The sequence below is a fragment of the Vulpes vulpes genome, chromosome 2, assembly GCF_048418805.1.
Source record: "Vulpes vulpes isolate BD-2025 chromosome 2, VulVul3, whole genome shotgun sequence".
NCBI classification, from domain to species: domain Eukaryota; kingdom Metazoa; phylum Chordata; class Mammalia; order Carnivora; family Canidae; genus Vulpes; species Vulpes vulpes.
In genome coordinates, this window is record NC_132781.1 from 151,128,409 (window position 1) to 151,416,766 (window position 288,358).

Consider the following 288,358-nt stretch of genomic DNA (forward strand, 5'->3'; position numbering starts at 1 on the left):
TGTCGCCCCCAGCAGCTCCCTGCGGGAGTCATGGCACCAGGGGCAAGCGGGCGGGTCTGGGTAAAAAGCTGCAGCTGCGTTCACTGTGCCCTGAACCCTGAGCTTCTGGGCCCCACGAGCGGTGGGGACTTCCTTTCTGTCCCAGGAGTAGCTGGAGCACCTGCCTGGACGGGGGCAGGGGGGCCAGGATCCAGGCGCCTCGGGAGGGCCGGGCAGCAGGTCCCAGCGGGCTGGGAGCCTCAGCGAGGGGGCACAGGGCTCCCTCCCCGGAGACGCCGAATGTGGTGGCCCATCTGGAGGAGGATGTAAAGATGAGCCACACGTGGAATAGTCTTCGAGAAGCTTCGGCTCGGTGCAGAGAGTTTCACTGTCAATCTAGCCTCCAGATAAACTGAAATCGGCCCCAGCTTGGAACAGGAACACAGAGGAAACTGCGAGGCAAGATGCCCAGGTGTGAACACAGAATGTTCCAGGCACCACGGGACCGAAGGCCAGCCAAGGAGAAGCCCAGGCCTCCGGGTGTAGACGGCCAAAGTGAGCAGGTCCCACAGGGCGCCACAAGAATGCCCCTCACGGCTGTGTCTGTAACAGCCCCAAAGGAGAGGCCCCCCAAAGTCCACCCTACAGTGGAGTGGAGGAGCCGTGGCATGACCCGGCCCCCAGACTGCCAGGCCCCCCAAGCCCCCAGGCCCCCTGGACCCCCGGCCCCCCAGCCTCCAGGTCCCCCAGCCCGCCTGCGTCCAGGCCCCCAGACCCCAGATCAGGGTCCCCCAGCAGCGCGGGCAGACCGCGCAGGCACAAGGCCCGACACAGCAGCACTGACCGTAATTCCACCCAAACTTTTCAAACAGGCCCAACCAAAGCGCCGCTGTTCCAAGCACGAGCGGTGGCGTGTGCTTCCGGCCAAAGGGAGAGGCGCCCGGGGCCTCTGGGCGCGCTGGCCGGGTCCTGCTTCTTGACTGAGGGCCGTGTGGTGGGACGCCGCCTCCTGCAAGTTGACCGGGCCGGGGTGCAGGCGTCCCCTGCTTTCCTGGAGGTGCGTTATACTCGCGGTGCAAGGGTCTCCCCAGAAGGCAGGTGGAGATTTAATCAGATCCTATCAGACCCCTTTCTTCCCGAGATGGGATACTGAATCCTTAAGTCCCAGGAACCCCTGGTGTCCCTCAGAGCCTATCGGGAACCTCGGGGACATTCCTAAAGAAATGCAAACTGGAGCTCCGCACAGGTTAGGGCTACAGCCGGCCTTCAGCATGGAGCCGTGGCCACCGTGATCCCGACCTGCGGCCGAAAGCCCCAGAGAGGAGGGGGAAGTCGGGGCTGCAGGGCTTGGACGCCCACTTGCTGGGCAGCCCCCTCGCGAGGCCCCAACGCAAATACAGGGACGGGCCCCAAGCACACCGGGACGGGTCCCGCCAGGGCTGCCCGCACCACACGGAGGCTCCCTGAGCCAGGCCGTGACGTCCCTGGGCCACTTGCAGCCCCCACCCCCACCCCCATTCCCGCATTTAGTTCCCTGAAACATCCTACAAAGGCTTAGAGGGTAAAGATCATTTACTGAATCCCCGTCACTGGGGAGACTGCAGTTACTGGAAAAGAAATGACACATTCACGACCCCACACCGGTGACCACATAACGTCGTACTGTCTTTGTCCTTTAGCTGCCACGAGAGCTGAATGGAGACGCTTTCAACGATCCTCCGTCATCCTAATGTTTCCTCTCGGGCATCTCTTGGCAAGAGACCGGAGGAGCCTCCTGGAGCATCGTCGGTGGTTCTTCGAGCCAGAACTCTGTGCTGGAGCCGACGGCGAGGCCGGTGCCTGGCGGTCCCCAGGGCCACCTCGGCTTAGTGACTGGAGGCGCTGGGGTCCCTATAAAGGACCTGCCGGCACCTGTGACCATCCAGGACATTTTCTCCTTGTCCTTTTGGCTACCTCTTCTTACGGGAATATCTCTTCGTACCGGAATAAGACATGAGATTCCTGTAAAATGTCAGTAGGAGGCCAAGCGACTGAGCTAATACGGACCCAGCACCGACTCCACACCTGGCCCCGTGGAGGCGGCTTACACCTGTCAGGTTACTCGGTCCTCACAACACCCTGGGGACGTCAGCATGCTGTCCCAATCTTAAAGGACAGGAGAGGTTCTGGGCAGGACAGGAGACTCACTACCTTCTTGCTGTGTGACCCTGGACAGGTTACTTCGCTCTGGGTCATAGTTTCCCATTTGTAAAATAAGGATAATAATTCATATCCCTGTTTCCCAGTTCTGTGTGGAGACCTGGCCTGGAGTCCTGATGCTGCCCCATACTCTGTGATTTCAGGGGTGGGGGGTCCTTTCAGCCCTGAATCTGGAAACAGGAAATAGCTCAGTACCTGCCTCACCCTCACCTGGCTTAGAGTGAGCGCTCAGTTACTGAGGGCTTCCCCGCCCCAAGTGCCTTCCTGCCCCTTCAAAGCTCACCTCACACCTGCTCCTCCCTGGGCTGCCTCCCCCAGCCCCACCCCTCCAGGCCTGGAGCCCTGACACCAGGAGGGAGGTACCTCCTGGGTCTCCTGGTCCCTAATATGAGCTGATGTGGATGCCACCGCTCTGGCTGTCCCCTGCATCTCCAGCATTCCAAGTGGAGGGCGGAGGGGACACTTGTAAGTGGGGGAGCTCACTGGGCCTCTGGTCCCCTCTGCAGCGGTGAAGGTCATCGCAAACATCCCAGGGTTGTGGCCTGATACAAAGGCAAACTTCCACAGGCCTTGGCTGGATGCCCGAGCTAGGGGCTGGGCGGGCAAGCGCGGGGTGGGGTGGGCACTGCAGGGCGCAGGGCGCGGGGCAAGTGATCCAGGGCCCGAGTCTGGGTTTAGATCGAGGGGTCCTGGGGCGCAGCCCGGCTCTGTCACTTACCATTTGGGGTTTCTGTGCCTCGGTGTCCTGTGCTGCAGATTCGGGAGCCCGTGTCCCAGCGGCGCCTCGAAGGGGCTCCCACAGGGTCAATCTGCCTCCATCCGCACCCCCCGGCCCCCCCGCCCCGCCCCGCTTGCATCCCGTTCGGTGTCCTCCCTCCCGGCTCAGCCCGACCTCCCAGGCCGAGTCCTTTCTGTTCGGAGGCAACCACGGTTTGCAAGGAAGCTCATCCTCGAGGTCCGAGGCCGTGATCCCGGATGAAGCCCCGCGGAGCACACGCGCGCTCCCAGGATCTCCGCGACCGGCGGGCGCTGTGCGCGGGGCAGGGGGCGCGGGCGCAGGTGCAGGGCCTCGCCACCAGGTGGCGCCAACGCCCCCTCCCCAAGCGCCCGGGCTCCACCGCTGGGCCTCGGCTTTCCCGCCACCACCCCGCCCCGGACCAAGCCCCGGAACTGCAGTCCCGCCTCGACACCTCATCAAGCCGGGAGCTGTGGGTTTGCCACTCACCCCGTCTACACAGCACTGAATGCGAGATCTGGAAGCTGGCACTGGACTCCAAGACACCGACAGAACTGGGACCAGCCCAGGGTTGCAGTGCGGGGGAGACAGAAGCGAGGTCTCAGGGCCTGGGGGCTGCTCTCTGCAGGGCCGGTGGCTGGTGGCTGGACCCGAGCCCCACACGCCCCCACCCACCAGGCTTCTCTGGGCACAAAGGGCGGAAGACGGCTGGCCCGCATGCTGCCAACCCCAGGGCGCCCTCGGCCCCAGGAACCTGCCCTGGAGGACTCTCCCCCAGAGTGCCAGGCTCCAGAGGGGCCGGCCTCTGCTCCCCCTGGGGGAGCATCATCAGCACTGTGATTTGCCAAGTGGAGGAGCCACATGCCGGTGGTACCCAGCAAGGACTCCTAGCTGTCTCCCAGGATGCATTTCCCAGCCTCCCTCGCGGCTAGGGGTGGCCCACAGCCTTGTTGGAATGAGAAGGGGGCATCCCCATATGTGCATCAGGTGTCCTGCCTTTAAGGGGGTGGCTCAGTGGTTGAGCATCTGCCTTTGACTCAGGTCATGATCCCGGGGTCCTGGGATCGAATCCTGCATCGGGCTCCTGCATGAAGCCTGCTTCTCCCTCTGCCTGTGTCTCTGCCTCTCTCTCTGTGTGTGTCTCTATGAATAAATAAATAAATAATCTTTAAAAAAGTAATTAAATACAAGGAGAGGGGAGCACAGTCCCCTTTCCCAGCCAGGGAGTCCAGTCCCCAGACTTAGGGAGGAGGGCTAGTGAGCATCTTCAGCCACGAAGACGAGGCGGGTGCCACACCTCGGGGACGGCAGAGCAACAAGATGGAAGGAGCCTGGGTCCTTAACACTGGTGGCCTCCATGCTGACGCTAGGCAGCTAATGCTCCAGCCAGAAGGTGGAGAAATGCATTTCTAGCTTGCTTCACGGTCACTTGAGGTTCTGAAATTCTCCTGTGGCAACATCAGCCAGGGCCATGTTCTGTCCCTGGACAGTCCTGGGCTTAGCCCCCGTGTAGCAGGTGCTCACTGCATGCTGGGTGCTCCCCTGGGCGGTCTATGCTGCATGACAAACCGCTCCAACCTCAACCTACACGCATGTCTTGCAGGTGTTACCTGCCGCCGCTGCCCTGCTGCGGCCTGAGGCCCATCCCCCTGCACCCTCTCACTGTTTTCCTAACTTCCAGGGGTGGGGGCACGGGTATTGAAGCGTCTCAGCTGAGGTGTCTCTGCTGCTGTGGTTCCTGCTGCGAGCACTTCCCGAGGAGGGGGGAGCAGATCTTCGCGGGTAAACCCCAGCTTCAGGCTCCTGCTGCACCCACGTGTCGTGGCTGAGGTGTGGGTGGCACATTCCTGGCCAGCAGCCCTACTCTAAGCTCCTGGTAGCTCCCAACTCCCCAGGTCCTACCCCACCCCCAGGGCTGGCAGGCAGTTGTAGGGACCTGTCGCCGTCTCCCAGGCATCAGAGAATCCGCATTTTGGGCTCTTCCCCTTTGGACTGCCTGACAGCGGCTTCTCCCTCTGGCTCCCCCCCAGCTGCTGGGCCAGGCAGAGCCACCTGGGCCCAGCTGAGCCAATCAGAATGTTCAAGAAATTGAAAAAGAACAGAGATGAAGCAAAACATCAGAGCTAAGTTCAGAGCAGTATGGAGAACAGACAGCAGGGGCGGCCAGGGTTTGCCGGGCACTTGCGCACAGGCTCTGGGCCGGGCAAGCTCAGGAGCCTCGCGACCCTGTGACACGGGCCACTGGCATGTGGTCAGATGAAGACACGGAGGCTCACGGGTGAGGTGACTGTCCCCAGGTTATCCGGGCACGTGGCTCCTTTGGGATTAACCCCTCCAACGGGTGTTCAGTCCTCTCCCGCCCCACCCCCTGCCGTCCCCACTGCCCTCCCCTAGGCGGCCCCTAATTCCTCCCTGCACCCCTCCGGGCCCTGCCCCGCGGCAGCTTCTCCCCGACATTCTTTCCAAGCCCCCACTCAACTGGCCCCCTCTTCCGGGGAGCCTCCCTGTCCCTCATCCACGGTGCCCTGGGCCCCCAGCACTCGGCCCGGACACATGTGGCGCCCCCTCTTCCGTGCAGATCGGCCTCCCTGGGGCAGGACCAGCCTCAGGCGGGTCCCCCAGAGTCTGCGCTGGGTCCCCTCGTGCGTATCCCCACTTCACGTTCCCAACGCTTGCTGGAGTGGGGGGCTCGGCACCTCTCCGTTCTCCAGGGCATGAAAAGGCTCAGGGAGACAAATGATCCTCACTGGGTCACACAGCCAGGAAGTGGCCAGGCCACAAGTGAAGCCTGTCACCAACTCCCAGACCTGGGCTCTTCTCAGAATCACTTCCTTCGTTCCGCCACGAGGGTCCCAAGGGGTGGGGACGGGGCAAAGCAAGGGAGCCGGGAAGGGTTGGGGTGGGAGGGGCCCAGAGCAGCTGGCTTCAGGGACAGAACCAGAGGACCTGGGAGGCCACCAGGTGCCTCATGCCGCTCCGCAGGCGGTCAGCTTCCCCAGCGCCATCCGGGGTCCTGGCTGGGCCTGGGGCCCTGTCACACCCTTCCCTTGGTGCTCTTGGAGAAACTGTGACAAGTGCCATGTTAACAGTTTGTAGTCTTTCCCCAGGTACCTATGAGGCAGGCTACTCCCCTGCTTTGTAACCTCCCATGGCTCCCGGCGCCACAGGGCTGAGCCCTACACCAGAGGGGCTCTGCAATCAGGCGCTGGCCCCTGCGTCCTGTTCCCCACAACCTCTCCAGCACCTGACCCCCCGCCCAGGCTTCCAGGCTGTCTGCAAGCTGTTCCGGCAGCCTAGAATATCCTCCCCGCTGCAGCCTGGGTAACTCTTCTGACCCTGAGACCCAGCAGGAATGCCCCCTCCTCCACGAAGTCCTCCCTGCTGTCTGCCCCCCACATGGAGTCAGCTGTTGTTTCCTCAGCTTTTGGTGGATGGTCTGTTCACTTCACCCCCTGGATGGGACCCAGGGCTGGCTCCTCTCTCTGTGTCCCCAGAGGAGGTGGCTGAAGACACAATCACTAGCCTCACTTTCACATTTTATAGGAGAGCAAATGACCAGGCTGTCATTTCATGACATGTTCAGGCTGGAGCCTCAGGGGTACAGATTAGCAGAGACCTCGGGGTGGGGGACACACAGGCCAGTAGAGGGCCAGGGCTCAGGGGGGGACGGGACTAGACCAGTTGAAGGCCAGAAAAGCTCTAGTGCCACCACGTTTCCCGTGGAGTTCAGTCCTCATTACAGGCCTTCGCACATGTTGCTACCATTGTCCTGTTTTGCAGAGGAGGAAACAGAGACATAAGGGGTGAGCTGACTTGACCCCGGTCACAGGGCTAGCAGGAAGTAGTGTAGCATCGCATGTAGGACAAGGGGTGACAGTGTCACCTCCTTCTCAAGGCTCTTTCATACTTAAGAAGGTAACAGGTATGAAGGGGCTGGAACCCCGGGGGAGCTTGGCAAGTTGGTGACTTCCTACCGTCATCCCTAAGGGCTCAGGCAGGAGGCTGGCCTTGCCCTGGCCCCAGGGGCGTCTCACCTCCTTGGCCTTCCCAGGTTCACCCCGGCTCTGCTCCTTCTCTTCTCTGGCTTTGGAGAGCAGTGGAGACGTGAGCTCACTCTTCCCAAGAGCTTTGCCAGTGGCACGGAGCCACCAGGGAAGCCCACTGCCCAGCTCAGAGCTTCTATGGGTGGGGCGATGGGCTTGGGGTTCACATCCCAGCAACCCCTGAAGCCTGAGTCCACATGGGGACCTGTAACTGCTCAAGGGTCAGCTCTGCCATTCACTGGTGGGGTCATTCAAGTCACTGTGTGCCTCTCTGGGCATTAGTTTCTGTCCCTACAAAATGGGACATTTGGGACTGGGGTTCTGGATTCCACCTGCCAATCATTTCTTATCAAGTTGACCCACCCGTTCTTCCTGTGAAGGCCCCACAGGGAGCGCTGAGGGAGTCCTGTGACATGCCCAAAGTCACCCAGTGAACGAGCAGAAGAAACAAAACTGGGTCTCAGAGCCACGCTCTCTCCTCTGCACGGGGTTCGGGATTCTTAGCTGAGGCTGTGGTCTTGCTGGGCTGGGGCCACACGGGCACTCAGCTGTGTCCTCCAAGTGCTTCTGGGGCGGCCCAGAGACAAGGATGGTTTTAGAAAGCCCTGGAGCTCAGACAGGAAATCCGGGACAGCCTGGACCCAGCCAGCCAGTGGGGCTGTTCCCAAACATCAATTCCCAGGGCTTGCTCTTCTGTGGCCCCGGGTGGGGCTGTGACACACAGATGACAGCTGCTCCCTCCCCGTCATGGCTTTTGCGGAGGACATGGAGCCTCAGGTAGGCAGGACCTCAGAGTGCCTGTGTCCGGTTCCCTGCCTCCCCAGAGAAGCTTGGGGGAGAAATGTCCACCACAGTGGCCCCGGGGAACATCTCTCTTCCAGGCCCCTCCTGGTTCAGGAGTGAAGGAGTCGGGGCCACACAGAGGCAGATCCAGGCCACTGGCCGCCCATAAGGGCCAAACCAAGCAGGCCCGGGGCCCTCCCTCCGGGGAGGCGCCAGCACTTACCAGTCTGGCTGTGTCTGCCAGCGGGTCTTGGCCTCTCTGAGCCAGCGTCCTCTTCTGTAAACTGGGCCTATCACTAGCTTCCCAGTTCTCAAGACAATCAAGTGGGGTTATATTGAGGGAGAGGATCCTTTTCTCATTGCTACCCCCAAATGACCCCAGGGGAGGTTTCTACAACTGCTAAATACCATCTTCTGTGCCCCAAACCTCAGCATCAGAGGAAGGACCAACTGTCTGGTGGGCATCCACTTTATGCCAGGTGCTGACCATATGTGATGGGTGCTCTTAAGCTTCTAAGCAACACTGGGAGATAAGTATTTCCCCCCTTTTTGTGCAGATGGAGAAACTGAGACTCGGGGCTGAGTCCTTTCCTGTTCAGGCTGGAGCCCCAGGGGTACAGATTAGCAGGGACCTCAGGATGGGGGACACACAGGCCAGTAGGAGGCCAGGGCTCAGGGAGGGATGGGACAAGCCCAGTCCTCCCCTCAGAGCTCACCAGCAGGGGGACATAGGACAGAGGCTCAAATCCCAAACACTGATTTTCGTTCTGTGTGTGGTGCTGCTAAGGGGAGGCTCCCGTGAGGGTGTGTAAGCAGGGGGTGGGGGTGGGGGTAGAGGGGAGTGGGGAGGGGCGAGGCTGATGAGCTCTGGGGACCCACAGGTGGTGCAGAGAAAGTCTGAAGGACAGGAAGGAGCCAAAGGGATGATCCAGAGTGGGAGTTCCTGGCTAGACTCAAGGCAGGGGCCAACCCCAAGGCCAGAGCACAGATATGGGGATGGGGATGAGTTCAGCTACAAGGAAGGGAGGAGGGTGAGGGGGCAGGAGCCACTCTGGAGGTGAGCAGGGATTTTAAACTCCAGACAATGCAGGGGAGCCACTGAGGGTTTTAAGCAGAGCGATCGGTTTAGGTCCAGGGTGGGAAGATGGTTGGTGGCCCTGTGCAGAGCCCTGGCCCCCGGGCAGGGAGAAGGTAGCTCATGGGCGATCCAGAGAGGAGGGTCCACAGGACTTGAAGGTTTGGGGCGGGGGTGAGCCCAAGGTGACCCCCGGTGGAGATGACCCTCTGGTGGGCAGTGGGGCCCTTTACAGAGGGGACAAGAGGAGGAGTAGGAATGGGCCAGGATCACTGCGAACAGGGGAAATTCTGGGAGGTGTCTGGTTGCTCAAAGTGAGGCTGGGCCCAGGCTGGAGGCCCCGAGGAAGAAAGGTCAGGAGGGGCGGCCTGGACGAGCCAGCGGCAAATGCAGGGCAGGTGGGGCAGCAACCACAGGGAGCTTTGGCCTCGAGCTGGTGTCCCCAGGAAGGGCAGCCAGGGGCGAGGCACGCGGGCAGCGCTGGGTGGGGCGTCAGCGGGCTCGAGCGCGGCGCGGCCGAGGGGGCCGAGTGCGGGCGGGGCGCGCCTCTTCGGAGGTCGGTCGCGGAGCCTGCGGCCCCACGCGGTGGCGGGAGGCCACCCTGGCCTGGCCGGGTCGCTCCGGGGCCGAGGCCACCCCAGGCTCCCGCCGAGCAGGGTTCGAGCCTCGCTGCGCGCCGTGGCCTCCGCGGGGGGCGGCCCGGGCCGGCGACTTGCTCGCGCTCCCCTCGCGCCCCCCTGGCGCCCGGGCGCAGCCGCGTCCCGTTCCCGCCCCGCCCCTCCCCCGCCCCGCCCGCCCCGCCCCTCCCCCGCCCGCGCCCCGGGGGGTCTCGGCGGCCGGGGGAGGGGCGCCTCCTAATCGATCCCAGGCCGGAAATTCCTCCCGAGGGGCCCGGCCGGGCTGCGGGGCGGGGGCGGGGGCGGGGGCGGGGGCGGGGGCGGGGGCGGGCTCGGAGCCTGGCGGGCCGCCCGGCCGCCCCTCCCCCTCCCCCCCTCCCCCGAGCCCGCCCCCCGCATCATGGAAACTGGGCCGCCAGCCGACCCCCTCGCTCCGCTCCGCATTCCTGCCGCGGGGCGGGCGGGGCTCGGGAGCTGGGCGGCCCCGACAGGCCCGCGGCGGGGGGCGCCCCCGGAGCCTCGGGATTGGGGGCCCGGGCGCCTCCTCGCTCCAGGCGGGGCGCGTCTTCCCGGGGGGTTGCCCGTGACTCTCGGCCACGCACTCGGCGGCCCGGCCCCGCCCCCGCCCCGGGCTCCCGTCCCGGCGCTCGCGGGGTCCCCGGGGGCCCGCCCGCAACGCTGGATTCTCGCCTCTCCGCATCTTGCGGGGCGGACCCCATGAAGCCCACTTTCCCGGGGAAGGCGGTGAGGACCACGGAGGGGGCAGGCTGGCGGGGGGCGGGGCAGGAACCGGGCCGCCTCCTCCGGGGAGCTCCCCGGACGGCGCCCCCGCGAGCCCGCTCCCGGCGCTGGCATGAGGGGCGCGGGCGGGGGAGGGCGGGGGAGGGCGGGGGAGGGCGCGGGCGGGCGCGGAGGGCGCGGAGGGCGCGGAGGGCGCGGGCGGGGGAGGGCGCGGGGGGGCGCGGAGGGCGCGGGGGCTTCGAAAGTCCTCGGGCCGCGCGCTCGCTGCGGAGCCGGGCGGGGCTCTCGGCTCCCGGGCTCAGTTTCCCCACGTGGGAAGGCGCGGCCGTCCCGGGCCTCTGCGAGCGACGCTCCGAGCCACGGGCGCGCACACGGCGCTCACCTGCGGGCCTGCGACCCTGCGACCTGGGCGGCTGCCCGCCTCCAGCGGCGGGGCCTCGCGGGGTGGCCGCCCGCAGGTTCGCGGGGCGCTGGGGGCGGGGCCAGGGGGCGGGGCCAGGAGGGGCGGGGCCAGGAGGGGGCGGGGCCGGGCCTCGGTGGAGCCGGCGGCAGAGCCGGGAGCCGCGGCGCGCGGACTCGGACCCCGACCCGCCGGGGCGCGGCGGCGCCAGGTGAGCAGGACTAGGGCCCCGGGGCTCGCGCTCCACTTTCCTCAACTTTTTGTTCGGCCCGTCCGTCCGGGAAGGCCCTGGGGCGGGAGCCCGGTCCTCCCTCCCGCCACCCCCGCCGAGTGTGGACGCGGGCGGAGGCGGGACCCGGAGCGCGAGGGACGCGGCCCGCGGCAACTTCCCGGCCCGAGACCAGGGCCTCCCGGGGGCCGTCGGCGGGGTCCCCAGCCTCCCCGGGGTCCTCCCCGGGGTCCCCACCCTCCCCGGGGCCCCCAGCCTCCCCGGGGTCCTCTCCGGGGTCCCCAGCCTCCCTGGGGTCCCCGTCCTCCTCGGGGTCCTCCCCGGGGTCCCCAGCCTCCCCGGGGTCCTCCTCGGGGTCCTCCCCGGGGTCCCCGTCCTCCTCGGGGTCCTCCCCGGGGTCCTCCCCGGGGCCCCCAGCCAGGACTCCGCGCCCGCCGCAGCGTCGGGGTCTCCCCGCACGCCCCCGCCTCTGTCCCCGCGGGGAGCCCCCCGGAGTCGGCTCCACACTCCGAGACGACCGGGAACAGCCGTCGCCGCCTCCCGGGGCGCCCCGGGCTGTGCGGGGAGGCGCACGGCGTCGGCGGGGGTCGCGAGGCCCGGCGTCGGGTCCCGGGGCGCCCCCTCCTCGGGGGACCCCGGCGGCCCCCCCCCCCCCCCCGGCCGCTCTGGGCCGCCGCCTCCAGCCGCGAGAATCGGGCTTTGGACGCGGCGACTGCGGCTCCGTGCTAGGCCCCGGCCTTCCGCACCCCGCTCGGCGGCAGGGATGGGGTGTCGTGCCTGAGCTTCGGGGTGCGGGTGGGGACGGAGCGGGGCGGCGAGGCCTCCTCCCCGGAGCCTCCTACGGTGCCAGCGCCGGAGCCGGAGCGGCTCAGAGCCCGGACGCACCCGCGGACAGCGAGGCCCCGCCCTCGTCCCCTGCGACCCAGGGCGCCTGGGCGGCCCCCCACGCCCCCCACGCCCCCCCACGCCCCCCTTGGTGGGGGCCACACGGCACACGGCGCCCTGCTCCTTACCCGGCCCCCGGCCCCCGGCCCGCCCTCAGTCCTCGGGCCACAGGCCGGGAAGGGCTGAACCCGGCGGCCAGATGGGGCGGCCCGAGGTGCTGGGGCGGTGCTGCTCCGTCCGGGACGCGGGCCACCGAGGCCTCGGGTGGAGGAGGCCGGAAAGGAGGACAGGCGGCGGGAAAGGGGGATGATTCATCCCGAGGAGCTCGAATTGGAAACGCCGCAACCTGGGAACAGCCTTGCCCGGGCCGACGGGAGTCGGGGAGCGGGGAAGCCCTCCCGGCGGGGCCCCGCGCCCAGCACCTGCAGCCCCCCCGCTCCCCGCGCCCCGTCCGGGCCGCGACCGGCCGCTGGAGGAGGGGAGGCCTCTTCTGCGCGGAGTGGAAAGCAATCCTGGGCGAAGTCGGCCGCGGGTCTGGGTCGCAACGGTCTTCCCGGAGTCTAGCTCAAGTCTCTCCTGCTGCAGCTTCTGTGCAGGCTGAGGAGGTCTGAAAGGAGGGGGCGGGCAGGAAGGGGCTGCAGCCGGTGACACCCCCTCCTTCCCACGCTGCGGTATGTAGCGCGCGGTAGGGGGAGGTGGGGCCCGCGGGCGACCCCGGCGGCCCGGGCGGGCCGAGCGCCCCCTCCCTCCCTCCCCCGCTTACTACGGTGCGGCCACGTGCGGGGGTGAGGGCGATCCCGGGCGGGACTTACCCTGGAGACGCCGCCGCGGGGCCCGCACACTCCCGAGGCCCCGGGCCGCGGGGCTGGCGAAGAGGGAGCCGGCGCCGGAGCCCCGCAGCCCCGCAGCCCCGCAGCCCCGCAGCCCCGCAGCCCCGCAGCCCCGCAGCCGAGGATGCGCCAGGTAGCGGCAGCCCGCGCCCCCCTCCCTCCTCGCCGCCCGCGGGCCCGGCCAACTCCGGCTTCAGCCGCGCGTCCCTGGCTCCGAGCTGCGCTGCGGAAAACCCGAGCGGGGGCGGCTCCCCGCCTCGCGGCCCCGGGGAAGTCCGGGGGTGGCCGCCAGGGATCTCCAAGCGGCCTGGGCGAGGCAGCCCGGTCTCGCCTCGCGCGCGGACCGGGCCCCCGAGCTGGCGCTGCGACCCCAGGCCCGTCGGTTCAGTCCCCGCCTCCCCTCTCTCCGCAGAGCGCCCAGACGACGGCGAGATGACGGCCGGGAGCCCCGGAGACCGCGGGGAGGTGCGGAGGAGCCCCGAGGGCCGCGTCTCTCGCCTGGGCCGCCGCCTGGGCCGCCGCCGGCGCCCGCGCTCCCCGCCCGAGCCTCTGCGGGTGCGGGCGCGGCTGCGGCTGCGCTCGCCGTCGGGGGCGTTCGCGGCGCTGGGGGCGCTCGTGGTGCTGGTGGGCATGGGCATCGCCGTGGCCGGCTACTGGCCGCACCGCGCCGGGGCCCCGGGGCCGCGCGCCGCCAATGCCAGCGCGCCCCCCCCGAGCGAGCTGCGACGCGAGGGTCGCGGCGCCGGCCGGGCCCACGGCCCGCACGAGCGGCTGCGGCTCCTTGGACCCGTGGTCATGGGCGTCGGCCTGTTCGTTTTCATCTGCGCCAACACGCTGCTCTACGAGAACCGCGACCTGGAGACGCGACGGCTGCGCCAGGGGGTGCTGCGGGCCCAGGCGCTCCGGCCCCCTGACGGCCCCGGCTGGGACTGCGCCCTGCTCCCCAGCCCCGGACCCAGGACTCCCCGAGCCATCGGCTGCACGGAGCCGGAAAGTTGGGACCTGTCGCCGCGTCGGGGCGCGTCACCTGTCCCGTCAGTGCGGAGCCTGCGTTCAGAGCCTGCTAATCCTCGCTTGGGGTTACCTGCCCTGCTCAACAGTTACCCGCTGAAGGGCCCGGGGCTGCCCCCACCCTGGGGTCCACGCACCCAGACTGGCCATGTGATTATCACCGTGCAGCCCTCTGGTTCCTGCATTGAACATTCCAAGTCCCTGGATCTGGGCCTTGGGGAGCTCCTGCTTGGGGCCCCAGCAGCTCGGGACTGTGCTCACCGGAGCTGGCCACGGCTGGACCGCCTCAGTCTGGGGGGCTATGCCAAGTTGGGAGGAGGAGGGGACTTGGGAGCCCGGGTTTGAAGAGCAGGGGGACAGCCTGCTAGGAGGCTGCAGCATGGACCGTGCTAACAGGACCGGAAGTCCCAATGCCCAGTAGATGCATCAGCCACGTCCCAGGCGAGATGGATGCTCTGGCCGCAGCAGCTGCTAAGGCTTCCTGACTTGCATGTCGGCAGAGAAATGCCAACTGCACAAGGGTTCAAAAAGCTGGAGAGAGTGTGTTTTAATGCGGAGCCTGGAGACCAGCATGACTCGGCCTCAGGAGCTCGTTAAGCCTCCAAAAGTGACCTTAGCCTTGGACAGGTACCTGAGGGGGCTGGAGGTCCAGGTCAGGGTCGCTGGGAGATGCAGCTGGCGTCTCAGCAAACCCGAAGTGGTGGGCAACGACCCCTAAGACTTGGAAGGTAGGTTGGCTGGGATGTCACAGGCTGGGCCGGGCTCCCTCCACGGTGGCACCGGTTGTGGGGTTGGGGAAGATGGGCAACGGGGCTGAATTGAGACCCTCCACTGCCATCTGGGACAGGGACTGAGGCTTTGCCTCCCACCACCTCAGCCCTTCTCTCCCCTCAGCCCTGCAGGGTCCACCCCACTAGGGCTACACTACTGCCAAAGCCTTCCTACTGAGGGTCGGGCCCCTCCCTGAACAGGTCTGAGGAACCCCCTTCTCTCCTTTGTCACAGCCTGTGCTGCAAAATCCCCCCCCCCCCCCCCCCCCCGGCTGGCAAGAAGCATTTGCCAGTTCTCCTTTTACACAGCGTTGAAGCTGCATTTTGGCCAATGTGGGTAGCTTACTTTAGAAAAGGGCTTGAATAGGGGTCTCCCTTCCCCATGTTTCGTTTTTCCCAGGTTGCTGGTAGGAGAAGAGAACTTTCAAAGTTGATCAATTCTCACAGACTGTCTTTTTTTTTTTTAAGTTTATTGAAAAATGCAATACAAGAAGCAAGACCAAACACGTATCTAAACACTATACCACGTCTCTTACTACAAAAGGCCAAAACAGCAGACCTAATTATTGCCTTTTTAATCTAAGGATTTTGTCAATTTGATTCTGCTGGCATAATTCCTATTTTGTCAAGAAATGTAAACAACTACTTGATATGATTCATAATTTTAAAAAAAATTTACAAAGCTCCTTCATTTTTGTCATCAAAATAATACATTTGAGAGAGATTTGTAAAAACAACCAGCCTGGGGCTGAGATCCTGGGCAGATATTTCCCATGAGCATTCCTTGGTGGCAGTCAGGCGGGAGCTCTGGTTCCTTTCCCAGGGCAGACGGCCGTCCCCTCCGCCTGTCCCCTCCACCTCGGCTGCCCTGCAGGACATGCAAGGGTGGGGGGCTGGGCAGGAGGGTGAAGAGGCCCCCAAAAGGTCCCTGCAGCCAGGTTCTCTGGGCCCTAAGCTCAGAAATTTAGGTCCCGCTACGTGGGTGGGTAGGTGGGTGGGTGGGTGGCAGGGACCTCGTGTGGCTTGGAGGAAGTCTTTACTTCTCAAGTGAAATAAAAATAAAATTGCAGTGAAAGATGTTACTGTGGTGTGTCTGAGTCACTTCGGGAAAACTGCTGCCAAGTCTCTGACCCTGGAAATGAAGCTCTCTCCTCCCCTCTTTACCATTTCCACCTGGACAGAATCTGTTTTTCTTCACACACACACACCCACACACACAAACACACACACACAACTGCAGGAAGAAAAAAATCCAAACAATTGTCAAACCCCCAGATCTGTTACCAGAGGAGGAGGATAGGAAAGAGGCTTGGAAGGACACCCTCTCCCTAGCTCGTCCAAATCATGGCTTCTCAGTGCTGGAAGGGCATTTGAGATCTTCTGGTCCAATTTACAGTCAAGGAAGCAGAGAGAAGCTCTGGGAGCTGGTGACAGAGCCGAGGGGACGTGTCGGCCCCCGTTAACGGGCCTGCGCTGTGAAAGCTGCGGCACCAGTGTGGCCAGGTTTCTGATGCTACGCTGTGCCCTCTTCCTTAGCCGCACCCTCTTCACTCCAGCTGTCAGCCTTGGGAGCTGGGAGCTCTCGGCAGGACAGCTGGCCACTGCGAAGCGAGCTCACGTTACTGTGCTGTTTGATGGGAGCTGGGTTCCTAACCTCCCCACCGCTCCGGGCCACAGGGCCCAGGCGTAGACACCAACAAGCAAGCACCATCATTTCAGACTCTGTGCCCACACGCTGAGACAGTCCTTCTGCCCGAGGTCTTCCTGTCACTCTCCAGAGAGAGCTGCCTCTTAGCAATAGTCTCACGTAAGTACTAAACGAAAAATGCACACATCCGAAGTCTGTTCGAACCAACTGAGTTTGTCTAAAGCGAGGCTCAGCCAGTAGAGGCTTTGGCCACACGCAGCTGGCTCCCATCGTGGGGAGCAGAGGTTTCAGACTTCTCTCCCTCGCTCACTGCACTTGAACTCCCAGAGACTGTGCTCCGCTGTCTCTCTCATGAAGTTCACTTCTGTCCCACTGTAAGACTCTTAAGAACTTCCAGGCAGATATGTTTGTGGGAAGCCAGCTGGAAGATTACAGAAGCACTGTTGAGTAAAAATGCCCCCAGATCTACCAGGAACGGTGGAATTGGGCCCATCAGTCAGCACATTTTTAAAACCAACCAAAGAACAACCACAAAAAAATTAGAAGTAAAATAAACCCACAACCCACCACAAAAATCAAGCCCACGAAACCTGACAGGCCTCAGATGGCGAGTGGGAATGAGCAGAGCTGGTGTGTGTGTCCCCGGTCTTGTGGGGTTTTGTGGGACGGATGGCCCGTAAAGGTCAGTTCCCTCACTCCAGAAGGGTGTCTGCAGGCAGGTACCAGGCAGGAGAAGAAAGGTCAAGGAACACCACCTCCTCTCTGAGTCACACTTCCTATCATCCCAGGATTAAAGAGAAAGGCCCAGGGTTGGTCACCTGGAAATACTTCTTAGCAGGATCTGTCTGAGGTAAACCCCACCATTCCCCTGTGTGAAGTGCACATTCCCAGAACATTCCCAGAACTAGAAAGCTTTTTTTTTTTTTTTAAACCTCATCAATTTTCCTTGCCCAAATCACCACTAAAAATGTGCCATTAGAGCTTTTGGCCAAAAGTGCCTATTTTTCTGTGAATTTTGGTCTCCTGAGATGGGAGGTAGGGGGAGCACTTAGCAGAGCCACTGCTTCTGATGAGGTAAAAGGGTAGGGAGGGCAGGAAGGTGAAGGCCACAGATATGTTTAAACATTCACAGTATCAGATATATCTGAAACAACTTCTTACGTCTTTGATCTAAAGAAGCTCCAAAAAAGAAAGAATAGGAGGAAAGAAGGAAAAACAATACTATATTCTTAGCAGAGATCTCTGCCTCATCAAAATCACCCTCAACAAAAGGACAGGGATGTGTTCCTGGGGTCTGTGGATCAGGACAGCTGCCCTGCCTCACATGGTAAAGTCCCATCATTGGCTCTGAGAAAGGGCTGGTTAATGAAGTTTCTGCTGACATCGAAAGGGTATAAAACTAGAGGAGGAGCAGGAAGCCCCACTAAGCTGGCTTTGGCCCCCAACACAGCTGACAGAGTCTTTGGAGGATTTCCCCAAGAATTCTGTAGACCTGTCAGTATCTGGGTTGGAAATAAATGGGGAGAAGCTAGGTTGAAAGGGTTACAAACCACCCCATAAAAAAACAAACCAAAAAGCTCTTTAAAAACAGTCCATCGAGTGAAAAGTTGAACAATTTCTGGTATCACAATATAGAAAAAGGTATTAAAAGAATCAGTGATGTCTAGAAGACTCTCTTGGTATAAACTCCAAATAGAAAATGAAATTAATTTTCTGGTGGTTTAGAGTAATTTTGAAAGCCTGATGTCTGACTATTGCAGGTAAGCTTCTTTATCATTTTGCTGGTTTTTCTCTCGGATGGGAGACAGGCAGGGATTTGGGGTAGGACAGTTCCTAGAGGAAAGAAAGCAAACTTTTTAAATCCTGCAAAGGAAGACAGCCACTCAGTCCCAGTGCCAAGCTCTGGGGGTCCCAAGTGCCAAGCAGGGTCGGAGCAGCTTTACAGAGCCCAGTCCTCCCTGGTGATTTATGGCTTCTTGAAGTCGTTTGTAGACTACTTTTAGGCATAACTTTATCTGGATCTCTGGCTCCCCAAAAGCAGCTATGCTGTTTCCAATTCTCTAGTCTGGGCTCCGAGCGTCAGTCATCTCTCCCCTGATCCCCAAGCCCTCATTTATGGACAGCCAGGACCAGCTTGTCTTGGTTTTGTTCTCCTCCTCTGGCACTCCCATGGTTAGACTCAAAGATACCCGTGACAGGTAGAGTACAGAGAGAAGGGAAGGCTAGGTGAAGAAGCAGGCAGGGAACAGGAAGATTCAGGAAGTGGGGAGGTTTCCAGCCATGCCTGGGGACGTCCTCTGGACCACCACTGCCGACACTGCTAAGGGCAGGATGATATAAGGAGAACTTGTTGCTTTTGTTGGAGCCAAATGCTTGGTAACTTCTGTCTCCCTCACAGAAGGATGAGGGAGTGTGGATGCCTCTGGGTAATGTCCCTGTTCAGAGTTCTCTGAGGCGGGCACAGTGAATACCGTCCACCCCACCAAGAACAGCTCATACCTGAGCTCATTCCTCAGAGATTTCAGTCTCCTGATGGACGACCACCTTGGTCACTGACATGTCTGGGTGCTGCTCCTTTGCCTCCTTGATGGCCTGTACAAGGACCTGAGAGAGACAGAAACCATGCCCATCAGGCAGAAAGCCTGACTGGTGAAGGAAGGTAGGGGTCTCAGGACACCATTTTGCTGGCAAACTGAATCTTTCCATCTGCAGCACCAAGGAGCATTGAGGTGGGGCAAGTTGCTGACAGCCTTCTCCCCCATACCCCCCATCCTGCAGAGGGAGGGTCCTAGACTGGAAGCATAGAAACAGGCAAGGCAAGAGGGACTTCAGGGGTGACAGCTGTACCTGCTGGGCAGGTCTGGGAGGATTCACTCAAGAAGTGAGTCAGAAGGACAAAGCAAAATCTCTGTTCAGTGTAGGGTAACCGAGAAGTTCAGAAGGGAAGAGAGAAATAAAGAAGCATGCTATAAAAAGAAAAGATCTCTGGCTAACAAAGAGGGAAGTAAGATGGGACAGCTTATTACACGCCATGCACTGGCCTAAGCACATCATCACCACCACCACCACCATCATCATCATTATTACACTTAATCTTCAGAACTCAATGAATTAGAGCAGTAACATTGTTTCCACTTGTTTTTAAAAAGTAAGCTCTAGGGAACCCTGGGTGGCGCAGCGGTTTGGCGCCTGCCTTTGGCCCAGGGCGCGATCCTGGAGACCCAGGATCGAATCCCACATCGGGCTCCCGGTGCATGGAGCCTGCTTCTCCCTCTGCCTGTGTCTCTGCCTCTCTCTCTCTCTCTCTCTCTCTCTCTCTGTGACTATCATAAATAAATAAAAATTAAAATTAAAAATAAAAGTAAGCTCTACACCCAACATAGGGCTCAAACTCATGACTCCAAGAGCAAGAGTTGCAGGCTCCACCCACTGACCAGCCAGGCGCCTCTCACTGTTTCCATTTTGTAGACAAGGAAACTGAGGTTCAGTGGGTAAATAAAGTGGTTAATGTTTCACGGCTAGTAAGTGATGCAGCAGGGATTTTAACTTAAATCTATAAGGCTTTCTTCTTTACTACACTGTCCTTGAGTTTTGAGAGACCCTGTTTTGGCATCTGGAGGAGTTTTGATCATTTTAGAAAAGCTGAATGAAGCAGAGGGAAAGTCAGAGCAATGACAGCCCTACTCTCTCGCTGGACAGCAAGTCTCTGAGCCTCAAGCTCACAGCACCCAAGGTGGAAGAGCTTCGGGGAATGATGACGTGGGGATTCTCAAGAGACATGCCTTCCATCAAAGAGGACTCTAGCTAGATCTGACCACCTGACTGTGGACACTGGCTCTTAAGAACTATCTCTAGGAGGGGATCCCTGGATGGCTCAGCTGTTTAGTGCCTGCCTTCAGCCCAGGGCATGATCCTGGAAACCCGGGATCGAGTCCCATGTTGCGCTCCCTGCGTGGAGCCTGCATATCTTTCTCTCTGTCTCTTGTGAATAAATAAATAAAATCTTAAAGAAAAAAAAAAAAAAAAGAACTATCTCTAGGACGTACAAGGGACGAAGGGAAGTTTCCAGTTGACTCCATGAAAGCCATTTTTGGAATGCTTTTATAGGCCCCTGGTCATTTTCCTTGATCCTTTTTGCCCAACCCACCTGCTCATGTGTCAAAGCTCAGCCCAAGCCCCCTCTATGCTTACCCTGGCCTACAGCTATCTCTCCATGAAAGCCTGCACCTACTACTTCTTGCTTTAAGTGCCTCCTCACCTACCCAGAGTACACCATGTCTTAGCCTTACCACGTATCCCTCGTACCCAGGAGAACTGAGGGACTTGGTATCTATCTGAGCTATCAAGTGTGTGTATCACAACAACCCAGAAAGAAATCTATGATTATCTTAATTTTACAGGTGGTAAAACTACAGCTTAGAGAAGTAAAATAACTTGCTCAAGGGCACACAACCAGTATGTTGCAGAATCAAGAGTGAACCCAAGGTTGTCTCACTCCAAACCCAAACACCTTCAGGTCCCACTGCTCTTGCTCTCTGGCACTGACTGAGCACATGGCAGGGGCTCAATCAATCAGACCACGTGGGTGGGTGCAGAAGCTGGTAGCATAGCAGGATCTCCTGAGCTGGGGCAAGAGGCTGCAAGGCCTCTTACTTGGGCTTTGCAGCCTTGTTGCTGGGACCCCGAGCCTGGCATTCTCAGCTGGGAGTCTCAACCCTGCTACCAAGGGAACTGCCAGCAGTGCAGCTCAGGTTTTCTTTCTTTCTTTCTTTTTTTTTAGGCACATCAGCATAAAGGCCATGGAATTACTGCTCTAACACTGCTGTCAGTGATTCCAGAAGCATTTGCATGCAGTCCCTTCCTCCCCCTCTTCTCTGCAGCTTTACTGTTCTAACCTCACCCAGCAGAGAATGGGAAGCATTAATCCTGACCTTATTATTTGCTAATTGCTTGCAGCACACAATTAGCACCTAATTAATACAGAAACATAGAATTTTAGTGCTCAGAAGGGCCTAGAAATTATCTAGATCAACCTGCTCTCTTTTTAGGAGACAATAAGGAATCAGAGGTAGTGTGGTTTGTCCAAGGTCACACAGTAAGTTAGTGACAGATCTAGGACAGACTTGAAGTCGAAGCTTTCATGGCTCTGCTTTCCCTTATCTCCTCCGCCACTTCCACCCTCTGAGGGCAGGGATTACCTCTTCCTTTTGTCTTGTTACCTTCCTCTCTCTCAGCACAGGTTCAGTACACGGTATCCCCGAATAGCAACAGCTCCACCCACCCAGAGCCCACCATGTACCTCACCCCACAGTCCAACATCCCACGATTCTCACAACAGCCTTGAGGGGAAGGTGCCATAACGTCCATCTTAAAGATAGGGAAACTGAGGCCTAGGAAGTTAAGAGCTAGAATATGGGGAGACCTAGGATTTGAACCCAAGCTTTTGAGTCTAAGGCCTGTGTTCTATTACACTTCATGCTCCCCCACCTGCAGCCCTCCTCCCACAGACCTCTGTGGTCTGATTCCCTTCACCCTTCTCATTTAAGCACTAGAATAGCCCAGAGAGTTCCTGGGGATGAAGCTGGCAGAGGCATATTCTGAAAGCTAACTCCTGTCTCCATCCATCTTCCCACCCTGGGACCTCTTCCATGGCCAGAATCTCTTCAGCATCCCCACCTGATCATGGTCAATATCGGCATCTCCTGTGATCACAATTCTCTTCTCAATCCGGGTCTCTGAAATCCCACCTTTTACAGTCTGAAACCAAAGAAAGATCGTTACATAAGAAAGAAAGGAAAGAAGGGGAGGGGAGGGAGAAACAGTAAGAGATTATTCTGAAAACTCTACTCCAAATTTTAATCTGCTGCTGGGTACCGTTTTAGATTAGCTTTCTTATCCACTTGTTCAAACTCTTAGCTGCACCTGCTAAAACGAGCACACCTCTATTCCCTTGGATTGCTAAAATCTTTAATAAGCAAAATGGAAAGTCACAAGTCTTTACTTATTTTTTTCCCTTTTTCTTCCTCCCAAAAATCACAGAAATTCAGTGAGTAAACAAAACCGACAGGTGTTTCTTTTTGCTCTTTTCCTGTACGTTTTGATTATTTTCAAGAGGAAAACTCAGAAGACTATGAACAAAAATGTCATGCAGCTTGAAATTAGGCTCTTTATTTTCAAGCATTTTTGTATCACTGGTATCAAAGGATCCTCAAATAATCTTCTCAGGGTGGGTAGGTTTCCCTAATTTGACAGATGAGGAAAACCAAAGTCTAGACACATTAAATAACTAGCTTCCAGTCCTCTGTGCATTGATAACAGAGTTTCGTTAGAAATCTAGATTTCTTATGGACAAGAAAATATATTTTCCTTTAGTGCTGCAGCAAACATGGACTTGTGTGTCTGATTTTCAGGGAGTAGTTTCAATTTTAGATAATTTTTCCTGCTTGCCCCCATAAAAAATGTTCTAATAATTCCAATATTTCAGCATGCAAACTATAGTTCTCATGGCCTGGGCACTGGACATGATAGAGAAACTCTTTGTTGGATCCTGAGTTTTGAATTTTAACTTGGAAAATACGGCTGCATAATAATGCCAATGACACCTGTCCTTAAATAGACTTTTTAAACTTACCTCCACAGCCAGATGACTGGAGAGATGAGCAGATGTGTAAAGATAACCACAGGTGACTTTAGGAGCCTACTAACTAGGTAGGCAAGGGTGCCCTCAGGGTCTCCTTGGTTTTACTGCTGGGGAAGCAGCAGGGCCTTTGCACCTGTGACCTTGGAATCATTGGGCTCAGAAGGGATGGACCTGGAAACCCTTGCTTCTAGACCAGGGTCCTTCTTGCAGAGAGGCAGCAAGCTTAGCATGCATGCCACTGGATTCCAGAAGGAAGTTCTAACTGGCCTGTTACCTTAGTAATCTGAGTTGTGGTTGTACTGCTTGTGGTCTCAGATGTGATAGTCTGAGCTGTCAGCAAGACTCCCGGGTCTAAGTCCCCATTGCTGTCGTCGGTCTGCAGAAAAAAACACAACTCATCATTATATCTCTCAGGAAAGCTTTGTGGGCAAATGTGGCAGGAGGCAGCTTTGTCCTTCAGCTGTATGTTCTCAAGCAAAAACCTGATTCCCTTACGGTAATGACTTCATAAAGAAAACAATCCCCTGGTGACAAGGCTCCTTCTAAGAATGCTAGATGGGTCAGTTTACTCGGTGCTGGGTCAGTGAAAGGAATGGATCAGAAAAAAGGCAAGATTACAGCCACAGGCTCAGTAAGAGTGACAGTGACTGCACATGTGTATGCAACGTGCCAGAGTTCACAAATGGCTTCCAAAACATTGTCTTTTTGGATGTCCACACAAGTCCTATGAAATAAATACTAAGGACAGAGGCTGATTAGCACTCCTAGGTAAGACAACTCAGGTCCAGAGAAGGTAGATGATTTTTTGCTCAAGGACTCAAAACTTGTAAGTGGAAGTTGTCCTCTCTACAAACCTGAAGCTCTTTAACACACCACCCAAAGCAGGAAAAGTATAAACTCTTGTGTGCTAAGCCAGGGGTAGGTCCTGAATCATGGGGCAGAACTTTCCAGAAAGGACCAGGAAAGGTCCCTGCCAGGGTTTAAGGAGCTAGAGAATGTCAGGCTGTCTTCTTGGAAGACTGAGATGGGAGCCTGGAGCAAACGATGTAGGAAATGTCCCTTTATGATACCATGGGAGAGGGACATCTGGGTGGCTCAGCTGGTTAAGCGTCTATCTTTGGTCTCTGAGTCCTGGGATCCAGCCCCTGTGTTGGACTCCCTGCTCAGCAGGGTGTCTACTTCTCCCTCTCCCTCCACCACTCCCCCTGCTTGTGCTCTCTTGTGTGTGTGCGTGCATGCTCTCAAATAAATGAATAAAAAACCTTTTTTTAAATTAAAAATTTTAAGTTTTTATTATTTTTTAAAGATCTTATTTATTTATTCACAAGAGACACACGGAGAGAGAGGTAGAGACATAAGCAGAGGGAGGAGAAGCAAGCTCCCTGCAGAGAGCCTGATGTGGGACTCGATCCCAGGATTCTAGGATCACACCCTGAGCCAAAGGCAGATGCTCAACTGAGTCACCAAGGCGTCCCTATAAATAAAAAATCTTTAAAAAAAAAAAAAAAAAAAAGGACACCATGGGAGGAAACCTATAGGAAATCTCAATGACATTTCTGACAGAAAAAAAACCCTATTTTTGAAATGGACCATCCTTATTAGAAAGGGCTTAAAAGTATTTAGAATGCTGGGCTGTGCAACTAATCCATACAGAGAATGAGGGCTGCGGCTACTTCTTGTTTCTCTAAAGCTCACCATATTATGACCAAAACAAATGTATTATGATCAGACTGAGAAATGACACTAGCAAAAATGAAGAGAGATGGCTATCAGCACCCAGATGGCTGGTAGCAGGACTCAGAGCTGCCAACAGTCCTCTGACCGGGATGGAAACAGACAAGATGAGTAGGCTGGGTGCTAGGGGCTGCCCAGAGCCCATGTTGTCCTAAAAATAATGACCAGTTGGTCCTGGTATTATACACAGGCTCAGAGGAAATTTAGGGAATTGCAATTATTTTCAAAAAGAACTCTGCAGTGGGCAGCCTGGGTGGCTCAGCAGTTTAGTGCCACCTTCAGCCGAGGGCGTGATCCTGGAGTCCTGGGATCGAGTCCCACATTAGGCTCCCTGCATGGAGCATGCTTCTCCCTCTGCCTGTGTCTCTGTATCTCTCCCTCTCCCTCTCTTTCTGTGTTTCTCATTGATAAATAAAATCTAAAAAAAAAAAAAAAAAAAGGAATTCTGCAGTAAAAAAGGTGTTACATTACTATCCTTTCCCGCCCTCTTTATATGTCATTTGTATTATAAGCAGAGGCCTCCAACCTGTTTCTGAGCAGGACCACATTCACTGAGGCAAAACATTGATATGGGGGGGTGGAAGATAGGAGGAGGAGAAGAGAATTAGGAAGAAGAGTCTCTGGCTGAGTTCCCTTCCAGGTAAGAATCTAGACCAAACGAAGAGAGGGGACATGACTGTAATACCTAAATCTTACATACATGCCATCATCATGCTAGCTAGATTATTGGCTAGTTCACTAACACTTCAGCCCAGACCCACTTATCTACCTTAGATTCAAACTTGATGAATGTTTAATGTACTCCTACTATGTGCCAAGCACAGGATGCAACTGTTACCTCAATTCCACCTCTTAATATCTCAAGTGGGTACTATTATTATCCTGGCAGTTCCGTTGGTCCAGAGAAGTTAAACAATTTGTCAAGGTTCTATGGCTAATCAGTGTTTGGACTAGAACTTAGGACAAGAAACTTCTTGTCTGAAGACTGAGGTCTGGGTCCCAGCTCAGACATAACTAGCAATGGGATCTTGGGCAAGTCATCCTGACTTCTCTGAGCTTTAGTTTTCTCATTTGTAACAGGCAATACTGTTAATACAGCCCCACCATGGCATTGTTGTGAAGATCTAAAGAGATTGTAGAAGTAAAATTACTTTCTACATTATCATAAGAATAAAAATTTGCATGCCAGGAGGGCTAAACCTTTTTGAAGAGCTCTACCTCAGGAAGCCCTGAGTGGCTCAGTGTTTGAGCGCCTGCCTTTGGCTGGGGGTATGATCCCGGATTCCCGTGTTCAAGTCCCACACTGGGCTTCCTACATGGAGCCTGCTTCTCTCTCTGTCTCTCATGAATAAATAAATAAGGGCAGCCCCAGTGGCTCAGCTGTTTAGCGCCGCCTTCAGCCCAGGGCCTGATCCTGGAGACTCAAGATCGAGCCCCACATTGGGCTCCTTGCATAGAGCCTGCTTCTCCCTCTGCCTGTGTCTCTGCCTCTCTCTCTTTGTGTCTCTCATGAATAAAAAAATAAAATCTTAAAAATAAACAAACAAATAAATAAATAAATAAAATCTTAAAAAAAAAAGCTCCACTCTAATAAATCAGTGACACTATCATATTTTCCTACCTCCCACCGACTCCCTTATTCCCTGCTTTCTGTCTCTGAAGAAGCGAAAGACGGAGGAGACATTGTTATCATTTCTGACTTATACTCTTCCCACATGTGGACTCTTTTCACTGACCTTGTAACCAATGTTTCCTCAAAATGGTGCTGTGGCTTTGACAGTTGTTTATAAAGTTAAACATCCATTTATCCTATGATCCAGCAATTCCACTCTTAGGTGTTTACCCAAGATAAGTGAAAACATATGTCTACACAATGACTTGCACATGACTGTTCACAGCAGCTTTATTCACATTGCTCCAAACTGGAATCAACTTAAATGTCCATCAACAAAGGAAAGGATAAACAAATTGTGGTACATTCATAGGATACTACTCAACAATAAAAAACAGGAAACTACAGATTTTTACAACTTTGATGAACCTAAAAAAACATGTTCAGACACAAAAGTGTACTCCTGTGCACTTCTCTTTATATGGGGTCCAAAAAGAGGCAAAACTAAGCTACGGTTACAGAAATCAAAGCAATGGCTGCCTAGAGGGGCTAGGAGCAACTAGTCTATGAAGAAAGTTTCAGGAGCAATGGAAACGTTCTGTATCTCAAATGTGTCTTGATTACACAAGTATATACATTTGTCAAAATCAATCAAATTGAATACTTAAAATCTGTGCCCATCCCTGTATACAGACAGGCTTTGCCTCAAGCATGCACCTTCAGCCCAGGGCTGTACATGCACATATACATAAGCAGTAAAATCCTGTTCTGGCTCTCTTCTCACCATGTTCCCCAAAGTGTGGGAATTGTAGAATAATTAAAAGTTTGTTTTTTTTTTTTTTCAATTAAATCCTGGGCTAACTTGTTTGGCAAGATAATAAAAACTAAAGCAGAAATTTAGTACATAAATAACAACAATAGCAAATAATTACCTGGTGTTTATTATTTGCCAGGCACATTTTCTACCTATTATTTACACCATATTACACTATGCTTTTTTTTTTCTTTGCACTATGCTTTTTCATTTGCCCGTTTATCATGTACATCATTCCCTTCAGAGGCTTTTAATAGCCATATAGAATTACCTTAATTGGATGTACCACAATTTATTTAACCTGTTTCCTATTGATGGACATTTAGGTTGTTTCCATGGTAGTAACAACTTAATTTGAAATGCACATTAATTTATTCCTTGCAATAACCCTATGAGGTGGAACTATTACTAGCCCCATTTTACAAATGAGGAAAATGAGGCACACAGTGATTGAGTAACTTGACCACGTACGTAAGTGATGTAGCAGGTGTGAACCTAAGAAATTTGATTCCAAAGTCAGTACTTTCCCCACTATACTCCACTGTTTAGCATGAATAAGTATTTGTATTTTGAATGACTATCTTAAGCCTGGTTAAAATGAAATAAAGATAGATATGTAACAATATAATATAGCTACCATTACCTTGATCTGAATAAACTTATAAAGGCATTTTTTAGAAGAGAAAGCTAAGGCTTGAAAAGTATATAAGTAATTTGCCAAGGGTCACAAAACTAGCAAGTGTTGGAATTAAGATTCAAGTCTAACTCCAAAGCCCACATGCTTTATCTAGCACATCATGCTGGCTCTACACTTCACTTACACATGAGTATATTTTAAAATAGCTGCCTCCTTTTCCTGTTCTTATAGGGACTACACTCAAACCATGTGGGCTTTTGTGGGCAGGCTGGACCTAACAATTTTCATGCATATACTACAAAATTCGCTTCAAAACGGAATACGGTGAAATGTCAGTCTCCCACTCCTAACCACAGTCTTGTAGTCCCAGTCCCCTTCATTAGAGGCCACCCCTGCTTTTTGTTTTGTTTTGGGATTTTTTGAGTACCCATTCAGGGATAATATATTCATATACAACCCTCTTCTTTCCCTCCTATGAACAGCATATGATTTATACCATATTCCACCATGGATTTTTTTTTAAAGATTTACTATTTTAAAGAGGGTAGGTGGGGAAGGGGTAGAGGGAGAGGGAAAAAATCTCAAGCAGACTCCCCACTGAGTACAGAGCCTGACACGGGGCTCAATCTCACACCCTGAGATCACGACCTGAGCTGAAACCAACAGTTGGATGCTTAACCTACTGTGCCACACAGGTGCCACCCACCATGCTTTTTTTATCTATTAATTTATCACATAGGTTATTCCTATCAGAAGTGTTTTTATTTATTTATTTTAAAATTATTTTATTTATTTATTCATGAGACACACACACACACACACACACACACACAGAGGCAGAGACACAGGCAGAGGCAGAAGCAGGTTCCATGCAGGGAGCCCAATGTGGGACTCGATCCTGGGTCTCCAGGATCATGCTCTGGGCTGAAGGCAGCGCTAAACCGCTGAGCCACCCAGGCTGCCCTATTTATTTATTTTTTAAAGATTATTTATTTATTCATGGGAGACACATAGAGAGAGGCAGAGACACAGGCAGAGGGAGAAGCAGGCTCCATGCAGGGAGCCAATGTGGGACTCGATCCCGGGTCTCCAGGATCACGCTGTGGGCCGAAGACAGCGCTCAACTGCTGAGCCACCCAGGCTGCCTCAGAAGTGTTTTTAAATAGCTGCACAGAATTATATTAATTGGATATACTATAATTTCTTTAACCTGTTCCTTACTGAGGCTAGTTAGGTTGTTTCCATGGCAGTCACAATTTAAAGAGTTTTCTACCTTATGAAAGTGGTTCTTACATCCTCTGGTTAATGATGTGCACAATCTTAAAGTAATTTCCTATTCCTTCCTTCTTCAATCCCCTGTACTGTCAAGTCCTATTCATTCATTTCTGGCTCTCTTGACACAGCTCTTTCTTCTCATTTCCTCCAGCTACACTTCAGTTCTTTATAAGCATCTCTCCAGACCTGCTCTAGTCATATCCCTGTCTCCAGGCATCCCCCTACTTTAAAATATTTAGCACACAGCCTTAGGAGTCATCTTCCAAAAATCACTGCTTCAATGATGCTGCTTTATCACCCCTGCTAAAACACTTTAAACAACCTCTCATTATTTACCCAATTCCACACTATAGACACAAGCAAGATGAGGGATGCATACTAACAGTGACTGAGCATCCACGAACACACCAAACACTGTCCAGACATCATTTCACTTAATCCTCCTCCAAATCTTGCAATGGAAGGTGAGACTAGCCCCATCTGACAGCCAAAGAAACAGAGGGAGGGAGAGATTAGCGATTTGTTTAAAGTTATCCAACTAGCATGTAGTTGAGCTAGGATACAATTTCCATCTGCCTAATTGCAAAGCACGTGCTTTTAATTGGCAAGTGACACTGTTTCTTGAAAGGGATATCTCCTCCAGTTCATGGTGTGAGGATTAGCTGCAAAGATTTAGGTGAAATCACTCAGTCAGAGCTTCACATGGCCACCTTGTTCCTGTCATGCAGGCTTCAGCCAAAATGTGGCCTCCGCAGAGGATTTTCCTGACTATGCCAGCCTCAGAGGAACAACCTTTCATATAATCTCATATTCTCTAACTCTGTATCCTATTTAATTTCTTTATAGCACTTATCATGTCTGAAATTTGTAACTTGTTTATATGTTTTATTTGTTTCTCCTAACTATAATGTAAGTTTCAGTGACTAGGGCCTCTGTCTACTTTGTACATTGCTTTGGCCTAATACATAAATGCTCAACAAATATCTGTTTATATTTGTTTATCAGTTTATAGAAGGAAAACTTTTTCTACCTTTTGGCTTCTGTGAATAAAAAAAGGAAAAAAAATTCAACATAAAGCAACTCTTAGCTCATCCAAATTACCAACAATGGAGAAATTTTACTAAAAGTAAACAAAATTTTTATTTAAACAAAAATTTAAATACTTAAATTCTTGTGTGATTTTATTTTTTTATTTTTTTAAAAGATCTATTTATATATTTTGAGACAGAGAGAGAGAGAGAGAGAGAGAGCGTGTACATAAGCAGGGGGAGGGGCAAAGGGAGAAGCATATTCTCCACTGAGCAGCAGGGAGCCAATATGGAGGCTTAATCCCAGGACCCTGAGATCATGACCCAAGCCGAAGGCAGATACTTAACCAACTGAGCCAGCCAGGTGCCCCTTGTGTGATTTTTTTTTTTTAAAGATTTTATTTATTTATTTGAGAGAGAGAGCATGAGCAGGAGGGAGGGGCAGAGGGAGAAGCAGACTCCCTGCTGAACAAAGAGCCTGATGCAGGACTTGATCCCAGGACCTTGTGATCATGACCTGAGCTGAAGGCGGATGCTTAACCAACTAACCCACTCAGGCACCCCTCTTGTGTGATTTTAAATTTAATTGTAACAAATAATAATAATAATATTTTAAAGATTTGATTTTTAAGTAATCTCTACACCCAATGTGGGGCTTGATCTCACAATCTCAAGATCAAGAGTTGCATGTTCCTCTGACAGAGTCCTCCAGGTGCCCCATAAATTATATTGTAGCTGTTATTTATTTATACTTTCACACATGATGCTTAATTCAAGTCCATATAGTGTCATATCTTACATAATCTTCATAATAAAATAATGAGGCATGGGTGCCTGGGTGGCTCAGTCAAAGTGTCTGCCTTCGGCTCAGGCCCAGGTCATGACCCTAGGGTCCTAGGATGGAGCCTGGTGTCAGGCTCTCTGCTCAGCGGGAAGTCTGCTTCTCCCTCTCCCTCTGCCCCTCCCCCAGCTCATGCTCTCTAATAAAATCTTTTAAGAAATAAAAAATAAAATCATGAGGCAGATAATAACATCATGGGTGGGGAGTGGAGGGGGGTGGCAGGCAATCAAAGCTCAGAGACGTTCAGTTACTTGTAGTAATTGGACTAAGTAGAGGAGCCAGAATCTGAACTCAGGTTTGTGTGACCCAAAGCCCATGTGCTGAACCATTACACTAGACTGCCTTCCCTAACTGAATTGGGTGGATATAAGAAATCAGATGCAGGACAACTTTGCTTTTAATGTGTACTTTGGGACATCCTTAGATCATCCTTAGGGTATATGATATCTAAGATCAGTAATCTCTTCTAAAAGGAATTAACCCAGAAAAGCCTGGCATTATCTGTAGCAAATGATTGAGAAAGAAGGTTCTTTATTGTGTTTACTCCAGTCTTTGCTTCTGAAACATCATATCATGTCCCACCTGGGCAGCCTCATAAGTGATGGTCTTGGTTTCAGTGTGAACAATAGGGACATCTTTGGTTGGGATTTCACTCTTCACCGAGTTGGCAGTATCTGAGATGGTGACGGTTTGAGTCTTCACCAGGGGAGGCTGTGAAGCAGTAAAGAAACAATGTTACCAGAGTTTCCTGAAGGCCCTGGAGAACTAATCTTCTGACATTGATCTGATCAAAGTGATAGCTCTAGTCAAGCAAAGGGCTATCTCAACCTCTGCCCAAGACTTGGACACTATTCCAAAGTAGCCTTGACAAAGTGTCAAATCATGAGGGATATTAAAAAACAGCATTACTGTAATCATTTTCATATGCTTAATGGAAAGCTGTAATATACAAAACACTTTAGACTGACCTTCAGAATTTGAATATAAAATTGTTTGCCAAATAACAGTCACTTTTGTTTGTCCTTGTGACTGTGCCATTATAATTAAGAAAATTAGTCACATTTCCTCCACTAACTACAAATGGTAGTACATGAAACAGCAATAGCATTGGATTGCTTTATCCTGGAATTTATTAACTTCTTTCAAATCAATGTCAGACATTCACTTTGAATTTATTGAGAAGGAACAATATTTGGAAAACTGGAAAGAAAATCATCACTTCTACCACCACCTGCTGATTAATCTCAGAATTTCAGAAGAATGAACATTAGTGGAGTATCAAAGACTTCTTGTCCATCAGTTCACCTTGCCAAAGACTACAGATCACCCTAATACTACCATTTGATTGTGATAAAGTGGCCATCCACCTTAGCATAGATTAGTGCCTGTGAACATGGACGCCCTTATGAGTGGGGTCAGTGGGAGTGGTGGGCTGTACTATGTGGCGGCAATACATAAATAATTATTTGGGGTCTGAAATCTCAAAAAAGAAATCAGTTTTCAATCAGTCCCTCTTTTAATGAAGAGTATTTGAATTTTTTTTGGCATGGCCTCAGAACACTAATGGCTGTTCATCATAAGAGTCTCAGAAACTCGCTTCTTTATATAGCTCATACTTGAGCAAGGAAAAGAGAAACCCACTTAAACCAGCTTCATAGAGATAAATAGCTGGAATTTACCCTCAAGAGTTTTAAGTCATCAGGGGAGAAAACATTTCTAGCCATGGAGTTAATTCCTCTGAATAAATTTATTTGTAGTAATCAAGGGCTTTGACTTTTGATTCTGAAAAAAGCAGAGAGGCCACTGCCTTCACCACCACCACCACCTCCTCCACAGAGCAGATTCTGGCCCTCTCCCAAAGTGAATCATTAGACCTGCATCATTGAATAGGTTACTACCTGGAAACTTCGAATGAGGGTGGGGAACTGGTTACCCACATGAGAGTCAAGAAATGATCCATTTTGCTTTCCAAGTGGCTCTCCTGGTGTAACATGTTCTTCACTACTCTCTGCCTTTTTTTCACCAAGTTGTCGCTGAGAGGAAGCTGGTGATACTGAGAACTTTAAGGCACTGGCCTGTTCCTCCACTCCTATACATTCCCCACTTGAGCCTCTTGGCATTTCCTTAATATCAAGATAGCCAGCTGCCCCCTGCTCCTTCTCTTCTGTCTCCTTGCTGCTTATGGAGAGGGAGCCAAACTCAAAGCTTTGTGGAGACTCCGACAGGGTGGTTATTTGGCTCTTACTAGAGATTACAGAATGCTTGGGACCATCCCATTCAGAGTCAGGGTTGGTAGATGGCCCCTTTGTCACGGCAGCCACCTCCTCTGTGAGAATGCCATTCATATTCTACAAATGAATGAACACATACAAAAGCAAGATTAGGAATAAGTGGGGAATATAGTAAACTCTGAGAATCAACAATGGTTTTTAAGAGGTCTCAAAAATATTAGTACTAATATAAACCAAGAAACTTAGCTCCTAAGGTAGTTGAAAGGAAGAACTGCTGTTCACTATATTAGTGCTTAAGCAGTTCCGACCTCATTTTGGTCATATTTCTACAACCCTGTTAACTTGAGAAATAATTTTGATGAGCCTCACACAATACCAAGTACTTTGTGTTACTATGATCTTCCCTGGATAACACATATTCCTCATACTTAAAAGAGTTACTTTGCCATTCCTAAATACCTAACTCATTATTATGCACAGGGAACAATGCAATTTATCAGCCAATCAAAACATATTCACCAGGAGCCTGATCAGGATGAAAAACGTTTCATATCTCCAAGCCATAAATATCATCACACTAGCTTCTAATGGAGAACTTAAATCTTGACTTTGGATGGTAGGGATTAAAATACTGAATACATCCAGAAAAGACTTAATCCAATCATTGTCATGCAATTAAATATCAAAAGTACTGAGGTATATAATAAAAGTGACCCAGCAGCTGAGATAGATTTCTTCATAGATGAATGACCTATGTCTGACTCCTAAGAAGTAAGTCCTAGAAACAGTTCCGTCCTAGGCCAAGTGCCTCACACCATAGGAAAAACAGTACTTCCAAGAGATTGTGGATGACAAGATAACATCCCATGGATGTATGTAATCTTAAAGTTTAAAGGGGGAGATACTATAGGTAGAAGAGAAGGAATTCATGTGAGTAAAAAAAGAATATGAGCCATATGAAAAACTCACAGTCTGACTGAAGCCAAATGTCAGGAAAAGTAACCATGTACCTGTGCTCACCAGAAAGCCATGTAGGCCTGGAATTTTGGTAAATATCAACTTCCCATAGTACATACCACCTAGGAAAGGACTCTTTTAAAAAGGTGTTCCTGGAACCAGTGACACATGCCTGGATCAGCTCACATACGTTAGTACTCAAATCACGTTCTATGCATTCTATATTTTTAAAAATCACTGCTGCTCTTTAACTTGTAAACCAACCTACATGGTGATAAATATAAACCAGTGACCTATTAAGGTGAGAAAAGACGCACTACACTCAAGAACTTCAGGCCAACTTTACTTCTAAGCCATCTTGAAGCTGTCAACTCAAGAGCATCTCAGAGCAGAGTGGTACAAGCTGAATTCAGACCAGGCAGGACTGAATATGAATATTACATACGGCATGAAAAATGCAATTGAGAGGACAACAGAAACTGTTTCTGTATGCAGACGAATCAGAGGTACATAAAATATTCTTGCTAAGAGTATATGAATTTCCTCATATTTAAAATGAGAATAATACCTGGTTTGACTCATGGGGTTCTGAAGATCAAATATAATAATACATGTGAAAGCACTTTGTAAATTCTCAAGTACCATATAGAGTCACTTAATTCAACCAACATTCTGAGCACCTATAATATGCCAGGGCCTTACTTACTAGAATAAATTAGTTGTTATTATTTACACACTGTATTACTTTCTAGGGCACTTTTCTCACCATTTCTTTTGAGTCAGACAAGCTGTTAGAGCTGTCCAAAAATAGATTAACTGGTAATAAACAAATAGACTTTTTCAAATTGCTATATGCTAGCTCTAGCACTGTGAATAGCATATCCAAACCCACTCACATGAGAAAAACTTCACAGCTTTTCCAAACAATTTTGTCACAATTGAGAAGGCTGATTTATAACCAGGAAAATACCTAAGACAATCAAGTTCGAGCCAATTTTAGACCAGTCTGCTCAAGTGATACATGGTGGTCTGTCATCAAGAAGCCATTTGTGAACTGAACATTGCTTAGGCCAGCAACACCTGGCCCAAAATTGCCTACTGTTGAGTAAAATTAGATCGAGCAATCTTTTTTTTTTTTTCAAAGCATGTATGGTGGAGACCACAGATAAAAGCTGCAGCCAGAGTAATATCAATTCAACAAATATTTACTGATCAGTTAAAATGTGTTAGTCATTGGCAATAAAAGGAAAATTAATAACAGCTGGGTTAGATTACCACTTACAGCATTCTCACATATGGTCAAATGAACCTCCCCAGTTGGCTCTGTTGTCCAGATCTGGACAAAGCCAACTACTTACTGGACATCTTCCCAGCCATATGGAATGCAATATGCCCCACACTAAACTCATCTCTGTGGCTGCCTAGACCTGCCACCCCAACTTCCTCCATCATTTCTGTTATATTGGTAAGTGGCACCATTATCCATCCAGTCTTCCATGCCAGAATCCTGAAATCATCTTCAATGCCTTCCTTATAGTCACCCACCAACCCCCGTAAACTGCATCAAGTCATTTCCATTCTAGTCCATTTTTTCTTTCTTTTTTTTTTTTTTTTTAATTTTAGTTATTCGTTTGAGAGACAGAGATAGAGCAAGAGCAGGGGGGAGGAGACAGAGAGGGAGAAGCAGACTCCTCACTGAGCAGGGAGCCGATTCGGGGCTGGATCCCAGGACCCCAGGATCATGACCTGTGCTTAAAGCAGACACTCCACTGACTGAGTCACCCAAGCGCCCCTATCTGTGTTTGTTTCTATTCCCACTTTTAGTGTCTTCACTTAGGCTATTGTAATGCCTCACTTAGCTTACTACTAATGCCCTAAACAGTTTTTCTTTCTTGCTTCTTTCTTTCCTTCTTTCTCATCTCAAACCTTCTTTGAACACATCCTCTACTCTGCTGCTAAAGAATTTGTATTTCTAAAATGAAACACTGTGAACTTCATTTTGCAGCTTAAAACCCTTCAGTGGTTCTTCACTGCCTCTGGTTAAAGTTCAGACCCTTTAGTAAGACATAGAAAATACTTAAAAAAACAAAAAAAGAAAGAAAATACTTTAAAATCTGACTCCTATCTCTCCAGCTTCACCCTGTCATACCTCCACAGACACCCTTCTTTCCATTAATTCAAGACTATTTGCAGTTCCTAGAACAGAGCATAGATCTCTTTGCAACGCCCCCCCCCCCTTTGTAAATATTGTCAACATTGTTTCTTTTGCCTGGAAGTCCATCCTCAGCTCAAGTGTCAGTTCTGGAAGTTTTCCTCTAACTGCCTGAAGTATGCAGATGCTATTTGTCTTTTGTTCCTATTGCACCTTGTCATTGCTGATTTAATAATCTGTCTTTCTTATTAGACTGTGAGTTCCTTGGAGGATGGGGCGGGGTGGAGATAAGGACTTCCTGTGTTGGTTAGCTCTGTATCTCTAGTACAGTTTTTGGCACGTAATAGATGTTCAGTAAAAACTTGCTGAAAGTATATTCAATAAATCCAGGTAACTTGAGAACTTCTGCTTGATCTTGTGCTATTCAAAAACTGAAAAGGCATGCTTAGAAAGAACCTAAAACGTGGGAGTGCCTGGATGGTTCAGTCGGTTAAGCATCTGACTCTGGATTTTGGCTCAGGTCATGATCGCTGGGTTGTGAGTTCGAGCCACACTTTGGGCTGGGTGTGATTCTCTCCCTCTCTGAAACCATGAGAGACTCCTAACTCTGGGAAACGAACAAAGAGTTGTGTAAGGAGAGATGGGCAGGGGGGTTGGGGTAACTGGGTGATGGGCACTGAGGAGGGCACCTAATGGGATGAGCACTGGGTGTTACACTATTTTTTGGCAAATTGAACTTCAATAAAAACAAAAAACAAACAACAAAAAAAGATTCTCTCCCTCTCCTGCTGCCTTTCCCACACATTCTCTAAAAAAAAAAAAAAGTACATAGAAAGTGGCCTACTTGATCAGACCCACGGTCTCGTCCAGCATTTTATCTCCTACATCAGCAAAATAAGAGGAAAACTGATGTTATTCGTGTTCACAACATGCCAGGTAGGACTCTAGTCGCTTTAATGTGTTTTCTCACTTAATTTTTCACAACCTCACTATGAAGTAGTCACTCTGTATTTTATAGATGAAGAAACAGAGATTAAGCAACTCAGACCTAGCTAAGTGATGTAGATAGGGTTTAAAACCAAGTTGGTTTCTAGTTCTAAAATCCATTTCTTCCATGACAACAAAATATTTCAAGTAAGACCAGAGAACATGTCCTATTATGTTCAAAAGAAGGTACACCAAACATGACTATACTTTTGAGAAGTACCAAGACTGTCCAAAGTCCTCTTAGAGTCTGAATTGAGAAGTACCAAACTGTCCAAAAGTCCTCTTAGCAGAGTCTGATTTCAGTGTCCAACACTATACTTTTAAAAATAAGGAGAAGGCTGAAAAGCCAGAAGAAAAGATTGAAGCAAAAAGAAGATATAAAACTTCCATGACATGACTCCCAAACTTTGGCATACAACATAAGTGAGGAATGTTAACTGACAGTGTTGTGCCTTTAGCTATGACCATCAGCAAGGGCTAGTGGATTATATAAGATTCTGCACAACAGCATATACCTAATTGGCCTGGAAACTTTGAAGGAATCTCAGTGTATGAACAAATTTAGGACTGTGTCTGAACCTCCCACAGTAACTGACAAAATTGAAACTTAATGTGATTCAAAGGTGTTAATTCAGCCATTGCTTATCTAGACTGATGGGGGATCTAGAAGAAAGATGCTACAAGAGTAAGACCAGCTGCCTGTACAAAGTCCAGCCAGGCTATCTAGTTGGTTTCAAGTACAGGAGAAGCAAGAATGTTAGACAAATATTTAATTGAGAACACTATTGGAAAAATTTCAGTTTTATTTAAAAAGTGAATGGTTCCTGCTAAGTATGGTAATTCACCATTATCTTTGGGGTAAAAAAAAACAAAGGTTTTTGTTGTTGTTGTTGTTTTCTAAATTAGAGGTTTTCTTTTGAAAAGTATTTATCATAGAAGGATTATGTCTCAGGATCACCAAACCCTGTGCAGGTATGTGCTCCCGTGAGTTATAAATTACTGCTCCCTTGATTTAAAGATTCCAGACATCATTAAGGGCAGGAAGTGGCTGCTTTATTTTGTTGCCACTACATTAAATGCAATCCACAGTCTTTTTCTGTTCAGGTTATTTTTGAAGCAAGGTATTTATACATTAGACCAATGAAAGAACCATAGTTATGTTTACAAGACTATCTTATCCAATAAGCATGACAAAGAAAATAAATCCTGAAAACCTTCCTAAAATTTTGCCACGTAAGAAAAAAAACATACAATTTTTTTTTTTTTCCTGGAGGGGCCAGGTAGTAATTTTTCCCACACACATTTGACTGCCTGTTTCCTTCTTTAGTGAAGACTGATTTTACCTCTGGGTGGCAAAAGAAAAGCAATTCCTATCTGTATTAGAAGGAAGAAAAAAACCTGCTGTTGTCTCACTTTATCTTTCTATGTATTAAAATCCTGGGTACACAGATAAGGATCAAGAGAAGAACAGCATTATCACTCCCAACTTGCCATGTGATTTCAGGGAACTACTTTCACCTCAGGACCATAATTAAAATGTTGGCATGAGGGAAAAAGGAAAAGAAAAAGCTAACTTCAAAGACTAAACCTTCTCCCTGGTAACATGCTATGTTTTCTTTCTTATCCATTTAAAATTTTTATTTTCCTATGTGTATTACTACACACATGAAAAAGACTTCAAGGCATACTAAAATATCAGTAGTAGTAGTAGAATTGCAAATAATTTTTTAAAGTAAGTTCTATGCCTAATGTGGGGCTCGAACTCACAACCCCGAGCTCAAGAGTTGAAAGTTCTACCGACTGAGCAGCCATGGGAGCCCCAAGAATTGCAAATAATTTAATTTCTTTCTTTGTGTTTTTCTGTATTTCCTAACTTTTCTAAAATGAATATGTATTACTTTTGTTATTAAAAATGTTATTTAAAAAATAAAAAAATAAAAATGTTATTTAATTATTTTCTCATGCAAGCTTTTGTATCTGGTTTCATAAGTAAATGACTGATCTACAAAACTTGAAGAGTGTGGTAAACAATTTATAAAGTGCTCATCAGGGCAGCCCCGGTGGCACAGCGGTTTAGTGTCGCCTGCAGCCCAGGGTGTGATGCTGGTGACCCGGGATCGAGTCCCATGTCGGGCTCCCTGCAGGGAACCTGCTTTTCCTTCTGCCTGTGTCTCTGCCTCTCTCTCTGTGTCTCTCATGAATAAATAAATAAAATCTTAAAAAAAAAATAAAGTGCGGATAAATCCTCAATGTCCTCCAACCATTTAAAAACAGTTAAAAATAAGGGCACCTGGGTGGCTCAGTCAGTTAAGCATCTACCTTCGGCTCAGGTCATGATCCTGGGATCCTGGGATGGAGACCAAGTTGAGCTCCCTGCTCTCAGGGAACCTGCTTCTCCCCCTTTCCTCCCCACTCATGCTCTCTCTCACTCTGTCTCAAATAAAAAAATAAAATCTTAAAAAAAAAATGAAAACAGGGGTGCCTGGGTGGTTCAGTTGGTTAAGCGTCTGCCTTCAGCTCAGGTCCTGGAATCAAGCCCCATGTCGGGCTCTCTGCTGGATAAGCTCTTGCTTCTCTCTCCTTCTGCCTGCTACTTGTCTCATTTGTGCTCTCTTCCCTCTCTGCCAAATAAATAAAATCTTTAAAAAAGAAAGGAAAAAGAAACCTTAATAGTTTCCTAAAAGAAAAAATAGTTAATAGAAAAAATGATAAGTAATGTAAGCAATTGGTAACTTACATAAACATTCTGTTTTATAAGAATAATATAAAACCTTAGTAACTTAGCAAGTGGATTTTAAAAGTGAGTCAGTGATTATAGACAATGTATCTGGGTGGAAAAGAAATAGCTCAACTTTAAGGTGTAACTTCATTATATTTTAATGTTTTCTGTTATATTTTAATGCAGGGTGAGTGAAAATATGGTTCTATCAGTGATTTAACCCCTAAGTAGATTTTTTCATCAGATAACTCGCCTCTGAAATCAGTAAAGACACACAAAGAAAATTACTATTGTCTTGCCAGTCATGATAGCAACTGGCAATATAAAATATTAAAGATTGGGCAGCCCGGGTGGCTCAGCAGTTTAGCGCCGCCTTCAGCCCAAGGCCTGATCCTGGAGACCCTGGATCAAGTCCCATGTCGGGCTGCCCTGCATGGAGCCTGCTTCTCCCTCTGCCTGTGTCTCTGCCTCTCTCTCTCTCTCTCTCTCTCTCTCTCTCCCTCTCTCTCTCTGTCTCTCATGAATAAATAAATAAAAATCTTAAAAAAAAGATATAAAAAGAAAACTTCTTAAAAAAAAGAAAATATTAAATATCAAATAATCCTAAAACTTGATCTGAACAGTAACTCTGGATTAGTGATATATACTACAAATCAACACTATCACACTTCAATCAGAATGATTTATGTTTTTATTTTTTTGATTGAGTGTCCTGCATGCACCTAAGGCTTAAATCTTATTGTATTGAAATCAAGTATGACAGAATGACTAAACAAATTCAATAAACGGTTGTTTAATTGCCATCTCAGAAGAGAAAAACATCTTTGGTGCGATTTGGGAATACATGAAAGAAATAAGTGATTCAACCCCTAGGGTACTTAGATTTGGCTGAAGATATTGAAAATGATATGTAGAGATGGCAGTTAAATATATTTACACTAGACAAATTTGTCTTATGGTGGTGGCAATGGTAGGACCTTAGGGGAGAAGGCAATTTTTATCAGAGCTGGTCTCAAGATTAACTTACTTTTAATTTGTTGGTGCATTCTCAGGTATTTATATATATTTATATATATTATATATAATGTTACACTAGGCACCAAAATAAACCAGTCAGTAATGTTATTGAGTCCACACAAGCAGAATTAGACAGCTGACAGAACAATTTTGAAAGAAGACAATAATCATGTCAATTATAAAGCTAACCTCTAACAAGAGTCCTGGAATCAATATATGTTGAATTTTAAGTCTGTGAAAAAGGTGCTTTTCCCTAATATTGTATTCAATGTTTCCTTTAGAATACCTGTGAAAAAATTGTCTTCATATATGTCCAGAGGGAGGCAGAGAGAGAAGCAGGCTCCACGCAGGAAGTCTGACATGGGACTTGATCCCAGGACCCCAGGATCACAACCTGGGCCAAAGGCAGATGCTCAACCTCTGAGCCACCCAAAATAATTTTTTTGATGAAGCATGAATAATTATTAGAGATACAAAATGTCATTGGTTTGACAACAATATGTTTTTGGTTTGTTTGCTTCTGGATACCAATCTAGGTTTCTTTTGATGTTGTGTGTAAAGTTTGATCTAATTAATGGGAATTTAATCTATTGATCTAAATATCCCCAATAAACTACTATTAGGAAACTACTAATTATTTTTTTTAAATTATTTTCTTCTAAAAAGTTCAATTCCTTTTATTTATTGATTTTTATTTTATTTTTAAATATTAATATTTTATATATTTATATATGTAAATATATGTAAGATTTATAAACACGGGGCTTGAACTCACAACCCTGAGATCAAGACCTGAGCTGAGATCAAGAGTTGGATGCTTAACCAATTGAGCTGCCCAGGCACCCCTATTGAATGACCTTTATACCAGACAAAATCCCTGAGATCCCTGTTTCAAAGGCAGGAAAGGCCTCATTCCTCATCCTTATCTTCTGGTTCCTACACAGTGAAAGAGATCCTATTTAAGGTTCTGGGACATTGTGCAGGACTCAACTTGGGGAATTTAACTTAAGATAAAGGAGTCCAGCATTAATCAATTCATCAGTAGCTTCAGGATCTTAGAGAACCATTTTCTTTTCGAGAGCCATTTTTAATACTCAGTTTTATAAGTCATTAGGGTCTCAAATTCTAACCTTCTCTTTAATTCACACTCTGTAATTTTTACCACATTTTCATTTGGAGACTGAGTAACTTAGGAGACAGCTGTGGCATTACAGAATGTAACCGGACTGAAACATCAGAAGACCTGGGTTCTAGTTCCAGTTCTTTCACTTAAAAACTGATTATTCTTTGGCAGGCCTTTCAACCTCTGAGACTGTTTTATCATATGAAGCAAGAACATCACTGCTATGGTTTTTATGAGGGTTCACTACATAGGTGTTCACCGTGAAGTGACCGGCAAATACTAGATAGATACTATTTGTCTTTGTACTCTATTTCTGAAAATATTACTTTTTGCAAAGAAACATGAACCAGAGCAAGAAAGACACCTAGTCCCTACTTGGAAGTGTTTCTGAGCACTCAAAGTGGGCCAACCCTATAGATTTAACTAAGGCTGGTCCTCCTTTCAGTTCTCCTTATAGAGAACTGAACACCTGACTGAATTTTGAAGAAAGAAATTGTTACAGAATCTAAGAGTTAAAATAGGCATACTATAAGAATATTTAATAAATATTGCTGAGCCAAGATCCTCATGAAAAACACTGGATGGGCCATTTTTAATAGCTTTGAGATATGTACTGTTTGTTAAGAAAGAAAAATATTTCTGATTAGCCATAAAATTTACAACCATTTTAAAGCTTAATAGATTTACTGCTGTTTCTAAGCATAAATCATATCTATGTTATACTCGTAGATTTTTTTTCCTGAAATCATTGAATTTTCAGTAAAAAGAATCTAAGATTTAGCATACTACCTCTATAGTCACTTTCCACAATGGAACCCTAAATCTACCACATCTATTAAACTACCACTGGTTTTCAAATTCTCTTCATTCTATTTTACTATTCCTTTTTTTTTTTTAAGGTAATCTCTACACCCAACATAGGGCTCAAACTCACAACCCTGAGATCAAGAGACACATGCTCCACCCACTGAGCCAGTCAGGCGTTCCTCTATTTTACCAGAGACCTATGACTGGCCCTGCACATACTACTTACTGATATAATCAGTTCTGTAATGTTACCATCTTTGCAATGACTTTGTGGGTTGTTCAAATACAAATACCTCAAGGAAAGTCAATACACTAAACTGTTATCAATGTTTTTGTATGTCACAAAAAGGGGATTTAGGTATTCATTAGACTTTTTAATGAGATTTATATAATTTAAAAATGAATTTGATAAGAAAAAGGAAGTGAGCAGAAGGTGGCAATGGGACTGAGGGATAGGGTTGTGCACAGACACACATACACCCACAGAGCACATTACCCTTGCTTTGCAAACCCAGTAAGAAATGCTTTGCACCGCAAATGCCCACAGAACCAGCAGGAATCGAGGTTATCTTGCTAAGCACAGAAGGAAGATACCCAGCAGTAGTGTCCAGCTCCTGGTTCTTTACTAAAGTAAACAATAAATATTACAGTCACTTAACTTATCAACAATCTATTTAAATAATACCCCCAAATGGTCTGCAACATGCAAACTAAAAAATGTAGAATACAATCCTGATTAGATCAGTTAATTGCGAGTGCTCTGTTTCTACATTCTTCTTTTTAGCAAAACATGGCAAGTTTATGTTTCAGCAAAGAACGGCTTAAATGCCTTGGGGAAAAGCTCTTAAAAAACCAACATGTATGTCTTTATACGTTAATTTAATATCAGTATCTGTAATCTTATTCCTATTTTGAAAATTAATTATACTGGTGTTTCCTATGGTTGTATAATAATCAGTAGGAACATCAACCTGGTGATTTAAAAAAAAATTTGGTAAAACAAATGCTTTTATATGGGCACTTGCAATAAAAGATAAATCAGATGTGGGAAGAGCTTCTTTTGTAAAAGCCATGTATAAACAGCACATAAAGATGACAAGTCAAGCAGCAATAGCCCATTCTTCAGCCAAAAAAGGAAACGAATGAAGAAAGAACAAAAATCACTAAAAAGAAAATCATTCCCTGGTCCCCCACCAAGCCCCCAAAAGCCTTATAAATAATAGTTTTGGTACACTTTCTGTAGAAAACTCAGGCCAAGTGACAGTTTGAGAAAGGACATTAGATTCACAAACACTCAGGATGGGGATAAACTAACAACAGAGTAACCATGTGGCTAGCAAAAGATGATTTAAAAATTCTCTTTCCTCTCTAGTGTGCCATTCTCTATTTGCAATACATTTCTCTTCATTCTAAATTTTCTCTTAGCTATATCCACCCCCGCTTTTTTTTAAAAATAAAGTTTGTATGCTATTGGTCCTAGCTAGAAATACATCCTTGTAATGCTCACTAGCTTCTCCACAAAACTTGAGTTATTTTCATGGTTCACTGCTATTCTCTGGCATAGAAAGATTACATCTGAATAAAGGAGCTTACTTAGGAGATGTTGGTCTTTATCAAATTATAGTTGGTAAAACTGCTTAGTATAAGAAAATCACTCCATTACGCAGCCTCTCACAAATTCCAGCAAATGAAATTTGCCAATGACAGTTATCCTTCAAACATAGTTATAATTTCCTTAATAGTGCTGTTATTAGATTATCCCCAGAAAAGGTGACTGTAAAAGCAAACAGCTTCGAAATCAGTGCCTGATGCAAAATTTTAACTATTAGGTAATAGAAAATTTTGCCTTAACACTGCACTCACCAGCAAGGACTCCACAGCTCAAATGAGTGTTCTCAAACCTGAATAGAGCTATAGAAGTCAAAGTTTTCAGCAAATATTAAAAGTTATACTAAACATGTCTAGAAGACCAGAAGTCTTTGGTTGGTCAATTTTATTTCAAGATACTAAGAAGGGCTGAGATAGAGAAATGAAGATGGAAAGGAAGGAATTATAACCAGTACAAAAACTATGATCATTTAGTAGGGAACACAAGTATATTTGGCAGGATTTCTCAGAAGTCCCAATTCCAAAAATGATTAAAGACATAATAAGTACTTAAAAAAACATTATGCCCAATTTAATATCTAGAAAATAACATCTTGATTCCACAAAACTAAGTACAACAGGAAACTATTATTAGATATTAAGTAGCTATGTCTTCTCTTCCTGAAAAATCCTATAATATTTAAAATGGCTTTCCATGTTAACATTTTCAAGAAGTTCCTAAAAAGAACAAGGCTTTGAAGAAACTCTTCAAAATTTTTATACTACTCAGACATGGCCACAAAGTACATACTTTGAACTAATAAACAAACCACTTCAAAATGTTGAGTGTTGGTTTTAAGTAGTTACCTGGGTAATACAATAGAATCTAGAACTCTGAGAGTAACATTAGAGATAAGGTTTACCCAAGGTAAAGTGAAAGATAAAGTAGTATATACCTTCCGTTAATTCCACATTACAGGAGCACGCTCTCCTCACACCCACATATCCACACCCACTCCATTCTTCACTCTTCACTATGATCACGGTGGCAATACTGGATGGTTAATAACCACTAATTTGTAAAGTGCTTTTCAAAAAAACAAAAGACAAACTCAGCATATTAAAAATGCTTCTAACAGATGCAACAATTACTGTTGTTGTAGTGACTGATTAAGATGGTTAGAAGAAAGTTATTTTTAAAACTTGGTATAAATAAGTCAAATGAGTTCCAAGTTGATTTTAAAACAATATTCTTCTAAGAACTGATTACATGTCAAGGGTATCTCTGCTTTAGGACTGAGCAAAAGACAATTACTGGGACACAGAGAAGAATGAAAATGTGGAAAAATAAGGGAACTCTTCTAGAAACGCTGGCTGTCAGTATTTCTTACTGATCCTCTGAAGCAGAGGTTTCTTTTCGTTTTTTTGTTTTGTTTTGTTTTGTTTTGTAATGAGTATGTACCATATTGCTGGCTCCTATTTCCTTAATGACTACTATCAACCAGAATCAGATTTTCAATAAGATTTATTCGTGATAAATTTACATATTAACAGCAAATAACGTGAGAAAAATATCAAAGAAAACGTTCCAAAAGAGAAGTTCTTAGCAGATTTCTTCAGGCTTAAATATCTTGCTGAACTGCTAAGGGATAAACGATTTATTCAGCCTAGTATCAGAGCTAAAGCATCTTGGACCAGGGAAAGGAAAGGAACATAAGTTTATGGATTTATTAGAAAGCACCTCCCCCAAAGCTAAACACAGACCAAGGACTCCTTCAGAACACAATCATGTCCATGTCAACTAGGAAGCAAAGACACTTCTGAAAGAATATAAATTTATTTTATTTTGACTTATTGGTAAATACTGCCCCAATAGGCCCTGAATTGGAGGAATTCCTCTTAGGGAAATCTCTTTATTTAGAAAGAAGAACCCTTCTAAAATGTTTTCCTTAGATTCCCAACCTTAAATTTATACAACTGCTTGAAAGAGTAAGGTATACTAAAGCTTCCGAGTGAAAAATCATTTCACTTTCTTTTCCATGTTTATTAGATATCTCTAAAACCTGTCTAAAGAAAAGGGGAACTGGAGAATTGTTTCTTTATTCCTTAGGGGGAAATGGAGGCAGACCCCTGAAAACCAAACCAAAGGGCCTCACTGAATTCATCACCAAATATGTTAAAAGCACAGTTAACATTGAACAATCTGGAAAACTGACAAAGGCAGGGGTGTTGTGGTGATTACAGGTATGTTAGATTACAGTTCTGGTGTACCCCAACTGCTAAATAAATAGAAATAAATGCCTTGTGTTTTGTTTTCCATTTCTAGTCATAAGACCAAAAATACTTCAACACTAAATAAAGATGCTAAGGTCACATCTACAGCTTTTCAAACAATACAAAGGCAGAAAGGGTAAATTAACCAGTTCTCTGGTTCTCTAGACCTATTATCAGGGGTCAGCAAACTATAGCCAACAGTCCAAATCCAGCCCTCTCCTTGTTTTTGTATTGCTATGAGCTAAGAATGGTTTTACATTTTTTAATGGTTTGGGAAAACATAGAATGATATTTAGTGACACATAAAAATTATATGAAATTCAAATTTCAGTGTCCATAAATAAAGTGTGATTGGAATACGTTCATGTTCATTTGTTTATTGTCTATGCTGCTTTCACTATATAAAGGCAAAGTTGAGTGGTTATGACTGTGACCATATGGCCTGCAAAGCCTAAAATATTATCTGGACCTTTATAGAAAAAGTTTCCTAACTCCTGGTCTGTCTGATATACCAAAATCTTGATATCGTAAGAGTTTGATACATTTGGTGTCTTTATACCATATGAAACACAAGAAAAAAATGATCAAACTCTTCTCTGCAATGTATTTTAGATAAGTACAAATTGTCAAATATCAGGTTCCCTTTATGGTATCAGAATAAAATAATTCATCCAAAATGAATTTATACATACAAACAAGCACCCAGTGTCAATAATATCTTCTACATGGAAAATAGTTGATTGTTACCTTTAGTAAATGGATAAGAGCTTTTAACTGATTCAAATGATAAGACATTAATAAGAGAGACTAACATCTACCATAGTAAATTCTTTAAATAAACCACAGACCACATTACAGGATTAATAATAGAGATAGTGGCTTCTGGGCCATATATGGGCTTTTTGGGCTACTTGCAAATACTGATTAGGCATATAGTGATTAATTTGGCACAAATTTGTGTCCCAACAATACGAGAGATTCTATATGAAAAGTTAGTTTATCCATTACCATCTGTGACTGATCATTTAATCCAATTTAACAAATTTTAATTATCTGTTACATATCTGAGATACAAAGGTGATAGACTGGCAAACAAAGACGAATAAAACAAAGCCTCTCACCTTTGAGAATCTCATACTTTTGAGGAGACAGGTACAAGCTAAAAGAGATAGATTAACAACATTTCAAATCTTTAAAACCACTTTTGCTGGTGGGGATCTAAGCCATAATCAGAAAGTTAAACAGAAAGTAAGCTTCCATAAGTTTATCATATCACAATGATATAAATTAAATCACATGAGGGTGCTAAAGTATGTAAAGATTACTCAGTCAGAGAAGGCAAGCAAACTTAGAATGCAGGCTCTGGCGGTAAGCTTCTTCAAAATAGAATAGTGAGTCTGTCTTGTCAACAGATTCTGGGCTACAAGAAGTTTCCGAAGCTACAAAACTATCCCACCTCCACTCTTTTATCTAAAAAAAAAAAAAAAAAAAAAAAAAAATTCCCACGTGCCTGTGTCATTTATGAAGAAGCTTGAGGATTTCCAGGAATTTCAAAATGTTCTTTTTTTAAGAGAGAGGGCAAGCCAATGGGTAAAAACATAAGATGAATAAATCATTGGCAAGCAACCTATGGGCAACAGAGCCAGAAAGAAAAAGAGCTGATAAAACAAAGACAGCTAGAAAAAGAAAGAAGAAATCAGGATAACATGCTAGGAGGAAGACTGGGGCAGATCTGGATATCAGATGGTATGTTATCTGAGGGTAAGAATTATGACTAATGTAATATGAGAGTTACATTTAACTATGTGAAGAGCTTATAATATAGAAGACAGAAAATTCTTCAGAAGGCCTCCATTCAGGAACAAGAAATGAAAACTATAGGGAAACAGATTTTGAGTTAATATAAGAATGATTTATAGGCAAAAATCAGAGCTGTCCAAAGATGTAGTAGGCTGTATCTTGGGAGGCCAGAGACCTATAAATGTCCTATAAATGGTTTTAAATCACTAAAAGATACTGTATAGAGAAGTTAAGCGAAGTGAAGAAGAGTTGGATTGGGGGCTTACCCAACCCTAAAATTCTGATAATGCTACCTTTTTGCATCTCTGCAATACATTGCCCTAATGGGCAATGAATGAATGCATAGTAGTAAACATGGTTTCCCCTTCATTCTTATTCTCTGTGTTTTATTGAGATGGGATCCTGTCCATATGAAGACTCTTCTTTAAGGAGACAGTAGAAGAGAAAATGAGAGACTAAACTGTACCGTTTAATGATCTGGGGTGGAAGGGCCTGAAGAGATCATTGGAACACATGTTTCTCCTGCCCTCTAATCTTTGAAATGTTGGATATATTCTATTATTTACTGCAAACAGGATTCTGACTATGATAAAGGGGAAGGCTACCCTCTAAGATATCAATCACAAAAGATTAGAAATGCATTCCTAAAGCATACACTTCCTTAATAATCTGTCACTCACATATTTAGTTAGGCTATGATTGAAGTTATTTAGCTTTTAGCCTATATTTCTGATCTGTGGGAATAATAAACTACTTTTTTCTTCTTTTTGTCTTTCAAGTTCTAGTATAAGAATTCCATTTATGAAGTAAAATATTCCTTGAATTTGTAATTGTTGATAACAGTCACCTCTGATTTCTTTCTGGTCTAACCTTACATGGTTTCCTTGCTCTAACAGCCATACCTTCTTCTTAAGTGTTGCCGGTGCCCAATCCCGGGTCCACACCAGTGTTTGTTTGTTTGTATCATGCTCTGCTGCAGTAAAGAAGGAGATCCTAAGGCATGAGGGGTAACAGAAACAGAAATGAGAGCAGACTCATTGATCTACTATCCACTACAATGTGGAGGAGGCCGATACAGTTATCCCACATGCCATGCATAATGGAGAATAAGAACAAGGATTCGTCTCCATTTCTAGTACCAAAATTACAAACAACAGAGTTAGTTTAAGTGCAATGAAAACAAGCAAAATTTCTTTCTCAGTGTGGTAGAGAATGCTGTAAAGAAGTTTGGGATTTTATAATTTCTGTGAAGAATACAAGGGAAGGATATTATAGAGAAGTTCTATATATCTTCACTATACTCAATACTCTTGGCAAAAAAATTGCAACAAAATCGGCAACAATGAGAAAGTGTCTCATATTATTTTTTAATTTTCTGTCTTCCTTTTGTTAATATGTGATCATTAGGTAGTGCCCAAGTATAAATTTTGCTTGCTAATGCCTTCTAAAAAAATAACCAAACCTCTAATGCCTAGTATATTCTCCATGCCTATCTGTAGGAAATATGACGAAAGTAACTTAGGAATGTAGGAGACAGTAAACTGGCTTATATCCACAGAAAATTCAGAGAAAAATTTACAACATTTACTAGAAAGAAATGTACTAGGAACTTGGATGACAAGCGGAAATCTAAACCACAGAAAATCCCCAGTCTAATGTTACTCAACAGTCAGTATCTTCCTCCTTCAAAACTTGTATCAGAGATGTAAACAAGTTGTAAACCTGACCCATGTGAACTGAATCTCCTTCATATTCTGTTAGCATAAGAAAATGGCTAAAAGATAGGTCTGAAAGATTGATGCTGGGTTTATTTTCAAGTTTGGTCCACTGGAAGACTACCAAAAGGATAAGATGAGTTTTAAGAGTATGATGAATTTGGAAAGACATTTTGACCTTCAGTAGTTTTAAGTGCCTGGTCAAATACCAGTAACAAGTAGATGCAAATCAATACAACTATTTCACAGCTTGCTTTCATATGAAAAATTCCAAGAAATTAATGTCTGTTTTTAAGTGTTTGTCTTCCCAGTCCCCAAAAGACCAAGAAACGAACAACAACCAAAGCTTCTGATTCCTGGAATACCTTACAGATTCATTCTCATGAGGTAGGTTTGTCTCTATGTTCCTAGGTGGAAATCTGGGCACCAAGTAGTTAAGTGAACTTCTTAGAGTCACCCTAGAAATGATTAATAGCAAAACCAAGGCGAAAAAAACCCCAAGACTTTTTACTGGTCTGTATTGATACCTTTAGTCGAAATTGTTTTTTTACTTATCCACTGGCCATTCAGAAGCTGAACCAGGATAAAACCAACACACAGTTATTTGGATCTGTCTCTGGTGTTCAGAATGGAATGAGATGTGAGAAGAAAACTAAGACAATTTACAGCTTTGTTACAAATATCAGCAGTATTAATGTTAGTTAATACAAAGCTATAATGTCTACTATTTTTCCTCTGATAACTGTGATGGGTATATCTTTTGAACCTGCGCTGATCAGATTAATCCAATACAAAGACTTGGCCCTCCTGCTCTCAACCATTTTTACCCTAAATAAAACAAAGGGCCTCTTCTTTAACTTACATCAGTAAGGATCTCTGAGGATTCCTGCTCTACTTCCAAAAACTGAAAAATATTATTGGCTTATTGTAGACTTTTAATGGACTCAGAATAATTCTAATACAAAGCAGAACAAAATCTAAGGTGAAATTTACAATAATTAATAAAAAGCTGTTACCAGGATGAAAACTGGAAATATAATCATAAACAGTTATAAAAGTATCAATAAAATTCTGATTATTTCCTTTTCAGTTCCTTGAAAAAATTTTAAAACCCTAAACAATATTATAGTTTTGTTATTCCATAAGGAAAGCTCTTGCATTTCTATTTCAAAGATAAAGGGGAGTACTTATGATGATCACTCTCTGTATCAGAGGACAGCTTTGCAACGTGTCAGGCTGATTGAGGTCTCTCTCTTCTTATTATGAGTAAATCAAGAAATATGCTTAGTTACAAAATATTTGTTATAAACAGACATAGCCTGCGACATGAAAGATACACACCCATAACAGATTTTAAAATTTAACCCACCCCTTACTTCTTTTCCCATTTTTGGGGAAAGCCTATAATGACAGAATAGCAGTTTTCAGGAAATACCAGATAATTATTTCTACATGTCTCCAGAGAAAAATAGAATAGTGGTGGGCGTTGAAGGACAAAAGATTCTTGGCATTAGTGTTCTCTCTCTCTCTCTCTCTCTCTCTCTCTCTTTTTTTTTTTTTTTTTTTTTTTTTTGCTGTAAGAAGCCATCATCTTAAAAACACAAAGTCTTAAAGTTTCATCAACTAAAAAGTGTTGAGAAGTAAAACAGAGTGCAAAAATCTGTTTGATAACCTCATGGACTCAGATTTCAAAACAAATATTTGAGACAACATTAATCAAATCATCCATATTGGTACATTCAAGTGAAATAGAAAGTAAGCTACATGCAAGATGTGATTAATACCGAGGTAAAAAATAACAGGTTAGGCATCTGAGTTGTGTTGTGAAGACAGAGCACACTCATATGTACTTCAGGGAAGCTTTAAAAATCAACATGCAAACACAGGGACACATACTTGTCACAACAGAACTTTAGGTCAACAAGGCTATCAATTGAAAAACAATTGATTTCAACACAAATGTAAGAATAAACAGGTCTGAAGTCAATCAGGAAAACAGAATATATCAATATATATTTTAAGCTTATGATAATGGCTAAATATTGCTTCTAGCAATATAATTACTTAAGTCATAAAGAAGTAACACAGTATTACTTCAGAGAAGGGTATATTTATGTACAGATCTTGAATTAACTTGTATTTCAGGACTTTTAAAGATGGGTACAGTGGTCTGGGAATTCAGCCCTGGCTAGAGACTAAGGGGACACCAGCACCATTTTCCTTAAACCAACAACATTCTACTTATGAAAAGTTGGAGTTTAACCTTTGCAGGTCCCCTTCTATACACCAGGCAGAATAAAGGTGTTTTTCCATATACGTCTCAGAAATACACATAAGAAGGCCACAGAAGTCAAAAGCCCTTTTCCAAAAAAGGCCTTTGTATATATACTAATTTGATATCTCAAGAAAAGGAGTGTTTATGGATTCACAGATTAAAATATATCATTTTAAGGCTTTTGAAAAATTAGCAAGTTGAATTTTTTTTCTTAAACTACAGAGGCTATGCCACACAAATGACTATAGATTATGAAATATTCCATCAAATGTTTTCTACAGAGTATCCTGCTTTGCATGTTAACACTGGAGAGAAGGACACAACAAGAGTAAACAATAAGAACATGCAGGATAAAAAGAGTTAAAGCTTTTGGGGAAAGTACTAACTGTCGTACACTTAAAATCTGATTTGCCTCAACTTGCTAAATGTCAGTGAGGAAAGCTGGCTTGGGCAATCCATCCCTATTCCTTTGTACCCCACAATACATATTCTACAAAGAGTAACATTTTATTGACAGAAAAATGAACACAAAGAGCTCCCCTAGGACAGTGAACTATCAAGATCAGAGGGTATCATACAGGAGATAACACAGAGGAAGTAAATGACAAAAGTTCAATGGTTTTAATCTTGACATTTCAGATGAGCACCCTGTTTTCCGATCACAGAAAGACCAACCACCAAACAGCCAACACAAGAATCACGAGAAAAGACATCATAAAAGGAATACGAGGAGATGGAAAAGTACTAGAGTAGAGGTGGCACTTTTTGAGAGACTTGTGATCCTCAGGGATTGGAATAGAAACCTTGGGAGGAATTTCTTCATTGTCTTGCTGGGGCAAGGCTCTCTCAGCAGATCTCTCTTTCCTTTTAATTTTCTCTTCATCCTGCACTAACAGAGCACGTTCCTGTGTCTGCTTTCACGGTAGAAGATCAAGAAAGACAGAGAAAGATGAACAAAATGACAGATGGAAAAATGCTCAAAAATGATACTTGGGGATGTGCAAAGGATTTGGGAAGATCTTTTTGGACACTTTTTTTTTTTTTGGACACTCTTTATCTTACTTTACTTTGGCCATTTATCCCAACGAAGTTTCTATAACACAGTAGGGTATTCAATAGATAATTTTTTGAGTGAATGAACATTAGAAGTCCTGAAAGTTCAAGAAATTACTTGACTTCCTTAGTTATAGTATTTGTTCTTCCTTCAAGGAGACTCACAGATGAATTTTAGGTCATTTTTCATTGTTTTAGTGCTGCCAATTTTTCTTAGATCACTTGGGCAAAACCAATAATGAAGCATTCTTCTCACCATCAGAAAAGTTATTTTATTACAAATAGAAGGCAGAATATAAAACATTATCCTCATATCCTTTCACATACACTTAAAAAACTGCAACAGTTCATTCAGTACGGCAATTAGCTTTTGCTCAAGGGAATAAAAATCTTAATCCCATACACTTTAAAGTTTGCAAAAGAAAAACAAGAGTATAAAAGTTTATATGTGCCTCCAAGGTCTATCAAAAACAAAGCCCACCCCCATCTCAACAACTGTAAACTCCCTCCCTCTTGCAGAATCATGATTAAAAATAATAGCAGTTAACAACCATCATGAAGGCTTATATATCACATTAAAGCAAGTACTTTTAACACTTTTAAGTGTTCCCCCTCCCCCAATTTCCATGCTCTGCCATTTAGTCAGGACAGATGTTATCTATGAAAGGAAAAACTTGGCTCTAAGTTCTCTCAGTTGGGCCAGCCTTCTCTGGTCAGTTTGGTATTTCAATACAGGTTCTTTGCACACCCCTAAGTGATATGTATCAGGGAGAAAGTAGCTGGGGGACTGGTCAGCAAAAAAGAAAAAAGGAAAAGAAAGGATGCAAAATTATAATGATTTTTAAAAGAATATAAAGAGGGAGAAGAAAGACAACATAAAAAGAATAGGGTACAATTAAATTCATTTTCTCTCTGAATACATATTTACATCTTCATGCAGCTTTTCAACCAGCCATGCGCCGAAATAAGCAAATTGAAAGCTGCAAAAGCTGCAGCAGTGGAAATGTTATGTGTTAGGTCAAAAGGCAGTGGGGTGTGAATTTACTAGTAGAGCCAAAAGAAAAAAAAAATTACTCAGCAGCTGCTGTTCAGTTCTGGGGGATTATCTGCTTAGTGCCATGACAGGAGCAAATTTAGATTGAGAAGCACAAGTCATAATGGCAGCTTTACCTCTGGCCCACCAACCTTTCTTTCCGAGGGAAGGACAGAGGTTTTCTTCACCTGGTCATACACAAATTATATAAAATTCAGTAGCCTTGCAATACAACAACAATGCTGCCAAAGACGGAAGAGGTATCCCCAGGGAACAGAAATATTGCCCTAATTATTAAAGAAAAAGTAAGATATGCCAGAAAGTGGAGTTATCCTATATAAATGGTTATCAGAGTACAGTTCTTATTCATTCTGTTATTCACTTAGAGGAGTAATATACATAAGCATAGAGCTAAAGTAGCTCAAATATTCTCCACTAATCTAATTTATAAAAAGTCCTTTCTTCAAAGTCTACAGGATGACATACCCATTTCCAACCAGCCTTGAGATGATTTTTGGAAGGTTTCTATTAAGACATAAGATATTTTTCTGGAAATGGAGACTGACTCAGATTTACCAAACTTCATCCAAGAGAGTATTAAGTTACTTTTTCAAAGTAATAGAGCACCTTTTATTACTTCCACAGAGTCAAAAAGAAAACTTCTAGAAAATATGCAGTTACGGTTTACAGAGAGGGTTAACCAGGCAAGATAGCAACAAGGCATTTCTCCTGGAGTTTAAATTTACAGAAAGCAAAGTCACTGTCTCAGTTTAGGGTATATTATCTATATTTAGAATACAAAAGTGATGTCCATTTACATCAGGGAATGGAGGCTGACAGGACAGTGAATAAGAACAATTGCATCCTATCACCTGTGGTAACTAGCTACCCAGCATTCAGGAATTCTCCAGTCTTACTTGGTGAAACTGGTTCGATTGTACTGGGAGAATTCTTAGCCAATTTCAACTGCATTTTGAAAAATAGAAAAAGTACCCTTTTGTGAGACAACTTTTATCATCTTCTCCAGTTCCAGAAACTAAACAAAGTTGGATAATATACCATGAATTCTGAATATAAAAACAAGTTTAAGTTATTAAGACAATACTACCTTTCTTAATTAGAATTGCAATTCCTATTGGTAAAAACCAGGCATATAATTTTTAAAAATATTATAATCACTCATTAAATCATTATGACTACTCATATAAATATTAACCTGTATAAGCAAAAGATTAAGTAAAGAATTTTTAGATATATGCTTAAGGTAACTTTAAAAATATTCCATCACACAGATTCATTTAGTCAAAGGTAGGATTTCTACAATAGATAATGACAACAATACAGAAAGAGCAGCCTCTGAAAGGTATCTCCGAGTTCTTCTAATTGTGACTACCTTACAAAACAACATGTTAAAAGTTTGATGCTACTCATAAAGATGAATCGTCAACAATTTTTCTAAAATTGAAATGAAATCATTAACATGTGATGGTTTGCACTCTCTTAGAGGCCTTCTTAGTTTATAATATAATTGTGGTCAACCATTCCAGACATTTCTAAGTTGTGCAAATGTTCAAATAAAGTTTAAAAAAAATGTTTATCCTGTTCCTGTTTTGACCTTACTAAATTTAGTAAACTCTCTGGTCCTTGGAGGCACAGTTTGAACATAAAGTTCTGCTGGCTTATGGTCAATTTGTAAACACACACTAGCCAGAAGGAGGCAGTTCTCAAGAGCTCAGTCATCTAATGGTAGCTCTAAATGGCTCCTCTAATTTGACTGGGTAGCCCACATGACTTAAAAAAACAAGTGTTTGATTATGAATGCCTTAAAGTTGCAATGAACTGGTGAGGAACCAAAGCTAAATTTCAGCTCTAAACTTCCTTATTTTACTTATATACAGAACATTAATATACAGTAACACCTCTTTCATTCATTCTCACAAGTGGTCACATGGACAAAGTACTCACTCCTTCTCCTGTGGGAAGCTGCCCATTGATGTTAAGTGTTCGGAATGGGGAGTGAGTGGATAAGCGTTTATCCCACTCACTAGGCCGTGGTTCTGGTACAGATTCCATGAAGTTCTTTTTCAGCTCACTGATGCTGGCATGATGCTTTTTTATCTCTTCTTGACTTTTGTCTAAATCCTATAGTTGAAAGGACAAAAATGCAGAATAATAAATACTCAGAGAAAAAACACATCAAGAGAAGGCCACCAGACTATGGGCACTGGTAGAAAACACACCACATCCAGGGCAGATGTTACTAATCCATAAATTGCATTCAAATTTTAAATATACGACATGGCATATTTGCTTTTTCTTTTCTTTTTTCTTTTCTTTTTAATGAAGTGCTTTTCTTGGAAGCAGTGAGGCATCTAACCCCACAGCTCTTAGTGGTTATGTAACCCATCAACCTCACTCCCTAATTTTCCAACTTTTCTTCTCATTATGACAGTGCTATATCTCAAACTCCTCATCCCAAGAGGGTAATCTCACAGCTCAATTAGTCTCAGCTTAATATGAACTGATTGAGGCTCAGCTCAGGCAGGATGGAGACAGCAATAGATAAGGAGCAACTGTTCAACAAAGGACGTGATAAAAGATGCAACTGCCACCACTGGCTGCTTTGCTTTGGTGAGTTGCAATCATACAGCATCTCTCTATTTCTACTTGGAGATAGTTTTGCTTCCCTATTATTAGGTGGCTATTACTGGTTTTGATAAACAGGAATAGCCCTTTCTTGTTGTAAGAATTTATTACTAGAATTCCTGGCTCAAGCTTTGAGAGCAAATTGTTACTACCTATGAAAAATGACTCCGATATGCAATATAATGTTTTTTTTTTTTCCTTTACCAATACTAGTAATGCAAACTAAAAGCCTTATGCCTTCTGGGACTTCTAGGTAGCACTCAGGTGGTTAAGTGTCTGCCTTGGGCTCAGGTCACAAGATCCCAGGGTCCTAGATCCAGCTAGCATTGATTGAGCCCTGCATCAGGCTCCCCGCTCAGTGGGGGTCTGCCTCTCCCTCTCCCTCTATGCTCAATCTCTTTCAAGTAAATAAATAAAATCTTTAAAAACAAATAAAAGCCTTATGCCTTCCAACAGTTTCTGACAGCTTTACTTCATCCCTTAGTATAATTCAAAATAGGGATCTTCTTCCAGTAACTTTCAATGGATTGGAAGCGATTTAACAAGAATTCATCAAATACTTTATATATCTCTTGGACAATTTAAAATTTCAACTGTTCCAGCAGATTTGGATACTGGACAACTAGGTTCAAGCTCTTAAATAGGATATTCCAGGGAGAAAGGATCAAAGCTAAGGTTAATAAAGCTAGAAATAATATTCAGGTTTATATAACAGTAGACCTATAAAACTTTCAAAAGGTAGATCTGGCCAGAAATAAATAGGAAATACAATTTAAAGACAAAAACTGAAATGTTCTTTGTCCAACATACTTCTCCAAAAAAGCTCAGAATATCTGTGTTTGAAATCAAAATATGTGGGAGCCTGTCACTTGATGACTGCTAAAAATTCTGTGTTTATTATATATCATGGCAGCTCTGTATCCAAGAAAAGCACAATATTAAACATATCTTTTAATATGCTGTGTAAATTTTGGGATTAGTCTTTCTTTTCTTTTCTTTCTCTGTGGGAAACCACCACATTTTGGGAAAAAAAACCTGGAACTCATTTAAATAAAAATTTGTTTGAAAAATTTTTCTGGAGCAAAGTATGCTTCAAGTAAATAAAATTTTTTTCAAAAACAATGTCAAAGGACTTGACGGGATGAGCACTGGGTGTTTTTCTGTATGTTGGTAAATTGAACACCAATAAAAATTAATTAAAAAAAAAACAATGTCAAAGGGAAATGGCATAGGAAAAAGTATTAGTGAGACACATGACATAATTTTGATTCTGGAAATATTCATTCAGAAAATTCATTTATTAGTCCACTCTTTTTATTTTTACAAGACTAAACCATGTATATTTGCTTTGAGATCAAAGAAAAAACTAACCCAAAAAGGGCAATCCTGTAGCTTCCACATAAAAGTACCTCTTGCTTGTTGGGGTGAAATGTGAGTATAGCCCATGAATATGGGCTTTACCATGGGGAAACAACAGTGTGCACTTTTATTCTAGCTGAAAGCAAGAAAAGCATGTTTATTAGCTTTAAAAAAGCGTGAACAAGCTTGGTAAAAGACTTAGTGTAAGCTGAACAACTGAGACCCACAAGGCATGTAAGGCTCCACGACCCAGCTCCTAATTGGAAATTAAATCTGTTTGGTCCAAGAACAATTTAACACATTTGGGAGAGTTACAAATATGAATGGTGCAAAACAAAAATGAACAAGAGATGCTATGGCAAATCCATAACTCTCTGGGTTAGCCTCTTAATATGAGAGTAATAATTTGTTACTTTTCTGGCCTAGCTTTTGATTGGCTTGGAACCTGAGAAAATAATCATTTCAATAAAATCAATAGCTTCTGAAGGAGCTTTCTCCATCCTTCTTAGCTGGCTCTATTAGAAACCTGTGGGGGCACAGAGTAAAATTAAGATCTCAAAGGGACCTGTTCCAAATAGAATTTGTCATAGACACTTGCTACAGGTTCTCTCTGGGAGATGGAGGAGGAGGCGGTAGATCTAAAAATGAACTCGACCTTATTTGGCCAGAACAAAGCATTAGTGGGGGTGGGGTAGGAGAGATACTTAAAAAAAAAAAAAAACCCCGCTAGAGTGACAGATAATTTGGGAGAACATCCTTTAGGGGCGAAGAGGGGAGAATTTTTTTTCTTTTTTCTTTTTTTTTACCATAACTAGAGAATGATGGCTAGCCAAATTACTTTGGCTGTTTTTAGGGTAGATACTTTTTATGTTTATCATCTCATAATTTTAGCAGCAGCCAAACCAAACCATTAAATATAAAATGTTCTCAAAAAGTAGTTAGTAGTTTTAATTTTCAAACACACACTTATTTAGAAATCTCCTCTTGTGGCTATCAGTGAAATGCTGGGAGAAAAAAACACATCACACACAGGGACTCTGTGAGTCTCAGAAGCCATAACACACCTCATTGAACAAATGACAAATATATGATTGGTACTGCAGGTTCCAGTCAAGAGGAAGCACTAAAGATGGACCAGTGAAGAAAAAGGCATGTTTGGGTTTGGGAGATGTTACATTGCCAAGGAGGACATCAACTGACATCCATAATTCTTCTGAATACCAGAAGCAGAACCATTTATGTCTAGTTTCAGTTATGGGCTAAAGCAGAGATCTAGTTGCTGAATTTGAAATATCCTAGAGTCCAGCCTTAAAAAAACCTCATGTTGGGACACCTGGGTGGCTCAGCGGTTGAGTGTCTGCCTTTAGCTTAGGGCGTGATCCCGGGGTCTGGGGATCGAGTCCCATATCGGGATTCCTGCAAGGAGCCTGCTTCCCCCTCTATGTCTCTGCCTCTCTCTCATGAATAAATAAAATCTAAAAAAAAAAACAAAAAACAAAAAACAAAAAAACAACCAAAAACCCTCATGTTGTGTGAGGTAACTGTATATAAGGCATTTGGTATTGTGCCCATTGCACAGTATATGATTCATAAAGACTGGCCATAAATTCTGTTATTTTTATTAAAGTACCTTATATATAGCAAGCATTCAGAATATGTGTTTTTTTTTCAAAATATGTGTTTTGACAAAAAATAAGACAAGGTTAAGTAACCATTAGAGGCGATTATATTAAACCAGAGATCTACCTAAAAGTTTCTTCAAATTTCCAGTTTAATAATATTTAGCACATTTCTTATATGTTCATCTTTCAGGTCTCAGCTAATATGCTATCTCTCCAGAGAGAATTTCCCTGTCCATCTTATTCAGAATAGATCTCCTTTCTTAAAGCACAGCATACAGTTTATTTCCGTCTTACCTTCTAAAATAACCTGAAATCATTTTATTGCTATTTGTTTTTTTCTCCTCCCTACTTTTACACATTGTTAAGTTTCCTCAAGGCAAAAACAATGTTTATCATCTTCCTCTACATTTATATTTCCTTCAAATTTTAGTTAAATCCCCAGAATCAGAGTTATACTCATTTCTTTTGGCTCTGTCTTGAGCAAAAGTAAGATAATTTGGTCAATTTTTATATAAGAGTCTTTGTGAGGTGTAAACTAATGTAGCCTCAGTGTTTTCCACACAGATAACTCTGTGTTCTTCATTTTTTTTCCTCATAGAGTTCCCCGAGTCTTCTAATTAGTTTTATATTTCCCCATCCAATGTGGAGCTCCAAACTAGAAAAGTATACTAATATAATATAAGCCTGGTAAAATTCTCATCACTGTTGAGTAGTGAGAAAATGACCTCACAATTCCAATAGTAGACAGTATGTTGCTATTTCTGAATGGAATAAGTATAGTTTAATAGAGGTAGATAGACCTTAACTGAAATCCTAGCTTTACTAATTTACTGGCTTTGTGACCAAAAGGAAATTAATTTTCTCTACGGCTCAATTTTCTTGTCTTTAAAATAATAATCTTATGCCCACAGACCTATTTTTGTATTAAGCTATCTTATATCATACTAAATACTGATTAAATATCAGGTCACCTTTTTCCTTCCTGTATCTTTTTTTTCCTGATCATCCTGTCATTTTCCAGTATCCCCAATATTTTAAGTCCATTTTGATTGTGATCATTTCTCCTACTTTTCCACACTTTCTCAGTTCAAAAGATGAAAAAAATGGTACAAATTTGATGCTTGGGACATATAATAGGAGTTTATACTCTTGGAAAATTCACGGAATTTTAAACAGTGATGTAGAATTTTCTCCAAGTGATAAACAATGGAACCACAAAAGGCAGGGGATAGTTCCAATCATATATTTTTTAGATAAGTATGACAGATGGAAACTAAAGAGTCAGAAGGAGAGATGGTTGCGTATCTTCATGTTTATCAACATGCAAAAGCATTTTGAACCTAAAATTCTCTCATGCAATGGCATGCAAAACCAAACGCAGCATAAAGAAAGGGCAATCAGCAAAGAATGCAGAAGGTTATAGGCAACCAACTGAAATAAGCTTCAAGTTCATACAAACCTCCAACATTAAATTGCTATGTCTGATATAAATGTTTTCACCATCTAGTCTCTCTCTCTTTTTCTGTGAAAATGAAAGAGGGAAAAACAGAAAAGCATAAAAAATTAAAATGTTGTTCTTGCGGGAAAAAACTGCAAATTGGCAAACTAAAAAAATTAAATGTCCACAGCGCAGCATATGCCAACATGAAATGGTCACAAAACTACAAGGACACACACAAAACACATTACAACTAGAAAACGGATGACCCTGTTTATGAATGATGGAGGAAAGTGATGATCTTATTTAAATAGACAGTGCTCCCGGCTTCATTGGCTTCTTTACGTAATAAGCTATCTTATTTCATTTTTGAAATTGAGCTGTTTGGGGGTTACCTTAAAATACAATACTTTAAGAAGCTTTGAAATTCCATGTTTCATGGCACAGAGAAGTGCTTTAAAACATTATTTACCTTTTTGAAACATATTTCATACTTAGTAATAACACAGTAGGTGTATCTCTAATACCTTTCGTAAGAAAGATCTAAGGTATGGTACTTTATACATGAGTAGAGTCAACATTCTCTTCAGTAAGAACTGATATAGCCCACTCTACAGTTGGGAAGAACAGGCACAGAGCAGCAAAACACATAGTTATGAACAATACCAGGAGTTGCTGCTATGATGGTTTCCATAGTAAGTATTTATCAAATATTGTCAATGATTCCAAGAATATTGTGCCACTGAAATATTTCTTATAAAGTTTAAATATGAAGGATTGGTTTGGTCTTCACCAATTTCATTGTGTTTGAAAAGATATTTTCCTACTGGGAAGTTTATTTTAATGAAAAATTTCAACAAATAGTATAGGATTATAATTTCTTTTGGTATACATATGCAAATATATATATACACAAATATATATCTATTATTTGAAAGTAATTTCTGATTAAGAGAAATCAATGAAAAGAATGGATCACTGTCTTTTTAATGCACTGTAGAAGTCAGCATGGGTGACAGTAATGTGGTTTTGTGAAAGTGAAAAATGGCTGACCTTCCTCATTCTTATCAGATCTTCAGTTTTTTCTGCAAGCTTCTGTTTTGCCATTATTTAAAAAAAAAAAAAGAAAAATGATAAAATATTGGCTCATTGAACCTTTATTTTATAATATTTTTTAAGGAAAGGGAATTGGGGAGAAGAAAAATTGAGAGGGAGGAGAAAAGGAACAAGTGGCCTGTTGGCACAAACCTGTGTTTGGTCACCATTTGAGGTAGGTACTGTGACCTCGATGTGGGTTTTTTCCACCTACATTTAAGAAATAGAGTGGCAAAAACATTTTAGATTAGTAGATTTCTATGAATAGTATTATTTCCAAGTAAGCCGCATCTTTAAGCTGGCAAAATGAGCTGATATGTAATCAACATGATGCAGTCTTAGGGGGGTATTACAGGAAAGGACGTTACTCGCAACAGTAATCTGTTAGTTCACCATCATATTTTCAAGGCTGAAGAGGTAATATAGACAGCCAAATTATTATAAAAGAAAATTAAGATAATTATTCTACTGATGAAGAAAACATATTCATACTTATTCACAAAAAAGTACTTATACAAAGAATAATTTGGGCTTAAAAAAGGCATGTGTTTTTGCTTTGGCTTTTTTTTTTATGATCTGGAAGTACTTTAACATTTAAAAACAAATTTACAAATGAAGATATCAAGGTATGACATACATGACAGAAACAAAATCTTTACAGATAAACCACAGATATAATAAACCACATATGACACAAAGCAGGTAAATACAAAAAAATTTGTTAGTTGATCAATATATTTAAGGAGGCAATTTAACTCTTGAGTTTATTAGACAACAAAACATCAAAATAAACTCAATCCAAATTGTTACTGATGCATGCAATTACTTCCAAGGCTGATTTATAAATAAGCACACATAGGGCTCAGCTGCAACATTCAGCACTCTGTCATCTCCTCTCCAGGGAGCTGGAGCCCATGTGTTTGGTGGATGAACAAGATTTGTCCTTAATAGTAGGAAGAGAAAAACTAAGGCCTCCTGTCTAGCTTCAAAATACCTTTAGTAATAGTCATTTTATATACCCAAAATAGAGTAAGTATAAATTTAAAAAACCCAAACAGACCATTAAGAGGAAGCATTTTAGAGTCAGCAATGCCTAAAGCAGTAGGTATTTCAAAATTAGAAAACTTTTGATTAAGGATCAAATCAATCACTTTGTATCATTAACTTCTTTATAGAACCTAACCAATCTGTGGTTTTGACACATTATTTTTAATCACACTTGGCAGCATTACCTTGGAGTACAATACTGTGCTGTTTTCCCCAGGACAGAATGTAGAGAACATAACACCAAACTTGCAATACTGTTAAATCATAAGCACATCCAGCGATAGTAATTTTAACAAACCAGGATAACTGACAATTTGGGTCATTTCCTCCATGAATCCTGTTAACATTAGCTGTGTTGTCATTAGCAAGTTATTTCACCTCTCTGAGTTTAAGTTTGTTATTGATAAAGTGAAGATAATATATCCATAGAGTTGTGAATGTTTAGCAAATGGTAGTTTAAAAATGACCTTTTGCTTTTTTCTATCAGCAAGAAATTGAGAGTCTCTAATTCAGTCTAAGAGTGGAGGCCAAGTGATAAAAGTAGTCATGCCTCTTCAGAGAACATTAAATGAGATAATGGTGTACACAGGGGAAGAATATTATTCCACACCTGAAAAATAGATCTTGTCAAATGACTCAAGATGCCAAAAAGCTACCTCTATCTGGCACCAAATTCATGTTAAATAATGAAATTTACAAAGTTACAAGGTTATTTTATTACTACTCTTGCTTTATATAATACCTATTGCTTCAGGTAAATTCCATAATTATTTTCTATTGCTACAAATAAAATCAACTCAGAGTCACCCTTAATTCTGTCACTACTATTACAGTAATGGAAGGTTTTCAGAGGTAGTTTTCAGGCTGATCTCTACACGAGTATCTCAAAACATATACTTACACAGAATTAACTGGCAAGGAAACCACCTACTGGCACTTAAATGGGAAGCACATACCAGGAAGTGATCTCTTCATTCTGCCAAGGTCCCAAGAGCAACGGGAACTTATTCTTGAAGACACCTGTGTCTGACTTATAGGCTAAAGAACAAATATGCTAGCAGAACACCAAAGAAATCTTAGTCACTTAAAAAAGATTCCTTTGACAACTCCAGTAATCCAACACTTTCTAGTTAGTACAACAAATAGAGGGATAGCCAAAAGTGCTAGAAGAGATACCCTAACATTAAAAACTGAGGTAGTCAACCTTAAAAAGGCGCTGTTGATACTGAAGCTGATGGCCAATGTCATGCACATCTGCCTAGGTAAAAAAAAAAATTTTTTTAAAGGACATATATCCACCATTTGTTCAATTTTTTTCTCTCTTTGGACTCAAGCTGGCCTCAAAGGACAGTAAAAGTGGCATGCCATGTTGAACAGTTTTGTTTTTTTTTAATGTAGTCAAAACAGCCAAATTGGCCACTGCTCTACAGATAAACTAGATATTGAACCGGGTCCAAAAGAATAGGATTAATCCATGTGGCAAGGTGAGAGCACTTACTAAGGTCTTACATCATTTAAAAAAATTTTTTTTCCAGTTTTAAATTTCTTAACAGCCTCAAAGGACAGTAAAAGTGGCATGCCATGTTGAACAGTTTTGTTTTTTTTTAATGTAGTCAAAACAGCCAAATTGGCCACTGCTCTACAGATAAACTAGATATTGAACCGGGTCCAAAAGAATAGGATTAATCCATGTGGCAAGGTGAGAGCACTTACTAAGGTCTTACATCATTTAAAAAATTTTTTTTTCCAGTTTTAAATTTCTTAACAGACATATAAAAATGTAATTTTTCTTTTAAAAACTGCCTCTATTAACTCCTGCTGTCAACAGTGATACTTATATTTATGTCAGTAAATCTGAACACCTCAACTCCATCACTGCTTAAATTTGTTTAAAAAGCTTATCAACATATAAAAGATCAGTCCTGTTACTGTTAGTCCTGGGAAATCTGCTAATTGGTGATTTTTTTCAACAAGGTCAGGGACTGTGGATACAATCAACTTAGAACTGTAAGCAACTCAGTGGCATAATCTCTCCTACATAAGGATTTTCCCCTTTTTGTAAACAATTTGAGTTGAACAACCACATCAATGTGTCTTATGTAATACTAACTGGGATATTCTCTGGGTATGTTGCCAGTATATTCATCTTAGGAAATCAAATTATATTTTAATCCTATTAGCAGAGCTTAGTCTTAAAAAAAAAGATTCCTTCTGGATGAGTCCAAATTATTTTTAAAAGCAGATGATCACAGTGCTGATGTGATTTACCTTTTTATAAAAAGATGTAAGTTAGGTAATAGTTTAGGTAGGCCACCTGAAAACTTGGATGACTTAGTCTTCATGACATAATTCTATAAAAGTATTTTGTAGGTTCATGGGGTTATTCATACTCTTTCTTTTAGAAAGAGTAAAGAATAAATAACTTTGTTAGAATTCTACAAGAATCAGTGCTTTGAAAACCTTCCTGGCCAAGGAGTTAATATATCTAAATCGGAAAGTGAACTAGCCAGATATGTAGACTTATAGCATACCTTCCACACTTCTGTGGGCTCTGGCTCAGCTTGGTCAGGTGGCCCTTCTTCCTTTTTCTCTTCATCCTTCACTGTTTCCTTCTGTGCTTTAGAAACGACTGTTTTTTTGACAGGTGCACCTGGAACGGTGCCTTCTGCATCCTGACTCTGAGCAATGGCTGGTGCGGAGGTGGGCCGAGGACTTCGGTCTGAATCAACAGCTGCTGCTACGTGAGAAAGGGAAAAGAATAAGTGAAGGTAAGAGCCACTGTACTACTTCAAAATCATCAGGTAAAATAGTTGTGAATCCAGGACACAGTGTCCAGTGGGCTATCATACAGAAGATGAAAAAAAAATCATTAGTGCTCTGCCAGGTAACTCATGGCAATAAAAAAAAGCTACAAAGAAAAGCTGAACTGTGCTATCATGTTCCAGAAGTGGGCAGAGGGGATCAAAATAAGAATAGAAATTAAAAACTCTTTTCTTTAAAAAGTTAGCAAGATTGTTCAACTTCATACTCTGTTTCAAGAACTTCCAATGTTGTCTATAAAGAAAAATACAGAGGTTAGTTAAGTCTGATTTCTTTCATGAAGCCATATTGAAATATAGATCCATTTATTTATAGGTGATTTTAGGATCCTAAAAAATATGTTCTAGGGAGAAAGGATCAAGTCTGACTTCTATGAAGCCTGCTTGTAGTGATTACAAAATAACTTGATAAATTGGTCTTCTGGTAAGATATGCACTCTTCTGATGCTTGTTAAAGGGCAAATCTTTGAACCAGTTATTTTCCTTTTTAATAAGTCATTTGATTAAAATAATATGAATTCATAACCATGGCCTTTAGTCCCTAAAAAAGAAAAAACCTTCTGAGTTCTGTCCTACCATCTCTCAGAATCTTATCAATTTGTATTACAGTTCCTCTTCTCTAATGTATCTAGGGCAGTGGTTCTCAATCAGGGGTTATTTGGGAATGTCTGGAGACATTTTTGATTGTCACAGCTGGGAAGAGAAGTAGGAGGGGGTACTGACATCTAGTGTATACAGGCCAAGGATGCTGAGATTAAGAAACCTTGACTTAGGGAAAAGGCTCTCTACAGACTGTTTTAGAGATAATATGCAATATAGGTTTATGACAAAAGTTTAATCTTTTCAGAGTTAATAGTTGTTTTGGCTTGGACTATTAGGCATCTAAGTTTCAGTTTGCTTACTTCAAAACCACCTATTCATACTCTTTATGCCTTATCTTCATCCTTTCAGGGATTAAAAAAACCTACACATACTTTGTAGTAAAACCTTACTTATCTGGCAGTGCCTAGGAATGCTGTGTGTCTCCACATGATTTATTTATTTTTACATAGTTTCCACGCTGCGCATGGAGTCTAACTCAGGGCTTGAACTCATGACCTTGAGATCAAGACCTGAGCTGAGCTCTAGTCCAATGCTTAACCAACTGAGCCACCCATGTACCCCTCCATGTAATTTAATATTTCTGATAACAGATCATTATCCTTTCATGTAGGAGTTTTTAAATTTTTAATTATTTTGCATGGAAATCCTTAGAATTTTTAGTATATGCTTTCCTGCTTTCTTAAACTGAATATACTGAATTTACCTTTTTAAAAAAAAATTTTTTTTTTTTTGAGAGAGAGAGAGAGAACATGCCAAAGCAGGAGGAGGAGGGGCAGAGGGAGAAGGAGAGAAAGAATCTCAAGCAGAATCCATGTGGAGCGTGGAGCCAACTTGGTACTCCATTTCATAACTCTGAAATCATGACCTGAGCCAAAATTAATACTCTGACACTTAATTAACTGAGCCACCCCAATGCCCCAAATTTAATTTATCTTGACACATTTTGATGTATAAGGAGTAAATACTAGCTAAAACAAAGGAATTATATTCATCAAAACACATAAAAATTTGGAATTCACAACTACTTCATACATACAACTTCAAGAAAAAAATGCTTGTGACTCTCCAGTGATCTCCAGTGAAAGAAAGCATACTTAGGAAAAACAGCAGAAACACAAGAATCATCTATCTTCCAATGAAAACTCTGGCCTCTTGCAAGTCCTTGATACTCATGGGTGCTCTAAGCTACTCAATGCAAGAATGGCAGATGGCAGACCAAATCTAACAACACAGGGGAATGTGACAAAATATTTTGCTCACAGTTGTGTTAAACTATCATTATACATGTGTATTCACACCTCCTCTCAAAGAATTAATTCAACTCTGCCTGGCATCATAGAAACATAGCCCATGCTTCACCATGTGTTATTTTGCCACTTGCATTTGGTTTTAATCCAATACTAATACTGCAGAGCCAAATGATTTATGCCTTCAGTAGTATTCCTAGCCCTGGCAATCTGTACTGTCTGTGGAAAAGTAGGTATAAGTGTGGAAACTGGCAGTTAGAAACGGAGGCATAAAGTTTCATCATTTGTAAAATGTAGAAGATATTAACTCTATAGAATAGTTAGGGAAGCATATTCAATGGATATAAAAATACTTCATAAACACTAAATATTAGTAACTTTTAATGTCATACCTCTAAGTCCTCATACTTTTTTTGTCATGGGTCAGTATCATTTCAACAGTATGTTGGGAAAAAATTAATTATGCACACACTGATACGCAATTCAAGTGAAAGATTTTACCTGGAAGCCCTGGAGAGAAGCAAATTTCTTTCCTTTTTCTTTTTAAAAAGATTTTATTTATTTATTTGAGAGAGAGAGAAAGTGTGCACACAGAGGGAGAAGCAGACCCCTCATTGAGCAGAGAGCCCAATGCGGGGCTCAATGCCAGGACCCAGAGATCATGACCTGAGCTGAAGGCAGTTGCTGAACTGACTCAGTCACCCAGGTATCCCATCCTTTTCTCAATAAGAAGACTACAAAGTACAGATCATAATAGAGAATCATGGCAGTGACTATGGTTGTTGTTTTTTAAACATCTTTATTGAGATTTAATTCACATACCATATAATTCACTCATTTAGATTGTATGAGCCAATGCTTTTCAGTATATTTATTGGAAGTAGTGATTGCTTTTTAAGATGTTTTGGCTCTTTAATTTTGTGAATTTGTTAGCTATTATAATATTTAGGTGCATATACAGAGAATGATTAACACTTCGATTATTTCCCATTTCTGAATGTCTAGACAAAGAAGTGTTGTGATAATCTTATGGACCCATTAATTCCAGTATTATATTGCTCTTGTCTAAAAACAACAGAAACTTTGAGACAGTTATATATTACGGCAGTGAGGAGTAAAACTCACAACCATCATATTAAGTAAAAGGAGACTTAAATTTTAGGTCCTGTTACTTACTAGCACAATTTCTGCTAGTATGGTACAGGTACAATAGGTATATAGTGGATCAATGGTTCTACTACCAGAGGGCCCACATGAATTGTTGCAGATCTTGAAAAACAAACAAAAAAAACCCCAGCTGATGCTCAGGTCCACCACAGACAGATGAAGTATCTAAAAGTGAAGCTTGGATACTTGTTTTGTTTTAAAGTTCTGAAGATGATATGGGTGTACTCCCTTAGCAAGAATCACTGCAACTGCTACTCACTGAGTGGATGAACAAATTGTGTGACCCTAACAAGTTATATAGTTTGTGCCCCAGTTTCCTCATGATTAAACCAAGAATTTCTTTTATTTATTTACGTTTTTAAAAAGTATTTATTTGAGAGAGAGAGAGAGACAGATGGCAACAGACAGCATAAGTGAGGAGGAGAGGGAGAAGCAGGCTCCCCACTGAGAAGGGTGCCTGATTTGGGACTCCATCTCATGACCCTGGGATCATGACCTGAGCCAAAGGTAGATGCTTAACCGACTGAGCCACCCAGGTGCCCGCCCCTAAACCAAGAATTCCTTTTTTTTTTTTAAACCAAGAATTCCTAAATGCTTCTTATTCTTTAGGTTGTTGGTACTAAATAGGAATATACGGAAATGGTTTGAAATGCAAAAAGTGCAACAAAAATATAAGCTGAAAAATCTTTGTCATCATTATTAGCTATCCTTGTGACTTACCACTCTAACGTATAAACTGGGATCTGAACCAGTTTTAGCTTCTCAGCTGGTGAAGCAGATGCTCTGAGCACCAGATAGAACTGAAAACGGAGGAGTGTTCATTTGAATCATTAAAGTGAGGGCCTTTGTAAAACAATTCTTGTAAAAGTTTCCCTAACATGCCATCTCTAGCTTAGAGACATATATATGTGTGTGTGTGTGTGTGTATATATATATATATATATATATATATATATATACACACATATGTGTATATACATATACACACACATGTGGGGGGGTCTAATAGGGAAAAGTCTCTCTCTCTTTTTTTAAGATATTATTTAATTTTTCATGAGAGACACAGAGGGTGAGAGAGAGAGAGAGAGAGAGAGGCAGAGACACAGGCAAAGGGAGAAGCAGGCTCTATGCAGGGAGCCTGACGTGGGACTCGATCCCAGGTCTCCAAGATCATGCCCTGGGCTGAAGGTGGTGCTAAACCGCTGAGCCACCCGGGCTGCCCAGCAAAGTCTCTCTCTTAAGATGAAGAGAGAAGGATCTAGGAAAAGGAGGGAAAAACAGTTTCCATATACCTGTTTCTAATTCTTGTACTGAGAAGACAGCACACAGAGAAAAGGAAGACATTTGGAAACAAAACTAAAGACAAAATTAGTCCTATTCAGTTTATATGTAGTTTAGAGGCTTAAGAGTACCCACATGTAAAATATTTAGAACAGTGCCTGCATATACTAAGTGCTCAATGAATATTAATATTTTTTATTCTGGGATCCCTGGGTGGCTCAGCAGTTTAGTGCCTGCCTTCAGCCCAGGGCATGATCCTGGAGACCCGGGATCGAGTCCCACATTGGGCTCCCAGCATGGAGCCTCCTTCTCCCTCTGCCTGTGTCTCTGCCTCACTCTCTGTGTCTCTTATGAGTAAATGAATAAAATCTTTAAAAAAAAATTTTTTTATTCTTCCTCTTTTTGGAAAAAAAAAAAGTCATCATGGTGAAGAGTAAAAAACATGAGTCTGGGAGAACAGTCCTAGACTCTACTTCTAGTTTTGTTGCTATGTGACCTTAGGCAAGCCACTTAAATTCTAAGATTAGGTTGTAAGAAGTAATAAACAGCAAGGGGATCCACTTCGAGAAATGAAAAACAATAGTTCAGTGAAAGTAGAAAGAAAATAATGGAGATATTAGCTGGTATAAATTAAATACATATAATATGAAAAAAAATCCAAAAGTTGGTTTTTTGAAGCAATTAATAAAATTAATAGATTTGTAACAAGAAAAAAAGGAGCACAGCTTACCAAAATCAGGAACATTAAAGGGGACACTGCTATAGCTCATAGAGATATTAAAAAAGATACCCAACTTTATGTAAATAAATTTAAAAATTAGGTGGATATGCACCTCGGTGGTGCAGCCAGTTAAGCATCTGACTCTTGGTTTCAGCTTGGGTTGTGAGATGGAGCCCACGTCAGCTCTGATGTAGAGTCTGCTTAGGACTCTCTCTCCCTCTGCCCCTCCCCCTGCACTTGCTCTCTAAAATAAATAGGTAGATCTTTAAAAAAATTTTAGATGGAAGAGACATTTCCTGGAAAAACACAATAACCAAAATCGAAATAAGAACTTGAACACTGTAATAGTCCTTTATCTAATAAAGACACTGAATCTAAAAATAAGGAACTCTCCCACGAAAAAGATCCCTAGGTGCAGTTATAGAAGTTAAAGGTTTGGGTTCTACCCTCAGATAGACCTTGTTCCAAGCTCAACCCCTGCATTTAGGATCTGTCTTCTGGGGCAAGTTACTCAATCTCTGTGCCTCAGCTTTCTCATTTATAAAATGGGCACGGTAATAATATAATAATACCTCAGAGAGTTTTCATGAGGAATAAATCAGATGATATATATATATACGGTACTTAGCACAATGGCTGACATTTAGTAAGTCACACCAAAATATTAGCTATCATTAAACTATTGTTAATATTCTGGCCACAGCATTGTTATTTTATTTTGTATCATACAGAATTATGCTGCCATACTTTGGTTCCATTATGGGAGCATATATATGAGAGACATCTTGCTCAGTTTAAGAGGAATCAGAATGAGTCAGCCACACTTGGAAAAGAGATTACCCAAGGAGTAAGACTTTTGTGCTTCCATACAAGTCATGCTTCTTTCTCATGTTTCTCTGCTGTCCTGAGTTCGAAGGGGCTGCTTTAATAGTAACAGTACAAGACAGATTACAGGCTTTGTCTTATTCAATCATGAAGACACTAGGAATTTGGCTCAAAGATTAAATAACTTTTTTTAAGATTGGATAGCTGATAAGTGGATTGGAGAACAGGTTGGTTTAACTCCAAAACCCATGTTCTTTCAGATATTTATTCATTTATTCCTTTGTTCAACAATGTTCTTTACCTTTCCCTACATGTCAGATATTGTTCTAGTCACTGGAGATACAGCTGTAAACATACAAACATGGTCTCTGCCCTCATAGGGCTTACTGTCTATGGGTAAACAGATACCAAACAAAACAGTTTCAGACAGCAATAAGTACTATGAAGAAAATAAAATGGATAAAGAATGTCTTGGGATGTGGGGGACCAGGTAGCTGTTTGTGATTGAGTGGTCTATATCTAAATTTAGAAGGTCCCTCAAGGGGGGGAATCCCTGGGTGGCTCAGCAGTTTGGCACCTGCCTTCAGCCTAGGGCATGATCCTGGAGTCCCAGGATCGAGTCCCGCATCGGGCTCCCTGCATGGAGCCTGCTTCTCCCTCCGCTTCTCTCTCTGTCTCTCTCATGAATAAATAAAATCTTAAAAAAAAAAAAAAAAGAAGGTCCCTCAAGGAGCTTTGTTTGAAATGAGACCTGAGTTATGAGAAGGAGTCAGCCATCCCAAAATCCAGGGAAAGAACATTCTCAAAGAGGGAGTAGCAAGGACAATGACCTAGAGGTGGAATGAGCTCGGCATGGGTCTAGATCAGTGTCATCCCGTAAACCTTTGTGTTCTGATGGAAATCTGGTGATATCCAGTTTAGTAGCCTGTGGCCACATGTGGCCAATTATGAACTTGAAGTGTGGCTATGTAACTAAGGGACTGAATTTTAATTCAATTTAAATTTTAAAAGCCATATGTGGTGGGTAGCTCCCATGTTGGGCAGCACAGATCTAGATCCTAGTGAATGAGCAGAAAGGAGTAAAAAAAAAAAAAAAAAAAAAAAGGTAAAAAAAAAAAAATAATAAGTGAGGTCAGAGAAGTAGGAGGGGCCAGATTGTGTAAGGCCTTGCAGGCCATCTAAAGAATCTAGATCCTATTGTGGTTGCAGTGGAAAGCTGTTAGAGGGATTGATATTATCTGATTTCCATTTTTATTTTTTATTTTTTTTAAGATTTATTTATTTATTCATGAGAGGCCAAGACATAGGCAGAGGGAGAAGCAGACTCCCCACAGGGAGCCTGATGTGGCACTCAATCCTGGATCCTGGGATCACGCCCTGTGTCAAAGACAGTGGCCGGGTCACCCAGGTGTCCCTGATTTCCATTTTTAAAAGACCACTCTGACTATTGGGTCAAAGGGGGAGTAAAGCAGAAGCATGGTGAAGGCTGTTGCTGGATCTGGGTGAATGGTGAGGACAGCTGGGACTTGAGTATTGGCAATGAAGACAGAGAAAAGTGGTCAGAGATACACTTGGAGGTAGGCTAGACAAAATTACTGATTAATTTAAGCATTAGAGATGGTAAGGAGAAAAAAAATCAAGGTTTAATCCTAGGCTTGATGGGAAAGTCAGAGAAAAGCACAGCTGGGGACATGGAAAATCAAAACTTGTTTCAGACAAGGTAAATTTTAGATATGATCACTTGATCCTCATGTCTACCATTATTATGTAACATCATCAGGCATCTCCTTCCTTATCCAGTAAAGTGTCTTACTTTCAGTTTACCTTGGGTTTGGGTAGCTATTTTTTTTTTTTTATTGTTTTTACTGCCAATCTTCAGTGAGAACCTGAGGTTGGAAAGTTTAAGTGACTTGTTCAATCTCACAGAGAATACACTGCAAAGCTAGACCTATGTTTGTCTGATACCATATCCCATGGCGTTTTCCACTAAATAGAAACTCATTACTTAGATATTATACCTGATGTATCCTTTCTTTCTAATAGCAAAAATAACCAAAGATTCAAGTGTTAATGAGCTTTGGTATCTTGAACAAATTAGAAAGCTTTACCTACCTATAGAGAGATTTGTATTGCTTTCAGAAATCACATCCTGACTCTCAATTTTTTTTAGTTTTGTTTCCAAATGTCTTCTTTTCTCTGTGTGCTGTCTTCTCAGTACGAGAATTAGAAACAAGTGTATGGAAATTGTTTTTCCCTCCTTTTCCTAGATCCTTCTCGATTCATCTTAAGAGAGAGACTTTTCCCTGTTAGGCCCCCCTCTTTTTTTTTTTTTTTTTAAAGATTTTATTTATTTATGAGAGAGGGAGACAGAGACAGAGACAGAGACAGAGACATAACCAGGCTCCACACAGAGAGCCTGATGTGGGACTTGATCCCGGGAAGGATTACAACCTGGGTCGAAGGCAGCACTAAACCGCTGAGGCACCTGGGTTGCCCCCACCTCTTTATATATATATGCCTCTAAGCTAGAGATGCCATATTAGGGAAACTTACAGGGATTGTTTTATAAAGGCCCTCACTTTAATGATATGAAAGAAAACTCCCTCTCCTGTTCTGATTTCCATTTTTCCACCTTACTTTTATAGTACATAGCATAGAGCTGGGCCCTGGTGAGCCCCTAATAAATATAATAAACACTACTCTATTTTGTTTACTGCCTTCTGAAATTTTATTTATTCGCTATTTTTTTTACGTGGCATAAAGAAATGAATATGGCTTATTACTTCGTTTCAGGAATACTCTCAAATCCTTGAGACTAGGAAAAATTCTGAAAGATCTTCTGTTGGTATACAGAAGATTGTGTATACAATCATAAAACTTATCTATTTATTCTCTATTTTGTTTAAACAAAATTTAGAGACTCCAGTAATACTATTGCTTTTTCTGTCTCTAATTGCCACAGGTTAAATGATCTAAACTTTTTTTTTTTTTTAAGATTTTATTCATTTATTCATGAGAGACAGAGAGAGAGAGAGGCAGAGACACAGGCAGAGGGAGAAGCAGGCTCCATGCAGGGAGCCCAACGTGGGACTCAATTCCAGGTTCCAGGTCTCCAGGATCCCGCACTGGGTGGAAGGCAGTGCTAAACCGCTAAGCCACCCAGGCTGCCCTTATCTAAACTTTTTAAATGAATGCTCTAGAGAGTCAGACCCCTTTCTCCTCTTTCCTACTTGAAAAAAAAAAAAAAACTATTTAAATCAAGAGTAATTTTTCATTCAGGATACAACATAAGGTTTTCATGCTATGTCAGAGATTTTGAATTCAAATTTTAACAGTGTTCATCCACTACTACCTAGCAGCAGAACCTTGATCTAGTTACTACTCTCTCTGAAATTCAGTTCTACTTTTCATAAGATGATTCTACTGAAACAGACAATTAGTAAGACCCATTTCATTTACCACTGAGATTCTTTATTTTGGCTCCCATGTAGACAACTGAACTTCTTTTATCTCTCCCTAATGAGTTAGAATCACAAGAAATCATTAATATTCAATACAAACCTCCATCAAGGCTCCGGGATGCCCGTTTGCTTGCTGTACGCTCGAAGTGTGGGGCAGGCCTGTCAATCAGAGCACTAGCTTGCCTGGTCTGAGCCTGAGTCCGGCCACTGTATCGAAATTTGGATCCCAGTGCAAGAAATTTGCTTTTAGGAAGGGTATCTGTTGATGTCAGTCTAGGGAGGAGAAAACATAATTATATATATTATTTTACTCTATTGAGAGTGTGAGATTAAAGACAAAAATCATGAATTAGTCTCATAGTTTCCTTATAGTTACTAAGACAACATTCCAATTAAGCAATCATTATTTTAATTCTACGTCATTTCTCAAAACAACATGTATAATATAATTGTGATCTATATTAATAATATCATCATATATCCCTATAGATAGGGCCTTATGGTCTTCAAAATGCTTTTATAGCACTGTAATATATTCATTACATCCATGTAATATGTTCATCATTTCATAGATATAAGAAACTGAGCTTCCAAAAATAAGATACTGCTTTAAGATCACATAGCTGGTAAGAGGTTGGGCAATAACAGGATCCAAGCCCAGAGCACTTCTTCTACTCTATTAAGATAATAATTTTGTCCAAAGCACTCCAAACTCAACTAGTACCTATTAACCTATTTAATAGGTCATTTGGTGTATTTACCGCAGTTAGGAACCCCATCTTCTTTTTGGGCTATGCTCTATAATCTCTTCCTCCAAGGCATTTATTGCACTAACCTGAAACAATTTATGTGCTGGTCTCCACTACAAGGCTATGGGCTCTCTATGGGTAAAGGATAAAGACTATGATTTATTTACCTCTGTTTTCACTTCTGGCATAGTGCCTAGCATGAATTTACCACTCAATAAATGTTTGCTGAATAAATACATAAACTGCTACATCAAATACTTTCAAAAAGAGAGCACTTTTTCCCTTTGGGATAGTTTATTTTAATTCAGCAAATATTTACTTTCTTTTGAGTGATGAAGTGCCACATGTTAATATATTCTCTTATTTTGATAAAACATTTAAACAAACTGTCCTACAATAAATACTTTGGCTGTGGTTGAAATCTATACCACAGATATTAAACATTCAAAAAACTCTTTCTCATCCATACCCTTTTACTTTTTTTTAGTCATCTCTACACTCAACATAGGGCTCACACTCACAACTCTGAGACCTAGAGTCACACATTCTACCAACTGAGCCAGCCAGGCATCCCGCCCTTTTACTTTTTTTAAAGATTTATTTATTTGTTTGAGAGAGAAAGTGCACAAGCAAGCCTGAGTAGGGGGGAGGGGTAGAGGAAGAAAATCTCGAGAAGACTCCCTGCTGAGAATGGAGCCTACCATATGGCTCATTCCCAAAACCTATGAGATCATGACCTGAGCCGAAATCAAGAGTTGGACACTCAACCAACTGAGCCCCCCAGGTGCTCCACCCCTTTTTTAAAACTCTATTTTCTTGGTTTGATTTTATTATTTTTCTTTAAAATTTTTATTTATTTGAGAGAGGGAGAATGCATGAGAGCACAAGTGGTGGAGAGGGAGAAGTAGGCTGCACATCGAGCAGGAAGCCCAATGCAGGGCTCGATTTCATGACCCTCTGATCATGACCTGAGTGAAACCAAGAGTTGGACACTTAACCAACTAAGCCACCCAGGTAACCCCTCTTGGTTTGATTTTAAAGAAGAGGACAGGGATCCCTGGGTGGCGCAGCGGTTTGGCGCCTGCCTTTGGCCCAGGGCGCGATCCTGGAGACCTGGGATCGAATCCCACATCGGGCTCCCGGTGCATGGAGCCTGCTTCTCCCTCTGCCTATGTCTCTGCCTCTCTCTCTCTCTCTCTCTCTCTCTCTCTCTCTCTCTGTGACTATCATAAATAAATTTAAAAAATTAAAAAAAAAGAAGAGGACAATAAATAAAGAAATATCTCAATGCCAATAATTAAGATTCCTTAATTGGTTATGAAGTGTACCTTCATGTTTACCCTGAAATGAAAATTAAAATGTTCTTTTCCCTGACTTGTCTTCATGTCCACTCTGCTATACTGCTAAGTATGATATGAAAATACAAACAGAAGTAAAGGGCATCAGGGGCACCTGGAGAGCTCAGTTGGTTAAGCATCTGCCTTCAGCTCAGGCCATGATCCCAGGGTCTTGAGACCGAGTCCCACATCAGGCTCCCTGTTATGCGAGGAGCCTGCTTCTCTCTCTCCCTCTGCCTGCTGCTCCCCCTGCTTGTTCTATCTCTCTTTCTCTGTCAAATAAATAAATAAAATCTTTTAAAAAAAAGAATTAAAGGATATCATAGTTATCTCTCTTGAGAGCTATTCATAAAGAGCCAAGTTTGGGGCATCTGTGTGACTCAGTGGTTGAGCATCTGCCTTTGGCTCAGTTTGTGATCCCAAGATCCTGGGATTGAGTCCTGCCTATGTCTCTGCCTCTCTTTTTGTGTCTCTCATGAATAAATAAATAAAAATCTTTAAAAAAAAAAGGCCAAGTTTTATTACAATGACATGACATAAGATCTGGGATTTGCTTCAAAATACTCTGGGAAGGGGGCAGCCGAGTGGCTCAGCGGTTTAACGCCGCCTTCAGCCTGATCCTGGAGACCCGGGATCGAGTCTGACATCAGGCTCCCTGCATGGAGCCTGCTTCTCCTTCTGCCTGTGTCTCTCTCATGAATAAATGAATAAAATCTTTAAAAAACAATACTCTGGGAGGGAGTAAGAAGGTATGGGTAAGGATATAGATGAAACAAGATTGGCCTTTGGGTGATAATATTGATGCTGGGAGACAGATACAAGAGTAGGTACAAGGATAGTTCATTATACCACTTTTTTTTTTTTTTTTTACTATTACCATGGATGCATTTTACAATAATAAAATTTTCTTCCAAAGACAAGCTGACAGCAACTAGCTTGCTCTCCTCTCAGTTCAGGTGATTATTTGTCTAAAGTCTGTCTTCTCTGCTAGATTGATTGCTCTCTCAGGACAGGGACTAGAACTATCTTGTGGTATACTCTCGGTGCCTACTAGAGTGCCTACACAAAGGGCAAGCACAAAGAAAACATTTGGTAAATGAATACAAGGGGTTAACAATGTGGTCTTTCAAAAAGCAGAGTAGATGAAACTTTCTCTTATCTTCTGATTATCTGATACAATTGGGCTTCAAAGAGGGTTCTAGGTGCCTCTTTTCTGGAGTTGATTAGAGCCAAGATTACGGATCAACTTCCTACCTTTCATGTTCTAATAGTCCCACAGAAAGTAGTTAAGCACCGCTTAAAGAAATTCCATGTGGAGGAAAGTCAGGGTACTTTCCCTCTAATTTTAGTTCCTGTTAGGGTGATTACAGAGCCCCTCCTAAACACAGATTTCTTTTCCTCCCTTCTATATTCCTTTACCACACACAGAAAGGTGCTCTGGGAATGCTGAAGCATATTTTTCAACCCAAGGGAGGAGAACTGGATTTATTTTGTCTTGCTTAAGATGATCTCACCTGAGCTAAATAAAAGAATCCCAGCCATACAAAGAAGGGAATTTCAATAGCAGGTTTAAAATAGAAACATGCATAAATAATTTATCCTTGAAAAATACTTAAGCGAGAACAATACCTAAAAAACGTGTGATGCTCTACACAAACTTTCCATAATTTCTTAGCTGCTCGGTAACTGGGAAGTTTGAATCCAATGGTACTCTCATATTGTTCTTGCTATAAAAACAGGAATGAACATGAAACATGATTAGTTGACAGAAGTGATGCAGTACCAGAGGAATATGATGTTACAGAAGAGTACATTGTGAATAAAAAAAGAATGTTACTAGTTTAAGAAATTGAAATTTTTCTTTTCCTTTTTTTTTAAATATAAAACTATTTATTGACCACTGTTTACTAGTATTTACAATAAAGTAAATAATATACAGTTGGATAACATTCTGACTACAAAGTTATTGTTTTTCCTGATTTCTGCTGAACCAGTAACTCAAATACTGAGGACTGACATGTTAGGAATGAGTTGGGGTGAAGAAAAAACATGCAGGTCAAGAATTTGGATTATAGAAGTCTGTCCACCCATTTATTCCAGCAGGTGCTAAATTGCCAACATTTCTAACCATCTGGTTATGATTAGGTTTCCATGAACAAAGTCTTAGACACTCCATGAATCATGTCAATGTCCTTTGGATGAAGAGTTTGTTGGTGGTGATAAAATTTTCTTTTCAGGGATCTTGCAAATAAACTTGCATTTATATGACTGTAACTATGGATATGGATTCTAATATGGCTGCTTTTAAATTGTTCAATTTAAACTGCTTACATTACATTTAAATTGTCCAATTAATTACAAAATTTGAAAGGTTAAGGCTTCAGGAAAAATTTCAATGTAACTTTAAGTGATTTATTTCTTAAGTTGCTGAAAATGATAGCATCCCAGAAACATGGGCTTATCCATGGTTATAAAATGCTGTTTTTGTTTTGGTGAATGTTTCAAAAATAACAAAAAGAAAACCACTTATGTATTTTTTAAGTATATACACAAAAAAGCGCTAAACAACAACAACAAAAAACCCCAAAATGATCCCTAGACATATAGGAGTTAAACACAAATTCTAACTGAGTAACAACTATGAAGATTTCCCCCAACATTTAAAAAAGGTGTTCTCTAATGCAGGGGGATAATATACCACGGTCTCAAATATTCTTTTCTGATAAAGGAAACAACTACAGAAAGCTTTTATTTGTTCAAAGTAACCAGTGCTATAGATGCAAAAAAACCCCAACAACTCCCCCAATACTACTTCAAAACAAACATATCAAACTTGATTTTCATTAGAATGTTATTTTCTCACACTAATAAATCAAGAAACAAAGACCCAGATTTTATGTGTATGTGTATACACACACACACACACACACACACACACACAAAGCAACACAAACAATTATTGAGCTTCATCTTCTGGACAAGAATGCCAAGTTAGTCTCTCTTCATAAAATGCAATTACAATTTGAGGACACTTCATATTTGCCTCTTTTGCCAGCACCAAGTCTGCCTCATCTGAATCTTTCCATTTCATGAGAAACATTAGTTCTCCACTGCTGTCTGTGGCACCAATTATTCGTTCAGGATCAAGACCTCTGGCAAAGCCTCTTGGTTTAGCAGCAGCATCTCTTTTCTTCTTTGATTTGCTATCATCAGATTTTCTGTCAGATAAAGATTTTCTTTTTGTACCATCTTTTCCTTTACCAGCTTTTTGAGAATTAACAAATGCTTCAATTAACTCTGGACAATCTAGATTTTCTTCAGGTTCCCAAGTATTGTCAGCATTTGTAAATCCCTTCCACTTGAGAAATACTCCACCTTCCCATTCACTATACGGCAATCCAGTACTTTTTCACCACAAATTCTTCAGGCTCCACCTCTTCTACTTTTTATGCTTTTCATTCTGTTTCTTTCCCATTTTTTGCAATGTAGTTTTATTGGAGGCCTTTTTTTTTTTTTTTTTTTTTTTTGCAGCTTGAAGAGCTATTATTCACTGCCTCCAAGCTGCTCTGGGTCCCGGGTCTGTGGCATCTCCAAGAAATCGAAATTTTTCAATTGAAATTGAAATTTTTCACTTGAAATTTACTTACCAAAAGAAATCTACTCACTTAAGGTGACTTCCACAGCAGAAAAGCCAGGGAATGCATCTTATATTATTTATGCATCTTATTTTTTCAGAACTCACTCCCTCTACAGATACACCACACACACACACACACACACACACACACACACACACACACACACACTGTACATTTTTCTGAGACATACTTAAGTGACCTTTTGACTGTCCAGACATCACTCTTCCTTAGTCACTGTGTACATCCGGGATATGTGACTACTATATAATCAGGGAATGGGACAGCATGATTCCTCCAATTAATCAATCATTATTATGCAATTATTTTAAGTAAGAGGAGCTAATAAAGACTTTGGCTCAAACCAGATTCCTAAATCATTCAGTGTTTTCTTTTCTTCCTTTGATTGACCACTAATTTATCTGGAGACCTCTTTGACTGAAGCAAATCATAACCTGCCAAGGATTTGAGAAACACTATACTGCTAGTCTTTTGCCTCTTTGTTTCTACCTTAAGCATACTTTATAAGGTAGAAAAGAAACTGACATTTATATTTAGTGCCTATTATTGTCAGTAATGCTATGATTAGATGGTATCATATTTTTACACATGAAGAAACTAAGATCAGAGAAGTTTTCTGTTCACTCTCATAGCTATCAAGTTGCAGACTTTCATGGCTTCTACTATATTACACTACTGCTATATCATCCTCTATAGACATTAACACTCCACTTCTGAAAATCCAGTCATTGTTCCTAATCGCTTTCTTAAATAACATATTTATTTGCATGTCTGTGTGTAAATGTCCTGCCTTTCCACATTAAAATCTAAGATTGGTTAACGGATGAACTCTTTTATTCACTATTATAGTCCTACCCTAGAATAGTCCCTAGTACAAAGAAAGCCCTCAATCAATAAATATTTGGTGAATGAATGCCTCTCAGATTTGAAACTTTTGAGGGAAGACACTGATTCCTTTTTACTAAGCACAGGTAAATAATGATGGTATTAAGTAAATGTTTCATTGAGTTCATCCAAAATTTTTAAGGCTGCACATTCAATATTTCTAAGCTAAAATAATGAGCCATTTTCCACCAGCAGATGGTGATACAGACACAAAAAAAGCCACATTACATTAGTGCATTACTTTCTTGTTTAGAGCTTTATAGCTGTCATCTCATTTGATCTTCAAATCAACTGTGACAGAGAAAGTATTATACCACTCAAATGATAAGCTGAGCCCTAGATTTGTCCTGGGTATTTTGTTTACTAGTGGCTGAGGCAGAGTAGGAGCTAGAACTTTTTAAATTCCTACTTAAATAATTTTCTATTGTGCCATAGCTCTTTAATGTAAAAGTTAAGTTTGGTCAGCATTAGTATATCCCAAATCTTAAATACCAATTAATAACTGAGTTGTCTGGTATGAAGTTGAACAGTTATCTCTATTAAAAATCTAGAACTTGACCTAGAATACATTCTTAGTAACTACTAGAAGCTCCACATACAAATAAATCTTAATTGCATGAGGTAAGGTGTCAGTGGTACAAAACATGAGTATCTTAACCCCATGATTTTAAAATCTCTTGCTACTTTATTTATAAATATTTATAAATATTTTTCCATCAAGACTTTACCTACAGTAAACAAGGAACAAGTTTTATTAATCCAAGATTCACTTTTGGCCATGGTATATTTACTTATGTAAAGAGAAATGTCCAGCAGATTAGTAGTAAGGAAAATAAGAAGCATTATGGGGCTGATTAATTTAGAAAACATAATTACCAGCTCCTGAATAGCTAGAGAGATGTCTTAGATGACATAAGAAAAATAAGAATGAAGAGATGTTTTCAACATGGTCCATATTTGATTCAGGAGGAAAGAAGCATGAATTCTGTACCTCTCCAGGACGGATCTTGATGAAAAAGCTGCTACGTTTGTAAGAAATCTTCAGAACTTTGGGCCAAGGGAAGCGGTTGATTCTCAGCTTATCTTTATAAACCAGAAGGCCACTAGAGCAGACACCTAGGATGATATCCACTCCCTCCAAGTCCTGAAAAAGTATAGTGTTAGCAGTTCAGTTTCAGCAAAGTGCTCAACACACTGTTGACTATTATTTGATAATCTGAAGATATCAATAACCAAAAACCCTTACAAGAGTATACATTAAAAAGCAAAGCTTAATCTAACAATCATAATCCATGGAACTATTGAGTCCATGTAAAAATGTTACTATATCACTGTGAAGTGAACATCTGCTCTTCTCTTGTCCAAGAAACATGGACATGCACACGTCTTACCACTGAAGGAACTCCTAGAAGTAATGTAGCCATCACCGCCATTCCTCAAAACCACCAAGAAATGTCACAACTTTTTTATGATAATGTAGTCATTCATTCAAAAATCATAGTTAAAGGAGTTGACTGTATTCCTCTATAAAGTCAGTATGAGAGAATCTCAGACTCTTTTAATTATTGATGTTAAGTATATTAAATTATAAAAACCCAAAGTCAAGAAGGAACAGCAAGATAAAGTCACATTTCCGTGCCTCTTTAGTAATTTTTAAAAATTAAATGTACAATAATAATCATGTGTTTTCAAATAGGAAAATAAATTTCACCTGAGTAAATCTCTACTGATGACTATTTAAATAGGTAATCAAAACCCAGAGTTAAATGCTTCTTGACTACTCCTTTTCCCAAATTGAGTATAGAGAAACACATTAGTGCCTATATGTGTTATGTACAATCACAACTGAGAAGTAAAAATAATAAACAGCTCTAACTCAATGACTCTATAACTGAGAATTTCCCAGAAGATCCGTCTTAAAACCTGTGGGTACAACTATATCTCTCTCCTAATTATATGTTTTGGAGAAACAATTTGCTTTACAACATTTGGGAAAGGAACATGCTGCCTGACTTCCTCATTACTCCTGATAATTACCTCAACGACATCAGCCTACAGCATGAATTGAGAAGCAAAACTAAACAATTTCAGTTCTGATCTTTCTACCATCTACTTTAGAGATTCACAGAAGCACCCAGGCCAAAACAATCCAGAGCAACATTTTAAGGAAAACCACTAACATAAAATAAACTTTTATTAGATTTAATAGAATCTAAAGAAGGAAGAATCTTCAGGTATCAGCTATTCAGGGTGAGAGAAACATAAAAGGTCCTGTTAGTTCAATCACACATCAGATGTTTGAATGTCCTTCTTTCTAAATTCCTACTAAGCAATTATTCTACCTACCCTGGAATAGAAGGTAGTGAGCATTCCTTTCTTTTTTTTAAGATTTTATTTATTTATTCATGAGAGACACACTCAGAGAGAGAGAGAGAGAGGCAGAGACACAGGCAGAGGGAGAAGCAGGCTCCGTGCAGGGAGCCCGACGTGGGACTTGATCCCGGGACTCCAGGATCACCCGGCTGAGCCACCCAGAATCCCCTGTAGTGAGCATTCTGTCACTGGAGCTATTCCAGGATAACCAATATTAAAATATTGGGCTAACAGGACCTTTCATGTTTTAGGCACTAAATAATTACTATGGTAGCTGGGGGCCCATTTCCATCTTAGAAAAGCTCTGTTAGGTAATTTGTCAAATTATGTTGAATAGTATTTCCCTGTAATTTCCATTTTACTAGCTCTAGTTTTGTATCTGGAGCCATAGTAAAATCTCTACTTCACACAGCAATCCATCAATACACAAAGATAGGTATTATGTCTTCCCTAAACCTTCTCTTCTATGAGCTAAGTATACATTTCTTTGCTTTCCCACTAGACATGGTTTTGAGTCCCCTCATCATGTACCCTAGTTAAGTTTCTCTACATGAACCTCACATCATTCCTTGAGCCCATTCCCTCACAAACTCCTCACACTCCCTTGCCACCCCTGGCCATTTCAGTAACTGAAGATGAGAGAAGTCAAGCAACTTTAAGTTTATCCTCTTAGGTTGTATTAGGCAGAACTAGGATTAAAGCTCAAGTTTCCAATGCCCTAACACAGCAGTTTCCAAATGAACCACTGTGGTTCATCCCATGTGCATTACAATCACCTGGAGAGCTGGTAAAATCAGATTTCTTGGCTCCACCTGCAGCATTTCTGATTAAGTCTGGGATGGGACCTGAAATGTGCATTTCTAACAAGTTCCTGGATGATGCTAAATGCTGGTTAGAAGACCACACTTTGAAAACCACTACCTCAGGCCAATGGTTCTCAGATTCAGGTGTAAAAGAGTAATCTAAGATGTTCATTCAACTTGGAGTTCTAGAATTTGTCCGAAGCAATTCAGTAAATCTGGGAGGACCCTGAGAATCTGCATACTTACTAAATAAATGCCCAGGTGACTTTGATGTAGGTGATGTTGGTTGTGAAACATGCCTTGCTGCCACTCTATATTTTCAAATGCATCTGCATTTTAGGAAAATATCACTTCTGCTCTCACTGCTATATCTTTGATCCTTATAGGGGCCTTGATGTGAAACTTCATTCTGATAGTGGAATCACAAAGGGGTAATTCAAATTATACACTTAAGGGGCACGGGGTGGCTCAGTCAGTTAAGCATCTGTCTTCAGCTCAGGTCATGATCCTATGGTGCTGGGATCAAGCCCCATGCAGGGCTTTCTGCTCAGTGGGGAGCCTGCTTCTTCCTCTCCCTCTGTGGCTCCCCCTGCTGGCTCGCTCGCTCTCTCTCTCTCTCTCTCTCATTCTCGCTCTTGCTCTCAAATAAATAAAATCTTTAAAAAAGATTAAACAAAATTCTAACAAGAACCATCTCTTTTGAATGTTTTTATAATACTCCAGATAAAAGTTGGCAACAAGTATTATATGACCCAGGTCTGATACATGTATATTAATAAAGGCCAAATATATCATTCATTACCTTTGCTTTATGAAGGTCAACACCATACATAGACAACTTTTTGGCATTCTCAAGAAATTCCAGGTCAGCTTGAGCTGGAGTCATGGACCTTTGGTAGAATAAAAATTGAAAATTCAGCATCACAGTACCAATGTTTACAATAATAACATTTGTATATTAGTTGCACTTTACATACACAAGTATATATATTTTTTATATTATATATTTATATATATTTATATATTATATATAAATATATATATTTATATATACACACACAAACACACACACCAATATGTATACGGATATATTTCATTGTGCTGAAAATAAAATATTAGGGAAAAGGATTTTTACCACTACCTGTGTCTAAATCATTGAAATATGCCTCAGTAAAAAGAGATCTTGGAGAAAAACAAAGTCACCAAAAAACTATTAAAAGAAAAGTTTTAAAAAGTATCCTGCTAAACAATTCCTTAAAAGCTGCCTCACCATCATCATTTCTACTACCCCTCCCTCTCCTCAGCTTTTTTCTCTTAACACACACAAACTCCTCCCACTAATTTTTCTTGCCAAAGAGGTGACCAAATTAAATCCTCTGAGGGCATGGTACAATTTACAATATCCTCTTAGCTGCCTTTTTCTTTCCATACTCCTGAATTATTATGGAAATTAAACAGGAGGGCAGCTGAAGTTACTTAACTGGCGACTCTTAATAGGGGCAGGCTTGATGAAAAGAAATTTTCTAGTAACAGATGGTGTCCTGCCCACTAATCTAAACAAAATAAATTGGTTAATAGAAGCATGTAGATAATGGGGCTGCTTTCTCTGTTATTAAGATGTCTTCATTACTACGCATATAATGAATTTGATTTGTTTGAAAACAATCAGTCTCACTATCTAAATGCTCACTGTGATGGTCTTACCTTCTCCTTTATAACTTTTCCCTCTTTTGAGAAGTGCTCATGAGCTGTTATATTGAGCTCTAGAGAAAAAGATATCACTCCTAGTGCTACACAATTCAGGCCAATCAAATATAACTTCATACTAACAATAATGCCGCCACACCCCTAAAGAAAAACCGTGTAAATGGCTGTTTCCCAGAGGACCGCCTTAAACTATACAAAGCAGCAGTGGCCTATTCATTTAACAGAAGAAAGTCTCTTCTAAACCCATCTGTCTTTTACCCTCATTAAAAAGAACAAAGGTTCCTTGGAACAACAACCAAAATCTCAGGAGGCAGTCTGCAGATTTGTTAATGACTCAGCCTCCCCAAATAACCCCCCCCACCCCCCCCACACACACAAGCACTAAATCATTACACCTGAGTTCTATTTGCTACTAGATCTAAAATTGAACACACATACACACAAAAGGAGAATGGGAAAATGAACACATATGCAAGTCTGTGTATTCAAGTCCCTAAAAACACCCCAGGAACCAGGCACCCAGGTGGCTCAGTCGGTTGAGCGACTGACTCTTGGTTTCTAAACAAGTCATGGTCTCACAGTCATGGGATCAAGCCCCAGGATAGGTTCTGAGCTCAGTGTGGAGTCAGTTTGAGATTCTCACTCTGCCCCTTCTCTCTCAAATAAATAAAAATCTTTTAAAAAACACAGAAAAAAAAAAAAAACCTCAGGAAGTTTTTATAGTCTTTCCCCCCCATGTAAAGTTACATACTTTTCTAGTTAAGATTACTCCCAATCATTTTATAATTTTTGTTGTTGTTACTATTATCAATGGCTTCAATTTTATGATTCTGAGGGTGGAACGGGGCTTGAATATTACAGAATCCAACACTTTGATTTTGCTGACGAAGAAATAGGCCCTCCTTACCTCATTCAGGTTCTAATTCCTGGTGTTAGGTTACCCCTTTCATGGACAGCTTCATCCTGCCCAGGCTTTAATACCCTGTATCAGGTACCTCCCTATGTGGATGGCCTCCACCCCATATAGGCTTTACCACCATATGGATGCCTTTCTCAATATGCTCTGCCTCTAATAACTACCACCATATGCCTGCACATGACTATTCTCTTAATACTGTTTGAACTCTGATTTCTCATGCCAGGCTGGGCCCCTACCCATGAATACTCTACTCTCTCCACCCTGTTGGGACCCCAGTATCTCGGTCAGACTGCTTCTCTGCATGGATGACTATCTTGCTCTACCCTGCCTAATGGCAAAACAAATGTTTCAGGAAGCTTTTTCTAATTATAAAAATCATATAAATTCATTGTATAAGAACATGGAGGAGGAAAGAAAATCTCATAATCCCACTACCCACAGAACTGTACATGCAAATACAACACATATATTTTATAAATCTAATACCACAAATTAAATTTAAATTATTTTCAACTTAAAATTTTAAAGATCATGGTTTCTCCTAGATCTTCCAAAACTCTTGAAGTATAATAAACTAGCTGAGAAGAGGTTATATACCTCTAAGCCATTAAGAATTTATTCAGTACCACCTAATAATTTACCACTTGAAAGCTTACAAAAGTATCTAACTAGGAAGCTCTGGCACTGGTTAAAACTCTTGCTCATTAAAAAGATAAATTAAAACAAAGTTTCTCTGTATTTATTTTCAGCAAGTGGGGTCCGGATACAGAGCCATTCAGTAAGTTCCAATGTTATGTGACAACCTTTTAATAATGTTTGTTACATCTCCTAATTAAGGACTGAGATTTCAAATAATTAAGTGGGAGACAACTGACAAGTTTACATACTTTCCTACTACCCATAAATGGAGGGCAATTAATTTTAAAGCTTGATTTGTTAGTATAAATTTATAGTGTTAATTATAACTTCAAAGTCTCTATCTGGGCAAAGGGCCACTAAGTGTTCCATGTACGTAGGCGGTCCTCTATTTATCTGAGAACAGGGTGGTATTTGCTTGTACTTTTCAATGCATAGTAAAATGCTTCTGCCTCAGTAGAAGTTTCTCTGGATTAGTAAAAATGCCATGTTGTTGAACATAATTAAATTTTCCATTTAGCTTTGTTTCTAAAAAGTGCTAATCTTTCCAAAAAGGAGCAAGTAAATTCCAAGATATCAGACATCTAAATTTTCTAGTCATGGAGATCCATTATTGCTTAATTTCTATCCATATACCTAACAGAACATCAATTGGACCACATCTACCTGTCCCCTTTGAGGTCATTTCACTTATTTGGGTTTAAATTTTTTTAAGTTCCAAAAAGTAGTTCTGTAAACCCAGATTCACATCCATCACTTGTAAAATGGGTTTAAGAATTACTATTCTAGGGCATCCCCAGTGGCGCAGCGGTTTAGCGCCGCCTGCAGCCCAGGGCATGATCCTGGAGTCCCGGGATTGAGTCCCACGTCAGGCTCTCTGCATGGAGCCTGCTTCTCCCTCTGCCTGTGTCTCTGCCTCTCTCTCTCTCTCTCTCTCTCTCTCTCTCTCTCTCTGCATCTCTATGAATAAATAAATAAAATCTTAAAAAAAAAAGAATTACTATTCTAGCAAATACTCTCACTATATACTAGTCACTCTGCGAAGTACATCACATTTTTAACAATCACAAAATTCATATTATTACCCTTATTTTTCAGATAAGAAAACTAAAGCTTAGAAAGCTTAAATAATTTACTAAGAGTCTTAAAGTTAATAAGGAATAGAATCTGGGACACCTGAGTGGCTCAGCAGCTGAGTGCCTGCCTTTGCCTCAGAGCATGATCCTGGATTCCTGGGTTCGAGCCCCACATCAGGCTCCTTGCATGGAGCCTGCTTCTCCCTCTGCCTGTGTCTCTGCTTCTCTCTCTGTGTGTCTCTCATGAATAAATAAATAAGATCTTTAAAAAAAAAAGGAATAGAATCTGAATTCAAAGTATGACAGGCTGATTCCAGAGCCCATGCTTCTATCTCACTGTCTAGTTCAGTGGTTCTCAAACTTTTTGACCTTAGGATCCCTTCACTTTCTTAACAATTATGGAGGACTCCAAAGAGCTTTTCTTTATGTGGGTTTTATCTATCAATACTTACTACATTAGAAATTAAAACTAAGAAAATTTAAAAATACTTATTAAATCTTTAAAAAATAATAGTAATAAGCTCATATTTTAACATTTGTAACTTTTTTATATGAAAAGTAACAATATTTTCTCAAAATGTAGTAAAAAAAAAAGTGACACTGTTTCACATATTTACAAATTTTTTAAATATCTGGTTTAGAAGAAACCTGGATTCTCCTAATTCAGACTAACATAACTCAGGGTACTACTAACTCAAGGCTACATCAGACATCACATTAATAAGCTAAGGCAGCCTGTAAAATTTAGCATTTGCAAGTCCCTCAAATAATCATGGGATGTCTAGTAGGAAGAAACACAAATTATGTTGGCACTTGAATATTAGCTAACACTTACTGAATTTTGACAAAGTGTAAGACACTGTATTAAGTTTTTCTACCTTTTCTAATCCTGTCACCCTATTTCCTCTGAAATGATATGCTCCATCATACATATAAGGAACCTGAGGCTCTGAGAGGTTAAGTGAATAACTCGAGGTCACAAGGCCAGAACCAAGCAGAGCCAAGATCTCAACCCAGCTCAGCCTGACCTATGCTCTTGCTTTTGATCATTTTGTTATGACATCTCTCAACATCATCAATAATTTCCATGGAAAAAAGCAACAAATTAATAAAGATTTTTCAAAATGCCTTCAGGGATTCCATCAGTTCTCTGAAGTCTATCCATGTACACAAGTCCTAAGAACCCCTGCTTTAACAGTCTTAAAGTACCTAACATAGAATAATAAGTTTAAAATCTGGGGGGTGGTGAGGAGGTAAAGCAACAATAGCTAACATTTATTGAGCAACTGCTATGTGTCAGACACAGTGCTTAGTGCTTTACACCTATTACCTCATTTAATTTTCATCCTGCAACACAACACCTGTTACTCTGATGAGAAAACTGAGGTTCAGAGGGCTTAAATGACTTGCTCAAAGTCAAACAGTGAAGGGGCCTGAGCTGACACTACGGCACCACATCCCCTCTACGGCAAACACTGATTCAAAACCAGGCCACGGTTTAAACTTATTGCCAAAACAAATATAGAAAAAACCCTGGAAACATTTACCTGTATGACTTATGCAGTTCCATGACCTTCTCTTCAAGTTCCTTGGTCTGATTTGGGGCCAGTTTAAAATCACTAACATATTCTGCACCATGAAGTTCTGGGTCATAGTCTCCCAGCTCAGACTGGATGGTGTAAGAACCTAATAATGCTAAGGTTGCAAAGGAACAGGGCAGACGTCCTGAAACTATGTCCTGTCGGAGCTGAAGGCATAAATAATATCTAGAGCCAAAAGAGAAAAAAATGTTACCATGTCAGCAACAACAAAAACAAAATATAGAGAAAGAGGAAGAAAAGGGGAAAGGGAGGGAAGAAGGAGAAAAACAAGAGATATTAAATAAATATGAGATAATATTAATAATTGTTCAATCTAGGTGGTGGGTATATGATTGTTCATCATACTATTATTTTTTCTTTTCTGTGTTTAAATTTTTTCCATGTAAAAAGTTAAACAATCCTGTAACTATGTTGGACTCATGTTTGGAAGGCAATTTAAAAAGAAAGAGGAAGTTGCTAAGAGAGTAGATCTTCAAAGTTCTCATCACCAGGAAAAACATTTTTGTAATTATGTATGGTGACGGTTGTGAACTAGACTTATTGTGGTGATCATTTCATAATATGTGCAAATGTTGAATCATTATGCTGTATGCTTGAAATTAATACAATGGCATATGTCATTTATATCTCAATAACAAAAAAGGAAGAAAAAGAAGAGGTAAAGTTGGGAAAAGTCTGACGGAGGAAAAGAAATTAATATTTAACCGAGTACATTAAGTACCATATACATATAGATTATCTCATCTAATTTTCACGAAAAAACTTAAGAGGTGGGTATCATTACCAGATTACAGATGGGGAGGGAGGCAGCCTCAAAAACTAAGTTTGCTCAATGTCATATAGTAATAAAGGCTGTTTGGCTCCAAAACTGGACTTCCTCTATCATACTGCTTTGCCAAATGTGTAGATATTGTCCTTCATATATAAAGATGACATTATTGACACATTTTTACTAGGGTATGAACAGTTACAGTTCTCTTCCCCTCAAAATGGGCTAAGTTGTATGTAGCCTTCTACACACTATCATCTTGTAAGATTAATTCCACCTGTGTGCTAAATTACTGGGAATTCAGACTGGGGTCAACACTGTTCAGGAGAACAAACCAACTGAGTGCCCCTACATATGTTAGACACTCATCTCTGTCAGTATCATGTTTACACCTATGATCCTGACCTCCTTAGTCACCCTTTCTAGCTGATCTGACTAATACAGACTGTTTCACCAAACAGAAAAGCTGGGAGATATGATGAAATTGTAAATTCCTGTACTAATTAGAATTATATTCTTGTTTTGACCATATAAGATGTTGAATAATGTAGGCATCAACAATCGCTTTTGCTCTCTATGATTAGTCACTACATACATGTTTTTTAAAAAAAGAAGAATGCCAACCAAATCACAAGGATCTTAAACTCCTCTAAAATGTAGGTAATTAGCAAATAATTTTAGGGATTTGTTCTATACATAACCTCAATGAAGAAAGATGAATAAGAAGAGACAAGTATTGCTTGAGAAAAAGAAATCACCAAAACAATTTTTTCAGGCAGATATGGCATCTCAACTTCAAGAATGTGCTAAGGATTAACTAGACAAAGAATAATCTTTTTATTTATTTTTTATTTTTTTTAAAGATAATTTATTTATTCAGAGAGAGAGAGAGAGAGAGAGAGAGAGAGAGAGGCAGACACACAGGCAGAGGGAGAAGCAGGCTCCATGCAGGGAGCCTGACGTGCGACTTGATCCAGGGTCTCCAGGATCACACCCTAGGTTGCAGGCAGCGCTAAACCGCTGCACCACCAGGGCTGCCCAGAATAATTTTTTAAAAATTTCACTGTACTGGGGCAGCCTGGGTGGCTCAGTGGTTTAGCACCGCCTGCAGCCCAGGGCATGATCCTGGAGACCCTGGATTGAGTCCTACGTCAGGCTCCCTGCATGGAGCCTGCTTCTCCCTCTGCCTGTGTCTCTGCCTCTCTCTCTCTCTCTCTCTCTCTCTGTGTGTCTCTCATGAATGAATGAATAAATAAAATAAATGAAACAATTAAAAAGAATTTCACTGTACTTATCAGACTTAGAGTTCACTTAGGCTATTCCCTTATTTGAGAAATCTGAAAACTGAGGTACAGAGACTGTATATTTGTCTGAAGACAGATAGTGGATAGCAAAATGAGAATTAGAATGCAGTTTATCATAGCAACCAACAGTTCCACTGAACAAACATTTGCCAAGCACCTACTATGTATAAGGATCCACATAAGGTGTTATGGATATAAATATGTAAAGTAGTATTCTTTATAATATACTGCTCTTCCATTTTATTCTTTTAATTAATATTTACATAGCATCCAATTAAGGTCATTTTCCTAATATCAGGAAGTTTTTTTTCAAAGAGTACAAGATTTATTTTATAAATTGAGCTCAAAAATTACTGAGGAAGATTCAGTTTATGAGGATTATGTACCTAATTATACACTTTAAAAGGGAAATGAGAAGAAATAATAACACACACATGAAATAATAATAATTCAGGGATGCCTGGGTGGCTCAGTGGTTGAGCATCTCTGCCTTTGGCTTAGAGTGTGATCCCAGGGTCCTGGGAGCGAGTGCCCTACAGGGAGCCTGCTTCTCCCTCTGTCTATACCTTTGCCTCACTCTCTGTCTCTCATGAATAAATAAAATCTTAATAATAATAATAATAATAATAATAATAATTCAGACTTCAGCTTTTTTGATCCCTATAACAGAAAACACAGGGAAAGAGTATTTTTTTTTTTTAATGTTTATTTATTTATGATAGTCACAGAGAGATAGAGAGAGAGGCAGAGACACAGGCAGAGGGAGAAGCAGGCTCCATGCACCGGGAGCCCGACATGGGATTCGATCCCGGGTCTCCAGGATCGCGCCCTGGGCCAAAGGCAGGCGCCAAACCGCTGCGCCACCCAGGGATCCCGGGAAAGAGTATTGAAAAGAGAAAGTAGCAGAGCTATTTTACCACTTATATTTTTGTCTTGCCCTTTGGACGGCATGTGGTTTATAGGTACCTTATACACAGCATGACATAGTAGCCACGATAAGCAAGGTTAATTCCCCTGCCAATTTTTTTCCAGCACATCACAGATATATGAGGCTTTTAGGCTCACTTATTTGCAAACCTGCCTTGAAGTGACCAGATACTTTCCATCCTATGTTTAATTCTCTTCAGTTCTGAACAGAAAAATTCCCAGAGCTTATGATAATGAGAATTACTTATTATATATTTAACTATTAATAAATTATTTACCTTGTTATATCTTCTGTCAACTGTGCTGGATCAGGTGGATAAAACTTTACATTAAATGTGAAATTCCAGGGGACACCTGTAAGAGTAAACAGAAAAAGAATTGTATGCTTATACCTAAGTTTGTGATTATTAGGAGTGCCTAATATATTCAAAGTTTTCTTTTTCCTGTGGTTTTTTATTTTTAAATTTTATTTATATTCAATTAATTAAGATGTAGTATATTATTAGTTTCAGAGGTAGGGTCCAGTGATTCAACAGTCTTATATAATACTCAGTGCTCATTACATCACATGATGTCCTTAATGCCCAACACCCAGTTACCTCACCCCGGCCCCCCTCCAGCAACCCTTAGTTTGTTTCCTATGATTAAGAGTGCCCTTATGGTTTCTCTCCCTCTCTTGATTTTGTCTTTATTTTTCCCTCACTTCCCTTTGATCCTGTTTTGTTTCTTAAACTCCACATATGAGTAAGATCATATAATTGTCTCTTTGACTGACTTATTTTGCTTAGCCTAATACCCTGTAGGCCCATCCACATCATTGCAAATGGCAAGGTTTCATTTTTTCTTTTGATGGTTGAGTAGTAGTCATATTGGGTAAACACCTCCCAATTCTATTTCCATAAATATATATGTATGCTTAAGTGTGGTCAGAATGATATATTTATAAGATATTGGTTGTAACAGCAAATATCTGGAGATAATCTAAACATATATTTATTTAGCAAGAGTAGATATATTTCCAAGATACACTGTTAGGTGAAAAAATATTGAGGTCAAGAACAGTACATATAGAAAACAACCATAAGGGGCATCTGGATGGCTCAGCTGGTTAAGCATCCAACTCTTGATTTTGCTCAGGTCATGATCTCAGGGCTGTGAGATCAAGCCCCACATCAGGCTCCTTGCTCAGCACAGAGTATGCCTCTCTCTGTGCCTCTCCCCCCTTGCTCTCTCTAATAAATAAAAATATTTCAAAAAGTAAATTAAAAAAGCAACCATGAACATTGGGGGGGTAGAAAGAAGTATATATTAGGGTACATTTATATATGCATAGACAATCTCTATAAGAATATATACTAAACCAGTTATAGGAGTTGGGAAACTAGGAAGGGGAACTTTTAGGAAGGAAAATGGAGAAGACAGGGAAAATAGGATGGAGACTTATTTTCACTGTATACTCTTTTATACCATTTGAATTTTGTAGGGGTACTACTTGTTAAATATAAACATTTAACTTTTCTAAAGGATAACCTTTGTCTCCTCCCACTAAAATGCGAATTACTAAGCATAAGAACTTTTTTCTGTTTTATTTGGTGTGTATCCCTAGTGTCCAAACAGTGCTTGGTAGATCATAGATGCTCAAGAAATATTTGTTGAGTGAATGAGTAAAATAAAGTAACAGACCTCACAGCATTGCTATGAAGGTCATATGAGGATGCTACAGCTCCAGGAAAAAAAAGTTACTAATATATTAAATTATCTATTAATCCAGATCCACCAATAACCTTGTTACTAGAACAAATCAAATGAAAAGAAAAACACACACAAAACTTCTGCATTCTGACTGAATTTTTCTCTCCATTTAACCCAAAATAAGGAAGTTTAACTGTCTTAGAAATAACCATATCTAAACAGAAATGTTCCAATTATTAACTCTTTTACTTTTGTTAACAGTTAATCATAAGGAGAGGAACCCAAATTTTCAGTTCCCATTCTTTTCCATGTAAGAGATTCAAGTTTAGATATTCAAGTTGCTAATGAAGATATTCAGGTTCACTGCAAACTAGCTCAGGGTTCAATGCAATAAAGAAACTAAAAAAGGTAATCACTTGGAATTAAAAAAATATTAAAGTTAAGCTTTTGTCAGTGACTGTTTCTAGAATAGGATACATACAATTAGTAATATCTTTTTTTTTTTTTTTATGATAGTCACACACAGAGAGAGAGAGAGAGGCAGAGACATAGGCAGAGGGAGAAGCAGGCTCCATGCACCGGGAGCCCGACATGGGATTCGATCCTGGGTCTCCAGGATCGCGCCCTGGGCCAAAGGCAGGTGCTAAACCGCTGCGCCACCCAGGGATCCCTAATTAGTAATATCTTATGGAGGATGTTTAGTGGATAAAACGGTGGCTGGAAAAGCTCTAAAAAATCTTAACATTAAAATTTCTGCCTTCTAACTCAGCAACACTTCAGTGGCATTCCCAGCAAACTGCATAACCTGAAGATTCATGTGCCATGGAAGAAAAATCAGACAGGCTCAAAGTGACCACTTAGAAGCAAATGTCTGGACTCTTCAAAACTATCAATGTTATAAAATACTTTAAAGATCTGGGAAAGTTCCAGGTCAAAAAAACTAAAGAGATGTGCCAACTAAATGCAAAATATCACCATAGACTTTCTTTTGCTATAAAGAATATTACTGGGACAACTGATAAGGTCTATAGGTTATAGTATTATTTCAATGTTAATTTCCTGCTTTTAATAACTACATTATAGCTATATAAGAAAATTCCTAGTTTTTAGAATATTTTGGGGGTAGAGAGGTATCATGACTGCAACTTATTATTGGTGAAATAGGTGAAATTCGTATAATATTAACCATTTTAAAGTATACAATTCAGTATATTTAATGTACAATTCAGTGGCATTTAATATGTTGACAATGTTGTACATCATCTCCATCTAGTTTCAAAACCTTTTCATCATTCCCACAGGAGACTCTATATCCAGAGCAGTCACTCCCTTATCGCCCTACACCCCAACCTTTGGCAACCACTAATCTGTTTTGTCTCTGTAGATCTACATATTCTGGATACTTCAATAAATGGAATCATGTATGACCTTTAAGATTTGGCTACTTTCACTTAATATAATATTTTCACTGTTCATCCATACAGTAGCATGTATAAGTATTTCCTCATTAAGGATAAGTAATATTCCACTCTATGTAGATACCACATTTTGCTTACTCATTATCCATTGATGGACATTGGGTTGTTTCTCCCTTTTGTCTATTGTGAATAGTGTTGCTGCGATGCAACTTTAAAATGGTTCAGAAAAAAAATCTGTATATATATATATATATATATATATATATATATATATATATATGAGTAATTGGATAGATAAACAGAAAAGACGACAAAGCAAATGTAGTAAAAATATTAACATTTGAGGAATCTTAGTAAAGGACATTCAGGAATTCTTTGTCGCAGTCTTTCAACTTTCTATTAAGTCTGGAATTATGTCAAAAATATTTTAAATTAATAATTGAAAAAAATTCCTGCCTTCTAAGGACACAGGAAACTAAGAACTCTCATTTACTGTTACTGGCAAACTGTTACGATCGGTGTCAAGGATGGCAGTTTGGCAATGTCTGGTAAAACATACCCTATAATCTAGCAATTCCACTTTTCGGTATACATCCTTAATCAAGTATTTTTTAAACTGTGGATCATGATCCATTGTGAAATCAGTTTAGTAGGTCAAAAACAGCATTTTAAAAAATGAAGTAGAATACAAATAGATCAGAGCATGTCTTTCATAGTAAAGACTAAGAATTGTTTTGTGAAATTTTCTTTTCAACTGAGATGAATTTCAAAAATCATATTGAGTAAGAAAAGCAAGTCACAAGTTAGCTATTCTGTAATTAAATTCAAATGTTCAAAAGGTAAAGCAACATTTTTAGGTATATATTCATAGGTAATAAAAACTATTTTCAAAATACAGTGAAAGCATTAAAACAAAATTTGGGACAGTTGTGACCTCTTGCAGGGAAAGGAGAGAAGATGCATTTATAAGGGGTACACCTATAGAATTTTTAAAAACTAATTCAAGTTATTTATCTGTATTTTTCAGAATACATAGAAGGTATAAGGATTTCTCTCTTTCTTTTTCTTTCTTTCCTTTTTTTTTTGAAGGTATAAGGACTTGTTTTTGCTCTGCACTATTCCAGAAAGACACAGAGGGGCACAGCCACACTGAGTAGGGGAGCTCTCTCTTATTCAGAACCAGGGAATTAAGCTGGGAGGAGAGAGAGATACTGACAAACCTCCAAAAAAGACTCAAATGGATGGATGGGTCTGAGGGAAATTTCAGAAAAACAGACACAGCAATATTATCTACAGTATATAGGTATGGATAATATAAGAAAAAAACATAAAAACATGGACTGAATCACCCCAAACTCATGAAAATAGATGTCTATGGCCAGGGAGAAAGGAAGATATGACTAGGAGGAAAACAAAAAAGACAAAACTTAGTCTCCATATTTTATTATATGTTTTTAATATGGAAACATCTTTCTAGTGAATATCTATTTCAATTTTATTTATTTTTTTAATGTTTTGCAGTGCTTTGTTTTTTTTAATTGAAATATTCTTTATATAGTCTGTATGCTTATTTGTATATCAGTTGCACATTTCTTAAAGTCTGTGTCTTATTTCAATTTTAGATATTCATTTTTTTAATTCTCTTTCTAGGAACTTACCTACAGGAACATATATATGCATGCACTTATATAAGTTATGTAAGTGAACTCAAACTTATACAAATGTTCACTGCAACCTTGTTTGTAATAGCAAACTATTGAGAATAACCCAAAATGTCCATCAAAAGGACTGCTTATATATATATTGTGCTACAACTATGTAATCATTACAAAAATTCTTAAACAAAATAAATTTATATATGTTAGAATGAAGAATACTCCATTATGTTAAATTAAAATTATGTTATGTTAAATTATGTTAAATTAAAAATATTTAAATTATGTTAAATTTAAAATATTGGTTACATTTTTTATTAAATACATATAAAATATACCTATTAAATACATATTTATGTAAAATATGCATAGTAAGGTATAATATGCATATTAAACAAATATGTACTAAATGCATATTTATATTAAAATAATGTGTATATCTATGTACACTCAGAACATCTCTGGAAAGAACACAAGGAATTAAAGAATGGGGTAAAAGGGTGATTTACCTTGCATCTGATTCATCTATATCTTTTAATTTTATTCCATGTATATATAGGTGATATATATAAAGTTTAAAGAAACTTTTAACTATAGATAGCATAATACATACTGCATATATAATATAATGCAAATATATAATATATAACAATGTGCAGTAGTCCCCCCTTATCCATGGTAAACCATGATCTGGAAGCAGATGATCCTGCTGATATATAGTCAGAAGATCAATAGTAGCCTAAGACTAGGTTACAATGCCTGCATCATTCACCTCGCTTCATCTCATCACACAGGCATTTTTTAAAACGATTTTATTTATTTATTCATGAGAGACACAAAGAGAGAGAGAGAGAGGCAGAGACATAGGCAGAGGGAGAAGCAGGCTCTATGCAGGGAGCCCAAAGAGGGACTCAATCCCTAGACCCCGGAATCACACCCTGAGCCGAAGGCAGATGCTCAACTGCTGAGCCACCCAGGCATCCCTTATCACAGAGGCATTTTATCACACATTATCATAGGAAGGGTGAGAACAGTACAATACAATATTTTGAGAGAGTAACCACATTCATATAATTTTATCACAGTATTTTGTTATAGTTGTTCTATTTTATTATTGTTGTTGTTAATCTCTTACTGTGCCTAATTTATAAATTAAACTTTATCAAGATACATATGTATAGGAAAAAACGATATATATAGGGTTTAATTCTATCTGCAATTTCAGGCATCTAACGGGAAACCTGGAATGTATCTCCTGTGGACATGGTGGGGAACAAGAATACTGTTTAGCATAATTCTATTTTTGAAAGCCAAAACATATATACCTAGAAAAAATCTTGTAGCTTATGTTAACTTAACAGTGATTGTATCTAGAGGATAGAATTTAGGGGACTTTTACTTTCTCCATGATATTTTTCCATAATGTTTAAATCTTTCGCAATGGGTATATATTATGAGTGTGATGAAAAATATTTTTTTTAAAAAACAAACTCTTTGCAATACATAAGTGTTGAACTTCTCTTTGGCTTAATGTTTACATTCTCACTTCCTGTTTAAGTTTGTGCTATAGACAAGGTTTTCCTTTCATATGTTAAAGGAAGGTTTTTATGATTTTTGTAATTTTTTTTATGACACAAGTTCTTTTTCTTAGCAAGATTTTTTTCCATAGCCAGAGGGATAATCTACCAGATACCCTCCTCCACTCATTATATATTCTGTTTTAACTTTTCCTCCTAATCAATCTTCTTGTATAATCATTTGCTCCTGAGTAATATTGAGTATTAAAAGAATTTTCATTGAAAGGGACTTGGAGTTAACGTTTTTCTTGTTATGCCTCAAATATTCCAAAAATTTATTGTTCTGACTTCCATTTTATTCTTTCTTTTTCTTTCTTTCTTCCTTTTTTTTTTTTTTTTTTTGCTTTGCATTTTAAAATAACATTTTATAGGCAAAGAACAAATATGGAGAGTTGCTAATACAAAGGAGTATTTTGTTTCCCTATCTCAAGGAATATAAATTATAAATAGTGTCTAAAGGAAAACATTTCACAACAGCAAGATTGTTTTCTTTTAAGGAACAAATGAAAAATAAAATTTGTTTTCAGGTAATAGAGTTAAAACTTACTAACCAAGATGAATAATCTCTATTGCAGTTCCTAGAAGTTTCCTTAAAAATAAACTAAACTAAAAGGACATTTAGTTATAAATAGGAGAAAAAGAGTCTCCACCGCTTAGCTAGCCATTTGGGCCTAGAGCTACAAAATACTATTCTATACTTTATTTAACTTAGAAATATTTATCTCAGGACAGCAGTCTGAGCAGGAGGGTACAACAGTAATATATACTAGAAGGCTTGGAGCAGGAGAAAAACCACAATGTCAGAGGGCCATTGGCAAAAGAAGAACTGTTTGGAAGAAGACTTGAAAATGGACAAAAAGAACTACAGAGAGGAAAACATGAAGAAGGTTAGAATGCAATAGTCCAAAACAGTTTAAAAGGAACAGGACTAAAAAAAAAAAAAGGAACAGGACTAGGCAGCAAACTCCTTTGAGAATTGACTCCCATATCTTTTTTCTCTTCTCATCTTTGTTCTTCTCTAACTTGTTTTTCTCAACCATTCCAATCTTCCCCAATTTTGCCTAGTGGTGAAGAAAAAAAAAATCAAGCTCTGACCTACATCTCAATTGTGTCCACCTCTGCTGTATCTTTCTATGATGGAATCTCCTCCTTCCAAGGGAAGGCTTTATCTCACTTTCAGAGCCACCTGCCATAGCCAGGATTCTAAAGTGACTCATAGCCAGAAAACGGGTGAAAATCCTCTGACCTACTAAAAGAAAGAAAGAACTATAAAAAGGGCTATATTCACTTACCACGAACCTGCTTCTTTATTTCTTTGGCAGAATCCAGCCATGTCTGTAAAAAGAAGAAAAAGCATTCAGAGCTCCAAAACACACAAACCACAGAGTACCAGAGCAGAATTACTGACCATCTTCGAATAAGAGCCTCCAGGTCAAACTACATTTCCGATATTCTCTGCATTAACTTCACAAAGCATAGTAAATCTGAGCAGAGAAGTAGGGGGCCAGACAGGCTTGAATCCTAGCTCCACTACTTCCTAGCTGAGTGATTTTAGACATCTCTGTATCTCAGTTTTCTCATCTACCAGAGGAAATTAAATTGCGATACTAGTAGTAGGGCTTATCTCACAGACTTATTGTCAAGATTATAAATGAGTTCGTACACGTAAAGCTTTTAGTAAACAAAAAATGCTAAATAAGCATTTGCTATTTTTATCATTCTGTAAAGAACAGTAGAGATATAACCAAGATTAATAAACATCACCCCGATCTTATTTTTGCCTCTAACTCTGACCTCCAATCTCATTTAAATTTTCTATGTCAACACAGCATCAGGTACATGTTTCATGCTCAGTTAATATTTACTGGATGAATGATTAAGTTGTTTTCCCTGACTACTCTTTCCCACACTCATCTCCTTTTACCATTCTCCAACTCCACTTAGAGTCTACACATCATTAGGGCAGGGTTCCTCAACTCACGGTGGACCGTGCAAAATAATGGCACTTAAAAAGAGCCTCACTATTAACATCTTCTGTAGGCTCCCTGGGAAATGTTTAAAGACAGAAATTTCTAAATTGTTTAAAGTATTTCTTTAAATATTTTATTTATTTATTCATGAGAGACACAGAGAGAGAGGCAGAGACATAAGCAGAGGGAGAAGCAGGCTCCCTATGGGGGGAGCCTGACGCAGGACTCCATCCCAGAACCCTGGGATGATGCCCTGAGCTAAAGGCAGACACTCAACTGCTGAGCCACCGAGGCACCCTTGTTTAAAGTATTGTCATTCATATAAGGACAGACAGAAAAGTACCTAAAATATAAGTGTATAGATCAATAACTTATCAAAGTGAACACATAAGTTTAACATTATCAGCACCCAGGAGCCCCTCTCCTACTTCCTCCTAATCCCTCTCCATTCCCTCCTCCAAAAGGATTAAAACTAGATTTTAGTGTTATTTAGAAAATACCTTCCTCTATAAACAAAGACAAAAGGTACAAGGTTACCATCCTATTTGCCCTGCCCAAGAAATGAATTTGAACACCACAGTCTTATATTTGATTATATACTACTTAAACTGTTGTATAAAAGTAGTCAACACAATAGACAATAAGCAGAGGAGTGAGGATTAATTTCCTTTTCTCTCCCCTTTCCCCACAATTAACACAAAAGAGTAACAATATGTGTTAAAATATACAACTTAATATAAAATTGTTCCTTAGAATAAAAACTAAACACATACTTGTTTAACCCTTGTCAGAAAGCCAATAACCCTCATTTCTCATTATGATTAAAGAACTTTAAGTTGCTGTAGGCCCAAAGGCAAAGGAAGACTTCAAAAGCACCAATTAATAAGTTTCATGTAACCTCTGAGAATCATCGTTTATACCATGCAATCCAAAACTCTTAACAAAGGCTACTTCTTACCACTTTGGAATAAAACATCTCTCACCATAACGAGGCAACTCTATACTTTCCACTATTTTTTAGACAAAGCTCCCAAGGTAACCTGAAGCTTTCAAGTTTCTTAAAGGGATTCTTCAGCCATTCTATGACTCTGGAGCAAGAATTACCACCAATTTGACATAAAGAGAGCAAACCCAGATTTGTGTCAATCACATGGGACTCCAGGGTATAAGTGACCTTACAGAACAAATTATTATTGCTTCTGTATCTAGACCTCCAAATCCAAATAAAAAACAATGTGTAAAAGATAAAAATCAATGTATACAAGAATAGGTATTTTTACGCTCAATTTAAATGATTCAATTCACAGCATTTTATTTAGCCAACAAATATTTGAGGAATGCCCTCATGTGCTAAGCACTACAGTTTCAAAAAAGGATTTAAAAATAGCACTTGTCTTCAAGGAGTTGTCGGTCTAATGAAAGAGGTAAATAGTGAACAATTGATTTGTTTGTTCTAGGTGTGAAAATGATGATGATAGCAATGTGTGAGAGAACACAGGGTATGAATACAGGGTGTTCTAGTAGCACAGGGGAGGTGCACCAGAATGGACTGGGGATAAGAGGCAGTTAGGAAATGTTCTCAAAAGAACTGTGTCTTCGTGGACAAACAAGAGTTAACCAGGCAAATAGAAGAGGAAGTCACAGGGTATAAGAGAACATGACACATCACAGTTGCTATATATAGGTGAGCATATCTGGAACACATAGGTGAGAAGGGGAGATACAGAATGGAAGAGAATGGTAAGAGATCATGGAAAATATTTCACAGTAAGAAACTTGGACTGTATCAGGTTTCAGGCAAGGGGGAAGCCACTGAAGGATTTAAAATAAAGGAGTGACATGAATTAAAGGAAGCAGGACTATAGAAAGGGAGACCAAATGAGAGGTTGTTGAGAATACCTGTAGTACAGGAAGAGAATAATGGTTATGGGTATAGACTTTGAAGTCAGTCTTGAGTTCGAGTCCTGTCTCAATCTCTCTACCATTTACTAGCTGTGTAACCTTATAGAAGATCATCAAAATCTCAATTTTCTCATATATAAAATTGGGATAAAACTACCCTCCTCAGGGTGCCTGGATGGCTCAGTCAGTTAAGCATCTGACTCTTGGTTTCAGCTCAGGTCATGATCTTGGGGTCTTGGAATCAAGTTCCATGCCAAGTTCCCTGCTCAGCATAGAGTCGGCTTGAGGATTCTTTCTTCCTCTGTCCCTCCCTCCACTCTTTTTCTCTCTAAAATAAATAAATGAATCTTTTTTTTTTAACCTACTTTCCTGATAGAGTTTTTATGGATTATTTGATGTATATAAGAAGCACATAACCAGCACTCAATTAATTGTGCTAATACTGATGATAAAAAGGGCTTGAAAAAATGAAGTCTATGGGACAGAGAAGAAAGATATTTAGAAGCTAGGATGCCTGAGTAGATGGAATACACGGGAAGGATGACAAGAGTTGGTAAGGTATAAAGGCAAAGGATCATCCCCAATCTGCCCCATATAGACGATAGATGAAACCATGAAAAATAAAAATAAAAATCACAGTGAAAAAAAAAATCACAGTGAACACACAATAGAGTGAAAAGAAAGAAACTCAAGATAGACCTTCGGGGGAACGCTTGCATTCAAGGCATGGGGAAAGGATGGAGAACTGAACAGTAAACTGAGATGGAATGATCAACACAGTAGGAGGAAAACAGGAGAGACTCTGGTATCCTAGTATCTCAAGAACAGAAAGCTTCAAGGATGGGTAGACAAGATCATCATTGCTGCTAAATGGACAAGTAACATAAGGATGAAAAACTCAGATTCTTCTTGCCAAGAGTAGTTTCATTAGAGTGATAAGGGTAGAAATCAAAATGCAGTGAGTCATTCTAAGCGCAGACGTGGCACAGCTGAACTCTCATCCAGTACTGGTGGAGTGTCAACTTAGTAACACCACTGTGGAAAACTGTCTGATACTATCCTCTAAAGCTGAATAAATGTGTTCTCTATAACCCAGCAATTCCCTTTAGGAACACATCCAACAGAAATGTATATGACACGATGTGCATTAGGGGCCCATGCATGGCTCAATTTGATTAAGTGTCCGACTCCTGCTCTTGGCTCAGGTCATGATCTCAGGATTCGCACTGAGCATGGAGCCTGCTTGGGATTCTCTTTCCCTCGCCTCTGCCTTCCCCTCTCCCACTCTCTCTCTCTAAAGAGAAAAAAGATGTGCATTAAAAGACATGTACCAGAATGTTCCTTAACAGCAGTATTCTTAAAAGCCCAAACTATATACAAGCCAAACATCCATCAACAGTAGAATACATAAATCATGGTACAGTCAAACAATAAACTTTTAATACAGAAACGAGAATGAATGAACTACTGCTACTCACAACATGGATGAATCTCAAAAATACTGAACAAAATAAAAGCTAGATTTAAGAGAACATATATATGATTTCATTTTTACAACACAGTTTAAAAACAGGCAAAGCTAACTGATGGTGATAGATGTCAGGAACATATCTGTTAGTTTTAAAGAGTGGGATGGGAGTAATGACTGTTTGGGGATGGAGGTAGTGACTGGAAGGTGGCCCAAAAGGGGATTCTGAAGTCCTGGTAATGTTTATTTTCTTAATCTTGGGAGTATTTACACAGATGTGTTCACTTTATAAAATTCTTTGAAATATGCATGTATGATTTACATATTTTCCAGTGTTAGACTAATAGGCAGTGAGGAACTAGAGACAGTTATATGTAAACTAATTTCTCAAGAGAATTTTTTTTAAGGGGATTTCTGGGTGGCTCAGTGGTTCAATGCCTGCCTTCGGCCCAGGGCGTGATCCTGGAGACCCAGGATTGAGTCCCACATCAGGCTCCCTTCATGGAACCTGCTTCTCCCTCTGCCTGTGTCTCTGCCATTCTCTCTCATGAATAAATAAATCTTTTTTAAAAATTTAAAAAATAAAAAATAAAGATTTTATTTACTTATTCATGAGAGACACAGCTAGAGGGAGAAGCAAGCTCCAGGCAGGAAGCTGGATGTAGGACTCGATCCCGGGCCCCCAGGATCATGCCCTCAGTCAAAGGCAGGCTCTAAACCACTGAGCTACTCAGGCATCCCAAGAGAACAGTTTTGAAGGAGACGTGGAAGAGAAGGTTATAGCTAGAAGAAAGAGACAGGAATTAACTTATAAAACAACAAACTACTGAGAGGACAAAAGTTATAGAACTATTTCTTATTAGGGATCTTAAGATGCCCCCAAAATAGCAATTCTGGATAACTTCCCTTTCAGTTGCAAGGATTTCCTTTATTTTTTTTAAGGATTCTTTTTTTTTTTTTTAATTAAGGATTATTTCTTAAGGGTCCATTTTCCAATCATATCTTATTGACTTAAATTCATTAACATTTGATTTATTTAATAAATTAACACTTTAAACAGAATTTAAGTTTGTGATTTTAAAAGGTATTAAAGGTATCTCACATTCCTTCTTGAGCTTAAAAAAAGTTTAAATGAAAGAAATGAACAACAGTAATAGCCTGATGTAGCTCTCTATTCATTCACCTGAAGAATTACAGGTCTTGCATGCACTCTCCTGCTTTAAACACCGTCTCACATGTTGTCCCTTTCACTTGGAAAACTCTCCCAATTTGTTCATCTGGAAGGTTCCTGACTATCTCTTATAATTCAGACCTTATGTTACCTTCTGCAGAAAACCCTTTCTATGTGGGTGCCTATCTTGCTGCTGTCCCCTCATCAGTCTGGGAGCTCCCTGAGCAAAGAGACTATGTCTTTTATAGCTCTGCCTAGCCACAAGGCACATGCTGTCTACTCAATAAACATTTGACAAATAAATGAATAAAAAAATTAAAAATGCTACTGAAATAAACTAGTATGCAGATGATGAAGTTTCAACTAAGGCAATGTCATTTAAGTAAGTAAAATGAATAGGAACTTTTCATATCTTTTGCAGCAATTATAACCTTAGGTCATAAAGTTTTAAGAAAAAACTCTTAAGAAAGAACATGCCCTGAGTTGGCCATCAGCTACCTTTATCTGGAGGTCCTAAAACTCTGCACATACATATAAGTAACCTATATAAACCCTTGAATTTTGAGGTAAAAAACTTATCTAGAAGCTCTACAAGTCTCTCTCTTCCTTAACCACTGTTTATGCTTCTATTAGTACACCGACTTCAAATCACTGCTCCAAGATGTTTATAGAAACTCTGTAGCACAGTAATTCTAGGTCTGACTCTTTTAAGTGTTAAAAAGCTACATTTAAATCCACTAGCCGGGCAGCCCGGGTGGCTCAGCGGTTTAGCGCCGCCTTCAGCCCAGGTGGTGATCCTGGAGACGGGGGATTGAGTCTCACGTCGGGCTCCCTGCATGGAGCTGGCTTCTCCCTCTGCCTGTGTCTCTGCCTCTCTCTCTCAATCCTCTCTGTGTGTTCTCATGAATAAATAAATAAAATCTTTAAAAATAAATAAATAAATAAATAAATAAATAAATAAGTCCACTAGCGATGTCAAACCAAATCTTCAGAGCAAAAGACAAGATCCCAAAAACAGCCTCTTATCCTGTAAGTATGTTTACAAAATTCATTTAGTCTTTCTGATTTATCAGACAATAAAGACACAATCATTACCAGTACTTCCCTTCAAAGCTACTCATGAATCAATTTAAAACAATGCATCCCTTCAGACGACTGTAAGTTAAATGCCTCACACTATTGACTTAATACTCACTCCAGTGGTGTTTGCTATTTGCCTTTTGCCAGGTGAAAGAAAGACCCTCCTGGCTAGGACTCATTGTCTATTTCGAGTTGAAAATTTGACTCCTAAGGTAAGAAAATTCATCAACACAGAAAATGGAAGAAAGAAGAAAACCATATACCATTGAATTGAATGAACTCCTCATTTAAAATTCTCATTATGTACCAAAATAGCTCAAGATTTGTCTAGGGAGGGAATTTGGAGAGGGGGTAGGAATTAATGTGGGTGACTTTTCTTCAAGGAAAAAAATCCTTGACTCATTCATAAACAGCTAAGCAAGAATAAAACATAGGGAACGGGGATCCCTGGGTGGCGCAGCGGTTTGGCGCCTGCCTTTGGCCCAGGGCGCGATCCTGGAGACCCGGGATCGAATCCCACGTCGGGCTCCCGGTGCATGGAGCCTGCTTCTCCCTCTGCCTGTGTCTCTGCCTCTCTCTCTCTCTGTGACTATCATAAATAAATAAAAAAAAATTAAAAAAAAAAAAAACATAGGGAACAACTATTTAACTCATATAACTTTGATTCATAGTGGTAATAAAAGTCTCATAGGGCTATAGAAGTTTGCTTCTGACTGCTTTTCCTCTTTTCTAGCCAGACTCAGTCTGGCAACAGGTCTGTTATTATGCAGTCAGTAGGAAAAGAGAGCAAGCAATCCATTCCATGTGAGGAAAAAGTCAATTCAATTAACTTTCCTCTCTGCTAAAAATACCTGATTGTCTACAAACAAAATGCAAAGATCTAGAAGCTCATGAGAGCACTTACATATACAAAGGACAAATCTTCACACACACACACAAAAGACAACAGACTGGGGATGTTAAGAGGGTAGTCATCTCTGTTTCTATTACAGTTCACATTTTTCCCACAATTTGAGGAATGTTAAAAAGAAAACCATAAGCCTGAAATGGCGTCACTTAGGTGAAGGCCCCACTTACATGGTTGAAACCTAACTACAGTTTCAACCACTCAGAAATGTAACAAGTCAACATGGGAATTTCCTGGTCAGCACTAAGAAATTTACTAATAGACCCTTTCAGTTCCCCTTAGAGGGTGACCTTGCCTAAAACAGTGGATTCTTTGCTAAGAATTTCTTTTCCATTCCCTCTCTACCTTAAAAAACCTTTCCTTTCCTGTAGCCCTTCAGAGCTCCCCCCTAACTTGCTAGGTGGAATTTATTTATTTACGCTGCCCAATTTATGAAATGATTAATTATTAAGGCCAATTAGATATTTAAAATTTATAGGAACTAATTCTATAGGCAGGAAACAAAAACCAAGAGACAAAGATAAAACATAAAAATCAAGGAAGGAGGAATAAAAAGCTGCAGAAGAAAATCATTTAGGAGGAGCAGAAGGCAAGGAATTTTAGGAGGGAACGAACTGTGTAGCTGGGAGGAAGCCACTTTGCCTTTATATGCTTTAGTTTTCTCAGCTCTAAAATGAGGGAATTGAGCCCCAGGAGATTTCGTAGCTCTAGTGTCCTTTGTGTTTTCAGAATGACAGAAAATTTGAATAAATGATTAACAAACTTTAATGGCTTTACACATTTAATCATTTCATGAATCTCGTATACTACTAAAGAGAGTATCTGGAAATCTGGCTTACTGACAGTAGATATGTATAGGTAATGGTAACTAAAATAAAATTGAGTAGCATGACAGGTGGAACAAGTCCACCGTGTCTGTCTGAGGGCAGCTCAGCAGCTGCAGAAGCCACTGCAGGAGGGGCCTTCCACAGGTGCCCCCTCTACACTCCATACCAGGGATAAAATTTAGCAACAAGAAGGAAGCAGTTCACATAGCATCAGTGGACTGAGATTAAACCAAGACCCAGACCCTACAGCCCTATCCCCATCCGCCTGATAATCACCAGTGTTGCCTACTTCCCTCTGGGTTCCTGGGCCAGTATGATATTGGAACGAGATGCAGAGTCCATGGCTAGAGACACAGATCCTAGTTCCACTGGCAAGGAACCAGTAACTTAGGTTGGCGGTCCCCACCAGGGTTTACCTCAGAAACCAAGCCAGTTGGTTCTAGGGCCTGCAGACTTCTTGGGCGGGGGCTTCCTGGCCCCGCCAGCAGCCCCACTCCAGCACCCACACCGCTGCTGGGACTGTGACAACGTCTTTTCTTACAGGTCCAAGCTGGCTATGTACTGGCTGACACATGGCAGTGCCCACCCCTATCTGTGCCCTGATTGCCCCAAGGCCTTCTGCTACCCCTCCAAGCTTGCAACCCATGGCCACTCACACCATGCCACCAACGCCCACCCCAAACCTTGCTCATACTGCCTCAAGGCTTTGTCATTCCTCTCTAAATTGGCTGCACAAAGCCTATGTCACAACCCCCCATGGCACCAGGCAGCCAAACCACAGCCTGCTATCCCTTCTCCAAGTGGCAAATAGGCCTCTGACCAAAGACGAGTCCTGTTCCTTCACCAAAAGCAGCCAGTACCAAGCTGACAGGGCGAGCAGAGTGAGACCTCCCTTTGGCTCACACTCCCCTCTGCCACCCAACCTGGGTCAATAAACAGGTGGCATGTCTAAGATGGGCTCTTCCAGATAACTGAAAGGAGATTGGCTCCACACTGGGCTCAAACTTACAAGGCTGAGGAACTCTTTCCTCATTTGTTTTGGAGAGGGAAAGATGTCACCCACAGAGAGTTAGCACTGGGCCCCAAACCATGGACTTGGGGCTGTGGTTCCAAAGCAAGTCCCAACTCTGGTTTTTCTGTCTCATTCATATGGTAAAATTAAAAAGTCTGCTATCATTGTGGTTTGGTGAGGAGTGTGGGGAAACAGGGTCTCTCCTTATTGTTTTAAGTTAAATTGGTACATCCATTTTGGCCAGAAAAGAAAAAAGGAAGGGAGAAAGACAATATGATTCTACTAGCTTAATTCTACAATGGGAAGGTCATACAAAAGATCACGAATCAGAATGGCTTTGGCCTTCTCAAGAGCAACATTGGAAAAAAAAAAAAGAGCAACATTGGAAGCCAGAAGACAATGGAGCAATACCATCAAAATTACGGTAGCAAATGATTTCAAGTGTAAAATTCTATACCCAACCAAACTAATAACCAAATGTGAGGGTAGGAGAAAGACATTTTTCAGACATCTAATGTCTCAAAAAGATTATGTCTCATGTGCCATTTCTCAGAAGAAGCAGCCCTCTATCAAAACACAAGGAAAAGCTAGGACAAAGGAAATAGGAGAAACGTCACAGAAACGAGGCAAATCAAATCCCTAGGATGAGGATGATGGTAAATACCAGGGATGGCGACAAAGAGCCGATTCATCCATACTGAACAAGTATGACTCAAGAGACAGCAAATTGAAGAAGGACTGTCATCACCAAGATGACTTTTGCTACTGTATTGGCCCTTTAACTTGACAATGCTAAGGTAAGTCTTCCCAAAATTCATTTTTGTACAAGATTTGTTTGGCAAGTTACTGTTTTCCCTTCTATGCCCTACTTCCTGGATCAGCTTAAAGACCCTCAATTTTAACCCAAAGAAAAAATCTGCTTTGACCTATTTCTGAGAGCTAGGTTGGTCACAGTAAATTTAGAAGCAAAAAATATCGAACACCTCATTGCCTCTGACCATGTTCCTGTTGGATATCCTATATGAACGTGGACCCTACTACAGACCTGTCAAATGCCCTGAATATGATAAGCCCTATGTTTCCCAGAATTCACTTGCCCACTGACTTCCCCAAAAGGGACTCTTATAAACTCTCAGGGAAATTGAAACTAGATTATGATTCTGAAACAACAGCTTTTTCTCTCAGAAATATTTTTATCTAAGAGGGATAATAATGACTTCTTTTATATAGCTGGGTTAGTACTTTGCTATTCAGCTTTTATATTAGCCATTTTTGGTTTTTTTTGTTTTTTTTTTTTTTTAAATTTTATTTTATTTATTTATGATAGGCACACAGTGAGAGAGAGAGAGGCAGAGACACAGGCAGAGGGAGAAGCAGGCTCCATGCACCGGGAGCCTGACGTGGGATTCGATCCTGAGTCTCCAGGATCGCGCCCTGGGCCAAAGGCAGGCGCCAAACCACTGCGCCACCCAGGGATCCCTATATTAGCCATTTTTGATATCACTTTACACATAAATATATAAATGAATGTAAATAAAACAATTTAACATTTGCTTCTTAATATTTTAAAAAGTATTATAAAGGAAATAAAACCTGCTGACAGGACAAGTATGGATGACACCAAGAATGGTTAAAAGTTTTTGTAGCAATGTAGGCCCTAGAAGCTCAACTGCAAATGGAAAGGAATTTCCTCTGCTGAATGTCTTTAGATGAGCTAACTTCTTGAAATTTAACTATACATGGTTCATTGAAAAATTATTTCCAGTTATATTAAATAAGGAAGTATTCAGTGACTTTACTGATATGCCAAATTCAAGCATTCTCAAACATCCTCAAATCAACTTTGGATTTTTTTTTTCTTTCTTTCTTTCTTTTTTTGGACCCACAATGTTAAAACATTGAACTTTATCTCACTGAGCTTGTATAACATGAAATACTTTTCAGAGTATTTTCCTTGATCCATGGAAGAATTTTCCTAGCTCACAGCTGCTGAATGTTTTTCACTATAATTCTGGGGGGGGTATTTAGTTTTTTAATTACTTTATATCTTCCCTTATTAATGAAACTTAGATGCTTCAGTGCAAGTTGGTTTGAGCTTTTAAGAACAAAGAGTCCTTAAAGAACATTATTAACTTAGTGCTGGTAGACATAGCTCTTCTGCTTGAAACAACAATCACTCACACAGGAGGACAAACTGTTGCAAACTACTAGGTAACTACTAGTCCATTTTACAAATAGATTCTATTTAGGCAAAGAGCCAAGTCCATGTCTTCTAGCTTGCATTATCTAGCTCAAATAATCCAATCTATAGAGCCTGCAGTTGTTAAAGGCTGCTGTCCCTCAACTTTTCTTAATAAGTATAAATTACCTTGGAGAAAGAAAGAACCAACAAAAACGGCTTTAAATACATTGAATACAAAACTCTCTCTCCATGATGTGGTCCTGTGTAGCTCTCCAGGTTTATTTCTCATTCTGTTCCTCACTACCTATGTTTAACCAGGCTCCTAGTTCCTCCAATGCCACTCTCTCAATTCTGGTCCCTTATACAAGTCATTATCTTTCTGCTTCACTTGCCCATTTAATCTTTCAGTTCTTGGCTCAGGTGTCACCTTCCCAGAGAAGACTTCCCTGGCCATACCCTGTCATTGCATCTTGTATTTCCTTTTGCGTAACACTCGTCACACTAAACCATAAGTTCTAGAGGGCAGGGACCATGTCTATCTTATTCACAGCCCTATCTCTATCATCTAGGATAGCACCCGCAAAGACTTATGGAACTGGACTGAAGCTTTTTTTCATCATTAGATATTAAGCTGTCTATAATTTTCAGTAAAGTGGCCTAGGAAATAATTCAAGTTCCCTGAAGTAAATACCTGACTTTTAACCTTTCCTTCCTCCTCCATGTTCTCATATTTTCTTTTACTTCTTTCAAAAGTTAACTACTAACTTCCTTTTGGGCTGGAAGAAAATGTCAGATTCATTGTAGGACTTTTCAATAATATTGGAACTTTATTCTCCTTTATAATATTACTCTCAAATTTTAAATATATATAATTATCCTATAATTATAATATTGATAGATCATCCATTCAACAAATATCTATTATGAATCTGTTAGATACAATACTAATTGCATAATACATGAAGTTATTGGTATCTACTTGCTAATCAGGACATCATAGCTCTGTACATCCCCTATCCTTTAAAAAGATAGTACAGTACATTTTTTCTCTCAATGATGAAAGAACAGAAATGGTCTTTTCTTTAAAATGTTTGCTCTAGAGGAAAATCTGAGAAACAAGAATAAGCAAGAATAACTCTTAAGTACACTGTGCCTTGGAGAGGCAGGCATAAATACACTCTTAACAACAATAAAAGAATCAAAACAAGTATTTTGTGGGGTTTTTTTTAAGATTGTATTTATTTATTCATGAGAGAGAGAGAGAGAGAGAGAGAGAGAGGGAGAGAGAGGCAGAGACACAGGCAGAGGGAGAAGCAGGCTCCATGCAGGGAGCCTGATGTGAGACTTGATCTTGGGACTCCAAGATCACACCATGGGCCAAAGGCAGGCACCAAACCGCTGAGCCACCCAGAGATCCCCAAAACAAGTATTTTGACAAGCAGTCTCCTCACCTTAGAGGCTCCATTATCCCAAATGGCTAGACCAAAGTAGTCCTCTTCCAAAAGATTGAGGTGCTCACACACTCGTTTAAGCAAATCTTGTCCCTTAGCATGTTTCTGCAAAGACATAAATATTTTGAGGTTACCTCTTATTTCTGTATTTATCACCAAATAAGATAAAACATCACTTCTCTATTTCTTCTTTTATCCTTTGTTACCACCACTTTCAGATGGTTTATATAGCATAAGTAGAACAATGTGGGTTATAAAAAAAAATCCTGTTTCTCAATTTGTCAGTTTAAATATGCAACACACTTACAGTGGTTTAGAAATAGTGCTAGAATTCAAAGCAAAATTTTACCTTCTCTTCATCAACCCTTCCCTACTTCCATCTTAAACATCATATTCTTTCTTTTTTTGTGCAGTATTTCCTGAAGTTTGCTATGGGCTGTTGTCATCATGACCACCTAAGTTCACTGAATCTAATGTCAACATTGACGGTTAATAGCAACAATGGAAGTCATTAGACTTTCTACCGTTCTTAGATCAAATGTTCCAAGAGGATGAGCAATGTCTCAACTCCCTGCTGAAAAATACACAAAGTTTAGATGCCCTACAGATGTTACCTATTGCAGTAGCTTTTTCAGTTGTGTTACAAATCATTTTCTTAAGGTTTCTTTACCTATAAAAGCAAACCACTGCCAAATTTGGGTATTAATATTCCTAGTTAGCCTAACTTAAAAGCTAAGATGTATAGTCAAAAAGTCCTGGCTCCTCTATTTACAAGCTAAACAAACTAGGTCATTTTGTTTAATAATTCTGAACATTAGCTTTCTCATATGTAAAATGGTAAGAATATTTATATCTACCCTAACTATGCACTGGAATTATTGAAAAAACTCAAACATACTAATGAGAAATATATTTTTAAATGCTTCAAAAAATTAGAAATAATTTTTTGATACACAACATGTCTTCTCAATGAGCAGTTATTTTTAATGACTGTTAGTAATTCATATAGATGTTAATTTATTTCCACACTTAACCCATCTTTAGTAATCATTTTTTTCATTTATTCTCTTTTATGTTTTGACTCCAAATAACAGAAATGATTTGAGAATTCTTCATAAAGGTCCCTACTCCCTTATTTATAATTCCAAAATCCAGAAGCTCTAAAAAGTAAAATTTTGGGCTTTTTTTCCGGGGGGGGGGGGCATTTCCAAAGTTCTTAAGTGTTATGAGGCTATATATGATCTTTATGTACCCATCTTAGAATGAATCTTGGGGGCGCCTGGGTGGCTCAGTTGGTTAAGCGTCTGCCTTGGGCTCAGTCATAATCTCAGGGTCCTAGGATCAAGCCCTGAGCAGGGCTCCTTGCTCAGCAGTCTGCTTCTCCCTCTGCCCCATTCCTATTCGTGTTCTCTCTCTCAAATAAATAAAGTCTCTAAGAAAAAAAAAATGAATCTTGGTACTGCCACATACCCCACTGGGTGTGTTATGAAATATGCAGCATAAGTACTTACTGCCTTTCTAAAATCAAAAGTATTCTGAATTCTGAAACATATCTGCCTCCAAATGTTTCAGGTACAAAGAACCCATATTTGGATCTTGGTCTGAATGGGAAGAATGTGTAGAACAGCTTTTCCCTTCTCTCAACTAGCTAGTGGTGAGAAGCAGAAAGAGTAGACCAGAAGTCTCTAGTTACCAGGTATAGTAGCTATTTTCAAAGTGCAATAGTGTATTTTTCTTGACTTCTTGTTTAAAACTTGGAGAGGGAATGTCTATTAATAGATATAGTGTGATATTTTCGGCTATTAGTGCTTTGATATATTTGCATTTGCATATAAATAATTCAATTCATAATTATATACCTAAAATACAAGTATATGTGAATTATATGTTTTACAATGAAGGCTACAATTAGTTATAATAACAATAATTGCTTTATATCAAGCATATCATAATTGATAATTACTGCTCTAGTTAAGAAAATGGTTAGTAGATTTTTAAGGATTTTAAGTTGCCTTGAAGCAGCAAAAGAATAACCAAGTAACTGACATTTTTCTTCAATCCTGACTCAGTTACTTATTTTTTCAGAAAATAATAGAGTATTTTAAGAAATGGCATTATTTGCTTTAAATTTTTTATATACTACTTCATAGGGCTAAAGAAATACATTGAACAAACCAAGGCTTACTCAGGTTTAGATCTGGGACAGCAGAAATTACCACATTTTTTGACAGATATGATTATGGGGATAGCTAGAACTAATATCAGAAATTGAGGCTGCCTGGCAGGTCACTCTATAAATAACAAACCAAGTTGTGTTTAAACAAAATTGTTTTGGATTATAAAAGTAACACATGCTCCATTCACAAGATTTGGTAGATACAGAAAAAACTGGAGAAGAAAATAGGACTCATTCATCATCCTTCCAGACCTCTGTTTCCAGAAAATCACTATTAACATTTCCACAGAAATAGTCACTGACACTACTTACTCAACCTTACATAAAGCAATTTGTAAGAGTTCTGACTACAGAAATTAAAATGCACTCACCTCCACAACACATTCATAAACTGTATCATCCAACAAAGAAACCTTGCAGTGCATGTTTCTGTGTCTTCTGATTGATTTCTGGGAAGCTTTTAATTCTCTTTCTGCTTTTGACTCAGGACTTTCTTCTTTTACTTCTATTTTAGAGCACTCTTCAAGTCCTCCTCCTTCCTTAGTTTCAAAATCTGGATCTTCTCTGTGTTCTTCCTGAGCAGGCTACATATCCATGACATCAAGTCAGGAATAAGGACATTTCACAAAATATGCTATATACATTTTTTAAAAAAGATTTATTTTTTTTTTAGATTTTATTTATTTATTCATGAGAGACACAGAGAGAGAGAGAGAGAGAGAGGCAGAGACACAGGCAGAAGGAGAAGCAGGCTCCATGCAGAGAGCCCAACGTGGGACTCGATCCCTAGACAACCTAAGCTGAAGTCAGAAGCTCAACCACTGAGCCACCCAGGTGCCCCCTGCTGTATACATTTTTAATAACCATAATAATTCTACCAATAAACACAGTGAAGAAGAAAAACTGTTAAAAACAAATTGTAAGTGAAGGGCACTTGGGTGGCTCAGTCAGTTGGTTAAGCATCTGCCTTTGGCTCAGGTCATGACCTAGCCCAGCACTGCCACTCGCCTCCCTGCTCAGCAAGGAGTTTGCTTCTCTTCTATACTCCCCTCCCCTTCCCACCAGGGCCTTGCTCATTCTCTCACTCTCTCACTCTCAAATAAATAAAATCTTTAAAAAAAAGTGATATTAAGATTAAATAAATTATTTATCTATAAAAGATATTATGATCTCCTAAAACATCTATATTCTATGCTATCCTTGAAATTTCTCAGGTAGAATCCTATCTGTCAAATCAATAAATGAAGGTTTCAGGTCAACTAGAAGACACCAATCTATTACTCTCAGCATTATATATTCTTCCTGACTATGCGATTATATATTATTATTTTTTAAAGATTTTATTTATTCCTTCATGAGATACATAGAGAGAGAGGCAGAGACACAGGCAGACGGAGGATAAGCAGGCTCCATGCAGGGAGCCCGATATAGGACTTGATCCTGAGAATCCAGGATCAGGCCCTGAGCTAAAGGCTGATGCTCAACCGCTGAGCCACCCAGGCATCCCAACGATTATATATTATTAAAGTTTATCAAAACCTTACCACCTCTGCCCCATGCTCTTCAATTTTAGCAAGGTAGCTTTATGAGTTGCAAATGAGATGTGGTTTATCACATATTCTAAATCTTGTGAATGGATAACAGGGATTCCTGGGACCAATTTAGAGCATAAAGCAACATATAAACTAGGCTAATAACTGTAACTGCCAGTTAACTCCTTTCTAACACTTATCAATCATGCTCAATGTGAAGTAGATTCAAAGAAGCAAGAGACATTGAAATCTGGGTTTCCTAGGGTTCTTATGAAGTCACCCCAAAGTTATAGAGGTAAATGAAACATTGTGGTACATACTTTCTTACTTCCAATATAATAAAACTGCTGAAAGATTCTTAACTAAACCTCACTAATTCTTTCTTTCAGAATACATGGTTGACATAAAGGAAAAAGGACTTAATTATTTTGCTCCTGCCTTAGATATTGGAGGTGGTCTAAAAGGCTCCTTCTCATCCTTCATGATCCTTTTAAATGTGACCTCTTTAGAGAAGCCTTCAATTGGTTATCCTATCTATCCTATTCTCACTCTGCTATTCATGTCAGTACCCTATTTATTGCCTTCATAACATTTATAATAAATAATTATTTTATATTTACTACTTTTCTGTCTCTTCCCTTAGACTATAAATTCATCAAGAGTAAGGTTTATGTTTCTTTTATAACAACAACAATACTGTATAACAATTAAAATGGACCAGTTATTATTCTAAAAGCATTATTTATATGAACTCACTCTATCCTCATAATAAGCCTATGGGGAGGAGACTAATATTATCCCCATTTGACAGAAAAGAAACAGAGGCCAGAGCTGTAGCAAATTTTTCTAGATATATCTTCTGAGGCAAAGGAAACAAAAGCAAAAATAACTATTGGGACTACATCAAAATAAAAACGTTCTGCACAGCCAAGGGAAAAAAAAAAATCAACAAAACTAAAACATAAACTACTGAATGGAGGAAGATTTTTGCAAATGACATATCCGATTAAAGGTTAGCATTAAAATTTTACATAACACCAAAACCCACAAATAATCCACTTTAAAAATGGTCAGAGGGCAGCCCCGGTGGCGCAGCGGTTTAGAAATGCCGCCTGCAGCCCGGGGTGTGATCCTGGAGACCCAGGATCCAGTCCAGCATCGGGCTTCCTGCATGGAGCCTGCTTCTCCCTCTGCCTGTGTCTCTGCCTCTCTCTTCGCTCTCCCTGAATGAATAAATAAATCTTTAAAAAAAAATAAAAATGGGGGATCCCTGGGTGGCGCAGCGGTTTGGCGCCTGCCTTTGGCCCAGGGCGCGATCCTGGAGACCCGGGATCGAATCCCACGTCAGGCTCCCGGTGCATGGAGCCTGCTTCTCCCTCTGCCTGTGTCTCTGTCTCTCTCTCTCTCTCTCTCTGACTATCATGAATAAATAAATAAAATCTTTAAAAAAAAATAAAAATAAAAAAATAAAAATGGTCAGAAAACATGATCAGACATTTCTCCAAAGAAGACCTCCAGATGCCCAAAAGACACATGAAAAGATGCTCAACATCACTCATCAAGGAAATGTAAATCAAAACCACAATGTGGTATCACTTCACACCTATCAGAATGGCTAAAAAAACATGGGGTACCTTGGCTGGCTCAGTTGGTGAAGCATATGACTCTTAATCTGTGGGTTGTGAGTTCAAGCTCCACATTGGGTATAGGGATTACTTAAAATTAAATCTTTAAAATAAAAAACACAAGAAACAAAAAGCATTGATGAGGATGTGGAGAAAAAGGAACCTTCATGCAGTGATGGTGGGAATGCAAACCAGTGCAGCCACTGCAGAAAACAGTATGGAGGTTTCTCAAAAAGTTAAAATTATACTATGATACAGTAATTGCACTACTGGGTATTTACCCAAACCCCTATATTTACTGTATGAACCCCTATATTTACTGTAGCATTATCTACAATAGCCAAATTATGGAAGCAGCCCAAGTGTCCATGGATAAAGAAGATGTGGTATATATCTACAATGGAATATTATTTAGTCATAAAAAAGAATGAAATGAAACCCTGGCATTTGCAACAACATGGACAGATCTAGAGAATACAGTGTTAAGTAAGTCAGAGAAAAACAAATGCCATATGATTTCACGTATATGTGGAATTTAAGAAACAAAACAAAGGGAAAAGAAAAAGAGAGACAAGCCAAAAAAATAGACTTTTATGGTCTATAGACAGATGGTTCATGGGGATGGAGAATGGGGGAAATAGAGGAAGGTGGATTAAGAGCACACTTATTTTGATGAGCACTAACATATGGAATTGCTGAATCATTATATTATATACCTCAAACTAATATAACGCTGATGTTAACTATACTGGAATTAAAATAAAATTTATAAAAAAGAAAATAAGTTTATGATATGAAAAAATAAAATTAAAAAAATAACTCAATTACCAAAAAAAAAAAAAAGTGAAGGGGATCAATAACACTTTTGATAATGAGCACTGAGTAATGTACAGAACTGTCAATTCACTATATCTGAAACTGATATAGCACTGTATTGTAACTATACTGCATTAAAGTTAGAAAAGAAAAGAAAAGAAAAGAAAAGAAACTGAAGCCCGAGAAGTTAAAGTAACTCATACAGCATCATTCAGTTAATAAGTTACATACCAGTCTGGCTCCAGAATTCATGATCTTAAACCTCTCTGTCATACTGTACTTTTTATTTACTAATGATATCCAGCTTGGGGCCTGGCATACACAGTAGGTTTTCAGGAAGTATTTGTTGAATGAATAAATAACATTAAAAACAGATACATGGCTTCCAAAAAATCCAAGGTACCCTACATGAAGACTGGTACAGTCCTATAATGCAAACTTACTTTTAAAAAATCTGGATGGAAAAGGACCACTCAAGTGAAACTCTACCACACAAACAGAAATATGGTTAAACAAATAAACGTTTACCTACAAGGTTCTGATCCACGAGGTTTTGATTATAAATACTAGCATCTAAAAAGCCCAAAAGAGTTTTCTCCTTTAAGCAATATCTCCTTGAAATTTATTATTACTAACTTTCTTTTTCTTTATATATAAACACTTGCATATAGTTTATCATTATTCTGATTTAATAAAGTTTCAATGAATGAGACTTTAGTTAAATCTAAAATTAACTTTGTCCGTCATCTGTTTTAACTTCAGTACAAATGCTATGATTTTTAGATAAAATAGACCAGCCCTGATTCAAATGCTAACTAAAACAAAATATAAATTTTTCCCTACATAAAGCAGAGGAGAAAAATGGCAGTTAAAAACCTCCTCAAAGTACAAGGTTTCCTGAAAGATAATGTAAATTTAACTCTTGGTATTTCTAAAATAAAATTAAATTCATGATATTAAAATACATAGGGTTTCTTTGCCTTTACTGTTCATGTTGATGAACTGAGTAATAATAACTAACATTTAATGAGTGGCAAGCAATATCTTAAGAGCATTCCATGTTTATCTTGTTTAATCCTCATAATAGCCAAAGGAGGTGAATTTTATCTTTATTGCACAGAGGAGGAAACTAATAAAGCAAAAGTGTCACTCAGCTATGATTTTCTAGACTGATTTCATAGCCTGCATTTTTAACAACTATACTACATAGTAAATCTTCTTTTCAACATTTCACAAATAGCAAGTATGTAAAATTACAACTTTAACCTAAATTTTACTACCTGCACTTTTTATATACAAGTAATATTTCTAGAAATACATGTAATATTTTTAGAAAACTCTAATAAAACAATGTAACCCATATATATATATTTTTTAATACTTTATTTATTTATTCATAGAGACAGAGAGAGAGAGAGAGAGAGAGGCAGAGACACAGGCAGAGAGAGAAGCAGGCTCCATGCAGGGAGCCCAAGGTGGGACTCAATCCTGGGTCTCCAGGATCACACCCTGGGCTGCAGGCGGCACTAAACCGCTGCGCCACGGGGGCTGCCCTAGGATTTATATTTTTAACAATGCAAATAATGCTCACATGCTTCAGAAATAAAAACACCTTTAAAAAATAAATAAATAAAAAATAAATAAATAAATAAATAAAATAAAAACACCTTTAAAATAGTTTTTAATTTATAGATAGTAAGGCTAGAAGCAAATGGGATTCCTAGAAAATAGTCGGAGTTTTAGTACTAATACTTTCGATGTTTTTTTGACAGATAAATAAATTCACAACTCATGTTTAGTACATGCTATATACGTACTTGTTAAATTTTAATGTGCATCAAATTACCCAGCAATCTTGGTTAAAGCAGATTCTGATTTACCAAGTTTGCAGTGGAGCCTGACACTCTGCATTTCCAACAAGCTCCCAGAGGTTGCCAATGCAGCTGACCGTAGGACCACTCTTTGAGTAGCAAGGCATAACTGTGACACAGTTAAGGCCCCAAACTATTGTTTATTACAAAGGTGATATAAAGAACTAGACTTCCTTATCCATAACTTACACTCTATTATATCATCTAGTTGGAGAAAACAATAAAGATAAGGCAGGCATGGCTCTAACCTAGCACATTATTCTTTCTGGATGGCTTTAATCTATTACATGGCTTCTATGAGGATTTTCATAAAAAGGGCCATGTTTGCAGATAAACTGTCCCATGCCTAATAATTCCAACAAAATGAACTTTTTTTTTTTTTTTTATGATAGTCACACAGAGAGAGAGAGAGGGGCAGAGGGAGAAGCAGGCTCCACGACCGGGAGCCGGACGTGGGATTCGATCCCGGGTCTCCAGGATCGCACCCTGGGCCAAAGGCAGGCACTAAACCGCTGCGCCACCCAGGGATCCCCAAAATGAACTTTAAACCACCTCACTTTTTCCCCTCTCTCATTAAAAATCTTGGACTTGTTCTATCATCACAGCTGATATATAGGCTAAATAAACTCATTTGATAAATACTTTTCTTTCATTTTGTTTTATTTGATTTATAAAATGTAAATATAAAAGTACAGAGAATATCTTTTAAAAAGTCAAGTTTCCATTGACTACATCAATTTCTTTACAACAGAAATTCCAAAGCTTAATGTTACTTATTCCTATCAATCAATGCCTAAATTAACTGGTTAGTAAGAAATAACACCAAAGGTTATTAACTGAAAAATAAGGTGTATAACTTGTCTTTATTACACATGTCTCACACATTCGCACATCCTTACCTGAGTTTCTGCACTGCTTAATGAATGAAGATCCAAGGATGGGTCTGTTTTGAGTTCAGGTTCAGGAGCTGCAATTGGGGCTTTTAAAATGATCTCTTCATCAAGACTGGTTCCAAATTCTATCTCTTTCTGACCTCCCTCACATTTCTCTTTAGCTGACTCTACGTCCTTGCCTTCTTCCTCAGAAACCTGAGACTTTGGTCTTTTGAGAAATGATGAGAACAGCCGTGACAGGCCCCTGTTTTCTGATGTCCGCTCCTTGTTCTTGGTTAAGTCTTCATGTGTAGGGGTATCTCCATTAGATGTTTTCAGCTTCTGCTCACAATGATTATCTCCCTCAGCTGCCTCTTGAGAAAGCTCTTCCAGCTGAGTTTCTTGTTGGCCTGAATTTGTGACTCCCTCACCTTCTTCCTTCTGTTGTTGGTGCTGTGAATTTTCAGCCTCAGCCACTAAACTCTTCTCTGTTGTCATGATGTTGCTATTAAAAAGACAGAAAAGGGGTGCTCTTATAATCAAAACCGATTTCTGTGGACAAAACCCTAAATTATGTCAAGTGTGCCAAAATTAATATATTTAGGTATTTAATCACCAACAGACAGTACCCCAGTCCATTAAGCATGAGACTTTCCATTAAAGTACAAAAATATCTTACCTATATACATCCTGAATAAATTCTTAATGCTTTGACTTGCCAAATATATGCACATGGAGAAATTACCTTACCCCTGAGGCCAACTTAGAGAAATGCATATTTTAAATTCGATGCTCTGAACTGTATATAGCAAATACCATTTTATCCTTCCTAAAAAAGATCTTATTTGTGTACCATGCTTTGAGGGTATCAATCTAATAAAAGTGTAAAGTTTGCAAAGATTATGCTTTGCAAACTTCTCTACACCCCAAGAAATGATGAGATTCAAAGATCCGCAACTCTTTATTGTTCTTTTTCCTTATATGTCTTAGAATGCATAGACTTCTCTATTAAGAACAGCAAATACAAAATTGTGACCATTCATCAGACACCAATAAGAAATATATGATTAAAATAATCACTAAAAAATCCTTAAATTTTCATGTTATAATACTAAATATAATCTCATAATACCCTGCTTTACCCTGCTTGCCTTTAAAGCAGGTACCCTGCTCTAAATTCAAGACCTTTTTTCCTTCTAAAAAATATGATTTTGAATGCGCAGCATTTTTAGGAGTAGACAGCAAAGCTATTACAATAGAGAAAAAAATTGAAAAATAACAAAAAAATTAAGGAACAAAATATAGAAGGCAGATTCATAAAGCAAATGCTGAGAGCAAAAACAAAGAAGGTAGGCTGTAGATCTCACATACTTCACACTTGTCAGTTTCTAGCCTCTTGATCACAAAATCCCAGTATTATCAATCAGTTCTCACATTAGCCAAAGAACATTGCCACATCTAGTTTACTAAAGAATAACCAGGGATATCTAGATGGCTCAGTTGGTTAAGTGTCTGACTTCAGCTCAGGTCATGATAGTCTTGGGATCAAGCCTCAAGTTGGGCTCTATGCTCAGCATAGAGTCTGCTTGTCCCTCTCCCTCTGCTCCTTCCCCTGTTTATGCTCTTTCTCTCTCTAAAATAGATAAATAAAATCTTAAAAAAAAAAAAAAAAAAACACACACACACAAAGGAACTTTTGTGACACCAGGAAATAAAGTTGACTATGGATGATCTCACACTTTCACTGCTATACGTAAAAGCCCTCCACTCAAAAAGCAGCATTTACATTGTGTTCAACATCTGCTTCACACTGTTTAGATGAAGTAATTTTTTTGAATGTTCACAATCCAAATTAATGAAGTATATATTTAGCTCATTCCCTTCTCAGGCCCTTCACACTTGCTGTTCTACCTATGATGTATTTCTCTGGCAATTTTTTTTAAGCAATAAAAATATTAAAATATTTTAAGCAATAAAAAATTTACTGAAGCACATTTTCTATTCTCATTTACTACATCATAAAAATTACTCTGTGCTAATAAAATATACAATTCAGTCTTTATAAATACTACTTAAAACATTTACTGATCAATCTACATTCTTAATTTGTTACCCTTGAGTGAGGTACACTTGTACTTAAATAAAACAAATAAAATTGTCTTCCGTTCCTTGTCATATTAGGAGTAGACAATTGATTTTCCAAAAATTCTTTTTCTTTAGTCTCTAAGTAATCAAACAACCAGAAAGAAAACCTGGATATCAAACTCCTACTTTTTCTAGAAGAGTAATGATTTGAGAACATTAGTTTACTTCATATTCCTCTGTAAAAATAAAGGACAGGATGAGAACTTAGCATTATTTTCCATGGGTTTCAGATATCCCTTTATTATTCACCCTATGGAAAAGGTACTGAAAGGACCTCTGTGTTAAAACCTTCCCGGGACACCTGGATGACTCAGCGGTTTAGCGCCTGCCTTTGGCCCATGATCCTGGAGACCCCGCATGGAGTCCCATGTCAGGCTCCCTGCATGGAGCCTGCTTCTCCCTCTGCCTATGTCTCTGCCTCTCTCTCTCTCTGCCTCTCTCTTTCTGTGTCTCTCATGAATAAGTAAAATCTTTAAATAAATATTTTTTTAAAAAAATAAAAAATAAAACCTTTCCACTCAACAAATTTTGCAGCAAGGTCTCTCGTAATCTATGTTTTTTTTAATTACAATTTTTGTGAAAGTTTTAGCAGATACGAAAACCACTTAAGCTCCACTTCTAACAGTCTTTTACTTGTATCTTTCTGTAAATAAAAGAGTATTTACTTACTCCTGTGTTTTATAATTTTTTTCATATAGTTTTAAAAATAGAAAAGATTGTCTAAGGATATTCCTATAATTGCTTTCACATGAAAGGGAATCTCAAAGTAGCTGAATGAGTAAAAGTACTCAATTGTTTAAAAACACACACAGATGGTAACAATCCATATGCTATATATGTACTTGTTAAATTTTAATGTGCATTGAATCACCTAGCGATCTTTTTAAAATACGGATTCTGATTCAGCAAGTCTGGAGGGTAGCCTGAGATTCTGCATTTCTTACAAGCTCCCAGAGGTTGCCAATGCTGCTGGCCCAATGACCACTCTTTGAGTAGCAAGACATAAAAAAACACTATTACTTTTGGAACATACTCAAAATGCCTGATATAAAGATGGCAAAAAGCTACTTTTAGAAAGTAGAATATGAACAGTGAAAAATACTTGACACAATAAATGCTCAACAATGCCTGCTGAATTAATGAATGAAGCAAAGAATTCAACATATTGTTAAACGTGGAAGCTAAACCATTACCATTTTTTAGAATTCCTTTTGTTGCCTAATCAAAAGTTAATTGAAAATTTTAACTATAGAGCTATGGCAATTCCAAATCGACCAAGTAGTCATGACACTTGCCCAGAGTTAGTATCTTGATATGTCCACTGGTATGATGATCTCTTTGACACATTTACGAATGAATGATCAAGGTATATGAATAAAGTGATTCAACAAGTTTATACATTGTACTACATTCACACAGGTTAGCTATGCATCACCTTTACAATATCATTGACTATATCCCTTATGCTGTGTCTTTTAATCCCATGGTTTACTTATTCCATAACTGGAGGCCTGTTATCTCCCACTCCCCCCTTTATTCATTTTGCCCAACCCTCTGAACTCCTCCCCTCTGGCAACCATTAGTTTATTCTCTGTATTTATAGGTCTGATTCTGCTTTTTGTTTGTTTATTCATTCATTGTTGTTTTATTATTGTTTTGGAGTCCACTTATGAGTGAAATCACATTGTATTTGCCTTTCTCAATTTTACTTATTTCACTTAGCATAATACCCTCTAAATCCATCCATGTTATCTCAAATGGCACAAGGTCATCCTTTTTATGGTTACATAATATTCCATTATATATATTTACCACATCTTCCTTATCCATTTCTCTATTGATGGACATTTAGGTTGCTTCCATATCTTGGTTATTGTAAATAATACTGCAATAAACATAGGAACATAGGAGTGCATATATCTTTTCAAATTAGTATTTTCATTTCCTTTGGATAAACACTCAATAGTGGAATTATTATTATATAACACTGTATGTTAACTCAATTCAAATTTTTAAAAATTAGCTACCAACACACTATCAAATTGCCATATTTTAACTCTCTGCATAGCACTTGCTGTCTAAAATTATCTTATTTACTTTTCTCTTTTCCTGGTTTTGAATTGTCTTCCCTCCACAATAGAATGTATGACACATGACGGCAGTGTCTCTCTTATTTAACAGAAACTCACAAATACGCAGAAGTGTTTGATAAATAGGAAGTGCCCAATAAATTTTTTTAAAGATTTTATTCATGAGAGACACAGAAGGAAAGGCAGAAACACAGGCAGAGAGAGAAGCAGGCTCTTTCTGGGGAGCCTGATGTGGGACTTGACCCCAGGACCCCGGGATCACTGACCTGAGCCAAAGGCAGACACTCAACCACTGAACCATCCAGGCACGCTTTAATAAATATTTTTAAATAAAAAAGGAGTAAAGAATTAGAGAATAACATTTATCAATGCAAAATGGAGACATTTTGCCACATAATTGGACATAAGTAAAGAACAGATAAGAGCACAATATAAGGAACATGCATACAAGCAGAAGGGGAAGAGAATTCTACGGGAACATAGTGAAACCAGCTTTAGGTAGTATCATATATTAAATGCAAGAAGAGAATCAGGAAATCAGACAATGTAATACTCAACAGAGATGCTACAATTTATGCAAGGAAAAATAAATTATTATTAAGGACAGTTTTCATTCATGTTCCTTCTAGCCATGCACACATGGGTAACAACACTATTAGTAATTGCCACAAAAGCAAAGGAGAATGTAAGTAGAGAGAATATTAAATGCAAACAATAAACCAGGCAAGTATTCAGTTAGCTCTGAGGCTCATCAGAATTAAAAACTATATAGCAGAAAGAAAATATCCTGTGGACCATTTACTAAAAGCTCAAATAAACTCACCCTGATTAACCTGTTATATGTGCAGCCAAGTGCAGCCAAGTTCTTAGTTTTACAAATGATAAGATGGGTAACCAGAGGAAAAAATACAAAAAAAAAAAAAAAAAAAAAAAAAGGCAGCAAAGACAGGATAAATGCTCTACAAACAGGCCCTTCCTGTTTGCAGTAAATGATATTCCTTTCCTTCTGGATACAAAATCCAAAAGGAGGTATCTTTTTACTTAATGTTAAAAAGAAGTCTTTTGATTAAAAAAACAAAACACAAACAACAACAGCACTTTAGACAAAGCAATGAGTTCCCATTCCATTTCAATCCTAATCTTCCAAACCCTTGGAATTACACCCTATCTGGTATAAAACAAGATACACTTGTTTTAACAGTGTGCACCTGTTGACTTCAGGCAACTCGGATCTTTAAAAATCTGATACTGAGCAAATTTGTAAGGGCCAAATGGTATCTTTCATCTTTTTTGTATCTCTCTCTAACATTAGTACAGTCAGTACTCCATTAATGCTTCTTTGGTGGAAAACTTTATAAAAACACTACAGCCTGGCACCACTAAGAAAATTCATTATAATCACCATTAATGGATGAAATGTAATGATTTAGGTATTAGTAATACTCTTTAAATTAGCTCTGTGAACATCTATCAAGGTTTACTGAGTACTAATCATGTATAAGGCTTGGGTTTAGCAATTGAAAAGGGACCCAAAAAAAGAGTAATACACAATTCTTAGGGAGACAAGACATACAGGTATCCTCTGCTTTTCAAAAGTTTGAGTTATGCCGCTTTGCTTATTTAAGAAAGACCTACTTAGTAGAGATCTTCCACCACTTATGTATGATGCAGTTACGTCCTGATAAGCCCATAGTAAATTGAAAATATTTCAAGTTGAGAGTGCACTTAATACACTTAGCCCACAGAACATCATAGCTTACTTAGCCTAGCCCACCTTACATGTGCTCAGAACACTTACATTAGCCTACAGTTAGATAACATCATCTAATATAAAGCCTACTGCATTATAAAGTGTTAAATATCTCATGTAATTTATTGAATACTGTACTGAAAGTGAAAAAAAACTTGTTGCAGAATGGTTCTAAGAATATTGGTTGTTTACCCTCATGACTGCATGGCTTCTCAGCCTCACAAGAGGGTATAGTATTACATATCACTAGCCCAGGAAAATATCAAAATTCAAAGCATAGTTTCTACTGAATCCATAATAACTTTTGCAGTGTTGTAGAGTCAGAAAAATTATAAATCAAGCCATTATAAAGTGGGGACCATCTATGCCTGTTTTCATTAACTCAAAGAAATCTGAAAAGGATTTGCACTTTTACCAAAAAAATGAAAAGCAAAATTGGCATTTAGCATTTGTTTGTGTTTTTTTTTTTCTTTTTCTTTTTTTTTCTTGGAGAAGGTGGGCTATTAATTTTTTTTTTTTAAGTAGGCTCCATATCTAGCGTGGGCCCAACATGGGGCTTGAATTCACCACCCTGAGATTAAGGCCTGAGCTGAGATTGAGAATCAGACACTTAACCAACTGAGCCACCCAGGTGCCCCCAGCATTTGTTTTGCAGCAAGCCATTACAGACAGCGCACATCCTGAGCAGCAATAGGATGGCACCACCAAGCTCCTTCCCAGGAACTACACTTCTCATCTCAACATCAAGTCTCTCTGTGCCAAATAAAAAAATAAAATCTTTAAAAATACATAGTTCAGACTTTATCCTGAAGGCAGTGGAGAGCCACTGCAGGTTTTTAAAGCAGGGAAGTAGGTAAACAAAGTAGAGGCAGGAGAGGCTAGAGGCAGAGAGAAATTCAACACATGATTGGGTAAATTCAGGTTATCAGTGAAAAAATTCACAATGGGGATCCCTAGGGAAGCTGAAACCAATATGGGACGAGAAATTTGAAAAGCCCTGCAACCAAAGCTTAAGAACAACCGTCCCCCTTAGTTTTTCTAGCTGATTTCACTAGCCTGCTTCTCATTAACCCAGACAGTCTCCTGTCTCAGTCTGAGGCACTTTTATAATACACGTTCCTAGATCCACTCTGATAAATGGTTTAATAAAAGAGGTACAGGGATCCCTGGGTGGCGCAGCGGTTTGGCGCCTGCCTTTGGCCCAGGGCGCGATCCTGGAGACCCGGGATCGAATCCCACATCGGGCTCCCGGTGCATGGAGCCTGCTTCTCCCTCTGCCTGTGTCTCTGCCTCTCTCTATCTCTCTGTGACTATCATAAATAAATAAAAATTTAAAAAAAAAAAATAAATAAAAGAGGTACAGCAAAAGAACCAAAACAGAAGAAAGAAAGAGAGGTGGCTATCTCATGAGCATCTCAATACAACACATCCAAAATTAAACTCTTGATTCTCTTTTTCCTATCCCAGTAAAGAGCACAATCCTACCATCTAGTAGCTCAAACCAGAATTTGTCTGAAGAAGAGAAAGAAGATAATGATGGAATTTGAAACCATGTCATCAGGTAAATAATTGAAGATGTTGGGATAGTTAGGACGCCTGGTTGGCTCAGTCGGTAGAACATATAACTCTTGATCTTGGGGTCATGAGTTAAAGCCCCACATTGGGCATAGAGTTTACTTTTCTAAAAAAAAAAAAAAAAGAAAGAAGATATTGGGATACTTAATCTAGATAAAGAGAATAGAAAGCAAGGAAATGATTATTGTTCTCACAAATTTCAAGAGCTGCCAAATTCTATGTGATTTCTAAGGGCAGAATTCAGATTAATCTGTGGAAATTACAAAGTGCTCATCTCAATAAAGTAAAAAGGATAAATTCCTAATAATTAGAGATATCAATAGTTAAATGAGCTGCTTAGGAATAGTGAGCTTATTATCACTGGAAACACCCCATGAGAAGATGAATGACCATCTATTAGGGATGTCAGAGAAAAGGTTCTTCCATCAAATGGGTCCTTACATTAACTGACCTCTAAGGTTCCATCCAATGCTAAGATTTTACAGATAGGAAGGAAGGTAAGAAAGAAAACAAAAAGGAAATTAGAATAGTGATGTAACTGGATTATTTTTAAAAGACTATATTATAAAGTCAGAATTACCAATTGGGTTAGAAGGGGAAAAAACAGAAAAAGGATAAAAGGCCCATCTGCTTCTCTAATCAGACAATGGAATCCAATGGCATTCTTTCAAATGGAAAGAAAAAATGTTCAAGTATTGAAGTTTCAAAAAAATATGCAGAAAATAGTTTCCCAATAAAATCAATCCCCTCAGGCAGCTCGGGTGGCCCAGCGGTTTAGCGCTGCCTTCAGCCCAGGGTGTGATCCTGGAGACCAGGGATCGAGTCCCATGTCGGGCTCCCTGCATGGAACCTGCTTCTCCCTCTGCCTGTGTCTCTACCTTTCTCTCTCTCTCTCTCTCTCTCTCTCTCTCTCTCTCTGTGTCTGTCATGAATAAATAAATAAAATCTTTAAAAAAAATCAATCCCCTCAAAACCACAGTAAGGCATCTTTCCTTGATAACTCATTTAAGTGCACTAATTTATACTTCTAGAAAAATAGGAGTGACCACCTATGTGATTTTCAGATAAAAATGGTAATTTAAAATACACAAAAAAGTTTCTTTGTGGTTCTCCCTCCAACCTTCTGCAATTATTCTGACCTTAAACTACTCCTTAGGTAGACTTGTAAAGAATATTTGCCATAATGAGTGAGTCAGAAATGTCCCTTGGCATGAACATGCTGTTTTCAACAACTTAATTTTTAATTTAAGACATTTCTATGATGACTAATACCGTTGAATCAGTTCATTCAAAGATATTTTCAAATAAACAAATTTACTCATCTCCTTCTAAGACTAAAGAAATGTTCTTCACTTCTCCATAGAATTCAAGCTCATACTTAGACAATGTCTACACATATTCTCAAAGTATATCACCTGGGCCCTCCCAGAAGGATACACTATCCCCATGATTACTAGGCATCACTGAGGAACTAGTGAAACCAAAAAATTCATTTTCCAAAGAACTGAGTTTAACTCCCTTTGGGTGTCAAAAATGTGTCCAGTTAGCCATTCTGAACGGGAATCTTTATAAAGTGGATGTGTTTCCTCATTTCATCTAAATAACCTACAGAACATAATTAAACCTTTACTGATTTAGTCATCATCATGAACTTAAATTACTATGCAGTGCTTATGTCCTTAAGGGCTTCTAAAGTCTGTGGGGAGAGTAAGCTCTATCACAGGAATACATAAAGGATTGTGTTTTTTTTATTTTTTGTATCTTCCTTTAATAGTTTTCCTATTCACTTATTTGCAGAATTAATCCAGACTTCTTGCAGATGTCCACGTGGCCTGTCAACAAGTAGCTTCCAAAATCTCTTCTAATCTGCTATTTGCTAATCTACATTGACTAGGAAACTAAATAGCCAAGTGTATCAAATTGTGTCGAAAATAAGAATAAGTGCTACAGAAGAGTAAGACTAATGCTTTGTATTACTGGAATAACTTCAACACATGTATCTTATGAAGTATTTTGGCCTTCAAATACCAGACTGGCCTACTATGAGATTCCCATTACATTGTGACTAGTAAGTAGAGGCTGTGAATAAACTACACCAATATAAAGACTATCGTCTTTCTTTAGAGGTAGAGACCAAAAATCTTTAACGTTGTTATTTATATCAGGTGTTGTATCCATGTAAACTCTTCTAGAAAGAAAAAAAAAAAAGTTTAGTCTGAAGGAATAACAGAAAGGAAGAACTTCCTAAAAATTCAAAAATCTCAAGGTAAATGCAGACTAAACCTGAAAATTTCTAGCTGCAAAACAATTTTACCTAAGACTTATGGATCTTTTCTTCACTCTTATTTTCATTTTATTATCTTAGAGCCAATTCAGTCTAGCAATACTTAACTTCTAAACTCAAGAAATTCTCTAAGATTTTTTAGATGTGTAAAATTTCACTTTGACCAGAAGACTACAGTAAATTAACTGAACATCAAATGTCATCTGATTTGTGTACAAGTATGAATCAGAAACTTGCACTAGATCATGGCTTGTTTTAGCAAACATTCTAAGATTGGAACAGATATATGGTTGTCTCCCACCACCACAACAGATAATGTGAAAAATATACCACAGACTACCAGAAGGTAAAATGCTTCCTTTCACAGTTTTAACACTGTCACAGAGACAAGATTTAATAACAGTGGAGTATATCAGGGAGGTGGGTGGAGGGATGAGTGAAATAGGTGATGAGGATTAAAGAGTACACTTGTTGCGATAAGCACCAGGTGATGTATGAAGTACTGAAACCACTATATTATACACCTGAAACCAATATTACACCATATGTTAACCAACTGGAACTAAAATAAAACTTAAAAACATTTTTAATCAAAAAATAAAAATAATAAATATTCTACAGCCGTAAATCCAAGGAGGTTATGATTTGTTGTCCAATGAAGAATAAATGTCTTCTGTCCAAACAACATACAGAAAAGTATAAGTTTTCATAACAAATAAAAGTCCAAAAAATTCTTTCATCCTTAAAAATAATAACAGTAGAACATGTCGGATAACCCACTATTTGCTAAAAGAATTCAATAAAAGTATTAAGTTTGATCACATTTCCCTCTCTTAAAAGGGAAGGATCGGATCCCTGGGTGGCGCAGTGGTTTGGCGCTTGCCTTTGGCCCAAGGCGCGATCCTGGAGACCCCGGGTCGAATCCCACGTCGGGCTCCCGGTGCATGGAGCCTGCTTCTCCCTCTGCCTGTGTCTCTGCCTCTCTCTCTCTCTCTCTCTCTCTGTGTGACTATCATAAATAAATAAAAATTTAAAAAAATAAATAAAAGGGAAGGATCCTATTACTGTGTACTTAATTCTGAGCAATAAAAAACAATTTGTTCGTAAAATGATCATATCAGGAAACTTGGCAGAAAATAACAATTTCACAAAGGTTTTTTTTTTTTTACGATTTATTTATTTATTTAAGAGAGAGGGAGAGAACATGTGGGGCAGGGGCAAAGGGAGAGAGAATCTTAAGCAGACTCCACACTGAGCAGAGTCCAATATGGGGCTCGATCTCACAACCCTGAGATCACTACCTAAGCCAAAAACCAAGAGCTGGATGTTTAACTGAAAGCGCCACCCAGGTGCCCCTCACAAAGTTTTTATATTGAGAAAAGTAGGTCAGTCAAACGTGTAAGTTTATTATAAACAAATTTTAAAACACATGGAAAGAAAAGGCATGATTACATTTACATGATTACATGGATTCTACAAAATGGGATCCCTGGGTGGCGCAGCGGTTTGGCGCCTGCCTTTGGCCCAGGGCGCGATCCTGGAGACCCAGGATCGAATCCCACGTTGGGCTCCCGGTGCATGGAGCCTGCTTCTCCCTCTGCCTGTGTCTCTGCCTCTCTCTCTCTCTGTGTGTGACTATCATAAATAAATAAAAATTTTAAAAAAATTATTTACATGGATTCTACAAAATTACAGAACATATAAGGACAGACAATTCTAGAAAGAGATGTTCATTTACTGTAGTAAATGCCAGGTTCTTTTCTAGGCCTTGGGATATGACAGTGAAATTGTCTTTATACAATCAGAAACTTTTGGAAGAAACGAAGAAAGTATTAAAGACACAGTCATGAATAGCAGGGAAATTATGGGGATATCTGTACAATAATGAAGTTTTTAAAGACAGTATAGCAAAAGAATTCTTATAAAAATAATAGCCAAAAGGTTAAGGCCACTAAAGGACAGAGCCTAAAAAAAAAAAGAAAAAAAAAAAAAAACCTTCTAAAAATGGCAAGAAAGAGTGGGAAGGAGGGAGAAAGGAAAGTCAAATCCAAACTACAGCTTGAGAAAAAAACTAGTGTTAACATGTGTCAAAGACAAAATTACCTATGTTCTTCAAAACCAAACGATATAAAAGAAGAATTTATAGTCAAAGACAGTTGAGGCTAGTATAGTAACCTTATACACTAAAATGTGTTTTGTTCTCCAGTCCTAGAAAAACTGTACTTCAAAGTTCAAAGTAATTTGCAAATTTGATTTCAGATTCACTAATAAATCATGGGTCCATACCAAATTTGCAGCTATATGACTGGATCATCATTCAAAACTAACTCAAGCTGGAAAGACGGACTAAAACCAACATGGTGGCATTTTAAAGAAATGTAAGGTTTCTGCATTGAAGTTTGAGAAACAATTACAAAGAAAAAAGTAGAAATAAATGTTCATCAATCAGAAAATATGAATAAATTAACTATGAATAGAATGGAAACTACAGCAGTGAAAATGACCTAAAACTACATGCATCAACATAGATGAATCTCATGTTTGAAGAAAAGAGCGGACTAAAAAGTATTACATATTTCATGTAATACTGTTTATATAAAATTGAAAAACAAGCAATACAATTATATAATTAGAAATAGAAAAACTAATTAGACTTAGACTCTAATTAGAAATACATATGTAATGAAAAGTACAAAGAAATGCATATCAAAATTTAGAATAGTGGTTACCTCGAGACACAGAGGGAAATGAGATTGGAGAGGTACCAGAAGGACTCTCAGCTATATCAGTAATGTTCAATTTTCTAAATTGGGTAATGTTTATCTTTTTCTGTTCCTTAAGTATTTTATAATTTTAAAGAAATACATAATTATATCATAAGGAAAATTTAACTTGGTAATATTACTTTTAAAGATTCATGTGAGCCAAAAATACAATGTGGTTTCTAAAAAAGTTAACATAATCTTAATAGAAGTGTGGTATCCAGATTATAGGAAATAAATGAGCCACTGTATTCTTTCTAGTTAACCACAGAATATTGTTTCATTCTGAGCACTACATTTTAAGCAGGACATTAACAAAACAGAGTGTATTCAATGACCAAAATGATAGGAATCCAACCTAGATACCATGACTTCAGATAATCCATCAAAAGAAGTGAGAATAACAAGGATAGAAGAAAGATAATAAGAATAAAGGGAGAAACCATACAATTGTCTAAATACAAAAACAAGAGTAAGATGAATAGGTAAAATGTGGTGCATATATATATGCAATGGAATATATTCAGCCTTAAAAAAGAATGAAATTCTGATATGTACTGTAACATGGATGAATCTTAAAAACATTATGCTAAGTGAGGATATTATGCTAAGGCAGATATCACTGTTAAAATCATATAAATCTACAACTGAAAAAGCCCTTAACTATTAACTATCTAATTCATTCAAATACGAAGTCACTCACCTAACTCTGGGAAACAAACAAGGGGTAGTGGAAAGAGAGGTGCGCAGGGGATTGGGGTGACTGGGTGACAGGCACTGAGGGGGGCACTTGACGTGATGTGCACTGGGTGATATGCTATATGTTGGCAAACTGAACTCCAATAAAAAATAAAATAAATTAAAAAATAAAATAAATAAATAAAAATAAAACTCAGTTACATGGAAAAAAAACAAAAAATAAATATGAAGTCACTAAGAGTAGATAAGTACAGTTATTTACCTAAGATCACTCAGCTAATAGTGATCTTAATAACTCTCAACTTAAGAACTATTACTTTAGCTAATAACTAAGCCAGCTGGTAGGAACACAGGCACTATGATCCTCAAGCCATTGCTATTTCCATTACAACACCATATGGACCAAGTCAGAGTTCCACCAGAACTGGGGTGACAGTGCACAAGACAGAGTTAAGGAAGATGAGTCTCCTTTTAGCTAAAGTGATCTCAAGCAAATACCAAATGCCCTAAAAGATGCTTCTAATTCAAAAGCCAGTCTATCCAAATGAAATGGGAAATCCTAGCCATAGTTTCTATCCTTTTAAACGGCCCACTAACACAATTCTCCAAGCACCATCCAGTTATTATAGCCATAGTTTGGCTGCCAGGCACCCCATATGTAACAATTGTCCTCTGCTACTTACTCTGCTGAACTGAAAGCTTTTAATACATAATTGTCTATATTTGAAAGGAAAATTGCGAGTGGGCGTACGTATCTGTAATAAGATATTTATAACACTCTAGTCTAACATCCTGACAGTTGGCATCATATAAATCAGCTCTAATCCTAAGAACTTAGAATCCCAGAAACTTAAGCATTTTCCATGAAGCATACATACATATGCACGTGCGCAAACACACACATAATCTCACCAATATTTCAACATGATCTCCAAACAGCTTTCTTTCTCCCCTCCCAGTGAAGTAGTACATAGGAACCTGGCAACACTAAAAAGCTGAAGATATAAAGACTCACTCCAGCAATGAGTGTTCGAAATTACTGGAACTTGCTTTCTTCCAAGCAACTTACAGGACTCCATAAGGGTTCCCCATCATAGAAAAATAGGAACTATTTAAATGACTTTCATAGAATCTTTATAGTTCTAAAATATGAGAGTAAGTTAGAAAAATCTATTCTGAGTTCTCTCAATTATATCCCTTAGTCATGATGGGTTTCATTTGACATGGTTATATCCTCTATTCATCACTTCCCAGTGTATTCATTATATTGCCCAGACACAATTTTCCACACTGATGTCTCCAAATCAGTTTGTAAAAATAGAAATATATGACTTAATCCTTGTTCTAGAAATACATAGTAAGTCCATACTTCGCACATCGTGGAAAATTGGTTAAATAGAAATTATTGAGTTTATTTCTAAAAATGAAGATCACCCTGAGTCCACACTAAACAACTAGGAAATAAAACATGACTCCCGATATCAGCATGTCAAAAAAAATCTTGTTCCTTTTAGAGGAGGGGCAAAAAAATATCTCCCTTCCTTTTTTTTTCTATGTCTTTTAAATACAATTCTTCCTGCACAAACTGTTTTCTAGCACAGTACCATGAAATCCCAGACCAACATAATGACATACTATTTGTCTAGTAGATATCATGAGGGAGGAATATAGAAACTAATACTGCTTATATTAAAAATATGAGAAAACACAGTTTTCAAGTATAGAAATAAGAGAAGTGGGAAACAATAGATAATGTGGTATGAGAAACACAGACTTGAAAACAAAAGATCTGAAATTGTCTATAAATGTAATTCAATCACCTGATAAAAGAGTTTATTGTGCGAGTAAAAATCACATACTATAAACATCAGGTTCAAGAATGCCTGGGTGGCTCAGTGGTTGAGCATCTGCCTCAGGGTGTGGTCCCAGGGTCCTAGGATCGAGTCCCACATCAGGTTCCCCACAGGGAGCCTGCCTTTCTCTTTGTGTCTCCCATAATAAATAAAATCTTAAAAAAGAAAACCCGGTTCAAATCATTTTTAAACTGTCTATAAACAGAAACAAAAGCATTCGTGTTTAAAATAATTTTCCTACAATAACTGGAACAGTTCTTTAAGGAAGTAAAAGAAAGGGCGCCTGGGTGCCTCAGCGGTTGAACGTCTGCCTTCAGCTCAGGTCGTGATCCTAGGGTCCTGGAATGGAGTCCCACACCCGGCTCCCTGCATGGAGCCTGCTTCTCCCTCCTCCTGTGTCTCTGCCTCTCTCTCTCTCTCTCTCTCTCTCTCTATGTCTATAATAAATAAATAAATCTTTAAAAAAAGTAAAAGAAATAGCTAAATAATTTTTATACCAAATATTCATTATAGCTTCAATTTATTTTTTTAAATATTTTATTTATTTATTCATTGAGACAGAGAGAGAGGCAGAGACACATGCAGAGGGAGAAGCAGGCATCATACAGAGAGCCTGACGTGGGACTCGATCCAGGGTCTCCAGGTTCACGCCCTGGGCTGCAGGCGGCGCTAAACCGCTGCGCCACGGGGGCTGCCCTATATCTTCAATTTATAGCAAGATGGGGGAGGAACAACTCTCCAAAACAATTACTCCTTCAATGAAGAAAAAAATATATATATATCTTTGAGTTAAAAAATCTCAATCCTTTTCGTAATCACCAGTGAAAGCTTTATTTTTGTTTATATTACATGAAGATTATAGAACACAGAAAGGACTTTAATAAGTTACCTACTCTAACTTTTCATTCAGTGTAGGAATCCTTTCTGACCTATTGCTAACCAGAGGCAAGCAATCTAGTACTCTTTTAAAAACAATTCTGATGGCAGGGACGCTGACTTTACACACTCCATTGTTAGGTAATTCACTCTAGAAAGATCTTCCCTTACATTGAACCCAAATCTGCCTCTCTATAATTTGCACACACTAGTTCTAATTTGAGCCACTACATCATCTAAAATAAGCCTACTTCTGATTCCATTCCAGTTTTTCAAATCTTTGAAGATAATTAGTTTGAACCAGATGAAATTGTCAATATTCAACTTTTTTACCTTAAAAAACAAACAGCAATTTCATATAAAATGAATAGCAAACTCCAATAAAGGAGCTAGAATGATCCTGCTAAAATGTATTTTTATTTTGTTTACAATAAAATCTGTGAAATCTGTGGGGTTTTTAAAATTTTTTATTATGTAGACTCCAGGCCTAATGAGAAACCTAAATTCACGACCCTGAGATCAAGAGTTGGTTACTCTACCAACTGAGCCACCCAGGCACCCCTCTCCTCACTGTTCTTTAAACATGCTAAGCACACTATCTGGGCCTTCATATCTGCTGCTTCCTCTGCCTGGAAAGTGGTTCCCAGATAGAAACAAGGCCTACTCTCTTTGGGTCTTTACTCAAATATCGCTGTCTCAGTGAGGCTTTCTTTAGCCACCCTACCTGAAATTGGAGCCCCCACTGCTCCACTTCTTTTCTTTTCCTGCTTTAGTTTTCTCTGTAGCACTTATTATTCTTTACTGACATATGTGTAATTTTTACTTATTCTGTTTATTGTCTCTCTACCCCTACAAGAATGTAAACTCCATTGGAATAAAGGATATTACCCGTTTTGTTCATTGCTGCATCCCTAGTACTTGTAAGTCTGCACTAATATATAGCAGTTGAACAAATAAATGAGTGAATAAATGAAAGAAACTGATCTTGATACACACAAAAGCCAAAAACTATTTTCCTCATGATAAAATATATACTTAAGTCATTTGGTGAAGAGTAATGAAATGAAAAGACTCCAGACATCTTCAAGAGGAATACAAATGATTTATTTACATATCCAATGTATTCAAATACTCCAGATGTGGAGAGGTTGATTCCTTTTAGAATAAATTGATGATGGGCAATAATCAATATCAGAAACTTTGTATTACTCTTCTAAAAACTTTTTAAATTTTACACAGTAAATATTATTTTATTTTTTTTTAAGATTATTTATTTGAGACAGGATGGGAAATGAGGCAGAGGGAAAGGGAGAGAATCCTCAAGCAGACTCCCCACTGAGCACAGAGTCTAAAACACCTCAATCTTATGACCCTGAGATCATGACCTGAGCAAAAACCAAGAGTCAATGCTTAACTGACTATGTCACCAAGGCACCCCATAGTAAATACTATTTTAAAGAAAACATTCACTCATAGAAAAATGCTTTTGCAATTTAATTACAAAGCAATTAGCGAAATTATTGTGTTGCCTACCAGCAAAGGAAATTAAAATGCCAAGTCCTTGAAAATGCTCAAGTTTATTCCAAATATTTTCTGGTGTAGTCCAGATAGTCTCTAACAAAGATAGCATTAAAAGGAATGAACATCAACACAAGTGACAATGACCTCAGATTCCCTAAGAGTATACAGTTCTGGGTCAGCTCCCAGGAGTCTGAGTCCAGAGAGAAGCTAGCCTACTCATTCCTACCTAACCTCTATGCAGAAAGTAAGCAGAGCACAAAGAAAAAGGAAAATCCTTTTAGAGACAACCTGAGCTAAGTTTTAAAGGATAAGTAGGAGTGACTTTATTATTTTTTAATTTTTATTATTTTTTTAAAAGTAGGCTCTATGCCCAATGTGAGGCTTGAACTCATGACCCTGAGATCAAGAGTCGCATGCTTTATGGACTGAGTCAGCCAGGTACCCCAGAAGTGAGTTTAGATGAAGCAAAGAGCATAGTCACCTGGATGAGCAGTAAGAAGGAGTATGAACACCTAAATGGGAAACAGCAAGCCAGTCCCTACATATATACAGAGTATAATAATAGGATGACAGAAAAATAATAAAGGATGAGGCAGGCTTAGGACTAGGTAGAGGTAGATTAAGGAAGGCCTTCCTTTGCAACATGCAAGAATTTATACCCTACGCTCTGTAAAACAGGCAGCCATTAAAAGATTTTTAAATATGGAATTGCCACAGCAAAATCTGCTTTTCAGAGAATTTTCTTTGGCAAGTAGGTGTAAGAGGTGGGAGGAAATGGAAACAAAGAGACTCATAACAGGCTTGAAGAAAGACCACTGGAGTCTGAACCACCATCGTTGAGACCAAAAAAAATAACTGGATACTGAGGAGTATCCAGTATCCAAAAAAGATACTGAGGAGAGACAGTATAACAGAGTGGGTTACAATGCCAGCTTCAGCATAAGAAAAGCCACTTAGTAGATAGGACTTTTGGCAATACCTTAACTTTTCTAAGCCTCAGTTTCTCCATATGTAAAATTTTCCCTATTTCCCAGGGTTTCGAAGGATTAAATGAGAAAATGTAAATTAAATAGGTCAGTAATTGACACTTAATAAATATTCATTTTATGGTGGCAATTATTATTCATAAGGTAAAGTGACCAGGCCCTACTCATTGAATATAAGTCATGAGAGAAAAGAAATCAGGATTGACATGCCGGTTTTCACTAAAGTCATAAGTGGGTAAATGTAAATTTAAAAGAAATAGGTTTAAAGTGGAAGGTGACTATTTTGGTTTTTGACATATTCAGGAGTCTAGAGGATACCCAAAATAGTTTAAAGGTGCTAGAAATCATTCTGAGTTCTCAAAAACAATGTAGAGTGTAAACACAAAAGGTTTACATAACCCTGTGTGTGTAAACTCATCTAATCAGAGTTATAATAAAGCATCAGAGAATGTTACACCTCAATCAGAACTCATAAATTATTGGGCAGCCCTGGTGGCCCAGCGGTTTAGCGCCGCCTTCAGCCGGGAGCGGGATCCTGGAGACCCAGAATCGAGTCCCACATCAGGCTCCCTGCATGGAGCCTGCTTCTTCCTCTACCTCTCTCTCTCTGGGCCTCTCTGAATAAATAAAATAAAAATCTTTTAAAAAAAACTCCTAAATTATCTAGTTGAATGGTTCTTCATCTTTTTGTTGTCATGAACCATCCAAGAATCTGATGAAAACTATAGACCTTCTCCTCAGAAATCTTCAAAAACAAAATTTGCAACAATGGGTTGAAAACTCCCTGATCCATCCCCCTCAAAAGGCACTGAGAGATGAGGTGCCTGGATGGCTCAGTCGGTTAAGCATCTGCCTTTAGATCAGGTCATGATCCCAGGGTCCTCAGGTCAAGTCCCGCATCAGGCTCCCTGCTCAGCAGAGAGCCTGCCTCTCCCTCTCCCTCTGCTTCTCTTCCTGCTTGTTCCCATGCTCTCTCTCTCTCTTTCTGTGTCAAATAAATAAATAAATAAATCTTTAAAAAAAGAGGCACTGAGATATAATTAGGCTGAGTTACTGCTAATTAGAAGCAAAGCCGAAATCAAAACCCAGGCTTTCAATTTATGTTTTTTCTCCACTATTACCAGCAAGTTGAAATGATTCTTTCAAATCTACATTTAGTCAGTCATGCAAGGTGAAAAATCACACACACACACGCACGCGCGCGCGCGCGCACATGTTTCAGACTGAAAGCAGCTCAGAGCCCTCATCAGGCTTTCTTGATCCAGTGGCATTTCCCAAAAGTCAATTGTGTCCCATTTACAAAAACAGAATTGGCATTCAAAATAAGACGCATTGGTTGTAAAGTCTTTTCTTTGTTTTTGGTTCTTCTCTTTTTTTAAAAAAAAAAAAAGGTACTTTACTTTTTAAAAACTTATCTTCGTAATGGGAACAAGTTTCTTTAAATATAAAGAATGCTATTACAATTTAATTAAATAAGTACTACTGCCACATACCACATATAAGGCCATAAAGATGCAAAATATATCTACGAATCCCAAGGTCATCCATCAAGTAAAACAAATAAATGTCTGAAAGTTTAAACAAAGAAATAGAGAACACCTTTGTGCCAACTTATTTTTAAATGCCTAAATAAAAAACAAAGACTCTGGTGAGAGACCCATACCCAACTACTGATAATTCAAAATAGACTGTGCAATATGTTTTTTTTAAAGAATTTATTTATTTATTAGAGAAAGAAAGAATACAAGCATGGGAGCAGCAGAGGAAAAGGGAGAAGCAGATTCCCTGCTAAGCAGGGAGCCCGATGCAGAGCTCAATCCCAGGACCCCAGGAGCCTAAGGTATATGTTCAACTGACTGAGCCACCCAGGCACCCCTGCAATATATGCTCTAACAGATACATAAACAAAATGTTCTAAGGATCTCAACTAAGGAGCAATAGGCTTTGGATTCTGACAGACCTAAGGTCTAATCCTAGCTCTGCTTCTTCTTTTTTTTTTTTTTTTTTATAAGATAGCCTTTATTTTTTAATTTTTTTTTTTTTTTAATTTATGATAGTCACACAGAGAGAGAGAGAGAGAGAGAGAGACAGAGACACAGGCAGAGGGAGAAGCAGGCTCTGGGAGCCTAAACCGCTGCGCCACCCAGGGATCCCTGCTTCTTCTAAACTGGAAACTTGGGTAAATTATTTAACTTTTCTAAACCTTTGTCTTTCATTTGAAAAGTAGTCATGTATTTCAGAGGATTTTTTGTTAGGATTAAATGAGAAAATACTATTAAATTTCAGCTATCACTCTGACAGAAAAATTAAATTAAGTTTTAATATTACATTTGTAAATTACATAAATGACCAGTGTACTATATTAGCTAATAAGTTTATTCTGCTTCATTAAAGTGGAATCTCTTTCTATATCTATACTATTTTATCTACTATACACATATCTTAATATAACTAAATTAAATAGGTCTTATGGTGATGACAACAGTATATTTTCTCCTAAAAATATACTGCTTCAGAATTGAGTATATCTTAATATAGACTACCATGAACAGATTAAGCAGATAACAAAATAATATAAAAACACCCTTAGTATCAGATCAAAAGAGATAGTTTCAAGACTTTACCAATTCTACCAACAAACATAGCATAATATTTGTATTTGGAGTTCAACAATGACAGACTGGTGGAAGAAGAGAATCAAACTTAAGTTTTGACAGTAAAATGCATTGAAATTCAATTTTTTAGTTTTCTTTTGTAAGAATATGAGAGTCTGAGATAAGTATATATTAATATGTATATTAACAATATATTAATATTCCTGAGAAATGTATTACATATTAATGAATACACAGAAGGAACACAATTTGGTCAAAAACATTATCTCACTTTATCTCTGTGAAGTAGATAGAACAGATATTATCTCCATTTTATCAAAAAAAGATAATGTCAGAGTGGTAATATGATCTATTCAAGGTCTAGGATGGTTGAGCTAAGACTCTCTGAACTGGGTATTCTGACTCCCAGTCCGTCTTATTTTCATTAAATTAAAGTTCTCTAGGGGCACCTGGGTGGCTTAGCAGTTGAGCATCTATCTGCCTTCGGCTCAGGGCATGATTCTGGGGCCTGGAATGGAGTCCCACATTGGGCTCCCCACAGAGAGCCTGCTTCCCCCTCTGCCTATGTCTCTGCCTCTCTCTGTGTGTCTCTCATGAATAAATAAAAAAAATCTTTAAAAAAGTTCTCTAGTTTTAGTGTGCTATTTTCTCTTTCATTCAACAAGTGTTCCCTCAAACACTATATTTTTTTAAGGAAAAACAAACCAATCTCCAAGTTACAGTCTTATTAATTCTTTTTTTTTTTTAAGATTTTATTTATTTATTCATGAGAGACACAGAAACAGAGGCAGAGACAGAGGCACAGGAAGAAGTAGGCTCCATGCAGGGAGCCCAACATGGGACTCAATCCTGGGTCTCCAGGATCATTCCCTAGGCTGAAGGTGGCACTAAACCACTGAGCCACCTGGGCTGCCCTAATTTTTATTATAGTATATATTTATAACCAAGATACTCTGAAACTATAGAAAATAAAATACACATTAGGAATAAAACATCTTATTCATCTAAGACTACTGATCTTAAAACCTTAACTGTCACAGGAGTTAAGAAAAAAAAAAAAAAAACAGCACTCTAGGGGCACCTGGGTGGCTCAGTTGGTTGAGCATCCAACTCTTGGTTTCGGTTCAGGTCATGATCTCAGGGCTATGGGATAGAGCCCCACGTTAGGCTCCAAGCAGTAGAGAGTCTGCTTGGGATTCTCTCTGCCTCTGCCGCTCATGCTAATGCTCTCTCAAAATAAATAAATCTTTAAAAAAAATAAACATTATAAAACACACACTTACCACATAGGCAAGCTCCTTTTGGGCACTCAAGAGTCCATCTACCCTTTGTTGTAAGCCTAATTCTAACAAGTTTGTTTGCCCTAATTTAACAGATAAAGTAGAAGCAGTCCTGATTCTACTGGATATACCTACTGAAAGTAAAGTAGAAGAAGGAAACACAAAAATCCAAAGGTATAGCAATCTTGACCATTTATTGTAGGGCTAATAAATCCTACATCATTCAAGGTCTTTATTATTGTTCATAATAATACACAAGCACCAACAAAAGAATGACCCAATTCCATATACTTTATTCAAGAAGGCAGTTCCTGTTTTCTCAAACTCAGAACCTTGAATTCTTCTACTCCCCTTTTTGTTTCTAATTACTTAAATCCAATCAGCTGCCAAATCCTACTGATCCTGAGTCCAACTATACATGTTTCCAATTTACTTCCTCTGCTCTGATGTACTGAAGGATACTACAAATAACGTCTCACTGTTTCCAGTCCCTCCTGCTCCTGCTACAAAAGTTAAATTCCTATAATATTTAGTTATGTCACTCTAATTCATTCAGTTAAATATTTATTGAAAGATCAACTTATAAAGGCTCTATAGTTGTGACAATACAAAATCCAAACTCCTTTTCCACAGCACCTGAGCCTGGCTACGATTTATCCTCTCCCTACCATTCTAGTCTCTGTAGGGTGTCCAGTGGAAGGTGCGGGCACCAAATGTGGGACGTTCTGATCGGGTGGAGGCCAGCACCATGGGTGGTGAAAGAGTTCACCCAAGGCAGAACAAAAGAGATAGAAGTTCATTGAATACACCACAAGGGAGAGGCAGGAAGGACTTCAAAGGAGAGACTGTCTGTGAGGAGGCAGTGGTGAGGAGCCACAGCTCTAGAGCAGAGTAAGAATGTATAGAGGGAGACATATGGATTTTCCTTTTGGTAACTGCCCCCGATTGTAAGTAGCCCATTGGTTAGTTAGGGCCGATGGCTATTTCCAGGTGGGTCCCTTAATAAGCGTATTTGCATTCAGCTCAGTGGAAAGCTATGGGCCCTTTTAGCTTACTCAAGTTTCTATCACTCAACCTTGTTGCCCAAAAGCAGCCTCTACAGCCCCTTTTCCCACTGGTCCCACCTGGAACCACTTGCTGTTTCCTAAAACAGCCTGCACTTCCCTGATTCTGCCTCTCTGCTTTCTGTAATGGCTAACCCTGCATCCCCTACCTACTGAAATTCTAACCTTTCTTCAAGGCTCAGTGTCAATACCATGTTTTCCAGAAAAAGTTCTCTAACCCTTCCAGTCAGAATGAATCCCTCCATCTAAGTATATTTATTCACTTAAGATATATTGGATATTTTTCCAAAAATATCCAGCTCATTATTTTTTTTAATGTAAGGCAGCTTTTTTTTTTAATTTTTATTTATTTATGATAGTCACACAGAGAGAGAGAGGCAGAGACACAGGCAAAGGGAGAAGCAGGCTCCATGCACCAGGAGCCCGACGTGGGATTCGATCCCGGGTCTCCAGGATCGCGCCCTGGGCCAAAGGCAGGCGCCAAACCGCTGCGCCACCCAGGAATCCCGAGCTCATTATTTTTAATACTTGTACATTATTCCACTGTATAAATGCCACAGGTTTTACTCAAAGGTGTACAATTTTTTAAAGCATTAATTTTTTTAATGTAAAGAATATAAAGTTAATCCGATAATCCCACTGATCAGTTAATACCTATTGACACTTTCTTTAAAAAAAAAAAATTCTATTTATCTATTTGAGAGTAAGAGAGAGAGTACAAGCCGGGGGAGGGGCAGAGGAAAAGGGAGGAGCAGGCTCCACGCTGAGCGGAGCCCAATGTGCTACCTGCGGTGCGCAGCTTGATCCCAGGACCCTGGGATCAGGACCTGAGCAGACCGGTTAACCAAGTTAGCCACCCAGGTGCCCCCTGATGCCACTTTAATAAATAAATAAATAAATAAAAGTAATACATGCTCAGGGCACCTACCTGACTCCATAGGAAGAGTGTATGGGTTTTTTGTTGTTGTTGTTGTTGTTTTGAGTGTGTGGCTCTTAATCTTTGGGTCATGAGTTCCAGCCCCACACTGGGTGCAGAAATTACATACATAAATAAATACGTAAGCTTAAAAAAAAAGGTAATACATTCTCATGATTAGGAAATTCAAACAGTAAAGTATTTGCTAGAATAGTGGCTTCAACTAAGTAAAAGGTGAAGAGAATCAAATTAGAGGTACATAAAGAGGGTCTGAGGAACTGAGGAAGCAGCACAAGTTCTGCTAACTGTAAACACTCACTGAAATTGATTCTTAATTCCTCATTTTGCAAACGGGCCATTTTAAAGACTCATTCTTTAAAACAGTGGCTGGTTATAAAAATGTTCTTGCCATGTTTCTGTCAGGCAGAATGAGCATTCTTTTTTTTTTTTCTTTCTTTCTTTTTATGTTGATAGTCCCTCCATATAGGGGAGGGGAAATGGTTAGCCAGGAGCAATCAGTCATTAGCAAAATCAATGTTCATATCCATGAAGATGTCTAAAAACCATTTCAAATGTGCTCTAACTTCCCCTATATAGTATCCCTCATAGAAAAGCCTTTTACTATATTGTGTGGTTCTATCTTGTCAAAATCAGATGACAGATGTTAAGCCATACCTATAGGATACACTGCTTATACCAACCAAAGCTTTAAAGCAACAGCCTCTGAACAGGGCTGATTTAGTTCAAATTCAACCACATCCCTATCCATTCTTCATATTACATACAATCTAGTCTTTTTAAGCAATGCTTTCTTCACGTCTTGCCTATAGAATTCTTACTGCTATTTCAAGGCCAAGCTCAAGTTGCAGCCTTTGTTCCCTCACTCAAGCCCTTAGTAATCTCTCTTCTCCTCCTTGGAATTTAGAGAATTTGTTTATACATTGTCCAGTATTTCATTAAATTCTTTGTCTTCTATTATTTCACATATACTACTTGACTGTGACCTCCTTGAAGGCAAGGCTTATATCCTACAATACCAATTCAGAGTAACTGAATAGTAGGAGCTCAATAAAAATATTTTTAGACGATTATTAATATTTGTGAAGTATCTTAAAGTAATGGGTTTTTTTTTTTTTGCTTTTTTTGGGGGGGTATATTTTATTTATTCACGAGAGACATAGAGAGAGGCAGGGACATAGGCAGAGGGAGAAGCAGGATCCCTGTAGGGTGCCTGATGTGGGACTCGATCCCAGGACCCTGGGATCATGACCTGAGCCAAAGACAGATGGGTGACCACTGAGCCACCCAGGTTCCCCTTGTAATGTTAATAATAAACCTTTAAACATAATTCTCTAATCATGGAATTCCTAAAGTTTATTTGTAGTTATGTATTACCTAAAGACAATATTGGTAATACTGACTGCAACCCAACACAAGGACTATTTTGTCAAGCAACTTTCCAAGAAACCAATAGCTTAATCTGTGATAGTTCTCTAGTTTCACGAAGAAGTTCTTGTTCTCAGAGACTTGTAGTATAGATCTTCTGAATGAACCAGCAGTTATTTACTTTCAGTTCTTCAAAACTAATTTTTCCATACAGCTGTGTTTACTCACACCATGTCTCATTTATGCGAGAGGTGTAAAATAGCAAAGCCCAGATCTCTCCCTCTCTCCTCTTTTTTTCTCTTGCCTTTGTTATTTGCCTTTCTGCAGCTTGCTAGCCAAAGCTGTAATTAGTACCCCACAGGGATCTATACTTTTCTAATAAAGAACAGTCTACAGTACAATGACATGTATACACACACAGCCATGTGTGTTCCTAACAAATCAGAAATATTTTACACACGCAAGCCTTCAACAGCTAAATGGGAGCACTTTACATGGCAGCTGAAACTGACTCATAACACTGACTGCAGATTGATTCATCCCTTTCTCTCTGACTCCACACACACCTAATTTCAAGGAGGGAAACAATCAGAGACTGAGTAAAATCATGAATACAAGTCCTAAAGCAAACCTTAGCAGGTAAAACACAATTGTCAAGGAAATATTTTTCTCAAATACTACAACAGTTGTGGTGTTTGTTAGATTAACAGTTTACTGTGACTTTTCTGTAAAGTCACAGTTTCAGTCAAACTGATTAATTTAGGGAGGCACCTGGGTGGCCCTTATAACAAGGGGTTCAAAAAGCTATAAGCACCAATATCATCTAAAGAGTAAATAATGGCTTTCATATACACTACCATTTCAATATAGAGATATTGTTATGATTAATAAAGTCAAAAATATATTTAAAAGATTTACTGATTGGGGGATCCCTGGGTGGCGCAGCGGTTTGGCGCCTGCCTTTGGCCCGGGGCGTGATCCTGGAGACCCGGGATCGAATCCCACATCGGGCTCCCGGTGCATGGAGCCTGCTTCTCCCTCTGCCTGTGTCTCTGCCTCTCTCTCTCTCTCTGTGACTATCATAAATAAATAAAGATTAAAAAAAAATGTTTAAAAAAAATAAAAAAATAATAAAAAAAAAGATTTACTGATTGGGATGCCTGGGTGGCTCAGTGGTTAAGTGGCTGCCTTCAGCTCATGGCGTGATCCTGACATTGAAAATGAAGGCTGAAAATCTTAACTTCTAAGGTTGAAAAACACTTTATAAGGCTGCACTCCTTGAACTGGAGATGCATATAATGTAGAGTTGTTGCCAGTGACACACACGAGTTATTTAATACAGGTGCTTAAACATGGGGACTCTGAATCAGCTTTCTGCATGTTTTTTTCAAACTGGTAAAACATTTTTAAACCCTTCAACTGGGAGATTTGTGAAGTATAAAGTAAAAATATTAACATATTGCATGAAGTAAGAAATTTTCCTTTAAAAATGTTACTCAAGAACTAAAAACTTCTTACCACACTAACTGGCATGTCTAATCTGTAAGATTCTACTATAAATGTGGTTGAAATGTCATCACTCCTCATTGGCTCACACAACACATTGGTTAATGAAAAGTTCAGGATCTAATGCTAAACAAAGGGGTTTCCTACTTTGAGGTCCCTCAGACCAAGCTATTTTCAATCTCCCTTTGGGAAATATTAATAATCTTGAAAGAGCATAGATATGTTTTGCAGCAAGCTAGAGCATTAATATTGATTTATTGAGGACAGGTGCCTACGGCTCTTTGTTGGTTAGTACTTTGCCTTCTACAATAGCAGCACTGTATGAAACATTCACCTCATTTATAACAATATCAAGTTTGTAACATTTTAGAATGTAAGATGATTGCACATTTCTTGGAAAACAATAGAAAATATGGAGGTATAAACTATAAATGATTATAGCAGTGGTTCTCAATCTGGGGTACACATCAGAATTGTTGTGAAATATTAAAAAAGTATAGATGCCCAGTCTCCAGTCTAGCACCTTCAAGAGTATTTTGTTTGTTTTTAAAGCTCCAAAGGTGGTTCTAATGCAGACCCTCGGTTAAACATAAGCACCTAAGAGGTTCTCAAAGTGTGGTCCCCTGACCAGGAGCATCATCACCTAGTAACTTGTTAGAAATGCAATCCTCCCACTTCACCCTGACATACTGAATCAGAAACTCTGGGGATGATGCCCAGCAATCTGTTTTCACAACATTCCCAAGTGATTGTGATGTGTGCTAAAGTTTAAGAATCTTTGCTTTAGACTATGGTGTCCATCCATTCTTCACTAACTCTTTAAGACGAAAATGATATTTAATTAATACAAATATACTTAAGGCATTTTTTTCTAATTGAAAAACATTTTTAGTTTTGTCTTTACAAATAATTAAATTAACACTAATGTGACCTATATTGAAAAAGGTTTAATTCATCAAGTTCTTGGGTCAGGCTTCATTTTTAAACACAAATGCACCCAGCATTAGACAAGAGCTCCTAAATTACCATGCCATTTGGTCTATTCATCTGGTGCCCAGGCAGCAGAGGAGTTTCTCAAGTCGGCTGATTAATTGCAACACTTGAGTGGGGGGAGGAGCAGACCCTACATGACTTGTCTTTCTTTTTTTTTTTTTTTTTTTTTTTTTTTTGACTTGTCTTTCTTGATTTCAAGAGTAACTGATGTCTAGATTTAACTATCAGTTTATAGGAAATATAAAGAACAAAGAAACCAGTTAAGCCCTACCATGGAATTGAAATTGGCAAAACCGGACTGAGGACAAATTCTACAGACTAAAGAAGAAGAAAAGAAATTCTACAGGATAAATCTTCTAATCTCTTAAAAAGAAAAAAAAATCATAAGGAAGAACTATAGATTGAAAAAAATTTAAGAGACATATCAACTCCCTGTAATGGATTCTAACTCAAACAAATTACAAAAAAATTATATTTCAGACAATGGGAAATTTGAACACTAAGTGGATATTTGATACTAAATAATTATTGCTCACTTTTTAGGTATAAAAATAGTATGGTTATTTTTTAAAGTGTATTCATCTTTAAAGAAATTATCAAATTATCACAGATAAAATGGTATGTCTTGCATTTGCTTCAGAATAACACAGTAGGAAGAAAAGCAGGTAGATGATAGAGATGAAACAAGAGTGGCCCTGCTTTGATAACTGCCGAAGATGGGTGATGGGTACCTGGGTTCATTATACTATACTGTCAACTATTCTATTATATATGTTTAAAATTATCCAAAATTTTTTAGTCTTAAATGAAGTTTAAAAAGATTGGCAAAAAAAAAAAAGAGAGATTGGCAAAGCTATGACACCAACATTTGTCCCATGTGTTACTTGAAATACTGACATCAGGAAAAGATTCAAAATAAGTCTATTTAGGACTTTTAGAGCTTAAATACACAAATCTAAACACTGTACTTGGCAATTTAAGGAAAGAGACCTCTTAAGTACATTCTTGTAAGCTGCTCAGCTTTCCTAATTTTTTTTAATTCTCTAGGAAAATAACTATATGACAGAGAAGTATTTTACCATCCCAGTATCCAGATCCATACAGATAATTATGTTGATGACCTCAGCTGCCCAAGGCATTATTAAATGGTTACAGTGTGTATACATATGCTCATTCTTCCCTCTGGCCATTCTATCAACTTCTACCTAAATAGGGTAATGGAGAAACCACAGCTGAGGTTCTGCATGAAATCTGTCACAGTTTCCAGAAAAGACAAGTTAAATCTTTATCTTCATCCTAATGTATACAAGAAATTTACAAAAAAAACTTAATTAATTAATTTTTTAAAAAAAGAAGAGAAAAACTTCTAGATTAGCAGCCCTCATCTGGAAATATTTATCTTCCAAAATTTACATAATATATATAACTGATAGTCTAACACCATCATTATGGATACAATGTGTTTAGAAATACACTATTGAAGAAATATATCAAAGATAACTGTGGTTATCTTCCTGTGGAGGGATGGTTTCCTTTCCTCTTTTCTGTATTTTCCAGAATTACTACATTGAGCATGTATCACTTGCAATAACTGGGAAAAAAAGTATTTCTCCACTCTAGGGACACAAGAAAATTTATTTTACCACATTATATAGTAAAGTATAAGTCCCATTACACAATGCAATTTGGCCCAACTTAATATAGGCTATATTTTTTTTTCTTCTGGTATTATCCTTGCTTGTATCCCCAATATGAAGTAGACATCTTTTTTCAATCCTCTTCAGGAGTGAAGAGACAAAGTCACCTCTGTTTGTTGCTCTATAGGTTGACTTCAAAGGATAGCTAACACTGATCAAGCCATGCTCTAGTTTCTTAAGAATAATATCTCCTGATTTCAAGAAATATTCATAAACTAGTATATTTTTCCTAAATAACTTGTCTGTGTAGGCCGAATTCCCTTAGTAACTATCCCCTTATTTCAAGTCTTTTCTAACTGATTTGTTTTTGCTCTATTATTATACTCCTTTCAGTCTCCTGCTTTATTTCCTCCAACATAAAACAAATCACTTCATTTTTTTAATATCTTTTTTTGCTCAATCCCTGCCCTACTTCCAAACACCAACACATCAAGATAATGTTAAAAAAAAAAAAAAGGTAAAATTACACGTGGTTCAGCCTAATTATTAATCACATGTCAAGGTAGATATTCATAAATACATTTCCTCAATAATTGAAAACCAACAACTATACCATCCTTAGTAAATGAAAGAGGGTTGTATCTCTTCACTTGGCCTTGATATACCTGTGCAGAAACTGCTAGGTGCCTGTCCCAGATCTTTCTCTTTTTATTAGAAAATTCCCATATAATTAAGGACAGAATGTGCCCAACTAAAAGGCTACATTTCCCACATCTCCTTACAGATAGAGGCAGCCAGTAAGATATAAATGGAAGTCATTGCCCTTTGGCCTTCTACCCTTCCCCCTACTCTGCCTTCTTGCCTAGAACACAGATGGCTGAATGGGGGATAGGCAGCCATCTCATGACTTTCAGAAGAAAAGCCATATGTTAAGGTTGAGTAAGCATAAATTTAGAAGGAAACAAAGTCCCAACTTCATGGGACCAAGAAGGTTTTTGTTTACTAATATAAACATAGATTTTATCCTCTAAAATAGATCTTAAATATTTACACTAAAAAGTACCTCAGTTATACTATATCTAAAGCATGGTTAGGAACACTTACCAGAGAGCAGCAAACACTACTGATTAAGAGTCTGGTTCAAAAGTTAGATAAACATGGGTCTGAACATGTTCAGCCACTTGATACCTATATGGTTTCTTAGGCACCTCTAAACCAGTTTCTTTATTAAACTGTTGATAATTGTGAGTTGTTCTGATTATTAAATACTAATGCCAGTACCATCCCTGGTATTCTCTTACAAGGTTGAACATGTACACTCTACGACCCAGCAATCCTCTCTTAAATATCTACCTTAGAAAAACTTTGAGGTGATTATACATGCCTACACATCTAACACACACATACATATAAGTAGACATGTACAAGAATGTTCACTGCAGCATTACAAAATCTATGACTAGGAAAATTACCACAAGGTAATTGTGGAATAGTCACTCAATGGAATATTATACACCAGTAAAAGAAAGTAACTACATAACTACATATGCAACAACTACATAAAGTAACAAATGAACCTCTTAAAAATGTAGAATGGAAAAAGCAAATAGCAGAAGAATTCAAAATATGCCATTTTCATAACGTTCAAAAACAAAAGTAAATACTGTATTTTAAGAAGATATGTATATATACACACATATATTTTAAATGAATGTAAAATACAAGATACATAGTAGCAGTTATCTTTGAGGGAAGGCAAGAGAAAGAATAAGGGGAACACTGTTAGATTTAATACTACCAGTAATGTTCTAGTTTTTAAGTTGAGTAACAGTTATAGATATTACCTATATTATATTTTATGTTTCATATATTCTTTGAATATATCAAATGCCACATGATAAGTATATAAAAAGAGTGTGAAAGGTTACCAAGAGTTGATTTAAATCATTAAAAGACATTCCATTCTTGCTGCACTTAAATAATGTAGCTTCAGAGTTGCAGTAACCAATCTCACCGCTTAGCACAAGTAGAATATAGTAAGTACTCTCTTTAGCAGTTTTCCAAGAACTCCTGATTTGCTTTGTTTTCTCTCAGATTATGTGTCAAATTTCTCTTAAAGAAACAAATTTTCCACATGATTTGAGATATATAAAATAAAATTTCTACAGCATGAATAGTATAAAGACCAAGACGTGGTCATTTCCACAACTATTTTTATAACAATTCAAAGGGATATTTTAAGAAAACACGAAAACTGCATATGTAATTACTAAATAACTTCAATTTGTAGCAAATCAAGCTGCATTCTCATCAGTGGACTAACATACTTGAAAGAATTTAGCCAATTAAAATTAATATGAAACACCCTATAATTAAATATTAAGATGCTCTACCTATTCCATGGCATATCTAAAATAACCATATTTTAATGGCATCCAAACACTGGAAGAGTCCCTAGCAGCATCTAACAAAAAGAAATCCATTCATCCTTGAGGGATTAAGAGGTCTATTTAAGATTCATAATTAAGCAAAGAATTTAAAGTTACACTTAACCGTTAATCTGGCCTTCCCATTTGTACATACTCACAGCTGCTCCATTCCCATTCCTGAATAATTATGCACTCTCCCTTGTCTCACATTTTGTTGTCCTACAATACTCTGCATATTCTCTCCATATACAGGACCTTCCAACAGTGATGTAGGCTTCTCCACCTCTCCTTTGTGAGTTTACTAATTATTCCAATTAAAAACATAAAATACTTGAAGTAATCACTACACTCTGTTTGCCCTTATAAACGTCTTTAACACATCAAAAAGCATGAAGTAGGCCAGGGAACCTAGGACGGCCGGAGATTTAAACAGCTAGCCATCCTCTTCATGACTTGATTTTTATTGGTCAAAGTTATGAATATTGGAGAGAGGAGGGAGTATAGGCATGAAAGACAATGCAGTTGCTACCTTAATAAAATGAAAAAAGGAGTCACTACTGCAAGTAAAATTCTAATCAAGTATTTACTGGTCAAGTTGAGCATTACTTACACATTATACAAATCCCAAAATTTCATCTAGTAGAAATCAACAAACCAAAATAAAAGTGCACTCTAAAATATCAAATATCCAAAATTTTCACATCATGCCTAGTTATCCTGAATTGTTTAAGGGCACATTTTGCCAAGTTCCACTTCCGCTGGCTATGAATAGGTGAGATAATAGAGGAGATTGCTGTTTTGAATAAGAAGTTGAAATAGGTAAATTTTAAGATTATTTTCAATCATGAAAGTATTATCTCTATTAGTAAAAAACAACAAATATTTACTAAAGGAAAAAAGTATTACCCATTATCAACAACCCAAATCTGTGTCTGCCATATTTATCCTTACATTCATTTGCAGTATCTATTTGAAAGACATAAACTCATCTTTTTCAAAGATAGACTTTCCAGACATCATACAATGTCCATTCTCCTGTCACAGTCAGGACATTCTGACTGATTCACAAGTATAACAGCAGCCTGAGGCAATCTTGCAAAATTAGGTTACATTAAGTAGCACTACTATAGTATTTCTGGCAAATCTTGACTAATTTTAGTTGTCAATCTAACTCAGCCAGCCTAACAAGATTTGTATCACTGAAAGTAAATTTATTTTCTAATTTTGTTGCCAAATCTACTTAAGGAACCCCACTAAAACAATTATTAATATGGGTGATATTTTGCTGTTGATATATAGTGTAGTGTTCTAATGATAACAGTGCACATCAATCCAATAACTTTAGCTCATTTTCTAGCTTAAAGAAAACAAAAGAAAAAAGGAATACTAAATATCTATACTTCATACATTCTACTGGTCCACAAAACCTTCTTTCAGAGTTACAAAAGTCCTTTTTTTCCTTTAGAGTAATGCAATGTTACACTGTAAAAGATACCTTCTTAGATCTACTCTAACAGTATTTTAGGTTGGAGATATAGTCCCTTTAAAAGTTATCAGTTTAAAAATTCTAAACGTCAAACATTCATTATAATACACATATATTAACCAAACGCCTATCATGTGACAGGCACATCCACAGAGACATACAATCCATCTTTATCAATATGATTTTAAAATAAGTTTTTAAACTTAAAAAAGATGTCTTATGTCCCAGGTGCAGTTCTCTTCAGGAACTCATATTATCCAAAAATTGTCTGAATATGATTATCACAAGATAACTAACCAAATAAGTAGAGGGACAGTGTGGTCAATTAAGTCAATCAGAGTCAATTAAATCAGACACAATTTAATTCATATGATCACTAATGAACTATTTTTTATTACCTCCAAATTTATAGATTTATAAATAAAACTGGTTTTTCAAATTAGTTTTGAAATCTTGATTTTCTTAGACTCAAAGAAACTTATGTCAAAAGCTTTTGCCAAACTAACATTGAATTTCATTTGTTTGTTCCAATGACCAGTTAAAACCCACACTCCCAGTATATAAGTAGAAAGAAAGTTTTTCTTTTCTCTTTTCTTCCAATAAACTGAGCTTCCTGTTGTCTAGTTCCTATGAGAACTAGAAGAACAAAGGAAGATTTCCCAATAAAATCAGAGGGAGGGGTTGGAGCTATGAAATCGATAAATTTTCATATTATCTCATCAAATGAAAAATATAAAAGGTCAAAGAGAAATCTAACAAAATGTTTATAATATTCTCATTGCTTAGTAATATTATGGGTAATTTTTAGTGTTGTCTTTATACTTTCCCAAGTTTCTAAAACTCCACAATTATTACTTTTAAAATCAGGAGGAAAAAGCATTTTAAGTCATTTATTATAAATTATATTTATTTATTATTTATTATAAATTATATTATTATATTTATTAAGTATTTCTTATAACTCCGTATGGACTCATTAAAAACAGCTCCTCCAGGATCCCTGGGTGGCTCAGCGGTTGAGCGCCTGCCTTCCACCCAGGGCATGACCCTGGAGTCCAGGGATCGAGTTCCACATCAGGCTCCCTTCATGGAGCCTGCTTCTCCCTCTGCCTGTGTCTCTGCCTCTCTCTCGCTGTGTCTCTCATGAATAAATAAATAAATAAATAAATAAATAAATAAATAAATAAATAAATAAAAAAAATCTTTAAAAAAAAAAAACAGCTTCTCCAAAGAACACTCCTCTAAAAAAACCTGCCTATAACTGCTGACAACTCATTCTTCCTCATTATTTGACTCCACACTAAATATTATGATAATCTGGTCAAATACTGCAAAATATGTTCTGAAAGCCAAAATCACCAACTAGTGATTTTCTACGTGCTTTTCATATCCCGTTCCTCAGGGTAATGGGTATTTGATTAAGACCTGCAGACATGAAAAGTCCTCAGTAAGAAAAGTAAAAGTCATGCTTTCATTTTCTTATCAAGCAACACACTGAATATCCTAATACACATTTCCTGGTGTAACACATGTCAGACAGTTGTAAACATTTTCTTTTGGTTATACAACATGCAGCCAATCTCTGGATATTTTGGTTTCCCTACTTCAGATTAGAATAACTCATCTCAAAATCAAACATAATTGTAACCAGACTAGAACAGTTTCCCCACTAGATGTGATTTTCCAAAAAACAGTAATCTTTGAACCAACCAAACATAACATCAAAACTGTTTATTTTAATCATTTCCCAGATGATATATTTTAATGTCAGTTGCCTAAGTTTCATCAGGGTGCTTCCAATAATTATTCTAAAAGTAACATCAAAAACAGAAAACAGCAGTTTAAATTTAAGATTTTATAGTTCTCTACCTAATTTAACATTTGTTTAAGAGCTATGGTAATTGGGCTACAAAGATAGCCACTAATAACTCTTCCCATAAAATGTTAGTCACAGGGCACCTGAGTGGCTCAGGTCATGATCCTGAGGTCCTGGGATTGAGTCCCACATCAGGCTCCCCACAAGGAGCCTACTTCTCCTTCTGCCTATGTCTCTGCCTCTCTCTCTGTCTCTCATGATTAAATAAATTTTAAAAATCATTTAAAAACTAAAAGATAAAATGTTAGTCACAAAATGAGGCCCAGTCTTGCCAGCCAACTTCTGAATGACTGAACTATTCCAGTTGTACCACCACACATGAAAGTAAGGCCACCTTTATCCTCTGGCCCAGCCATGGTAACTTAAACCACATGAAGTAGAGAAAAGCTGCACTGGTCCATACCATGTGGAACAGAAACAAGTCATTGTCACAGAGTCTTGCCCAAATTCCTGTCCCGCAGAGTCATGAACAGTAAAACAGTTATTATTCTAAGTCACTAGCTTTTGAGGCAATTAATTGTGTAACAACAGATAACTGATATGAGGACTTTTGATTCAAAAATATAAGAAAAATATTTAAGTCTTGAAAAGCATTTACAGCACAGTCCCTGAAAGAAAAAACAGATAAGCTAGATTCCATTAAAATTAAAATTTTCTGCTCGATTGAAAACACTGTCAAGAAATGAAGACATGGGATGCCTGAGTGGCTCAGCGGTTGAGCGCCTGCCTTTGGCTCAGGGAGTGATCCCAGAGTCCTGGGATCGAGTTCCACATCAGGATCCTTACATGGAGCCTGCTTCTCCCTCTGCCTGTCTCTGTCTCTCTCTGTCTCTCTCTCATAAATAAATAAATAAAATCTTAAAAAAAAAAAAAAAAAAAGAAATGAAGACAAGACACAGGTTGGGAGAAAATATCTGCAAAAGACCTATCTAATAAAGGACCATTATCCAAAATACACAAAGAACTGAAAACTCAACAATAAGAAAACAAACAATCCAATTAAAACATAAGCAAAAGAGGGGCACCTGCCTGGCTCAGGCTGTAGAGCATGTGATTCTTGATCTCCAGGTAGTAAATTCAACCATAGAGCTTACTTTTAAAAATAGATGATAGAAAGATTAGATAGATAGATAGATAGATAGATAGATAGATAGATAGATAGATAAGCAGAAGACCCTAATAGATAACTTAACCAAAGAAGATATGTAGATGGTAAATAACCAAATGAGAGGATGTTCCACATCATGTCAGCAGGCAAATACAAATTAAAACAATAATGAGGGGGATCCCTGGGTGGCTCAGGGGCGCCTGCCTTTGGCCCAGGGCGCAATCCTGGAGTCCCGGGATCTAGTCCCACGTCGGGCTCCTGGCATGGAGCTTCTCCCTCCTCCTGTGTCTCTGCCCTTCTCTCTCTCTCTCTCTCTCTCATAAATAAATAAAAATAATAATAAATAAATAAATAAATAAATCTTTAAAAAAAAAACAAACAATAATGAGATGCCACTACCTACCTATTAGAATGGCCAAAATCCAGAACACTAACGGTACTAAATGCTGGGGAGAATGTGGAGCAACAGGAACTCTCTTTCATTTCTGGTGGTAATGAGAAACTGCACAGTCTCTCTGGAAGATAGTTTGGTGGTTTCTTCTAAAACTAAAGATGCTTTTACCATTTGATCCAGCAATCATGCTCTTTGGTCTTTATGCAAATAACTTAAAACTTATTTTCACACAAAACATCTACTTGGATGCTTATAACAACTTCATTCATAATTGCCAAAACTTGGAAGCAACCTAGATGTCCTTCAGTAGGTAAATGGATAAAGCAAACTATGATATATACAGACAATGAAATATTATTAAAAAGAAATGAGCTATCAATCTCTGAAAAGACATAGAAGAAACTTAAATATATATTATCAAGTGTAAGAAGTTAACCTAAAAAGGCTACATACCACATGATTCCAATTATATGACATTCTAGAAAAGGCAAAACTATGGAAATAGTAAAAGAATCAGTGAATGCCATGGTGCGTCTGGGTGACTCAGTCATTGAGCAACCAACTCTTGGTTTCAGCTCAGGTCATGATCTCAAGATTGTTAGATCCAGTCCCATGTCAGGCTCTGCGGTTAGCTCAATCTGCTTAAGATTCTTTCCCTCATCCCTATCCCTCTCCCTCTGTTCCTCTCCCTGTTCACATGCGCTCTCTCTCTAAAATAAATAAATAAAATAAATCTTTAAAAAAGAATCAGTGATTGCCAGGTGTTAGGCAAAAAAGAAGGACAAATAGGTGGAGCACACAGGATTTTTAGGGAATGAAACTACTCTATAGGATACTATGATAGTGGATATATGTCATTCTACATTCATCGAAACACATAAAATATACAACACCAAAAGTGAACTCTAATGTAAAGTATGGACTTTGGGTGACAATGATGTGTTAATGCAAGTTCACTAATTATAAAAATATGTGCCATTCTGGTGGAGAATAGTGATAATGAGGGAGGCTATTTAAATGTGGGGGCAGGGAACATATGGGAAATACCTCTATCTTCTCAATTTTGCTGTAAACCTAAAACTGCTTAAAAAAATAAATAAGATAATAAATAAATAAATAAATAAATAAATAAATAAATAAAGTCTATTAGAGGAACAAATCACAGGAGCCGCTACATGGAAATGGATTATTGAGGGAAAGAGAGCAGGGGGCAAAAGCACACAAAAGAAGGTACATAATAAGGAATAAAAGAGGCATAAGATATAGAGAAAACAAATAGAAAAATGGAAAGGTGTAGAGCTTACCTTATGATTAAATATACTAAATATAAATAGATTTAAATTCCCCAATTAAAAGCAGAGATTGACAGAATGGATTAAAAAGGAAGAGCCAATTATCCATTGTCCAGAAGACTAACTTGAGATTCAGAGAATCTGCTCAAATTGATTGAAAGTAAAAGGATAGAAATAGACATATCATGCAAACACTAAATATCAATAAACAGTAAATATCAGAGAGAAGAGACTTTAAGTCAATAACTATATGAAAAACAAAGATAGGGGACGCCTGGGTGGCTCAGCGGTTTAGCACCTGCCTTCGGCCCAGGGAGTGATCCTGGAGTCCTGGGATCAAGTCCCACATCCAGCTCCCTGCATGGAGCCTACTTCTCCCTCTGCCTGTGTCTCTGCCTCTCTCTCTCTCTGTATCTCTCATGAATAAATAAATAAAATCTTTTTAAAAATAAATAAATAAAAACAAAGATATTTCATAATAAAAGAGCTAATCCATCAAGAAGATAAAATAATTATAACATATCTGCACCAAATAAGAGAGCACCAAAATATATGAGAAAAAAACTGAGAACTGAAGGGAGAAATAGACAATTGAACATTAATAACTCGAGACTTCAGACTTTACTTTCAATAATGGATAGAACAAGTAGATGGAAGATCAGCACAGAAACAGAAGGCGTTAAAAACAGAATAAACTGGGGTGCCTGAGTGACTCCGTCTGTTAAGTGATTGACTCTTCATTTCGACTCAGGTCATGATATCAGGATCATGCACTGGGCATGGAGCCTGCTTAGATTCTCTATCACTCTTTACCTCTTCCCTGCCCCTCACATGCATAATCTCTCTCCTCTCTAAAACAAAAACAGAAACAAAAACACCACCAGAATACATCAACTATACCTCACAGACATCTTACAGAAAATGCCATCCAACAACAGAAAAATTCCTATTTTTCTCCAGCACACATAGAATAGTCTCCTAAACCATAAACTTAACCATAAAACAAGCCTCAATAAATTTTAAATTATAAAAACCATATAAAGTTGGCTCTCTAATCATAAGGGAATGAAATTAGAAATCAGTAATAGAAGGAAAATTGAGGAATTCATAAACATGTGAAAATTAAACAATACATCCCTAAAAAACAAATGGATCCAATAAGAAATCACAAGGGACTTAGAAATATTTTCAGATGACTGGAAATAAAAATAAAACACACTTATGGGTGAGGAGAAAACAAAGCTCAGAGGGAAATTTATAGCTTTAAGTATCTACAATAAAAAAGAAGAATGATATCAAATCGACAGGCTAAACTTCCACCTCAAGAAACTAAAAAAAGAGCAAAATAAACCTAAAGAAGAGAAAAAAAAAGACAAAAGTGGAAATAAGTGAGATAGAAGATTTTTAAATTAAAAAAAATTTTTTTACAGATCTTATTTATTTATTCATGAGAGACAGAGAGAGAGGCAGAGACATAGGCGGAGGGATGCGGGACTCAATCCCAGGACCCCAAGATCACGACCTGAGCCAAAGGCACACGCTCAACCACTGAGCCACCCAGGTGCCCCCAAATAGAAAAAAATTTCAGGGGATCCCTGGGTGGCTCAGCGGTTTAGCACCTGACTTCGGCCCAGGGCAATCCTGGAGTCCCAGGATCCAGTCCCACACCAGGCTCCCTGCATGGAGCCTACTTCTCCCTCTGCCTGTGTCTCTGCCTCTCTCTCTCTCTCTCTCATGAATAAATAAATAAATAAATCTTCTCACAAAGAAAAGTCTAGGAGTAAATGGCTTCACTAAAGAATTCTTCCAAATGTTTAAAAAAGTAACTCCAATCCTTCACAACCTCTCCCTGCCTCAAAATAAATAAATAAACAAGAGAAAGGAACATTTCCTAACTCATTCTATAATTACTCTAATACCCAATCCAAATAAAAACACTTCCTCAAGAAGAAGAAGAAAAAAAAAAAAAAAAGGACAATATCCCTTTATAGATATAGACACAAAAATCCTCAACAAAACACCAGCAAACCAAATTCAGTAACATATAAAAAGGACTATTCACCACAACGAAGTGGAATTTATCCCAAGAATGCAAGGTTGGATCAACATAGAAAAGTCCATCAACGTAATACACCACCTATAGGGTAAAAAACAGATTCTTCATGATGTAGAAAAGCATTTAATAAAATCCAACACCCTTTCATGATAAAAACTCAACAAATGAGTAATAGAAGGAATTTCCTCAACCTGATAAACAGAACCTATGAAAAAACAACTAACATCAATATATCCTAACACAGAGAAAAAAAATTGGAAGTTTTCCCTCTAAGATCAGGAAAAAATTGGATGCCTGCTCTTACCACTTTTATTCAACACTGTTTTGGAGGTTCTAGACAGCAAAGTAAGGCAAGAAAAAAAAAATAAAAAGTATCTTGATTAAAAGGGAGGAAGTAAAATTATCTCATTTTTCAGACAACGTGATCTTATATATAGAAAACCCTAAGGAACCCACAAAAGACTACAACTAATAAGTAAGTTAGCAAGGTTACGACATATAAGTTTAACATTCAAAATCCAATCATATTAAGGCGCCTGGATGGCTCAGTCAGTTATGCTTCTGACTCTTGATTTCAGCTTGGGTCATGATCTCACACGGATGAGATCCAGCCCCACATCAAGCTCTGTGTTCAGCAGGGAGTCTGCTTCTCTCCCTCTCTCTTTGCTCCTCCCCCTGTTTATGTGCTTTCGTGCTCTCTCTTTCTCTAAAATAAACAAATAAATCTGTTTTGGTTTGTTTTTGTTTTTTTTTTTAATCAGTTGTAGGGTTTTTTTTAATCAGTTGTAGAGATGCCTGAGCGGCTCAATGATTGAGCGTCTGCCTTTGACTCAAGGCATGATCCTGGGGTCCTGGGATCAAGTCTCACGTGAGGTTCCCTGCAGGGAGCCTGGTTCTCCCTCTGCCTGTGTCTTTGCCTCTCTCTGTGTCTCTCATGAATAAACAAACAAAATCTTTCAAAAAAAATCAATTGTATTGGGGTGCCTGGCTGGCTTAGTCAGTAGAACATGAGACTCTTGATCTTGGGGTCATGAGTTCAAGTCTCACATTGAGTATAGAGCTTACTTTAAAAATGTTCAGTTGTGTTTCTATACATCAGCAATAAACAATCTGAAAATTAAATTAGGAAAATAATTCCATTTATAATAGCATCAAAAATAATAAAATAGGAATAAATTTAACAAAAAAAAGTGTAAGACTTATACTAAAAACTATAAAACATCAATGGAAGAATCAGAGACCTAAATAAATGGAAAAGCTTCCCACATTCATGGATTCCAAGACTTAATAAACAGTATTAAGATGCCAATATTCCCTAAAACAATCTACAGGTTCAATGCAGTTGCTGCCTTTCAAAATCCCAACTGCCTTTTTTGTAGAAATGGACAAGCTGATCCTAAAATTCACATGGAAATGCAAGGAATAGCAAAAACAAACTTGAAAAGTAAGACCACAGTTGGAGCACTCATAGCCTACTACAAAGTTACAGTAATCAAAATACTGTGGTATTGGCATAAGGACACACTTGTAGATCAATGGGATAGAATGAAGGGTCCATAAATAAACCCATGCACCTATGCCAAATTGGTTTTCAACAAGGGTGCCAAGACAATTCAGTGAAGGAAAGTCTTTTCAAAAAATGATGCTGGGACAATTGTCTAGCCACATGCAAAAGAATGAATTTGGACCCCTGCCTCATACCATACAAAAACTTGACTCAAAATGGATCAAAGATATGAATATTAGAGCTAAGACTATAAAGCTCTTAGAAGAAATCATTAGAAGGACACCTGGGTGGCTCAGCAGTTAAATGTCTGCCTATGGCTCAGAGCATGATCCTAGGGTCCCAGGATCGAGTCCCACGTTAGGTTCTCTGCATGGAGCCTGCTTCTCCTTCCTCTGCCTATGTCTCTGCCTCTCTCTCTGTGTGTCTCTTGTGAATAAATAAGTTTTTTAAAAATATTTTAAAAAAGAAATCATTAGAATAAATATTCATGACCTTGGATTAAGCAACCATTTCTTAGATATGTCACCAAAAGCACAAACAACCTAAAATTTTTTTATAAACTGAACTTCACCAAAATTGTGCTTCCTAGGACATCATCAAGTAAGTGAAAAGACAACTCACAGATTAGGAGAAAATATTTGCAAATCATATATCTGATAATGGTCTTGTCTATAGAATATATAAAGAACTTTTATAACTCAATAATAAAAAGACAATCCAATTAAAAAATAGACAAAGGACTTGAAAAGACATTTCAACAGAGAAGTTATACAAATAGCTAGTTAAGTACACTAGAAGATGTTCAACATCACTAGTCATTATGAAAATGCAAATTAAAACCACAATGATATACTACTTCACACCCACTAGATGGCTTTAATTTTTTTAGAAGGAAAATAACAACTGTGGGTGTAAAGAAATTGATATGGTCCTACCATCACAGGTTGCTGGTAGAAATGTAAAATGGTGGGCAGCCCCAGTGGCGCAGCGGTTTGGCACTGCCTGCAGCCTGGGATGTGATCCTGGGGACCCGGGATCAAGTCCCACATCGGGTTGCCTGCATGGAGCCTGCTTCTCCCTCTCCCTCTGCCTGTGTCTCTGCCTCTCTGTGTCAATAAATAAATAAAATCTTAAAAAAAAAAAAAAGAAATGTAAAATGGTGCAGCAACTGTGGGAAATAGTGTATCATTTCCTCAAAAAATTAAACAGAATTACCATATGACCCAGTAATCTCACTCCTAGGTATATACCCAAGAGAACTGGAAACATGCATTCAAACAGAAACTTTTACACCAATCTTCATATCAGTATTATTCATAAGTCAGAAAGTACAAACAAGACAATATTCATCAACTAACAAATGGATAAACAAAATGTGGTATGTCCATATGGTGGAATATTACTCAGCAATAAAAAGCAATGAAGTACTGATACATGCTAGCTACTACATGGATGAACCCTGAAAACATGCTAAGTAAAAGAAACCAGACACAAAAGCCATATATTACATGATCCCACAAGGCATCCAGAATATGCAAATCCAAAGAGACAGAAAGTAAAATAATGGTTAATAAAATATTTTTTAAAAGGGCGGGGGGTGGGGAACACCCGAGTGGCTCAGCGGTTGCGTCTGCCTTTGGCTCGGGGCGTGATCCCAGAGTCCTGGGATCAAGTCCCGCATCAGGCTTCCAGCACGGAGCCTGCTTCTCCCTCTACCTATGTCTCTATTTCTCATGAATAAATAAATAAAATATATTTTTTTAAAGTAAAATAATGGTTGCCAAAGCCTGGGGGTTGAGGGATATAGGGAGTGACTATTAATGTGTAAGAGTTTTCTTGTTAGGGTAATGAAAATGTTCTGGAATTAAATAATAATGATATGAATACTAAAATTCATTAAATTATACATTTTTTTGAATTATACATTTTTAAAGATTTTCTTTATTTATTCATGAGAGAAACAGAGAGACAGAGGTAGAGACACAGCCAGAGGGAGAAGCAGGCTCCATGCAGGGAACCGCATGTGGGTGGGATTCAATCCTGGGACCCCGGGATCATGCCCTGAGCCGAAGGCAGATGCTCAACTGCTGAGCTACTCAGGCATCCCTTGATTTATACATTTTTAAGTGGTAAGTTTTATGCATGCAAGTTTTATCTCAGTTTTTTAAAACAGGATACAGAGATGGGAGGGCCAGTTACACATGGTGAAAAAAATACTGTACAAAGTGAGAGAAAGCCAAGGACAGAGTTCTGTCTCTGCCATGAAATGCTCAAGTCACTCCAGGATTGGGGGCCATACTTGTCCTATCTCTAAATGAAGAGATGGGCCAAATGATGTCTGGAGTTTCTTCTGGAGATTTGACTTCTAATTTTGACTATTACTTATCAAATATGAGGGTGCCTGGCTGGCTTAGCGGTTGAGTGTCTGCCTTTGGCTCAGGGTGTGATCTCGGGGTCCTGGGATCAAGTCCCCGCATGGGGCTCCCAGCATGGATCCTGTTTCTCCTCCCTCTGCCTGTGTCTCTGCCTCTTTCTCTGTCTCTCATGAATAAATAAAATCCTTAAAAATATTATCAAATATAATAAGCATACAAGTCTAAGCATTCATAAACCTAGAGAACCCAAGGACAAGAATAAGGAAATTGTAAATTGACTTGGAGTGTTAAAGAAGAAAAGTAAATCATGCCAAGGTTAGAACAGCTTAAGAAGGAAATAAGTGATATACAATTAACAATGAGAGAAATTAGGTATGGCCACAAAAGATAAACTAAGGGGGATCCCTGGGTGGCGCAGTGGTTTAGCGCCTGCCTTTGGCCCAGGGAGCAATCCTGGAGATCCGGGATCAGGTCCCACGTCGGGCTCCCGGTGCATGGAGCCTGCTTCTCCCTCTGCCTGTGTCTCTGCCTCTCTGCCTCTCTCTCTCTCTCTCTCTCTCTCTCTCTCACTATCATAAATAAATAAAAATTAAAAAAAAAAAAGAATGAGAATCTTTAAAAAAAAAAAAAAAGATAAACTAAGGATATCTGATCAGACAAGCAGTACTTAGCTACAGTTAACTCTTAAGGAGAGAAATTACCTGTACTATGAAAGGACAATGAATATGGCAGGACAAATTGGAAAGGAAAAAGACTAAATTTAGGCAAGAAGACCAACTAAACATAGTTAATGTGCAGATCTTGCTTCTAATACTACTCTCTAGTAAAAAGAACCAGGGCCAGTCATGAAGACATGACTGATTCTAAAACTGGGGCAGGAAATATGCAAGGTAAACATGGAAGACCCTGTGTAATGCCAGAAAGTAAGAAAGTGTTAAAACTTGCTTGTTCTCTCTCCTCCTCCCTCTCTTTGACTTGCCCTCCACTCCCTAAGAGTATGACAGAGAAACCTAGAGGCTAACTGAAACAACTCTCAATGGCCAAAGCTAGAATAATTTAAGCAACAAAATAAATAGTGAATTATAACCCAAAATATAAAATAAATACCCATATCAGTACAAATATATGTTGATATAAATAAATGATTAAATAGATAACTGGAGAATGGACAGATCTCTGTTGCAGAATCTCAAGTAACTGAGGTGGATACTTTGCCCTCAAAGAGGAAGAGAATAACTTTTCACTCCCTAAGTGTAAGCTGTGCATAGTGACCTTCTTTCAAACACTGCAATATGGAAAGGGGAAAGAAAGAATTTTATAGTGGAGAAACCAGAGAAACTACCTCAAGTCAAAATCAAGTTTAACATGAACAGAGAAAAGTCATGTGATAGTACGCACCCTTATTAGGATGCAATGAGAAGGCACCTTACCTTTGTGGTTTCCTCTAAAAAACACATTATCCAAGTCCAATTCTGAGAAAAACATAGACAAATCCCAATAGAGGTACATTCCACAAAATATCTGACCATTCCTCAGAACTGTCAAGGTCATCAAAAATAAGGAAAGTCTGAGAAATTGTCACAACCAAGAGGAGGAGCCTAAGGAGACATGGCTGGCTACTAAATGCAATGAGGTATCTTGGATGGGATCCTAAAACAGAAAGAAGGATATTTCAGAAAAAAAACTGAAGAAATCTGAATAGTCTGGACTTGAGTTAATAATAATGTATCAGGGCACCTGGACAGCTCGTTGGGTTTGGTGGTGACTGTTGATTTCAGCTCAGGTCATGATCTTAGCCTCGTGATACTGAGCCCTGCGTTCAGCTCCATACTCAACACAGAGTCTGTTTGAGATTCTCTCCCTCCCACTCCTTCTCCCTCTCCCCTGCACATGCATGCTCGCTCTTTCTAAAATAATAACTAAATCAATCTTCAAAGAAAAATTGGGAGCACCTGGGTAGCTCAGTCAGTTAAGCAATGGACTCTTGATTTCAGCTCAACTTGTGATCTCAGGGTTGTGAGATCAAGCCCCGCTTTGGGCTCTACATTCAAAGCAGAATCTGCTTGAAATTCTTTCCCCCTTCCTCTCCCTCCCTCTCTTGCTCTTTCTCACTCTAAAACAAATAAAATCTTAAAAAAAATAAATGTATCAATATTGGTTTAATAATTTTAACAAATGTGCCATACTAAGATATTAATAATAAGGAAACTGGGTATGGGGTAGACAGGAACACTGTACAATCTTCACAATAATCCTGTAAATCTAAAATTCTAAAATAAAAGCTTATATATAAAAAGAAATTAATGCACAATTTAGCCCTGATCTGGGTTAATGCTCTATCAGTAAGAATGAAAATGAAAGGACAAACCTAAGACATATTAAAATGAAAGACATAACAACTTGATGACCAAGAGAGTATGATGGATGAAGATATTAAAAAAAGTAAAATATTAAGTCTGGGAAACAGAAGACTACCATCACCATTATAAAAACCAGTGAAACAGGAAAAACTAGAAAAGTGAGGTTGGCCTTAAAAAGGCCTACTGACCCCCCCCCCCCCAAAAAAAAAGGCCTACTGAATATCTTCCCTTAGCCCTCCCCTCCTTGTTTTCTAAAAAGGAATACTTTTTTGCCAAGAATCAATTCTCCCTATATTTATCTTTTTTAAATTTTGGATTTTCATAAGTTGAGCTTCCTAAATAGATTCAGTATGTTTAAAATGTAATTACATAAAAATCAGAATAGTGGTTGCTTGTAAAGGTTGAGTAGGCAGGAATTAACTGGGAAAGGATGTGAGGAAACTCCCTGAGATTAAGATAATGTTCTAATCAGTGGTTCCCAAATCCCCAGACCAGTATCATTAGCATCACCCAGGACTTGTTAGAAATGCAAATTCTCAGGCCCCATTTACAATCCACTAAATTAGAAACTCTAGGGATAAGACCTAGTAATTGGTTTGTTTGGTTTTTTTTCTAAGATTTATGTATTTATTTGAGAGAGAGCGCGTGTGTGCTTCTGCGAGCAGGGGAAAGACCTGAGGGAGAGAGAAAGAATCCCAAGCCTACTCCACACTGAGTGCAGAGCCCCACATGGCGCTCAATCCCAGGACCTGAGATGAAGACCTGAGCCAAAATCAAGAGCCGGATGCTTAACTGACTCAGACACCCAGGGGCTCCCCAGTAATTGGTTTTAAAAAGCCCTCCAAAAATTGAGAATCATTATTAGAACACCACAGTAATAACTACTGCAGGCAAGATCCCTGACAAAGATAAAAAATCAATCTACTGGGGGAAAAAAACACCAAAGAGAAAAATCAATATGTAGAAACTTTAAGGAGAAACATGAAATTTGTATAGCTTCCAAGTATTTCCCTCCAAATATTAATTAATTACTAGTGGTTTTAACATAAATCCATAAATTCTTACATACTCTCCCCTCCAGGGAGAGGGTTTGATTCCCTTAATTGTAGGCTGAACTTAGTGACTTGCTTCTTAGTATATGGAAAGCAAAAAAAAGAAAAAAGAAAGAAACTTTATGGTAGAGAATACTGGCAGATACCACCTTAACCAGTAACAACTGACATAACCAATAATAATAATTATTGATATCATATATCCCCTGACATATGATAAGGGCACACCACCTCTGTGTTATTCTTCCCAAAAATGCACAGCCTACCTAATTGTGAAAAAAATCAGACAAGGTGAGCCTGCTGTCACTGGAAACATGCCTGGGCCTGGTAAATGGTCATGAGGCCCCCAGGGCCCTGTGTCCAACCTCCTGCTCTTGTTCTACTCTCTTTGGGAGTCTCACCCTGGCCCACCTGGATCAGCATCTTGCTAACCTCCCATCACCACACTTGTGGCTTCTGTTTTTCTGCCTTGACCCCAAAACAGGGACAGTCCAACTTCTTTTTCTTTAGCTCATTTCTTATACCTCATTTTTCCTTTGTACTAGTAGCATGACCTAATCACTCAACTAGAGTTGAGATTAAGGTTTGAGAATAAGTCAGCCATTTTTTAAGAGATGGTGATTCAGCCAAACTTTATTAAGTGCCTACTACATATTGGAAGCTTTCCAGTTTTTATAACCCGTTATTTCCCATCTGCTGTGCATTTGTCTTAGACAAGTTTGCCCCACCCTTACCTTAAAAATGCCAAATGGCAACGTTTGCAAACTTTGAAGAATTTATTATGCTCTCAAAGCAACAGATATTAACAATAATATCAAAGTTTGAAAGATTTCTCATACTTTGATCAATGTGCACACATTATGAATTTAAAGTGTATTCCCAAGTTACAGACTGTACTTTAGCACATATAAAGTGACAAAATATAGCACTTGTGTCCACCTAAAGATAAACGCCTATAGTTTTTAAACTAAGCAAAGAGCAACATACTGGTATCACAGGAAAAATGAATATTAGAAACAACCTTAAAACCAACTTATTAATTTTCCCCCATCATTTTTCTAGAAATAACCTATTTTATCTCAATAACAGACTAATGTTAGAATTTCCGTCCATTTTTCACCCATTTTTAAGGTATTTAGAAGATAGTTATTCATCTTCAAGAGTAATAGAATTGGACCCTGAATGTCCTCTAATCTGGACCATTTTTTAATGGTAGTAAATTTTGAATTATACTCTACTGGCAACTCATCTTGAGTCAAAGCTAATAAAAGATTTGTTAAAATAAAGTGAGTTCTCTTCCCCAAAAGTGACAAATTGTTTATTTTACTAATATGGCATTTTGTTTATGTATTATTTTGATTTTGATCTTAATAAATGTACCCTTTTAAATAAACTGCTCTTATGTCAAGGCAAAAAAAAGGACAAAAGAACAAACGAAAGAATGAAAGAACAAATGAATGAACAAACAAAAGAAAGAAAAAGAAAGAAAGGGAGGAAGAAAGAAGGGAAGAAAAAAAATCAGACAAACTCAAATTGTGAGGCATTCTATAAGATACCTAGCTAGTACCCTTTAAAGTATCTAGGCCGGGATCCCTGGGTGGCGCAGCGGTTTGGCGCCTGCCTTTGGCCCAGGGCGCGATCCTGGAGACCCGGGATCGAATCCCACGTCGGGCTCCCGGTGCATGGAGCCTGCTTCTCCCTCTGCCTGTGTCTCTGCCTCTCTATCTCTCTGTGACTATCATAAATAAATAAAAAATTAAAAAAAATAAATAAATAAAGTATCTAGGCCAAGGGCTCAGTCAGTAGAGCATGCAATTCTTGATTTTGGGGTCATAAGTTCAAGCCCTGTGTTGAATGTAGAGTTTACTAAAAAAATAAATAAAATATTTTTTTAAAAAAAGGTATCAAGGCATGAAAGGCAGAGACAGAAAGACTATCACATAAGGAAGCCATGACCATTAAATGTAGTGCAGTATCGTAGATTGGCTCCTGGAACAGAAGAAAAGTCAACAGTGGAAAAACTGGTGAAAAACTGAAGTAAAGTCTATAGTTGTCAATAGTATTATAACAATATTAATTTCTTACTTTTGATAAAGGTACCAAGGTTATGAAAGATGTTAACATTATAGGAAGCTGGGTAATAGGTATGAGAACTCTATACTACCTTTGTAAGTACCAGTGATTCTAATGCAAACTCAAGTCTGACAACCACTGTTCTATACCACGTCCTGTGTCTTTTTTTTAAGTAATCTCTACACCCAAAGTGGGGCTCAAACTCACCACACCAAGATCAAGAGTTGCATGTTCTACCCACTAAGCCAGTTAGACGTCCCCATGTCCTATATCTTGATAAGGATGTGGGCTACACAAATATATGCACTTGTCAAAACTCATTGTTCACTTTGAGATTTGTGCATTTCACTATATGTAATTTATACCTCAAAATTAGATAACTGTAAAAATCCAATCATAAGTGTTTCCCTTCCCCCTCCCCACAATACACACAGTTTTGATAACTAAATTACTACGTAATTGAAACGATTTCTTCAAAAACAGGTAAAAGGATGCACATAGACACTTAAGTGAGTCAAATATTTTACCAAGAAAAGATACTAATTCATGTAGGAGTCAAGTTCTACATTAAGTATTTCATAACTAAGATAAGACTGACTATGAAATTTTTATTTATCCTCAAAAGTAAATAATTAATGGAAACTCAAAGAAAACTATTCAAAGCAAAGAAATTACCTTGGCTCTTGATTCTTCTTTAACTACAGTAAGATTGCACCTACTTCTCAAGCATACATAATAACAAAGTATCAATACCTAGCTAGACCAGAGCAAAGCTATCAATAGACTTTCAGTGCCATCCTTAACAAAAATTAGGAAAACACAAGATGTCTTATCTGTCTATTGTCTACCTAGACTCTCACCCTTGCTTTATATCACCTTGAAATGGAGACAACTGTTCTCTCATTTAACCAGGCCTTAATGCTCAAAGTGTAACCCAGACCAGCCGAACAGGTGTCTTCTAGCACATGTTAGATGGCAAAATCCCAAGACTGATCCCACATATCTACTGCATCAGAATCTACATTTTAACAAGCTCCTCAGATGATTTATGTCACATTAAGATTTAAGAAATACTGAAATAGAGAATAATTAATTTAGTATGATTTCACTCCAAAAATGTTGCATAAGAACATCATAGTATAAGTTCAATAATTTAGATTACAATAAATTAGGATTTGTGAAATCCTGAGTAGAATCAAATGAAAGTCTGCCACTGCCCACCCGTAACAGAAGGGACTACCATACCTAATCAAAATTTTATACACCAGTTTTGAATCAGCTAAACCTGGATTTAAGTCTTGGCACCCAGTTATTAATTATATGAACTTTAGACAAGTTTCTTCACCTCCCCTCGCCTCAGTTTACTCATTTATAAAAGGAAAATACCATCACCTGATTCATGGGACAGCTGTAAGAATACTAAGTGAAGTACTTAGCACAAGAATACCCAATAAATGCTATTTCTTTCCCTCTCCTTTACCCAATAAATGTTATTTCTTTCCGTCTCCTTTCTGCTTTTTGAACAGAACCAGATAGACTCAAAGACAAATGTTGCCACCTATTCAACATCAAAACACAATGAATAGGGCAAATGTTTTGATCCCAAATGCTTTCCTAATGTTGCTTTTTATTGATTCAAGCTCAAATGTAAAAAAATATATATGAAAGACAAAACAAAGTTCAAATATTCCCTGGGACACATTATCAGACATTTTCAATGTGCTTTGGAAATCATTTTCTTTTTTGAAATATTAAAATGAATTTTTAAAATATAGTATATTACATACAAAATAACGCACTAAGAAGGAAATTACCAGACTTATAATTAATTTTGGATTAAAAGATGTAGTGGTGCTTCAAAACTTAAATAAATAAATACACAACATATACAAACTATACAAAATATTCTCAGCTCAAAATCTAACTGTATGCTAAGTGAAATAAGTCATTCAGAGAATGACAAATGCCATATGATTTCACTCATATGTGAATTTAAGAAACAAAACAGATGAACATAGGGGAAGGGGAGAAAAGAGAGAAGCAAATCTTATGAGACCCAACTATAGAGAACAAAATGAGGGTTGCTGGAGGGGAGCTGGGTGGCGAATGGGCTAAATGGGTGATAGGTATTAAGGAGTATACTTGTAATGATCATTGGGTTTTACATGTAAGTGATAAATCACTAAATTCTACTCCTGAAATCAATATTATACTTTATGGGACGCCTCAGTGGCTCAGTGGTTAGGTGTCTGCCTTTGGCTCTGGGCATGATCCCAGGGTCCAGGATTGAGTCCCACATTGAGCTCCTTGCAGGGAGCCTGCTTCTCCTTCTGTCTATGTCTCTGCCTCTCTCTGTGTGTCTCTCATGAATAAATAAATAAAATCTTAAAAAAAAAAACCTTTTAGAAGTCTATTATAATTGATATACAATATTCTATTAGTTTCAGGTGTGCAACACAAAGATTCGATTTTTTTTAGTTTTTTTTTTTTTAGTTTTTTTTTAATTTTTATTTATTTATGATAGTCACACAGAGAGAGAAAGAGAGAGGCAGAGACATAGGCAGAGGGAGAAGCAGGCTCCATGTCAGGAGCCTGACGTGGGACTGGATCCCGGGACTCCAGGACCACGCCCTGGGCCAAAGGCAGGCGCCAAACCGCTGAGCCACCCAGGGATCCCTGGATTCGATATTTGTATACACTATAAAATCATCACAATAAGTCTAGTTACTATCTATCACCATACAAAGTTATTACAATATTATTGGCCATATACTCTACTGCTCTTCATATTTAAACTGTCTATTGAGCTTTTAAAAATCTAACAAAATGTTTCAATTTTTATGTATAAAACAAGAGTGTATGCCTTGGGAAAAAAGCATTAGTTCTACTGTACTAACTTCTCAGATTTTTCTGTGCTATTTGTGTAAATCACTGACCTCCCTCCCAAAAGCCACTCCAAAAACCTAAATGACCAATAATATGAATGATAATAAGGTTATACTGCCCCGGAGCAAGTTTAGTTCTAAGTGACTTGTAAAGCATAGAGTCTTTAATACTATACTTGATCTGCACTAATATCAAAATAAGAGATAAACAGGATTAAAGTTGATGTGAAAGAGGTAAATGTACTGAGGGCTTGAAAAAATAGCCTGTTTAGTATGAAACTGAACAGAAGAGACATCTTAAGCTGAAAACACATGGCTATATCAAACTCAGGCATGGCTTGTTTTTTATCCCCACACTAATATTATCGAACTATTTGGGAAAGAAAGATACCTGCATTTGGGATAGGGGGCTGGTGTTTAAAAAAGAAAAAGCTTTTTGCAATCAAAGATGACTAGTACTGAACACTCCTGATAGAAAGATATAGAAATGTACAAAATAAATGTATAATTGAATATTAAATCCAAAAAGTAATGATTCACAGAAGTAATTTATAATAAACTGCAATCAATGATTAGAACACAGAAAAGGCATATTTCAACCTCTTGGTTAATATCTTAAGATTACTTACTATGCAGAGCTAAAGAAGCTTAAGTAAGCTTCAGAGCCCTCATTTAAACTGGTCCCTGCCAAGGCCAAGTGATATTACAAAGCCATAATATGAAAATCTCTAGAGGAAGATGAAGCAAAAAAAATAGGAGAAAATTAATTTAAAATGTTATGCTACTCTTCTGAATTTTGTGACGTTTGTGTTATTTTTCAACTTTTAAAAATATGTAATTTGTTGTGACTTATTTTCTCATTCTAAATATTTTTCATCTCTAATTTTGTATTCTTTTTCTTAAAATAATTTAGCCTGCCTCATATTTTTGGTATCACTGTATTAAAAGACCTGTTTGAAGACCTCTCACCTTTCAAAGATTTGGGGTTTTTATCACCAGGTGTAATATACCAAGCCCTGGATCAAATTTCAATGGAATTTTATTTAGAACTTTTATTTCTTAAAACCATTTTCAGCCAGTGAGAAATAAGAGGTAAAAAAAAAAGGTGATGAAATAGAAAAGAACATCTCATGGATAGGTGATATATGAACAGAAAAAAAGATTCATTTGCAATGACATTATCTCTTTAAGCAAGATGGGTTACAGCTAAACAGTAAGAATGTGATAAAAAAAAAATAGTTCAGCAAGCTACTGGTAACTAACAGTGAAGAAGGCTGACAGAAAACAGGAGACCATGAAATCAAAGAGAAAAGAGTGGTTAAAAAAACAGCCTAGGGCAGTGCTTCAAAATGTTAACATAGAACTACGATATGACCAGCAATTTCACTCCTAGGCATATACTCAGGAAAAATGAAGACATATGTTCACGCAGCACTATTCATAATAGTCAAAAAGTGAAAGCCACACAAATGTCTATCAGCTGATGAATGAATAAATAAGTAAAATGGGGGGAGAGGGAGTGAAATAGATAGATTATGACTGGAAGCACAAACTTCCAGTTTTAAAATAAGTAAGTCATGGAAATGAAAGGTACAGCATACAGAATCAATAATATTACAATAACATTGTATGATGACAAATGGCAATTACACTTATCATGGTGAGCACTGAATATTACATAGACTTGTTGAATTAATATGTTGCATACCCAAAACTAATATAACATTGTATGTTAATTGTATAGAATTTCAATTTTTTTAAACTGAATAAATAAAAATAAAATGTGGTATATCCATACAATATAATATTATTCAGCAAAAAAAAAAGGAATGAGCTATTGATAACATGCTACCATGTGGATAAATTCTGAAAATTCTATACTAAGCAAAGAAGCCAGTCACAAAAAGCCACATATTGTATGATTCTATTTATATAAAATGTCCAGAATAGGCCAATCAATAGACATATAAAGTAGTTAGTGGTTGCCTAGTGCTAGGGTTGCAGAGAAGGGAATGGAGATTAACTGCTAATGGGTTTTGGGGAAACACTCTGAGTGTTCTAAAATTAGATCGAGATGATAGCTACAAAACCCTTGAACATACTAGAAAACACTGAATCGTATACTGTAAATGGGTAAATTGTACAGTATGTTAATTATACCTCAATAAACCTGTCAAAATAAATAAATAAAAGCCAAAATCAGAACATATGTAAGTCAAAGTACAAGCTAGATTTTAAAAGAATGTCATTTAAAATAATAATAATTAGTTTCTACTAGTAAAGTGCCCACTATGTGCTAGGTACTATGTTAAGCCTATTATATTTTATGTTGACTCTTGAACAACATGGGTTTGAACTATACAGGTCTACTTATATGTGAATTTTTTTGATAAATCCACTTATATGTGGATTTTCTTAATTTTTTTATGATGTTTATTTTTCCTTATGATTTTTTTTCTTAAAGGTGGTGATAAAATCTGTTTTATTTTTAAGATTTTATTTTATTTATTCATGAGAGAGGCAGAGACATAGGCAGAGGGAGAAGCAGGCTCCCTGCAGGGTGCCCGATGCAGGACTCAATCCCAGGACTCCAGGATCATGCCCTGGGCCAAAGGCAGATGCCAAACCGCTGAGCCACCCAGGCATCCCTTTTCTTAGGATTTTCTTAATAACATTTTCTTTTCTCTAGCTTACTTTAAGAATTCATTTATAGGGGATCCCTGGGTGGCGCAGCGGTTTGGCGCCTGCCTTTGGCCCAGGGCGCGATCCTGGAGACCCGGGATCGAATCCCACATCGGGCTCCCGGTGCATGGAGCCTGTTTCTCCTTCTGCCTGTGTCTCTGCCTCTCTCTCTCTTCTCTGTGTATTCTCATGAATAAATAAATAAATAAATCTTTAAAAAAAAAAAAAGAATTCATTTATAATACATATAACATACAAAATCTATGTATCACTAAGGCTTTTGGTCAATAGTAAGCCATTAGTAGTTAAGTTTGGGAAGTCAAAAGTTATACATGGACTTTTGACTGTATATGGGGTCAGTGTCCCTCACCCACAAGTTGCTCAAGGGTCAGCTATTTCTAATCTTTTCAGTAGTTCTAAAAAATAGGTTTATAATGTTAAATGTTGTATACATTTAACAGATGAGGAAACTGAGAAACAGAAATGATAACTTGCCTAATTACACACAGCTAACCAGTATCAGAGCCAGGATTCTTTTCTTTTCTTTTCTTTTTAAGATTTTATATATTTATTCATGAGAAACAGAGAGGCAGAGGGGGAAACAGAGCAGGGAGCCTGATGCAGGACTCAATCCCAGGATCATGACCTGAGCCAAAGGCAGACGCCCAAATGAGCCACATAGGCATTCCCAGAGCCACTATTCTAAACCAGGTCTGTGATTCCAAAGGTCTTTGACCCTAATACTCTTTCATTATCTTAGAAATAAACCCAGGAACCTTGTTCCATGTCCCCTTCCAGAATTAACAGTCTGTGATACAAACATTTAAACTCAGCCTGCTCAGGGCACCAGGTGTTCCATCCTCATCACACTAAGCTGTTTGTCACCATTGTTCTCAGCCAAACTTTGGACCTCATTAAGTACTAGAATGTTCTCAAGCAAAACTGTGAGATAAAATTACAGCAAACTGGGGATCCCTGGGTGGCTCAGCGGTTTAGCGTCGCCTTCTGCCCAGGGCGTGATTCTGGAGCCCCAAGATCGAGTCCCAATCGGGCTCCCTGCATGGAGACTGCTTCTCCCTCTGCCTGTGTCTCTGTCTCTCTCTCTCTGTGTGTGACTCTCATGAATAAATAGATAAAATCTTAAAAAAAAAAAAAGTCAAGAAGGGAGGTACCTCAATAAAAGGGCACAAATTGAAAAGGAGTTTTATCTTACTAGTGAGATTATAATAAAGCACACAAGTAACTTGTGTTTATTTCCCTTTTGTATCTTCCATCCTTTAGTAAAGTACTAAATGTTCCAGTCTGGTCTCAGCTATGTACTTCAGGAGTATTAAGAGAAGACTCACCTTCAGGACAGAAAATTGAAGAGAAAGCAATACCCTCTGAGCTCAGCCAAGGCATTCCTCAGGAGGTGAATCTTTAAGAACAAAAGTCCTTGCCGTGAGCTCGGATCATTCCAACCCCTGTGCAGAATCTCCTAAAGTCAACTTTGGAGGTTCCTAGCTTTTATTTATTAAAATAGAAAGAAGTTTTTTCCCTATCAAAAACAACCTTACTGTAAACCCAGGTCTATCTGGTTCCAAAATTCCTCTTTATTGGCTGCTACATTATACTGCCTCCGAAATACTATTAATAGAAAACTGTTCAGCAAGAGTAGAGGAGAGAATCATTTAAGGAGGAGGAAGGAAGAAAGGGAGGGTAGGAGAGAGAAGGAGAAATAAAAAGAGGAAGAGATTTCACCAAAGCAATAAAAACTCATTGTGAATTGAATGTCAACGATGGAAATATTTACATTTAGTATATGCACATATCAGAATAGTACCTGATATATAGCTAGCATTTGATATGTGTTAATTCCCTCCCTTAGGAACAAAGACAAGAGCCAACTAGAAAAATGCTGTCTTAAGTTTTGGCTTTTGAAGAAGTTCAAGTGTAATGATATTAGAACAGATATCCAAGATATCCAACAAAAACAAAAAAAACTCTGTTTCTTTACTGTAAAACCATTCCATAAGTAAAAAGAACCCAGAATTGGGGTGATTATAAAGTTATACATCAGTTTGCTGTGCAAACAAAAACAGGAACACACTCTCTCATTTCTCAATATGTTTAAAAGCAGAAATATATGCAAATTCATGAATTCAATACACTGTACAATCATTTGTTTTTTTTTTATTTGCTTTTTTTTTTATTACTTTATGACAATAAGGTATTTCTTTCCGTATCTGCTAAAAATCACAAAGATTTAAGGCACTTCAGATTTCAGGTGGCTTATGTACAAGCTCCCGTGCAAAAATACCCTTCCAACGAACATCAGCCAAACCCCTTCCTGTTTTTCAACCTCGTATGTTTACTTTCACATCTGCTGCAAAAGATAAAAGCAACAATGAGGACATCGACCACATGATCGTGTCCTACCAACCCAGAAAGGAAGCTACAAAACCAGAGTTGCTGTGAAATGGGTCTTTAGAAAGCTCACACACAGGCTTAAAAATGTTACAGTGTAAGTCTGAATCAAATCCAAAGAATACCACTAGACAAAACCACATATATTTCTGTATAGCTATATTACATTTATTTACATATAACAATCAGACACGTAGATGCACAACTTAAGTAGAAAAAATATATGGGTCAAGATGTAAAAATTATCCTTCTTAACCATAAATTATTTCCCATCTCCATGAGGCCATATTTTACCAAGAGGGAAATGGACCTAACACTTATTGAGTATCTGCAGGTAACAGGCACACTATCAGGTTTGTTTTTCTTTGTCATTACTATGTATTCTGTGTAATGTAGGTATGATCTTCATTTTACAAAAGAGGAAAACTAAGGCATGGAAAGTACTTTCATAAGAGCACAATTATTAAGAAATAATTAGCTTTAACAAAAGGCCTGTATCCAGATCTCTCCTTCCCCACCTGCTCATAGACATACTGAGAAAACAAAGGTACAACAGTAAAGAAGGTGGCTTTGAAGACAATTTTCACTTGCTAGTTGTACAACTTTGTACACGTTACTTAACTTTTTAACCTACTACTTGAAATGTAAAATAGGATTAATCACATCTGCTGTGTAAGGGTTGTGGTGGGGTTTAAATGCAAAAATAATGGCTAACATCTGTCTGGTGCCAATGTTCTACTTTGGCATTCTAGCCCTGGAGCTCATGCTCTTCAACACCTGTGTCATATCTATAAAGCACACACCACAGAGCTCAGCTCGTAATAAGTCAGCAATAAATACTAGCATTATTATTTTATCTTGCATATTATACCACCCAGTAAACAGTCACCGAAATGTATTAAACCAAGTACAAGAGCCAGAATTTTAATCCCGGTTTTACTCGTGCTTTTCCCCATAACTACATGTGCTTCCATGACACAGTGCCTCTATTCTTAAATTTTTTGTGTATGCCCAGACATTTCTTCTAATACTAGATGATTAAACTTCCTTAGGTCAGGGGGTGTCTTCTGTATTCTTGTGATCACATACACCCACAAGGTCCTGCTCATTCTGCATAATTAATATGCATAAAATGAATGAATATGCCATTCCTCTGCTCAAAATCTCCCAAGAATTCCTGTGTCAGAAAAAAACACCGTCTATAGCATAGCCAAAGAGGCACTACTTGAACCACTCGTTCTCCTACCTCAACTTTTCTGAACTCAACTTGTACCATTTTCCCCTAGATCATTTTGATCCCACCACATTGGCTTACTTAATGTTTCTCAAATACGCCAAATACGCTTAACCTTTATGCCAATTGTTTTTCTGCCTGGAGTGCTCTACTCTAGATAGCACTCAGGACTCTGCTCAACAGTCACCTTGTACAAGAGGTCATCTCTGACCACTCTATCTACTATCTAAAGTATCCACCCCACTTCCCTCACTCTTTGTCCCCTTTTCCTGCTTTCCCTGATCCTACAGAAATCTTTTACTTTACCCCTGATTTGTGTACTTGTTTATTATCTGTTCTCTATCACTAAAATGTAAGCTTCAGAAGAACAGACATTTTTTCTATTCTACTTTATTCACTGTATGTCCCAATGCTTGGTAAATAGCAGATGATCAGGGCACCTGGGTGGCTCAGTCGGTTAGGTGGCTAACTCTTGATTTTGCCTCAGGTCATGATCTCAGGGTCCTGGGATTGAGCCTCACGTCAGGTTCTGCACTCAGTGGGGAGTCTGCTTGAAGATGCTTTCTCTCTTCTCTCTTTCCACCTCCCCCTACTCTCTCTCTCTAAAATAAATGAATCTTTTTTAAAAATAGCAGATGATCAATATTTATTAAATTAATAAATGGTAGATACGTTAGTTATCTATCTATTGTCATACAACAAAATTACCCCCAAAATGGGGCACTTGGCTGATTCAGTCAGTGGAACATGTGGCTGTAGATCTTCAGGTTGTAAATTCAAGCCCAACACTGGGTGTAGTAGTTACTTAAAAATAAAATCTCAAAAAAACTACCCCCAAATCTTGGTGCCTTAAAACAACAAATATTCATTACTTCTATTTCTGTGGATCTAGAATTCAAGCACGACTTAGCTGGGTGCCTTTGGCTCAGGGTGTCTCATGATGTTGCAGTCAAGTGTCAACCACGTTTGCATTCATCTCAAGGCTCAACTCTGCCTGAAGGATCTACTTCCAAGCTCACTTACATGGCTGTTATCAGGCCTCAGAAGATCTGCTTCCAAGCTCACTTACATTGCTGCTGACAGACTTGGTTTCTCAACATGTGGGCCTCTTTATAGGCTGCCTGTACATTCTTAGGCTATGGCAGCTGGTGATCCGAATGATAGGAAGAGAGCTAGAAAGTGCCCAAGATGAGAGGGACCAAGACAAAAGCCACAGCCTTTTGTAACCTAATCTTGGAAATGACATCCCACCACTTGTGCTGTATTCTATTCATTAGAAGTTAGTCACTAGGTCCAGGCCACACTCAAGGGGAAGAGATTACACAGAGCATGAATATTAAAGGGCAAGAATCACTGGGGACCATCTTAAAGGTTGCCTACCATTGTAGGCATTATAAAAGTCTAAAAACCAAACAAAACAGAAATACTTTGCTCTTTGGCCACCTGATATATTCTTTAGAATATTTATTTATAGATGATGCTATGATCATTATGCAATCATTCACCCTAATCCTAATCTTTTCAGTCCTACAATATATCAGCGTTCATTAACAGTCATATTAGAGACAAACAACTAGCAAGAATAAGTCAGCAAAAATAGCATCTGGAAAAAAGGAATTATTGGATAAATCTTGCTAAGTAGATGACAATAATCTCTTAAAATATGGGTTGGATATTGGGGCACCTGGGTAGCTTTGTTGGTTAAGCAACCAACACTTGATCTCGGCTCAGGTCTGGATTTCAAGCTCATGAGTTCAAGCCCCACATTAGACTCCATGCTATACACACACACACACACACACACACACATACATATACACATACACATATACAGGGCTCCATGCCATATATATATGTATACACACAAACACACACACAATCAACCAATATATACTATATATATACACACACACACACACACACACACTATGTATGTAATTACATAACAGTACATACAATATCAACCAATATCCAATCCATCTATATATATATATATATGCATAATCCATGTATGTGTGTGTCTATATATAGATGGATTGGATATTGATTGATATTATGGAAATAGTTAATTTCCTTAAGTATAATGGTGGTACTATAATTATGTAGGATAACGTCTTTGTTTGTAGGACATGCATACCAAAGTGTTTTAGGTATAAAGTGTCATAACATCTGTGACTTACTTTCCAAGAAAATATGATACACACATATACAGAGAGGCAATGAGAAGCAGTCAGAATTACAACTCAGATCCCAAATCTTAATTATCCTGGGAAATCATATTCTCACTATACCCCTACATGTCTAGTGTGTCCCCTATATTATGTATCTAGCTATTGTACTATACAATATCTGTGTTTAGGGGATGAGGATGAAATGAAAGACAAGATATTGACCCTCTGCCCTCCAGAAGCTGGCAATCTCATTGGGGAACAGCAGTTTTATATACAATATAAAACAATAAATAACGAATCTGATATATAACAAATAAATGCTGCAAGAGTTCAGAAAAGGATACCAATAAACCTTCAGAGAATAAATATCTTTGAAAGCTCTTTCCTCTAACAGGTTTCTTATTCTTGGCATCCTTTCCCTTAAGTACTTCTCCTTTACTTTATCTACTTGGCAACAACCGACTGATTATTTCCTACCTTTTAACAAAATTATCTGGAGACTATCTAAAAATAAAATACATGTTTTGCCTGTTTAGAACACAGGATATGATTTTTAAAATAAAATACTATTTACATTTTCACTGGAAAAAAACACTAAATATACTATGTGGATTTTTTTGCCTTCAAAAGCAGCTATGTTATTTCAAGAGTTGAGGATGCCAGAAAGCTTGAAGATTTAAAAATAACTTCACAAAGAGCTCATTTCCAACACCAGATGGAAAGAAATTACTCTAAAGACACATGTGTGGGAGGACATATATACAACATCATATGACACCATGCGAAAGGTTTATATAATTACATAATACCATCAAGATTAGCAGGACTCACAGGTAGTAAGTTAGCAACAATGCCAATTCTCTGAATCATTAAAAAAGATAAAAGGGCAAGAAATAGCAAGTGGGTGGTAGCAAAAAAAAAAAAAAATTCACTTTAAGATCCCTACCTTGAGTCCCTATCCCCTTGAAATGATTGACAGATAAAATTCGGCTGGCTCAGTCAGTACAGAATGCAACTCTTGATCTCAAGGGTTGTGGGTCTGAGCCCCATGTTGGTGCAAAGATTACTTAAAAATAAAATCTCTTAAAAATAAATGAACAAAAATCGAAAATAAATATATGAATAAAATTTGAAGGCTTAAATCCTTGGAGCTCTTGACAGTTCTACCTATATCTATTTGGTCAAAACTAGAGAGAAACATGAATTTCAATAACCTGTGCCAAGTATATTATCAAAGTGAAACACTTCTCACTTGAATATATGTAGAACTTCAAATTGGTAAGTCAAAATACTTGACATATAAATGAAAACATCAATTCTTTATAAAATGATGTATTCAAAGATACACTGTTAAGATCTCATTGTGTTAAAACGATTCTAATAGGGTTATTTGTAAAAGCATTAAGTAATAACTGAATAGCAATCACAACCCAATCTGGACATAATATTATACATTCATAAATTACCAAAAGTATACATTTCTATTTCACTTGTGGGTCACAGGTTTAATTTAACCAATTCAAAATAACTCCGTGGTTTAATGTTCCTAAATCACTGAGAATATTTCAAAACTTTTATAACATAACTTTTTATGACTTAATGAAGATATTATCAAAAGTTTTCTGAATGAAAATTAATATAGAGGGGAATCCCTGGGTGCCTCAGTGGTTTAGCGCCTACCTTCAGCCCGGGTCGTGATCCTGGAGTCCCGGAATCGAGTCCTGCATTGGGCTCCCTGCATGGAGCCTGCTTCTCCCTCTGCCTGTGTCTCTGCCTGCCTCTCTCTCTCTCTCTCTCTCTCTCTCTCTCTGTGTCTCTCATGAATAAGTAAATAAAAACTTTAAAATATATATATTAATATAGAAAATATTTAAGCCTCAGTCTATGTTGTATGCAGTGCTACAATTCAGACATATAGAGTGCCTACCAAAAGTTGGTTTGGATTAGGATAATTTTTGTAGAGAACAGAAGGCTGCAGAGAAGCCTTCTTTTGTAGAGAAGCAAGCAGGCTGCATTTATAAATCAAAATTAACTTCAGGAGTATATATTATACCCTATTTTATTTTATCTTATTATTTGCACCTATTTCCAAAAAGAAATTGAGGTGTTCCCATCCCTATTAATATTAATATATATAACAGAATTACACATATACATTAAATACAGATAGAAAAAGAATTAGATAAGATTAATAGAGCATCTACTGCTTCTTCCAATCTTACATATCAATATAAACATTTAGTCATACTTCCTATCTATTCCATCAATCTTGCCTCTTCCTACCCACTCTGCCAAGATTACTCTAACCCTACTCAAGGCTCCACTCCACATAGCTCAGAAACAATTTTAATTTCTCCAAATAGATTCCCTTGAAAGTTGAAGGAGGGCCTAACTCAGTTTTGTGGTAGTGACGCAAAGAACCCTCAGCCATAATAGGGAGACAGCAATAGACAATCACAGTTTAATCCATATGGATTTATCTTGGAGATAATCAAGAGATAACTGCAGTATGAAAACTGGTCTTAATAAGTGTGATAACAAAATAATAGATAATAAAATAAACATGATGCCAGAATTTCTATATACAAAGGACTTTTAGGGGTAGCATATTTATTTAGGGTGACTTTGGAGGAAGCTGATAAAGATTAGGGAGTATATTACTCTCCAAGTCTCTCCAAGTTATTCCTTGAATTGTATTGACCACATCCAATGTTGGTATTTTGTTTTTCTTTAAAGTCCAAAGGGATAGCCAATTTATTTTCAAATACTTCAAGGCTGATACAATCTCATTTAAATAAAAATAATTAAGAAAAATAAGTGCAAACAGACTTTCATCGTAATCAGATTCTCTCACTAAACTTTCCTAAAACCAACATGTGAAGTGGTGTCAGTGAGGCAGTTAATTCTAAATAAGATCTGCACTCAAAATAAAATATCAAAGTTTTCCTAACACCTTCAGTTTCTGAATACTGTTTGTTGCTTATAGCTTCTTTAATCCTTCTCTCTGTGTATTCATTAAATAGCAGCAGAGTAGACTGAAATACTAATTTAACCCAGTGTGTATAACAGAATGTTTGTTACACTGCATTTTACTGAACATACAATGAAGCTACTCATAAAAAGGACACACAGTAAGCCACCAATGACATTCCAACAAACTTAAATAAAAAGCAAAAATTAAAATATATATTTAGAATGTGGCTCTTCTCTAACTTAAAGCTATTATAAATGCAATGACTCAATTACCTCCCAAAAAGTCTACATCCTCTACATAAATAAGGCCCACAACTGATAAATTCAGAGGCCTTTTTTAAAAGTTTTTAAGTTTTAACATTGGGAGTATTAGAGAAAAAAGCCATTCATTAAAAAAAAAAAAAAAAAGCTCTTAAAATTATCATTGCTTAGCTCACAAATAAAATTATTCCATTCTCAAGAAATAGAGGAAAAAACAAGTTCTTCAAAGGTAGGGATGAATCTGCATCTGAACATGCCATGTAACCAATCACGGATTTGATAAGACTCTTGGAAAAATACACTGGCAGCACTTGGTTCTGGCCAGCTCCTTAGATAACAAGAAAACAGATTGTAGTCTAAACATGTGCTCCTCTTGATTTCAGAACCAAATTCAGTCCCCCCGCCCCCCAGGAGACACTGATATGTTTTTTTTTAATGTTTTTTTCTTTTTTTTTTAATTTTTATTTATTTATGATAGTCAGAGAGAGAGAGAGAGAGAGAGGGAGAGAGAGGCAGAGACATAGGCAGAGGGAGAAGCAGGCTCCATGCACCGGGAGCCCGATGTGGGATTTGATCCTGGGTCTCCAGGATCGCACCCTGGGCCAAAGGCAGGCGCTAAACCACTGCGCCACCCAGGGATCCCGAGACACTGATATGTTAAACTCATAAAATCAGATCACTAATATTAAACTGGATTTGAACATTCAGAAGACACTATATGCAAGCTCTATCACTCATATCACAAATTATAGATCATATTTTTTTTTTGGTTTTTGCCTCCTACTAAGGCTGACTTTACTCTTCAGAAGTAGATCTCAAAAAGAGGCAATACTAAAAAGCATTTATTTATTTTTTAAAGACATTATTTATTTGAGAGAGAGAGAGAGAGAGCATGAGCAGGGTGAGGAGCAGAAATAGAAGCAGACTCCCCGCTGAAGAGGAAGCCCCATGCAGGCTCAATCTCTCACTAGGCATCATGACCTGAGCCAAAGGCAAATGCTTAACCACTGAACCACCCAGGTGCCCTAAGACCATATATTTTAAATCACAATCTATGGATAAGCGTATCGAAGCACCTGCAGAGAATTCAAGAACCCTGTGATGTTTAGACAACACTGCTGACAGACTTAACTCTGAAGCATTCTTAGCAAAAGTAGGAAGGAAACCAAATAATACTGTAAGCACACTATCTCTCATAATATGAATTTGTTTAAAATTAAGACCATAAAAAAACTGAAAAACGAAATGGAAGTCTAGCTCTGTAATTTCCAAAAATGTTAAACTTAAGCTGCAGACAAGAAAACATCACACTGGTGAACTTTAAATGTAGGGCACAAACCTGACAAAAAAGAAGAACAGGAAAAAATATATAGGTCATACCTCAGCAAATGCCACAATCTTTTTTTTCTTTTTTTCCAGAGGAGACAGGAATCATTTAAAATGATTTGTCAGTTTAGAGGTGCCTGGGTGGCTCAGTCAGTTAAGTGTCCAACTCTTGATTTCAGCTCAGGTCATGATGTCAGGGTCTGAGAGCAGAGCCCCAAGTGGGGCTCTGCACTCAGCACAGAGTCTGCTTAAAATTCTCCCTCTCCTTCTCCCTCTGCCCCTACTCATGCACTCCCAAATAAATAATATCTTCAAAAAACAAAATAATAAAATCATTTGTTAATTTTGATATTAGCTTAGAAGTGTTTCAGAAGAAAAAGAGAAGGGATAAAATGAGAGCATGTTTAAATATGCAAAACTGTGTATTCCTTTGCTAATGTTGTTATATTACTTTGCTAATATTATTCTATCTTGTTATTTTATATTGAGGATAAGCCTAGTTTAAAACAGGTTTGTTCGAGCAGCCTCGGTGGCGCAGCGGTTTGGCGCCGCGGTTTGGCGCCGCCTGTGGCCTGGGGTGTGATCCTGGAGACCTTGGATCGAGTCCCGCATCGGGCTCCCTGCATGGAGCCTGCTTCTCCCTCTGCCTGTGTCTATGCATCTCTCTCTCTCTCTCTCTGTATCTCTCATGGATAAATAAATAAAATCATTTAAAAAAATAAAAAAAAATAAAACAGGTTTGTTCAACATATCTACTATTTGAACACAACAAATATCATTTGAGCATTTAACAAACATTAAGGAAATGTTGACCCTTAGACCACCAAGAAAGAGAAAAGATGCATAAAGCAAGCAGAGACACCTAAAAGATGAGTCTCCTAGCTTGGATTAGCTTAGTCTATTTCTATTAGCTTAGTCTATTTGCTGACAGTCAGAATTTCCAAGCATTAAACTTCAACTTGCCAACTGGTAGAGTTCTTAGCTCTGTGTAGAATGGAAGCCTAAGTAGTTTTCTTAATCCACCATCAGCCATCATCTATTACTAAGGGCTACCCATATCCATGGGACACTTAGGACCTAAATCCTTTTAACAAACACCCATTAAAGAAAACTGAACTAGCTAGCCATACAAATGAATCTCTAAGAAAATTCAAAACAAAACAAAAAAACTCCATCACGTTCCTTCCACACATGGAACTTTTCCCCATACTTCAAATTCCTAATATGTGGAGCACTTTTAAGGTGAAAGATCCAAAAACAGTCAGGAAGAACATATCCAGAACAGCACAGCCAAAGAGACAGATAGCCAAGCTCTTCTTGGTTGAAAAACACAAGTAATGAGAATAGCGGTGGAAAGGTAGTTTGAGAACTTACGTATAAGACATTTGGCATTAAAACACTGGTATAAATGTTGGGAGAATTTTGGCGAGGCCTAAAAATTTAAAACATTTATTTCCAGGCCTGAATTCAGCTATATAAATAAGGGAGAAAAGTGTTGTCGGGTTACTACCAGAAAAAGAAATCAGAAGGTTATTAGCACACTCCCAGTGAGTTCACTTTTTTTTTTTTTTGAGTTCACTTTTAATAGTGGCAAAGATATACCCTACTTCAGATATACCCAGAGATATGAATAACTCTTATCTTTATCTTAATTATAACCTCTTGTAGAAAGCACTCTGAATTAGCACCATGATTCCAAGGCAATCTGACATTCAGTTATAGCCACTTTTTATGTCATTTATTGAGTGCTGACTGTGTGCCAGATACCCTGCCACGTACTCTACACGGATTATATCAAGAACACCCCCAAGAAACTATCCACAAAACCAAAAATTATACAACTGGCAAAGAACTCAGGATGTTTCCAACTCACAGGAAAAAAGGAAATAAAAGAGTACATCAAGTTTCCACAAAGAGTAAGGGGGAAATACAATATATAGATCACCTGCTCGATTAAAAAGCATAAAACCAACTAAAATTTCTGCCAGGAGTGAGAAGACAGAAAACAGTAGTGAGCAACAGCGTATACAGGATGTCCTCAACGGAGCATAAATCCACTACAATAATATCCAAGACACAACCATTTCTTGCGATTTTCCTTAAAAACAGAAAGAACAAAATAGCAACTGTGAAATCACCCAGACTACTTAAAAACAAAAAAACAAAAAACAGAACACCCATCTCCTAATCAGCAGTTCATGCCCAAAAAAAAAAAAAAAAAAAAAAAAACCCACAAAAAACAGAAGTCCCCCCAGACTAGGCATTTATGGTAGGGCACGGGGAGAGGAACAACCGGATGACAGTGGCTATCATGTGGCCAGAAACCGGTCTGTCAGCAATTCGTCGCACGTGAGATCAGCGTCTCTCCAGAGAACCCGCGATCCTGAGGCGGATGGACCGGGTCGCGGCGCCCCCCCCCCCCCGCGCGCCCCCGGAACCATCGCGGGGGGAGGGGAGGGGAGGCTCCGGGAGGCCGAGCCTACAGCCAGCCTCCCCACAGGTAGAAGCAGCCCCGCGAGCAGGAGGAAATCTTTCCAAGCCGACAGATGCAGGAACTGAAAAAGGAGGTCACGATGCTGAGAGAATAGATTTAACCCTTTGGTCCCTGGGCACCGCGAAGACGGGGGCGCGCGGCAGGGCCTCGGGGTCGCGGGGGGTCGCGGGGGTCTCCGGCGGGGAGGCTCCCTCCAGCCCTCCGACCGCGCCAGACGTCTCCCGGCAGCGCGGCCACCTCGTCACGAAGAAACTGCTCTGCGGCTGCACGCAACACCTTCGCCACCCGGAACCCGCAACCCTCCTCCATTTGGTTTCCTTCCAAGGCTCCCGCCCGCGGGCCGTGATGGGCGGACCTCGTCGAAGACCCCGAGCCCAACTTTGCGGGGCTCTCCCGCGGCGCGGCCGCCCCCCCGCCGCCCGCCCGCCTCCCTCGGCTCAGGCCGGCCGCGTCCCGCCTGCAGCCCCGCAGCCTCCGCGCCCCCGGCCCGGGGCCTGAGGGGGGGGCGGGCTGCAGACAAAGGGGCTGCGGCGGCGCCGCCGCGGCCGCCAGGACCGTCCCCTCGGGGACAGCTCCGCGCCCCCCACCCCGCTTCGCGCGCCGCCGCCGCCGCCGCCGCCTCGCCTCACCGGTGGCCCCGGGGCCCGGGCTCCCGAGCCCGCCGCTGCAGCCGCGCGAGGAACAATGGCAGGAGAAGGCGCCGGCGCCGACGCTCGGGCCCTCTGCGGCTCGCCGGCCCGCCGGCTGCTGGCGGACTGACTGACTGACTGACTGACTAACCCACCGGCGGAGGGAGGGAGCGAGCGAGCGAGCGAGCAGGCGGCCCCGGCGCGCGCCCTCCCGCCTTCCCTCCGCGAGGCGAGGCCGCCGGCCCGCAGCCAGCCAGCCCGCGCGCGCCCCTCCCCCTCCGTGCGCCACAACATTGTAGTAGATTTCTATTGGGCGGCGCCCGAGGGAGGGAGGGGGCCGGGCCCGCGGCCCGCCTGCCCATTGGCTGGGGCCAGGTTGGGCGCTCCTCTAGGAGTCCCCCTCCCCGAGGCCGGTCAGCGCCCGGGAGGGGAGGGAAAGAGAGGGGAGAAGGCGAGGGGCTGGGCGCGAGTGCGCAAGCGCACGTCCAACTCGCTCCGCAGGCCGGGGGTTCCCGGCCCCTGCAGCACCCACGTGGGGAGCGAGGCCGTTCGCTCCCCGGACCGAGGGGAGGCCCTTCCCGCCGGGATTTGGAAGCCTCAAGCAAAGCCAAGGCTGCTGCCAGCCGCCCGCCCACCCGTGCACCTCGTGACCTTCTCTAAATCACTTAGATTTCCGGGCCTCAGTTTCCCCGCCTACTAACTCGGTGGTGTCTAGGCGCCATTCCCACCCTGACATTCGTGGAGGCTTCACCGCTCCTGGCAGCCGTGCCAGGCCCGACGCGGAAGCTGAATGCTGTGGCCAAGCCAAGATTTCACCTGTCTTTTTTGCATGGAAGGGTCTCCTAATTCCACTCCGGGCACCCTCAAAATCATAAAGACCTAGCTTCCGAGGTCTGCACGCCAGCTGAACTTAGGCTTGCTCTGACAAGTTGCCTGATGTGCCTTTATGGACTCCTGAAAAGGAGTTTCGGAGGCCCCTTGACTCTTCACACTCCCTGCCAGGCTGGTCTCTGAAAAGGCTGAGACCGCACAGAGCAGAATGAAAGCACAGTCCCTCTAACGTAAGATAGGTTCTGGTATTCCCATTTTAGAGATGAAGACGCTGAGGCAGAGAGGCTTAGACCTGTCGGGATAAGAAGCCAGGCCATCTAACCAGAACCTGCTTCTGGCTCTCCTGGTATCTGATCACAGCCCTTCCCATCTGCAGCTCAGCCTCTAGACACAGACACCTGGGTTCAGTCCTCCCTCATGCTTTGGACTTCTGTCTGTCTCTAACCCCATAAAGGGAAATAATGATAGTTCAACCTCATAAGAGCTACTGTAAGAATTAAGTCAGTTAAAATATGTAAAGGGCTTAGAATAGTGCCTAGCTCATAGTAAGATCTACCTAACTGTTCACTGTTACTGCTATTCAGAGACTGAAATATGGAGAGATGTAGCGCAGCCTGACATAATGTGTTTGTTAAGCTCTCAATTGTCAGCACTGAGCTGAGCACATGGCATGAATTACCGTTTGAAACATCCTAAGTGAATCACTTGAGCACTACCTTACTACTCTATCTAAAGTATACTCCACAGTACCCTTGCCCTGCTTTTTTTTTTTTTAAGATTTTATTTTTAAGTAATCTCTACAGCCAATATGCAGCCCGAACTCACAACCACAAGACCAAGAGTTGCATGCTCTATACTCCCCTTTTTAAAGATTTTATTTTTACCTTGTCTCACTTTAATTTGCTTCATAGCCCTTACTTCTACCTGACTTTCTTTATATTTCATTATTTATTGCACCTCTCAATAAATTGTGGCAGTTTATATCCACTAAATGGCAAGCTTCAAGAGGACAGGGATTTTGCCCCCTCTTGTTCATCTCCCGGAATAGTGCAGATTCAATAAGTACTTGTTGAACAAGTGAACAAATTATCCCCATTTTATATATAAGGAAGCTGAAGCTTAGTAAGGTCAGGTGACTTGGCCAGGGTCATTCTGTATAACAGAGGTAAAGCACCTATTCTTGAATATTCTGGTCCCCTATCTCGAGTTCTCAGGTTAAGCCATACTTTTGATTCAGGGAGCTCTCACTCTACCGTGTTTGTGCCTCAGAGGCTTCCTCCTTATCAGACCTGAAAATCTGGTACCATGGAGGATAAATCCTGAAGATAAATCACCAGGTGGCTTACCATGACCACCATGACCACTAATCCAGCAAATTCAGATTCATAAAAACCAATAGTCTCTATCCCATGAAGTGCTAGCCAATGACATAACATATTTCAAAAGGCCTGTTTGGATGGAGTGTGTAGTACTTAGCAATCACCACCCTGAAAAAAAAGCAGGAGTCTCAGGCTAGGAAAAAATAGCTAGACTAAGGCACTTTAGTATAAATCACTCTCATATTGAGAGTGCTCTGCAACACCACACCAAAAACTGCTGGCACTGGCTTTAGAATCACAAAGACCTGAATTCCAGTTTTCACTTTCAATTCTTAGCCTGGAGATGAAAGGGCTTTGTAAACTAGAAAGTACTATGCATGCATGACTGATTTTGTTATTAATTAGGTTATACACCATCACCTATTAGGCAAAGTCCTCAATCCCTGAGTTAGCTAGGCCCACCACATAGTAGAGAGTGAGGGGATAAGTAATGCCCAGTCTGAAGGAAGAGAAGCTACTCACACTACCTACAGTCATGTGCCCATGTGTCTCTGCAATTCAGACATCCAGTTCCAGTTCACCCCGCAGAGGCAGCCACTGGGTCCCAAGGGTAAAAGTCCCAAGCACCATCCCTGAGGCTAATTTTCTAGGCAGAAATTCAGCAACCTGCCTGCCTGCTTCATGCTCACATCTGGGTGGCGGTTGTGCCATGCTCCAAGACCCAGGTTGGGGTCTCTAGGGGCCATTTCTATCCCGCCTGCCAGCTGAGCCCACCACTGCCTCCTCCACCACCCCTCCTGTTCCTTCCTAGGGAATACAGGCCCTGCTAGCTGCCTGTCAGCCCCTAGAGCGGTCAAGGGCACTGAGGAAAAAACAAAACAAAAAGAAAAAAGACAGCATGAAAGGGTCCTAATCCTTTCCCATTGCAAACTGAGCTCAAACACCAGCTGCACAGAAGAGGGTGAAATTAGGTGTCGAAATTAGGTGGTGATCAGTGGGGAAGGCCAGGGAGGGTAGCTGGGGCCTCCGATGACCTGGAAGAGATGAGGTTGGGAGACAGTGGGGGTAGAGTGGGGGAAACAGTTGGAGTCTGAGCCATTCCCAAATCTGGGACATGGGCGGATTAGGGACACAGCTGGCCTTACGGCCCAGTGATAGGGCTCATGGAAAACATTTGTCTGTTGTTGGGGAGGGGCAAGAGATGAAGAGGGCTTTGAAAAGCTGGGCCCACCAGCAAAGTGTTCTAAACAGTCACTACTGAATAAAAACCAATCCTGGTAAAAAAAAAAAAAAAAAAAAGTACAAAAGAGTAGAGTTATCTTTCCATCTTGCCCATGGTCATAAATTTGCAGTCATTTTAGACCTTTTAAATACAAATGATAAACAGGCTATGATCAGGCAGAAAAATTACTGTTCATACAGTGGTATGCCTTTCCTGGGAAATTATTTTTAGTAGTAGTACTTGAATTGTTCATAGAAAATATAGTTAATACAGGGCACCTGGCTGGCTCAGGCAGTGGAGTATGCAACTCTTGGTCTCACGGTTGCGAGTTCGAGCCCCAGGTTGGGTGTAGAGATTGCTTAAAAATAAAATCTTAGAAAGGAAGGAATAGTTCAACTTAATGCTTTTTTCAAACTTAAATCATACTGTTTGGAACTGAGTTTGGAACTAATTGGAACCTAATAATTTGACATTTGCACCACCATTTTTAATACTGTCCTCAAGTAGATATACCATAATTTAGTTAACACTAAACACTGGACAGCTAGGTTATTTCCCATTTTTATTTCTTTTATTCAACAAACATCCTTTTATCTAATCATACCTATGATTATTTTTTTAGGATGCATTGACTGCAGCACTTTTTTTTTTTTTTCTAAAGTATCACACACAAGCCTGCCCTTTCTGGTCATTTTTGAGATAAAGGTAAAGGTAATCAGCATATGTAGTAATTTTATACAATATCTTGTCTTTTGCATTTGAAAACACAGAGCATGCTTTGACCTCTTTGACACAATGCACTTTGCTTGGAAAAAAATGCATTAAGCTTGGTTCTAAAGCACAGTAAGAATAGAAAGTGTGATTGAGGGATCCCTGGGTGGTTCACTGGTTGAGCATCTGCCTTCAGCTCAGGGCATGATCCTGGAGTCCCAGGATCCAGTCACATATCGGGCTTCTTGCATAGAGCCCGCTTCTCTCTGTGTGTCTCTCATGAATAATTAAATTTAAAATTTTTTATTTTTTTTAAAGATTGTATTTATTTATTCATGAGAGACACACAGAGAGAAAGAGAGAGGGAGAGGCAGAGACATAGGCAGAGTGAGAAGCAGGATCCATGCAAGGAGCCCGATGTGGGACTCAATCCCAGGAGCTAAAGGCAGGAGCTAAACCACTGAGCCACCCAGGGATCCCCTAAATTTAAAAAATTTTAATGTGATTGAAATACATCCATTGGAGTTAGCAAGTTATGTCCTTTCTGCTATGAAGAAACAGGGGCAGAAAGGAAGGGAGTTGAAAATGTAAAAGATGGTAGCTAAGACACTTCCTCTAGGCCTCTAGATTCCCAAAATGTTAGAACTGGATATGCCCCTAGAGGTCCTCAAGCTCCAGCTGCAAGCTTTTAAACAGATGGGGAAATGGGTACAGAAACTGGAAGGGACTTGTCCAAGGTCACACAGCAGAGAGTGGCAGAGCCCAAACTTGAACACAAGTCTTCTGATCCTTACTGCAGGATTCTGTTCTCTGCCTTGAGTCCACCTAAATTTCCCTTCCAAAGCTACAGGCCAGGGATCACTGGGTGGCTCAGTGGTTTAGCGCCTGCCTTTGGCCCAGGGCGTGATCCTGGAGTTCCGGGATCAGGTCTTGCGTCGGGCCCCTTGCATGGAGCCTGCTTCTCCCTCTGCCTGTGTCTCTGCCTCTCTCTCTCTCTCTCTCTCTCTCTCTCTCTCTCTGTGTGTGTGTGTGTCTCTCATGAATAAATAAATAAAATCTAAAAAAAAAAAAAAAAAAACTACAGGCCAAGCTGAATTCTACAGCTATAAAAACCTAGGAATGTCTGAGCTGGAAGGGCCCTTAGATATAACTTATTAATAAGAATAATGACAACTGCATTTATTAGGTATTTACTAAGTACAGGGCACATACTAAGTATTATATATGCATTTATTGCATTACACCTCATAGCAATCCTACAAAGTAATATTACTTTCAATTGCAGTCGAAAAACTACAGCCCAGGGCACCTGCGTGGCTCAGTCACTTAAGTGGCTACCTTTGGCTCAGGTCATGATCCCAGGGTCCTGGGATCAAGTCCTGCATTGCGCTCCTTGCTTAGCAAGGATCCTGCTTCTCCCTCTCCCTCTGCCTCTCCCCTCTGTTCATTCTCTATCTCTCTCCCCCACCTTCTCTCTCTCACACACACACACTCTCTCTCTCGAATAAATAAATAAAACCTTTAAAAAAATATTTTATTTATTTATTCATGAGAGACACACAAAGAGAGTCAGAGATATAGGCAGAGAGAGAAGCAGGCTCCATGCAGGGAGCCCAATGTAGGACCTGATCCCAGGACTCCAGGATCATGCCCTGGGCCAAAGGCAGAGGCTCAACCTCTGAGCCACCCAGGCGTCCCAATAAAATCTTTAAAAGAAAGAAAAACTACAGCCCAGAGACATGAGGTGATTTACCCAACATCACACAGCTTAAACTAGCTCTGTCTGATACTACTGTCCACTGTTCCACACTGCTTTCATATCACTCTCAGAAAAGCAGTTTGGAAATGATATGAATGAGCAATACCAGCATCTGTCCCAACACCCCTAGGGAAAGGCTGTTGTGGCTGCTTCTGACTATAGCCCTGGGACATTCAAGGAGGGACTCAAGGATCTGGCCTCCTGTGACCCTCCCTAACCCCCTTCTCTGGACAGCTGGAGTGAGCCTAATGACCCTGATCCAGCAAAGCCTCCAGCTCACTCAAGCTTAAACCATTAATTCTCTCTCCCCAGGGCCCCAGGTATCCTCTAGAGGGCTACCCAAGAAAGAAGGGGAGAGACTCGGTGCCACCAACTAGCTGAGCCCCTTCTAAAACTGCTAAAATCAGCCTGGCCCAACCCTCATCTAGGAGACGGCAGAGGAGGGGCCACAGGGAAGCAGGCAGGACTGAGCATCTCCTTCCTATAGGCACTGAGGATCACGGAATGAACAAGTCCCATACAATAAGAGCAACCAACACTGGGTGCCTGGGTGGCTCAGTTGGTTAGGTGGTTCAGTTGGTTAGGCGTCTGCCTTCAGCTCATGTCATGATCCCAGGGTCCTGGAATCCAGCCATGCATTGGACTCCTTGCTCAGCAGGGAGTCTGCTTCTCCCTCTCCCTCTGCCTGCCATTCCCCCTGCCTGCCATTCCCCCTGGTTGGGTGTTCTCTCTCTCTCTCGTTCTCTCTCTCTCTGTCAAATAAGTAAATAAAATCTTTTTTAAAAATTGCCATTATTATCATCCCATAAATGGGTAATGGCAAAAAGAGGTAAAAGAAATGTGGACTTTTGAGGCAGGCAGACCCCGGATCAAATCACAATTCCACCACTGAGATGATATGCGAGTCTAAGCAAATCAATTCTCCTCTCTTCCTCATCTATGCAGAAAAGCTGTATACCAAGTACTTCTTTTTTTTTTAAAGATTTTACTTATGTATTTATTCATAGAGACACAGAGAGAGAGAGGCAGAGACACAGGCAGAGGGAGAAGCAGGCTCCATGCAGGGAGCCAACGTGGGACTCGATCCTGAGTCTCCAGGATCACACCCTGGGCTGAAGGCGGTGCTAAACCGCTGCACCACCAGGGCTGCCCCCAAGTACTTCTTATATACAGTATGTTAATGAACCTTCACTATAGTCCCTTGAGAAAGACATGACTGTAATTCTGATTTTACAGGTAAGGAAGTAAAATACTTATCCAAGATCACCCAGCTAATAAGTGTCCAAGTCTGGATACAAATCTACATCTTCCTGGCTTTATTGCTATTACTCTTCTTATAGTTTACAGATTGCCTGCATTTTCACAATGGTCATTGTACTGATACCAGCAAAGATATATAGTGCACTCTCTATGAGCCCACTACACTGTCCTGCCTCTCTTTCCAGTGAGGCCAAGTAGGTGTCTCTCTCTCTGACAGATGAGAAACCTGAGGCCTAGCAAGAGGTAGTGATATCCCTATGGTGACCCAACAACAAAGCGGCTAAGCAGGGACTTGAACCCAGGGTTCCTTCCCTAGGGTTTCTTCAATATTATTACTGAATCCTAAGCATCAGAAAATGCCCTGCCTCCTGAGTATATGGAAACCTTATACCTAGGTCTCCCAGGGGAATTGGAGAACCCCCTTGAGCATAGAGAGCTGAGGGTGTGGAAGAGAAACTTTCCAGGATACTACCTGGGTTCCCCAGGTGCCCAGAGCTTTAAACACCTGTGTCTTGGCCTGCCTATGCCATGTACCCATAGCTGGGAAGGGGGGGGTCGTTACAGAGGAAGCTGCATGAGGCCTGGGCTTCCCTGGCTGGCACAGCTCTCTGCTGTGATTTCTGCTGAAAAACAAAAAGCTCAATCCTCTGGGCCTACGTGCTAATTACCAATAATGACATAATAACCATTGTGGGCCCAACAGCCAAACAGCCCCAACTAGAAATTCTGCATAGCTCAGTCTCAGGAACAAAAGATTTGAGCACTCCAACCGAAACTGATGCTCTAGCAGAAAATGTCAGAAGCAAAAGGGCTTTAGGGTTGACCCAGCCAAAAGTGTTATCTGACAAATGAAGAGCATGTCGACCACTCGTACAATTACTTATTGAGAATTATTTATCTGCACAGCATAGTGCCAGACCCAGAGAGAAGAGGCTTCTTTTTTTTTTTTTTTTTTTTCATTAAATCGCTCCACAAGAGGCGCCTGGGTGGCTCAGTTGGTTAAGCATCTGCCTTTGGCTCAGGTCATGATCCCAGGGTCCTGGTACTGAGCCCTACATCGGGCTCCCTGCTCTGCGAGGGGCCTGCTTCTCCCTCTCCCTCTGCCTACTGCTCCCCTTGCTTGTGCTCTTTCTGTCTGTCAAATGAATAAATAAAATCTTAAAAAAAATTCACTCCACAATTATTTATTTAGCACCTACCATGAGCCACTCTTCTAAGTACAGAGAATATAACACTGAACAAGACAGACAAAAATTACCATCATCACTGAGCTGACCATTCCAATGGGGGGGGGGGGGGACAAACGATAAACAAGTGTTCAATAAAATACAGTAAGTCAAAGAATGATAAAATTCTATGGAGAGAAAAAAAAAATAGGCCTAAAGGGAAGATAGGGAATGTTCCTGTTGTGGCAGGAAAGAGTGTTACCATTTTAAATAAGATGGAAGGGCCTTACTGAGAAGGTGACATTTAAACAAAAAAAATTAAGGACATGAGAGAGCAAGTCATGAAAGTATTTGGGGGCAGAGAGTTCCAGGGCGAGTGCACAGCAAGTGAAAGGGCCCTGGGGTGGAAGTGTGCTGGGTATATTCAAGGACTTGCCTGAGATCATAGATTTAGTCACTGACAGAGCAGAGAGAGGAAAGGAATCACATACAGACTGATCACCCACTTGTACTTGAACTCTCTTAAGCCTAGGACAACTCCGGAGGTAAAGATTATGCTCACCATCTCACCATTTCCCAGATGAGGGAGTGAGATCCAAAGAAGAGAAGTAACTGATCCACAGCACACAGCTAGAATGAGCAGGTCTATTTGACCCCGGGCTGCTGGTGCCTCCCTGCTTCTCTTCTCTATGTCCTGCCCATGCAAATCCCAAGTATCCGTCGAGTGAATTAATGAATGAACAAATAAATTTCTCAAGCCCTGCTCTCCCAATGAACTGTTTGCAGACCGGCCTTCTTGTCTCTACTAATCATGGAATAACAACAACAATAATTCCAATGTGTCAGCTCTGGACTGAATATTTTACCTGAATTTAGCGCCCCCCTCCACCTCAGGTAATCTTAAGAGAAGGTGCTAATATTTTCCCCATTTTACTTGTGAGAAAACTAAAGCTCATTGAGGTGGAACTCACTAGAGGTCCCACAGTTGGTAAGTGGTGAAGCTGGGATTTAAACCTAGGTCTGTCGGCTTCGAAATCCTTTTTTTTAATCCTATAATATTAGTAGAAACCTCTGACATCAATCCATCCCCTTCCCTTTATAAACCAGAGAACAGGCTCAGCAAGGGCAGGTGAAGAGCTAAGGGAGGGATGAGGCCCACCAGCCCCCAGTCTGGCATCCCTTCTACTCCACCACATGGGGGCTGTGGACTAGGTTTTCTCTTCTATGCCTGCCCATTTCCCCCACCTCCAGAAGGCTTCGTGTTGTCCCAGCTCCCAGGGGACAGTTCCAGGAAGCTCAGGCTCCACCCCTGCCTCCTCAGCCTAGGCCTGGGTAATTCAAGACCCTTCTGACTGCCTTCCCAAAGTGCTTGCAGTGGCATTAACCAGAGGCAGCGGCAAAAGGGAAACCGTCCTCATGTGGCTCCTGGAAGAGAGACAGTGCAGGCTAGGTGCCAGGAGGGCAGGATGGACCAGGGGCAGGAGCCAAAGCCAGGCCGAGGGTGAGGCTAGATTGTTCCAGCCAACCAGAGGGGGGGAAGCGGGGGAGGAGGGTAAAAGATGCTGAGCCTCTGGCTTTGACACTGGTTCATTGAGTGTCATTTGTTCATTGTATCAGGGTGCCTGGGTAGCTCAGTAGGCTGAGTGTCTACCTTCAGCTCAGGTCATGATCCCAGGGTCCCGACCACTGAAGCCTCAGAGTGCTCAACACTGGACTAAGTGCTTTATCTGCATCATTGCCAATCTTCGCAGTAAAATCAGCCCCATTTTACAGCAGAGGAAACTGAGGCTCAAAAAAGTGAAGTGACAGCCAAGGTCACTGTATCACACCCATTCATAGTGTAGTGTAAACAGGGTCTGGAGACCTGGGTCCTGCTGCATGACCCTTGCACCATCAGCCCCCTGCTCTGATATGACGTTCCTGAATCTGTACTATAAGGGACGTGGTCAGGAGCCCCTACTGTTAAATCCAGGGGGCTCCAGGACCCAGCTCTGCCCAGACTGTGGAGCCTCCCACAGATACAGGACATCACACTTAACTCTTCTCCCCATCACCCAGAAACAAAAGGGCCTGGTTATCAGCTTCCAGGGGAAAAAAATAAAGCCACAGATTTTCAAAATATTTGTCCCTGTTTCAAGGCTGCTGGCTTTGGCCTCCAGCCAGGAAGGGGCCCCTGGGGTGGGGAGTTGGGGGGAGCCCAGGCCTCAAGACTGAGAGTCCTTGGGCCTGAGGCCAAGGGGGGCAAGGGGCAGATGGGGGCGAGCTGGGCAGTGGGCCAGGACCCCTCTGGAGATTTGGGCTTGTTTCTTAATCCTTTCCTCCTTTTGTTGGCCAGAGCCAGCTGCCAGGAGAGGCGGGCAGGGGAAGCAAGCAGGGGGGAGCAAAGAGATTGAAAATCCAAATACTGATGACTGAACTGGAGCCCCTTAGGGTGCCCATGACTGTGCAAGGCCATGGGTGGGGATTATCTGGCCATAGCTGCCGCCCCTCCCCACGAGGAGGACCTGCTGTCCCCATTTTACTAAGGTGAACAGTGGTGCAGAGAGGGCAGGTGATGAAGGCCGACTACACAGCTCATAAGCATCATAGCTAGCTAGCTAGCCAGGTTGTTGACTCCCCAGAGAGGCAGCCACTGGGACTGACTGGGGTGGGGGTGAGGGATGGGGAGATAGAGGGGAACAAGGTGGAAAGGGCTCCAGCAGTCTCAAGAGAGCAGGCAGTTATGAGGGTGACCACCTCCAAAGTGACTGTCCCCAAAGCTCTGCATGATCTGGGTCCAGCCTCCTCTCCCATCACCACATCACCTCTCCCTCTCTGTTCTGGTGTATGTAGGTATGTATGCACGTATGTACATAAGAGCCCTGAGCACATTATGCTGATTCAAACCTTCACACATCCTGTTCCCTATGCTTACAAAGTTGTTCCCTCTACTGCCTGCCTAGAGAGCTCTCATTCATTCTTCAAATCCCAGTTCAAATACTCAATGCCGGGGATCCCCGGGTGGCTCAGCGGTTTGGGCCCTGCCTTCAGTCCAGGGCATGATCCTGGAGACCCGGGATCCAGTCCCACATCGGGCTCCCTGCATGGAGCCTACTTCTCCCTCTGCCTGTGTCTCTGTCTCTGTCTCTCTCTCTCTCTGTCTCTCTTGAATGAATAAATTAAATCTTAAAAAAAAAAAAAAACCCAATGCCTAGAAAGAGTTAACCACCCACTCAGCTAGGGCTAGCTCAGAAGCGCTCCTTGCTTCCTGTGCAACAGGAACCCCATCTGAGTCATCTTTGTGCCCCTCAGAATCCAGCACACAGTCAGTGCTCAATAAATATTTGTTGTCTCTAGACATTGCATTTTATCACCCAATCTGTGAGGCAGGCAAAACAGGTTTTCTTGTCCTCTCTATCAAGGCGCAGAAAAGGCGGGCAAGAGAGCGGGAGTGACTTCTAGAGGTCAGGCAAACATTCAGTGACACTGGTAGAGCTAGAAGCCAAGCCTTCTCTGCACCACACATACCCCTGCCTGGCCCCCACCCCAAAGAGCTCTCTTATCCCTGTAAGGCCATCCAGGGTCACCACAAGCGACCCTCAAGGCAGGAGTGGAGGGCATGGGCCCTGGTGCCCTCAGGTTTGGCTTTTACCACCCCCCCAATCCAGCTCTGGTTCCTCTTCTTGGACATGTCCCTCAGCCAGAGACCCCAGCAGGCCCCATCACCCCATACTCTAACCCCTTTCCTCTCTTGTCCACCCGCTGAAGCGCCTGATCACATCCTGCTGGCTCGGGTCCTAAGTAAACCTCACATCCACCCACTGTTCCCCATCCCATGGCTCAGTCCCAGGCTGCATCTCAGCATCCCTTACCAGCAGAATTGCCCCTGCCTCCCCCCTCCCATTTGTCCTCCACACCAGGCGATCCTCCCAAAATATAAACCTGACCATGTCCTTCCCCTGTTTCATGTCTGATGGCTCCCCATCACCACCGGGACAAGTCCTCCTAACTCTCCTGAGCCTGTTTCGCTAGCTGCATTCCCCCAAGTGCAGGTCATGACTCTGTACCTTGGCAAAACAGTTCCCTCCACTAGGAATGCCCTTTTTCCTGGTCTTTGCCTGAGAAGATATTCACAGTTTACACTTCAGTGCATCAATCAAAGGTGGAGGTGGTAGTTCTGTGTCCTTCCCCCCAGCTTGACTCTGAGCTGGTCACAGTAAGGAGGCAGACACCACACAGATTCATCTCGGTGCCCCATGCCCAGCACAGGGCCTGGCACAGAGTAGATGTGAGGGAAAGCAGATGGCTAGGAAAGGGCGCTGTGTTCTTACTTCTGAGAGGCCTCCTCCATCCTTTCACCCTACTGGTGCCTTTTGGAACCTGTCAGACTAGCTTGCTACCTGCCTGTCCCCAGCAGGCCCCTCCCAGACCTGGTCTCTACTGTCCCAAGAGGGCTATCTTTGTAATCCTAAAATAACACTCATAATGATATAATAACAACAATAATTACTGTCATCGGGCACTCACCGTGTACCTCATTGCATTGCTTAATCCTCATAAGAACTCTAGGAGGTACATAGGTTCCTTTATTATCCCTATTTTATAGATAAGGAAGCTAGGATTCTAAGAGGTTAAATGTCTTGCTGAAGGTCATACATCTAGTAAACAAGAGATGGGGAATTCAGAGCCAGGCCTTCTCCTGCTTTCTGTTGTCCCCTGTCTTCAAAACTCTTAGAGCACCGGCCTGAGTGGGGTTACATTGTGTGTGTGTGTGTGTGTGTGTGTGTGTGTGTGTGTTCAGGAAGCAGTCCTGTAGCCCTCACTGGGCCCCGTGCTGAGCACTAGAGGTAGCACAGACTCAGGCACAGTCTCTGGCCCCTTGGGGGAGGTAAAAAAGTTTTATACTAAGAATTAGGGCCTTGGGATAAGCAGACTTGAGTCTGAGCTCCAGGTCTACCCCTAAGTAACTATGTGACTCTGGGTAACTCATTTGATTTACTTGGTACCGGTTTCCACACCTGTAAAGCAGGGACCATAATGCCTGTATTTCCAGGAAGGCTAGATGAGATAATGCATCCAAAATAGCATATAACAACCCACCCAGCATATAAGAAACATCCGATGGCAATAATACATACGATGACTAGACTCCCAGGATCCCAAGGCCAAGAAAGGATGTGATTCTCCAGGGCCCTCCCTTGGAGCCTCCTTAGCCAAACCCAAAAGTAATAGTGATAATAATGCCTGACCCACCCATTTGCTCATTAAATAATTCTTCAAGGGAAGCGTCCTTTAGTAACTCTATTTTGTAGGGGAGGCATCTGAGGCCCAGAGAAGGTAGATTACTGAATCAAGTCCCCCACCAAAGGACTGGGACCTCCACTGAACTACTTCTACACTGGGTAGAGCCCAGCCCTCAGCCCAGAGCCCTGGCCAGACTGCTAGCGAGTCTGGGGCTCCTGGATTCTAGTCCAGCTGGGTGGGAAGTTAAAACAGGAGAAGGCAGCCAAAAAGAGGGACACTTTACTTGGCCCCCTGCCAGAATGAGCTCAGGACTGGGAAGAAACCAACAATTACCAAGCAGGTCCCGGTACTGAGCACTTCTCACTGGCTCCTTCCCACACCCATGTGGGGGAGGCATTATGATATGCATGTTACAGATGAAGTCTCCAAGACAAAGAAGTCAATGACTTGTCCAAGGTCACACAGTGAGGAAAGTGGCAGTACTGGGAGGCAGAGTCCCTCCCCACACCTCCCACCTTCAGCCCCAGACCTCCCCAGCTGCCCTGGTGAAACCTAGAGGCTCCCTCCCCAGTTCTAAGCAGAGCCTTGAGTCTGGTTGCTTAGGTCCTCTCTCTGCTGATTGATGGGTGTGGTCCTCGGCCCCACCCTTAGTTCAGAGGACCCAGAGCTCACTTAACAGAGACCTCACCCTAGGGACCTCCCAGTCTAGTAAGCAAAGAGAGAACTCATGTTCACTGAGCCCCTGTGATGCTGGTCTCTTTACAGCAATCAGCCCTTTAACCCAACACAAAGTACATTGACGAGGCATAGTGACAGGGAATGAATAAATAAATTCATTCATTCAGAAATATTCACTGAGTACCTACTATGTGCCACTGTGTCCTAGATGCTGGGGATACAGCAGTGAACAGATACACAAGAATCTCTGCCCTAGTGGGGCTTACGTGAAGAAAAGAACATACATCCGAGTCAGGTAAATGTTGAGATTCGAAACAGATATGCAAAGAGCCGCCCAGCTCCAAGGGGCAGAATAAGGATTCCTGACAAGTCTGGCCCCAAAGACCTTTGCATTGTGTCACATGTCTCAAAAATCACCACCCAGTGTGTTAAGCATTGGAGAGAAGTCAGCTGGTTGTGGTAGGATCTAAACTGTCACAGAACTCCCTCCTTCAGTTCTTCCACCCCTACCACTAGGCTCCCTTGACACCTCCCAGTGGCCTCCGAGCTACAGGACAGGTATTAGAATCAAGCCCAAGAAGCAGTCATTTAGCCAAACCAGTACTCACCCAGCAGCAGCCGTTGGAGTCACACAGCCCATCAGGAAGAAGCCGTGGAGCGATCACAGGGACACATGGAAGCAAAGAACAGCAGTGAGACATAAGCACAACCAACAGAGAGGTTCTTTGGGACCCCGCTTGTTCCTGGGCAAGGGGAAAAATCCTTCCTGGGCAGGGGGAAAATTCTAAATCAAACCCATAGATCAGTGCTCTGCCTCTGGGGCCCTGCGAGGGCTATAGTGGGCAATCTGATCACCTGATATGGCACCCAGAGCTCCTCCCAGACCCAGCCCCCTGCAGGCAGCAGGATCCCTGTAGACAAATATTAACTGAACACCTGCGGTGTGCTGGGTGTTGGGGATACGGTATGAAGAAGACAGCCATGGCCCCTGCCCTTATGGGGCATCCAGGGCAGTGAGGAGGCAACCATGTAACTTAGAAATGAATTGCAACTGTGATGAACTGTCTCAAGGAGGAAACTTATGAACCCTGGTTCAAACCCTGGCTAGCACTCACTAGCTTTGTGACGTGGGGCCTGTCTTCTTAACTTCTCTGAGCCTCAGTTAGTCATCTGTAAAATGGAGATAGCATTAGGACCCACCTCCAGGGTTGCTGTGGGCATTAAATGAGTTAATATGTATAAAACATTCTGCACAATGCTTGGCACCCTGTAAACTGTTCATAACTGGTAGCTACTATCATTACAGGGAGCTGTAGGCATAGATTTTGAAGGTGTGGATCAGGCCATCACCTGCCTGACAAGCTAAGGATTAAGAGAGACAAAGGAGGTGAAGCTCTGGGCCCAGTGCCTGGCACGTTGGTAACCAGTCAATACATGGTGGTGGCACTCTTAGGGCTGTTCTCTGTTAGTGCATCCCTAGGGTACAGTCCCTCAGCAGACGAGCTGTCAGAAGTGTCCATTCCCCACAAACACCCAGAATTGCAACTTTGGACTGAAAAATAACCAGCATTCTCACCTGATGTTACAAATATCTCATCTCCTTTGACCTTCACAATGACCCAGGAAGTAGACAAGGCAAAGTGATGACTATTCCCATTTTATAGATGAGGACAATGAAGTGCAAGGACTCTGCTCTGTGGGCTCTTAGGTGTGTTACTTCATCTCTTCAAGCCTAGTGAAGTGCTCAAGCCAGGATCCCAAAAGGCATCTGCCTGGATTTTGTTCTCTAGGTCTTCCCTTGTGTCTGTAATTCTAGCTGCACAGCCCCAGGCAAGACTCTGAATCTCTCCAGCATCACCCCTTCATCTGAAATACTTATCAAATGGTCAGCTCAGGATCCGAGCTGTTCCTGAACCAAACTCTTCTTCCACAGGTTCAGCCACTGCTACCCTACCCCTCTCTCTAAACTTTTACCCCATTACCAACTTCAGCCACCAACCCATAGACCAAGGAATGTGTACACTCAACTACTAAAATCCAAGCTCTATAAATGGAAAAACTGAGATCCACAGGTAGGTCCAGCATCCAAGGTAGGTTTTCAGTGCCCAACTCTTTTACCTGGGCAGTAATCAGGTGGGGCTGCCCTCTGAGGAAACCCCCAGTAGGGCCTTGATCCGAAGGTTTCTCCCTCTGCTGTTCTCCCCCCACAATGGGCCTGGTGAGCACCTGCGCATCCTATCCCTCAGCTCCCCAGAATAAATAACCCAGAGCTCTGAGCTCACCCAGTAAGGGTCAGGCAGGTTCCGGAAGTAAAGGCTATGCATTATGGGAGCCGGTACCTACCAGGTGGTTACTTTCCCCTCTATTTGAGTCTGGGGTTTGGGGTCAGACAGAACTTGGTTCAAATCCCAGCCCAGCCACTCCCCAGCTGTGTGACTTTGGTCAAGTAGATTCACCCCCCTAAACTCCTGAGAAATAGGAATAATATCTACTCCCTCGTGGGGTTGTTAAGTATTAGTTAATGCTGCATTTTAAAGGCTTAGCACAGAGCACAGTGTACAGTAAATGTGGCTCTAATTATGATTAGAGAACACAGGCCAAGAATAGGACATGAGGGCCCAGCACACATGCTACCTTGCCCTGGCCCCATCCTTCCCTCCCCACCGCCTTCATGGGGGTGGTGGACTGTAAGAGGTGGACAAAGCCCCAAACCATGTCCTGGAAGCTATAATAATGGGTGCTGAAAGACCCTGTGAGGCTGTAGGCTCATCTTCCCTTCTCATTTCACAGAAAGAGAAATTAAGACCCGGGGAGAAAAGCAATGGGCCCATAGACTATATGGGAGTAGAATCCTGCCCTCTTTACTAAACATCAGAATCCCAGGCCCCAAGAAAAATCTGAATGCCCCACCCCCACTGGGGAACTATCACAAAGATCTATTCTGCAAGCCCCAACAAAGGCCACCATGACCTTTATGGTGAGCCCTTTGTGGGTACCCTATTTAGCTCTGCGGCTAGCAGACCCATATGTGGTGCTCAGGAAGGGCTTAGGGACCAACCCTTGCAGTTGCTCTCTGGCTCTGCAGAGAAGCTCTGCTCAGCCTCCCCCTCCAGAGGTGTCTCCCTGCATCTCCCTTCCTCACTTCCACCCTGGCCTCTGTCTCACCCTGCAGTCTGGGTCCCATCCCCTGGGCACAACCCCAGGCAGCTGAGCTCTGGGCCTCCAGAGGCCTATACAGCGTCAGCATCTTCCCAGCCAGGCTGGGATATTCCTGCCCAGCACAGCCAGCCAGGCTCCTGGCCAGGGTCCACTCTGCAGAGGGGGTGCCGGCCCTGCCCTACCAGGGGCCCCACCCCCACTGGCCTAGCGGGTGCGGCAGCCTGGGAGCCCTGGGAGCTTCTACTGGCACCTGCACCTCCCGGAGGGAGGTCAGCCTAGTCTAAGCAGTGAAGGGATGGGCTGATCAGGAGACGGATGGGTGTGGCACCTCTTCACCTCCCTAAGGATCGCCCCCACATGCAGGTGCTCCAGCTACACCACACATTGCTGGGACCTGGCAGGCCCTGCCTGACTCCTAATACGCAGAGAAACCTCAGAGCTTCCTCACTCCATTTTCCTTCTTAAAACACCCTCCACTGGCCTCCTCCCAGACCAGCTCTCATTCTGGTCACTGCACACTATTATCTCATTTGATTCTGCTAATGCCTGTGAGGTCTGGATTATTGACTGAGGAAGAACTCTGGGACTCAGAGAGGTGAAGTGACTCGTGCAAGGTCACACAGCAAAGTGGCAGGGCCAAGATTTAAACCCAGTTCTGTTGCATGTGAAGCCTGCAGGGAACCAGATGTCTCCTTTCCCCCGCCTCTCTGCTCCCTAAAGCTTCTGGATCCCCTTCTTCCCAAACCTTCCACCTCTCTCCTTCCACAGTCCCAGTCAGAATTAATCATTCCCACCTCGTGGCTGCTATAACAGCTTGTCTACACACACCCAAAAGCGGTAGAGTACAGGAGTTATTTCTGAGGTGTCTGTCTCATTGGTACTCAGAAGGGCGTTGAAGGCAGGGGGTGACCCCAGCACATACATGCTCCTCAGACCTGCCAGTCTGTCACCTCTATCTCCACCCTCCCCCTATCCCCATGCAAAAGTCCTCTGACCTCCTCTTGTTGATCCCCTCCCCACGCCCAGCCTCCTGCCCAGGCCTGTAACTGGGGTGAAGGTAGGGAGCTTGCCGAGACCTCAGGGGCTCCGTGCCAGTGCTCTGGCCCCTCCCTCTCCCCTTCAGTAGCTGAGGATCTGCCCCAGACCTGACACCAGGCAGCGCTCTCAGGGACTCCCAGCTGCCCTGAGCACCAGGCCTGGCCAGGCATTCCCCGAGCCTCCTCCTTCTGGAGAAAAGGGCTCCAGAAGCAGAGAAGGAACCGCCTTCAGCCCTAGTCTGGGGACTTGAGGGGTCACATTCAGCAGCTCTCACACCCGGGGGAAGCCGTGGGCCTTGAAATAACCTCCCCCAACCCTACAGGAATAGTTCTACCCTCCCCCCTTCGGGGGCAATCTTGGGCTGGGGTCTGTCTGTACAAATCCTGCCTCCAATCTGCCAAGGGGGAGAACTTTTGTTCTACCCCCAAAGAGGTGGGGGTCTGCGGGAAAGTGCGGGCTAGGATGAGAAAGACTAAGGATAAGGACAGGACCGCAGAGAGAGCGAGAGGACAGATGAGGGACACCGGGAATCGGGGGTGAGAGCAAGCCGGAGCCTGAGACCCACAGGAAAGTCGCCGAGGCCGAGCCTGGAAGGGAGCGTGCGGGGCCGGGGCGGCGACAGGAGGGCCACCCTGGCGGTGCAGCTGGCACCCCGGCTCACGGGTCCCTCAGTCCGGAAACTCAAAGTCAGTTACGTAAGGGCCGGGCCGGGTGCGGGGTTCCAGGCCCCGGGGCCCCCCTCCCGCCGCGCGCCGCCCGCCCTCCCACTCGGGCCAGCGCTGCGGCGGGCCGGGCGGGGGCAGGCGGGCCGGACAGGGCGGGGCTGGGGGACACCTGGGGCCGCAGCACTCCGCAGGGAGCCGCCCGCGGGCACCTGGCCCGGGACCCCCGCCCCAGACGGGCCGCGACCTCCTGGGACCTCCAGCGGCAAGCGCAGCCCCGGACCCCGAGCTCCCGGACCCCTCTCTTCTCGCCCGCGCCCCTCCCTGCACCCTGAACTTCGAGACGTCCCCGCTGCGGACCCCAGTTCGGACCCTGGAAGCCGGGACCCTGAGAGCCCCTTCCCCTGACCCTCAGACCCAGGTCTCGCCCCTACCGGGACGGCGCGGGCCCGCGGGAGTGGGTCCGTCTGTCCCTCACCCCGTCCCTCCCGGGGACCCGGGATCGTCCCCAGACGGTCCAGGCTCACCTGGGCCGGACGGGGCGGGGACCTGGCCGGGCCGGGCCGGGCCGCGTTCTCGCTCTCCGCCGCTCTCGCCCTTTAAGAGGTTCCTGCCACTTTGCCCCGCCGGGGGCCTCCACCTGCACTGACAGGGCAACTCCGGAGTGAGGCCCCGCCCCCGGCCCGGGAGGCCTCCTGATTGGCGCAGGCAACTGCCAATCGGCGGGGCGGCGAGGAGGACGGGGCCGAGAAGCGCGAGCGTCGCAACCGGGAAAGGGCTGGGGCTGCAGGTGCGGTCTGAGCCGACGCCGCGCTGCGAACGGCCCCGAGTTGACCCGAGGGTCAGGGGAGGATTGGGTAAGGAGCTCCTGGATTGGGTGGTGTGGTGTCTGACGTCACACGGCAAAAGTATGATGCAATTTGCCACGTGGTGCTGCCCTCTAACCTAAGGGCTGGAAGGGTGGTAGGAAGGGAGTTGGCTGTAGGGAACCTGAGGAAGTGACCCTGGTGAGACTCACCTGGATCACCTGTCCCACCATTTAGTCCTGTGTGACCTTGAGCAAGTCACTTCTCCGAATCTGTTTCCTCAACTATACATCTTGCAATACTTTTCTGAGAATTAATGATAATGTGTTAAGTGCGAAGCACAGGTTTGGCACACAATCAATAGCGTCCAGTAAATATGGTTTCTTGTTCCTTTCATCCCCATCTTGCCACTCTTGTCGGAGACTTTCTGTCTCCTTATGGTCCATCCCATCAGCACTGGATGGGCTTACATAAATCACTAGGCCAAACCACTTCCCTCACCACCTCATTTTTGGCAGATGGGGAAAACTCAGGCCCATTGGGGGCAAGTGACTTCCTGGGAGTTCAGTGGTCTTCCTGTTAGATGGGCCCTGCAATCAAACTGCCTGAGTCTCCATCCCCAGCGCTGCCCTTGATTTGGACAACCCTCTCCAAACCAGCTTCCTCCTCGGTAAAATGGGGTTAGCAAAGGTTATTTTCCCCAAGGCGCCTCGATGGCTTAGTGGGTTGAGTATCTGACCCCAGGTTTCCGCTCAGGTTGTGGTCTCAGAGTCCTGGGATTGAGGATCTCTGTGTGGGGTTTTGAGCTCAGAAATAGTCCATTTAAGATTCTCTCGCTCACCTTCCACCTGTCTCCACCCCCAGGGTGGGCGCATGCTCTCTCTCTCTCTCTCAAATAAATAAATAAATAAATAAACAAAATATTTTTTAAAAAAGTATTTTCCTCAAGGGTTGTTGTGAGAATTAAGTGAAATGATCCATATAAAGTATTAAGAACAGTGCCAGTTTCACGAGCATCCAAAAAGTGTTAGCACTTATTATTGATGTTAATTTTATATCAAGGTCATAAGTTAAGGTATTGCCCCCACCAAATTCACTACGGGGTCCAAGCCAGGTCCTGTTTTAGGCTTCAGGGCCCTGGTCCCTGCCTTCAAGAAGCTCACAGTCTAGCAGAGGGTCTGACTGAGCCCCTCCATCTCGCCTAGCGGATACTTTCTGATATAGGTGGGCGGGCTCCAAAGCACCAGAGAAGCTTTAGTTCCTTTAGCTAGAAATCTGGACACTTGAGAACCCTTTCGGGGGTGCCTAGCCCTGTCGACCGCGCAGGGAAAGCTAACACACACACACACAGGCTCCTAAGGATATTGACACACCTTTCACGTGCTTACAGTTTCACCTGCCCACTGGTAGTAATGCCCAGTGGTTACGAGCTTGGGCTTTGGAGGCAGTTGAGTCAGGGCCCTGCGTTTTTTACCGCTGTGTGGCCTTTGGGCAAGTTACTTTCCCTCGGGGGTGAAATGGGATTAATAATCGCCCAAACTTTATATAGGGCTGTTGCAAATATTAAATGAGAGGATGAAAATACATATGCAAATACCGAGTAATGCATCCAGTATTATTTTTTAATTGCTCCCACATGTATTCAGGCAACCCAGGAGAGAGCAGGCTGTGAACGCCCAGATTCGGTCTCTGCAGAGGGGTTTCCTCTCCCGCCGGCGCCCCGAGGCTCCGCCCGGGCCGGGGGAAGGGGAGGGGGCGGGGCGAGGAGAATCCCGCAGAGCCGCGGGAGGCCCTTCCGAGGCCCCGCCCCTCCCCGGCCGGGGCGGGCTCGCGGCTCCGGCTCCCGGGCCGAGCTGCCGCGCGGGTGACTCAGCAGCGCCAGCGCCTGCCCCGGCCTGATAAGTGCCCGTGAACGTGTGTGTTGGGGTGGCCGGGGAGGGCTCCGGGTTTCCGAGTCTGTGCGTGGGGCGTGCAAGCGGGGTTGTGTTTGTGATCTTGATCGCGTGTGTGGCTCTCTTCTCTCTGTACTTGTGTGTGTGTGTGTGTGGAGGGGCGGGGGTGCATGTGTGTCACGGCGTGTCCTGTTGGTGAGTTTGCATAAAGGGTGTGACTCGGTGTGACCCTCTCTCTTTGTGTCTTATAAACAGGTCCTCCCCCTCCCCCTCCCGCCTCCCCCAGGCCCTGGAGACCGAGAGAGCTCTGCTGGGCCCCACGGCCTCTCTGCCTAGGCAGCCTCTGTGCGTTTCTTGTTGAGGTGACTTCTGCACTTGGGTGGGTGAACCTGACCCTGTTGGCCACTGCGGAGGGAGGAGGGGGTTGTGGTGCTGTCGCTGCCTGGACTTCAGGCCCCCCTGCCCCCAGTACCTGTGCCCGGGAAGCCTCCACCTCCCTTCCCAGACTGTAGGGAGCAGTTCCTTACCTGAGCTGCTCCCTGTCTGGAAGACCTCCAGAGGAGACAACTCCCGTTTAGAGACTGCTGTTATTTTAACATGCACTCTCATTGGATCTCACCGAATGTTTATGGCTTCAAGTGTTCTAAAGACTGAGACTTGAGAGTGGAGGTGACAACCCAAGGTCATGCAGCTCAAGACCAGTGGAGGGCGTGAAGGTGACAAGCAGAGGGCAGATCTCCTCCGTAAGCCGAGCACCTAGTCTGCCTGGAGCCTGTGGGACGCTGATAAGTTTCTGGGGCAGGGGAAGGCACCTGTTTGTGTCCCCCCTCCTCTGCTGAGTTTCCTGGGCCTCCAGCCAGCTCCTTATCCTGCCAGAGCCTGAGCACTGCCACCAGCTTGGATTGGGTGATTGGGTCTTGAGTTGGGTGATAAAGAGGCCAGGGGACAGGCTGGGGGCTAAGCAGAGGGGCCAGGGCCAATGTGGGAGCATCTGTTGCTTCAACAAAACTTTATTGAGCACGTTATTCAAAACAGGCTGGCACCCTGCTCTGTCAAAGAGGGGAAGAGAGTCACAAGACCAGGCCACAAGGAATGGTGGAGACCTGCAAGCTCAGGCTTGAAGCAGGGGGAGTGTCTGGGATCTGTTGTGCTCACAGTCCTGACCACCATTTAAGGGAGAGTGTGGGACCTGGCCAGTCATATTTCTCTCCTAGCCTGTCTCTGTGTCAGTCAAATGAGGTAATGGCACTACCCTGCCTGCCTTTCCTGAGTCCAAGACACTAAAAGGGAAAGCCATTGGTAAACAAGGTTGCTCTCCAAACATAATGGACAGTCCCGTTGTGATTCATGGCCTCCTATGAGAAGGGATTAAAGAAACATTATACCCGGAGCCCAGAGAGGAGAAAGGGTCCCAACTGAGGGATTAGGAAAGGCTGCCTGGAGGAGGTGGCCTGCCAGCTAGATTTTTAAGGGATGGATTTACTATATGGAAATGGAAGAGGGTGCTCCAGGCGGAGGAACTGCCTGCATAAAGGCCTGGATGGTGAGGTTGTGCGCTGGGAACAAAAACCACTTTGGTATGTCTGGCACAGAGTGGATGCTGGGTTTAGACAGGGCCAGGTGGGGTGAGGGTAGAAGACTTGGGGATAGCCAAGAGGTCTTTGAGGTAGAGACAGCCATGTCCTGGCAGGGGTGTGGCAGTCTTTCCAGGAGGATCGGAAGGAGAGGGAGAATTGGCAGGCTTTGGTTCAAGGACCCCCACACCCACCCCAGGACAATCCATTTGAAGCCTGGGGCGGATCCCCAGGATGACATTGAGGTGGGCACAAGGCTACAGAGCTCCCTATAAGGGAAGGATGGAGGAAAAGCCAAGTCAGATGCCCTAGTCCAGGGAGGGACCCAGGCATGGGTGCAGAGGGTGCCTGCCCACCAATGAACATTGAAGGGCTCTGGAAGGCCTGGCCTCCTAGGAGTTCCTCTGGGTTTGCTCCAGTGTGGGGAAGGGGCCAGTCCACTGGGAGAACTCCTCAGGGAAGGCACCATCTCCAGAAGCCCCCGTTGAATGAGCAGTGGTTGCTAATGGTGAGCTTATCATATATCTGCTGGTGCTTCGCTAAGATATCCCTATTCTATGGATGAGTAAAACGAAGTTTCGAGAAGCAAAGTGTTCTGCTCACCATTATTCAGCCAGTAAGCCGGAGGCGGGGACTCCCTGTTTCCTGAGATGGCAGGAAAGGATTGAAGGAAACGGCTTGCCGAGATTCAGGCTCCGTGAGGCCTGAGAACGGTGGAGGAACCGGCTCCGGGGAGAAGGAAACACGGTGTCTGCTGCCACCTCGTGGTCCTGGAGCCACAGAGCCCAGCTCTCCCAGCTTCCTGAGCGGGTAGCCCCCTCTCGGTGCAAGGGGTCTGCAGGAGTCAGTGAAAGGGAGGGCGCCCAGGTGGGTCTGACCTGGATTGTGAGACCCCAGGCAAGTCTCTTCTTGCTCCTCAATTCTCAGTGCCTTCAAGAGGACTCAAGGAGATCATCTGGACTCCTGTGGAGACCTTTCACAGCCTTGCCCTGTCTTTGCGACTGGGAAAAGGGAGGACCCAGTGGATCCGGGATTGTAGGGGCCTAAAGCTTATCTGGGGGCCTCTTTAAGAAAAAAAAAATGAAGGGACCCCTGGCTGGCTCAGCCCGTAGAGCATGCAACTCTCAATCTCGGGGTTGTGAGTTCAAGCCCCACATGGGGCATGGAGCTTACTTTTTAAAAAAAGGAAAAAAAGAACGAAAGGTTAAGGATACAAGATGCCTGTAGCCACTCAGGGCTGTAGGACACAAATGGGAAGGAAAGGAAGTCAGAGTGGAAAGATCTTAGCCAATGCAACTTAATATATTTTATTTTTGCAAATTTTACAGAAATACATGACCTTGTGAACACAAAGTCAGGATTCCTCTAGGGCCCATGCTAGTGTGAAGTCTTGATCACTGCCTAGGACTCACAGTGAGTCAGGTATGGGGTCCCCCCACGGGAGATTTGGAGATTCTGAAGCCAGGGAAGAATCTGGGTTGTCTCCCTCCCACGCCACCCCATACCATCCCACGCAGGCCTTTCACCCAGATCTTCCAGAACTTCTATCTGAAAGTGAGTCCACACTCACTCCACTTTCTCTGTGGCCACATCCTAACAGTTGGGTTGCTCCAGCCAGGACTGCTCAGGCGGCCTCTGTTCCACCCAGCTGAACCCTTCTTTGCTTTCTAGGCACAGAGGTCCAACCCCATAAGCCCCCGGGCAGCCTTCCCGGGCTGCCCTTACCTCCTCGGGCAGCGCAGGCACTAGGTGTGCACAGCGGTCTTTAGTCAGTTCAGAGCTGTTGGCTGAATCCCTGCAGTGCTGTGAGCCTGGTGTCACCCACATGTGTGATCTCGGATGGACACATCCTGAGCCCCTCCTCTTACAGCCGGGCCTGCGGGATTGGGGGCCTGGTGAGAGGACTCAGACCTGGTCCCAGCCCTCCTCTACCTCATCATCTGAGAATCTGGTAAGACACGGACTGAGTCTTACAACTTTGAGGCCTGAGGATAATTTAGAGGTCAAGTGCTCCAAGGGGCTGTCGAACTCGCTTCATCTCATAATCCTAAAGTGGGAAACAGGGAAGGGGGGCTGGGCGGGAGGGGATGTGTGGGACGCCCTCTGCTTGGGCTCCCTTCTGAGGAACCATGAGTTGGAACCACTGTTGGAAGGTCACCTACCTTTGCTGTAGCTGACCTGAGACTAAGCGATTGGACTAGTTCTAGTTCATGGCTGAGGCTTGATGCAGACGTAGGTCTGCCTGACTGCAGGTCGGAGGCTCTTGGCTCAATCTCAACACTGGATGGCTGGGCGAACTACCCCCCCCCCATCTCCCTTCTGTCACTCCAGGTCCCCCATCCGCTTAGCACAGCCAGCAAAGAGAAGTTCAGAGGGGTCCCAGCCCCTTCCCTGGGGGTGGGAGAGCAAGGAAGGGGCCCTTTTGGAGCTGCCACACCGGGGTGAGGGCAGAGACTAGACTTTCCTCTGCTCGTGCACTGCTCACCCTCGGTCTGAGCCCAGAGCCTGCCACACTGTAAATAAATATTAGTTGAATTGAATGAATCTGAGACAATGGTTCATGGTAGGGGAACCTTCTGAGGTAGAGAAACCATCCCTCCAGGTCGACCTCCTCCACCTCTGGGGACTTCTTCTGGTCCCCCTGGGGGTGAGATCTGCACCGGGTCTCTCCAGCTTATAAAGATTTTCAGCTTTGCTGTATCTTCCTTCACTTTCTCTTCAGAGCAACAGAGGAAGCTCTTGTGTGACTTTGGGCAAGTCATTTGCCCTGAGCCTCCATCTCCTCATTTGTTAAAAATACCCACCTTGCATTATATAGCCTCCCCTGGGGCACCTGGGTGGCTCAGTGGTTGATGCCTTTGGCTCAGGTCGTGATCCTGGGGTTCTGGGATGGAGTCCCAGAAGGGACCCTGCTTCTCCCTCTGCCTATGTCTCTGCCTCTCTCTGTGTGTCTCTCATTAATAAATAAACAAAAATCTTTTAGGGGATCCCTGGGTGGCTCAGCAGTTTGGCGCCTGCCTTCAGCCCAGGGCGTGGTCCTGGGGTCCCAGGACCCTGCGTGGAGCCTGCTTTTCCCACTGCCCGTGTCTCTGCCTCTCTCTCTCTCTCTCTCTCTCTCTCTCTCTGCGTCTCTCATGAATAAATAAATAAATAATTTAAAAATTATAAACAGCCTCCCCTAATAAAAATACTTTCGTGTTTAGAATTATTTACTTGAAATCGTTATTATGACTTTGGGTGGCCAGTGATCGTTCCCGGCCAGCCCACACTCACCCAGTGTCTTCCAACAGAATGCTTCCCTCGCTCCAGGGCCCCCTTCAGGAACCAGCTCCAGCCCCCAGCTTGCAGGGATGCGGTGGGGCCCGGGAGGCAGACGAGCCCCACCCCGCAGTCCCGGAAAACGGGTGAACTAATAAGGGTGCCGATGCCACGTGTGGCCGGTAGGCGGCAGCAGCGTCTGCGAAATGAGCCCGCCCTGCCGCCTTTCTCCCGGGACCAGCTGGTGGGCCGTCTTCCAGTGTACAAACCTAGGTGTATAAAAGTGGGTGCCCCGGTAGGAGAGGAGTGTGTGCGTGCCTGTGGTATGAACGCACGTGTGCACGTGATTGTGAGCAATGCGTATACAAGTGCCAGGAAGGAGTCTGTGTAAGAGAAGGTGTGTGTGCACGGGGAGGATGTTTGTGCGGTCAGGTGTGTACATGTGGCCTCCGAGTCTGTGGGTCTATATGCATGTGACTGTGTCACATGTATGGACACACACACACACTCAGTGAAATCTCTTGACTTTTTTGGTCCTGACCCCCTGGAACATGCAGTGAGTCCCGCAGCCAGGCACACAGTGACACACAGCAAATACCCCATCTCAGAGAGCTCTGGAATCACCTGTACCCCTCCCCCCCCCCGCAGAACACTCACATGTTAACAGAATGGGGAACCATGACTGATGTTTTTGCCTGTTCTTTCCAAACTTATCTGGTTTTTATGATGAGCATTCTGTAATAACCATAAACATTATTGGGAAAACACCTGTGTCCCTTTTCATGGGCTTCTCCTTTCCCCTTAGGGAGGGGCAGGGTTCGCATATGACAATGCTGTGGGTGCCCAGATAGCAGCTGTCGGGGGTCTAAACAGGGCGAAGGGTCAGTCCAGAGCAATCAGAGAAGGCTTCCTGGAGGCAGAGGGAGCGGAGCTGACCCGGAAGGGCGGCGAAGTTGGCTCATGACTGTGGTCGGCCCTGCTGCTGCACTGCTCGGAGCACTGCCTGCCCTTGGGCTGGGCCTCGGCAGTCCTCTTCCTGAAGTGCATCCTTGCCTGCCTCTGAGGGAGTTGGAGGTCGCACGCAGGCAAGATGGGACTTCGATTCCTGGAATCCCCCATTGGGAAGGGGCAGGAGAGGTCATCTGGAGTTTTCAAGCAACTGGGAGCTATGGAAAGTTAGGGGCTTAGGGGCAGACTGCGTTTTCTTTTTTTTTTTTTTAATATTTTTTTATTTATAATAGTCACATAGAGAGAGAGAGAGAGAGGCAGAGACACAGGCAGAGGGAGAAGCAGGCTCCATGCACCGGGAGCCCGATGTGGGATTCGATCCTGGGTCTCCAGGATCCCGCCCTGGGCCAAAGGCAGGCGCCAAACCGCTGCGCCACCAGGGATCCCCCAGACTGCGTTTTCCCATCAATGACACTGTGCCCTGCTTACCACGTACAGCTGTTGCCTCACCGGGTCCTCCAGGGGAGTCCTGGTAAGTTAGCTATAAAAATACCACGTTTTAAAAAATAATAAAAAATAAAAATACCACGTTTTACAAAAGAGAAAGTGATGCCCAGAGTGGCCATGCGGATATGCTTTTCGGGGCATACACAAAGCCGAATAAAAGGTCTGCACTGTGCGCAGTCACAGAAACACCGAGGTGCTCTCACATGTGCTGTGCAATCACACACACACACACACACACACACACACACACACACACACACACGCCCTTCAGAGCCGTTCTTCCCAGCCCCATGGGGAGTTAAGCTCTGGGCACAGCCAGACCTCTGTGAAGTCGTCCTCACCTGAGTCCCTCCCTGTGAGTAAGGTGAGGCCAGGCGGTCTGCAGCCCGGCCCATGCCCCCCACCCCGCCCAAACCGTCTGCAGCTGAGGGGGGCTGAGATCCCGGTTGGGTCAGGGCAGCCCACCTGCGCTGGTGCTAGTTACCTTGACACAGCAGGCCTGCCTGGGGTGGGCAGGGCAGCCCGGCTGAGGCTAAGGGTCTCAGACGGGAGGTTACCTCACAAAGGAAGAGAGGCTCCACGCCCTGAAGCCCTCTTTCTTTTTATTTCCATTTTTAGTCACACGGGGGGGGGGGGGGGGGAGAGAGAGAGAGAGAGGCAGAGACAGAGACAGAAGCAGGCTCCATGTCCATGCACCGGGAGCCCAATGTGGGATTCGATCCCGGGTCTCCAGGATTGCGCCCTGGGCCAACGGCAGGCGCTAAACCGCTGAGCCACCCAGGGATCCCCCTGATGCCCTCTTAAAGACCTGGTCACACCTGGGGGGGAGGTAGCTCCTGAGTCAGGAATTTCCCTTCCAGAGAATTACTTATTACCCATGAGAAGCAGCCACCACTGAGAGGCGGGGGAGGTCTCTTGGGGCATCAAACCCCACACCCAGGGCTTCCCTGAGTGCACCCAGAGGAACTTCAGGGCTTCTATGGCCAAAAGAAGGGCCACTGTAGGGCAGGAGCATGGGATGGAAGTGGGGTTGGGTGGAGGGGAAAAAGCAGGGGGGGTTAGTGGGAGGCCCAGGAGGTATGTGGGGTGGGCAAGGCTCTGGAGGACGAGGGACTGAGATTGGAGGTAGGCTGCAGAGAAGGGGGAGCCAATTCAGAAGGGTTGGGGGAGAGAGGGGGCTTCTGGAAGCCAGCTTTGCTTTGGGGCATGCTTTAAGAAGTGGCTGCAGCTGCCTTGTGTATGTCTCCCATCAAATGGGTTTGTTTTTCCTTTTTAAGATTTTTTTCGTAAGTAACCTCTACACCCTGCGATCCAGAGTCGCACGCTCTACTGACTGAGCCAGGCAGGCGCCCCAGGTAGGGTTCTTAAGGACGGTGTTGCTTCTCCCTCTGAGCCGGTCCCAAGGGTAGGGCTAGACTATCCACCCAGCGTGAGCAGTCAGCTCTGTGGCACCCCCCAGACTAGGGCCCTCCCTCCTGAGGAGACCATGGAAGGTAAGCAAAAGAAACCAAAAAAAAAAAATTAAAAAAAAAAAAAAAAAAAAAAAGCAAAAGAAACAGCCAGCAATGTGGACACCAGGAATAGTGCTTTTCTTTATTGGGAAAATGGAAGGTTGGTCCTTGGTACCAAGTTAGGACGTAGGGTAGGCAAAAAGCCAGGTGTTTGAGTCAAGCTTCATTTTGACATGCTTGTCCCCCTCACCCCCCAAAGTAGGGCAGCTTCAAATACAAATACCAGACCCCCCAGGTACCCTTTCCTCTGCCTCAAGGCAAATGCCCAGTGGATCTTACCAGTTGATGTCTGTTTTTGGGATCAAAGAACATGAGGGAAAGTTCTCTGTTCTCTCCCAGGATGGCAAAGCCCTCAGAACCCATCAACTCTTACCTCTGTCCCTGCATTGTGCAGAGGCCCAGAGAGGGACAGAGACCTGCCCAAAGTCACACAGCAAGGAAGTAGAGACAGAGTCAAACCCATATTCCATCTCCTAGCTTTGGACTTAGTCCAACGGGAGACTCTGGGAGATGAGCGCCATCAGGTGGGTGTCACCTGCATCGACACCTGCCAACGGACTCCACCCCCTTGACTCAAATGTTCTGGCCAGAAGGCCCAGGCCAGTGCTACCCAAGGATCGTTCTTTCCCTCTCTTGGATACCAGGGATGGCAGGCTTGGTGAGGACAAAAGGGGACGGCTATGCATAAAGTACTTGGAGAGAAGACGTCCTCTTGAAAACTCCTCCAGTGTTTCCAGTGCACGCTGTCCCATCTTCTGAAATTCAAAATAGTTACAAGGCAAAGTCCTTTGCCCCTGACCCACCTACAGTGTTAAGAGATGTGGGTCAGGGCAGGTACAACCTAAAACGTTAGGTCACGTTAAAAGCTCCACTTTTTGCACACTTCCTCTGCACAAGGCCCTCCACTCATCCATCCACTCGGTGGGTTCACTACCGCGTGCCGGCTGCAGTGCCATTTGCTGGGAACACTTGTGTGACCAAAACAGACAAGCCTTTTTGTAAATCTTCACAACTCCTTGTATGTGTGGTCACCAGCGACCAAGAAAGGGGGGCTCCGAGGGTGAAGTGACTTACCCAGGGTCACACAGCAAAGTCATAGCGGGGAGCTGAAAAATTCTCGGAACAAGCAAGCCTGCCAAGGCAGGGAGGGAGGGGACGGGGAGAGGGCCCGGCCAAGGTCACGGCAGCTTCTTGGGAGGCTGGCCCCACGCTTCTGCAGCCAAGGTGAGGAGGCACGGACCCGAGACCCAGGAAGGTTCCGTCCGGGTCTATGGGGGGCACAGGGGTCTCCCCGGTGCCCTCCGTGTAATCGGTTTCCTCAGGGGAGGAAGGCATTAGAAGTGGACCTGACAGAGCTAAGGTGGGGTCCCCACCAGCACAGCCACGGACGAGCCAGGTGGCCAGGGGCAGGCCCGTCCCTCTCGGGGCCTCAGCTTCCTCATCTGGGAGGTCGGGGCAGGAATCCTAATAACCCCTGCCTCGCAGTCAGGCTGTGAAGATGAAGTGAACTACCCGTGGAAAGCAGCTGAGGACCGAGGCGGGGACGAGCATCACCTGCTGGCATTACTACATGGCCTCTCCCGGGGGGGGGGGGGGTGCCAGAGAGCACCCCGCTCCCAGCCAGGCTGGTGATGGGGCTGGAACCTGGGCCACACCCGGCCCGGGGCTCTAGTCTGTCGGGATCGGCAAAGGCTCTCTCCGAAGCCCCTGGCCCGGGTCTGAAGTCCCAAGCCACAGGCCACCTGCCGCCAGAACCGCAGGGTGGGCCGTGCCGTCTGCGGCCTCCTGCAGGCTCCAGCCTCAGTAGGCTCAGAGTTGGGGGCCACTCCCCAGGGTACCCAGGGATGAAATAAAGGAATGCATAATAACGAGTAAATAAATAAGGGAGAGCTGTGTGTAGTGTTTTGTATGGGTGCAATGGGACCAGGACCAGGACCTGGAAGTGGGGGGGGGGGTGCAGGGGTTACTTCCTAGGGGCTCTGGAGCCTCTGAGCTGGTTCCCAGCCTGGATCTGCCTTAGGTCCAGGCGGAGAAGGCAGCCAGAGGCCGGGGGTTAAGGATCTGCTGCTGAAAACGGAGGGGCTGGTCTTTGGGCAGAGGCCTAGTGGGGGGAGCCTAGCCTGGACTGTGGCTCCTCTAAGTCCTCCCCAGATGCTGGTGGCTTCCTCCACCTTGAGGAGCGTTTCAAATTCCAAGCTAGGCAAGCCTCCTTAGCTGCCTCTGGCTCCTCACTATTGTCGCAGAATGATTCTGTGTCAGGGACCTACTGTGTGCCAGGCACTTAGGTAGGCGCCTCACTTGCCGGATCTCTAGCCTTCCAATGGGACTCTAGGAGGTGAAGTGACCTGCCTACGACTACACTGCTAGCAACCGGCCAAGAACCCAGCAAAATTGGGACTCTTTTTAGAGATGAAACATCAGAGACTGACCCATTCCCTTGTCTTAGGTCTAAGAGACAACAGATGCTCAGAGAGGGCAACTCCTCCCTTGCCATGGTCACACAGCCAGTTAGCTTCAGAGCGGAGACTGGAATTCAGATTTAGGGTTTCCCAAGCCATGTAGGAAACTGAACTTGAAGGCTCTGGTTTATTCCTCTCCTGCCCTCCCCACCCCCAACCTCTCTTATATGACACTTGACATTATCCATCACTTCCTCCCCCTGGGAACGCCTTCCTCCTCCAGTTTCTATGGCAGCATATTATCCCCATCCTCCTCCTGCTTCTCCGGCAGCTTCTCACTCTCCGCTGTGGTTCCTGAGCCTAGAAGGCCGTGGGATCCCCAGGCCAGGTCCCCGGTGTCTTCTCTGTGCTTTGCTGCCCCTGAAAGCTCATCTAGTCTTCCCTCTAGGCCTCCAGCTCTGACCTTGAGCTGCAGGACCGCTTCTAAGTAACAACAGCCACTTGCCCTGTGCTAGGAGCTTACCTGTATTTGGGACCCTGTGTTTGCACATTAGATTATTAAATCCTCACAATGTCCCCATGAAGAAAGTCCGTTCTACAGATGAGGAAACTGAGGCAGAGAGGGAAAGCCAAAATCTGACTCTAGCTTTAACCACTACTTCTATTACCACAAGAAAAGATAGGAAATCGTAGGACGTTTTGAAACCAGAGGCAAAAACTTGCCTCCACCTCCTGAAGAGAGGGGAGTGGAAACCTGGTGGGGGGGATCAGACCTACTTCATGGTTTTGAGAGCCCTGTGATGATCTAGAATTACACTGTCAATTTGGAGCTTTAAAGTGCATCATGCACAGTACATTCTGAAATGTGAAGATTTGGAGAGCTTCAGGAGGAACAAAAGTTCAGGGAAAATTGCCCTTTTCCTTCAGATTTTTCCATTTGGTTTTAAGTCTTCAAAAATCCTCATTCCGGGGTTTCAGCAACTAAGGTTCTTCTATATTGATGATGCCTGGAATTCACCAGAAACTCGGACGCTGGAGTTCTACTGACCTGAGGCTCTGTGACTAGGGGTGAGTGGCTTGACCTCTGAACCTGTTGTCTAAAATGAGGGTAATAGTACTTCCACTTGGCTGTCATGAGGCTTGGATGGGAAAATGTGCATAAAGCACTTGGCACAGAGCCTGGCACTCGAAAGTGCTCAGTTAAGCTCCATACTTGAGATGCACATGGCTTTTCTCGGGTTTGCCAAGCACCTCAACATTTCCATGCTTTTGCACATGCTGTCCCCTCTTCTTGGTGTCCAACTCCTACACATCCTTTAAAGCCCTCTATTTCCCATGTCTTCTAGAATTGCTACAAATGGGTTTTAGTAAAAAGCTAGAAAAGATACTTTCCCGTGCCATCCTCCCTAGGGCTTCCTGTCACTGCATGCCTCGCACTGAGATGCAATGATCTGTTGATGCCTTGTGTCCCAGGCTGGGCTTGAATTTCCTGAGGGCAGGGCTATCTCTGACTTATTTCTGAGTTCCAATGTCTGGGGTACACAGCCTGGTACCAAGCGGATTTCAGTACAAGCTGGCTTTACCTTAAATGCGCATGGTCTGGACCCAGCCTCTGCTGACTCCAGGACAGATTTATGTATGAAAAGTAGTAAAAAGCAGCCAGGTCTGTTACACCCTTTGGAAATGGCAGTGAGCAGATCCAGGGCAAGCTTAAGAGAGGTTTGAAGAGGACACAGCCCTTGCAGGGAGAATCAACAGCCCTGGATCTAAGGTCACCTTCTTCAGAAGTCTTCCCCCATCCCTAAATTGTCCCCTCTCTCTGACATCTCTCCAAGGCATTAGCAGGAAGGGTCCCACACAAAGAGTGTCCAGGAGGGACCCCCGCCTTGCTGATACCCCACCCCCTCAAGCATTCAAACACAGAAGTCTCTATGGGCACTGAGCACTGCCTTACATCTTCCAAAGTGCTACTGAAGCCATTTCCTGGAGGAAGAAAATTCTCAGATCTGGAGCTTCTTGGGGTCTGCACCCTGAGATGGGGCTGTGCTTTGTCTACTAAAGGGCATCCCTACCCTTAATGTGCCCAAAGCCCATCCTGGTGCCTAAACCCCCAACCTCCTGAATGGTAGTTCTTCCCCTGCTGGAGTGACAGTCTCCCAGACAAGGGAGAGGCTTTTGTTCCAAGGAAATGACTGTCAAAAGGGAGAAGAGGTATCTTCTTTCCTTTTTTTTTTTTTTTTTTTTGGTTTGAGACAAAGACGTCAGTTTCTTTCCATCTGTCCCAAAAAGGAAAGAAAAAATTAATTTGTTTCTACAAGGATGTCAGCTCACTGCTTCAATAGGGAGGCAGGGGTGCGGGACTGAGGCAGTGTCTGTGGGGGGAGGGGGCGGGGAGAGGAGGTGAAGCACGGGGGAGGCATAGGGAACAAGGACAGTCCCTGATAGGAAAGCAAAGACCTAGGAATGCCTGAATAAAATGCCAAACACATGAAGAGAAAAACTTCTATGCCTCGCTCTGGGTGGACCTGCCCTCAGCAGCCCGAAGGGGGCAGCTGGGGCTGGGTGGGGGCGGGGGCAATGGAGGGGCACACAGATGCTCACACTGTAGCCATGAAAGCCATCTTCCTCCCACTTATTTCAGAGACAGGCCCCTGTGTGGGCAGTTCCAGTTCCCTGGAAACACTGGACACACTGGTGCAGCCAGGTACTGGGAGACAGAAGAAGATTTCCCAGGGGTTCTTATCAGAGGCACAGATGGGCAGGAGGAAAAGTCTACACTGGTGCTTCAGAGGCCCCCACCAAGTCCCGGTGGCCACTTACCATGCATGGAGCTCTGACTAGCACAGTCCTCTCTCCTCCAATACCTGGGCAGAGAAGTCAGACCCCTGGGAACCCCAAAAGTGTCTGTCTTCCAGCTTGAGGACCTGATGTCATAGCAGAAGTCCCCCAGGCTTGCCTCTGCCTCTGCCCTCCCACCACCCTGGACACAGAGTCCGACTTGCAGCTCTGGTTTTGGAGCTCCAGGACCTCGCTTCTCCTTCTGAGCCCCACAGAAGGGCGGGGGACCTACCCCTAGCCTGAAGCCCATGGCCCTGTTTCACTGGTATGTCCCAATCCCCACTGACTGGCACAAAGTGCCAGGGACACTACGTCGATGCTTGAGGCCATTCCATCCAAGAAAATGACTGTCGAGGATAGAAAAGGTATAGTTTCTCTCTCCCTATTTTCTGTTTATTTATAACGACAGTCCAGTTGGACCTGGACCTCCGCAAGCCCCACCTCTTGCTAGAACTCGGGGCTGGGACTCTACCCCAAGGCTGAGGCCACAGGCCCTACCCTATCTTGTGGCCCAATGTGAGCTGCAGGCCCGACTCACTGACCTGTCCTACCCTCTGGCCCCCAGAAGGGGTCCCTCCCCACCACACAGACACCCAGGCTCGCAGCCCTGTTCTCAGTCCCCCCCCCACCCCGGGGAGTCTGCCCCCCGGGTCCTGGGTCCGGATCTTCAGGTCCCAGGCCAACAAGGCCGCCTCTGGCTAGAACCCGAGGTTGTCCCGAGGTTGTCCCGAGGTTGAGGCCGGCCACCGCGGAGGTCCCATTCAGCGGCCGGGCCCCAGACCACAGCCCCCCTCCCCCAGTCGCGCTTCCCCCGCCCCCAGCATCCAACCCAAAGCCGTGGACCGCGCCCTCCGCCCGGAGCCCCGCCCCCGCCCCGCCCCCGCCCCCGCCCGCAGGCTCCAGCCCGACCCCCTTCCTCCGGGGCCCGGGGGGCGGCCGGGGCAGCCCGCAGGGGCGCGGCTTAGGCGGCGGCGCCCCCGCCGGGCCCGTCGGACGCGGTGCAGGCGGTGACCCGCTCGCGGGCCGTGGTCTCGCGGGCGCGGCTGAAGCCGCCGGGCTCGGGGCGGCCGCAGGGCGAGCGGCAGAGCTGGCGGAAGCAGCGCTTGAAGTTCTCGTCGAGGAAGGCGTAGAGCACGGGGTTGAGGCTGCTGTTGGCGTAGCCGAGCGCGATGCACAGGTGCAGCGCGGCCACCACGAGCGGGTCGCGGCGGTCGATGTCCACCAGCGTCCAGACGATGACGAAGATGTGGATGGGCGCCCAGCACACCACGAAGGCGCCCACCACCACCAGCACCATGCGCGTGATGCGCCGCAGGCTGCGGTCCTTCTCCTTGGAGCCCGACAGCAGGCGTACGCTGCGCAGGCGCAGCAGCATCAGGCCGTAGCACACGGTGATGATGAGGATGGGCACGACGAAGGCGAAGAGGAACACGCAGATCTTGGTCACCGTGTCCCAGTACCAGCTGGGGCTGGGGAACTGGAGCATGCACACCACTGCCCCGTCTGCGGGGGAAACAGGGAAAGACAGCAGGTGAGGGGCGACTGGGCCTCGGGGGCCCACCTGCGCGCCACCCTTCTTGGCCCGGTGGGGGCCCACACCTCCCCGTGGCCTCTGTTGGCAGGGATTCTTCCGCCTGGAATGTCCCCCAACACTTCCAAAGCTCACCCTTAAAGACCCCAGTGGGATTGGCCCTAATCTGGGAGGTCTCCTTTTCTGTATTTTCTCCTGGTCCCTTTAGAAGCCTCTACATGAATGGCCGGCAGTAATGATGTAATTTAGCCCAAACCCACCGAATGCCAGTCACTGTGAGAACTCAAAACACTCTACCCATTTCCAGACTAGCTCCAATGAGGACAACCCTGCTCAGACTGATCTAGAGAGCACTGATGAGTTAAGAACTCGGCCCCGACTAATGTGTGGTGTGACCCTGGGCAAATTATTCAGCCTCCAGGAGAGCTTCCATAAGGTGGGACTAATATGAGGAATCAGTGGGCTAAGCCTCCATAAAGTGAGACTAACGTGAGCATTCTGTGAGCTAAGGCATGTGGAACATTTAGCACAGAGGGGTTCAAGCTCTTCATGCACTCACAGGGCAGAGGGGCAGGTATATTAGGAGTCCAGAAGTCAGGGATAGGGGCAGGGAGACAGATCTCAGCTTAATAACAAGAACTTTCGGACTGCCAGATTTGTCCAGAGGTGTCCCCAGAGTGGAATGAGCTCCCTATTCCCGGAGTGTGGGCGTGGGCTGGAGGAGCACCTTAGGGATGTTTGGGATACAGGCCTGACATTGGCCCACTGTCGGTCCGCCCAAGAGCTCTTGGAACTCTGGGTTTTGAGGAGCCAGGCAGTGGACTTGGAGCCTGAGACGGGTAGGAAGGGTGCTGGGGATCTACAGAGTGGGTCCACCCCACAGCAGGAAGGCAGAACCTCCAGGATGACTGAGGCCAGGGATTCCACTGTGCAGATGGCAGAACAAGGCTCAGAGAGGAACAGCACTCATCCAAGGTCACGCAGCAAGTGACATACAGAAGCAACAAGCGCTGAGTGGGGGAGTGTGTGTAGGGGATAGAGTGTGGAGTGAGGAGGCCCATCTGGTCTGGCACCCAGCTGGGCTGCAGTTAATGGCCCATAAACTGAAGGCTGACAGTGAGGAATGGGGCCCAGCTGCTGAGTCAAGACCAACTGCACAGAAGCTGTATGAGGGCACCAGGGCCTTGTCGTTGGGGGAAAGGGGAAGTCAAAAGGCCTCCCACCAAGCCTATTCCCTTTCCACCCACAGCACCAACCCTCTGCAAACCTCCCTACCAGGGGGCAATAGGAGTAACAGATATAAGGGCAGAAGCCTCAGGTTCTAGGTCAAATTCCACCAAATGCCTGCCGTGTGACCATAAGTAAACCACTGACATCTCTGATTCTAGATGTTCTTTCGGTCAAATAGAGGTCGGAGTCCCTGCCTTGTCCTAAGTATTTTACACATCTAGCCTCCTTTAAACTTCTCAACACTCCACAATACAGTGTGGCTCAGATAGGTTAGTGACCGGTGTGGTTGGTCCCCTGCTAAACTACTTGTCCCATTTCCTTATGTCAAGGTGGGGGCCATGTAACCAGCTATCCCTAGGAAGAGATAGGCCAGAACATTTAAAAGCTGGTCATGCTCTCTCATCATTCCTTCTCCATATTTATCCGCTTGCCAGCAGTGGAGGATTCCAAAACCATCATCTGGAGCCTGGGTCCCTGAAGAACTGTGGAATAGAGCTCGCCCTCCCCTGACTCACGTTAGACTGTGACATGAGTGATAAATAAACCTCTATACTATTCAGCATTGAACTTTGGAGATTGCTTGTTACAGCTGCTACCTGGATACAGGTAGCTACTATATTAATTAGCATTCTTATTCTGAGGAAATGCACCTGTAATTTTCTGAAGACTATTCTCTAGGCCTTGCCTTGGTCATCTGGGCCAGTGGTTTTCCCACTGAGGTGGAAGGGGATTTGGGATGAGACTGCAGATTTTATGGCCTCCACTGCTCACTGGTCAGTGACACCCTCACCCCATTGGCCATCCATCTATCTCCCTTTAGTCAGTCATCCACACACTCCTGGCCAGCTGCTCCACACCCTGCTCCCTCCACAATCCCATTCATAAGTTTCCTTTGACCAGCAACCCATCTGACCACTGACCAGTCATTCATCCTCACAACAGTCAACCATTCACATTCCATTGGTTGACTCCCTACACTCTCACTGGTCAGCCATCCACACTTTAATTGATCAGTAATCCACACCTCTACCGGTATAGAGCCACCTCCACCCACTCTAATAAATGGCCCGCAAACCCACAAGGGCCTACATGCTGCCTCCTGTGGTCAGTGGCCTGTACCACAGCTCAGCCACTCGCTCACCCCGGGGGCGGGTCACAGCCATGACCATGATGGGTACACCCACACCCGAGGCCAGGACCCAGATGCAGATGTTAATCAGCTTGGCCTTAGCCGGTGTGCGGAAGTCCAGGGCCTTGACAGGGTGGCAGACAGCAATATAGCGGTCGACGCTCATCATGGTGAGGGTGAAGATGCTGGTGAACATATTGTAGTAGTCAATGGAGAGCACAGCCTTGCAGAGCAGTTCCCCAAAGGGCCACGTCTCCATCAGGTACTTGGCACTCTGGAAGGGTAGTGTGCTGGTGGCCAGTGCGTCTGCCAAGGCCAGGTTGAAGATGTAGATATTGGTGGCTGTCTTCATCTTAGTGTACCTTAAAAAGAAGTGTGTAGGTTATTGTTCCCATTCCACAGATTTCAGTTTCACATGAGACTCAGAGAGGGGAAATGATTTGCCTGAGGTCACGCAAAAAGTCTGGGGGCAGAGGTGGGACTGGAATCCTGACCCACCTAACTCAGCATCACATCTTTTCACTTTACTGGATGCAAAAGGATTTCTCTGGCTGTGGCTGACTTTGGCAGAAGGTATTTTAGGAAAAACCCCTCGTCTTCTGAGGGGTACTAAGCAACACAGTTAAAAATAAAGCTGGGCTCCAGGGACACCTGGGTGGCTCAGCAGTTGAGCATCTGCCTTCGGCTCAGGGCATGATACCAGGTTCTGGGGATCAAGTCCCACATCCGGCTCCCTAGAAGGAGCCTGTTTCTGCCTCTGCCTATGTCTCTGCCTCTCTCTAAATAAATAAAATCTTTAAAAAATAATAAAATAAAATAAAACTGAGCTCAGACAAAAACAGGTCTAGGTTCTAACCCTGCTTCTATTTATTAACTGAGGGACTCTGGGCTAGTAAGTTGAAGTCTCTAAGCCTCAGTGTCTGTTAGCTGTAAAAAAAAAAAAAAAAAAAAAGCGGGGTGGAGGTGGGGAGATGATGCTTTTACCAACCTCATAGGGTTGTTGTGAAATGTAATGGGATGATACTGCACTTAGTCCTGAGCCCAAAGCATGGCAAATGCTCAGTATATGAGGGTTATTATTCTTCATCTAGGAAGGCTGGAGACTAGACCAGAGTGACCTGACCCTCTGGCTTCTGCCACTGACCTTTTGGAAATATGATTGGCCAGCTCTGAGGAAGGGACCCTGCCTAGCAGACTGGCTGGGGTCTTAGACCTCCTGGGGTGCCCTCTGTGATGGACCAGGGTTCTCAGTCCTTCCTGTAGTCCCATCTAGACCTCTTTATCCCATGCAACTGCACTCTCCCATACATCCAACCCAGGGATGAGCCAACTAAGCCCCCCTGCACCTGAAACATTCCTCCATGCTCTACACCACTGTGCAACAGCCTGTGTCACAGCTGGCCCCTTCTTTGGCCAACATTTCTGCCCTGGCCCCCTCTGTACCAGGACCTGTGCTAGGCCAAGGACACCCTACCAGGCTACATACACTGAGATACACTGTCCTAGTGTAGTGTGATCATCGCAGAAACACACAGGTACACCGAAGCAGGGATAAGGACTCCTTTCATGCCCCTACAATGATCTGAGAAATCCAGAGAAGGGTGGCATGAGCAACTCCCCAAATTTCAGAACAGGAAGAGCCCTGAGAGACAGAGGGAAAGTGATTAGATAGAAGTGTGGTCCAGGGACTCCCTTCAGAATTCCTGGAAGAGCAGATTCATTGACCCCATGCCAGACCTATTAAATCTTAATCTTTGGCAACCAGGCCTGGAAATTTTCACTTTTTTTTTTTTTAAGTAAGCTCTAGGCCCAACATGGAGCTTGAACTCACCACCCCAATATCAAGAGTCATATGTTCTACCAAGTGAGCCAGCCAGGTGCCCCAGAAATCTTCATCTTTAACAAGCACTACCCCCAAGTGATTCTAATGGGCTCTAAAGTTTGAGAAACATGATGTGACCTAAAGCCCAGATGAGAAGACAGGGAAACTCAAGCCCAGGGAGGTGGCATGACTCACCCAAGGTCACACAGTGACAGCAGCAGAGCCAAGGCAAGAACTTAGACCTCCTGACTCCCAGACCAGTGCTCTCTCTCCACTCTGCCCCAAGGGTTGAACCACACTGCATGCCTCTACCCCTCTAGAAACCCCCCACTACCACACCCAACCCTGGCGGTGGTGCCATGAGAGCTGATGAATGCGCTCTGAGTGCCCTCAATGTGTTTTGAATGACCGAGTGAACTCATACCAGCTAAGGCTCTCTCTTCATGAAAGGACTGTTTTGATTTGAGTCACTCATTGTCCTCCAGGGCCAGCATCAGTCCCATTCCTTCCCCAAATAGCTGTCATTTGCCCTGGGGCTGGAGAAGCAAAAGTTTTGCTCGGAGACAGCAGAATTTCAAGTCTCGGGAAGTCTGTCTTCAGCGGGGTGCGGGATCACAGCTGTGTAGGAGGCGGTCTCAACCCCACAGCTGACTCGTCTAATTTCGCTTCTTTTACGCAGAACAATTAGAGGCTGTTCTTTTCTTGCTATTTTGATTTGTGAGGATCCTTCAATTCCCAGAGGGGGCTGGGATGCTGGGAAGTGGGTGATGAAGCTGCTGTAGCTCGTCCAGGCGGGCTGAGAGGCACCACACTGACTGCTGGGCAGAGCCCGAGAGGCTCCCGTCCTAACCAGCCCGCCCACCTCCTCCCCAGCTCTTCAGGCTGCCAAGCCTGGCCCTACTGGCCTCCTCAGACAAATCATGCTGCTCTCCTGTTCTCAACCCACTAGTGGCTCCCTGAGGTTCTCTCCAGATTCCATGAACTGGTCCTCAAACTTTCCCCTTGACGGATGTGCCCTGCCACCCTCCCCCCATGGTTTCTTTGCTGTTCCTTGGACGTATTGAGCCCATTCCCACCTCAGGTCCTCCGGACTGCTATTCCTTCTGCCTGGAACCCCACATTTTGCATGGTTTGTTCCTTCCCTTAATTCAGGACTCTATTCAAATGTTACCTCTGTAGAGAGGCCACACCTGGCCACCCTATCTAAACTACCTCTCTCCCCACAATCTATCTCCTTACGTTGCTTCAATTTTCTTTATAGCATGAACCAGCACATAACTTATACTTTTTTTCTCTCCATTTGCCTCTTTCACCCATGTATGCTCCCTGAAGGTAGAAGACTTTGTCCATCTTATTCCTTGCTCTATGGCTGGGCGTACCAATTGGACCCAGCAAATAGCAGGCCCTTGAGAGACACTTGTAGGCAGGTCCTAGTCCAGGCCTCATGGAGACCACAGAGCCCCTGCTCTCCCCCACAGTTCACCATCCAGGTAAGTAAGGGTGCTCACTACAAAAGTAGATTTGCTCAGGATACTCTACTGCTGACAACTCTTCCATGGCTCCCCATTGTCATCTGGATGAAAATTAAACTCCTCAGACTGACATTCCATCGGGGTAGCCTCCTTTCCCACAGTGCCTTCCATGTCCAGCCACATCTGTAGTTCCTCAGATGTCCAATCTAGCATGCCTGCCCTGCTAAGGACAGCCATTGTAATGGTTGGGGGGAATCCTTTACACACCACACACACAAACACACACACACACACACACACACGGCTTTTTATAAAATTTTATTCCTGCCGATGTAATACAATTACACTGTGTAAAAAAGCCATATAGTACTATAATGAAAACAGGTTCCTCACTCTTCTTTCCTGCTCCCCAGAGGCAACCACTTTTAATATTTTTAGTTATTCTTCTAGCGATTATCTCCATAATTCTAAATAACATGCTTAAATGGCTATTTCCTCATTTATCAGTTTTACACAGTACATGCTGAAGTTTGTATCAGTTAAGCCACGCTACACAGAAGTAAATAATCCCAAAATCTCAGTGGCTTCACAAAATAAAGGTTTATTTCTCATCCTTGCAGCCTATAGAGTATCTGTAGGACAATTATATTCCATGAGGCAATTCCAGCCTGTTTCAATCTTGTGGCTCTGCCATTTTAACCCACAGCTTCCTTGATCACTGCTGAGGGAGAAGAGACAGCTACAGGGTCATCTAAGCTTCATTCTAGTGGCAACATAGCATTTCCACCTGGAGCTGAGTGACCAGACTGGTCATGTGGCCCCACCCAACTACAAGGGTGTAGACTATACAAGAAGTATAGTCTTCCATGTGCCCAGAAGCAAGGAGCACCTGATTTTAGTGAACACTAGCAATGTCCTCCATAACCCCTAATACACTAGACAAATATTAACTCTTACACTACCTAGCTCCACTTCCTTTCTCCACCCTTTCAATATAGTTTTATCACAACTTCTAAATCTTTTAATTAATATTTGGGGTTTACATTCTTTGTTTAGGGTTTACATTCTTTTTTTTTAAAGATTTTATTTATTTATTCATGAGAGACACAGAGAAAGAGGCAGAGACACAGGCAGAGGGAGAAGCAGGCTCCATGCAGAGAGCCCAATGTGAGACTCAATCCTGGGACTCCGGGATCATGCCCTGAGCCGAAAGCAGACACTCAACCGCTGAGCCACCTGGGCGTCCCTAGGGTTTACATTCTTATCACTTTATACATATTGTCCATTGCTGAACCAAATGGCATCCTATAGTTACATGTATTTTCTGTACACATTTTTGTTTTTCCTGGAGTTAATAATTGCCTCTTTTTTTCCTCATTTGCTTAGTTCTATGTACATATTGCTAAATCTCCTTGAGCATTCCAGCAGATATGTAAAATGTTTTTTCCATACAGTCACGTAGGCTATCAGATCCTTTTGTTTTCCTAGTGATCCACCTCCTGGAGCCTTCCTTTTCCCTTTAATTTGGGACTGGCTGCTTTCTAGACCAGCTACATACCTGTCCTCCTATGTTGATGAACCTGCTTTCTGGTTTGCAAGTCTTTTCTATCTTGGTCTATGCCCTCATTTTGGTGAAACACATCCTCTAGTCACTTCCTAAGAAAGGGTACATAGGAAGTAAAAATTTTATATCCTTGCATATCTGAGAATGTCTTTATTCTATCCTCCCTTCTAATTTCTTTAACTGTATATGGAATAGTTGGTTGGAAATAATTTTCCACCAGAATTTTGAAGGCATGGGTCTCTCATCTTCTAGCTTCCAGTAGAAGCTGGAACCATTCTGATACCTGATGATGTATATATAATCTGTTCTCCCCAGAACCAAAACTTTTAGGATCTTCTCTTTATCCCTCGTATTCTGACATTTTGTGATGATATACCTTAAGGTGGTTCTTTTTCATTTGTATTGGGCTCTCTCATTCTGAAGATTCATGTTCTTCAGTGTGAAATATCCTCACTTCATTTATTTGGTAGTTAACTCCCCTCTGCTTCCTCTGGAATCCCTAGAAAATTGTCAGTCAGATATTGGGCCTCTTGATTGATCCTTTAATTTTCTTATCTTTTCTATTTTCCATCTCTTTTTGGTACGTCCTCTGGGAAATTTCCATTTCATTACCTCTCAACCTTTCTATTGACTTTTTTATTTTATTTTGGCTCTCATGTTTTATTTTCCCAGTGTCATTTCTTTTTCTTTTATTATTTCTTTTTTATATAGAATTTATAGCATCTTATTTCACAGATACAATATCTTCTCTTATTTCTCTGAGGATACTAATAATTTTTGCTTTGTGTTTTCTTCCACTCACTGCATTGTCTATTTGCTTCAAACATTTCTGTTTATTTGTCTCCTTGAGCTTCCCCTTTCATCCTGGAGGTTTCCTTCAAATATCTAGTGATATATGACTAAAGGTTGATTTTTGAGTAAAGCACTAAATAACTATTGGCAGCCCTGTGTGTGTGTGCATGCACACATCAGTGTGGGGGTCCTGTCAACTGGTGGGCCTTATAGGGGAACTGGGAAAAATCAAGCTTTTATAGTGGGGAATATCTAAATATCAGTGTCAGTATGTCATTTCTCTGGCCTTAAGAAAATAATCCTCCAGTCTCCTGCTTGGGGAGCATACATCTGGCTTTCAGGATTATAAAAGCAGACCTGGAGGAGGAGTCAGTGGACCCCCCCACACACACACTTTTCATTTGGTATCTCACTCTGACCCTTTCTGTGTCTGCTGGTCCCAAGTTCAGAATTCTCCCAGGCTAACTTCTCAAGGGAAAAACCCTTAACCTCCTGCAGAGTGGAGGGTAGTCACCTGACTGTGCAGTGTACAAAGGGGGGAGGAGGGCTAAGGGTCTCAATGCTCCCTCTATAGATAGGCCATTCCCTGCCCCTGTTTCCAGCCCCACACCTCACTCCTGCTCAGCTTGTTACTCCCCTTCGAATTGCTTTTCATCATCCAAAACTATATTGACATCTCTTAAGGAACATAAACTGAGGCACAACAGAAGAAGTAAACTGTCCAAGGTCACATGACCAGTAAGTAGCAGAGCTGGTATTTAATTCAGGCTATCTAGTGCTGACATGTGGTAATGACTTTGCTATACTGCCCCTCAGTGCATGTTACCTTCCTTCCTGTCCCCACCCTTCCTGCCCCACAGTTAGTGAAAAAGTCAAGGAATGTAAATTTACTATAGGCTGATATTTGTTCACCCTTCTAAGAGGCATTAATCAGCATCTGGTATATGCCAGGCACTGAATAAGGAATATGGGAGTGAAGACAATAGCCCAGTTTCTTGAAATTTATGCTCTTAGGGAGGGATCGGACATTGAACAAATTGCTACACTAATTTAATGTACAGTCACTCACCATTACTGCTCTACCATGAAGGATACGAATAGGGTATAGTGATGGACACTACCAAGCCGGAGTGCGGGGGTGGTTTATGGAAGGAATCTGGCTTAGATTGGAAGGTCATCAATGGCTTCTCTGAGGATGTGTGCTATGAACTGAATTAGAAGAAGAGACATCTAAGAGTTTGCTTCTCTCACCTTCTCCGTCTCCCCTCCCTTCTTGCCAAGTGAGGACACAGCAAAAAAGTGGCCATCTAGAAGCCAGAAAGAGAGCTCCCTCATCAGAAACTGACCATGCTGGGACCTCGATCTTCTATTTCTAGCCTCCAAAACTGTGAGAAAATAAATTTCTGTTGTTTAAGCCACCCAATGTATGGTATTTTGTTATGGTAGTTTGAGCTAAGACAAGGTGATATCTCTACCAAGTTAGAAGGAATGAGAAAGAGCTAGCCATGTGACAATAAGGAGGTAGGTTGTTTCAGGCAGAAAGAACAGAATGTGCAAAGACCCTGTGACAGAAAAGAGCTCAATGAACTGCAGGAATGGTCAGAAATTAAGTGTGATTAAATGGCAATAAGCCTGAGAAGAAGCAAGATGCACCAGGGAGAAGTCAGCAGGGGTCAAATCATGCACAGCAAGAAGTCTGGATTTTATTCTGAGTGCAGCAGGAAGTCACTGGAAATTTTAAGCAAGGGAGTGATGCAGTTTGATTTATATGTGTTTCTTAGAAGATCACTTTGCTGTGTGGAAGCTAAAGAAAAGAACAAGATTGGGTAAGAGACTGAACTTTCTAGAAGGATATTTCATGTACTGCCCCACCCCTACGGTTGTTCTCTAATTTTTTTTCTATTTCCAAAAGTTGTACATATGACATTAGACCTTTGCCTTATAACATATAAAAAAATTAACTCAAAATGGATAAAAGACCAAAAAGTAAAAAGTATAACTTATAGCTCATAGAAGAAAACAGAGGAGGAAAAGTTACATGATACTGGATTTGGCAATGATTTCTTGGATATGACACCAAAAACCCAGGCAAAAAAAGAAAAACAGATAAGCTGGACTATATCAAAATTAAACAATTTGGTGTGGCACCTAGGTGGCTCAGTTGGTTGAATGGCCAACTCTTGATTTCATCTCAGGTCATGATTTTGGGGTCCTGGGATCAAGCCCGTGTCAGGCTCTACACTCAGTGGAGCCTGCTTCAGAATTCTCTCCCTCTGCTCCTCTTGCCCTCCTTCAAATAAATAAATAAATCTTTAAAAAAGTTTTAAAAATGTAGTGCATCAAAGGACACTATTGACAGAGTGAAAGGACACACACAGAATGGGAGAAAATATCTGCAAATCACATACCCAATAAGAGGTTAATATGCAGCATATACAAAGAACTTCTACAATGCAACACTAAAAAAAAAAGCAAACAACTGGATTAAAAAAAGGGCAAAGGACTTTAATAGATCACTCTCTCTGAAGATATAAAAATGGCCAGTAGGCACATGAAAAGATGCCCAACATCATTATCATCAGGAAAATCAAAACCACAATGAGACACCACCGACATCTCTATTAGGATGACTACTATCCAAAAAACAGAGGGGCACCTGGGTGGCTCAGTCAATTAAATGTCTGACTCTGAATTTCAGCTGAGGTCATGATCTTAGGACCCTAGGATCAAGTCCTGCATTGGGCTCCATGCTCAGTGGGGAGTCTGCTTGGGATTCTCCCTCTCTCTCTCTCTGCCCCTCCCTCCATGCTCTCATGCTAGCACAAGCATGTTCTCTATCATAAATCAATCAATCAATCTACCCATCTTTAAAAAAAGAAAGTAACAAGTGTTGACAAGGATATGGAGAAATTGGCGCACTGTTGATGGGAATATGAAATGGTATAGTCACTGTGGAAAACAGCATGGAAATTCCTCAAAAAAATGAAAACAGAATGCCATATCATCCAGCAATTCCACTTCCAGATACATACCCAAAAGCATGAAGAGCAGGGTCTCAAAGAAGTATCTGTATACATTCAAACTAGCATTTTTTTAAAAAAGATTTTACTTATTTATTCATGAGAGACACAGAGAGAAGGCAGAGACATAGGCAGAGGGAGAAGCAGGCTCCATGCAGGAATCCCGATGCGGGACTCAATCCCAGAACCCCGGGACCACACCCTCAACCGCTGAGCCACCCAGGCGTCCCAAACTAGCACTTTTCATAATGGCCAAAAGGTAGTAGCAACCCAAGTGTCTACTGACAAATGAATGAATAAACATGATGCAGTCTATATATACAACAGAACATTATTCAGCCTTAAAGAGGAAAGAAATTTAAAATAAAAAGAGGAAAGAAATTCTTTTTTAAAAAAGATTTTATTTATTCATGAGAGACACAGAGAAAGAGGCAGAGACATAGGCAGAGGGAGAGGCAGGCTCCCCATGGGAGCCCAATGTGGGACTTGATCCCAGGATCCTAGAGTCATGACTTGTGCCAAAGCCACCCAGGTGCCCCTATTGTCCTGCTTTTTTTTTTTTTTTCATAAGGTCCAACCGTACCATTGGGTCCAACCCTTGGGGTGAGAATAGTAAGACTGGTGCATCTCTATTGACCTTGGCAATAGATGCCTTGGCAAATCCTCTGCTTTTTTCCTAAGTTAAAATCTTCCATTAGGGGTCATCTTGAATTATGCGGACTGCCAGGGAACGTGCTCGCAGCCACACATCTCAGTCCTCAGCAAGGCCTCCTTTATATGAAGCACCGAGTGGCGAGCCATGTTCATTTCACAGCTTTAAACCCATCCCATCGTCTGTCGGACAAGCCCCACTGGCAGAGAAGTTCATCCCCACCTCGATCTGATGGAGACAGGGTATGCTCTGGGCCCGAAGCACGGTAAGTCCATGCAAGTTCCTGGGCTCCCTGAGAGCTGTGCTTTTCAGCTGACAGGTGAGCCCCTTGTAAGAAGTTTCTCCCCAGGACACTTGGTTAGAGTGGTTGATGAGTGGCAGGTGCTCGGGAGGCTAAAATATTCCCTCCTTCCGTGCAAGGCCTGCCTGAGACCAGTCTGACAGCTTTCGGTGGGTTGTTTGTTTTCTTTAAGCAATATTCTCTGTCTTTTCTTCCATGGGCCAGGCACTTTGCCAAAAACAGTGAATGCACGATTTCATTTCCTCCCCACTGCAACCCTGAGCGCTAATACCGTCCTCATCCCACGGAGGAGCTAAGATAGATGCCTCACCCAAAGATGTGCAGCTAGGAAATGCCAGTGACGGGACACAAACTTAGATCTGGTCTGCAGAGCCCACGCTGTGCCTCGCTGCTTCCTGGCTCCCAGCCTCCCTGCCACCTGCACTGGCTCCTCAGACAGTGGCCACGGGAAGGGGCCCAGTCTGGAGGCCAAGACCAAGTGCAGTAAACGTCTGGACGTGTGCCGACTCCACAGCCTTGTTTTTCACACATTCCTCTGCCTGGATATGGTCTGGGGGTTTGGAGACAATCGGGCCCAGGTGGGGCTGGGGAGAGGCTGACCTACAAACATCACAAAACTGCCACAGACACAATGATATGGCATGAGGGAAAGAGGTGGATTCAGAACAAAACGTACACCTCTGGTCACAAGGGGGTGGCAACCAGTACTTACGGACAATAACCATGGCCAGGTCTTTCTCAGGCATGGTTTCATGTACTTCTTGCACCTACGTTTTGTTTATTTAAATAAATAATAAGTATTTGGGGGTGCCTGGGTGACTCAGTCGGTTAAGAGTCTGCCTTTGGCTCAGTTCATGACCTCAGGGTCCTGGGATGGAGTCCCGGTGTTGGGCTCCCTGCTCAGCGTGGAGCCTGCCTCTCCCTCTGCCCTTCCTCCTGCTCGTGTGTGCACGTACACTCTCTCTCTGTCTCTCTCAAATAAATAAAATAAATCTTAAAAATAAATAAATAAAGTAAAATAAAATTTGTTGGGCACTGAAGATGTGCCCAGCAGAGGGAAAACATTGTCCTTCCTTTACTCCTCCCAGCACCTGCACAGGGTATAGAGAGTATTCATTGTTCCTAATCAACAGAGAGCAGTAGAGGCACTTGCCCAAGGTTGCCAAGTCAGAAAGAGGCTGAGTGGAGATTGAAACTGAGTACTTTTCCCCCCGGAACCCCAAGACCTTCCGCCTGACTTCATTTTCGGCTTCTCCCCCTGTGGACCCAAAATACTCCGTGCACCCTTCACACACTCTCTTTGAGAGTTAAAATATAAGCTCCCCAAAGGCATGGCATTTGTCTCGCTCCCCACTAGGCACCAAGAACCCACAGCACAGATAACACTGTGGTCAAAACACATTTGGCCAAGGAGTAAGTGCTGGTGTGTGTCTTCCACACTAGACTGACATTCCTTTGGGCAGGAACCGTGTCCCCTCCATCCTGTATCCCAGGATCAGCACAGAGAGGACACAGGGTTTACTGGAGGATGCCCAGTAGGACAGAGGTGTCCAGGTGTCTGATTCTTTTTTTTTTTTTCTTAAAGATTTTATTTATTTATTCATGAGAGACACAGAGAGAAGTAGAGACACAGGCAGAGGGAGAAGCAGGCTCCCCACAGGGAGCCCAATGAGGGACTCGATCTCAGGACCCCAGGATCATGACCTGAGCCAAAGGCAGACGCTCTACCGCTAAGCCACCCAGGCATCCCCAAGTGCCTGATCCTTGACTGAAGAGCTCTGGCTGGAACAATTCTTCTCCCCACTCCCTTCCTCCCTTCTATCCTCAACCCAGAACAACACAGGTCCCTTGAAGGACACCTGAGCCTGACCCTGTTTGCCCTGCCTCCGAAGTGACTCAGTTCTGCCGTGGCGAAAGGAAATGTCAGATCATTTCTCCAAAGTAGCTAATTTGTTTCTAACTAAACTGAGGGGTATTTTTTCCACTTAAGACACCACAGCCTATGTGGGATCTAAGCAGGGGCAAGAGACCTGAAAACAAATCCAATAACAGCAACAAGGTAAGAGCACCAGCCCTCGGTCACTGACCTTGTGCCACCTCGGGGACAAATCGAACAAAATGGCTTCAGCCAAGATCAAAACTCATTTGGTTCCAAATAGCATGGATTGCTGGCATACTGAGAATTAACTTTGTTCCAAATGCTTTTTGAGATCTCAAAAATAATAGCTATTCCCTATGAAATGTTCAAACAACATAAAATCATTTAGTAAAGAAAATGTAAAACCACTATTAATATTACAGACCACTGCTGCAGATAACACGCGAACACTCGGACCCTGTTTTATACAAATGTGACCTTGCTCCAATACTGTTATATAACCGGTTTTTTCTCTCTCTCTCTCAAAAAATATGCTGTGACCATCTCTCTCTATCCATAGATACAAATTAAGACAATTTTTGGTCCCTACCTGTGATCCTAATCCAGAAGTCAACGGACTCTTTCTGCAAAGTGTCAGAGGTAAACATCTTAGGCTCTCAGGCCACCGAGGATCTCTGTTGCATATTCTTGTTTTCTCTTTTACAACCCTTTCAAAGTATAAAAAACTATTTTTAGCTCAAGGACCACACGACAACAGACTGCGGGCCAGATCTAGTCTCACTCATGCACACTGAAGTTCCTGCATGAAATTACTTAACAAACCCCCTACTGCAGGACATGTAGGTTGTTTCCATTTTTCCGTTATCATAAATAACACTACTGATAAACACCTTTGCGCACGCAGCCATCTGTTGGTGTCCTTGGGAAAAATTCCTGGAATCTCAGAGCTAGAAAGCGACTTCACAGTGAGGGCATTCCCCCTAAGGCACTCCAGACAGTTTCTGCTTGAGTATGTCTGGAGACAGAGAACTCACCACCTGCAGGCACAATCCATCCCATTGTGGGGACTGCTCACAGAGTAAGCAAGTTCTCTCTGCTTTCGAGTTGAGGGCTGCCTTTTTCTACCTAGCACAGTTTTTCCTGGTTCTGCTCATGAAATCATAGAGTCTAAAACTAACCCTTCTCCCTTCCACGTGTTGGAAAAGGTGCTAACAGTCCACGCCTCATCTGGCTGTGGTGAGACCAGAGTGAAGACAAGGAAGAAAGTGCTCAGTGCATGCTGGCTGGTAGGACTGCTTGGTTAGCTGTCTTCGCAGCACCCCATGGCCATTCCTTGGCGCCCTCATCTTGGTTTGTTCTGGCACACTCCTGAGTGTGATTGTCCAAGGAAAGAGGATACCACCCTCTTGGGCCAATGGAGGGACAAAGATGATGCAGGTAAACCACATGGCAGGCATACAGACAGTGCTCAGGCCTGGCCTTCTCCTACCTCTCTGGGCAAGTAAGTGACGCCAAATCTATCTTCTGTGGGATCAAGAATCTCAAATCCATTCATGAGGACCTGTGCCCCAGCCAGCAGGGCTGGCCTCTGTGGACAGGTGTCCAGGTTTGTGCCCCATGGCTGACCATATCTGCCTGGATCCAGATGTGGTTCTGTGTTTCTGACTTCCCCCCTCACTGCTGGTGCAAATCATAACTGCACCCCCCCAAAACCCCCGCACCCCCGTCACATATGCCCGCAGGCTGGCCTCCTCAGCTCCCAGCGGTGTTCATCAACTTCTCCTTGTAAACTGCTCCAGAAATGCCCTGCCCCCGCTCTGCCCCTGGCACTGCGGGCCAGGGATTCAGCAGATACAGTCACCACCAAGCCTTTGATAACCTTAGCAGGTTAAAGGGTGGCCCCATGGGGCAGCCCAGGTGGCTCAGCAGTTTAGCGCCACCTTCAGCCCAGGGTGTGATCCTGGAGACTCAGGATAGAGTCCCATGTCAGGCTCCCTGCATGGAGCCTGCTTCTCCCTCTGCCTGTGTCTCTGCCTCTCTCTATCTCTCTCTGTGTCTCTCATGAATAAATAAATAAAATCTTAAAAAAAAAAGTGGCCCTGAGAAAGGCAGAGTCCACGTCCTAAGCCCTGGTACCTGTGAACGTACTGACTACTTGGAAAAAGAGTCTTAGCAGGCATATTTAAGTTAAGGATCTTGAGATGAGACCATCCTGGACTGTCTGGGTGGGGTTCCAACTCTGAAAAGCCACCCAGGCAGAAGAGGAGATGCCAGGTGAAGACAGAGACACAGACTTGAGTGGTGCAGCCCCACGGCACGACAGATGACAGGCGCGGAGCCACCAGAAGTAGGAGTAGTCAGGGAAGGACTCTTCCCAGGCACCTTCAGAGGGAGTGAGGCCCTCCAGACGCTCTGTGCACTCCTGGCCTCCAGAACTGTAACAGAATACATTTCTGTTATTTTAAGCTCATGTAAATCTGTTAGGGCAGCCCTAGGAAACTGGTACAAGATGGAAAGACAGATGGAAACACAACCTTGAGCACCAGATACACCTAGATTTAAGCCCCAGCTCTGTCTCTATCTGTACAAACGTAGGCAAGCTCTAACTTCCCCGAGCCTCAGTCTGCTCCTCTGTGAACTGGGTATGATGATCTTATCACATGAAGGTGGAGCAAGTACCACATGAGTTCATGCCTACAATGTCCCTAGCATGCTGCTTATATTGTAGGGGCTTCTCTTGTCTAAATGAGGAAAAAGGCCCCAGCATGACACCTGCTGAGCAGTCCTGGGAGTCCTGGCCTGACCCCGTGATGGCCTTTGGTAACCTGCCATCATTGGGGTGAGACCCAGAGCCCTGTGCTGGAACTGTGTGCTGGAAGAGGCTCTGACCTGTAACACTGAGTTCCAACCTCCTCTCCCACTTTACAGATTGGAAAGCTGAGGCCCAGAGAAGGAAGGACAGTTTCAGGAGGTTACACAGGGTATCAGTTCCCTGACTCCTGAGAGGCCATGTTCTTTTTTCTCTTCCAATCTGTCCTCCTAGGAGCTCTTCTGAGAGGAGGGCTCAAGGGGGCTGAGGCCAAAGGGAAAGGGAGGGGGGCTCCTATCTAAGGCTTCAGAACTCCTGATGAGGGCCTGGACTCTTAGGAGATGGCTACATTCTAGGTCCCTGTGTCCAGGGAGTAGCCAATGTTACGGATGGATCTGTCCCCATCACCTTCATCATCTTCATGGTCTCCATCATAGCAGCTCCACTGACTCAGTGCTTACACGGGCCTGACGTCTTCTATTGAATTCTACTGTGGCATTTACATAGATTAGCTCATTTAATTACTCCAGCCACCCTATGAAGTTGCTACTATTATTATCATCTTGTTTTAAAAAAAAAGATTTTATTTATTTATTTGAGAGAGAGTGAAAGAGAGAGCAAGTGCATAAGCGGGGGAGAGAGGGCAGAGGGAGAGGGAGAAGCAGGCTCCCTACCCAGCAAGGAGCCCAATGTGGAGCTGGATCCCAGCAGCCTGGGATCACAACCTGAGCTGAAGGCAAACACCTAACCGACTGAGCCACCCAGGTACCCCTATTATTATCATCCTTATACAGAGGAGGGAAGTAAGACTTGGGGAGTGTTCTGGGTTAAATAGGTGCCCCCCAAATTCATGTCAACCTAGAATCTCCAATGCGACCTTATCTGGAAATAGGGTCTTTACAGATATAATTAAGATGATATAATTAAGATCACACTAGATGAGGGTGGGCCCTAACTCTCCTATGACGGTGTCCCTATAAGAAGAAACACAGAGACACACATGAAGGGAACCCATGGGAAAACGGACGACAATCAGAAAGGATGCAATCGCACACCCGAGGGATGCCAGGCACTGCCAGACAGCACCAGAGGCCAGATGAGGAAGGAGTCTTCCCAAGAGCCTTCGCAGGGAGCACGCCATGCTTGATGTCACATTTATGGCCACCCCAACGGGGAAGAATACATTCTTGTTGTTATAAGCCACCCAGCTTATGGTCATTTGTTACGGCAGCCCTAAGACGTGGATACAGAGGAGTTAAGCATCTTGCCAGCCATGGCCTCAAACACAGAAGAATCCCTGTCAGTTCAAAGTGCTCCACTCCCCAGTTCTCCCAACAAAAGGACTTTTTTTTTTTTTTTTTTTTTTTTGCATCAGGAATATAAAATGCTAGCACTGAAAGGAGAGGTGGCGGGTGAGCATATTTGCTGAACACTTACTCTGTGCCAGTTGTACTGCTAAATGAGTGCCACGGGTGTATTTGTATCCCAAGGAATCTGCACAGGAGGGGAGTATTAACTCCATTATATGGGTGAGGAATGTTGAGGCTCAGAGGGGTGAAGGAATGTTGAGGCTCAGAGGGACTCACTGAAAGTCCCACAGGAGTGGCGGGGTTGGGCCTTGGTCCTTCAGACGCCAGAACTCACTAGCCTAACCTCTACCCCATCATCTTCTCCCTATATATCAAGTTCAATCACTTTGTTTTACAAAAGGAGGATGCCGAGGCACAGCTACAGCAGTGATCACAAAGGTCCTGCCCATGGTGGGGGAATAAACAGCTTAAACAAAGCATCTGCATGCCAGCCAACGGGGTCTAATCGGGGCTCCCTCTATTTGTAGACAAAGGGTGGTTGCTCTTCCCACTGGCAAAACAAGCCCGGGCTGCAGGCTCTGTCCCTGCCCACCATTTAACAGGAGTGGCAAGTCGCCAGAAATTAATTAGCTGTCTCAGTTTTGGCAAAGCCCAAGGAAGGAAAGTGGTTAATTATAACAAGGCATGTCACAGGAGAAGATTAAAGCCTGGAACACAGAACTAAAGGGACCTGAGTTGGACATGAGTGGGGGCTGGGGTGGCCAGGCCATGCTCAGCAATGAACAGGGCAGAGGCCTATGCAGTTCAGTTCAAGAATCACAACATGCCCGTGGAAGCCAGGGGGATGGAGACAAGCTTCTCCATGAGAAGCTGGCTCTGCTTCTGGCTTAAGGGTGGCTGGACCAGGCAACGGAGCAGCCAGACACAGCAGAGGCCCCCCGAAAACAGTTCCTCCAGTGTAGCATAGTCAGCCAGCCATGGGTCTCTGGAAATAGGACAAGTCCCTCCGACACACACCTACTGACCTGCTGCCTGAGTGTCAGACCCTCCGGCTGTGGCTCTAGCTGTGAACAAAGGCCACTCCTCTCACCCCACACCTGCTCCCCTGAAGAGAGAGGGAGATGAGCAATCAAGTGCTTGGAAAAGTATGTATGGAATGGTGGGGGAGGGACACATAGGACAGGGTAGGAACGTGGGGGGGGGCGGTGGGGGTGTCTGTTGGCCTGGGGGCATCAGAGAAGGCTCCCCAGAGGAGAGATTTACTAAGCAGAGAAGCAAAGGGTTACTCTAGAGAGAAGAGAGGCCTGAGGTTCCCGCACATCTTCCCTCTTGTCTTGTGGTTAGGGGATTTTGATTATAGATCCCAAGAACTCCATAGAGAGAATCTCATTGACAAAGTGTCAGCTAGATATTTAGGAAATACTTAGTGATGTCTCCTTAGGGTCAGGGATGGAGCTAGGAAATAGTAGAGAAGATGAAGGGGACACAGATCCCACCCTGCAGGAGCAACCAGTGTAAAAGGGAAGGCAAAGACTCAAATGAGCAATTGCATTACAATTAGAAAAGACTGATTCATGACCATCTACCTGTGTACGGCTCCCCTAGTTCTATGAGAGGCGCGGGCAAAGGCACTTGATTTACATCATTGCACTTCATCCTCCCAACAAATGACTGTGGTAAGAACGATCATTGCCTTTGGCAGATGAGGGGACTGAGGCTCAGAGAGGCAGAGATACTTGCCCAAGGTCACACAGCCTATAAGCTCTAGTACCAGAACCCAAGTCCAAGTCTGGCCGATCCTGTGATTATTAGTTTTCTGCATCAACCTGGCCGGGCTCCAGTACCCAGTTATATAATCAAACACCAATCTCGGTGTTGCCATGAAGGGATTTTGTAGATGTGGTTGCTATTTGCAATCAGTTGACTTGAAGTTACCCTTGGTAATGAGGGTCAACCTTAAGGGCAAAACTGAGGCTTCCCAGGGGAAGAAGAAACTCTTCTGTTGACTGTGGCATCAGCTGTTGCCCGAGAGTTTCTGGCCACAGCAAGCCTGGCCAGACCCCACAACTACATAAGCCAACTCCTTCTGTTTTTGTTTTTGTTTTTCTGCTAGGACCCTATCTGATACAGACCTGAGAGCCCATGCTCTAGGCCGAGGTGGATCCCAGGGAGCCACACACTCTCCTCACCAGAAAAGGGACAATAACACCAGCCCCCATGGAAGTGCTGTAGAGCCTGAGATTTTTACAAGCAAGGTCCCCTGTTTGAAGCTTCGTGATATTACCAAAACACGGGCTCATTTTTGCCAAGTCAGATTTGATGAGTTCTTGATTATTCTGATTCCTTACCATCACCACGTAAATGTCGCACAATTCCATGTAAAAATACTGCGTGCAAATTTGTCATTCTTAGCGACCACAGTGTGGGTGATACAGGAATGAGACAACCTATCTTCAGCCCCCAAGGGACACTCTTTGAGGACAAGGGGCAAGGCAGGCCTTGTGCAGGGCACATCATATCCATCCTCTCCTTCGACTCACACCCACCGTGGGAAGTGGAGAGCTATGTATTCCCATTTTGTTCACAGAAGGAACCCAACCCACAGGGCAGAGGCACTTGTCTAGGAGTACAGTGTGAACAGAACCAGGATGCAAAGTCAGATGTTCCAAAAAACCCAGGTTTCTCACCTCTAGGCCTTTGGGCATGCTGTGCCTTACTTATACATCTGTCTGCCAGATACACAAGAGTTTCACTTTTGTTTTATTTATTAACAATTTATTATTTTAATAACTTTATAACTCAATCCACCCTGTTCCACGGCATCTCCTAGTCCCGGGTGCTATTAAAAAAAAAAAAAGGTCATTTTTCACGTTGGAATCAAAGGCTGTCACAGTCTCTTTGCACACACAGGCTCTGGGAGTCAGGGGGGCCTCAGTTCACTGGCTGACTGCTACTTACCAACTGTGGTCCTGAGCAAGTGATTTCGCTTCTCTGAGCCTCAGTTGTCCTCATCTGTCAAATGGAGAGAAATATGGTCCCAGCCTCAGAGAGTCAGGGGGAATTGAGTGAGATAATACTCGAGAGGTGCTCAGCACAGAGCTGGCCACCTTGTCAGCACTCAAGAAAGGTCAGCAGCACTATTTTCAGCATCAAGTCCTGTGGAGTCAATATGTCACGCTTTGCTGGGATGACAAGGCTTGCGCAGGTGAAGGGAGTGTCTCAGGGGCTACCTGCCCCTCCTGGTGGGCAGCCCTCTGGCCACAGGCTGGGCTCCACTTCCCTGCCCCAGCTCTCCCAGGGAGGAACGGAAAATCACTAGAAGGGGGGCATTTCCCAGCACTTCAGGAGGATGAGTTTTCGTAACCAAGGGAAACAGATTATCTCTATCCGTCCTGCAGAGGCATCTGGGCTGGCCAGGAGAAGCAGTTTTCCTCCCTTGGCTTAATCCTGTCCCTGGTTCCCCAGTGCCGGGAAACCAGCCAGAAGGCATCATTATCACCAACAACTTCCTGTTCCAGGCCAAGCCCTGAGCTGGGACCATACATCATCTCCATTCACCTTCACTGTTCCCTCTCCCCGACCTCACCATGTACAACTGCAACCCCACCATTCTCTCTCACCAGGCCTCTTTTAGTTGACCTCTTGGCCTATAGCCTTGGCCTTACATCTACTTATTTATTGTCTATCTTTTCCCCCACTGGAATGTTAGCTTCATGAGGGCAGGGACTATGCCTTTTTTTCTTTTTTTTTAAGATTTTATTTGTTTGAAAGACAGAGAGGTCGCAAGCAGGGAGGAAGGGTAGAGAGGGAAGCAGACTCCCGACTGAGCAGGGAGCCCAATAAGAGATCAATCCCAGAACCCCAGGATCATGACATGAGCCAAAGGCAGACGCTTAACTGACAGAGCCACCCAGGCACCCAGGGACTGTGTCTTGATAACTTTTACGTGCATAGCCCCCAGAACCATGCCTGGTATTAGGAGGAGCTGCTGAATGTATGTTTGCCACAACCCTGCAATGCAGGTGATTTTCTATCATCCCCATCTTACAAATGAGAAAACAGGCTTGGTGAGGTGAGCCCAAGGATGAAGGCCAGCAAGAAGCAGATCTGTGTTTGAACCCTGATCTCTCTGCATCTGAAGGATGTGGCTGCCTTGCCAGCTGCTGGCTCTGCCCCAGGACGCTTGGACTTCTTTGGGCCTTTGGGATGTCAGTGGCTCCCAGGCCAGGCTGCCCTGTACAGGTACCCACTCTGCATGCTCCTGGGTAGGACTATTTTTAGCTACCCTTTGGCTCTCCATTAGCCCAGGTAATCACAAGAGTAGAAAGAGATGCAAGAGGCAACAAGGGGTTAGGAAAGGCAAGTTCCAGTGCTGCCGTGGCCACTAACTCAAGAGACACAACCTCTCCAAGCTTCAGTTCCATTTTTAAATTAGAGGGACTGAACCTGCATATGAGTGGCAGAAGACAGGCCAGTGGTTAAGAGTGTGGGCCCTGAGACCAGAGTGACCTGATTTCAGTCTGACTCCAGGACTTTGCTCTGTAACAGAACTCTGTGCCTCAAGCTTCTTCACTTATAAATGGAAGCAAAAACTCACCTCATGTGGGTCTGTGAGAATTAAAGGGGTAGTATCCATATCTCTCTAGGCTGACTGCCTGGCACAAAATAAGTGTTCAGTAAAGAGAATCATGGTCCATGATTCAAAGCTCTCCACCTCGGTGAAAAGGTCACCTCGGCAGGGGGGAAGACGGAGGCCATTTCCGCCTCTCCCTATGCTGTGTGCGTTGAAAGGGGCTCTTTGACCTCACAGGACTTTGAAGTTTGAGTTCTTTCGATTCATCAAGACTCAGAAAGCTACAGAAGACGAGATTCTTTTCCGTACACACCCACCCTGGCCAGAGACAAAGCTGTTGATTTCTGCAGCTGCACAGGGAGCTATAAATCAATAGAATCCAATCCAGACACCCCATCCCACCCCATATCCCCCAGCTGGTAATAGGACCGCTGCAGCCAATGATGGTAAATTGCTAATTTAAGCCAGGCTTTCTGCTCAAGCCCACGATTATCCCTCTTCCTGTGCATGTTATGATGTTCTGGGTAGCCAATTGGATTTAGAGGTCCCAGGACTCTGAGGTTAATGAAATCATGCCTTGCCCTTTGCGCAGCCTCCAGACAGGCATCATCTGCCAGGAAGGGTAGAAGGGGGATCTGAGATCACAGCATCTCTGAATCTCAGTGTTGGGGAGAGGAGCCTACAGTTATGTTTCTCTTTTTCTGCACCCAAATCTCCAATGCCGTGCCTCCACCCAGTGGTTTTCCAGTGTCCTCTTGCATACCTTCAGAGATGGGAAGCTCCCTACATTACACAGCAGCTCATACCTTCTTGGAGAGTTTTTTTTTTTTTTTTTAAGATTTATGTGTTTAAAAAAAAAGATTTATGTGTTTATGTTAGAGGGAGAACGTGCATGTGTGAGAGTACAGTGGGAGGAGTAGAGGGAGAGAGAGAGGAAAACTTAAGCAGACTCCATGCTGAGCATGGAGCCCGACGTGGGGCATGATCTTACAACCCTGAGATCACAACCTGAACTGAACCCAAGAGTCAGATAGATGCCCAACCAAATGTCCTACCCAGGCGCCCCTGGAGAGCTTCAACTGTTGGAAAATTCCTTGTAGAAGTAAAAACAGGTGTGACAAATATAAGAGTTCAAGAATGTTCACAGATGCACTGTTTAGATTGCCATAATACTAGAAATAACATAAGCCCCCCCAACAAACAGAACGCATTCCTACAATGCAGCCATCAAACAATCATGTTTTCAAAGAATGTTTGATAACATGACAACACACTCATGATATAATATCAAGTGAAAAGACTACTTACAAGGTATTATATATAACATGATCACTGTTCCAATACTGTGATCCTGCTATCATTAAAGTACACACACACACACACACACACAGGCAGAGAGAGGGAGAGAGAGAGAGAGAGAGAGATGGAAAGGAAATACACCAAAATGATGAAGCTTTTTTCTTTGTAGTGAGATTATGGGTAATATATATGTCTCTACTTAAACTTCTCCATATTTTCTGAAATAACTGTGTTACCTTTACAGCAAAAGAAAATTTCTAATATTGAGCTAATAAAACTTCCCTATACAATCTACCCAATAATTCCAGTTCCTCTGGGGCTCAATAAATACTGATCAATGGGGCACCTGGGTGGCTCAGTTGATTAAGCGTCTGCCTTCGGCTCAGGTCATGATCTCAGGTTCCTGGGATCAAGCCCATGTCCTGTCAGGCTCCCTGATCAACAGGGAGTCTGCTTCTCCCTCTCCCTCTGCTCTTCCCCCACCTCGCCCCCAGCTGGTGCTCTCTCTCTTAAATAAATAAAATATCTTAAAAAAATAAATGCCAGTTGAAAGAATGAAAAGCAAGCCTTTGAAACAGACACGATAGGGATGCCTGGGTGGCTCAGCGGTTAGCATCTGCCTTTGGCTCAGGGCGTGATCCTAGAGTCCCCAGGATTGAGTCCCACATTGGGCTCCCTGCATGGAACCTGCTTCTCCCTCTGCCTATATCATTGCCTCTCTCTCTGTTTCTCTCATTAATAAACGAATAAAATCTTAAAAAAGAAAGAAAGAAAGAAAGAAAGAAAGAAAGAAAGAAAGAAAGAAAGAAAGAAAGAAAGAAAAAAGAAAGAAAAAAGAAAAGAAGAAAAAAAAAAGAAAGAAAGAAAGAAAGAAAGAAAGAAAGAAAGAAAGAAAGAAAGAAAGAAAGAGACAAGATAGAAAATGTTTACTGTAAACTTGCCAAATGCCTGCTTGGGTGCTGAAGTCCTTCACATCAGGCCCCATGAACTTCTCAAAACCACCCTGTGAAGCTCTAATGCTACTCCCATTTCACAGATGAGAAAACTGAGGCCGAGGCTCGCTCTCTTAGTAACAGCACAGCTGGGTCCCGATCGCATGTCAGCCCACGCAGAGGCCTTGGAGGTCTGCAGACAGCAGAGCCCGCTCCTCCCTTCCTCTAACTATGTGTCACTAGCTCTCACCCCAGCTATCCTGTGGACAACAGTGCCAGAGCGGACATGGAGTGGGTCTGGAGTCAGAAAGACCTGAGTTTGCACCTTTTGGACTGTGAGAGGCGGCCGCTCCTCTGAGCCTTCCCATCCTCATCTATAAATAAGAATCTACAGCCCCCATTGCAGGGCTGTCATGCAGCCGGAAAAGCCTCTGGCATGCGGCGGAGGCTCTGGAGAGGCTTCTTGGTGCCCTTGGTGACTCGGGGCTCACCCCAGTGGGTCTGTGAGTCACACACACTCCCCAGGGAACGGCCCCGAGAACTGGGAAGTGGCAGGCCAGGGGCCAAGGCCAGGAGGTGCCACGGAGACACCAACCAGGGCTACTGCTTGCTCTTCCTGCTGAGCCTCACCGGGGGTCAAATGGCTCAGCCTCCTGCCTTCTTGAAGGTCTGACGCACTCTTATTTTTTTTAAAAGGACATTTTTGGTTTGTTTGTTTTTAGAGAGGGAGGAAGAGGGAGACAGAGAATCCTAAGCATTTTTGTAGAGGGAGAGGGAGACAGAGAATCCTAAGCAGGCTTCATGCCCAGTGTGGAGCCCAACGCGGGGCTCAATCTCACGACCCTGAGATCATGATCTGAGCCAAAATCAAGAGTCGGACGCTTAACCACTGAGCCTCCCAGGTGCCCCAGCACTCTATTTTAAAAAGGGGACAACTGACGCCAGGGTTTTGGTGACCCATCCAAAGTGGCACAGCTCTCTTCCATCGCCCTTGAGCCAGCCTGTCTTCCCTGCACTGCGGCCCTCCTCCTCCTTCCCACCCCATGCCCACCCATACCCAATTCATCCTCTTGAACACCATTCCACCCAGATTGCTCTAAAGTCCTCTTCCCCCAAGGCCTGTGGCTCCGAGCTCCCTCATTTCCCAGTATGGTCACCTTACCGTGGGACCCAAGGGCCAGTCCAGCCTCAGCTTCCACTGCCTAGACCCGCAACTCCTGCCTCAGTGTAGCCTTTGGCCCCTGACACAACCATGCCGGCCTGTCTCCAGGTCTCTCCTCCATCTCTCCACCATTCCTCCTCCCCACCAGCGCGGTCCAGCCAAAGCTCAGTGCACAGCGGATGCTCCTGACAACACTGCCAGGCTGAGGAGGACACCTACTTGCGAGGCAGATCGGGCTTTTGTCCCTGCAGCCTTTCCACCTTCAAAGCCACCCAGCCCCTGGCACTTACTCAGCTCCACCACGGTAAAATTCCCCGCCCTCTGCAGCTCTCAGTGATCCTGGGAACCTCTCTTTGTTCATGCTGTTCCCTCTGCTGGGAATGTTCCGCCCCTCTCCAAGTAGCCAACTGCTCCTGCCCCTTCACGACTCAGCACAGGCGGTACCTCCTCTGGCTGGGTCAGGTGCTTGTGCTGGCCTCCCACAGCTCTGGAAGCCAGAGGCCATGCTGGAGCTTCAGCTGAGAGTCTGGGCCATGGGGGTTGAGGCTGGGCAGGCCTGGCAGGGGTCGGCATCAGCAAATGCTTGTTGAATAAGTAGATGTGCAGATTATTCAGGAAGCAGGGAAGGGCCAAAGATGGAAAGTGTAAACAGGTCCCCCAGCCGCGCTCAGCCCACCTGGAGCAGCAGCCGGGGTGTGCTAGTTAATCACAGCACTCGGCACACGCTGAGGGCCTACTGTGTGCCGGGTGCTGTGCTGCAGCCTTTATATCCAAGAGCTCATTGGATCCTCCCCCCAAAGCTCCCCTGATCACACCAATTTTGCAGATGTAGAAATGAGGTTCAGGGAGCTGTTTGCCCAAAGCCACACCACCAGGACACGGTCCAGCTGAGATTAAGACCTGGCACTTCCTGATCCCCAGCCATGACCTCTACCACTCACTGCACTGTGTCACCTCACTGGATCTCACCCTGGGTCCACAGACCCCAACCCAGGTTAGAGACGGGAGGGAGACAAGAAGGCAAGGGGCTCATTCTGGGCCTCCAAAAACCAAGGTGGGGACTCAGAGCTCCCAATCCTGCAAAGTCTCAGCAGCCTCTGGCACCTTGGCAGTAGAAAGACCAGCAGCCAGAACTCCTCATTCATCTGTCATGACCCTGTCCCCATCCATGCGGCCCGGGGCCAAGCTCCCTTCCCAGCTCTGCTCTGCAGGCGCTCGGGATGGGAGGGAAAACATGCTGCTTGACCAATGTTGTTTTGTCATCTTTAGGGCAAAGGTGTTCATGAGTCAGGTACTATGATCCACACTCTATAAATGAAGAAACTCGGGTGCAGGGTCACAATCCAACTCATTAAAGAGGTTAGTAAACGGCAGAGCCTTCACCAGATAGGCGGAGAAGTCAGAAGATTTAGGGAGCAAGGGAGAGACCAAGGGGCAGAGAAACACCGCTGCAAACAGTCATGACGAGGCAGGCTGAGGCTGGTTATATGCAGGGGTGGAGGGGGGTGGAGAGAGGGGTGGTAAGAGACACAGCAGGGCACGAGTGGGAGAGGGCAGGCAGGGAGACAGGGCAGGCTAGGGAACAGACAGGTGGCCACGTGGAAAAGCATCGACTCCACTCTCCTGCCTGGATTCTGGCGCAGGCAAACTAGGAAGTCCTGGGCCATGCAGAGGGAAGATATAGGGGGTCACCTGTCAGAGATGGGGGTGTGCTAAGCCCTTCACACCCTGTCCTACCCAGTGGGCCACCAGTGGGAACTCTGAGATGCCAGCCCCGCTCAGGGCACTGACCTGACCGCCAGCAAGAGGGGTTGTCGGGCATCTGCTCTGAGCACCCACAGGGTTACCACGGTGGCTGAACTCACACTGAGGGACTAGATGATGCTCTTCCTGGGGACCCAATGTCCCCCCCAAATCCTGCTCGTACTTCACAGAAGCGTCAGGAACCACAGAGCACAATTTTTTGTTTGCTAAGAGCACCATTCCCAGAGGCCCCTCTCGTGCATCCAGAAGGAAGAGTGGGCTTCTCAAGCGGGTCCCTGGAGTAGGGAGAGGGCCAGAGTGTGGGGGAGGCGGGAATGGAGGCTGCTTCAGGATTCTGAGGTTCTTTGTTCTTAGCCCCTCATCCCAGTCAGGCTTCTGGTCAGAGGTTCTTCCCTCAGCTTCTTACCTCGTTACCTTCTTACATCCTTCAGCTCCTCAGAGGTCTTCTCTGAACTTCCTGACCAGGTGAGACCCCCACACACCCACCATGGGCTCCCAAAGACCCCACCTGCTCTCCCATCGCCCTCAGCACTGCTACAAATTCGTTTGTTAGATGACTAGCTGATGATCGTCATTCCTCCCACCATGAGGGCAGAGAGTGTGGTTTTTTTCCTCACCATTGTATCTCAGCATCTAGCACAGTGTATCCATAGAATTTTCCTGAATGAGTTAATTCTTTTCATTCCTTCACATAGAGACAATCCCTTTTCTCAAAGCGGGTAGATGGCTCAGCTACAACACTCACAGCAGCCCCTGACACATCGCTGCTATTCCCTCCTTACAGGGGAAGAAATGAGCTTCAGGGAGGTAAAGCTGCTAACCCAAATACACAGCAAGGAAGTGGCTTTGAACTCAGGGTTTGAACTTAGACACGGCTGGCTTCAGAGCCCCACCTCTGCCCTTGCTTCCTAACCCCCTTCCCACCCCAAGGATTTCTCAGGATCTTCCTTTGGAAACCTGCACCCACCTCCAAGTGCCCGAGCTCAGGACTGACAAGCAGAATTTGTTCCTTCAACCATTCATTCATTCAGCCAATCAACTGACTCATTTATTGGTTGTGCCAAGGCCTGCATGAGGTACCAGGAAACCAGACAGATCGGGGGCTTCTCTCCATCCTGGGCTCCCCTCTGTCCACTGCTCTTGGGGCTCTGGCAGCAGAAGTAGAGCACCAGGCAGTGGCCCTCTCCTCAGCCTCCCTGTCAGTGGGGAAGAATTAAGCACCAGCCCCATCATTACCCCTCCCGCCCCCCTGGACAGCAGCCTAAAATACCCGGGCCAGATAATGTGTAGGTTCACAATCCTTTTGTCTCCATTGTTCTCTGATGATCTGGGACACAAAGAGGGACAGAATTTTGCCCCTTTTTCCTTCCATGCAATTCTTTGACTATCCCCTACCCCCGGCAGCTCTGGGAAAAGTTCGAGACTTGGAGTCACAAGACCAGGGTTTTAGCTCCAGGTCTGCAGCTGGCTGTGGGACCTTCAGAGAACAAATCACCCCACCTCTCTCTAAACCACAGACTGCACATCTGCAAGATGGAAGGGATCATATTGAGGATTCTAATGCCTATCCCACAGGCTTGTAGGTGAGAATTAAATCACTCAGACCCGGAGAGACAGTTATCACATAGATGATTGGCCCAAGAAATGTCTTAGCAACATGGGGACCTATGGGGGACAGCTATGCTGCTTGCAAGATGCATCTGACAATGGGATCTGGAGAAGGTTGGTGGGGAGAAGCCTTAGCAAACTAAGCCTAGAGCATTCCCTGAGCAGACCCTCAGAAGTGAGGGGCCTTCTCCTGGCTCACTGGGAGTGGGGGGCTGTGCTCATCAGCTCAACAGCCAGAGTCTCTGGAGAAGACCCTGGGAATGGGATTACTTTGGCACCTAGAGCTCCCCCAAGAGGGTATGTGCATGGAACCTGGAACTCAGAATCTAATCTACCCTCAGGCTCACCTCAGGACAAGTGCCTCTTTCACCCTCCCTTCTTAAAAAGGCACTAGATGCTAAGGGATCTGGAAATTTTCTCCTCTTCATGACACAGACAGCTTCCATTTCCTGGGTCCAGGCACTAGGCCAGCTACATTCTATATGTTTGTTCACTGATACTTTACAAAAACCTTATTGAAGAAGGTTCTATTATTACCCCATTTTATACATGAAGAAAGTGAGGCTTAATGAGGCCACGTGACATACCCAAGTCACAGAGCCAGTTCATGGCAGAGCTGGGATTCATAACTCAGGTTGGCCCCACTCTAAAGCCTGTACCACCTCCAATGACGAAGTGGGGAGAATCACTGGCAAAACGTACAGCAAAGATCAATCCTGCCTGTGCTTGGAGAAATTCTCCCACTGTAGCTGGTAATGAGTCACTGAGAGCACAGGAAATTCTTGTGCCCTCCACTCTTCCTGGGGGAGCAAAGATGCCAAAGCTCCCTCAACACCCACACACCCATCCAATGCTCCAACGCCCAACACTCTGTCCTGCAGAGAGCCTAGACTCTGGAATTCAGACGGCCAACTGAGGAGATGGGGTCTCTCTCCTTCAGACAAGGAAACTGAGACACATGGGGCAGAAGGTGGGACAGGACGACTTGGGTGCCCACTGAGATGGGCATTGGTGACTGGGCTGAGACCACAGTTCCTATCTCCAGCCTCTGAGTCCACATCTCTCCTGCTGGGTGGCACTACAGCCCAGAGAGGTTTAGGGCTGTGCCCTTGGTCAACCAGCACGGACTACCATTTCCAACCATTTCCAACTATCAGTAAATACAAGGGCATCTTTGTTGTTAGAAGGATAGGAGTTTCCTTTCGATCCCTTTTGCCCACGTCTGAGCCAGCAGAACTGGGTCAGGAGGCTGCTTCCAGGCAAGCCGATGATGTTTTGGAATCTCTGAGAAAGTCCCAGCAGTCTACATAGATACCGAGAAGAGAATTTCGCTTCCTGAGCTGGAGGCACAAACTCCACTCCCGCCCCAACCAACCAACCAGTGCTGCCTGGAGCCGAAAGAAAAGCCTGTGAGAGAAGAGGAGAGAGTGACACGGGGCACTTGTGAGGCGCTGAGGCTTCGCTGAATCACATCCAGGGCTGGAGACCAGATGGCCACTGAGGAGGGAAGCAGAGAACTGACCTGCGCCCCACAGCCGTTGCCCAGTGGACCCAGGAACCACGGGCTCTCCATCAATGGACACACACGCAGGCGCCCAAGCCCAAGGCTCCAAAGCCACCGCCCCCCACGCCCCCAGTGTGCTCTGCTCCCCCTGGATTTCAGGGATCTGACAAGAAACAACACGCTCACATAGTCACAGTCTCATCCAGAGAGAATCGCCCACTGATGGTGCGGGACAAGCACAACACAGGAACCCCAAGGGGTGGCCGTCAAATGGGACTTGGCAAGCGCCCCCACAGCAGCGTGCAGACACCCAAGCACTGCCCTGCCCCCACACCTGCACAGACAGCTGTGTCCCCGCGCCCTCTCCCAGGAGGGTTGGGGAGGTCCAAACCTTCCATACATCTGTACTGTCACAGACAGAATCCCCCACTGGCAAACTGTGGCACACGCCCTAACTGTCGCCAAAGTACCCCACACCGCCTCGCGCAGAAGCCAGGGGACGCGAGCACACGATCAAATGTTATTCGGTCCCACACACACACTCACACGCACTCACTGTCCAGCGTCCTTCCCGCAGTGGGAGGGTCCGCTCCGGGCGGGCTCACCCCGAGGGCCCGGCCGCCGCCGACTCACCGGACGATGCCGAACATGACGAGCACGTTGCCCAGCAGCCCCACGGCGCACACGGCCGAGTAGAGCGCGGTGATGGCCACGGCCAGGGCGAGGGACGAGGCGCTCCGGGCGCCCGGCGGCCCCGACGCATTGGCGCCGGCGCTGGGGAAGGCGCCGGGGAGCGCGTCCGAGGCGTTGGCGAGGAGCGGGGGCTGCAGCTCGGCGCGGGCGGAGGGGGCGGGCTCCATGGCGGCCGGGCGCCGCGTCCCTCCCGCCGTGCGCCCTGGGCGCAGACCCCGTGCGAGGCGCGCGCGAGGCCCGAGGCGGCGGCCCCGACGCCGCGGGCTGCAGCGCCCCGGCCGCCCCGCCGGCCCCGCGCCCTCCGCCCTCCGCCCTCCGCCCGGCCGCCCCGAGCGCTCTGAGCCCGAGCGCCGCCGGCTCCTCGGACGCGCCCGCCGCGCGCACCACGTGGCCCGGAGGCGGCCGCCAGTCTGCGCCCGCGGCCGGGGGCGGGCGCTGCACCACCGGCTGCGAGCCGGGCCGGGGAGGCTCCCCCCTGCTCCCGGGCCGCTCCCCGGGCTCGGGCGCCCGCGGACCCCGGGGGGCGCCCCTCCGCACCCTTTGGAGTCAGAAGGACCTGGATGTGAATCCCGCGTCTCGCCCGCATCCTAACGCGGAAGAAAGTGACCTTGGGCGAGTCACTTAAGCTCCCTCGACCTCATTTTCCTCGACTGTAGAAGGGGGATCATTGCACCACCTCGCTCAGAGGGGTGTCGTGGACATTAAGATGACCCGCGTGAAGAACTCAGCTCAGTGCCAGGCACACAGTAGGTGCTCCACAAATGGCATTATTAGCCATGATTTTCTGGTACCACATTCATTCGCTCAACAGCTATTTTGGAGGGAGCAAATAAAATAAGAGCCGGTACTACTGGGGATCCATTCGTTAGTGCACAAAACCAGATGTATCGGGGATCCCTGGGTGGCTCAGTGGTTTGGCGCCTGCCTTTGGCCGAGGGCGCGATCCTGGAGTCCCAGGATCGAGTCCCACGTCAGGATCCCGGCGTGGAGCCTGCTTCTCCCTCTGCCTGTGTCTCTGCCTCTCTCTCTCTCTCTCTCTCTCATAAATAAATAAATAAATCTTAAAAAAAAAATGTATCTGGGCAGATGTCCTGGGGTTTACAGCCCAGAAGGGAATCAATCTTAAGATCACACTGCTGAAGACAAAGTAAAGAAAAGCAAGACGTTCCTGTGGCAGGGCCGGCGAAAGCCAGAGGTCACCATGGGAAGTTGGGGGAGGAACTAACTTAGGGAAAAAAACAACTAAAGGACACCACGTGTGCAAAGACCCTGTGGTCGGAGGAACTAAAAGGAGCAGGAAGAAGAGAAAGCAGGGAGCAAGAGAGTGGGATGATGTAGCAGGCAGGGTCTCAAAGACTACCTTAAGGATCACTCTGGCTACTACAGGAGCACAGGGAGGGGGGGGGGGGCACTTCCTGACCAGCCCAGACCCAGAGCCATCCTCCTTTCTGGGGCTTCTGTCCTTCCTAGAATATTCTCTTCACCAACTATTATTCTGTTCCAGGCACTGTGATAGGCACTTTATTCATGCATCAACCCTTTGGAGTAGATTCTATTATTAGTATGCCCATTTTACAGATGAGAAACCTACACTGGGTACTATTTTATCCCCTATGGTAATTATTTCTTTTTTAAAAAGAATATTTATTTATTTAGTTATTTACTTATTTATTTATTTATGAGAGTAAGAGAGTGAGAGAAAGAAAGACAGATGCCTGGGTGGCTCAGCAGTTGAGCTTCTACCTTCAGCTGAAAGTGTGATCCATCAGGCTCCCTGCATGGAGCCTGCTTCTCCCTTCACCTGTGTCTCTGCCTCTCTGTGTGTCTCTCATGAATGAATAAATAAATAAATAAATAAATAAATAAATAAATAAATAAATAAAATCTTTTTAAAAAATAAGAGAGAGAGACCATAAAGGGAGGGGGAGAAGCAGGCACCCCGCTGACCAGGGAGCCCAATACAAGACTCTGTCCTAGGACCCTGGGATCATGACCTAAGCTGGAGATAGATGCCCAACCAACTGAGCCACCTGGTGCCCCTATGGTAATTATTTCTATCTGAGCTGTTTCCTCCTTGGGAAAACCAGGCCTGATCGATCCCTACACCAGTAGAGGGCTGGGATCACAATAGATGTTCAGGAAATACTGACTAAATGAATAAAAGTCCCAAGGGGGAATAGAATGGGACAGTATTGGGGTTCCCAAGCTCTAGACTCTGGGGAGATGCTCTTGGCCCTGTGAGTGGCCTTTCACTCATATCACTCTCCAGCTTGAGTCACTCAACTATGTGCAGGGCTCTTTCCCTTTCTCAGAAAGAACAAAGCCAGGATTCCTAAGTTCACCCTCCTCTTTGTTCTCTTTGCCTCTCCCAGCTGCTGTCCAAGCCCTTCTACCAGCTACAGCAGACTCCCATCCCCAAGGCTTTCCCACTCAACCATCTAAGAACTCATCAGATAGGCCATTTTTTTAAGGTTACTTTTTTTTTTTTTTTAAGTAAACTCTACACCAACATGGGGCTTGAACACTTGACCTCAAGATTAAGAGTCTCATGCTCTACGGACTGAGCCAGCCAGGTGCCCCCAGATAGGCAATTTTTGTTCTGTGTTTTGTTCACAAGGGTTGCCAAAACTCTCCCTTGTCCCAAAGGGCTTGGTACTCTGGTGCCAACAGGCAGAAATTGGGACAGGAAGGAAGAGGGCTACTTTATTAGTGTCCCCCTTTCTACTTCGCCAACAAGCCAAATTTTTTCCTACCTCAGAACTTTTGCACACTCTATTTCTTTCACTTGGAAGGCTCAGCCAATTCTAATGCTATCCAACCCTCAAGTTTCAGCTTAAATATTACTTCCCTCATGAAACCTTCACTGACTAGCCCCCATCAACTAGAGTCGGTGCCCCTGTTATTTGTTCTTGTGGCATCATGTACCTCTTCTTTATAGAATATCCACATATTAATTTGTGTGATCATTGGATTTTTGTGTTACACCTTTACAACAGGTCTTGTGTGCTTTTGTACCCCATCTTAGTACAGTCCCTGGTGATCATCGTTACTCGATGATTATTATCATTATTATCATTATCACTATTCGATGAGTAATTGAATAGAAGTCCAAGTCTCAACTTTGGCGAACTCCCATTTTGATGAGGCAAATAGATATTGCTGAACATAGGACCTAGGATCCTTTTAAGCAATGAAACCCTTTGCATACATTCTGCAACCACATCCGATTTGGAACTGAAATACTAGTTGCCAGCTCCTCCACCCCACCTCCCCTTGGCTTTTGGCTATCACCAAGCAACTCTACCTAACTCCTTGGCATTACACTTGCAACACCCCCGCCCCCAACCAAGTCTGGTCTCAACCAGGATTTATTGCTGCCCTATTCTGACTTCATCCCTATCCCCACCCTAGCCCATACTGGGCTGAAGGGAATTTTTAAAATCTGCATTCCACAATGTTTTTTGAGTTCCTCCCGGGTACAGAAATGCTATGGTGGAGGCAAAAGACAGAGAAAGAGAGAGAGTCCCCTGGGGCTCCTGGATGGCATGGTCGGTTGAGTGTCTGACTCTTGGTTTTGGCTCAGGTCGTGATCTCAGGGTCCTGGGATTGAGCCCTGTGTCAGGCTTTCCACTCAGTAGGGAGTCTGGTTGGGGTTCTCTCTCTCTCTCTCTCTCTCTCTCTCTCTCTCTCCCTCTGCCCCTCCCCTGCTCCTGTTCATGCTCTCTCTCTTTCTCAAAAACATAGATCTTAGAAAAAAAAAAGAGTCCCTTTAACCTCTCTGAGCCTTAGTTCTCTCATCTATAGAGATATAGGATTGGGGTGAGGGTTTGGTGAAACAGCAGATGCTCTGCCAATTGAGAAAGGCTACGTGAGCATGAGTTGCCATAAGGAGATGAGTAAGACCATTGCTCTCTTAAAGGAGCTCACAACCAAGAAGCTGGAAAGATATGTAAATGACCAAGTGCATGAGCAAAATAATTGCTAGGAAAACGTGTGCTGTTACAGACTGCCCCTTTTAAGAGTTTGCTTGCTGTCTCTGCTCTCTCGTGTGAGAATACAAGTCAGCAAGCAGTCTGAAACCCAGGAGAGGGTTCTCACCAGAACCCAACCATGGTGACATCCTGATCTCCGACTTCCAGCCTCCAGAACTCTGAGATATAAATTCCTGTTGTTTATAAGCCACTCTCTCTGAGCAGCTCAATCTAAGATACATGCCAAGTGCACATGAATTGCCCCCATTGAGGACATTGAAAGAATGCACGGAAACTTGAAAAACAGCTAAAAGGGTGTCCCCAATGGCTTCCCAAGGTGAATACTTTGAAGAGATCACTCTTAATTGGATGTGAGCATTATAATCTATCTTTAAAAGGCAGTCTCATTTCTGTGGCCTCAATTCATAAATACTCCTATCGGCTACCATTTATAGAGAGTTTACTATGTGCCGGGCAGTGGGCCAAGTGCTTTGAGGAGTATCTCATTTAATCTTCAACAACCCTCTAGGTGTGAGGTTCTACTATTAGTGTTCCATTTGCCAGAGACTAGGTTAGCCACCTAGGTCAGAGCTGGGATGCCATCCGTGTGACTTCAGCCAGATCTGTGTGACTTCAAAAGCCAGACCCCTGACCACCACACCACACTGCCTCTCAGAGTGAAAACTAGAAACCGCCCCCCCTCAAAAAAAATCCCACAAGAACCCATCACTCCTGTCTCTTCTCAGCAGAATTTCCCCGACTGTGGAGGGTGATGACTCACTCGGAGCTCAGGAAACTCTTGAATCCGACCCTGCTCTTGGAGCAGAGTAGACACAGCCTTCCATGCTTGGGTTACCCAAGGGTTTGGCTCTGCTTGGGGCTTGTCCCCATCCTTGACCTTATGGGAAAAAAACAAAACAAAACAAAACAAAAATGGATGGGAAATCCTGAGCCAATCTAGGGCATCAGCAGGCGTCAGCAGTGGAGAAACAGAAACCATTGAAGGAGTCAGAGCAGAAAGGAACTCCCTGGGGAAGCTATTAACAATTTAGTATGTGGGAATGTGGCTCCCACCTGCCAAAGAGACAGATCTGCCTGATGGAAAATACTGTGAGTGAGCGAGTGAGCAAATAAGCGGGCAGCTCCCCTGGGCTGCCTTTCAGCCTGGCTTCATCTGCAAGCCCCAGGAGGGCGATGACCTTAACCATAACCATAAAATAATAACCACTTGCATTTGCAAAGCACTTCTGACTTTCCAAAGCACTTCCAGATTGATGACTTCATCTTAATCTTGACACCATCCAATTACAAGGGGGAGGTCAGGTTTCATTATCTTCCGTTTCTGCTAGGAAGACAGACATCTAGAGAACCTGGGTTAGATACCCAAGGATACGCAGCAGACCAGTGAAGGAAACAGGATTGGCACCACCCATCCAGTTGCCCAAGCCAGAAAGCTGTGAATCCTTGATTCCTCTCTCTTTCCCTATAAACCCCACCTCTAAGCAATTGCCAAGTCCATTCTTCTAGATAACCCATAGAGCCTGCCTTTGTTCTTCATTCTTACTAGCATCTTCCCAGCCGGACATGTCACCAAAACTACTGAAATGGCTCCTGAAACGGCCTCCCTGTATCCAGGCTTGCCACCTCTGAGCAGTACCATGGCTGTAGGCACCCCATGCCTTCACCTCTATCTCACCAGACCCTTGTACCACCTTCCCCTTCACATGCCATCCTTCAGCCAACAGAAGCTACTGGTGGTTCTTCAAATAACCTGCTTCTCCCACCTCCAGGTTCATCTAAGTGGTGAAAGGGGAGGAGGACTGCCATTGGGGGTCAGACTGGTTGAAATCCCAGCTCAGCCACTTACTAGTTGTACAACCTTGGGGGAGTCATTTAACTTCTTCCATACGCTTCATAAAATGGGGACAACAGAAGCACCTGCTTTACAGCACCCAGCATGTAGGCAGTGCTCAATATGTGTTAGCTACTGCTGTGATGACGGTTCCTCTGCCTGGAACACTCTACAGCAGGCTCCCCAGCCCCTTTGTCACCTAACCCACTCCTACACCCCCATCATGTCTCAGCCGAGATGTCGTTCCCTTCCTGGCTCCCCCAGATCAGTTTATATCACACGTTGTCTGTTCCCCAGAGGCACATCTCCCTCCTGGAAGCGCAGTCAGGTCCTGGGTTCTTAGACGACTACCCCACCCAGACGTTGCTGGAGAGTCCTGGGTGTGTCCAGAGGAAGAGGGAAAGGAGTGGAAGAGGGAGGGTGGCCACAGCAGGAGAGGGCTGGACCCCCTGAGAAGGAGAGGACGGAGGAGGTTGTAGGTTCCCTGAGTAAGGGCTTTGATGGGTGGTAAATAAAAGCCTGGAAAATTTCTGCCATAAGTTCAGAGTCAAGGCAGCAGAGCTAAAGGCTCCTGCTTTCACATGGATGCCTGGATCTTGGACAAAGCTCACCTCAGAGGTGATCCAGATGGACAGAATGCCAAAGGGCTTTGCCTCGTGTTTCCTGGATCCTGCAAACCTCAAGGCCTAAACTATCCACCTACAGGACCGCTCCTGTCCGACACCGCATTTTCCCACAACCCTGGTGGGTGGTGGCAGGGGTGGGGGTGGATTTTCTTTTATTTATTTATGTATATATGTATTTATTTTAATGATTTTATTTATTTGAGAGAAATAGAGGGAGCACGAGCGGAGGGAGGGGCAGAAAGAGAGGGAGAAGCAGCCTCCCCTCTGAGCACAAAGCCAGACGCGGGTCCTGATCCCAGGACTCCCAAGACCATGACCTGAGCGGTGGTCAGACACTTATCTGACTGAGCCACCCAGGTGCCCCTTATCAATTTTTAAAGCATTTTTGCAGCACTGAATGTCAAGGATGAAAAGCGTATACCTGTTGGAGGAAACATCATGACAAAGGTCAGATGAAAATCAGTCTTCGGAAGAAGGAAGGTGACAGAGAGAGTAAAGCTGCAGAATCTCCCGTCCCCTCCTTGCACCTGGGATCAGACCCCTGTGCAGACACTGCGGGCCACCTGCCCGGCATCCGTGTCTTCTGCTTATTGTGTGCAGCTGAGCTCGGATCAGGGGTAGGTGTGTTCCCTTGATCTGGGGGAAAGGGAGTGCCTGCCCCACCTCAGGGGGTGAACTGACCTAAATAAATTGTAATCTGTGGTAGGCTGCAAAAACGGTCATGATACTTCAGCCCTTTTTGTGTCTATACCCTTGGCCATGTGACTTTACAGCTCTTCCCATCAAGCCGTGGATCCGTTTCCTACTCCTATACTTGGGCCAGCTTGTGACTTGCTCTGCCCAAAAGATGGGATGGAAATGACAACATGCCAGCTCAGAGTCTGGGATCTCAAGAGGCCTTGCATTCTTCCATCTGATCTCTTGGAACTCTACGGCTGCCATGGAAACAAGCTTGGGCTAGCTTGCTGGATGAGGGACTCATCACCCCACCACCCCCTTTGACAACCAGCCAACACTAGGCATGTGAGTGAGACCATCCTAGACCAGGCAACCCCCAACTGACCCTTCAGTGGACCACAGGCACAATAACAAGACCAGCCAAGATCGGGTTGGGGGGCTGACTCAGATCACAGAACTCCTCAGCTACCCACAGACGGCTGATGGATAATAAATGATTGTGGTTTCAAGCCACTAGGTTTGGGGCTGATTTGTTAAGCAGGCGCCATTATAATACATACTTCCCTACATCATCCTGCATCCTAGGGGTGGATGTAAAAACAAATCTGCCGATAGACTTTCTTTTTCCAGAATTAAAAACCAAAAGCCCATCAGGAGAAAACTGTTTGCCCAAAGCCCTTTGGAATGCCGATATGATGCCTGGAGCGGTAGCAGCCATCCTGCAATCATGAAGCGGTAAACATGACCATGAAAAGCCAATATGGGTGAGATTGTCAGTGGAAAGACAGAACGAGCCTGCATCTTTGGTGATGTTGTTGAACTCTAAGTACACCAGCTCTGGCCTGCCTGCATCAAGACTCCCAGCCATGTCTTTTTGTTACTTAGAGATTAAAGCATTCCTAGAGGATGCACCCATGTGTGGGGAACACCCCAAGAAGAACGACACAGAAATCAATGAACATGGCCTACTGGCATGAATACATATTTGTTTTGAGTCTGGGAGGTAGAAATCTGTGATTGAGAGCAGGGACTTTGCATTTGAACACTGAGTCTGCTACGTGTGAGTTATGGGACTCTGGATAAGTTTACCAACATCACCAAGCCTCCATTTCCTCGTCTATTAAGAGGAATTGATAATATCATATTTTGCAGGATTATGAAGAAGATAAGTGGGGCAAGGCAAATACGGAGCTTGTTGCAGCGCCTGACACATTGGAAACGTTTGCTAAGCTCCCATCCTAGGGAGTACTGTTATCACAATAACCGTGTTCACATCAACCTTCCCTTCTCAGTGTGAAGCGGAGGGACCCCAGACTGAGACAGAGCCATCCCTGGGATTTGGCCAACGTCAGGTACACGTACTGAAGAGTGGGCTGGGTCCTGGGAGTTGATTCGCAAGCATCACACTGCAGGATTTGCTGGGGGGTGAGGTAGAAGGGACCTTGTGTGGGAGCGGCAAGGAAGGGACAGTGGCTGGGAGGACAGTGAGACAGGCTGAGTTCCCAGCCCAGAGCCAACAAGAGCTGCGTGAATCGAGGCTGGGGTGTTGCAGGCGGAGGACGACGGGCCTCTGAGGCGTGGGGCTCCGGCAACCCAGGCAGTCAAGTGTGATATGGTGGGGAGAAAGGCCTTCTGGAGACTTCTTTAAATTTATTTTTTTGGGCAGCCCGGGTGGCTCAGCGATTTGGCGCTGCTTTCAGCCCACGGTGTGATCCTGGGGACTAGGGATCGGGTCTCTGCCTCTCTCTCTCTCTCTCTCTCTCTCTCTCTCTGGGACCATCATAAATAAAATTTTAAAAAATCTTTTTTAAAAACTATTTTTTTATTTTATTTATTTATTCATGAGAGACAGAGGTGGGGCAGAGACACAGGCAGAAGGAGAAGCAGGCCCCATGCAGGGCGCCCAACATGGGACCCGATCCCAGGTCCCCAGGATCATGCCCTGGACCAAAGGCAGGTGCTAAAGCACTGAGCCACCCAGGCTGCTCTTTTGGAGACTTCTACTTGGAGAACATGCACCGTGCCTCCGTGGCCTGCCTCCTGGGGGGCAGTGAGGGAAGCACAGGACAGCAGAACAGACAGGTTGCCTGTCTCCTGTTTTTTCTACCAAGCTGTCATTTCCTTCGACAACAAATCAACCCTTGCCTTGCCTTTCTCTACTTTTTTTTTTTCCTCTGCTCATTCCCTTCAGCTTCCTGCCCCATCCCAAGCCTCCTCCTACCTCCATCTGGAGTTCCCATTCCCTGCTACTGGAATCCCTAATGCCACCTCTGCCTTCCGTCCTCCTCCGCCACCCGCAGCATCACCCTCGGGAGCGTGGAGGCTGCCCATGTCTCATCTGCAGGCTCCGATGCTGAGAGTATTAATAACTGCTTCCGGGTGACCTTGCAGATCACTACTCCCTACTGGCAAGTCCTAGTCTCCTTCTTCCACAATATCCTTCCCCCCCTTCCCCCATCCATCCCTGACCTCCCTGGCCTCTCTGGCCTCTCCCCACAAAGCCTGAACAAAACCCTGAACCAGGGGGTGCAGGGGAGCCAGATGAGTGCCCACAGCCCCAGCCCTCATGGAAAGTCCTACCCTCAGAGGCATCTCCATCTCCTTAAAGGGCCCTCCGGCACGGGGTGCTGGCCTCCTGGCCAGGCCCCAGAGCCATTCTGGTAGCCAGGCAGGGTGGTGTGCTGAAACAGACAGCTTTAGGAGCCCTGGGACTAGCATCCTGTCACCAGATGTACAGAACTGTAGAACTGGGAGAAAAAAAAAAAAGCTTAGGCATCATCTAGTCCAACCCTCCTTGGGTTTATAGAGAAAGATGCTGAAATCCAAATGGTGTAAAGGGACTGACACACAGCAAGTGAGTAGCAGAGTCAAGATCAGAACCCACATCTCCTAGATCCGGTAACAATCCACTTTCACCCACCTTGGGAGGAGGAACCTTGGGCAACTGCATCATTCCTAGGTCAGGCCCTTTGTAAAGCACTTTTATGTATATGATTTGATTTAACCCTTCACATAACTCTCTCCAGGGGTGGGGGGGTCACGATCCCTAGTTTACAGATGAGGAATTCAGGGCTCAGAACAGTTCAGGAGCTTGCTTGCTCGATGTCGTATAGGGGTTGGACTGGAACCCAGGTCTCTCTGAGTCCATAGACCTTCATGGCCAAAGCACAAAATCTCTCAGTGAAACTCTGAACACTCTGGGCCTCAATTTCCTCACCTGTGAAATGGAGCAATTGGACTCCATGGCCCCCGGACCTACCTGTGAGGCACCGAAAGAAATTCTGAGGAGAGGCAGGCTGTTTGCTAGTTGCCCGCATTAGTGGGAAAATTTCTCTGTTTTCCCCATTTACTTCAAAGCAGCTCGCCCCCAGGTTTACACTGAGAGGAGCCTGGGGAAGGTGCCATGGCAACCACAGAGGCTCCTGAGAGCCGAATTCACCAGATTTGGCCAGACTAGCAAACTGAGTGACCTGAGGCCTATAGTACCCAAGGGGGTCAGGGCAGAGCCCCAAAGGGGGGCGCTGAGCAGCCTGAGATCCTGGCTGAGCAGAGAGAAAATGGGTCTGCAGCCTGAAAACAAGGTTCTGTGGTGCAAACTGTGACATATAAATTCAAGGATCCTCGGCCAATCACTTCCTCTCTCTGAGCTTCAAGGTATTTTTTCATCACTTAGCGCACACAATGTATTCAAGATAAATCACAGCTGCTATTATTATTACTAACATCCAAATTTTGAAGAGTTGGATGCCCATCAGATAATGAACCTGAAAATGCTTTATAGACTGCAGCACCACACAAGCGCAAGAGATGGTCCCTCAGTAAGAATATTCACACTTCCCTGGCTGTGTTAGAACCCCTGATTTGTACATAAGAATTGAACCAAGCACTTTCTTATACAAAAGACAGGGTTGACACTATGTTTGGGGAGAAATGCAAAGATGAATCATACGGGAATTTTTACAATCTAGAAGGTAACATGTAAGGAAGGGGGGTGGGGGTAAGTGTATGAAAGAGGGTCAAATAAAGTTGAGAGAGACCATTAGCAGACCCCCGCAGCTGAGCCAACAAAGGAGATTCATTTTAAGGGAACAGGGGTGTCTGGGAATTCATGGTCAGGGATGTTGACTGCCTCTGGGAAGACCATGGGACCAAGAATAGAATCCGGGAGCATCTGGGTGGCTCAGTGGTTGAGTGTCTGCCTTTGTCTCAGATCATGATCTCGGGGTCCTGGGATCGAGTCCTGACTCGGTCTCCCTGTGGGGAGCCTGTGTCTCCCTCTGCCTATGTCTCTACCTCTCTCTGTGTGTCTCTCATGAATAAATAAGTAAAATATTTTTTAAAAATTAAATTTAAATTGGGACGCTTGGGTGGCTCAGTGGTTGAGCGTCTGCCTTCAGGTCACAGCATGATCTCGGATCCCCAGATCGAGTCCCACGTCAGGCTCTCTGCAGGGAGCCTGCTTCTCCCTCTGCCTCTGTCTCTGCCTCTCTCTCATGAATCAATCAATCAATCAACCAATCTTTTTTAAAAATTAAATTTAAATTTAAAAAAAATAGGAATCTGGGACTCACTCTGTGTTTCTCCTCCATTCTTCTCTCTCTGCACACTGGCCTCCTCTGCTGCTCCAGCCACAGGGACAGGTGTGACCACCTCACACTTCCTAAATTCTCAGGTTTTTTTTTTAATGTTTTTTTTTTAATTTTTATTTATTTATGATAGTCACAGAGAGAGAGAGAGAGAGAGAGGCAGAGACACAGGCAGAGGGAGAAGCAGGCTCCATGCACCGGGAGCCCGACGTGGGATTCGATCCTGGGTCTCCAGGATCGCGCCCTGGGCCAAAGGCAGGCGCTAAACCGCTGCGCCACCCAGGGATCCCTAAATTCTCAGTTTTAACACTCAGCCTGGCACACAGCAGACAGCATGACCAACCATCCTGGTTTGCCTGGGACTCTCCTAGTTTTACCGCAGAAGCCTCTCAGTCCTGGACAATCGGCATAGTTGGTCACCCTGACCACAGCTGCCAGAGGCAGTTTTTTTGAGTTAATAAATGTTCTAGGGCCAACCACAAGCAGAGGTAGCACCTGAAGCCCCATTCGGGGGTCCTGGGAGAAGGAAACCTGATTGGGCCTGTTGAAATCAGGTGGCTCCTGGTCCAGTTGGCCGCAGGATTGGCTTGCACGCCACAAACATGACTGCCAGGGACCAGCAGCCCTCGATGGGGAAAGGAGCAGGTGGAGTCATTGACTTATGGTCCAGGTACATCCCCCAAAAGATGCCAGCTATAATTTCTGCCTCGCCACCAAAGTAATGAACTCTTCGGAGAAAAGATAGTGTCCTATTGATCCTTACAGGCACATACATTCCTAACACAAATTTGTGTATTTGCTTTCTCTGTTCTTCTAACCCATCAAGCTTGCTCAACCCTACACCTTGGCACTTGCCTCTACCTAAAACGTTCTTCCCTCAGGCCCCAGGTGGCTGGGGGCTCTCCTTTAACATCAACCCTGAGCTCCAATCTACAAGACATCTCTCCCCCACCCTGGCACTATCTTCCACATCAGCTTGTCGCAACCTGCTATTACTTCCTGGCTTTCTTCCCAGCGCTAATCGCCACCTGGAATCATCTTGTTCATTTACTGGCTTGAATTGTGTCTGTTTTCCCAATCCTAGAATGTGAGCTCCGGAGGGGCAGGCACCTTACCTGCCTTGCTCATCACTCTGTGCCCAATGCAAGGAGAGCACCTGCCCCCTTTAGATGCGTGAGAAATATTTATTGAATAAATAAATAAATGGATGAAAGGTAGGGGGAGGTGCATTCCAGGTATGGTAGCAGCGCCAGGGGAAACGGGGAGAATTAATTGCAGGGTCTGCCCAGGAAACAGGAAGTAGCTTAATTTGGCCAGAAGGCAAGGAGCACCAAGGGAAGTGGGCAAAAATTTGCTGAATGGGTTAGTGGGTTAGGGCCAGATCTCCACACCACAGTGCCTAGCTCTGTGCTTATTCACGCCTGCTGGAGATTTTAGGTGAGGCTCTCCTTTTTGTAAGATAATTTTTTAGTTGCTTCAGGTGAACACTTCTATCGAAAGGCCTCCTTGGTGATAATTCTAGACAGGAGTGTTTTGTAATGATGCCAGACATGAGCATAAACCTTTGTGGAATGTCAAGAGCTTGCAGGAGAAAGTCTGTGCTCTGGCAACAGCCCCGGGCACCACACAAGGCTGGCTCTGGTCACTGTTCAGTGAAGCCTTGTGGAGGGGTGGCGAGAACAGCGGCCTGCCTTAAGTATAGAAAACCTGCACCTTCATTTTGCCAGCTGTGTGACTGGGGAGGACTCTCACCCTCCTTAAGTTCATTCATTCATTTATTTATTCACTCCGCCACTCATTCAATGAATAGTTATCACGTTCCTATTGTGATGGTTGATTTTATGTGTCAACTTGGCTGGGCCACACTGCAAAGATATTTGGTCAAACATTATTCCAGACATTTCCTTGGGGGTGTTTTAGATGAATTAATATTTAAACTGCTGGACCTTGGGGGCTCCTGGGTGGCTCAGTCAGGTAAGCAGCTGTCTTCGGCTCAGGTCATGATCCCAGGGTCCTGGGATTGAGCCCTGTGTCAGACTCCCTGCTTAGCAAGGAGTCTGTTTCTCCCTATTCCTCTGCCCCTCTGCCTGCTTGTGCTCTCACTCCCTCTCTCTCTCTCAAATAAATAAATAAAATCTTTCAATTAATTAATTAATTGTTAGACTTAGGGTAAAGCAGATTGCACTCCAAAATGTGGGTGGCCCCCATCTAATCAGTTAAAGGCTCACATAGAACAAAAGACTTGACCTCCCACAAGCAAGAGGGGATTCTCCAGCTTGACAACCTTCAGACTTGAACCACGACGTCACCTCTTCCCTGAGTGTCTAGCCTACCAGCCCACCCTGTAGACTCTGGACTGCCAACCTCCATAATCACATGAGTTAATTCCTTAAAATGAGTCTTTCTCTCTACATATACACATCCTAATGACTCTGTTTCTTTGGAGAACCATGAATATTACAGTCTGCTAAAGTGATTAATTCTGAAGACAGAACAGTGAACAGAACGGACCCAGTCTATGACCTCACTGAATTTACATTCTAGTGGGAAGAGTAAACAATAAATAAGAAACACACACAACATTAAACATGCCATTGAGAGGTGTTTGCGAGTGTGTGGAACCCCAGGGCACAGATCTGACTGGCCGGAAGGCATAGCTGGATAAAGATCAGGGCAGAGCTGCTTTCAGGCAAGAGCCAAGGCTTCATTTCAGATCCTCTTTTATAAAATGGAGGAAAGAAGATCAGCTCTGTTGTCATAGAGAATGTTTAGAATGAGCTCATTTTTGTTTAAAAAAAAAAAAAAACGCATGTCTAGCAGGATAGAAGGAATTGTCGCCTTAGCAGATGGCAGCAGGCTCCTTAGAGAAAGAGTTGTCTCTCTTTAGGATTGTGGTTTGATAAACCACTCGAGGGGATAGTGCTATGTACCCAAGGGCATGGCTCTCAGACCAGCCTAGAAGACAGGTACACTTGCACTCTGGTGGGAGCTACAAGGAAGGAGGATGGTGGCACAGGCCCTAACAGAGGACCCAAGGCCTTTACCCAATAGCAGGTTCATTTTTTTTAATGTAAAGTTTTATTTATTTAAGTAATCTCTACACCAAACGTGGAGCTCAAACTCACAAACCCAAGAGTCACAGGCTCCACTGACTGAGCCAGCCAGGCATCCCAAGTCAATCTCAATTTTATCTGTTGGGCTTTTTGTTTTTGTTTTTGTTTTTGTTTTTTTGTTTTTGTTTTTGTTTTTAAGAATTTATTTATTTGGGCAGCCCAGGTGGCTCGGCAGCTTAGCGCCACCTTCAGCCCAGGGCCTGATCCTGGAGTCCCAGGAGAGAGTCCCATGTCAGGCTCCCTGCATGGAGTCTGCTTTTCCCTCTGCCTGTGTCTCTGTCTCTGTCTCTGTCTCTGTCTCTGTCTCTCTCTCTCTCTCTCATGAATAAATAAATAAAATCTTAAAAAAAAATTTATCTATTTGAAAGAGAGAGTGAGAGAAAGCAGAGGGAGAGGGAGCGATAGGGAGAAGGAGAAGTAGACTCACCACTGAACACAGAGCCCGACTCGGGGCTTGATGGGCTCATGACCTGAGCCAAAGGCAGACACTTAACCAACTGAGCCACTTAACCAACTCTTCTCTGATGAAGAGAAGGCCTTCAACCTCAATTTTAAAAAGTTTGTATTCCTGTGACATAACCTCACTCTTTGTCCTTTTGACCTTAAGAATGTTTAAATTCACACATGGCTTCTTGTGAATGGGATTTTTCTGGAAATGGAAGAAAAGAGCTAAGATTCTGGTCTTAGCTACTCCCTGGCCATATTGCCCCAGGACTTAGGCACCAGACAGCCAAAAGGATGCAGAAACTAAGAATTCAGTGATTGGCAAATAGGAGCCAGAGGGGACTGTACCTACTTATGCCCTCGGAGAAGCTCATTTTTGAGGAGAGAGTGGAATTTCCATTGGGTACAGAATAAAGAGTTCAAACCCATCTTAACTTAATCTTAAGAGCCCAGCTGACTTCTGGGTCATGGATTCATAAGGATACATAAGAAAACAAAACATAGGGCACCTGGGTGACTCAGTGGTTGAATGTCTGCCTTTGGCTCAAGGAGTGATCCTGGGGTCCCCGGAGTGAGTCCCACATCAGGCTCCCAGCAGAGAGCCTGCTTCTCCCTCTGCCTATGTCTCTGCCTCTTTCTGTGTTTCTCATGAATAAATGAATAAAATCTTTAAAAAAGAAAGAAAACAAAGCATAGGAAGCTTGACGCCAGATGCCAACAGGGTCTATCTCTGGATGATGGAATGACATGACTTTGTTATATATGTGCAACTGTCTAAACTTTTTATAATAAGTAGAAAATATCCAAAGCTATCTTCACTTTTTTTTTTTTTTTACAAATTAATAAATCTCCTCCTGCTGCCAATCCTGCCCAAGTGGACAAGACAGGGGGTCTCTCCTCACCAGGAGGGGATCTGGAGGGAGGCTGGGTCTCCTTTCTCCACTGCATTTGGAAACATGGCTCACCCCACTCTTGAGGGTTCTATGAAAGTGAAAAGAGCTTCGAGGGAGACTTGCAAATTGCTTCTCTCTCTCTCTCTCTCTTCTCTTTCCACAGTGAGGATGAAAGGAACCCAACTGGCCTGCTCTTATCTCCAGACAGCTAACCCCTGGCATTTGGCTGCCAGGCCAAGCCTCCCCCTTAGCCCTCAAGGCCAGGCAAGGTAACAAGGTAGGAGTTCATTTCTACTTTTTTTTCCTCCCAGCTCCATAGCCAGACCTGGGTTCCAGGGAAAACCTCCAGCACCTTCCTGAAGCCTCCCAGAACTTTGCTGTTGATAGGTTCTGATGTCAGAAGGGGCCACAGGCCTCAGAAGCAGCCAGGCCTAGGACCTTCTGCCTCCCTCACAGGGACTCCTGTTCTTCCACAGCCCAGGTTACATAAGATTTCTCCTCACCTGCTTCCACAGGACCAGCCTCCTCCTCAAATTATGGTCCAGGTAAAATTTGGTTACAAAGGGCATTTGGGAGAACCCCTGGCTGGCTCAGTTGATAGAGCATGCATCTCTCTCTCTCTCTCTCTCAAGATTTTACTTATTTATTTGAGAGAGGCATGAGCAGGGGGAAGGGCAGAGAGAGAGGGAGAGGAGCAGACTCCCCACTGAGCAGGGAGCCCGACTTGGGGCTCAACCCCAGGACACCGAGCCAAAGTCTGACACTTAACCAACTGAACCATCCAGGCGCTTGAGCATGCAACTCGTCATGTTGGGTTCATGAGTTCAAGCCCTATGTTGGGCATACAGCTTACTCAAAGAAAAAAAAAAAAAAAAGACACCTTAAGTCCCCTCCTCTTACCCAACTCCTTGCCATGTTAGCGGGGCCCATCCCAGCTCAGATTAAAGTCATCTGTCCCTGCCCTTTCTTCTTGGTTCCAAACCCATTTGCTGGGTCCTTGGAGGACGGAAACAAAAGCAGCATTTATGACCAAACAGAAGCAAAACCTAACCACCCCACCCAAGGGTGCACAGAGCTCAGCTTCTCATTCATTCCAAAACCTGCTTTGCATAACTGAAAGGCCAAGTAGGTATGTTGTCCCAAAAAAGGCAATCTTCCACCAAGATGCCTGGCTTACTCTAGAAAATGCTGCCAAGCAGTTTTGTGTGTTTGTGTGGGGGTTTTTTTGTAGTTAAATATACATAACATAAAATTTACCATTCCAGGCAGCTTTTTAAAATAGCATTTTTTAGGGAGCTTGAGTGGCTCAGTGGGTTGGACAGCCGACTCTTGATTTCTGCTCAGGTCTTGGTCTCACTGTGGTGGGTTCGATTCCCCAATTGGGCTCCATGCTGGGCATGAAGCCTACTTCAAAATTAATTAATTAATTAATTTTAAAAATAGCATTTTTCTTCTTCCCTACAATGTTATGAATAAAATGGGCAAATGAAATCTGAGAAGAACATGAACGACTAGGTGGGGAAGGGTTATCCTTTGGCCAGGCAAGTGGCCCCAAGTGCCCAGTAGGTGACATGCACTTCCCCCTGGGCTCCCCTGAGTCACTGCCTGCCTGCCCAGTGGCCTCACTACTCAGAGTGACCAGTAAGGAGACTGCAAAGTTGGGTTGAAGCCCTGCTGTCAAGGCCTGAAATGCTACATTTTTAATCATAGGGAGCCACTGAAAGTTCTTAAGCATGATCAGAGCCACACTTTACTAAGATTCATCCAGTGTAAGGGTGAAGAATAGCAGAGGGTGTGAGGGACCAGAGGGGAGCCTGGCTGGCTCAGTCAGTAGAGCATGTGACTCTTGATCTCAGGGTCCTGAGCTCAAGCCCTACATTGGGCATAGAGCTTACTCTTAAAAAGAAAAGAAGAGAAAAGAATAGCAGGGGAAGATTCTCAGGGAGGGGAGATGAGTCAGGAGATGGCAAAGGGGTGGTCGGTCCAGGTTCTAGCAGATAGGGTAAGGAGGTAGAACTGAAACCTTCATATAAACCGGGACCCTCAAAGGACTATACCCTCAGCAAAAGAGCCGATGAGTAAACTCTCTCCTCCCACACAGGGAAACAAGGAAACTTGCATGTCTCAGCCTGAGTTGGAGTGGGAGGGTGGGTATGTCCCGGGGAATTTATAATCCAAGCTCAGATTTGGAGTTGGATTTTACACTACTCACATGGAATGAATCCAACTAAAGAGTTAACATAACATGTGACCTGGACCACAAGCCTGGTCCAGAGAAACTCCGAGTTCAAGCCAGGCCTGTGTAGCCTGGGGGCAGTGCTTGAATTCTCCTCAGAGGTGAAGGAATCCCTAGGGGGACTTGCAAGGAGTAAAAACTGGCTCATAGCCTTCTGTCTGGGTCCTCCTTATTTTCGTGCTTTCCTGCCTGCACTGCCTTGGGGGATAGACTGCACTCAGCACTCTCTGCAGGTCAAGAGGCAGAGCCAGGTGGAGAGCCCTGGGCTCCTGACCTACATGGTGCAGCCTCATGCCGAGCTCTGGACTAGGTTCTGGAAGACACACCAAGGACAAGGCAATAGGTCTCATTGGAAGACAGCACCAAATGAGGAATTTTAAATGCCCCGTGGAATATGCCCTACAAACTGGATGCATGCAAACCACAGAATAAACCAGTGAAAGGGCTCAGTCAGGGACAGCTTCTCAGAAGAGACAGGGTAGGAGAGAAGAGCCCTGGATCAAGATGAGATGGACTTTGGCTACTGGCTCTGCCTCCCCCTGGCTGTGTCCTTGGCAAACCCCTGCCCCTCCCCAAGCCTCCACTTTTCCATCTAAGGTCTCCTCAGATGCTAAGATTCTATGTCCTGCTGAGGGAACAGAAGGGAGGAGAGCGTTCCAGAGAGAAAGCTCAGCTCTGAGGCAGGTGTAGCTGAGGAAGGGGATGGGGAACCTGGAAGCAGCTGAGGGCAATGACAGGCCAGGGCAGGAGGTGGAGAGCTTGGACTGGAGTCCCTTGTTCTCATCTACCTGAAACTCCATGTCCTCGGCGCCTACTGAGTCCCTAGCTCTCTGAACAGCGCCCCCCACCCCCCCACCCCGCCGGCCTCAGCATGCTCTGGAAACTGCTTTCTTCATGGCTTGACAGTGACCCAGGCCCAAAGCCCTTTCTTGGCCGTCCTTCTCAGTCCGTCAGGAGCAGTTTACACTGGTGCTCACTATGTCAGCTGGCTGTGGTCCAGGCTTCCTGCTCCACACAGTCCTCTCTCGGGTACCAGCTTATTATTCCTAAAGGACAAATAGAAAAATCTCATCCCTTTGCTCAAAAACAAAAGGCAAAAGGACCCACTGGTCTAAGTACAAACTCATCACCCAGGCATGCAAAGCTCTCCACCAGCCCTCAACCTGCTCTCCCAGCTTTACCTCTTCCCATTGCCTCACCCAAATTGCAAAACCCCAAGCCCTCCCTCACCATCCTTTCCTACCTCCCTGTCTTTGACATGCAGCGATTCCCTCCTGGAATCTCCTTTCTCTACAGGTCAAATCACTTTCTGTCATCCCTGTCCATGCTACTGCTTTCTGGAAAATCTGTCTTGATCATTCCCAAATGTAACTGAAACAGCTAAGCTGCTGAAACAAAGGCTCCCTAAAATAACAGGGGCTCGAGTAAACTCTCCCTGATTCCTGTCTGTTTTCTCACCCTCGTTCTCCAGTTGTTGTTGTTGTTTTTAATTCTCTGAGCCATTTGATAACCTCCTAATATATTCCTTCTCTGCTTAAGCTATTCAGAATTGGTTTCTGTTGCTTGCAATCAATAATCATGACTGATACCCCTGTCTCCCTCCTGGATTGCTATCGAGTGAGATGCTGTGTACACAGGTGCTTTGTGAAAAGTAAAGCCCAACAGAAAGAAATGTGATTTATCATTCCACTCTGTATTCCCCATCCATAGCCTCCCATCATCCAGCTGCCTCCGACAGAAGAGAACCAGAAAAACAACTCGCAATCACATTACCGAAAGGGAATGAAGGGCCAGAAGAGCTAGCAATGAAGCCCGAAAATAGAACACTCATGTTACACTTGATAATTACCTCCCTGAATATGACTTTTGCAATTATATAATCCTAAACTTTTTTTTTTTTGCATTGTAAACAGATAGCAAATAATCTCCAAAACCACTTAATGATGATTCCTGACTCCATTAAGGTAAGTTTAAGTGCTTTGTTTAGATCCTGTGTTACTGAGCCACCAAGAGAGAGAAAGGGACCATTTCCCCCCCGCAGTTCCTTCTCCGGGCCACGAGGCCTTCACTGTCCACTTAAGCTGGAAGACATCACTCCTGGGGTGCCTGGGCGGCTCAGGCAGTTGAGCAGCCGACTCTTGATTTTAGCTCAGGTCATGATCTCCGGGTCCTGGGATCGAGCCCCACATTGGACTCCCTGTTCAAGAGTCTGCTCCAGGATTCTTCCTCTCCCTCTGCCTCTCCCCCTGATTGCTCGTGCTCTCTCCAAAATAAATAAATACATCTAAAAAAAAGAAAGAAAGAAAGAAAGAGAGAGAGAAAGAAAGAAGAAAGAAAAAAGAAAGAAAGAAAGAAAGAAAGAAAGAAAGAAAGAAGAAAGAAAGAAAGAAAGAAAGAAAGAAGAAAGAAAGAAAGAAAGAAAGAAAGAAAGAAAAAAGAAAGAAAGAAAGAAAGAAAGAAAAAAGAAAGAAAGAAAGAAAGAAAGAAAGAAAGAAAGAAAGAAAGAAAGAAAACACTCCTTTTTCTAAAACTCCTCTGGCACAATTTTTTTCAAATATCATTTACATACAGTAAAGTGCACAAATCTTAAGTGTACCTGTGGTTGAATTTTTACATATTTTGTGTATGCCCAGGGTTCCACTACCCAGTTGAAGACACAGAACATTTCCAGAAAGTTCCTTCATGCTTCCTCCCAGCCAGTACCCTAGTAGGGACCCTTCTTCTGACCTTTACCACCATAGATTGTTTTGCCAGTTCCAAAACTTCATAAAAATGGAATCATGTTATATATACTCTCTTACTTCTAGCTCCTTTCATTCAATAAGTTTTTGAGTCTTCTGGCTTTTTTTTTTTTAATAAAATTTATCACTTTGCACATGAAATCTTCCTTGCTTATAGACGTGTTTTCTCTCCTCTACCAGACTTGGGAGTGTCTAGTGTCAGATGACACCTCTCTCAGCAGCCTCCACAAATTAGATGATAAATAGTTCCCAAATGAATTCACCAATGAAGACCAGAACCATGGGCCTCATTTCTCTGTGTCCCCTACCATCTCTGCCATGATAACATGCACATATATTGGGTATTTACCATGTGCCAGGCTCTGGGCTGAGTCCTTTATACATACTAACTTCATATTAGTGCCCATCACAACCCTATCTGCAGGTATGACTATCCCCATGTTCTACATTAGGAAACTGAGGCTCAGATGTAACATTACTTCCCCCATGGCCAGCTTACTAAGAAGTGACAGAGCCAAAACCCAGACCCTGGTGAATCTGACCAGTACCCAAACTGCTAACCACAAACTTGCACTCATGGGTAGGAGAAAAGCTAACAAGAATGGTCCACATGCTCTTCGTGACACCTCGCAAACCCCTCCCATCAGCCTTGCAATGCACAGATCATGATGCCGGTCCTCACAAGGAGGAAGGCTGAGGATCAGAAACGCTGAATGAGGGGATCCCTGGGTGGCTCAGCGGATTGGCGCCTGCCTTTGGCTGGGGCGTGATCTTGGGGTCCTGGGATCGGGTCCGTGCTGGGCTCCCTGCAGGGAGCCTGCTTCTCCCTCTGCCTGTGTCTCTGCCTCTCTCTGTGTGTCTCTCATGAATAAATAAATAAAATCTTAAAAAAAAAAAAAAAAAAAAAAAAAAAACAAGAAACATTGAATGACCTGTTCCTATAACTAGCAAGTGGCCAAGGCTGGATACAAGAATCCCTCTCAAGGGGAGGCCTGTGTCCTTTGACATCCATGAGCCGCCTTTCTGCGGGACAAGCTGACAGAGTGAAAGGGCTTTACCAGTAAATCTCTGTGTGGTCTGGGAGTTTGCTTTCGTGACCCAGGGGGACGTTGGGATCAGTCATCTACTTCAAAGCACAGCATTTGGAACATGGCACACTTGACTATACAAGGTTGAGTAGGGGGGCTGTGTCTGTGGCAACATTTAAGATGTCATCCTCAGGATCCCTGGGTGGTTCAGCGGTTTGGCGCCTGTCTTTGGCCTAGGGCGCGATCCTGGAGTCCCGGGATCGAGTTCCGCGTCGGGCTCCCGGCATGGAGCCTGCTTTTCCCTCCTCCTGTGTCTCTGCCTCTCTCTCTCTCTCTCTCACAAATAAATAAATAAATCTTTAAAAAAAATAAGATGTCATCCTCAAATATTTTGAAAAAAGCAGATCCAAATGAAAAGGACATGTGCTTTTTTTTTTTTTAAAGCTTTTATGTATTTATTCATGAGAGACACACAGAGAGAGACAGAGACATAAGCAGAGGGAGAAGCAGGCTCCATGCCGGGAGCCCAATGTGGGACTCAATCCCAGGACCCTAGAATCACGACCTGAGCCAAAGGCAGATGCTCAACCACTGGGCCACCCAGGCATGGGCACCCGGACATGTGCTTTCATTCAAGGAGTATGTACCAAATTTATGGTATGAGCCCAGCATACAGCCAGGCACCGGTGAATGTGGCCTGGCTTTCTGTCTCCTGGAGCCTCTGGTCCTGCAGGGAAAACAGACATGAGTAATGAAGAACAAGTTCAGGACCATGGGAATCTACAACAGGGATTCCTAACTGAGCCAAAGAGGTCAGGGTGAGCTTCAGAGAAGAAAAGACATTCAATTTTGGCCTGAATGATGAACTGGAGCTAGAAGTTGTTAAGGGGAGTAAAGTGTGTATGTTAGAGAAGGAAGTTTGGGCAGAGGGAGCCACATGGGAGAAGAGCCTAAAACAGGAAGAGAAAACACAGATGCTTCATGAGGACAAAGGTATTCACCTTGTCCACATCCAAGAACCATATCTGGCACAAATGAGGCACTCTATAAAACCTGGTTGCCTGAATGAATGAATGAATGAATGAATGAATGAATAAAGGCTTAAATGAAATTCAAACTGGTTGAAGTAGAGTGGAGAAAACAGCAACATGAGATGGAGCCTGAGAGGTGGGTGTCACCCAGATTATGCAGGATCTGGAAGGTCATGGTTAAAGGTCTTGGATTTAATATAAAGGAAATTGGAGGGTATTTGAAGAACTTTGATATATAACATGATCTTATTTGCATTTCTAAAAAGTCACCTTGGCTACTGAGGAGAGAATGGTCCCCAGAAGGGGCAGCTCCAGATAATGGCAGTGGTAGGGATGGAACAGGGTGGAAGGATGGGAGATATTGCGGGGGTGGGATGATCAGGATTTGAGTCAAGGGTGACTCACACAGGCTCCTGGCTGCAGGGATGGGCTGCATGATGCGGCCGTGCACCATGAGAGGGACCCCAGAGCGGGAGCAGGTGGGAAGATGAGGGGTTTTTATACAGTTGAGATTAAGATGTCTAAGAAACACCCAAGTGAAAAAGTCAAGTCGACTGTTGGATGTGTGGGCTGTTGCTCAGAGAGAGGGCTCGGGAAAGAGCTCTGAGGACTGTTGACATCTAGATGGTAATTGAAACCTTGGGAAGAATGAGCTCATCCAGGGAGAGGATAAAGCAGAGAAGGCTAGGGCCCAGAACTCAACCTTTAATGCTAGAGAGAGGAGCCAGAGAAGCTGGCAGATGAAACCAAGACGAGGAGGGAGGCAAGTGGCAGACTGAAGAGCACAGGGTCACGCAGGTAGGAAGGAGAATGTCTGGAGAAAGAAGCAGTCCTCTGAATTAAGTAAAAATGAGGGTGGAAATGTTTCTAGTTGATTTAGCAACATGGAAGTGATGGATACATCAGCTATAAAAATATAACTGGTGATTACTGTCATCTAGTCTGAAGGAAGGAGACTATGATCTAGGGACAGGTCTTGGGAATCTTTTATAAGGCTATGGATGCCAGAGAGCTCACAGGCATTGAGAGCTCATTGCAGCCCTTTTACTGACTCCCTTGGGGTCAGGATTTCTTATCTTTGGAAGAAAGAAAAGCTGCCCATGAAGAGCATTGGACACAGAGGGAGACAATCTTGGAAAACAAGCTGATCCTTTAAAGTATCAGTAAGAAGATGTGATTTAGCAAAGAAACCACCCAAAGTTCCATGATTCACTCAACATGTTTATTGAGCTTCTACTATTTACCAGACACATAAACCTCAATCCATTGACTATTTCTTGAGCCTTTACTGTATGTGTTGTTTTAATCTCATGTCATTTTTTAAAAGATTTTATTTATTCATGAGAGACACAGAGAGAGAGAGAGAGAGAGGGGCAGAGACACAGGCAGAGGGAGAAGCAGGCTCCACGCAGGGAGCCCAATGTGGGACTCGATCTGGGGTCTCCAGGATCAGGCCCTGGGCTGAAGGCAGTACTAAACCGCTGAGCCACTGGGGCTGCCCCAGAATTGTTTTCTTTACCCTTTTATGTCCCAGCAAACTGGGAAAACCCAGCCATCCTTGTCAATTTGCCATTCTCCCAATTCCCCATGAGTCTATTCCCCATGAGTCTATACCTAGAATGTCCTCCAACTGCATAAATCCTTTCTTTTAAAAAAAAAATATATGTGTTTATTTGAGAGAGCATGTGAGTGTGGTGAGGGGTGAGAGGCAGAGGCAGAGAATCTCACGCAGACTCTGCGCAGAGCCCATCGCAGGGCTCAGTTTCACAACCTTGAGATCATGACCTGAGCTGAAAGCAAGAGTTGGACATTTAACCTACTAAACCCCCCAGGTGCCCCAATACTCCTCACTTTCAAGACTCAGTTTAGATGTCACTTCCTCTGTGAACCTTCCCCAAATGACTCAAAAAAATTTTAAATGTCCTTCTCAGGGCTCATAAGGGTCAGAATAGCACTTGTCTTCCTATGTAGCATTGATTTCTGTGGGGAGCCTCTATCTCTCTGCTCCAGCTGTACCTCTTTTTACAATCCCTGGTTCCTACTGGAGCACTTCGGAAATTTGTCAAAAATCAGCTACCCCCTCCCTTGGTCAAAACAAGGTTGCGTGTTCCACACTGAAAGGCTCAGGCTGGGGCACCTGAGTGGCTCAGTTAAGTGTTCAACTCTTGGTTTCAGCTAGGGTGGTGACTTCTGGGTTGTACATAGAGCCCCGCATCGGGCTCTGTGCTAAGGGTGGAGCCTCCTTGGGATTCTCGCTCTCCTTCCTCTGTCCCTCCCCGCTCGCTCGCTCGGTGCTCCCTCTTTCTTCTCCCCCCCCCCCAATTTAAAAATGAAAGAAAGAGAAGAAAGAGAGGAAAGGAAAGAGGAAAGGAAAGGAAAGGAAAAGAAAGAAAGAAAGAAAGAAAGAAAGAAAGAAAGAAAGAAAGAAAGAAAAAGAAAGAAAGAAAGAAAAAGAAAAGAAAAGAAAGAAAGAAAAAAGAAAAGAAAAGAAAAGAAAAGAAAAGAAAAGAAAAGAAAAGAAAAAAAGAAAAGAAAAGAAAAGAAAAGAAAGAAAAGAGAAAGGGCAGCCCCGGTGGCGCAGCAGTTTAGCGCCGCCTGCAGCCCAGGGCGTTATCCTGGAGACCCTGGATGGAGTCCCACGTCAGGCTCTCTGCGTGGAGCCTGCTTCTCCCTCTGCCTGTATCTCTGCCTCTGTCTCTATAAATAAATAAAAAAAAAAAAAAAAAGAAAGAGAAAGGAAAGAAGAAAGAAAGAAAGAAAGAAAGAAAGAAAGAAAGAAAGAAAGAAAGAAAGAAAGAAAGAAAGAAAGAAAGAAAGAAAGAGAAAGAAAGAAAAAGAGGAGGGCAGCCTGGGTGGCTCAGCGGTTTAGCACCACCTTCAGCCCCAGGGCCTGATCCTGGAGACCCAGAATCGAATTCCGCATTGGGCTCTCTACATGGAGCCTGCTTCTCCCTCTGCCTGTGTCTCTGTCTCTCTCTCTGTCTCTCTCTGTGTGTCTCTGTGTCTCTGTGTCTCTGCCTCTCTCTCTGTTTCTCATGAATAAATAAATAAAATCTTTTTAAAAAAAGGAAGAAAAGAAAGAGGCTCAGGCTGTTTAAAAAAAACACTCCTTTAGTGCCACCTGCTGGCTACATGAGGTATGATAGCTCCTGATTCCAGGCTTTCTCTCCTAGTTCTTGGGAATCCTCTCAACTTCTATTCTGTCATTCATTGATCTTTTGTCCATTCTGTGCCAGGCTCTGAGTATAGTATACTGGCAAGCAAGACAAAGTCAGTTCCTGATCTCATGGAGCTTAGAATGATCTGAGCAGGATATTGCCCTCTCTTGGCTACCTGGGCTCTCACCTGGAAAGCACATCTGTGTCAGGCAGGTCCTCCACATCCCACCCTCCATATTCTCCCGGTTACTTTATTATTATTATTATTATTATTATTATTATTATTATTATTATTATTAACCTTATTGATCGAAATGAAGAAAAACAGTACACCACACCACAAACCAGTGTCTCTCTCGGTGCCTCTGAATGGCTGGGTCCTGGAATCCATGTCTTATATTCTTGAAGCCCTAAGATTGGAACCACAATGTTAGAGCTGGAAGAGATCTTCATTCATTCATTCATTCGTTCGTTCATTCTGTAAATACTGAGTACAAGTAAGTGCCAGGTATCGTTTTAGTGCTGTGGACATAATAGTGAACGTGAAAGATCATGGTATACACTCTCATGACGTTTATATTCTCCTTAGGGAGATAGGAAACAGAGCAAGTACACAACTTTTTAAATATTCACTTATTTTTTTTTCATTTAACAATTTATCTTAAGACATCATTCAATATCAATACATAGATTTCCATCTTTTTTACAGTGGTATGGTATCCCACCGTGTGAGTATTGCATGAGTGAAAATAATGTTACATTGTTATAAACGTTAAGATGCAACAGAAAATAAGCAGTGAGCTGAATTTTAAAGTAACAAGGGAGATCTGGCATTAGATAAGATAGTCAGGAAAGGGGTTTGGGTTTGAAAGTGTTGAGTTTGAACTGCTGGTGAGGCATCCCGTGGAGAGGCTGAGCTGGCAGTCTAATACACCAGAGTTCAAGGAGATACATTTGAACTGGTTCTAGTTGGGAGTTGTTGGCACATGGATGGTGTTCAGAGACAGGACTGCATGAAATCTAGTGAGTATAGAGGCTCAAGGACGGAGTCCTGGGTTACTTTGGTGTGGAGAGGACAAAAAAGCAGAGGAGGAACCAGCCAAGAAGACTATGTAGGAACACCCAGTGAAACAGGAGGAAAATCAGAGGAGATATGCTGTGCTAAACTGCAAGTGAAGGAAGTGTATCAAGGAGGAAACAACATCACATGCTATTTATAGGTCATGACCTTGACAAGACTAGTCTACTGGGATGAAGAGGATGAAAGCCTGATTGGAGTGGATTAGAGAGAATGGAAGAAGTGAAGCCAGGGAGTAACAGCTTCCTCTTGGGAGTTTTGCTGTAAAGAATAGAGAAATGGATGGTAACTGACAGAATAAACAGGAGAAACAACAGCATGTTTGTATGCTGACAGGAATGATTCAATAGAATTCAAATTGGGATGTGAAAAGGGAGTGATTTGATGGACCCATGTTCTTGAGTTGGTGAGAGACGAAGGTCTGGTGCATAGCTGGAGGGATTTTCTGGGTAGAAACATGCATAGTCCAAGAGCATTGGTTCTCAGACCAGAAGGTTCATCAGAATCACCTGGAGCACATATTAAAGCACAGCTTACTGGGCCCCATCTCACGAATTTATAATTCAGTAGGTCTG

General features: G+C 42.9%; 3 protein-coding genes, 1 long non-coding RNA gene, 1 other non-coding gene and 1 pseudogene across 60 annotated transcripts; 3 read left to right on the forward strand and 3 right to left on the reverse strand.

The window, feature by feature from the left end:
- The first annotated feature begins 10,022 nt into the window (after positions 1-10,022).
- On the forward strand, positions 10,023-14,140 carry TMEM200B (transmembrane protein 200B). Of its 5 annotated transcripts, none has more exons than XM_072750571.1 (2): positions 10,023-10,176; positions 12,930-14,140. In XM_072750571.1, the coding sequence occupies exon 2, from the start codon at positions 12,950-12,952 to the stop codon at positions 13,871-13,873; it is 924 nt and encodes a 307-aa protein (XP_072606672.1). In that variant the 5' UTR covers positions 10,023-10,176; positions 12,930-12,949; the 3' UTR covers positions 13,874-14,140. The 5 variants fall into 5 exon arrangements, with proteins under 5 accessions (XP_072606672.1, XP_072606668.1, XP_072606671.1 ...); XM_072750567.1 differs by having other exon boundaries at positions 10,173-10,784; XM_072750570.1 differs by lacking the exon at positions 10,023-10,176 and adding an exon at positions 12,153-12,292.
- A 2-nt stretch (positions 14,141-14,142) lies between these two features.
- LOC112931803 (uncharacterized) lies at positions 14,143-14,849 on the forward strand. Its single transcript, XR_012000088.1, has 2 exons — positions 14,143-14,256; positions 14,767-14,849. It is a non-coding gene; the product is annotated as an uncharacterized protein (transcript).
- Positions 14,850-14,856: 7 nt separating this feature from the next.
- EPB41 (erythrocyte membrane protein band 4.1) lies at positions 14,857-212,418 on the reverse strand. Of its 50 annotated transcripts, XR_012000087.1 has the most exons (23): positions 212,097-212,351; positions 123,562-124,022; positions 117,190-117,402; positions 114,643-114,747; positions 101,965-102,007; positions 94,609-94,684; positions 91,277-91,495; positions 86,194-86,281; positions 83,207-83,359; positions 79,304-79,401; positions 75,689-75,861; positions 65,996-66,198; positions 62,571-62,627; positions 62,376-62,417; positions 61,344-61,406; positions 56,223-56,399; positions 54,395-54,445; positions 49,084-49,174; positions 31,110-31,238; positions 22,861-22,962; positions 21,623-21,703; positions 18,446-18,550; positions 14,857-17,779 (listed from the first exon to the last, which is right to left on the reverse strand). XR_012000087.1 is itself a non-coding variant. In XM_026014545.2 (22 exons), exons 3-21 carry the CDS (start codon positions 117,241-117,243, stop codon positions 18,452-18,454), a joined length of 2,415 nt encoding a protein of 804 aa, XP_025870330.1. In that variant the 5' UTR covers positions 117,244-117,402; positions 123,562-124,022; positions 212,097-212,418; the 3' UTR covers positions 14,857-17,779; positions 18,446-18,451. The 50 variants fall into 50 exon arrangements, 49 of the variants coding, with proteins under 49 accessions (XP_025870330.1, XP_072606655.1, XP_072606654.1 ...); XM_026014545.2 differs by lacking the exons at positions 49,084-49,174; positions 54,395-54,445 and adding an exon at positions 32,426-32,875 and having other exon boundaries at positions 65,996-66,201; positions 212,097-212,418; XM_072750554.1 differs by lacking the exon at positions 49,084-49,174 and having other exon boundaries at positions 54,410-54,445; positions 65,996-66,201; positions 212,097-212,407.
- LOC112931804 (chromobox protein homolog 3 pseudogene) lies at positions 80,585-81,184 on the reverse strand (annotated as a pseudogene).
- Positions 212,419-214,217: 1,799 nt separating the features above from the next.
- Positions 214,218-219,122, forward strand: LOC140597977 (uncharacterized). The gene is made up of 2 exons (XR_012000086.1): positions 214,218-214,291; positions 214,523-219,122. It is a non-coding gene; the product is annotated as an uncharacterized lncRNA (long non-coding RNA).
- A 2,998-nt stretch (positions 219,123-222,120) lies between these two features.
- Positions 222,121-260,671, reverse strand: OPRD1 (opioid receptor delta 1). 3 transcript variants are annotated; one of them, XM_072750517.1, is made up of 3 exons: positions 260,212-260,671; positions 231,205-231,554; positions 222,121-228,805 (listed from the first exon to the last, which is right to left on the reverse strand). In XM_072750517.1, exons 2-3 carry the CDS (start codon positions 231,542-231,544, stop codon positions 228,264-228,266), a joined length of 882 nt encoding a protein of 293 aa, XP_072606618.1. In that variant the 5' UTR covers positions 231,545-231,554; positions 260,212-260,671; the 3' UTR covers positions 222,121-228,263. The 3 variants fall into 3 exon arrangements, with proteins under 3 accessions (XP_072606618.1, XP_072606616.1, XP_072606617.1); XM_072750515.1 differs by having other exon boundaries at positions 260,289-260,649; XM_072750516.1 differs by lacking the exon at positions 260,212-260,671 and adding an exon at positions 255,070-255,156.
- Positions 260,672-288,358: the final 27,687 nt, after the last annotated feature.

Excerpts from the sequence above, each read along its gene's own strand:
- EPB41 (XM_072750518.1), bottom strand. The coding sequence starts at position 124,032 with ATGACAACAGAGAAGAGTTTAGTGGCTGAGGCTGAAAATTCACAGCAC. Across the intron at positions 91,496-94,608 it reads TTGACAGAAGATATAACAAG|ATATTATTTATGCCTTCAGC; the intron begins GTAAATAATTTA and ends TTTTGGCTCTAG. Across the intron at positions 21,704-22,860 it reads CCACAACTCAGATTACTAAG|ACTGTAAAAGGTGGGATTTC; the intron begins GTAACAGGCCAG and ends CTTTGGTTTCAG.
- TMEM200B (XM_072750567.1), top strand. The coding sequence starts at position 10,286 with ATGAGGGGCGCGGGCGGGGGAGGGCGGGGGAGGGCGGGGGAGGGCGCG. Across the intron at positions 10,785-12,929 it reads CCGGGGCGCGGCGGCGCCAG|AGCGCCCAGACGACGGCGAG; the intron begins GTGAGCAGGACT and ends CTCTCTCCGCAG.
- OPRD1 (XM_072750515.1), bottom strand. The coding sequence starts at position 260,515 with ATGGAGCCCGCCCCCTCCGCCCGCGCCGAGCTGCAGCCCCCGCTCCTC. Across the intron at positions 231,555-260,288 it reads GTCATGTTCGGCATCGTCCG|GTACACTAAGATGAAGACAG; the intron begins GTGAGTCGGCGG and ends CTTCTTTTTAAG. Across the intron at positions 228,806-231,204 it reads GGCTGTGACCCGCCCCCGGG|ACGGGGCAGTGGTGTGCATG; the intron begins GTGAGCGAGTGG and ends TTTCCCCCGCAG.